The following is a 260,779-nucleotide window of genomic DNA, read 5'->3' as shown; positions in this document are numbered from 1 at the left end:
CCAGTTTTTGTCCAATATTTACAAAATATTCATTAAACATTTCAGCTACCACATTCATGTCATTCCTGTAAGTGTTTCCAACCATGAAATAGGGAGGATAGTCTGCTTTCTTAACGTTGTTCTTTATAATACTATTTAAGATGCCCCAAGTTGCTCTCATGTTATTTTTGTTCTTATTTAGTACGTGACTATAATATTCCCTCTTACACTCTCTCAAGATAGTTGTCAACTTGTTTTTGTAAGTCTTATACTTTTGTTCTGCTTCTTTAGTTTGTTGAATGATGAATGTCCTGTATAATGTGTTCTTCTTCTTACAGGCGTTTTTTAGTCCTTTTGTCATCCATGGCTGCTGGTTTTTCTTTTGCTTCTTGGGCTTTTCTTGCCAGGGACAGTTCTTATCGTAGAGCTCCATATAAGTACCAAGGAAGCTGTCATATGCCTCGTCCACATCTGTTGCACTGTAGACACTCTCCCAACTTTGTTCTTCTAGACCTATCTTGAAGGCACGGATGTTATCCTCTGTACGCAATCTTTGAAAAGTCTTTTTTGCCTCCGCCTGGTAAGGTAAATAACATTTATCATTACGTATTATTATATCACTTTTATTATTGTTTTTATTTATTTTATTTATTATTGTTTTTATTATTGTTTTTTTCATTCATTATCCTGGTTTAATATTACTACTGCATCCAAACTCATATTTACATACATACACATATACTGTATATGTATACACGTACATGTAGTACCTATATCATTGGTAATATTACCTTTTACCCTACTTAAGAACAATTCCACTTGTGAACGGTCGTCTGGAACCAATTGTGTTTGTAAGTTGGGGACTTAGTGTACTATAAGAAACAAACAAAACAATGGATAAAGCAGGACAAATGTGGTTGTGGAAAAAGTTACAATGTTACGACAATAAAGTCAAAATATGATGGGAATAGAGTCAGAATTACGAGGAGAGAATTTTACACGAGGGAAGTTGAAATAGTTGGAAAGTAAAACAGACAGAAGAAGAGGAAAAAGCAGATGTCTTTTTACGAGAATAAAGTCAACATATTAAGAGAAAAAGTCGTCTTCTAACAAGAAAAAAAAGGCACAATTTTGTGAGAATAAACTTATAATATTACCAGAACAACTTTAGAATCACACAGTTGAAATATCAAAGAAAAAACAGCTTCTTTTTCAAAAGTCGTAATATTATGAAACACAAACAAAACAATGAAAACAATGGTTTTGGAAAATAAGGTTGTGGAAAAGGTTATCATGGTATGAGAATAAAGTGAAAATATGACGGGAATGAAGTCGTAATCACCAGAACAACATTTTACAAAAGGAAAGTTGAAATAGAAAATGATTTCAAAGACAGTTGAATAGTTCACGTGAAAAAACGTGTAATTTTATGAGGAAAAATGAAGTCATGTTTGGGACGAGTGGCCAAAGCCGGTCGTAGGATCCCAAGAGATGCGACTGTCCGTGTGACAAACGTTTATGACAAAAAAGGAGTCCAAAAGCAGAAAACAAAACACCAAAGCGAAAAGTACAACACAAACCACGGGGAAATCCAAAAATAGCAAAGCCTGCTGTACGGCTGGACACGGGGGTGGCAGGAGGACAAACAATATAGCAACAAAAACACTGCTGAGAAGCGAGCAGGACAAAAACAGAAATACGATGCGTCCGTGTGGTCGATCCAAACATCCCATCAGCAGAGAATATGAAATGATAAATGTGGAATTCCTCAACTGGGTCAAACAACAACGTCCCAGACCAATTTGCAGGGCAAACGGCCCGTGACGCGCACCCCATTTTCCGAACACACAAGTGAAAATGATGATTGGCTGTGTTGCCGCGCTCTACCGTCCCCGTTCTGTCCTGCAGAACAACGTGAGGCTGGTGAAAGAGAAGAAACGATGTCCCTGCAAGGCATCCATCCATGTTGGCGGCCCCCAGTGAGAAGCCTTGGCATTGCCACTCTGCTCATGTGCCGTATGATGAAATGATGAAATGATGAAATGATGAAGCCATGCTTTTTGGCTCCCCAGCAGACCGCTGAGATGTGGACCTTGAAAGGAGTGGAAGTCAGGTAAGGTGGCGGCCATCTTCCCCACCATTCGTGCGAAGGTGACAGCGTTTGCAGGGTTTTGATGAATGGACTCGTTAGGCTTGATGCTGATGACGAGGACGGGTTTGACACCGTCGCTCCTTCTAGAGCAGCCACGGATCACTCGGACGATGGTCGCAGCAAAGTTTCATCGTGAGACCGAAGGTCCCTTTTGACCTACTGGGCTGGAGGTAGCACCGCATCGCTGGCTGATGGAGCAGACTCTTGTACACGTGTCGAAGTGCAGCGCGCCAAGGAAAAGGAAAGCCATCACCATGGAAGTGAAAATCATCATCATCAGAAGCTCAGGGAGAGAAGACACGCCGACATAAACATGAACATGAACATGAAGGAACTTAAAGACGATTGATTATGAACGCTAAACTTTTTCCTCCGGGGGGGGGCCACATCGTGAAAAATGAAAGAACGCAACTTTGCACCTTTGTTTTGTAAAGATACGCTAAGAAGTGATCCACATTCCGTCTCAGCGTTGTCACATGCAGCAGGCGAACAAACACGGATTACATTATTGATATCAGCTGCAACCTTTTCACCATTTTTCTCATTTTTCTCATATTTCCACTTTCTTCCTGAATAATGTTTCTCATTTTCCTTTTCGTAATATTATGACTTTTTCCCAACCTAACTTTCCAAAAAGGACAACTTCATCTTGTTTGTTTCTCATAACATTTCCACTTTTAAAAAATAAGACATTTTTTCTTGACTGACTTATTATTTTTCCTCATTATGACTTCAATCTCGTAAAAATGTGATTTCTTTTCTTTCTTGTTACCATTTTTACCATTTTTTTCTCTTAATATTTCTTCTTGCAACATGGACGTCTTTTCAGCAAAATGACAACTTTGTTTTCTTTCTTCTCGCAATATTACGACTTTTACAAAAGGAGGTATTTGATACATGATTTATTTACTTTATTCTTGTCAAATTGGGACTTTTTCCTCTTAATATTTTGCCTTTACTCTCGTAAACAGACGTGTTGTTTCCACGTGTTGGTTTTGTTTTGAACTTATTCACTTTTCTTCTTGTGTTTTCTCGTAATTCTGACGTTATTTCCACGTAAGATTTACACGTCACTCTCGTACCATGAAGGCCTTCTTCAGCAACTGTCAGGCTTGGAGTGTGGAGTCGAGCAGGTGGATCCCAAGATGCACGAGCGAGGCAGCTCCAGGTAGGAATTGGTTTATTCAACCACAAAAATAGAAACAGAGGCAGACAGTGCGCCATATAGTCCGAACAGCACTGTGAAAAAAGCAGGGAAAACTAAGGAGCACAAAGTAGTAACAAAAAACTACCTGCAGGTCGGGCGAGCTACCAGGATGAGCATACAAGTAACAAAAGGAGGGCAAAATGCAATAGACTACGTATGGAAAAGCAGCAACACGACGTAGGAGTCTAGTAGGGTGAAGCGTCCACATAAAGGAATCATCCCACGCCGTGCAGCTGCAGCAGAGAGAACTTAAGGCTGAGTAGATGGAGCGCAGCTGTGCTCATCCCGTAGCTCCGCCCAACTCAGGTGAACACAAACAAAAGCCAAACAGTAGGGGGTACCAGCAGGCCATATAGTGCAAATACAGCAACCAGAGCATGAGACTAGCAGATGTCACAGCAGGCCGTGACAGCAACCTCATTTCCCAAAAATGTATTCACTGTTTTCTTTGTTTTTCATGATATTACAACTTTTAAAAAAGAAGTTATTTTCTACTTTATGTTCAGCAAGATGTGATTTTTTTCCTCATATTGTTACTATTGTCATTATTACAACATTATTCTTGTAAAATGAGGACATTTGGTGGTTAGATTACAACTTGTTTCACTCGATATTTGGATTTTATTCCTGTAAAATGACTGATGAGTACTGTAGGTTCTTTTTCCTTGAAGTTTTCTTGTTAAATGATGTTTTTAGAATGTGCGATAAAAAAAACAACCAACAAGCATGCTCAGTCACAGGGTTGTCACGATTGTGTCTTTACCAAAGCTGAAATACATATTTTGGGATATTTTGAGATATTTTGGGATATTTTGAAGCAGCTGTGCTACCCGGTGCAGCGCCGTGCGACACGAAATCACGCACTTCCTAGCCCAACATTGTCAAGTCAAAGATCGAAAAGCAGTGGAATTAAGACGCGATGCCGACAAAATAGAACCTTGATGACGTGCGGCTTGCGATGAGCTCGTAAGAAATGAACGCCTCACCTCTGGGAGACGGAAAACACCGTTTCTACTCGCTTTGCTCTTAAGTAGCCATCTAGCAAATCCACTCATGGAACGTAATTAGAGAATGTCTGGTGACGGGTGGATGGACACCAAAGTATCCGCACGAGCGATAACGAGGTTTTCTTCTCATATTCTCATTTTATAAAATCGATATCGTGGCAGCTACAGAGTCTTAATGACATTGAGCCGGCAGGAAGTACTTTCCCTTCCGCCTCTCATTGCATGTTTACAAGTGAATGGGCCCACTTTTCATTCTGTGGTGTCCCGTACGTGCGTCCGCGTCTGTTGTTTGGAAGCGCAGCCAAGGGGTGGAATGACCATATGAAGCCACAGCCACGCACACTTCCAAATGTGTGGACAGAAAAAATATCATTTATCAGGAAAACTAAAGGACAAAAACAAACAAGCAAAAAGGAAAAAAAAATCAACAAATTTTACAAGAATAAAGTCAAAATATGATGTGAAAAAACAAGAAAATGTCGTAACATAATGAGGAAAAATGACATCATTTTAGGAGCACAATGTTGAAATGCTCCAGAAAAAAGATGTTTTTTAAGTTGTCCTATTATAAAAAACAACAAACAAACAAATCAAGTTGTCATTTTTGGAAAATGAGGTTGCTGAACAAGTCCTCATGTTAAGGAAAAAAATGACATGAAGAAAGCTGAAATTGCAAAGAACAAAGTTACAACATTACGTGAAAATTACGTGAGAAAACGATGTCATTTTACCAGCTAAAAAGTAACATCGGTCCTTTTAGTGGCATAAAGTTGAAGTTTTCTGAGAAAAAAGTCACAATTTTATGAGAACAATGTCAAAACATGATGTGAAAAATGTTGTAATCTAATAAGAAAATGTCAATTTTAGTCTTATTTTTTCCAAATGTTATGAGAAAATCTTATGAGAATATTGTGAAAAACAATAACGTCACTTTAGCAGCATAAATATTCAAGAAGAAAGACGTTTTTTAATAAAACAATGAAGAAAGTTCTAATTTTTGGAAAATGAGGCAACTGAAAAAGTTGTAATGTTATGAGAATAAAGTTGAAACATAATAGAAATATTTTCATAATTACGAGGAAAAAAAATGCAATGATAAAGTTAAAACATGACAACAAAAAAGATGAGAAAAAAAGTCGCAATTTTATGAGGAAAAGGCTTCTTGAGACGTCATCTGTACTTCTGTGAAGAAGGTGTCGGACGTTTCGCTCCTCATCCGAAGAACTTCGTCAGCGAACTAATAAGTGCTGGTAGCTTAGGCCTTAAATACAGTAAGAGTGGGCGGAATTGATGTGCCAACACCCTCCTACTATTGGTTCCTTACACTAAGCCTGCGCGGAGTAGTGGTATAATCCTATCCTGTTATTAACACCTCCGATAAAAGGGAAGTGTCGCTCCCTGAATTGGGTATGAACGACTCTGATACTGGCTTGTTTAGCATCTATTGTTCTGGCTCGGCCCTGGCTTCACCTCATTTGCAAGACTAAGAGCTGTGGGTTTTGGTCTCAGTAACCTGCTGAACACAGGGTCCAAATTAAACCTCAAACCACCATTCCGATTCAATGATGGGTTCTGTTGTTTGACAAAAATAGCTTCCTTTACTCCTCTTTCAAACCATCTGTTTTCTTTGGCCAAAATCTTTACCTCGCTGTCCTGAAAGGAGTGATTGGTAGCTTTCAGGTGTAGATTTTGGCCAAAGAAAACAGATGGTTTGAAAGAGGAGTAAAGGAAGCTATTTTTGTCAAACAACAGAACCCATCATTGAATCGGAATGGTGGTTTGAGGTTTAATTTGGACCCTGTGTTCAGCAGGTTACTGAGACCAAAACCCACAGCTCTTAGTCTTGCAAATGAGGTGAAGGCAGGGCCGAGCCAGAACAATAGATGCTAAACAAGCCAGTATCAGAGTCGTTCATACCCAATTCAGGGAGCGACACTTCCCTTTTATCGGAGGTGTTAATAACAGGATAGGATTATACCACTACTCCGCCCAGGCTTAGTGTAAGGAACCAATAGGAGGAGGGTGTTGGCACACCAATTCCGCCCACTCTTACTGTATTTAAGGCCTAAGCTACCAGCACTTATTAGTTCGCTGACGAAGCTCTTCGGATGAGGAGCGAAACGTCCGACACCTTCTTCACAGAAGTACAGATGACGTCTCAAGAAGCCTTTTCCTCGATGGACAACTCCTGTACGACTGAGAGCCTACACAGACGCAATTTTATGAGAATAAAGTCAAAACATTACGTGACAAATGCTGTGATCTAATGAGAAAATGAGAACAAATAAGGTCATTTTAGTAGCATAAAGTTGAAGAATTCTTTTAAAAATGGTAATATTCTACAAAACAAAGAAAATAACGGATAAAGTTGTCATTTTGGGAAAATTATGTTGGGAAAAAAGTTCTAATATTAGGAGAATAAAGTCCAAATATTAGTGAAAGAAAATGTAAAGATGATTTCAAAAATTGGAAAATTTGAAAAAACCAGAAAAAAATGGAAAAAAAGACGAAAGAGTGAAGATGAAATTAATAATATGATAGCTATTTTTTCTAGAAATATTCACATGTAACGTCTTACTGAGCATGTTTTCCAAAATATCCAAGTGGCAAAGTTGTCTCCTTTCGTCTTTCACCGTGTGGGCCGCGCTGGGACATGTTTGTCCATCCTGGTTTGGGTGAACAAGTATTCACAGTGTGCCGTGCAGGAGTGCGCTCGGCCTAATGATGTTCCCTTTCGCTCCGCCTTCACGCTCAGCTCGGAAGAGGCGACGTGCGGCTCCAGCTAGCATACAGCGTGCGTGCGCCATGGCGTCATACGCCCATCTAGCTAAAGGTAATCATGCCACTGTGCTGTGGCCCTCACAAAAATCCCCTTGATAGCACACAGAGTGTGTTGTTGTTGTTGTTGTTGTTGCTGTCAAGATAACTGGAAGATGTGTTACTGAAAGCCAAGTGTTTGCGTGAGAATTGTTTCAAACGTGTGTGCAGCTGCTCAGCAGTGCATCAAGCAGCGTGTCTGACACGTTCCCATCACAAATACAACCGCATGTCAATCAAACAATGACATCCGTGCAGGGCGACTCAATATGAATATGAATGGAATATGAACGACTGACTGTATTGCGCGTACTGGATTGTCGTATGGTCTCCGTCTGCCAGCTTCTGTCACCGTTGTTCATCCTCCGCAAGCTTTGGCAACGGCACCGCACCCCCAGGAACTCCCGTAGAGACCACGCGGCTAAGGAGGAGGATATCTAATTAGTGTCTTTGTAAAAATGGGGTAATTATTAAGTGGCACAGCAGCCTCAGGCCACACACCCTCCCTCTGTCTGCCAACGTAGCTCGTCTAAGCATTTCTCCACGCCGTTTGTTATGGAGACGCCGGCTGCCAATCAAATGCACAAGTAAATGATAGGCCAAGCGAGGGAGGGAGAGAGAGAGGGAGAGTGGGAGAGATCAAATGAGGGATGACTCATGGCTTTCCATCCTCATTGGTATGATGGGAGGGGTGGATCCTGTTCCTGGACGCTGGAGAAGGGTCAAGGGTGAGACACATTCAAATGGTCTTCCGGCCCATTCCGACCATCTAGTACATCACACACACACACACACACACACACACACACACACACACACACATTGCCATATACATTTAAAGCAGGGGTGTCCAAAATGAAGCCTGGATGTCATTTCCGGCCCGCGGCACGTTCTTTAAATAGAATTCAACAAGCAAACTAATACAAATAAAATAATAACAGCAAAAATGGAACATTCATCAGTATTTTTACAAGAATAAAGTCAAAGTATTAACAGGAAAACGTCATATTCCCGCAAGAAAAAACCTCCCAATTCTGTGAGAATAAAGTCTGAATATTATGAGGAAGAAGTCCAAATATGATGGGAACAAAGTCGGAATAACAGGAGAAAATGTAGGAGAATTCATGAGGAAGACATTTGGAATATTTGGGACAAAAAGCAGCAAAAATGGGTAAAAAAAAGCAAAGAGTGGATTTGGTGTTTGTCACCTATATGACAAAGCTGAGATGATACAGAATATACTAAATATATATATACTGTATATATATATATATATATATATATATATATATATACATACACACACTATATACTCTATATACTATATACTCTATACCCTATATACTATATACTCTATATACTATATACTATCTACTCTATACACTATATACTATATACTATATACACTATATACTATATACTCTATACACTATATACTATGTACTCTATATACTATATACTATATACAATATACACTATATACTATATACTATATACACTATATACTCTATACACTATATACGATATACTCTATACACTATATGAAGAAGGTGTCGGACGTTTCGCTCCTCATCCAAAGAGCTTCGTCAGCGAACTAATAAGTGCTGGTAGCCTAGGCCTTAAATACAGTAAGAGTGGGCGGAATTGGTGTGCCAACACCCTCCTCCTATTGGTTCGTTACACTAAGCCTGGGCGGAGTAGTGGTATAATCCTATCCTGTTATTAACACCTCCGATAAAAGGGAAGTGTCGCTCCCTGAATTGGGTATGAACGACTCTGATACTGGCTTGTTTAGCATCTATTGTTCTGGCTCGGCCCTGCCTTCACCTAATCTCGCCACAAACCCTTTTGTGTTCTCTATATGATGATCAGTGTTGCCTACCAATGGGGATAAGACTGTTTTTACATATTTCGCTACATTGTACGTGGTAGAGTCAATGCTACAGACAATGGGTCTGAGGGGAAACCCTTCCTTGTGGATTTTTGGAAGGCCATAGATACATGGTGTAGCCTCCCCAGGGTATAACCCTATAGCTATACACAGCCTCCCCAGGGTATAACCCTATAGCTATACACAGGCTACACCATGTATCTATGGCCTTCCAAAAATCCACAAGGAAGGGTTTCCCCTCAGACCCATTGTCTGTAGCATTGACTCTACCATGTACAATGTAGCGAAATATGTAAAAACAGTCTTATCCCCATTGGTAGGCAACACTGATCATCATATAGAGAACACAAAAGGGTTTGTGGCGAGATGAGGTGAAGGCAGGGCCGAGCCAGAACAATAGATGCTAAACAAGCCAGTATCAGAGTCGTTCATACCCAATTCAGGGAGCGACACTTCCCTTTTATCGGAGGTGTTAATAACAGGATAGGATTATACCACTACTCTGCCCAGGCTTAGTGTAAGGAACCAATAGTAGGAGGGTGTTGGCACACCAATTCCGCCCACTCTTACTGTATTTAAGGCCTAAGCTACCAGCACTTATTAGTTCGCTGACGAAGCTCTTCAGATGAGGAGCGAAACGTCCGACACCTTCTTCACAGAAGTACAGATGACGTCTCAAGAAGCCTTTTCCTCGATGGACAACTCCTGTACGACTGAGAGCCTACACAGACGTCTATACACTATATACTCTATTTACTATATACTCTATACCCTATATACTATATACTCTATATACTATATACTCTATACACTATATACTATATACATATATACTATATACTCTATACACTATACACTATATACTCTATACACTATATACTATATACTCTATACACTATATACTATATACTATATACTCTATACACTATAAACTATATACCCTATGTACTATATACTCTATACACTATATACTATATACTATATACTCTATACACTATAAACTATATACTCTATGTACTATATACAGACCCTTTCCAAAAAATTAGAATGTCATGGAAAAGTTGTTTAATTTCCATAATTCCATTCAAAAAGTTAAACTTTCATAGATCATAGATTCAGGGCCCACAATTTAAACGATTTCAAGTGTTTATTTGTTTATTTTTACGTAATTTGGGCTTCAAGCTCATAAAACCCACGAAAACAGAAATTCCAAAAATTAGAATACTGTGAAGAAATCACCATTTACTTCTCAGTTTTTGCAGGAAAAAAAAAGAAAGAAATTAGGATCACATCAAATCAATCAAAATATGGTACTTTCAAAATGATATGTCAATCTTCAATACTTGGTTGGGAATCCCTTTGCCTTAATCACTGCCTCGATGCCACGTGGCATTGAAGCAATCAGCCTGTGGCATTGCCTGGGAGTTATGGAAGCCCAGATTTCCTTGATGCTTGCTGTCAGCTCTTCTTTGTTGTTGGGTCTGGTGCCCCTCATTTTCCTCTTGAGAATACCCCATAGATTCTCAATGGGGTTTAGGTCCGGTGAGTTGGCTGGCCAGTCAAGCACTGTAAAGGCATGGGCATCAAACCAGGTTTTGCTGCTTCTGGCGGTATGGGCAGGGGCCAGGTCCTGCTGGAAGATGAAATCTGCATCTCCATACAGATCCTCAGCACAAGGAATCATGAAGTCCTCTAAAACATAAATCTGCATCTTCTCCTGCCACATTTTGCCCTTCCTCTAGACTTTCCATTGATATGCTTGGACACAGCACTCTGTGAACAACCAGCCTCCTTAGCTATGAACTTTTGTGGCTTACCCATCCTATGGAGGGTATCAATGATGGTCTTCTGGCCAGTTGTCATGTCTGCAGTCTTCCCCATATTGAACCCAACTGAGACAATTGAACCAAACTGAAGCAATTTAATGACACCTGGGGAAGCCTGTGCAGGTGATTTGAGTTTAGTAGATGATTAGTGTGTGACACTCAGTTTAAAACATTCATGCCCTGCAAAATTTGGGCTGATTTCTTCACAGTATTCTAATTTTTTGTATTCCTATTTTCGTGGGTTTAATGAGCTGGAAGCCCAAATTATGTAAAAATAAACAAATAAATACTTGAAATCGTTTAAATTGTGGGCCCTGAATCTATAATCTATGAAAGTTTTACTTTTTGAATGGAATTATGGAAATTAAACAACTTCTCCATGACATTCTAATTTTTTGGAAAGGGTCTGTACTCTATAAACTATATACTATATACACTATATACTATATACTCTATACACTATACACTATATACTCTATGTACTATATACTCTATACACTATATACTATATACTCTATACACTATATACTATATACACTATATACTATATACTCTATACACTATACACTATATACTATATACTCTATACACTATACACTATATACTATATACTCTATACACTATATACTATATACTCTATACACTATATACTCTATGTGTCACGGTGCGGTTAGGTGCCGGTCTGGGAACCCCAAATGCAGAGGCTGGAGGCAGGTAGGTGAGTACAGAATTTATTCTGTTCCAGAACTCACAACGAAAAGCGATGGTGACAAAACAGATTCACCATGAAAAAATAAAACACAAATAATGCCGGTTGGAGGCAGAGTCTGCTGAGCGCTAGCAAGAGACTGGAAGCAGTACGAGGCTGAGAGACACACACGGCTGGAACGTGGTGTAGCGAAGGAATAATCCGGCGTTCTCCAGCTGTCCGTAGTCAGCTTAAGTAGTGGCGTAGGCACTCAATAACAGGTGCGTTCAGCAGCTCCGCCTCCAGCCAGGAACTAAGGATCTGGACAGAAACACAGAAAAGGCACGGGAGACGGGGGAAACGAGAGAGAGCCCGTGAAACGTGACAGTATTCCCCCCCCTTAACAAAGGGCGCCACCTGGCGGCCTACCTGGCTTCTCCGGGAAGCGACTGTAAAACTCGGATAGTAATTGGGGATCCAGAATGAGGGCACGAGAGATCCACGAGCGGTCCTCGGGGCCGTAACCCTCCCAGTCGACCAAGTACTGAAAACCCCTGCCCCTTCTTCTCACATCCAGAATGGCCTTGACCGTGAATGCGGGATGGCCGTCGATGAGCCTGGGAGGAGGAGGAGGCACCTCCGGAGGGCTTAGGTCGCTGACACTGACTGGTTTGATGAGGGACACATGGAAAGTAGGATGAATTCTGAGAGAGTCCGGGAGCCTCAGCATGACGGCCGAGGGACTTATGACCCGTTCCACAGGGTAAGGACCGATGTACTTGGGTTGTAGTTTCTTGGAGTCCGTGTGCAGGGGTAGATCGCGAGTAGATAGCCACACCCTCTGTCCAGTCTTGTACTCAGGGGCCACCGACCGATGTTGATTGGCCAAACGCTGGTTCCGCTCGGCCGTACGTGCCAGTGCTGTCCGGGTATTCCGCCAGGCTAGGCGGGCACGGCGCAGGTTGGCTGACACGGAAGGGACCGCCGACTCCGCCTCCAGCGAAGGGAAAGCTGGAGGTTGGTACCCGTAGGCCCCGTGGAAAGGTGAGAGGCCTGTGGCTGAGCTGACCAGGGTGTTGCGTGCATACTCAATCCACGGCAGATTGAAGGACCATGAGGCTGGCTGCTGGTGGCAGACGCAGCGGATGGCGGATTCCAAATCCTGGTTAGCTCTTTCTGACTGGCCGTTAGTTTGCGGGTGGTAGCCGGAGGACAAGCTTGCTGACGCCCCCAAGGCCCTGCAGAAGGCCTTCCAAACTGCCGAAGAGAATTGTGGTCCCCGGTCCGAGACCACATCGCAGGGAATACCGTGAAGCCGGAAGACGTCTTTGACCAAAAGTTGAGCTGTCTCCAGTGCTGAGGGGAGCTTGGGGAGGGCGACAAAATGGGCCATTTTGGAAAAACGATCCACGATGGTAAGAATGACCGTGTTGCCATTGGATGGTGGGAGACCCGTCACAAAGTCCAGTGCCACATGGGACCACGGTCGGGAGGGGATGGGCAGGGGGCGCAGCAGCCCCTCTGGGGCTTGATGGGACGGCTTATTCCGGGCACAACTAGCACAGGCGGCCACAAACTCCTTGACGTCCGAGCGGAGGGAAGGCCACCAGAACCGCTGAGACAGGAGGAAGATTGTGCGTGATACTCCCGGGTGGCAAGCCAGCTTGGATTCGTGAGCCCAACGTAGAACCTCCGGGTGCAGCTCTGGGACCACAAATAGGCGACCAGCGGGGCAGTCCCCCGGAGGAGAGGAGTCCTTGGTTGCCTCCGCCACTCGCTTCTCCACGTCCCACTGAAGGCCTCCCAGCATGCGGGACTGAGGAAGGATGGTCTCTAGTTGAGGTAAGTCCATAGATGGGGAATGCATCCTGGAGAGTGCATCCGGCTTGCCGTTCTGGGATCCAGGGCGAAACGTTAGCGTGAAGTCAAACCTGGCCAGATAAAGTGCCCAGCGCGCCTGCCTGGGATTAAGTCTCCGGGCAGATCGGAGGTAGGCCAAGTTCTTATGATCTGTGTGTACAACAAATGGGACCTCCGAGCCCTCCAGCCAGTGCCTCCACTCCTGCAGCGCCAAGACGACCGCCAACAGCTCCCTGTTGCCAATATCGTAATTACGTTCTGCTTGGGTCAGGCGGCGTGAGAAGAAGGCGCAGGGGTGCAGCTCGTGATCGATGGTGGAGCGCTGGGAGAGGACGGCCCCGACGCCGGTATCGGAAGCGTCGACCTCGACAACAAAAGGAGAGTGAGGGTTAGGGTGAGCAAGAACCGGAGCAGAGGTGAAATAGGACTTAAGCTTCTCAAAGGCGGAGTTAGCGTCTGGGGTCCACATAAACTGAACTTTAGTAGATGTGAGCCTGGTCAAAGGTTCTGCAACCCGACTGAAATTCCGAATGAAACGACGGTAAAAATTTGCGAAGCCCAGAAACCTTTGAAGGTGCTTACGTGATGTAGGAGTGGGCCAGTCAACCACTGCCTGGATCTTGGCAGGATCGGCTCGGAGTTGCCCCTTCTCCACAATGAACCCCAGAAAAGAAACGGATGAAGAGTGAAAAGTGCACTTCTCTGCCTTAACAAAAAGCTTGTTCTCGAGAAGTCTTTGGAGGACTAACCGGACCTGCTGAATGTGTTCTTCGAGAGAAGTGGAAAAAATTAAAATGTCATCTAAATACGCAAAAACAAAACGTCCAAGCATATCACGGAGGACAAGGTTTATGAGGCCCTGGAAAACTGCCGGAGCATTCGTGAGGCCAAAAGGCATAACCAAATATTCAAAATGACCCAATGGTGTGTTAAAGGCAGTCTTCCACTCATCCCCCTCACGGATGCGGACGAGGTGGTAAGCATTGCGGAGGTCAAGCTTGGTGAAAAAATTTGCAGAATGCAGAGAGTTAAATGCGGAATCTAATAAAGGAAGTGGATATTTGTTCTTAACTGTGATATTATTAAGGGCGCGATAATCAATGCAGGGGCGGAGTGACTTGTCCTTCTTTTCAACGAAAAAAAACCCAGCGGCAAGTGGTGAGGAGGAGGGGCGGATAAGACCGGAGGCAAGTGAGGAGGAGATGTAATCTTCAAGTGCCTCTCTCTCAGGTTTAGAAACATTGTACAGGCGTGAGGAAGGGAGAACCGCACCCGGGTGGAGATTAATACAGCAATCATAAGGGCGGTGGGGGGGGAGTGATGTGGCTTTATCTTTACTGAAAACCTCTCTGAGATCATGATACATGTTAGGAACCAAGGTGAGGTCGATACTTTCCTGCGAGGAGGCGCGAGCGGCCGCGGACCGAGGCCACACCCCCTTGCAACAGTGCGTGTGGCAAAACACGCTCCAACTAACAATGGCAGGTCTGGCCCAATCTATGTGCGGATTGTGTCTGCCTAACCATGTAAGCCCCAGCACCATGGGAGCAGAGCGCGAGGGGATGACAAAAAATGTCATAATTTCACGGTGATTACCAGCCAGACGGAGCGAGAGGGGGCGTGTCTTGTGAGTGACATTAGCCAGGTGACGCCCATCCAGGGAACGAACCACTTTAGCTGTTGCTAGCGGAACTACAGGTATAGCGGAATTAGCAACGAAAAGCTCATCAATAAAACAATCGTCCGAGCCCGAGTCGATAAAAGCATTGATATCGACATTGATATCAGACCATGCGAGTGTACCTGGCAGCTGCAACCGGGTGGCCGCTGGAGCAGCAGGAGGCGGCTGCGTAGTCCGTGAGTCCATCGGCGAACTAGGATGAAACGAGGGGGAGGTCTGGAAGCGTTGGTGGCCAGGACGAATGGGGCAGCGGGAGATGGTGTGGTCCGCTTGTCCGCAGTAGATGCAGAGGTGAAGCCGCATGCGCCGCCTCCTCTCTGCTGGGGTGAGACGGTGCCCACCGAGCTGCATGGGCTCCTCCGGCGCCAGCAACGGCGTGGTTCCCGTGGTGGATGGCGGCCGGTTGTCGAGAGGGCGCTCTTCGAAAAGGCTCCGGTCGTAACCTGGTGCTGCTCGACGGGACAGGCGGTCCTGCTCCCGGTGGTCCAAACGCTTCTCTATTCGCACGGCCAGAGCGATCAGTTCGTCGAGATTCCCCGGAGTCTCCAGAGGGATCATGTGGTCCCTTATCCGCTCAGCGAGTCCGTCAGCGAACACATCCAAGAGCGCGGAGGGGTTCCAGTCGCTCTCCGCCGCGAGCGCCCGGAACTCGATTGCGTAATCCGATACGCTGCGGCGACCCTGGCGCAGCCTCAGGAGGGTCCGGGCCGCCTCGCGGCCTGGCTGATTCCGCTGGAATATTTGCTCCAGGGATTTGGCAAACGCGGAGAAGGAAGAACAGATGGCCGATCGCCGGCTCCATTCTGCCGTCGCCCAGGCCGCCGCCTTGCCGGTGAGATGCGACGTGGCGAAGGCTACGCGAGCGCGCTCCGAGTGGAAAGCGGCCGCTTGCAGCTCGAAATGCAACTCGCATTGGGTCAGGAAGGGGCGCACGTCACCAGAGTCCCCGGAGAATCGCTCTGGCCTGGAAAGCTGGGGGCACACGACCGTCGAGCTGGACTCGGGGGCAGGAAGGAGCGCATGATCCGGAGCGGCGTCAGCGGCTTGTGGTGGAGTGAGAGCCGGGTGACCCTGGAGGGCGGACAGCACAGCGTTGAGCTGCGACTCAAGTGCGGCCATACGAGCGTCTTGTCGCTCGGCCAACCCCTGCACACTGGCTCCAAGTGCACCGAACTGCTCCTCTTGCTTGGTGAGGCGCATCGCTTGGAGACGAAGTGATTTCTTAAGGGGGTCCATGTCACCAGGTTCCATAATCTGGCCGGATTATTCTGTCACGGTGCGGTTAGGTGCCGGTCTGGGAACCCCAAATGCAGAGGCTGGAGGCAGGTAGGTGAGTACAGAATTTATTCTGTTCCAGAACTCACAACGAAAAGCGATGGTGACAAAACAGATTCACCATGAAAAAATAAAACACAAATAATGCCGGTTGGAGGCAGAGTCTGCTGAGCGCTAGCAAGAGACTGGAAGCAGTACGAGGCTGAGAGACACACACGGCTGGAACGTGGTGTAGCGAAGGAATAATCCGGCGTTCTCCAGCTGTCCGTAGTCAGCTTAAGTAGTGGCGTAGGCACTCAATAACAGGTGCGTTCAGCAGCTCCGCCTCCAGCCAGGAACTAAGGATCTGGACAGAAACACAGAAAAGGCACGGGAGACGGGGGCAACGAGAGAGAGCCCGTGAAACGTGACACTATGTACTATATACTCTATACACTATATACTATATACTCTATACACTATACGTACACTATATACTCTATACACTATATACTATATACTCTATACACTATATACTATATACTCTATATACTATATACTCTATACACTATATACTATATACTCTATACACTATATACTATATACTCTATGTACTATATACTCTATACACTATATACTATATACTCTATACACTATATACTATATACACTATATACTATATACTCTATACACTATACACTATATACTATATACTCTATACACTATATACTATATACTCTATACACTATATACTCTATGTACTATATACTCTATACACTATACACTATATACTCTATACACTATATACTATATACTCTATACACTATATACTCTATACACTATATACTATATACTCTATACACTATATACTATATACTCTATGTACTATATACTCTATACACTATATACTATATACTATATACTCTATACACTATATACTATATACTCTATACACTATATACTATATACTCTATGTACTATATACTCTATACACTATACACTATATACTATATACTCTATACACTATATACTATATACTCTATACACTATATACTCTATGTACTATATACTCTATACACTATATACTATATACTCTATACACTATACGTACACTATATACTCTATACACTATATACTATATACTCTATACACTATATACTATATACTCTATACACTATATACTATATACTCTATATACTATATACTCTATACACTATATACTATATACTCTATACACTATATACTATATACTCTATGTACTATATACTCTATACACTATATACTATATACTCTATACACTATATACTATATACACTATATACTATATACTCTATACACTATACACTATATACTATATACTCTATACACTATATACTATATACTCTATACACTATATACTCTATGTACTATATACTCTATACACTATACACTATATACTCTATACACTATATACTATATACTCTATACACTATATACTCTATACACTATATACTATATACTCTATACACTATATACTCTATACACTATATACTATATACTCTATACACTATATACTCTATACACTATATACTATATACTCTATACACTATATACTCTATACACTATATACTATATACTATATACTCTATGTACTATATACTCTATGTACTATATACTCTATACACTATATACTATATACTCTATACACTATATACTATATACACTATATACTATATACTCTATACACTATACACTATATACTATATACTCTATACACTATACACTATATACTATATACTCTATACACTATATACTATATACTCTATACACTATATACTCTATGTACTATATACTCTATACACTATACACTATATACTCTATAAACTATATACTATATACTCTATACACTATATACTCTATACACTATATACTATATACTCTATACACTATATACTATATACTCTATGTACTATATACTCTATACACTATATACTATATACTCTATACACTATATACTCTATACACTATATACTATATACTCTATATACTATATACTCTATACACTATATACTATATACTCTATACACTATATACTATATACTCTATGTACTATATACTCTATACACTATATACTATATACTCTATACACTATATACTATATACACTATATACTATATACTCTATACACTATACACTATATATTATATACTCTATACACTATATACTATATACTCTATACACTATATACTATATACTCTATGTACTATATACTCTATACACTATATACTATATACTCTATACACTATATACTATATACTCCATGTACTATATACTCTATACACTATATACTATATACACTATATACTATATACTATATACTATATACTCTATACACTATATACTATATACTATATACTCTATACACTATATACTATATACTTTCTACACTATATACTATATACTATATACTCTATACACTATATACTATATACTCTATGTACTATATACTCTATACACTATATACTATATACACTATATACTATATACTATATACTCTATTTACTATATACTCTATACACTATATACTCTATACACTATATACACTATATACTATATACTCTATACACTATATACTCTATACACTATATACTATATACTATATGCTCTATACACTATATACTATATACTATATACTCTATACACTATATACTCTATACACTATATACTATATACTATATGCTCTATACACTATATACTATATACACTATATACTATATACTATATACTCTATACACTATATACTATATACTACATACTCTATATACTATATACTATATACTGTACAGTATATAACTTCAATCTACAAGGCTTGCTGTACAAAATATCAAAGTGGCATGCTTTCATTTTTGGAAGTCGTTTGGACACGCCCCCTTTAAAGGATGCATAAAGTGTGTCGGAAAGGAAACTCCAACGTACGCGAGGTCCTGGGGTTACGACGACTACAAAATGGAGACCTGAGAGGTTTGAGTTGCAAATCTGACACTCGCTGGAGAAAGTGCAGTTCTCCTGCCTCTTCCACCTCCTCCTCTTCCTTCCTTGCAACGCCCCTTCCCTGTCATGACTTTGTCACCAGGGCTTCTCAAATAGTGGGGTGTGCCCAGCTTTGTCGAGCGGGACTTTCAGTATCAGTGTCTTCACGCTTCCTAACACAACCCCTGTTGGAACGTTCTACTGTACTTTTCCCACAGGAATAATCCGTTCCAGGGTCAAGCTGTCACCCGCATCAAATCTTTATGAGCTTTACAGGAAATCTTTTAAGAAATGTTAAGGTTGGAAGTGTCATAAAAGTGTAAAAAGGAGTGAGCTACACTAAAACAGTGACTAATCAAATCTCATTGCATTTTTAAAAATGATACCAGTGATGCGTCCATAGAGGTCGTTTATTAGCACCAGGACATGATCAAAATCTAGCGTCTCGCTCACTCGGTTGCTCCGCGTTGGAGAGAAGACAACAACAACTTTTCATCATGAAGGATGGCATGATACCACCTGGGTACTGTATACGCCCACAAATTCATGGAGGAACGTTTTGTAAAAAGAGGGGGGAAAAGCAGGCTTCGCTACACATCCTAAAATGTATTTTAAGTGTCATAAAAAAATGTAAATGATTGTAAAGTGAACGTTAATATCTTATAATGTCATATAATTAATTATGAATTTAATACAAAAACGTGTCTGGAAATTTATTTTATGACGTGTAGCAAAGCCTGCTTTTGTTTCATGGAGCTGATAGTCTCGATCGAAGAAAGCGTCTTTGCAGTGACTTGCACTACTTTTCAGATGGCTAATACGATATTTATGGTCTCACAGTAATGCAGGGCAGTAATTGACCTCGCCTGCGTAAGGAAGTCCCCCAATAGAAGGACCGGTAGGCAGCGAGGGGGTCAACCACCAAACAACTACACGCCGCGAGACCAGGCTACATTTGCATCCCCGCCACCGTGGTGCGCTAACCAGCAGCAGGTAGCGACATCAGAGCACCCTTGATGTACTTCAGTACATCCGCACCAATACTTGCGCATACGATCGATGCAATGTTGCTTCCCGTGGCGCCGTTCAGTCAGCGTGAAAGCGTGTGTCTGCAGCCCAGATGAACGGCATTTCTGTGTACACATCTGAGGGAATATTGGAGGAGCATAAATTATGAATCCCAGGCCGTGCACAGACAAGCGGCGTAATGAAGACGGTACAGCAACGAGATGAGCTACATATTTAACGAGGACCTGTCCTTTGTGGACGTGTCACCCGGGCATGAAGGATTCAGGCTGTGTGATTGCCAATATTCGTGAGGTGACACCATTATGGATGCTGCTAGCATGAAAGCAGAGCTCAACAGGGAAGCCGACTTTATGAAAAGGCAGATGGAAACTTCACGCTGATGGCCACCAAACACACTCAATGCAGCAGCTTTTCAGGCCGCGTGGCAGTAATGATGGCGTTAACAATACCACAACATCCATCCATCCATCCATCCATCCATCCATCCATCCATCTTCTTCCGCTTGTCCAACGTCTGGCCGTGGGGGCAGCAGCCTAACCCGAGAATCCCAGACTTCCCCCTCGATGGCTGAGGGTCCCGAGGCCTTCCAAGGCCAGCTGAGAGACATAGTCTCCCCGATGTGTCCCGGGTCTTCCCCGAGGCCTCCTACCAATCGGATGTGCCCTGAACACCTCCCCTGACCAGATGCCCGAGCCACATCATCCGGCTCCTCTCAATGCGGAGGACAGTCCAGGTTCCACTGCACCTGCGTTTGACAACAAAGATGCATCAGTCGAGGCAGGTATTGTAGGCAGCATGTAGAGCAAGGCTTAACACCCCCCACCATCCTGTGTAGGATGCAGTAAGAAGTATAAAACAGGATGGGTGAATACATGAATTCATGAAAATCTGGCAACTTTTGCTTCATCCATCCATCTTCAAGATTCAAGATTCAAGATTGAAGAGTTTTATTGTCATGTGCACAGTAAAACAGCAGTTCTGCTATGCAATGAAATTCTTATTCTGTTCATTCTCCCAAGAAAAGAAAGAAAACACAAGAAAAAGAATAAGAACATAAGAAACATAAATACCAATAAATTAAGCAACAACAGAAGAGACATTAATACAGATAAATAAATAAATAAATAATACAAATAAATAAATAAAGTGCTATGAGTGTGTGTTGCGTGCGGCGTGTGTGAGTGCTTCGTTGAGGAGCCTGATGGCCTGTGGGTAAAAGCTGTTTGCCAGCCTTGTGGTCCTGGACTTCAAACTCCTGTAGCGTCTGCCTGACGGTAGGAGTGTGAATAATGAGTGTTGTGGATGTGTGCTGTCCTTGATGAGGTTGTGTGTTCTGCGTAGGACTCTAGATTTATAAATGTCTTACAGTGAGGGGAGGGCTGCCCCAACAATGTTCTGTGAGGTCTTGATCACCCGCTGGAGTGCCTTCCTATCACGTGTTGTACCGTTACCGTACCAAACAGTGATGGAGGCGGTAAGGACACTTTCCATAGTGCATCTGTAGAAGCAACTCAGGATTGTGGTGGACATGCCAAATTTCCTCAGTCTTCTCAGGAAGTACAGTCTCCTTTGGGACTTCTTCAGAATTTGTTGGGTGTTGTGAGACCAGGTGAGGTCCTCGCTGATGTGTGTGCCAAGGAACTTGAAGGTTTTCACCCTCTCCACCTCAGTCTCATCAATAAACAGGGGTCTATGCGGCTCCTTTTCCCTTGTTCTTGGGTCGATGATCATCTCTTTAGTCTTATCTGTATTGAGAAGGAGATTGTTATCACGACACCAAGCTATGAGGTCCGCCACCTCTCTTCTGTATGATGTTTCAACACCACCAGTGATCAGGCCGATGACTGTAGTGTCATCCGCAAATTTAATGATGCTGGTGTTGTTCTGGGAGGCCACGCAATCGTAGGTGAAGAGCGTGTAGAGGAGCGGACTCAGCACACACCCCTGGGGGGTCCCAGTGCTCACAATTCTTGAGCTGGATGTGCGATTGTGGACTCTGACTGACTGGGGCCTGCCTGTGAGAAAGTTAAACACCCAGTTACAGAGGGAGGGTGACAGGCCAAGTGTGAGGAGCTTATTTGTGAGTTTGTGGGGGCTGACTGTATTAAAAGCAGAGCTATAGTCTATAAATAGCATTCTGACGTATGTGTCCTGGCCCTGTAGGTGAGAAAGGGCTGTGTGGATGGCAGTGTTGACTGCATCATCCATGGACCGGTTCTGGCGATATGCAAACTGTAGAGGGTCCACAGTTGCCGGGATGCTCTTTTTGATGTGGGTCATGACTAATCTTTCAAAGCACTTCATAACAATTGGAGTGAGTGCTATAGGGCGATAGTCATTCAAGCAGGTCACGTTGCTCTTCTTGGGTACGGGCACTATGGTGGTGGACTTAAAGCAGGTCGGTACAGATGTTTGTGCAAGCGACAGGTTAAATATGTCAGCAAGCACATCAGCTAGCTCTGATGAGCAAACCCGAAGTGCACGTCCTGAGATGTTGTCTGGGCCTGCTGCTTTTTGTGGGTTTGTTTTGTTCAGAACCCTGCGCACATCAGCTGATGTCACCATGAGAGGTGAGTCCTGTGTGCTCCCCAAGTCCAGCCACCCTCTCTGCTCATCAGGAGTTTGGGTGTCAAAGCGGGCATAGAACTCATTCAGCTCATCTGGAAGTGTGGTTTGGCTGGACGTGGCTACGCTACTCCGCTGTCGATAGTCTGTGATGTGCTGGAGCCCCGCCCACATGCGCCGCGGGTCTGAGGTGGAATAGTAGCCCTCCAGCTTCTGTGTGTACTGTCTTTTGGCCTCTCGTGTGGACCTCCTCAGGTCATATCTGGCCTTTTTGTAGTCCTCAGCGGTGCCCATGACAAATGCAGTCGAACGAGCACGTAGCTTAGCCCTTACATCACAGTTCATCCACTGTTTTTGGTTAGGGTATTTTCTGTAATACTTGGTGGTGGTAACAGTCTCTATGCATGTGCTAATGTAGCCAGTAACAGCAGAAGCATATTCATCCAAATCAACAGTACAATCTTCCCTCCCCGCTGCAGTTTTAAACACATCCCAGTTTGTGCTGCCAAAGCAGGCTTGAAGTACTTGATCAGTTTCTTCATTCCACACTTTAACTGCTGTACTTACAGGGGGAGCTTGTTTAAGAAGTTGTCTGTATGTTGGATAAAGGAATATGGAGATGTGGTCAGCCTTTCCAAAGTGGGGTCTTGGAACAGCCTTCAAAGCACCTTTCATGTTGCTGTAGACTTGGTCCAGGATGTTATTTTCCCTTGTGGGAAAGCTCACATGCTGGTAATATTTGGGGAGGACAGTCCTGAGGTTACAGTGGTTGAAATCGCCAGATATAATGAATACAGCGTCTGGGTGTTTGGTCTCGTGTTTATCAATGATGTCATGCAGGAGGCCTAGTGCGTTAGCGGTGTTAGCTCGTGGTGGGATGTAAACAGCAGTTAAATACACAGCACTAAACTCACGAGGCAAATAAAAAGGTCTGCATTTCACCATCAGCAGCTCAATGTCCTGCGAGCAGTGCTTTTCCATCGTCTGTACGTCTGTGCACCACCGTTTGTTTACGTAAACACAGACGCCGCCACCTCTGTGTTTACCAGACACTAAAGTCCGATCTCCCCGGTAAGCAGCAAATGTTTCCAACTGGATCGCCGAGTCCGGTATATCCTCCGTCAGCCAGGTTTCTGTGAAGGTGAGGACACAGCATTCCCTGATCTCACGTTGAGCTGTAATCCTTGCTCTTAGTTCGTCCATCTTGTTTTCAAGAGAGCGGACGTTGGCTAGCAGCAGGCTTGGTAGTGGTGAACCCTGCCGATGTTCAAAAGTGTCTCTCTGTTGTAATGTACTGCGTGAGTGCGTTGAACGTCCAAGATGAACAATAAAATAGCAAAAAATAGAAAATAACGGTAGAGTGAGACAGAGATGTCTGCTACGGAGAGCGCCATCTTGCATAACTTCTTCCACTTGTCGGAGGTGAGGTCGCGAGGCAGCAGCCTGAACCGAAAATGCCAGACTTCCCTCCCCCCAGCTGCTTCGTCCAGCTCCTCCTGGCGGATCCCGAGGCGTTCCCGGGCCAGTAGAGTGACCAGCCTCCAACATGTCCTGGGTCTTCCCCGAGGCCTCCTACTGGTCGGACATGGCCGGAACACCTCCCCAGGGAGGCGTCAGGGATGCCTCATTGGGCTCCTTACAATGTGAAGGAGCAATGGTTCTTCTCTGAGTTTCTCCCGGATGTTCGCACTCTTACCTTGGGAGAGCCCAGCCACCCTATGCAGAAAACTCATTTGGGCCGCTTGTAGCCACCATCTTGTCCTTCTGGTCACCACCCAAAGTTCATGTCCTTAGGTGAGGGTAGGACCGTGGATCCACGGGTAAATTGGGAGCTTTGCCTTTCGGGTTAGCACCCTCTTCACCACAACAGACCGATACAGAATCCGCATCACTGCAGATGCACACCAATCAACTTGCATTCCATCCTTCCCTCACTCGTGAACAAGACCACAAGGTACATAAGTCCTCCACTCTGGGCAGGATGTCATGCCCGTCCCGGAGATGGCACGCCACATTTTCCAGGTGAGAACCATGGACCTCGGACGTGGAGGTGCTGATTGTCATTCCAGCCGCTTCATGCTCGGCGGCGAACCGATCCAGTGAGAGCTGAAGATCTTGGCTGGATGAAGCCAGCAGGACCACATCATCTGCAAAAAGCAGCGACCCGAGCCTGCGGCCACCAAAGCGAACCCCGAACCCCGCCTGCACCTAGAAATGTTGTCCATAAAAGTTATGAACAAACTTGGTGACACCGGGCAGCCCGTTTGCTTTCTTCTTGCTTACTTTCCCTACAAGTCAAGGGAAACACGCTACTTCGTTCTACACTTCACATATTGATGAAGAACGTATGAGATGACATCACATTCACACACACACACTCGATGCTTTGGATGAGTTTAGTCTGAGATCACACTCAACATTTCCCCTTTGACCTTTTTAATAGAATTCCTAATGCAGATGAACGAGTCATCAACGAGTCGCTAAAAAAACTGGCAAGTGAAGACTCACAGGTGCTGGTCTTCATTAAGTGGTTGACTTAGGGGTGTCCAGCGAGGCCCACGTAGTGAACAATGAAAGGAAGCTACTTTGATTTCCTAAAGCAGCACATGGACTGCAGATATGCTGAGGCCTTTTATGTACATGTTCATGTACAGTATGTACGCTTCACGGGAAAACTACCTGACAAAGTATTCCTATCATCTTTGATCTGTTCATGTACAGTATGTACGCTTCACGGGAAAACTACCTGACAAAGTATTCCTATCATCTTTGATCTTTGCTCTTTTTGCCCCATTTTTGCTGTTGTTTTTATTTTTTTTTTTAATTTCCTTCTCCCCTAAATCATCTTTGTAAAATGTTCTTCTTGTCACATTCCGACGTTATTCCCGTAATATATATATATATATATATATAATATATGCTGGAGCCTATCCCAGCTGGCGAAGGGCGGGGTACACCCTGGACTGGTGGCATTGGTCGTGGACTGGTCGCCTTTATTCTCATCGTTTGATGACCATTTCCCCAACATAATTTCACCTTTATTTTGTTTTGTTTGTTTCTCATAATATCACCACTTTTAAAAGGTATTTTTTCTTTAATATTTTGAGTGTATGCTACTAAAAATGACATTGTTTTTCCTCACAATATTCCGAGTTTATTCTCGACTCTTTTTCTTGCTAGAATACGACTTAGTTTGACTTTAGCCTCGTAAAATCATAGCTGATTTTTTCATTTCTGCTGTTGTTTTTTGAAACTTTCTTCTTGTGAATTTTTGTCCTCGTAATTATGACTTTATTCCCATCATATTTGGACTTTTACAACTTTATTTGTTGTTTGTTTCTCTAATATAACTTTTTATGTCATCTTTCATTCTTGTTAAATGATAGCTGTTTTTGCAACTATTTGAATTTTCTTCTTGTAAATTCTCTTCTCAAAGTTATCACCTTATTCCCAACGTGATTCTCGTCAAATGTTGACTTTTTCTCTTTAGATTACAACTTTTTTTTCTTAAAATTTGGACTTCTGATTTCTCCATTGTTCCTGTTGTTGTTTTTAATAAAAACAACAAAAAAACAGCCATGGGTCACAAATGGCCTGCAGACCGCACCTTGGAGACTCCTGCTCTCATGTAGTTATTGTTTTCCAGTAATGTAATTAATGTAATTGATTACTCTTGCAAACTATTACTGTTACGAACAGTAACAGTAATACTACACAGGAAGCTAAACACTGTAGCTAGTCAGCAAGAGTTGTGGTTGCTTACTCTTGGGAAAACACCGCCCCCTAGCATTTTGGTGCGGTATTACAGGTGTAATTCTATTACTAATTTGATGACTAATTAACCCTAATCCTAACCCTGACTAACCAGTTGAGTGGCCAGCTTCTACTAGTGACAGCTATTAGCATGTAGCATTCTTTTCTATTTAGTTTTAGGGCCTGTAAACATGCTGACTGTTAACTGACACTCTTTAATCAAACTCCCCGCAGACACTGATACGCCACTGAAAGTTCCTCCCGCCGTTGAATCATTCAAACAAGCTGTCATCCTTTCACCAGGTGGGCTCTCACACTTCAGTCATGTGCTCACAGGTAAGAGTCATCTGAGTCCTGACTGTCCATCAAAGGTACATTGTACTCTCGTGGGTGGGCGTCTTCCGCCAACAAAAGCACAGAAGAGGAGCATCAATGCAGCTTAAAAGTGGAACCATGTATCAGCGTGGCTCGTTTGACGTTTGTTTGCTGTGTTACTTCTTGCCATCCTCCTGCTCCACACAGGCACTGATGCTTTGCGAACAACACGCCCTGCAAACAGCTAATGAGGTGTTTGTTTGGTAGTGTTAGACATCATGATTACACCTATAGATTCACTCTCACAGCTCCGTGCATTTCAGCCTATAGATTCAATGTAAGAGTTTGGTTCATTCCAGTTGAATGCTTGTGTATATGGAACCACCTGATAAGCATGTGTGCAACATTTAAACCACACTGTGCCTTTTCTTTTTGGCTTAAGTCAGAAATACTGGATTCCGTTGTTCCCCCAAATGAGACGTGATATCAAATTGTTCCCTTTCAACGCCACACTTTGTCAAATGGACATGTGGTGTAAGTATGCTTATTAATGGGCTGCCATCTTCCTCTATTTTTGTCCTCTTGATGACGCTTTCATCCATTCATCACTTTCACTCTGTGCTAAATGTAATCTCTTATCTTCCTCCATTTATCTGGGAATTCTATTTCAGCCGTGTCCACCTGCCACTTAAATGGAGGCGTGTCATGAATACATAAAGTCTGACTCGTCGTCACGTGTTGCGGCATCCTCGCTGCTTATCGAGGCTCTCACGTCTAATCATCGCACACGTTTATCATGATTACGGCAACTGCTCCTCTGTGGTGCCACTTCATGTGTCTCAGGTCATGAGCGTCACATTGCTAAGACGAATCTCCAAAAAAAAGAGTCAAGGACATGAGTCACGAACGTACCTGCAGGAGGTAATGTGATGAAACGCTGTCACGTTGCAACACTCACAGGCCACAAGGTAATATTCGGGCTCCACCAAAGGGGAATTGCTGAATGAAAGTGGACGTCTTTTTCTTTGAACTAAATCAAAAGTCAACCAAGGGTCTTTTAGGGTCAAGACTGCAAGTTCAGGGTTTCAACAACAGAAAAGAAACCCCGGAGTACTTTAATCACTTGTCCGTTGCGGCTAACCAACTCCACACTCGACTGTGATAAGCACATTTTCGCCACTTAGGAGTCCTTATTTATAAATGGAATATTTTCTAGGTTAGAGCATAAAAAACAAGCTTACAATCTTCCAAATACGAGTTTTAACATTATTAGATGTGAAATAACACCTCATAGTCACCTTTACACTCATATTACCCAATATATTGGACATAATAGGACATAAATAAGACATAATACAGACTTAGGCATGTTAGCATTGGGAGAGTTCCTTGTTGTTGATCCTTTTTACTTGTGGTTTCCTTACGGTACTTCCTGTGGGGACTATGGTCTCATCAATGCAACATTACTGACACCTAGTGGCCAGTGGAGAATACTACATATCATCACAACCTCTTTGAATGCGTCTTCTGAATGCCTTCTATTTGTATTTTACTTCACTTCAACATGTTTATGCTTGAAAATGCTTCATTTAGGACCTTGACTTCCCCCCCAACAGGCCAATTCAACCACCAGACAGCAATGATGTATTCATTCATTCATATACCTTATATGTCATAGCTTTAAAGTATTTCAAAGAAAAACTATTCCACTCAGAAGTACTTTAATATTCGAAATGAAAATATGATTGCATGCATATGACACATTTGATATCATTTGGAATATAGAGTCAACAAATGAAGCCAATGAAATATACTGTATGATTGGTTATTTGTTGGGCGCCAGAGCAAAAACAAGTCAGTCTAACAAGGAAGTGCGTGGAGGCTGGTAGTGAACTACGCCACCAGGGGGCGGTCTTTCAGGGACCACAGCCGCCGAGCAAGGAAGAGGAGCCGCGCTATAAGAACACAAGCAGCCCCAGCAGCATCCACATGATGAAGAGGAGGAGGAGGAGACCGGGACTTGTATTTTGTCCCGTTCGACTCCCGTTAAGAGAAAGCCCATCAACGCAGGCTAACGACGACTGACCCGAGCGATGCCGGCATTGCTGGTCGTTGTTCCGGACAAGAAGAAGTGTCTCATTCCGCACCTGAGCAGAGGACAGCAGCGCTTTACCTGCCTCTTCATCACCAACTCCTCACTGCCTTCTCCTCCATGTCAGCACTTTCTCTTTCAGCCTGACAAGTGCGGAACAAGTACTCAAGATGTACCAGGGCCATTTACAGGTGAGGGACGCTTTTTCTGCTCCGTTGGCTTCGTAGTGAGACGCTGCACGATGCCCATTTGTGCTTCACGCGTTCATGCATTGGCGACTCACAACAATGCACTGGAAACACCCATCAGTCCAATTCATACACACAAATACTTTCCATTCGGATTGTTGTTGACACACACGCGCGCACACGCACAGAGGCAGGGCATGCAGGTGCATGTCACATGTAAACAGCTCTGCCACGGGGGAGTCACACTTCATTATTTCCCTTCCGTGCACGCTCCTGTCCTTGTGACGTCATGCCAATTTGACGTAATTTTCCTGTTTTTTCGGTGTAACTGAATGGACGATGTGTGTTACATCACCAGCGAATATGTCAAACTCGGGTCAGACCCCCAAATAGGGGACACGTGTCGTAGAGGCGCCAAACACGACAAAAACAAATGGAAAGAGCACGTGCACTTTATAGAGGAGGTGTTTTCGGGTCAAATCACGCTGTTTTATTTTGGATTTATTGTGGATACCACAGCTGGGCGGCACGGTGGCCTAGTGGTTAGCATGTTGGCCACACAGTCAGGTTGGCATCTCCATGGGACATTTCTGTGTGGAGTTTGCATGTTCTCCCCGTGCGTGTGTTGTATTTTCTCCGGGTACTTCGGTTTCCTCCCACATTCCAAAAACATGCATGTTAGCTTCATTGGAGACTCTAAATTGTCCATAGGTATGAATGTGATTGGTTGTCTATATGTGCCCTGCCATTGGCTGGACACCAGTCCAGGGTGTACCCCACCTGTCGCCCCAAGTCAGCTGGGATAGGCTTTATGAACAACTCAGTGTGAAATTTGAGTTGTTTGCATGTCCAGAGGTAGGCGCATCCGCCCAACTATCGATACTATCGATACCAGGTCAGTATCAGTATTGTATCGATAGGGAGCGTGTTGAAATTGGTATTTGTGTTTATTTACAAAATATCTGCTTTTTTATTGAGTTGTTGAAATATTTTGTTATTTTGTTGTAAAACTCAGGGCGGGGAGGGGGTGGGGGGTTGTGTGTGGGGGGGTAAAGCCGGAGGATTTGAATGAGAGCCAACTTGTTGTTTGGTTATTTTGCAGTATTGACTTTATTTTACGAAAAAATCAGAAATAAATGCTGACATCAGTGCTTCCAACAGGACTGCAATCTATTTGTGGCGGCGGTGGTTTGGGGTTGGGGGGTGCAACATAATGGCAATCATCAAATGTGCACAAAAATGGAGAAAAAAAGAAAAGCAAAACAAATATACAAGACAGAGCCCCCTGTCTGGGTGCTTTTAGGTGGGGGAAAGGGCCCACAGGAGCCCCCCTGCTCGTTGAGAAGAGCAATACATGCTTTCACGCCAGAGTCGCCAAAAGTCTCTACTAGGATGTGCTGCTCGTTGCTTTTTTGGGAAAAGTACCTAGTGTGCGCCGAATACTTGCTAAAAGCGACTTAGTTGACTCGACCATGATAAGTGAAGTCCCGCAAAGTAGGATTCCTTATTTATAAATGCAATTGTTTGTTAGTTAGAGCTCAGAAAACCTTCTAAATATGCATTTTAACATTATTAGAGCCCTCTAGACATGAAATAACACCCCATAGTCACCTTTACACTCCTATTACCCAATATAGTAGACATAATAAGAGAAAATAAGACATAATATACACTCACACATGCTAGCATCGGTACATGTCCTTGTTTTTGTTTTTTTAACTGTTCTGTTCTTTAGTAGTAGTTAGAGTAAAAGCATAGAAAACCTGTTTACTACCTGCTAAATAGTTTTTAACATTATTAGACATGAAATAACACCCCTATAGTCACCTTTACCAATTTAGTAGACATAATAAGAGAAAATAAGACATGTAAGACATAGAAGACCTGTTTACCACCTTCTAAATACACATTTTAACATTAGAGCCCTCTAGACACCTGTCCACTCCCATTACCCAATATAGCGAACATAATAAGAGAAAATAAGACCTAAATAAGACATAATATAGACTCACACTTGTTAGCATTGGGAGAGTTCCTTGTTTTGTACTTCCTGTTCAGTACAGTACTTCCTGCGGTGGTTATTGTCTCATCACTGTAACATTACTGACACCTAGTGAGCAGTGTGTGTAGTACGCCTACCCCTTATGTTTTCCCTGTGATTGTGTAGTTTTTGGTGGGTACGTCCCCCCCTGTTTGTGTGTACTGTATGTGTGTCCTGCGATTGGCTAGAGAGCACTCCGGGGCGTACCCCGCCTCTCAGCTGTGATAGGCTCCAGCCCACCCGTGACCCCAAAGAGGGCAAGCGGCGTGTGTGAACGAATGTAAGAGCACAGCTGGTCAGGAAAGGTTGAAAGCGATACTTGGGCTCTCAGACACGATTGCGTAATAAGAATAACAGAGGAGGCAGCATGCAACAGCATTACAGGGCAAACGTGAATATTTCATGACGCATTACTCAAGCATGCAGTATTCATTGAAAATGCATGAAACAGCGCTCGTGTGATTTGCAGCGTTATTCATCACGGCCCCCTGACACAGCCTTTGTGAGGGATGGGGTGTAATCAATTATTACATGAGGGTTCCGTCACGGGTTTTATGTTTTCTGTGCCAAGACTGCCGTGATATGAGGTGATGCTGATGCTTGGAAGAACCGTCCCTACGTTTGACTTATTGATCAGACGAGTCTTGACAGAGTGCAGTACCAGGCTGCAGCCAGTAGAGGCGCTGTTGATTCAGGCTCAACAATTATTCCGCTCGACAATTGTTCCGCTCAGTATGGCGACAGGTGTTCAGAACATTCAGAGAGAGCTTGTGCGCTATAAAAAGCACATTTAGAAAAGAATTCTAATACCATAGATCTTTGCTTTATGTGATGACCCACGTATGCCGAAAAAACACAATTCAATTCAATTCAATTCAATTCAAGAGTTTTATTGTCATGTGCACAGTAAAACAGCAGTTCTACTATGCAATGAAATTCTTATTCTGTTCATTCTCCCAAGAAAAGAAAGAAAACACAAGAAAGAATAAGAACATAAGAAACATAAATACCAATAAATTAAGCAACAACAACAGAAGAGACATAAATACAAATAAATAATACAAATAAATAAATAAATAAATAAATAAATAAATAAAGTGCTATGAGTGTGTGCGTGTGTTGCGTGCGGCGTGTGTGAGTGCTTCGTTGAGGAGCCTGATGGCCTGTGGGTAAAAGCTGTTTGCCAGCCTTGTGGTCCTGGACTTCAAACTCCTGTAGCGTCTGCCTGACGGTAGGAGTGTGAATAATGAGTGTTGTGGATGTGTGCTGTCCTTGATGAGGTTGTGTGTTCTTCGTAGGACTCTAGTTTTATAAATGTCTTGCAGTGAGGGGAGGGCTGCCCCAACAATGTTCTGTGAGGTCTTGATCACCCGCTGGAGTGCCTTCCTATCACGTGTTGTACAGTTACCGTACCAAACAGTGATGGAGGCGGTAAGGACACTTTCCATAGTGCATCTGTAGAAGCAACTCAGGATTGTGGTGGACATGCCAAATTTCCTCAGTCTTCTCAGGAAGTACAGTCTCCTTTGGGACTTCTTCAGAATTTGTTGGGTGTTGTGAGACCAGGTGAGGTCCTCGCTGATGTGTGTGCCAAGGAACTTGAAGCACACATATCAGCACACACAAGCGATTAAGACGCCCATAAAGATGTCTGTGTTTGATGTCTGGGCTCATCGACCCAAACGCCGGCCTCACTCACCGTGCAACCCCAAATATCACACAGTGTGATTGCACCACACGGACGAGCATTCAATCCCAGACATCTTTTAAAAGACAACCCCCCCAGTAGCGGCCGTTTTAGATGATTGTGCCTGATCTTTCAAGGCACACAGAATATTGTGTTCTATGGTTATGCACACATGGAACCCACCACAAGAAAAATTACACTCTCGTCTTTCGTCAGGAAAAAGAATTGTGTTTCTACCTTCTTCCGTTCTTTAGTAATCAGCAGTAGAACGTAGGTAAGTTTCAGGAAAATATCAGTTCCCAACTAGAAAAGGCAGAAAAACACTGGCGATTGCTCTAAGACTGCAAGGGATGCTCGGCTTCCCCTAAAATGTCCACAAAGACTGGTAAAATATGTACTGCAGTGTGTACATATCATTTACTAAATATGTACTGCTTTGTGTAAAAAAGCCTTTTCTTTAATATTTCTGTGACTAAAATGACATTTTTCCATGTTATCCTTGGAAAATGACAACTTTTTCTTGTAAAATTACACCTTTTTATGTTAAAATGTGGACTTTATTCTTGTGAAACCACTGATGATTTTTACATTTTTGTAGTTGTTTTTTTTGGTTTTCTTGTTAAATTCTATTTGAAACGTGTGCCGCAGGCCAACAAAAAAGCAGCCGTGGGCCGCACACCGGAAGGAAGTGTTTATTGGCTCCAACTCCTAATTCCAAATATCTGCACGTGCTAAATGTGCTGAGCTGGCAGTGGCGATCCAAAACCACGTTTGCCGTGTTTCCGTGACCCTGCAATGATGACACGTGATCAGGTGGATCACATGTCCAGGCAGACGTGACTTGGGTTTCAGCAACCATGCAAAAATGGGCCCATAAAGCCTTGGCAGGCGACTTGATAAGAAAAGCAATGCCAGAACGGAGTCTTGTGTTTCTCCTTCCTGGGGTGTAAAAGTAACCCAAACAGGACATCCAAGCGTGACAGGATCATTTTACTGCGCTAACTGTGACACAAAAACATCCTTTTGTATTTACTGGCAATTTTGACAGTGCAGTGGTTCTTGTGATGCCTGTCTTTTTGGGTTATTTTGTCCAAATAGTGTCGTTGGTCTCGTTGGTCTCCAGGAGATGCTCTCACATACTAGACAGGGAAACTGCAAGACACTGTCCTCCCGTTACTTAGATTTCACTTGACTTATTTCATGTTTGCTGGGATGCAAATGTTGAGCGGCTGGACCGGCGCAGGAGGGGGTATAGAAGACAGAGGGGGGAGTGCGGGGACAAGAAGGGGGACAATACAGAACAACAAAGGCAACAATAATAACAGAACATCAGAAACAAACAGCAGGACTACATCAGTTCTATTATTCAATTCATTATTCAATTCTATTATTATTCCTTTTTGGTTAGGATTTGGTCAAATTGTGTCTCTTTGTCACTGATAGCGATCTAGTGTGAGGGCGTCACACTCACGTAGTACACAAACACTTTGCGCTGTGTAGAGTGATAACTAAAATACACACAGTTGTTTTACGTTAACTGAAAACCGTGCCTGCCGGGGGGTACGCTAACTGTAACTGTAATATTTCTGTATCGCCGCCTTTACCTATTGTAGATTGGCTTGTTGTCTCAAAAAAGACCTTCACTGACTGGCATGCGGAGCAAGACTCCCGCCATGGTCGACGTGGTCCAAGCGAGGGTCCCACATGCTATTTTTACTTAGCGTCCTCGCTGTAATGAAGCGTGGTCGTGATTAAAAGCTATTTAATAGGCCACAATAGTTCAGGACCAGAATAATGAGAGGAATCGGGTGCTCCCCGACCGGAACGAAAGCGCCCAAGATAGTGAACGCTCTCAGAGACGGCGGGAGAGGGCAGGAAGCTAAACGTCTTCATCCGTGGGAGGTAATGAAGCTCAGAAATAATGCTTTCAGAACCTTCATGAAATAAGGCCTGACAGGGATGCGCTGTGCAGGCGGGTCCTCGGGTTATCACTGAGGTACGGTCGAGCGAGTGACTGTGCCTTGTTTTTGACTTGATGGCCTATTTTCAGGATCAGAAAGTCCCCCAACGACTGTCCTTCCGGGACCTCCCATGAAGACCGGCAGGAAGACCACTGGAAGTTTCTTTAAAAGCCAGCACACGTATAAAACGCAGCGTACAGCCATGTGACAGGCGTTGTTTGTAAAAGGGAATTATCTTCTGACTCAGCATTCCTTGCAGCTGTTCAACCTCCTCTCAGCTTTTTTTTGGTGCAGTCTTTGACTTTGAGTCATTTAAACTAGCGGATTTGTTTCTGAATTATTAGACGTGTCAAGGCTGACACGAAAATCAATTTCAAGTAGACAAGTACGAAAATAACCAGCAAATGCAGCAACTGTCTCAAAGCACAGTCATACAGAGCATCTTGGACTGGCATTTTGTTGTAGTTTTATACCGTGGTATACCTCAAAGCGGTACCCGGCTCGTGCCTAAGAGGGCCTTCAGAGCAGCGGCCCCCAACCTTTTATACCCACGGACCGGCTCGTGTTCCCACAAATCTCTGGTGGAACGGGGAAAGGTAAAACTAAGGCAGGAACCACATGAAATGAAAAGCACGAAATGAATCCAGAACCACCATCCACCAGTACCAGCCTGGACTGGGTTTTTCAGAGAGAAGATGATCATGTTGCTTTTGATGTGTGGGATAAAAGGCAGCCTGCTAGCATGAATTCATTTGAGGAAATATGCACATTAGCACTCAATAAGGTCATGAAATCTACCCTCATTGTATGATTTCACACCAAATAGGAGGGGGAAGAAGAAAGTCAGTATATGTCATAGAGTATAATACAGTATAGTAGTCTAATACTGTATAGCACAGTGTAATATGTAATAGAGTATAATACAGTATAGTAGTCTAATACTGTATAGCACAGTGTAATATGTAACAGAGTATAATACAGTATACTAGTCTAATATAGCACAGTGTAATATGTAATAGAGTATAATACAGTATACTAGTCTAATATAGCACAGTGTAATATGTAATAGAATATAATACAGTATAGTAGTCTAATATAGCACAGTGTAATATGTAATAGAGTATAATACAGTATAGTAGTCTAATATAGTACAGTGTAATATGTAATAGAATATAATACAGTATAGTAGTCTAATATAGCACAGTGTAATATGTAATAGAGCATAATACAGTGTAGTAGTCTAATATAGCACAGTGTAATATGTAATAGAGTATAATACAGTATACTAGTCTAATATAGCACAGTGTAATATGTATTAGAGTATAATACAGTATAGTAGTCTAATATAGCACAGTGTAATATGTAATAGAGTATAACAGAGTATAGTAGTCTAATATAGCACAGCGTAATATGTAATAGAGTATAATACAGTATAGTAGTCTAATATAGCACAGTGTAATATGTAATAGAGTATAATACAGTATAGTAGTCTAATATAGCACAGTGTAATATGTAATAGAGTATAATACAGTATACTAGTCTACAGTGTAATATGTAATAGAGTATAATACAGTATACTAGTCTAATATAGCACAGTGTAATATGTAATAGAGTATAATACAGTATACTAGTCTAATATAGCACAGTGTAATATGTAATAGAATATAATACAGTATAGTAGTCTAATATAGCACAGTGTAATATGTAATAGAGTATAATACAGTATAGTAGTCTAATATAGTACAGTGTAATATGTAATAGAATATAATACAGTATACTAGTCTAATATAGCACAGTGTAATATGCAATAGAGCATAATACAGTGTAGTAGTCTAATATAGCACAGTGTAATATGTAATAGAGTATAATACAGTATACTAGTCTAATATAGCACAGTGTAATATGTAATAGAGTATAATACAGTATAGTAGTCTAATATAGCACAGTGTAATATGTAATAGAGTATAACAGAGTATAGTAGTCTAATATAGCACAGCGTAATATGTAATAGAGTATAATACAGTATACTAGTCTAATATAGCACAGTGTAATATGTAATAGAGTATAATACAGTATAGTAGTCTAATATAGCACAGTGTAATATGTAATAGAGTATAACAGAGTATAGTAGTCTAATATAGCACAGTGTAATATGTAATAGAGTATAATACAGTATAGTAGTCTAATATAGCACAGTGTAATATGTAATAGAGTATAATACAGTATACTAGTCTAATATAGCACAGTGTAATACTGTATGTAATAGAGTATAATACAGTATACTAGTCTAATATAGCACAGTGTAATACTGTATGTAATAGAGTATAATACAGTATAGTAGTCTAATACTGTATAGCACAGTGTAATATGTAATAGAGTATAATACAGTATAGTAGTCTAATATAGCACAGTGTAATATGTAATAGAGTATAACAGAGTATAGTAGTCTAATATAGCACAGTCTAATATGTAATAGAGTATAATACAGTATACTAGTCTAATATAGCACAGTGTAATATGTAATAGAGTATAATACAGTATACTAGTCTAATATAGCACAGTGTAATATGTAATAGAGTATAATACAGTATACTAGTCTAATATAGCACAGTGTAATACTGTATGTAATAGAGTATAATACAGTATACTAGTCTAATATAGCACAGTGTAATACTGTATGTAATAGAGTATAATACAGTATAGTAGTCTAATACTGTATAGCACAGTGTAATATGTAATAGAGTATAATACAGTATAGTAGTCTAATATAGCACAGTGTAATATGTAATAGAGTATAATAGAGTATAGTCGTCTAATATAGCACAGTGTAATATGTAATAGAGTATAATACAGTATAGTAGTCTAATATAGCACAGTGTAATATGTAATAGAGTATAATAGAGTATAGTCGTCTAATATAGCACAGTGTAATAGGTAATAGAGTATAATACAGTATAGTAGTCTAATACTGTATAGCACAGTGTAATATGTAATAGAGTATAATACAGTATAGTAGTCTAATACTGTATAGCACAGTGTAATATGTAACAGAGTATAATACAGTATACTAGTCTAATATAGCACAGTGTAATATGTAATAGAGTATAATAGAGTATAGTCGTCTAATATAGCACAGTGTAATATGTAATAGAGTATAATACAGTATAGTAGTCTAATATAGCACAGTGTAATATGTAATAGAGTATAATACAGTATAGTAGTCTAATAAAGCACAGTGTAATAGGTAATAGAGTATAATACAGTATAGTAGTCTAATATAGCACAGTATAATATATAATAGAGTATAATACAGTATACTAGTCTAATATAGCACAGTGTAATATGTAATAGAGTATAATAGAGTATAGTAGTCTAATATAGCACATATAATATAATAGAGTATAATAGAGTATACTGTAGTGTAGTCGTCTATCTGTGCAGCGTGGGAGAAAGTTGGCACATGCACAATGGTGCGTTCAAGGACCGTCAAAGTGGGCGGGTCGCCGCTCACAACAGACAACATAAATGCAAAAAGGATGGGATTTGTAACTGAATATTATTATTCTTACTGTATATCATTTTAAAATCAAACAATGGCCCATATTTCCAAAGCTGATATGTACAGTATTTACATAACATTGTTTTATCCCTGCACCTGAAAGCTTCCCGTACCGGTACCTGGCCAGCGGCCTGGCGGTTGGGGACTCCTGTCATATACTGTAGAAGATCTTTGACGTGTTTATTTTTTTTTTTTTATTGCAGTACGTTTTTTAAAACAGCAGAGCAGTCCTGTTATCTCGAGGATGAAAGGATACATTGGTTATATATCAGGATGCTGAATACATGCTGTCCCTTTTTACCTGTTTTTATATCTTTAGAACGCACAGAAGAGAGAAAGACGTGTGTTCCTGTCTCACATACGTGCATATTTCCAACGTGCTTCAGCGTTACGTTGGAGTACATCACATGTTTACAGAGTTCTACATGGCCGACGTTTGGAGAAGTAAATGTTGGATAACCACATGGGCCTGGTCCGTGGTCGTACATCAGTTCCACCCTTAGGCTCCTTAGAGGAGGTGTTAACGCAGCAGCCCTGCAAAGCCCCCTGAGCTACTGTACAAAGACACATCTTCCCCTCACAAAAGTAGGACGAGCCTCAGCATCTTTGTTAGCGGGAGCGCAGGGCCGAGCGGAAGTATAGCAGCCCATCCGTCTCATTCATACAAGCCATTCATAACACACTCGCTCCCCACCTGGGAATTTATTTGCTCCACAAAGCAGGAGTGGCAGTGCTGGAGTTGAGGCAGCATGTATTTGGTCCTCTGTCAGCTTGTGTTCATTTCTAATATCCCATGAAACATGTTGTATGCCACCTCTTGATTGGGCTGAAGCATGAAACGTGGACAGCCTTTTCCAGCTGCACTCATAGAAAATAGAAATAGAAAATAGCATATTGGGATAAAAATGAGATATCGGTGCATATCTGTATCGTTTTTCTGGCAGTAATGAATTGACATGCGAGTGACAAAGTCGTTCTCCGCACTTCATTAGTTTGGGGGGGGGGGGGGGGGGGGCTGCCAGTATTGGTAACAGTAATGAAGTGCTGGACAATATCGGGATATCGGTTATCGTTAAGAAAGCCAAAATCGAGCATCTCCAAGTCCAGTACTGTATTTATTGTTTTTGAGACAGGGGAAGTTGAAGTTGCCATTTAGGAAGGTGAGAGTGTCGGTTTTGCCGGCTGTCCTTTGCGGTGACCTGCAGTGATGGAGGTTCAAGGACGGATGGCTATGAGATTCGGTGCTGACATTTATGGCCGGTGGATGTATCCTCTCGTTTCAGTGACATCATTTCTGTAGGATAACCATGAATCACATTGCTAAGAGGGACAGAACCCTTACAACACATTTGTTTTGTGTTTTAAGGTTCCTGTGCATAAATAATATACAGTACGTGTATGTATGTGTTGGTGCTGTGATCTTACACATACGAGCTGAAACCTAAAGTTCACATGCCCATTTTGTGTGCCTGTGAATGGAAAAGCAGATGTTTGCATTGTGTGCATGCATGTGAATGGACACACGTGTTGGCAGTGTGTGTATCTGTGAATGAGTGTGTGTATGCAGTATGTATGTATGGAAAGACTAAATGTGCACAACACAGGTTTGTCTTGGAAAGGCAAAGTTCAAACTGCGTATGCAAAGGGTAAAACATGTGAATGGAAAAACAGGCTGCTAATTACGGTGTGTGTGAATGGATGTACAGGTGTTTGCATCTTGTGTATGTGAATGACAGTGTTTATTAAAATGTGTGCAAATGTACAAACGGATGTTTGTATTGTGTGTGAATGGACAGATATTTGTGTTATGGATGCATGCGAATGGACAGACGGGTGAGTATGTAAGACAGACTGATACAGTGTGTGAATGGCTGGACGGATGCTTGCATCATGTAAAAATATCACAATTCTGTCTTTCCATTCATGTTCTGTATGGACTGGAAGGCCAGACAACTGCGTTGTGTGTGTAGAGTATGCGAATGAACAAACGGATGTTTGCGTTGTGTGTGTGAATGGAATGGCAACAGCAGAGTAACTATGAGGAGAAGAGCTTGGATTAGCATCCTAGAATTCACTTTTTGCTGACTTAACAAAACAGTTGATTTGCTAAAGCTCATGCATTACGTGCGGCTAAGCATGCGTGCGTGTCGTTTTCATCCCTGGGGGGGAGTGCAAGGAAGTTGCAGTGAGGAAAATTGGAATATTCCCGCCTCGAAAAGCCACGTCTTAAAACAGCACCTTTGTCGTCTGTTTTGCTGAGAGACTCTGCTGTGCACGCCGCCGGCCACAGATGCTCATCTTGTGATACGTCCACCCCGGACACCACACCCCCACATTTGAACCCACGGGCTGCGTCCAACACGACAGGCCTTTCTTTCTGAACGGGTGTTCTTGTCAGACAGATGTGAGGACACGCATGCTCCGTAGAAAGGCGACACACGCTCGTTATTACAGCAATTAGCTTGTGGCTATGCTTATACCGTGCACACACATGCTGCGCTTTAAGGTCGCTGCAAAGTTATGAAATATAAACGATTATTGGCGGCTGCCCAGTGGGGTTTCCGATGCTCAGGATAACGCTTCTGCTAAATCAACGCCACGGGTCACCGAGGTTGGCAAAGGCAGAGTTACAGCAGCTGTTGTTCCAATCAGGGCTGTTCAAGCTGTCAGTTACACCTCCCCAGGGGGGCGTGGGAGAGTTGGACAGAAAGCGGACGGCGAGAGAAAAAAGCCGTAGAAAAAAAAGCCACGGATGGATGATTGCAGTCTCGTCAGCTGATTTGAGTGCAGTCAACTGACGACAGAAAAAGAATGGAACACGTAAATCAACAAATCAGTCATTTTGGTTTAGCAAATCCACCTCACATCACACGTGACAATCCCATTTCCAATCGATGCTGAGTTAGCATATGCCAGTATATATGGAACCGTTTCTTCTGAAGTTAAATCTCGAAGATTAATAATAATGGATTTGATTTGATTTAGAGCTTTTTAAGACGCCCAAAGCGCTTCACAGTGAAGGAACCCATTAATTCGCTCCTCAGCACACACTCGTAGGGTCCTCTACATCCGTAGTTACACCCGCCCTGGGGTGGTCTGACAGAAACGTGGCTGCCGATTCGCGTGTACGGCCTCTCCGACCACCACCAAACATTCATTCACATTCATACACAAGCGTCTGTGTAGGCTCTCAGTCGTACAGGAGTTGTCCATCGAGGAAAAGGCTTCTTGAGACGTCATCTGTACTTCTGTGAAGAAGGTGTCGGACGTTTCGCTCCTCATCCGAAGAGCTTCGTCAGCCAACTAACAAGTGCTGGTAGCCTAGGCCTTAAATACAGTAAGAGTGGGCGGAATTGGTGTGCCAACACCCTCCTCCTATTGGTTCCTTACACTAAGCCTGGGCGGAGTAGTGGTCTGATCCTCTCCTGCTATTAGCACCTCCGATAAAAGGGAAGTGTCGCTCCCTGAATTGGGTATGAACGACTCTGATACTGGCTCGTTAGCATCTATTGTTCTGGCTCGGCCCTGGCTTCACCTCATAGGCCTAAGCTACCAGCACTTATTAGTTCGCTGACGAAGCTCTTCGGATGAGGAGCGAAACGTCCGACACCTTCTTCACAGAAGTACAGATGACGTCTCAAGAAGCCTTTTCCTCGATTCATACACAAGCATCGGTGCAAGGTCATGGTAATGGTCATGGTAATGGTTATGGTAATGGTCATGGTAATGGTAATGGTAGTGGTCATGGTAATGGTAGTGGTCATGGTAATGGTCGTGGTAATGGTCATGGTAATGGTCATGGTAATGGTAGTGGTCATGGTAATGGTCATGGTAATGGTAATGGTAGTGGTCATGGTAGTGGTAATGGTAATGGTAGTGGTAATGGTAGTGGTCATGGTAATGGTCGTGGTAATGGTCATGGTAATGGTCATGGTAATGGTAATGGTAGTGGTCATGGTAGTGGTAATGGTAATGGTAGTGGTAATGGTAGTGGTCATGGTAATGGTCGTGGTAATGGTCATGGTAATGGTCATGGTAATGGTAATGGTCATGGTCATGGTAATGGTAATGGTAGTGGTCATGGTAGTGGTAATGGTAATGGTAGTGGTCATGGTAGTGGTAATGGTAATGGTAGTGGTAATGGTAGTGGTCATGGCTTAGTGTCATTTCTTGCAAGAAAAGACAAAGGCAGATCTTTCTTCAAGAAGCTACTAAGTTATGGGCCAAATTTTCATGAAGCCAAAGGCAGGTAATTATACAATACAATTACAATTACAGTTACAATTACAATTACAGTGGAACCTCATTTCAAATCAAACATTGCGCCCAACAAACTCGTCTGTCTGCCCGTGTTTATTACACGGGAATCACTCAAAGAATCTCAGTCAGTGTTGTTGACTCAGTCTTGTCGTGTAAAACTATAATTATTCTCAGGGCCACCCCTGGCAAAATTGAGGTCCAAAGCAGAATTTGACTGTATCGCAAAAAGATGCTCTGGCAGGAATTCCGGACCCCATTGAAATATCTCGAGTGACCCATGAACCATTTTAGTTACATGTGTGGGGTCAGACAAATACATGGGAAACATATTGTTCAATAAATTATTTTTAGCGAACCCTCCTAAATAAGAAATTATCAGACGTTTTTCTTCAAATCTGCCTTAAAAAGAAGCAGCTGTACCATTACACTATTAGGTGAGGTGAGTGGGTGAATTCTTGTATTATCTTATTCTGCTGCATGTTAGCAGACATTGCACAATTGGCGCTGCATGCCTCCATTCTTTGGGACCGCCCACGGATAATCATGGGACCTGCACAGAGCGCATGTTCAGGTTGGTTTTTGACGAAGAAAACCAAAGTACCACTGTGATTGGTTGTGTAATTTCACACTGGATGGTTGGGCGCGTCTCTAAAAAGTCATTGTTCCGTCATTCTGTCTGTCCCCTTCAGAAGAACTGAGCTTCCACTGTAATCTATGCAGCACCTTTCTTGCATTAGTTTGCAACGCTGATGTGGGCACCTTTCATGATGTTTGCTTGCGTGAATCAGTCTGCAGGTGATGGCAACTAGCATACGCTTAATGAACTCCCTGGCAGAAGTTGAGGGCTGGGCTGTGGGGTGGATTGGGGGTCGGGGGGGGGTGCAGATGGTATGTATGCTGAGTTCAAGGGTACACCAGCTGAGCAGTGCACAAAGTCAGGCAGCTTTCTCAATCAGGACGCCATCGCTCGCCTGGAGCCGTCCCGCAGGCTGTGAACTCCAAGTGTGTGTTCAAAAAATATTTGAGATCACATTTCCTGAATGCAGAACCTGAATGCGTGCATGTGCGCATCTGCACGGCCACAAGCAGGCAGGCAGACTTGCTATGTTGACACAAGCAGAAGTAATGAGAAAAGACACGGACGTGCGAGTCATATTTACCCGTACGACAGGGGCATGCTGGGTCAAAGGTGGCGCTGCCTCGGCTTCTCCATTCTATGCTGAACAATACCACACGGCGAGGAAATGTTTATGAGCACCGATGGCGAGAAAAATCTATTATATCCCTCACTTGTTTGCTCCTCTCAGCAGGCTTTGCTACACATCTTAAAACAGCCTGGAGCACTGTCAGTCACTCAGCTACAGACATGGGAGCTATAAGGTTGATCATTTTGTTTTCCTTCAGCATATTTTCTGACCCAGCATGATGTTGCTGTTAAAATGCGAGTGTAATGTTAGCACGGTAGCATCTCCTTGATGTTATGTTGTTGTATGTGATACAGACGGCATCTTGCAGTGAAATTAGTACACATTGCAGCATTAAAGAGGCCTGAAATGACACTTTTACCACCATTTTGCTAAATGCCGCAGTAACAGCGGGGTAAGGACAACAAATACAGCCAATGGGACGGGAGTGTGCCAGGCTGGCGTTTGGGCACCAGGTGGACGACGCGTGTTAAGGTTGCTGCAAACAGAGAGATGACATGAAAGACAAAGCAGCCACGAACAATTGATCTGTCACAGTGTTTACAGGTGAGACAAGCCAAACATTGCTCCATTGTGGCTTCCAGTTTATTCTTCTGGGGGTGTAATCCATCAACGGCAGCATAATGAGTGCGTACACGACACGGTCGCTATCCCACCATCGAGGCTGGGGTGTCATGAAGGGCTTTGCTGGCAAAGTCTTCTTCATATAGCAAAGATACCAGAGTTTGTTGCTATTTTTGGGCAGCTTTTTATGTCCATGTGTGGGTGGGTGAGGCTTCATGTTTGAGAAAGTCCCAAGATGAAGTATGCTGTCATGCGACACACCAAGCCCAGTTTAATAAACTTTAATAAAATATTAAACACCCTTATCATGAAGCCGCTCGGACTGGCGTCAACATAGACGATTTAGCATAGCTGAAATTGAAACCAAAACTAACCCTTGCTTACTTGTGACTTTAATAATGGATAATAAAGCATTTTTCCACCTACGGAAGTTCATTTTCATCCATTTTTCATTTGTGATTCTTGTGTTTTCATATAATATTGTAGCAAAGGGAGAACAGTCATCCCCTGTTCATCGTAATATGTTTGTACTTCGAGCATACAAAACCTGTTTATAACTTTCTAAATAAGTTTTTTTTCCACCATTATCAGAGCCCCGTAGACATGAAATAACACCCCTATAGCCACCCTTACACTCCTATTGTTCTTTGTTTACACCATAATGTGCAGGTTACCAGATCACTGCAGGGACACAAGAGACGCTTTAAGCATTAGCATGCTAACAAGTTAGCCTCCAATTGATTTATTCTAAACTAGAGAAATTCTTTCAAACGGAGTTGCAAAAAAGGACAAAGTAAGAAGGCAAAAAGTTTCCACTTCCACATGGAATGGGAGGAGAAGGTTTTTTTCACTCTGTCATGTTGGACATGCCATGGCTGACTTCATGCAGTGTTAAGGTAACGTCATGTACTGTAAGGTAATGTCTCATCATTGTATCGTTACTGACGCCTGGTGACCACATGACTACATATGACTTGCCTTTCGATAGTTTGACTTATCATGGAATTCCGGTGTTTGTGAATGCACTGCTGTTGGCGTGTGAAGGTTTAAAACGAGCATCAGACTCCTTGCTGCTTCCCGGCATGCCCGGTGCACTTGTCTTGTTGCGTGTTCAGAGTTAACATAGATGTTGTTTATTGTCCCCCACAGTAGTAGTGTGTGTTTACTTACCTGTTACGTATTGTGCAGTCATTTTTGCGTTGGCACGGTGATTGTAGTCAGTGTGCTGCTGGCTATTGCCTGCCCAATTAAAGAGCCTCTTTCTTTAAGCAAGCTGAAGTGCCTCTGACCATCTCTTGTGGGAACTTTGCTGCAATATATAAAATATTAACATAAAACTCACGGGCTGCACAATTACTCAATTTGATGTCACAAAAGATGTTTGAGACCCCTGCTGTTGATGAAATGGATGCAGTGTGATGTCCCGGTACCTTGGCTCATATACAGGCAGTGTAGTGTTCAGAGAATGAATGAAAACATGACGCTTCCACCATCCAGCCATCGGCATGCACACATTGGCCTCACGGCCCTCAGCACTTGGCAAGTAAAACAGAAAAAAACACTTCTTAAAAACGCCCACCTTACAAGAGATAAGCAATAAGCAATAATCGATAAGCGCTGCGTGGCTCCGTAATTGAAAATTTCCAACAACAACGCATTCTGTTTTGGCCCTGCCGTGTCCCCCCCCCCCAAAAATCTATAAGCTGCTGAAAAGCTGAGCAGTCAGGAAGCGTAAGATAGTTATCAACAAATTTAAATGAAAAACGCTGCTCGTCTTAGACGGAATGTTCACCTCCAACCATTTTTAGCATCTTCCGGCCCGGTGCTGGGAGGGATGGATGGATGGATGTATCTCTTCACTCTTTGTCATCAAGAGGCATGTTCAACCTCTGGAGTGCACAGCCTTTCTGATTTCTCCATTCCACTTCCTGCTCCTCTCTAACCCTCTTGTAACCTCAAGGATGCTAGCGCATCAATTAAAGCCGATCCTGGAGGCATCAATACCCCAGGGTGGTGAGACGGGCTGCTATAGGAAAGGTCAGCCACATCCTTAACGATGCTGCAGGAAGACATGACGGCATTGAGAGTAAATGGCGGCAGCGCTTTGACCTAAAAACAACATACAGCAGGTCAACATATGACGACAAGTCAGCGTTTTGTTGTCATGAAGCGAAATGGATGATAATCTGAGTAGAGTCTCCGTCATGCAGGTCATGCAGGTCATACAGGTCATGCGGGTCATGCAGGTCATGGTCATCCTGCTAAGGTTCAATCGAGGCAACTGGACTCTTCTTCTTGAACACAAAAGGCTTCTAAGTTTCTGGATTTGAACTTTCTTATTTGTGTCTCTGGTGGGTGTGGCCGGGCGTGATTGGTCAGCTGTCCTGCACAGCCATAGGTCCTTCACCCGCCTGGTGGCAAAACAGGACATTGATATTAAGGCTTAATGCTTCCAAGAATGTCGTGACATTTCTCCCCCAAATATTGTCTCATAACAGCTCATCAGTGTCCACTCTTCCCATGGAATGAGACAGTCTTTTGGCGGGAGAGTTCAGGACATTGATATTCATGCTTAACGCTGATAGGGATATTGTGACATCTCTCCCCCAAGCATTGTCTCATAACAGATTCTTCGTGGTGACCTTTACTGTGAAATGGGACAATCTTTAGGGTAGAGACGTCAGGACTTTGATATTAACGCTTACAATGCCCTAACATCTATAGCTGTTATGAGACAGTATTAGGGGGAGATGTGAGCATATTGTTGTAAGCGGACGATGGTGGGTGAGGGTGCACGCCCCTCTCGTTCTAGTTTGATGTAAATGGGTTCTGACACACCTTCGGTTGTTCTCAAGGGAACATCCCTGCTGACTTTTATTGTGTGCGTTTCATGCATTCACACTGGCCAACACTTTCACCTGCGGGAAGTAGATCATAAGACCTTATTGCTCATTTGGCAATATGCTTGTTATTGTGGTTATAGTTTGCAGTGTATCTTCATAAATCTTATCTTTAGAAAGGTTGAATTGCTTGTATTGTATTTACGTCAAGGGCTGCTTTATTCCTCACTCGTTTAGCACCAAGCGGTTCAAATTGCTTGTGTTCCTTTAGCTTTGATAAAGAGGAAGTAAATTCCCTTTTGCAGAACATTTCCCTTCTTATCAAATGCAAGTGACAGCTTTGGTCGACATAAACGGACCAATGTTTCATAGAAAGGACCCCTTTGGGCCTCCCTGGGACTGCCTGAGCAGCACAGCTTCACGTCTGCTCGGAAACACTCGGGCAACATCGGCGTAATATACCGTGCAGCCGGTAAAGTCAGGCCTTCAAAGTAAAAGCGCGCCATTAAAATAACACGGTTGCACCACAGTAGTGAATCAAGTGAATCATAAGAACTGGAGTCGGTAAAAGGAATCAAGTTTACTGTCAAAATTACTCACTTTCAAAATGAAAGCATTTACTTTTATTTTTAAAATATTCAATGACTGAGACACAGCAAATTGTTGTTTTTATATTCCTCATGCTGTTGAAAATTCTGGTGGAAAGACTAGAATTCCCCTTCTGAGGGCATTCAATCCATCTCAACTGGACTGTTCCGTTTGTCTCAGAAGACGTTTGGCCTCTCATCCGAGCAGGCTTCATCAGTCCTTGCTCAAACACTAGGTGGGACACACACCAGTCGGACTAGATAGGACAGCTCCAGTCTGAGAGCATGGTGCAGGATCCAGTCTATTGATTCTCTTAGGGAGGAGGCAGGTCCACACAGGGATGGTTGGCTCTTTAGTGGGATTCAAATGACGATGGTTAGGATACAATGGAGTGGGGCCTCTGCCCGCCAAGGATGCTCGTTTGGGTGGTATCACCTTCGTTAGCGTCCCATTCAGGTGTAATGGTGGTCATGGACCCAACTGAAACCAAGGTGGCTGCGCCTTGTTTATTTGTTAGAGGCTAAATAACCGAGTCTTTTAGGAAGGGATGACAGGACCGCCTGAAGTCCAGTTGCAATCATTTGAAGAGCCCTGAGAATACGATGACCTGGATGCATGCTGTATACAGGCAGGCACAGACTAGAGCTGTCCTATCTAGTCTGACTGGTGTGTGTCCCACCTAGTCTTTGAGCATGGACTGATGAAGTCTGCTTGTATGAGAGGCCAAACGTCTTCTTAGACAAACCAAACAGTCCAGTTGGGATCAATTAAATGCCCTGAGAATATACAGGCATAGAATTCCCCTTTATTTCCCACATTTCCCAGAAAATGTCCCCTATTTTCAAATGCAAATGACAGATACGGCTGGATTCTCCATAGAAACGACCCCTTTGGGTCTCAAATTTTATGTCGATTCTTAGCTTGGGCATTCGATTCCACAGCATAATACACGGGTAAACTGATTAGTTTGTCAGCGCAAGGTTTGGCGGGACGTTAAACGAGACATCATTTTGGAAATAACCGAGAACCCATCAACACATATCAGCTATACAAAATATCAGATGGTCTACAAGAGCACTTCCAATCTCTGGAAGACAAATCCATGCAATAATGCTGTGGCTTCCTATGTAGATGCAGACAGTACATGTTTACAGTACAGTTAAAATGCTGTACTTCCTATGTAGATGCATACAGTACATGTTTACAGTACAGTTAAAATGCTGTACTTCCTATGTAGATGCATACAGTACATGTTTACAGTACAGTTAAAATGCTGTACTTCCTATGTAGATGCAGACAGTACATGTTTACAGTACAGTTAAAATGCTGTACTTCCTATGTAGATGCATACAGTACATGTTTACAGTACAGTTAAAATGCTGTACTTCCTATGTAGATGCATACAGTACATGTTTACAGTACAGTTAAAATGCTGTACTTCCTATGTAGATGCAGACAGTACATGTTTACAGTACAGTTAAAATGCTGTACTTCCTATGTAGATGCAGACAGTACATGTTTACAGTACAGTTAAAATGCTGTACTTCCTATGTGAATGCATGCATGTTTACAGTATAACTCATGCGTGCATGATGTTAGTCAAATGAGCAACACGGCCCATCTCCATAAACCTCTTCACTGTTATATTGCATCATCCTCATTATGGAAATGCCAATGAAGCACACTTCATTCTCTAAAGTGAGAAAGGATGCATTGTCGTCCTACAAGTCGTTTTGGTGTTATTAGCGCCAACTTCAATCACCGCAAGTGGGGGGAAAGAACATTTCAAGGAACCATCAAAGACCGCTGCCACTTCAGAGCATTGTCGTGATTGTGTTGTGATCCTCTCGACACTATTTTGCCTGGCTAAGTTTTTCAAAGGCGGCGGGTTAGGGAGGAGATGGAAACTCTCCAGGCTGGCATGCGGCGCTATGAGATGCTAATAAACTGGAGCCGGATGACGTGACTGCGTGCGCGCGCCTCGCAAGCTCCTTGTGTAATCAGCGCCGCTGCTCGCATCTAATCATGTATGAGGAGCTCCCTCCTCGCGCACACACCATGACATCGAGCCACTGTGGGTGATCAGTGAAGAAATTGCCCTTTGATGACTCCTCACTATGGAGATTTATGCTGAAAAGGAGACGTTTCCATGAGGGAAGCTATACAACATTAGCATTTGTGCCGTGTGAGACTCGAGTGACCAAGCGTGAGAAAATTGTCATGCTAAATTTCATTCCCATTGATGAAGGCGGCACTTTCCACTGGTGGCTTGCTCACATGCGCTTCAGCGTGTTCTGGTGAATAAATGACAAAGATTGAATTATGCAATTAGGAATGACGCGTAACAGATTGAATCGTGCAGCAGTAACCTGATGGCAAACAGATCACATTGGAATCTAAATGACACGGGAACCTGCTCCGACTTTGCTTCTCCATGGATTCTGAAAGTGTGGCACAATGAGCCTCTGTGAGAATATACAAGCAAACCCGTTTAAGTCGATCCTGTTTGTGTCGTCAAGCCATCTACGTTGACGTACTCATCAAGTCCTGGTCCATTGTGATCTTCTTATTACTAAACATTTCACCTCCACATGCATGGTCGACCGCTTCTCTCAACGTCAAATTTGAGAGCTGGTCCGTTTACGTCAACATGTGCTGGAATTAGGGGCGTCCCGACCTGATCTCGACCTCGGTACAATATCAGGAAAAAACGAGTAGCAGATTGTATCGAGCGCCATCTGAAATCCCCAATATTAGCACTCCAGAGCAGCACGACGTCGGCCGTGTGAAAGTACCTGTTGTCAAAGTGCCAAAAAAGACGTCGCAGCCGAGTGCCAACCCCGCCATGCGCAGGTCCCCCACGGTGGCACAGAATGGGGGAAGTTCAACACGGCCACGGCCTTTGTGATATCACTAATGTGTCTGCACCAGGAAAGCTCTCTGCAGACGGAAATCTGAGTAAAAGTGCAGCACTCAAGTTGCACACACACGCCTGGACGTTTATGGGGAAAATGTTACACATGAATGCCGTAGGTTTACTTCAGGCTCCAAATATCTGGCGTTAGTCAAGTTGACCTCTACGTCTCTCGATACCTTCAGTGCTCTCTTCATGTAAGTACGGTTTGGAAGTCACAATCTTCGTCATGTGCAATGTTATGAGCTGCGATGTTATGATCCGAGCTGATAAAAAGTCTGGTACAGTTGTCCCCCATCTAGTAGTCTGTCCCATGTCCTTTGCCCTACTGTCACTTTTCTAACATTCCACGGCTGAAGACAAGAAGCCCAGACGTCCCTCTCCCCAGTTGCTTCAGCTAGCTCCTCCAGGAGGATCCTGTGGTGTTCCCAGGCCAGTAGAGAGACATAGTCTCTCGAACGAGTCCTGGGTCTTCCGCAAGGCTTCCTACAGGTCGGACGTGCCCTGAGCACCTCTCCAAGGAAGCGTCCTGACCAGATGACCAAGCCACCTCATCTGGCTCCTCTCCAGAATACTCCGAGTTGTTTCTAAGGGAGAGCCCAGCCACCTTACTGAGGAAACTCATTTGGGCTGCTTGCACCCGCCATCTTGTCCTTCTGGTCACTACCCAAAGCTCACGACCATATTGTAGGTGAGGGAAGGAAAGTAGATCGACTGCGAGCTCTGCCTTTCGGTTCAGCTGCCGTTTGGCTCAGTTCAACATTCTACACTACAAAAGGAATAATATGCATGATTCTTGCTGATATCACATTGGATCGATGTTGGTGTCGGCCAATAGTCAAGGCTGGCTTATCGTATCAGAAGTGAAAAATTTGTATCGGGACCCCCCTAGTTGTAGGATTGTTAACGTCATTATTATTGCAAAGCAACAGAAGAATCCAAATAAAAATATGCACAAACAGAGGAACTACCAGTCCAGGGTGTACCCCGCCTCTCGCCCAAAGACAGCTGGGATAGGCTCCAGCACAGCCCACGACCCTAGTGAGGAAGAGCGGTACAGAAAATGGATGGGTGGACAAACTGCCGTAGATTGAAAAATGATTTATTGTCGTCCATTTTACTCAAGTCTCTTGCCAAAGTCACAAGCAATTTTAGGTTTGGGTTATGTCGACAACGGCTTATGTGTCAGCCAATCCGAGGGGCGTTGACTTCAAAGGCTGTAATACTTTTCAGGCTTTTTACTCTCCCACTGTATGAACCAGAAACCAACTCATGTTTTCTTTTGAAGAGAAATGTAGCTATCTTTACCATCACATTGAACAGATGTGACGCTAATGGGGCTTCGTCTAAAAAGCCTCAAAACAAAAGGTTTTTGGAAGAATTGAGTGAAATAACCAACATCGATATCTGTCTGCAGAGCCATGGTCTCCTGAAAACCTGCTTAAGTGCAGTTTGACTTAGCGGGAGCAGCCCTATCAGGACATCAGTCTTGCTGCGATAAACGGCTCAGGGAGAAAATCCCTCCACAGATACTTTTGGATCCCTTGCAGTAAAACGTATCAGGCCCGAGTAGCCCATTGCCGGTTGGATTGATTAACTGTCACATTACGAGAGGGACCGGGGAGTTTAAAGCAATGATAAAGTCCAACCTCTGAATTCAAACGCCCCTCAGGTCGTACTGTTCGGAATCGGACCACACGGGCGTGGCTTTGTGATGCCAACACAGGAAGGAAGGAAGATCATCTTTATGGACGCAGTGAGAGACAATGTGAGCAGAAAACATAAAGGAAAACTAACTTTACGCTGTCATTTTTGAAATTTTGATGCAGTTGGATTATCGCTACATGGCTATTTGGTAAACCTCAACTTCATTGTAACACGTTGTGGTATTGTTTTATCATTTTGTTATGACGTTTAGGAAGTATAGCACGTGAATAAATGAAGAGGGGTCAGCTTGAATATGCCGGGTAAAACACACGTATGTCCAAATTAAATTAAACCATTAAACCATATTGCAGTTTTTCAAAAATTAATAAATGAATAAAGGATGGTTGAATATTATTACTACTTATTACTAATACTATTATTAGTAAAAATGAAGCAAATTGTTCTTATTCTTGGCCTAAATTGAGCATTTTCAAGCACAAACATAGATGATGTGACTAAATGAAGTAAAATACAAATGCAAGGCAGAAGAAGCATTGTAATTGTGAATGCAGTATTCCACATTGGCCACTAGGTGTTGGCGTTTGGCGAGACAGGCACCAGACTCCTCACTAAGGTTCCCTAGGGAACACATTTACTGTGACACGGCTCAAGCAGGAGTTTTATTTATGTCCTACATGGCTTATTTTCTCTTATTCTGTCTCCTATATTGGCTAATACCAGTTTAAAGTCATGTCAAGCAGCAAGGAAGGAACTGCTGACGTTTCAGCCTGTTTTATCTCATTCATGTCTAGTATGCCTTATTTTCTGTGATTACATCTACGATGCTGGGTAATACAATACAATGTCTTTAGGGCTCTAATAATGTTAAAAAGCATATTTAAAAGATTTTAAACAAGTTTTTTATATTCTATATTTAAATATTCCATATATTAATATTGAATCCTACGTTGCGGAAATTCACTTATCGCAATCGGATCTGGAACCAATTAACCGCCATAAACGAGGGACGTCTGTATGTGCTTTCGTGTTAGAGTCCCATAAATGTGTCCAATAAGACCAAAAAAGTTGTGAGCGTTGTCGCTTTTTTGAAAAGCAGAACCTGAGTGTCTCTAAGTTGGCAATACTGATCCCTCCTGCTACGTGTTCTTATTCTCCGGCAGGCCAGGTGCGTATGAGGTGTGTTAAGAAGCCGAGTTACTACGCCGTCTACTGTAGAGAGCTGGAACGACAAGCTGTAGACCCAATGAATGTGAGGGAGAACAGGTAGCGCCAAATCTATTAGTGGTGGTCCAAATGTATTCACAAATAGTCACTCTTAAAAGCATGATGGCACAAGAGGATGACCCTGGAACTGATTCATTTCTGTTATTTCCTACGGGAAAAGTGCATCATAAATTGGCCAGCATCCTAGAACAGATTATGTTGCACCGTATTGTCTTTTCTTTCCTTCCAGAATTCACCTCTAAACCTCTAAAACATGACATCTTGCCTCAAAACAAGCCTTGTTGGCTGAGTCAAGTGTAAAAAAAGTTTCAAGGTGCCTTTGAGAGTATCACCCTAGTGAGAAGCCATTGTTCCCTGAAGCGCTCAGTGGTATCAGAGAGGCAGCGGGTCATCCATGTTCTTCTGCTTACGCCGTTCGGGGTCGTGGGGGAGCTAGAGCCTATCGCAGCTGACTTTGGGCGAGAGGCGGGGTACACCCTGGACTGGTGACCTGTCAATCACAGGACATATGTAGACAAACAACCATGGACAATTTAGGGTGTCTAACGTGGCTTTGGAATAGGAGGAAGCCTGAGTACCTGGAGGAAAGCCATGCGTGCACGAGGAGAACATCATCATCAAACCCAGAAACACATGGCGGTGACACCGGCATGCTCATGTCGTGGAGAAATGACAAATCATTTAAAGACACATCTGCAGTTTGACGGAGAAGGGGCTCCACTCGTTTATTTAACAACAGTTAAAAAGACGACGTGACAGTACCAGAAGTTACTCGTTATCTGGACATCCTTCCATCTACAAAAGCAGGGCTTTCGGCAGCCCCCAAGCTTATGTGAGAGGTAAACTTCACTTGGATGTTATGAAAGAGCAGCTGTTATACAACCTCAGGTCAAGTGGAGTTCATTCTACAATGTAATTCTTCCATTTGGGGGTGTCCGTCAACCCCCAAAACAAATGAAAATGTCACTTTTTTATATCCATGTGTCAGTGCAACTTGATCATTTCTGGAATCGAGTTCTCAAGTGGTTCATGGGCATCACGATGCGTGTTCATCCAGATGAAATGGGCGTCGGGGGGGAGGGAAGTGTGTTGCGGGCTGAGCTGCATTTCATCCTGGGGCAAAGGGGAGTGACTTGTGAGCAATGTTTCAGCTCATATTATTGAAGCCACCTGCCATCACAAAGTCTGCCGTGTAATTAAGATGTAGAATGTTGTTAGTCCTTACGTGAGATCAGTGTGCAGCTTTTCCTCTAAAAGGAAGCCAGGTGCATGTGCATCCCTTTCATCAGATGTAAAGCTGCACCATGCATCATACGCTTTCATCATCACGGACCGCCTTGACTGACATGCCTATCTTTAGCCTGCGTGCGCTGACTTCCTCACCACTGTGGGCACATCGTGGCAAAACACACACGCAACAAGATCATGCAACAAATGTCATCAAAGGACGATGGAAAGCGAAACAGAAATGGCGAAAATGGCTTTCGTTCAGCCATTCAGTGCAAGTCGACGTGCGAGAGCATGCATAAGACGCGAGGTCGCCACTGACTGGTTCCGCCGAGCACGTCCGTCCAGTAAAGGCTTTTAAAACATCAGCAGGCACAAATGATTTGCTAAGTGCACGATTGCCTCTTAATGGTCCCCAGGGACGTGTTGCCATCAAGTTTGCGGGTCCTTTGTGGCGTTTTTGACGTCTTCTTGGAACTCGGGGAGCGTTTGATGAATAATAAAACATCAGCCAGCATCTAGACATGTGATCATTCATTCAAATGTGGGCCAAACATGCAAGCACCTGCACTGGGGTTGCTGCAGTCGGTCAGGTGGAGTTCCAGCAACGTTATGAGGTCCATGTTGCAATGTTTTGCATTTACGAAACGCTCCCACAAATGAATGAAAAAACAAGTTACTAGTTACAAGTACAAGTAACAACTAGTGCCTGCGCAGCCACACCGAGGAAGGATAACATCGCTCGTGAGTTAACTTTCATAATGTCTCACAAGCGGCAGCGCGCCAAAGAAAAGGAAAGCCATCACCATGGAAGTGAAAATGAACATCATGAAAAGCTCAGAGAGAAGAAAGACCCACCAACGTGACCGTCATTAAGGATAAAGATGACTGAATGCTAATGAATGCTAGAGGGGTCATGGATTCATCTTTTTTGTAGAAGAAGAACCACAGGAAGTGAAGCTTGTTGAAATGTTGCGTGTCATTGAGCGTACTGGCATGCTTTGTTTGTGTGTTTGTGTGAAAACAGCGTTTGTGTCACAGTGGAAGACAGAGCGCAGGCTGGCAATCTGTTACGTAGTTTACAAAATATTCCTTCATCACTTGGACCGGTCCGCTGACTGTAAGTCCAAAAAGGTTCCTGGCTTCATTTCACTGATCGCAGAATCCTCTTTCATTGGTGCGAGTCCACACACGACACACTTCTTCCTCATTCATTCCAGAGCCCCCATGTGGTCCTCCTGCAGTATTAGCACATTCTATTCCACCATTGGTTTCATTTATTGGTGGAGCCCATCCTGCATTTTGGCCAAGAGGAGAAGAACGCAGATTTGCCCTTCTATAGCACCCCACTGGGGTCCAATATCCTTTGAAAAGAAAGTTTATTTTTTAGTCATATTATTACATTTCACCAAAGAAATATGCTTGCCATTTGATTGGATATCAGTTTTCCAAAAACCAATCTGGATGTTCCACTGTGGTTACCAAACGTGCAGCATTCTTCCAGCCTTTTGTTGCCATATGCAAATGAGCGCATCTTGAGAGTGTTCATTTCCTCCCTCGGCACGGGTGAGGGTCCTCCAACAATAAGCCATCGCTAGCAGCCTGTCTCGCGAGCCCTGCGGGGCCTCGCCGCATCCCAGTGAAGGACTGGGGAACAAGAGGCTTTCTGGGCGACAGCGATGAGGAGGTGTGGAGTGTCAAGGCTCCACAAGGAGCCAAGTGTGACTCGGACGAGTGCAACATCATTTCAGGAGACCTACACTTGACCTGGGATTGTTCAATGATACCATTAGCAATGCATCACGTTTTATTTTACCTTGTTGGTGGGCACACAGGATGTGCCCCATATCACATACTAGCATGTCTTGGATATCAGCCAGTGTGAAGAAATGCGTGGCGCCATAAAGCGGGCATTAGACGCTAGACAAGCAAAAGAAAAGGACGGCTGCTTCCCAGTTGATTAACGTCGAGGTCGCCTGCCTTTTGACTTCATTAGCCAACAGGTCAGTCCACTTTACCTTTGATGTTGTCCCTTAGGTTCTGTAACGGGCACCCGTGTGCCCTCCCTGCTGGCCTGAACACAATCACAAGCACTGACCTACATTCACCACTTCAATTCTAGCACTTCTTCCATTCACTTGTACTCCTAACAGTCTATTCCCTTCATTTTGCAGCGTGTCTCTCGGCTGCACTGCTTCCAGTACGTGTACGTGGATGTTAGATTCTGTCGTCCAATCAGATGTCGGCTTCTATGTGTTGCCATGTCAATGTAGTCTGCGCAGGGCCTTCCGAATCAGGAGTGCTGGCCCATGTCACTTAAGCACTATTAGCAAATGGCACTTTCTTTAACCAATCAGATTACAGATTCACCTCACAGAGCCAGCTAGCTGGCCCAAAAGAACGTCAGCATTTTCCCGTCCTCTCATTGGTTGATCAGAGCAATACAGTCTGACACACAGTCTGTAGTGATTTGGAAAGGAAATGGTGGATTTTGTCTATAAATAATCAGCAACGTGTCGTTTAATTAAATTGCAAATCATGACAGGTGCCACAAAATAAATGATCAAACCACTTCAAATAAGACTGGAAATAGTCCACAAAGTCAAGCAAATTGCAGTCATAAAGTAGAATCAAGCGTGTGGTAGCGACTAGCCCGCTTCGTCACTCTGCTCCCAGACGTTTCCATCCCTGCTGCTGACGCTTCCAAAGCTTTTAATTGGCCAGAGTCACCCGAGGAACACAAAACGAGCCTCATGGGTCGGCATCTGGGAACCTGATTACCTTGTGTGTGCGCGCGCGTGTGCGTGTGTGTGTGTGTGCGTGTGTGTGTGTGTGTGTGTGTGTGCGTGTGGCACTGAAGTCAGCAGTTGCTTATGACAGGAGAACATCTAAATCAGGGGCGTCCACACTTTTTCCAGCGAGGGCCACATAGTGATAAGTGAAACATGCAAGTTTACTGAGTAAAGCAACACATATGATAGCTAGCTAACACACAGACATGCTAACAAGTCACGTACTGGAGGTGAAAAATGTCCATTTTTTGTATGAACGTCCATCTTGGCTCTTCTTTTTTTCTTTAATCTTCCAAATATTTCCTTTTATAATCTTGTAATATTATGACATTATTCCATAAAATTCCAATTCCGATTTATTCCCACAATACTTTAACATTTCCTCCCATCCTAATTTTCCAAAATTGCAACTTTATTTTGTATATTCTGACTTTTTAAGAATGACATATTTTTTCTTGAATTTCAACTCTGTGCTTCTAACAGACAAAATTGCAACTCTTTTTCCTCGTTAGAATATGATGTTTTTCTCTTAATATTTTGACTTTATTCTCCTAAAATTACAGCTGTTTTTTACCCTTTCTGCTGTTTTTCAAATTTTACAACTATTTTACAACTATTCTTTTAACTATTCTTTTCTCAAAATTAGGACTTTATTCTGCTAACATTATAACATTTTCCAAAAGAATGACAACTTTATTTGTTGTTTTGTTTTTTCTTCATAATATTACGACTTTTTCAAAAAATGACGTCATTCTTTAATATCTCAATGTCAGGCTACCAAAATGACGTCATAACGTTAGCACTTTTTTCGTTAGACTACATCTTTTTTCTCTTAATATTTTGACTTTATTCCCATAATATTATAACTCTTTTCCCCAACCTAATTTTCCAAAAAATGACAACTTTATTTAGTTTTGTTTGTTTCTCAATATTCTGACTTCCAAAAAAGAATCGTTTCTTTAATGTTTCAACCCTATGCGACTAAAAATGATTTATAAAATGAATGATTAAAATTTTCGTAATATTAAGTTTATTCCCATAACTTATTCCTATATTATATTCATATTATTCCTAATATTTTCACTTTATTCTTGTAAAATGACAGCTGTTTTTTTCTGCTTTCGTCTTCTCTTCTCGTAATTATGACTTTATTCCCATAATATTTTGACTTTATTCTTCTCGTCATTTCAATTTAAACTTCATTTGTTGTTTTGTTTGTTTCTCATATCACAATTACAAAAAATAATAACGTCATTTTTCTTTAATATTTCGACCTTATGCTACTAAAATGATGATATTCTTGTAAAGTTACAACTTTTCCTTGTTCGATTATATTATATTATATTATATTATATTCTTCTCTTAATATTTTGACCTTATTCTTGTCAAATGATAATTTTTCATTTCCATTTTTGCTGTTGTTGTTTTTTCTTTTAGTCTTCTTGTTATGAATGTGAGTGGAGCCAATAAAAAAACAGCCGCTGGCCACAAATGACTGCTGGGGCTGCACTTTGGACACCCCTGGTTGAAATGAAGGGTGAGGGTTTGACTTTGTTTCCTGGTTGTCTGCCATGGAAGCCTTCTATGAATCCAGTCACGCTGCAGGCTCATTACTTCCAGTCATGGATGTGTTACAGTAATAGATTACTTCCAGTCATGGATGTGTTACAGTAATAGATTACTTCCAGTCATGGATGTGTTACAGTAATAGATTATTTCCAGTCATGGATGTGTTACAGTAATGGATCACTTCCAGTCATGGATGTTACAGTCATAGATTACTTCCAGTCATGATATGTTACAGTAATAGATTACTTCCAGTCATGGATATGTTACAGTAATGGATTACTTCCAGTCATGGATGTGTTACAGTAATGGATTACTTCCAGTCATGATGTGTTACAGTAATAGATTACTTCCAGTCATGATGTTACAGTAATAGATTACTTCCAGTCATGGATGTGTTACAGTAATGGATTACTTCCAGTCATGGATGTTACAGTAATAGATTACTTCCAGTCATGATGTTACAGTAATAGATTACTTCCAGTCATGGTATGTTACAGTAACAGATTACTTCCAGTCATGGATGTTACAGTAATAGATTACTTCCAGTCATGATGTTACAGTAATAGATTACTTCCAGTCATGGATGTGTTATAGTAATGGATTACTTCCAGTCATGATATGTTACAGTAATAGATTACTTCCAGTCATGGATATGTTACAGTAATAGATTACTTCCAGTCATGGCTGTGTTACAGTAATAGATTACTTCCAGTCATGGATGTGTTACAGTAATAGATTACTTCCAGTCATGATGTTACAGTAATAGATTACTTCCAGTCATGGATGTTACGGTAATAGATTACTTCCAGTCATATATGTTACAGTAATAGATTACTTCCAGTCATGGATGTTACAGTAATGGATTACTTCCAGTCATGATATGTTACAGTAATAGATTACTTCCAGTCATGGATGTTACAGTAATAGATTACTTCCAGTCATGATATGTTACAGTAATAGATTACTTCCAGTCATAGATGTGTTATAGTAATGGATTACTTCCAGTCATATGTTACAGTAATAGATTACTTCCAGTCATGGATGTGTTACAGTAATAGATTACTTCCAGTCATGATGTTACAGTAATAGATTACTTCCAGTCATGGATGTTACAGTAATAGATTACTTCCAGTCATGATATGTTACAGTAATAGATTACTTCCAGTCATGGATGTTACAGTAATGGATTACTTCCAGTCATGATATGTTACAGTAATAGATTACTTCCAGTCATGGATGTGTTATAGTAATGGATTACTTCCAGTCATGATATGTTACAGTAATAGATTACTTTACAGTAATAGATTACTTCCAGTCATGGCTGTGTTACAGTAATAGATTACTTCCAGTCATGGATGTGTTACAGTAATAGATGTCTAGCTATATAAAGCAACGCTGACAGAGACTTTTTTAACAGCAATGAGGTCGACAAGACTCCATCACTTTTTCTGTCTGCCTCTGTGGCGCCATAAATAGCTGCCGTCTATTTTAGTACCGCACGACTCGTGAGCCTGATCAAAAAATAAACACTGGGCTGCATTTCAGGTATCCAAATGATAAAAGCAACATTTTCCGCTTGACGTCGACTCGTGCAAAGACGGCCTTGAGACGAGCTCCCAGCGTAGACGTTGCATAATCAGGGCTGGTGTTTGAAACGGTTATTGCTGGCCACTTCCCAGCCGTGACCCCCGGCGGCACCCTGCGGATAATGTCTCCGTAATTGAAAGGAGGCCAGCTCTGCATCCCTTTTTGCGGGGGGCAGGGGGGTGATTCCATCAAGAGGGGAGTAGGAACGGGAGTAAGAAAGGCGTCATTTGCCACGGCTGCTTGATGATAAACTCATCCACAGAAGACGACGGCCGTGCGGCCTCGGCCATCCGGGCGAGTGAGAAAGCGAGAATGTACATCCGGTCGCTAGTAATCAGATTACACTAGCCTCATGCCCAGACGAGGTCCTCTTGCTTTTCGTTGCCATCGCTCATCATTAGCGGCTGCGGGCCAAGCAGGGAGGCTGCGCTGCAAGTAATGACGCTGGCAGGAGGGGGCTCCGTGTCCTTGCTTGCCATAGTTTGCCTGAATGCCAAGGTCATGGGAAGGCAGGGAATTGGCCAGGAGAGGCCTTTTGATCCGTCAGGAGATGAGGCGTTCAGGGGTTTTGGCGTTATAGGCCATCCTCCATTACTTCCAGTGGCTTTCATTCCCTCAGCGCCACGCCATCATCGTGTTGTCTCTTCCTCAACGGGTGTGGAAGACAGGAAGGTTGGATTTGACGCACAAACGGTCTGTTGTCGTGTTAGGAATGGAACATTTTCCACTCTGTTTGGAATGAGAGCGACGACACGCTTGTGCTTCTGTAACAGAGACATAACACGTTCACAAGACCTTTCACTTGCGCGCACACACACATAGTTTCACCCCAACGTAATACTTTATTCTTGTTCAATTGCAGCTGTTTCTGCTGTTTCAACGTTCTTCTAGTGAATGTTCTCCTCGTAATTATGACTTTATTCCCATAATATTTTGACGTTATTGTTGTTATATCTTAAATCCTTTTCCGCAACCTAATTTTCCGAAAAGTACAACTTTATTCTTTTCTCATAATATTAGAACTTTAAAAAGCTTTTAATATTTCAACCGTATGCTAGGAAGTCATTCAATACCAAAGACGACTTTCTACGTTATAATAATCCCAAAGAGGCAAAACGAGGTGATGATGCAACACGCCACCTATGCATGAACACTTCAGAGCACTTTTAAGATATAAAACCGGCCACCAGGTGGCAGAAGTGCATTCGATAAAGAGCTCGACAGGGATCACCTCCACGGACAAATCACACATGACAGGAAGGAGGAAGTGAGAGAGCGTGGAGGAGTGTTGCGTGCAGAAGGTTACGCACTGTAGGCAAACTTTAACGCATGCACGCGCACGTGCGTGCACACATAAACACACATAGTTCAGTTCCAAATGTGAAAACTGTAAATTTTCAAATAAATGATTTTGACGTAAAACAACCCCTTTTTGTGTTGTTTATGTTGGTATAGTTGTTTCGATATTTCAGCTGTCACAAACGCAAAAACTATTTGTGTCAATGTGAAAGTTCTGCTTGAAATGTATCTTTTCACAAAGAGCTGCTTTTCTCCCTTTTTAGTTGGGAACTGATATTTTCCTGAAACGTACCTGCAGTATGTTCTACTGCTGAGTACTAAACAACGAAAAAGGGAGAAACAAACTTTCTTTTTGTGGTGAAAGATGGGAGTCTAATCTTTCTCGTGGTAGCTTCCATGTTTATGTAAGCACAGAACACAATGTTCTGTGTGCCTTGAAAGATCCAAATGGTCTAAAATGGCCGCCACTGAAGAGGTTGTCTTTTGTTAAACTGGCTGGGATTGAATGAGTTCAAATGGTGTGATTTTTCCTAATATTATAATCTTATTCTTGTCAAATTACAATTTCTTTTGGTTGATTACAACTTTATTTGTTTTGTTTCTCATAATATTATGACTTATTATAATATTATTGCTTCTTTCATATTTCAACCCTATGCTACTAACACATTTTTTTTTTCTTAATCTTTTGCTAGCCCGTCTCGGCTGGACAGCCCGTCGCTCCTCAGACAAAGATTAAAACGATGACGTATCTAGAAGCTGTGTGTGTGTGTGTGTGTGTGTGTGTGTGTGTGTGTGTGTGTGTGTGTGTGTGTGCGCAAGATGAGTGCATGAGTGTGTTTGTCGTGTCATCCTGTTGTGCTCAAAGCAGAGGGAAAATATTCCATTCCTGACTAAACTTACTATCACTCCCCACTGGGATCCAATATCGTTTGAAAAGCCCCTGAAATGCGCAGCGTGGGACCCCTTTAAGGGATGTCAGAGCTTTGACCTGATATGCAAGATACGTCGAACGATAGAAGTGAAAAGTCCATTTTGTTGACGAGCCCTGCTCGATGTTGTTCTTGTTAATATTCATTTGTTCTCACCACATCAGCTTCTTGTAATCTGACTCCAGTCCATTCCCGCACCGATGGGATGCCTGCAGGTCTTTGTCGGCACTTCTAGAGCTTTCTTCCCTATCAGGAACGCGTCGCTTTGCTAAACGTGGAGTTGAAGGCTGTAGTGTCATTATATATGTTATATAACACTTGACGGTCTTCTTCTTCTGTGAGTCTTGCAAGTCCACCCTGGAATGATTTGCCAAACCCTGAAACCAAAACCACCTGACATGACGTGAAGGACATTATCACTGCGGTTTGTTACAGTTGAAGTTTTGTTTCCAACACGTGTGAGCGACGTGCGTGACAAGCTGACCCAGGTGAGGCTTGTCAGATATTGATTCATCACAGATGCTGCCAAAATAAATGCTACATGTTTTATTCGTTGTGGGTCCAGGTTGTTTTCCAGCATGCAGAAACACACGTCCTAACTTGCAGCTGCTTACTCTGGGATCTCCGTTGAGTAAATGATATTACAAGCAAAAGTAAACGTAATGAAGTTGAGACTTTTCTTTTTTTTATACAATCATATATAAAAAGCACTTTTTTCCTTTCTTACTTTAGGTTGGAAGTGTTGAAGTATTGGGATTTTTCCCCGGCAATTTGCTTTCGCCTGCAAGGAGGACCAATGTTTTTCCGTCTGCATATTTATTATATGTTGATCCAACGTTGATGCTGCGGTTGAATATACACGACCTGTCAAAAGAGTGTACCTCTGCCGTCCCTCTTGGTTGGCTTATTTTTCCCTCTGCAACCAAACGTCCGCTAATGCTTTGCTTGACTGACGGGCTTTCTTCCTACCAGTTGGAAGGTGGTGCCATGTTTCGTTGCTTGTTTACTTTCGCTTTCAAAGCAGCTTCCACAATGAGAAATAGCGTGCTGACACAATAACAAAATCACGGCCAACGTGATTGACTTAGCTTGATGGAGTTGCAGCATCTAAAGACGCGTATGCAGCGTGAAGCCAGCACAAGTTCAAACGGACTTCTGAGAGTTAACACATCTCTAATCCTGCACCTTATAAAATGATAACCACAGCCTTTGCACAACATAAATAAGCAGAACGGCTCCAAATAGACTCAAAACAATCCACAAAGTCAGCCATATTGCCGTAATACGGTAGTAAGTGATGGAACGGGTTGTAAGGGTATTTCGTCTATTTCTTCCTGGTTCTTTGGGCCGTTGCTGTCGGACAAGTAATCAATGATCACAGGACTGAAAGGTTTTCATATTTGGCTGCAGCGCTGGACTCCTCAGCAATGAGAAAGATCGAGGAAGAGCCCAGAATGAAAGTAAACAGAAAGTGAAAGTTAAGCTTGCGAGCGAGTGGGAACAGCGCATCTTTTGTGTGTCTGCCTCTTCCAGGATTTTTCCGTAAGTCATATGTAAGTGTTGCACAACTCTAATTGTGCTATGTGAGTGTATGTGTCAAGAAGGCCTTCTATGAGAAGCTGTTAGCCTGAATCTGAAGGTGTAGCAATAATATCTAACAGGGTGGACCGGTGGGTCCAGGAGGAGACGGAGGGGGAATTAAACTCGCGTGAGAACACATGTTGAGTGAATGAAACGTGGCCTGGCACTATGAGCAATGCAGGCAAAATATGTGGAGATGAATCACAATGTGCTCCTGGCCAGAAACATGGAACGAAAACGTCGAGGTTAGTATTTGGGGCCGTGTTACCTAACAGAGCAGACGTCTCCAGAGGTTCCATCCAGCAGCTTCAGAGAAAGCGAGGAGAGAAGAGGTTGTGGAGAAGAGCAGCAAACACTGCGGACACCGAGTGCATCAGCGTGTTGGCTCGTGCATGTGACTAGCATGTGGCTAATGCACACATTGTCAGTTAGCGCCCTGACAGCCACATGAGATGCAAGTCATCATGCAAATCTAAAGCACATGGACTCGCTCGTATAAGCGGATCCTGCCCCGACTCTAATTGAATGTGCATGATGTTTATTGCCCGTCAAGGTCGTCAAGGTTGAGTTAGTGTAAGCTGGAACTTACACCGAAACACATGAAGGATATACTGGATAATACATGCTTAGTTATCACTCTCTGTTTCCTAGGAGCAGATCCTTTCATGTGTTCTTTATGCCTTACAATGGATTGTACCATGTCTAATTTCACTTCACCTTTCACTTTCCTTTTCCTTGACGCACTGTGATCAGAAGAGTGTGCCTCGGGCTGGGAAGACCTCATAGCGGTTAAAGCTGAATAAAGTTGAAAGGTAATGAAAAAGTCACATTGTCCTTCGTCAGTGTAGCGACTAGCTACAGCGTAACGTCTTCTGTTTTTTATACAGCCTCGGTCATTTACGGGAGTTGTAACCAACAAATGTCATAACATGAAATGTTGTAACACGAAATGTCGTAACATGAAAGATGTAACACAAAACGTCATACCACAAAATGTCGTAACGCAAAGCATCATAACATGATATGTTGTAACCCGAAATGTCGTAAGACAAAATGTCATAACACGAAATCTTGTAAGGCAAAACGTCATAACATGTGTTGCAACACGAAAAGTCATAACATGAAATGCTGTAACCCGAAATGTCATAACCCGAAATGTCATAACATGAAATGCTGTAAGGCAAAACGTCATAACATGAAATTTCGTAACACAAAACGTCATAACACGAAATGTTGTAACATGAAACATCATAACATGAGATGCTGTGACCTGAAATGTTGTAACACTAAATTTTGCAACACAAAATGTCATCAAGTGAAACGCCATAACATGAAGACCTGCATGTGTTTATTTGAAAGTGCAACCTGGGTTACATCGTGTAAAAACCACTACAGGGTGGGCATAATTACAAAATAATCACACACTGCAAATAAGCAGGGAGGAAACATCAGCAAATTCAGTGTGTTGTTCCTGCCAAACGAGAACCTCATTAATGAGAAACTCATTAGCCACAAGAATCTACGAGCAGTAACACAAGTGGGGGTGTTTAACGCTCGGGGCTTCTTCTTCCCCTGATGGCAACTTCCTGTTCAGCAGCTGACAGAAGGTTTGTAGCCACAGGATCCATATTCATGACTAAAACATACATCACCTGGTGGAGGATGCCACTTGCCCCAGGAGGCGTGTGTGTGTGCGTGTGCGTGTGCGTGTGTGTGTGTGTGTGTGTGTGTGTGTGTGCTTTTTACATGCTCTGCGATCCCTTGTTGATGTTTCACGGGAGCGTCTCAGGTTTCAGCATGCGTGTCCGGCATCCACAGGGAGGCAAGGTCTCGTATCTTCTTGTACGGACGGTACTTTATTTTCTCCAGGAGAAGCGGCTGTTTCACAGCGTCCCTGTCGCCCTCTGAACCCTTCAGCAAATAACTCAGATGCAGCAGATCGTCGTCTGTCATTGAGCAGTTTGCTAACTCATTACAGCGGAGCTCCTGTTTAAAAAAGTAAACAACGAGCCCTGTTCACAGCAACCTGCAAAAATGCCGAAACATGTGGAGTATGCCGGGCCAGTAGTTCAATCAACTCGCATGCACACGCCGCCAAAACATGGTGAACAACTACACATGCCGTAAGTAACAATAGCAGGCCACAACGACACAAAATAAACATCCATGTGTCCAATGTCTGTTTATACAGTCGTTCCTCGTTTATAGCGGCTGATTGGTTCACAGCGGAAGAAGAACACATACTGTAACCGTACACAAGAAAGGACAGGCGACAGCGCGCAGTGATGCGACGGGAGGGAACGTCACGCTGAGCGATTGTGAGGTCGGATTCTTTCAAGGAGACATTTTTGTGATGCAGGAGTGTTTTTGTCTTTTGAACGCGTGATGTTTTGAGAAGCCAAACTTTACGTAAGCGGCCCCAGGTTCCTCATCACCGAAATCCGACCAGAACTCTGCTCACGGGAGGAAGTGGGGGGGCAGGTCACTGTTGATGCGCCACACTGCTGGTGGGGGTGTCATACAACTTCATGTCAAAAAGTCCCAACTATCCCTTTTATGATTACACCGTCTGTACAAAATAACACCTGAAAGAGCCTTCAGACAGTTGAAAGTCATCACTTGAACTACAGCAAAGCATGCTGGGAAATGAGTAATCTGCCCATTCCACATCTGAAAACTCTTCCGGATTACACATCTTGCAGATTGTGATGTTTTTGTGTTGATGTCAAATAGTGTAGCTGAATGAAAAAGAGCCATGTTATTGAAACGAACAAACGCGCCAAGGCGATCGTGGTCGCGCCTCCCCAGACTATCAGAAAGTAGACATTCCAAGCTGGAATGAACGAACATGAACAAATGCACATTTCCCCCCCACTCTCATGTGTCCATCCACACGAGTGGGGGTGTATGTCGGGGTGTGTTCTGTCGTGGGGGCAACTTCAAGGGAGCATCTGTGTGTGTTCACTGATGATGCACATGAGTGTCCTTCATTCACCAATTATGTTGCTGTCAATATGCAGAAATACACGTTTGAAAATAATAAGAAACATGCAAAGTTAGGGGGTGGGGTGGGGTGGGGGGTCATGTCGCGTACTAAAGTGGGCTTTGAGTTTTGGAGTTTGAGAGTAAACCTAAACTGGCCCAAACGGGACACATGTCCATCGTTTTCCCAGACGACGGCTTTCAGTGATTAAAAAATAACCATGCCATTTTCTACTATGAGTTCATTTTTGATTGTCAAGTGAATGAAAGGTCCAAAAAACGTTCTTTGCCACTGTGAGTGCCATGTCACGTCCCTGCAACTGTTGCCAATGACCGCTGGCAAACGTGGCTATGAGCTCAAAGTAGGCTGGTGCCCGTTTGCTTCATTCTCATCAGCTCATGCTGTTATTTTCTCTGATATCTCTTCATACGTATTTGCTCAGCTGGCCCCACAGAGGCTCAGCCTGAACACCACAAGGAACCCATTGTGGTCATCTATCCGAATCATAAACCGTTCTGGACCGATCGGCTGAAAGTGGGGCTCACAGGAAATGGTCGGAGTAATTATTTCCTTCCAAATCTAATAGGGGACAATTAGAGCTGGTGTGGTGGATGAGTTTGCACTTAATTATGTTCTGGTTAATGAATTGGGGCTCAACATAAAGATAAGCGGCATAAGCTCTATGCTATAAAAATGTGTTTTTTTGGAGATAATAGTTTTTCCTTTCCCAACTAAATCAGAGTCGTGAGTTGGCGAGCGAGACGTACTGTGGTCGAAAACATTTTAGGCCCTAACTCATAGAGTATGTAGTGCAGTGTTGGATGGCCTGGCCTTTACGGGATTATCCCAGGAGCATTCTGTATTTCTCTTATTGTGCCCTCGCTGACATCGTGTGAGAGATACACCTGATACTCCTGACAAATTGTTAATGGAATGCTTCCTTAAGGTTAGCGGTGTAGTCAAACACTGCATGCCAGTCATCCAGGTATGGTAATCTGCAATGGTTGAACTGCGGCCGCTGGACTTATCTTGAGATCCTGCCCCGTGTGGAGTAGTTCAGGTACCTCGGCGTCTTGGTTCCAAGTGAAGATGGATCTGAGATTGGCAGGCGGATTGGTACGGTGTCTACAGGGATGCAGACTCTGCATCGGCCTGTTGTGGTCAAGATGGAGCTGAGCCTCAAGGCAAAAGCTCTCAATATACGGGTCCATACCGGAGATGAACTTTGGGTGGTGACTGAAAGGACAAGGCCACGGGCACAAGCAGGCAAAATGAGTTTTTATCCTTGGGGTGGGCTGTTGCTCCTCCGCATTGAGAGGATCCAGATGAGGTGCTCGGGCATCTGGTCAGGATGCCGTTCAGGGCATGTTTGACTTAGTAGGAGTCCTTTGTCTCTTAACTGGCCAATCTCTCTGGAGGAGCTGGACAAAATAACTGGGGAGGGGGTAGTCTGGGCTTTCTTGCTTAGGTTGGAGCTGGATGGATGGCTGTACCCTTGTTGTTTGTTGCAGGTGTTTCACCTTTAATCCAAAAGGCTCTTAAAAAGAAGGCACATTCCTGAGAGGGAGCTGTTTTGCCACCAGTCAGGCATGCAGGATGGTCGTTTGCCAGCCACAACAACTCCACTGTGACCGTTCTTAGGGTGCACACCTACCAGAGACATAAACAGGAGACTTCACACGTAAAATTTAGAACTGAAGAAGCCTTTTGGAATAATGGTGAAGCGTCTTCAACAAACAACAAGAGTCCAGTTTCCTCCATTCAACTTTTGCGGATCAGTCTAGTCTGGAGTATTTTGATCCTTTGGGCCCACTGTGATTCAAGATTCAAGATTCAAGATTCAAGATTCAAGATTCAAGATTCAAGATTCAAGATTGAAGATTGAAGAGTTTTATTGTCATATGCACAGTAAAACAGCAGTTCTACTATGCAATGAAATTCTTATTCTGTTCATTCTCCCAAGAAAAGAAAGAAAACAGAAGAAAAAGAATAAGAACATAAGAAACATAAATACCAATAAATTAAGCAACAACAACAGAAGAGACATTAATACAAATAAATAATACAAATAAATAAATAAATAAAGTGCTATGAGTGTGTGCGTGTGTTGCGTACGGCGTGTGTGAGTGCTTCGTTGAGAAGCCTGATGGCCTGTGGGTAAAAGCTGTTTGCCAGCCTTGTGGTCCTGGACTTCAAACTCCTGTAGCGTCTGCCTGACGGTAGGAGTGTGAATAATGAGTGTTGTGGATGTGTGCTGTCCTTGATGAGGTTGTGTGTTCTTCGTAGGACTCTAGTTTTATAAATGTCTTGCAGTGAGGGGAGGGCTGCCCCAACAATGTTCTGTGAGGTCTTGATCACCCGCTGGAGTGCCTTCCTATCACGTGTTGTACAGTTACCGTACCAAACAGTGATGGAGGCGGTAAGGACACTTTCCATAGTGCATCTGTAGAAGCAACTCAGGATTGTGGTGGACATGCCAAATTTCCTCAGTCTTCTCAGGAAGTACAGTCTCCTTTGGGACTTCTTCAGAATTTGTTGGGTGTTGTGAGACCAGGTGAGGTCCTCGCTGATGTGTGTGCCAAGGAACTTGAAGGTTTTCACCATCTCCACCTCAGTCTCATCAATAAACAGGGGTCTATGCGGCTCCTTTTCCCTTGTTCTTGGGTCGATGATCATCTCTTTAGTCTTATCTGTATTGAGAAGGAGATTGTTATCACGACACCAAGCTATGAGGTCCGCAACCTCTCTTTTGTATGATGTTTCAACACCACCAGTGATCAGGCCGATGACTGTAGTGTCATCCGCAAATTTAATGATGCTGGTGTTGTTCTGGGAGGCCACGCAATCGTAGGTGAAGAGCGTGTAGAGGAGTGGACTCAGCACACACCCCTGTGGGGTCCCAGTGCTCACAATTCTTGAGCTGGATGTGCGATTGTGGACTCTGACTGCCTGGGGTCTGCCTGTTAGAAAGTTAAACACCCAGTTACAGAGGGAGGGTGACAGGCCAAGTGTGAGGAGCTTATTTGTGAGTTTGTGGGGGCTGACTGTATTAAAAGCAGAGTTATAGTCTATAAATAGCATTCTGACGTATGTGTCCTGGCCCTGTAGGTGAGAAAGGGCTGTGTGGATGGCAGTGTTGACTGCATCATCCGTGGACCGGTTCTGGCGATATGCAAACTGTAGAGGGTCCACAGTTGCCGCCGGGATGCTCTTTTTGATGTGGGTCATGACTATTCTTTCAAAGCACTTCATAACAATAGGAGTGAGTGCTATAGGGCGATAGTCATTCAAGCAGGTCACGTTGCTCTTCTTGGGTACGGGCACTATGGTGGTGGACTTAAAGCAGGTCGGTACAGATGCTTGTGCAAGCGACAGGTTAAATATGTCAGCAAGCACATCAGCTAGCTCTGATGAGCAAACCCGAAGTGCACGTCCTGAGATGTTGTCTGGGCCTGCTGCTTTTCGTGGGTTTGTTTTGTTCAGAACCCTGCGCACATCAGCTGATGTCACCATGAGAGGTGAGTCCTGTGTGCTCCCCAAGTCCAGCCACCCTCTCTGCTCATCAGGAGTTTGGGTGTCAAAGCGGGCATAGAACTCATTCAGCTCATCTGGAAGTGTGGTTTGGCTGGACGTGGCTACGCTACTCCGCTGTCGATAGTCTGTGATGTGCTGGAGACCCGCCCACATGCGCTGAGGGTCTGAGGTGGAATAGTAGCCCTCCAGCTTCTGTCTGTACTGTCTTTTGGCCTCCCGTATGGACCTCCTCAGGTCATATCTGGCCTTTTTGTAGTCCTCAGCGGTGCCCATGACAAATGCAGTCGAACGAGCACGTAGCTTAGCCCTTACATCACAGTTCATCCACTGTTTTTGATTAGGGTATTTTCTGTAATACTTGGTGGTGGTAACAGTCTCTATGCATGTGCTAATGTAGCCAGTAACAGCAGAAGCATATTCATCCAAATCAACAGTACAATCTTCCCTCCCCGCTGCAGTTTTAAACACATCCCAGTTTGTGCAGCCAAAGCAGTCCTGAAGTACTTGATCAGTTTCTTCATTCCACACTTTAACAGCTGTACTTACAGGGGGAGCTTGTTTAAGAAGTTGTCTGTATGTTGGATAAAGGAATATGGAGATGTGGTCAGCCTTTCCAAAGTGGGGTCTTGGAACAGCCTTCAAAGCACCTTTCATGTTGCTGTAGACTTGGTCCAGGATGTTATTTTCCCTTGTGGGAAAGCTCACATGCTGGTAATATTTGGGGAGGACAGTCCTGAGGTTACAGTGGTTGAAATCGCCAGATATAATGAATACAGCGTCCGGGTGTTTGGTCTCGTGTTTATCAATGATGTCATGCAGGAGGCCTAGTGCGTTAGCGGTGTTAGCTCGTGGTGGGATGTAAACAGCAGTTAAATACACAGCGCTAAACTCACGAGGCAAATAAAAAGGTCTGCATTTCACCATCAGCAGCTCAATGTCCTGCGAGCAGTGCTTTTCCATCGTCTGTACGTCTGTGCACCACCGTTTGTTTACGTAAACACAGACGCCGCCACCTCTGTGTTTACCAGACGCTAAAGTCCGATCTCCCCGGTAAGCAGCAAATGTTTCCAACTGGATCGCCGAGTCCGGTATATCCTCCGTCAGCCAGGTTTCTGTGAAGGTGAGGACACAGCATTCCCTGATCTCAGCTGTTGAGCTGTAATCCTTGCTCGTAGTTCGTCCATCTTGTTTTCAAGAGAGCGGACGTTGGCTAGCAGCAGGCTTGGTAGCGGTGGCCTAGTCGCTCTAGCTTTTAGCCTAGCATGCAGGCCGGCCGGCTTGCCTCGTTTATGCCTCGGATGCTTTGCTCTCCGGGTATTCAGCTCAGCAGGCCCGCAGGCTGCTGCGTTCTCCCGGCGCAGAAGAAAGGCAAAGTCTGAGAGGCTGAATGAAAGTTCATGGTGAAAAAGTGTCTCTCTGTTGTAATGTACTGCGTGAGTGTGTTGAACGTCAAAGATGAACAATAAAATAGCAAAAAATAGAAAATAACGGGAGAGTGTCACAGAGACGTCTGCCACGGAGGGCGCCATCTTTGAAAATAATGTGGGCCACTTGCTGGTGTTTAGAAATGCCAAACGAGTCCAAGTCAGTGCGGTGAACGCATCACGTTTGTCTCACAGCTGGCAATCATCATGACAGGAACTCTAAAGCACACACATCGAAAGAATCAAGGTGATTTTGAGCATTATGGGATGGCTCTTGAAGTTTACACTGTGGTACAAAGGTTGGTGCAGTCGTAACCAATAAACACAAACCAGATTTAGCAAGGGACGCTTGAGCCTCGGCCCCTGTGGTTGTCATGGGGAGCAAAGCAAAGTCCAAGAATCAGGTTAAGAAGAAGACGCAAAGCCAACAAAAACACTACTGACCAGAATATAAGACAGTATTTTTCCCCAGAAAACGATCTGGAAAAGACGGGTCGTCTTATATTCGGGGCCTCACATTTCCAATACCAGTCAAAAGTTTGTGTGTGTTTTCTAATTCAACAGAACGAGCAAGTGCATCCAATCAGTTGACTGGAAGTGTATAAATGCCACCCAAAGGTTGTCAGCAAGTTAGTTGAAGTTATTAAACAAGTTATAAAATGTTCACCTTTTTGTCTTTGGTTGCGTCTTAGAAGTTTTTTTCTGTCTTAGGTTTATTTTAGGTTTACCATCAGTCTAACCATTGCTTCTGTGTGACATAGCTTGGGCTAACAGCACAGTCAGCTGTAAAATGGCTGAGTACAAGATTGTTTCTGCATAAAGTGTCAATACAACAGCGGATTACACTCGGCATAGGCCGTCCTTCATTGTAAAGGTTGAATTACTAGCGCCACAACACCAAAGAGACAAACAGCCTGGCGGGACGAAAAGGCCAACCCAATGTGAGCACGGAATAAGCTAACTCTAAAAACATAGTTGCCATGAGCGTTATTCGCAGCCAAAGACGGGACGTACCGTACGAGTAAGCCCTCCTTCCCCCTCCCTTGGCTGAGAGTGAAAATAAGAAATAAATCAAAGACACACGGTGCCTTTCAAATCAAACCTTTTATGAGGTGAGGGTTTCCATCCAGATGTGTGCTGGAGTACCAGAAGAAGCCAAAAACAACCACAGTGAGAACGCTGATGAGTTTTTATGAGCGTGACATCCTCCTTAAGCTCGCAGCTACGACATTTCTTTTCTTTTTAATTACCAGGTGGTGGGGGTTTATCATTTCATGAGTCACTGCTGTCAAAATAAGACCAGAACATTTTGAGGTGCGACCACTTAGACCAGGGGTGTCAAAAGTGCGGCCATTTTCCACCCACAGATGTTTGTGTTTTTGGCATATTGCAAAAATGAAAGACATTTTGAATGAGATATTTGGGGGGTTTGAGGATTATGTTTTGGCTGCCAAATAGGAATGCCATGTCGTGACCTTCTTTCTGTTGTTGGCGTTGCTTGAGACCGACACCGCTCGTCCCTGTAAGCTGCCACATTGGTGACCTGACATGATTGCCACCTAGGGCCGCAGCTTGGGGGGGGGCGTATGGCTTTGAACAGCTTCCGGTCTCATACAACATCGGCTCGGCATACGACATCCTGTAGCCAGTGAAGCCAGGCCTTCAAAATAAAAGAAGCATGGTGTTAAACCACACGGGGCCGGGTGGCGCTGGTGGAAATTCTGGAAATTCTTGTGGAAAATCAGAATTTCCCTGATTTTCCACATCATTTCCTCATTGTATACTGCAGATGTTAACACGTATGCAGGGGGTGTCCCGAGTGCAGCCCGTGATTCGTTTTTTATTGAAAGCAATGAAATTGGATTTTTCTGGGTGGAAAGTTTGGACGCCCCTACAGTACTTTAGCATGACTGTACATAAACAGCAATGCGTCACCATCAATGCATATGAGAGACAAATTAGTAGAACAACTTTTGTGCCACCTCAGAAGTCTCTAATTAGTTGACTGACCCAAGCTGCACTCTTGTTACGGATCAAATAAGATTACCGGATTGAAAGGACCTGATTGGAGAGGAGCAGTGAACCCCCATGCAGCATTCAGGCTTGTAATTATGTGCACAAAGAACAGTTCTGGTGAAATGGGGTCATTATTGCTTCAGGCGCTAGAGAATGTCGCCTGGGGACAAAAACAAGTGGACGGCCAATGACTTGGCGTCACGTTCACTGTGTCATCACGAGCAGATAGGAAATGTCGCCAGCCGAGACGAGATGCAGACGTGGCTTGGTGAGCAATCACAGCAGGCCGCCGTGTGACACATGATTGGTGTTTGCCATCATTGGCGAAGAAATGAGTCGTCTTTGTCGCCAGCCTCCTAAAAGCGTGTCTCGGCACGGGCCGACGCTTTGTGACAGTGATGAAGAGAGGAAGCCCACATACACACGGCAACTCCTCATCCTGTTCATCCTCAAGCCCGCATCAGGCTGTCCTTCTCAGTCACACATGACTCGTGCCGCCGGGATGCTCCATTCATTTCAAAGACTCTCTCTCCATGGAGCTCATGAGCGGCAATCAGCAGCAGCAAATGTCACACTGACACAAGAAAAGATCTCATTGCGGGTATTAGAGGAAATGACTGCAATAAAGTAACACAACATTGATAAATATCAGCAGGCTTATCCTAAAGCCCCACTGGAAGTCAATTATTGGCTGTAATGCTGGAAGCAGGACTCACACAGTGGGGGGGGGTGTACCTGGAGACACTCCATTGCCAAAATGTGGGACTCGTTAGCGCACCTCCAGATGATGATGTCATGGATTATTATAGATTATAGATGGCCAGCGCCCGCGTTTCCCATACGCTCATTTGTGATGGGCCACCACAAGGACCGGTTCACCCTGGCCCACAAACACACCATCATGGGACAGTCCATGGAACTCCGCTTGGTAACACACTGGCCTCAATCTCATGAGTTCAGCTGGAGAGAACCAGTGACTCATGATGGTTGTTGTGCAGTATCACATCGTATTTGGGCTCAAATGATGTTGACTACAGTATCAAATCACAAGAACATGTCAAAATGCACCTGCATTGTTTTGGGACTCGGTCACGTTCTGTCTTTGTACTTTTCTTGAAAGAAATGTTCAAATCTCGTTCTGTCGCAATCTCGTGGACCCAATCTCATGCATCGTCTCGTCTCGTGCGTTGGGTGTCTCATGACACCCCCTAGTTGACAGGTATGCCGAATAGTCATGTTTTAGAAACCAGGTGCTGAGGAGCTGCTGGGTTAGAGTTAGCAGTTAGGGTCAAGGGTTAGCGTTAGCAGTTAGCAGTTAGGGTTAAAGGTTAGAGTTAGGGACATTTCAGCGGTGGTGTCTGCTGGTGATGTTTCAGGTTCTGTCAAACAGCAGGCAGACTTCCCTACAGGAGCCAAGCAATCTAAATTCTTTGATACCAAACCAATGTTCTGCTGTTGGCGTTGTTGCGAGGGAAAGTCACGTCCCAGCATGAATGTGTGTCGTTACAGATATGATTCAACAACTCCTGGCTCTGAAGGAGAGCCACGTTTCCCACGTGCTACATCAGAGAGCGGGATAATGCCCTGCGTGCGTTTTGATGCCTCTCCCAGCGCGCCTCCCCTCTCACCTCCTGCATTCAGAGAGGGAGGTCACAAACAATGTCGACCATGCATCTGCGCAGGTTGATCACAGGGACGTACACGTGAAGAAATATTATTACATATGGAGAACTACAGCAGCGAGCAGACGGCTGCAGCTGCCCGGCTGTGACTCGCAGAGGTTGATGAATAAATCACGATGAGGAGGGCCTCAACACACACCAAGGTCACTCCTCAAAGTCAGGAAAAGGAGTTTGGCTCAGTTGGGTTAGGGTTAAGGTCATGGTCAGGGTCATGGTTAGGGTCATGGTTAGGGTCATGGTTAGAGTTAGGGTCAGGGTCAGGGTCAGGGGTTAGGGTTGGGTCGTCTCCCAACCTCAAAATTTTTGGTTTGATCCTCCGTCCCCCCGAGACCAGGTCCAAGTGTCCTTGGGCGAGGTACTGAGCTGCCAATTGCTCCTGATGTTGTGTCATCAGTAGAGTTGGGCATCCATGGCAACCGGGACTAACCTTTTCAAAAGGTTTCATTTGGATTCCTACTTTTGATGCCCACTTCACCAACTGGAAGAAATAGCCATGAACACCATCGAAGAAGAAAGCGGCTTGAAAGTTTGGCTTCATTCATAATAAATTAGCAGTGCAACATTTGCAACATGATGACATCGTGCCAAGCAGTTTGCTCCACCAACATGATTAATGTTCACACATTCACGGTGCTGAAATAGCACAGTACCTCGTCCATGATGCGCTACGTCGTACTTCCTCTAAGCACCAGCATCAGGGAAGTCGAAGAATAACTGAGGTGTGTTTCATGCCAAAGCAGGCCAGGGTTGCAGGATGCTAGCTGATGTGGAAGCTGGGTGGAAATAAAGGACGGGAGCTACGGCTACAGCTAGGCAAGCTTATTACTTGCACCTTCTCAACCCACACAACACACTTCCGGCCTTCAAAATAAGAGCACTTTGGGCTATATGCTATTTACTTGTATTAACAAAATGAGTGTGTGATAAAAAATAGCTTACAAAGTACACTGCTTTTCAAATGTAAACGGCTCTTGATCATCGAGCCAAGAACAAGGGAAAAGGAGCCGCATAGACCCCTGTTTATTGATGAGACTGAGGTGGAGAGGGTGAAAACCTTCAAGTTCCTTGGCACACACATCAGCATTTAAACCTGCAAACTGCTATCAGCCTGCCTCTAAAAAGCATCAGAATTGAGAATCGTTTGGAACCGGAATCAAAACACGGCATGGAAATCGGAACAGAAATGGTTCAAATTGAAACGATGCCCACCCCTATAGCCTCCATACGTAAAGGTGCTAAGAGTGTCAAAGGTCAGGTACGTTTTAGCAACAAGTCCACCACAGTGGACCAGGACTTGATAAGCTGGTTGTCGACATAAACGGGCCGACTTAAACAGGCTTGAGTGTGTATTCAAAGTGGGAATATTAGTCACTGCTGCACAGCTACGCATTATAACACAGTTAGTTGTTGTCAGTCTCTCGGGCTCCAGCTAACGACTGTCCGCTTAGTCGAGTAATCTGAGGGTTGTTGTTCGGATGACTGGAGTAAAGAGCGAGGCCCCAGATGGAGCAAATCCATACGAAGCAAACGCAAGCAGTTAGAGGTGTGGCTCGCAACATACTGCATCAGAAAAGAGGCGAAAATGTCCATCACCGTTTTGCAAAGTCCAATTTGATGTGTGTGAAGATCTGCTTTTGCCTAAAACACAAAGATAATAGATCTGCTTTCATGGACGGCTGAGGGAATTCATAAATATTCACATTTGAGAGGCTGAAGTCAGGATAGTTATATTTTTACACTAAAAAAATGATAATTAACAAACAAAATAGCTGTGGATTCATTGTTGCAGCTCCATCCTTCTGTTATTGCGTTTAAGAAAAGGGTGCAGAGGGGAAGGGAACCTGCCAGGAACACAGATTGCAGCCTTTGTGACAAAGCTAAAACTAATCCCTTGCTGTGGGATAAGCTTGCATCATTGATGGGGGCAGCTCAGGTTAGCCATGAGATGTCACAGCTTTTTGTAAAGTTCACCAAAACAACACAAATGACGTCGGTGAGCGGGCAGTTAAAGGAAAAGTGCACTTTTTGGGGAGTTTGGCCCGTCATCCACAGTCCTCATGTGAGACAGGAACTCTTTTCTGTGTGTTCTAAAGATAGAAGAACTGATTCCGCAATGTGAGCTGCAGCAGCATTGTTATTATTAGCGTTATTAACATCGTTACTGCCTTTTGGCGTAGCGACACCTTGCCACACCACAACGGCTAGCTGCTAGCCGGCTAGCGACTAGCTTCAGCTCTCAATGCCTCACATGAGGATTGAGGATGGTGGGCAAAATTCCCCCAAAAAGTGCGCTTTTCCTTGAAGGTGACTACAGGCCTGCATGGTGACGTATGCCATGTAGCGCACATACGGCAAATACTCGCAGCTCTGAATGGTGCCGGTGTCCCATTAGCCTTGCAAGCCAGGCATTAGGAGGAGGAGCAATCAACACACATCACCCACCCTTTTGTGCGACCGTCTTTAACATGATGTGCGTTTAGGAGCCGCTAAGGGCTCCCGTTTCGTGCTTCAAGGACGCTTCCAGCAGAGGGTTTGTGCCTTTCTGTTGAGCAAATTTAATGGCCCGTCCGAGTCTCCAGTGAGCACCTGTGAGTCTCGCTGCTTTTCCTCCATTAGGACTCTCCTGGCTGCGCTACTTTCAAAGTCAATGGGCACCTGAAGGACTGTGATCACAAAGTTGACCGTAAGCAAACGAGAATCTATTTCACCTCTTTACGCTCTTATGTAACGTGTGCCATCAGCCAAGGATCGGCAGCGAGCGTGTTTCTTCATGCTCAGACGTGACGTACTGCACGAAGCTGCTTCTGCTGCGGAAGAACCAGAGACACCTTCCCAAAAGACTGAAACGTTGTAGTTGTACTTTTTCTACAATTGACACTTCCTGTTGATGTCGCGGCCACATGCTGTGTTTACCCCAATAGAACTTTTTTTCCCTTAAGAAAAGTCTGAAAAAGACAAATCCTGAATATTCAGATGTATAGCTAGCGAGTCCGAGCTTTTCTTCCTATCACTCACACTGACCTTTTCTTTCCGTCGCTCACGCAAACCAGCGGGTGACGGCAAGCAAGAGAGGCAGCTGTCAATCAAAGTGGCTTCAAGAGTTTGATACCAATTTTAAGATAATGATGATTCATCAAAGAAGAAACGTGTTTTTTTACCATCCAGTTGTTTTGCTGATTTTGGAAGTTGATGTGGTCTTAAAGAGATAGTTTAGTCTTCAGACAAAGAGGGTGATACTGGGGTCAATAAAGTCCCTACGGGTGTCTGTTGTTTGACTGTATTGCTTCATCCAGATCCCATATTTCCTTCCCGTCCATTCTCCACCGTACGGCCTCTGGAGTCTTAGGAGACGACCGCAGGCTCACCAAGTTACTGAGTATCCACACTGTGGAACAGACGTTGAATCACGGCTACGTGTGGAATCGCACCTTCAATAGCGTGTGACCTTTGTTACGCTTGTCATGGCTCAGGTGGACATTTTGTCCTGATGGCTCGGCTGCGTGGACGCGATGATGTTATTATGATGTTACTCATGGTGGCTTTTCCTGGTTGCTGTCCTTCCCGCCTTTGCTTGCAAGCGTGTTTGTGTCTGCCTCGCCGTGACCGTTTTTGAGCCACGTCACCGCCCACAATCGCACATCTTTGGTCGGAGACGGCCTGAGTCACACAGCGTATACCCACCTTGATAAGTGGTCTTCCCACAAGGTTTGTAAGGTTTTGTACGTGTTGTAAAACATTACATGTTTAGAGTTAAGGCACAGTACAGGCCAAATGTTTGGACGCACGCGTTGTCTTTACTTTCATGACTGTTTACATTTACATGCTAGGTTCAACCATGAATGAACATGTGGAATTTTGGACTGAACACAAACCTGTCAAATAACTCCAAATGTGTCAAAGTAGCCACCCGTTGCTTTTTTGGTCGCGCTGCAAAGCCTGGGTGTTCTCCTAATGAGCTTCATCAGGTGCCAGGAGTCACCTGAGATGCTTCCACTTCGCAGGTGCGCCTGGTGGAACGTCTTGCCTTATTCATGGGTCTGCGTTGTGTGCGTCCAGCCTTGGTCTGTACTCCAGTTGCTCATTACTGCCCATACATTGCGCCTATTGTAGTTAGCCTTCTGTCTAGCTTTGGTTCTGGCCAGAAGGCTAGTTCTGGCCCAATGAAGAGCCTCTTCCCTGCAGAGGTTCAGGGTACGAGCCACACTTGCACTGAACTTTGATGTGAAGTGGAGAGCCACAAAATATGACCCGAGTCGAGCGGCGTGAGTTTGGGAGTATTGACGAGAGTTCTTGCGTATGGTGCTGATGATGGCATACCATCCTCACATTTGATGGTCCTGGCTAAGCTTCTCCTGCCAGGGTGCCAACATCGCAACACACCATGAAGTCGCACATCTGATCTGCCAAAGCAAAATCACCGCCCCGCCATCGTAGTGGTGCTAAGCACGCTCATCACGGTCCTAAGTCAACACATTGTCCGTGACTCTGCCATCATCATCGTCTTGTGGATGTGGTGTCACTGCAGACAGACTCACACACGGTAGTGCTCCCATCTTCATACGATCAAGCCTTTCATGTAAGACGCCCTGGCTGACTTGTCCACCTGTCCTGACGCAAGTCATTGTTGATCTCACTGTTGTAGGGCAAAGACTCTAGAGCTGCAGATAGGACTGTTGCCATGGTCCTGAAGGAGATACCAAGTAAGGCGTCGTCAGAAGGGAAGCCCCTCCTCACAGTGACTACCAAGGTGGGCAGAACCGTTTCAGAACATCCCGCTGCCTCCTGTGTTGGTTGAGCAGACAGATGTCATAACCAGGCTTGTATTGCTACCCAATGCTAGAACACTTGCAGCTACACTGCCATGGGGGGCAAGGGTGGGACAAAGTATCCATTCCAGTATCGTGCACTGTTATCTCTCATGGCAGGGTATCGTCTGACATCATGACATCGTGTGATTTAAGTTTCACTATCCTCCTCTACCTCCATCTCGGGCTGCTCCGCTACTTATTTTGTCTCATGGAGACCACGGAGGACCACCAGCAACGATGACAAGCGTGCTCACAGCCACATTTTGGAAGACTGAACGTCCAAACACAAGCTGCTTCCTTAATGTGGACATTAGATCTTCTTTCCAAGTGAAGAAGAAATTCGGAATTGGAAATACAGCAGCGAGCTTTTCAGTGCACATGGATCCCAGTGATCCCTACGTGTGCAAGAAGAAGGCATCTGCAAGCTCCACCTCCATTTCTTCAGATTTGAATGATTTTAGATCCATTTTTATTAGCTTATATGATGGTATATTTTATTTTACAATTTATTTCTTTACTTATTCATTAGGGTGTCCCAAGTGCAGCTTACGGGTTTTGTTTTTTTGCAGCCTTCGAAATCAACTTAAACCAAAACAAAACAAAAAAAGCAAAAATGGGAAAATGGAGCACAAAGGTGCTGTTGCGTCTTGGCCCCGGGATGCGAGAGATGAAACCCAGTTGCAGTCCAAACGTGTATTTGTGTTGATGAAGGCTGCCGTGCAGCGCCAAGGACCCCAAAAGAGCAGGAACATGCTAAATGCTCCCACAAGGGGAGACGCGTGCACCTGAATTAAATACGGATAACTAAAATTAGCAGCGGGTGCGAGAGAACAGAAAAGCAAAGCAGGGAAACACAGGATGTGGCAGAAATGGAAGTACTACCAAAATAAGGGCATGAAACAGGAAGTAAGCCATATCAACCAAACAGTCACTCGTGTTAACTCCGGGATCGTGTAAAGATAAGATGAATTTGTTTTATTTTGGTACGAATGCAAATAACAGCAACGCGTAGTCGAGCTGTTCAGCTCCTGTTCAGGGAGCAGCAAGTCGGACTCAAAGCACCCAAACGGCAGCACAGCAACGGCAGTGAAAATCACTTTTAGCATTTACGCTTCAACGTCTGCGTGCGGCAATCACACACGTCACCATTTATTGTCTGCAAATGTTTCCAGCAGGGATTACCTGGGGGGGTCAATGCACATTTAATCTCACTAATCAAGTCTGCTAAACCTCCTCATTAACTTTTAACACATCATAAGGAGCTCACACACACACACACACACACACACACACACACACACACACCTGAACTCTTGGGTGCTTTGATCCGTGATTGCTTTGGTGAAGTGTGTGTGTGTGTGTGTGTGTGTGTGTGTGTGTCAGCCTGTCTGTCTGTCTGATTCAATAAGCGGAAGCATGCTTTATGTTGAACTGATTTCCTAATGCAACGTCTCATCTGATAAGCTGCTGTGCAACCATCGGGGGGGAGGCATCGGCGTATGGCGCAGCACACTTCCAAGCTGCCGAACGCACGTTAACGGCCCTTAAATTTTGTATTTGAAAAAAGCCATAATGGCAGTTTTGCTGTGATGTGTAGAAGGATGGAAAGGATGGATCATCAAGGGATGTTCCTCCAAAAATGACGTGTGGATGGACGCACTTAGCAGTCCAGGGGAACCCGCTTATGTCGCTAACCCGCCAGTGTCGAACAACTCACCGAGTCCCGGTCCATCGTGCGATGGATAAAAAGTGTCCGCTTAAGTCAATGTCAACATAAACATGGTTGACCGCTTTTGTCGACATTCATAAGGGTCCTTTTCATGGAAGTTGTTCTTTCTATGTCGCACGTGTCAGTACTGGCAACGTCAGCATCTTTGCTAGGCCGCAACATGACCACTACAGATCAACGGGTCACTGGGCTGAATAGAGATGTGCGAGTCATGAACAAGTCACTTGGCTGAATCGGGACTCACAAGCATTTTATTCTGCGTTAACTCCGTGAACTGCTACCGCTCGCTAAATTTAAACAAGAAAGCAGGCGCTAACTGTATGAATGTACTCGCCGTCACTAATGGTGCAGCTGACAAACACTCGAGTTTCACCGTTTTTCACTGACTCACAGGTGCTCGACGAAAACTTGAGTTTCATTGACTCACGGATACTCAACAAAAACTTGCATGTCACTTACTTGTGGGTGCTCGACAAAGACTCGAGTTTCACTGACTCACGGGTACTCGATAAAGACTCAAGTTTCACTGACTCATGAGTGCTCAAAGAAAACTCAGGTTTCACTGACCCATGGGTGTTCGACGAAAACTGAAGTTTCACCGACTCACAGAACTCAGCAGAACTCAACAAAACTCAACTCAACAAAAACTGGTGTGTCGCTCGAGACAAAGACTGAGTTGTCTTTATGTTCTTACTCCAGGTGGGCGATGTCAGCACCCATCAGCTAGTCCGGGGGGGCATTGAGATGAGCAGGTTCTGCTGTATATTTGACATATTTACTCAATAAATAGTACTTCTGTCTTTGGCCATTTGACCCCAAAGCCAGCGTGGAGTTGTGGAAGCGTCAGAGGGAAGCAGCTTAACAACTGATGTTTGAACCTGGGGAAGCAAGAACAACCAATCAGGTTGTTTGTGCTTCCACTTACCTTGCTCTTGCAAACCAAGTTTACCCTCGCACTTCTTAAAAAAACACACACACACACACAAACAACATCCGTTGATGCTTGCCAACGAGCAAAACAAGCGAGCGGTGATGGTGAAATTCTGCAGAGGCTGACGCTTGGTGTCACTTAGCGAGTGACGGAGGCTAAGTGACGGGCTGCGGCTGCTCACGCCACATGTCAGGTCAAGTCAGGTCTATTTGTGTATTTGTGTAGCGCTTCACTGCGTGGATCTCATTGGCTTTGACCGAGTCCCTCTGCTTGTATAGTACTTTATGTACAGTATGTATAATACTTTATTAATCCCACAGCGGGGAAATTGACTTGTTACAGCAGCAAGCAAGATACGCAAGTAAAGAATACATATTGACTACAACATGGTTCAGGTGGTGCAGGTGTTGTAGAGCCTGACAGCGGTCGGTATGAAGGACCTGTGGAACCTCTCCTTCTTACACCGTGGGTGTAACAGTCTGCTGCTGAAGGAGCTGCTAAGGGAACCCACAGTGTCATGTAGCGGGTGAGAGGTGTTGTCCATGATGGATGTCAGCTTAGCCAACATCCTTCTCTCCCCCACTTCCTCCACGGAGTCCAGAGGACCGTCCAGGACAGAGTTCGCTCTCCTGATCAGCCTATTGATCCTGCTCCTGTCCCTGTCCGTGCTGCCCCCTCTCCAGCAGCCCACAGCATAGAAGATGGCTGAGGCCACCACAGAGTGATAAAAGGTCCGTAAAAGAGTCCTGCACACACCAAAGGACCTCAGTCTCCTCAGCAGGTGGAGGCGACTCTGGCCCTTCTTGTAGAGGGCGTGGGTGTTGACGGACCAGTCCAGTTTGTTGTTAAGGTGAACACCCAGGAATTTGTAGCTGTCTACCAACTCTATGATCGCTCCCTGGATGTTCACCGGTGTGAAGTCAGATGTTTTCCTGTGGAAGTTAATGATCATCTCCTTTGTCTTGCTGGTGTTGAGTTGTAGCTGGTTAAGCTCACTCCAGCTGACAAAGTCCCTGATGACCGTCCTGTATTCCAGATCATTCCCCTCTGAAACACAACCCACAATGGCTGTGTCGTCAGAGAACTTCTGGATGTGACACTGTGTGGAGTTGTGTGTGAAGTCCGAGGTGTAGAGGGTGAAGAGGAAAGGGGAGAGCACCGTACCCTGAGGGGCACCTGTGCTGCAGAGTACCATGTCAGACAGACAGTGACGGAGCCTCACATACTGTGGTCTGTTGGTGAGGTAGTCTATAACCCATGCAGTCAGGTGTTGGTCTACTCCCACACTCTCCATCTTCACTCTGAGTAGTGACGGCTGGATGGTGTTAAAGGCACTGGAGAAGTCCAAAAACATGACCCTCACAGCGCTCCCGCTGTCCTCCAGGTGTAGCGGTGATCTGTGCAGCAGGTAGATCACTGCGTCGTCCACTCCACTTCGTCGTCCACTTGTAGGAAAACATGAAGCCATCCCAGCAGTCAGCTTTGGGCCATCTTCACCTTCAGATGTCTGCTGGGTAGGCCAAGCTGAGGAGCATTTGGCCTTTCTGCTTGACAAGCACCCAAACCAACACCAGCACACCTCAGTCCAACCTTCAGATGAAGAGCGCTCATTCTCATAGACTCCTACCCAAAAAGACAAAAGGTGCTTCAACAAAATTTGTTTTTTTCCCCGAGTGTGTCCGTGAGCGACAGGCAGACAAGCTGTGACTTGCCAGGGGAGAAGTCAGTGGGCATCTCCGTCTGCTTTGAATGTAGAAATCTCTAACCCCCGAGTGTAAAACCACACGTTTGTCAGACTTTTTCCTGAGGGGAAAAAATAGCAGCGGTCCTCATCAGGCGGCCCGCGGGCCACATCTGGCCCACCAAAGCTTTTCATTTGGCCCGCCAAACGGCACCCAATTATTGAAACCGTTGAGTCCAACTGCAGGAGTGCTCATTCTTCGTACGTCCTCCTTGCTACGCCGCAGGGCCAAGACAGCCATGACAGCCACTTGCTGTCATATTTTCAACACTGAATCCAACCAAATGTGTGCATTTTGAAGCAAGACCAGCAATTTTGTAATATAATAAGCCTCTGAATGTACTCTTTTTAATAACTTTGGAAAAATAAAGAAAATACTTCTTATCATTAATGTGACTTCTGGTGCTGCATGGTTTTGCACCGTACTCCTCGTCTTCTCTCTTTTCGCCATCTTCTTTGTCAGAAGGGTTGGCTCTGCGGAATTAGCTAGCTGACCATTTCATTCAAGGGGGGGCTTACTCCCTGCCATCTCACTGACCCGGCTAGGCTAGCACTTTATCCAATAATAATCAAGTGCTGGTGTATGACCCGGAGAATAATAAATGCAACGTGGCACAGAATGCTTCTCAGCGTTCACAGAACAGTAGTCCTAAATAGATGATAGAGACACCTTTAAATAGGCCAAGAGGCGTCTACAAAGGTCGCAGCAGCAGGTTTCTGGATCCCCGGCAGAGCCAAGGCATTTTCAGGCTGAGCAAACATCTGATAATTGATTCTCATGCTGGCTTTCTTTCCATTAAAAGCAAACACAGCAAGCAAAATAAGACAAACATGCAAAGTGCTCAACTCCCAGCTAAAGGATGAATGTTGCTAAACGCCAGACGAAGCCCAGGATGAAGAATATATCCAATGCAAGCTGAAGGTAAAACTATTCAACGTGATTCTGGCTAAAATATTGTCAGCACCTGCCTGCCTGGTACCATCCGCACCGAGCCTCCGGGTTTGATCCAAAAACTTTATGTAACATCTTCTGTCCCCCCCACCTCGGAAGCTCTGACAAGTTCACGCAGCTCCCTTGACAGCAACATCCTGCGATCTCCTGAGTAAAGCCCGGGCGACACAATTAGCGGAAGTTTTCCGTTACGTAATTGACTAGATCCCTCCTGAAAGCACTCGCAGGCGAAATGTCAAGGTGCTTTGCATGGAGGCGCTGGAGGAAAAGGACAAACTCCTTGCTCTCCACTGCTAATTGCTGCTGAGCCCTGCACTGCCTCGTTAAAACATTTCTATTTTATTGTAAAACCTCCTCCCCTTTCACAGCATTTGCAATAAAAGTGCCTGAACCCCCCCATTCTTCAATGGCCAGGTTTTAGCCCTGAATATGCCTCACACATGCACTTATCAAACACATTTACAGCACAAAATGTATAGGTGCACATCTACGTTGCATTCAAGGACCGCCGGGCAAAGTGCGAAATCTCAACACTTGAAAAAAAAAATCAGCGAAGCATAAAAGACAAAAATGGTGAGCTTTTTTTGAACACGGATGCTGTACATTTGACCTGTCTTACCATCACGTGTTTATAAACCAGAACCAAGCTATGGGCTGCTGTGGAAAAAGATTTTCAGAAAATAAAATAAAAATCACTTCTTTTTTTTTTTACAATTTTTTTTACAATTTTTGGACAATAATATCTGCATGTTGACTCATTTTTAGTGGCTGGGAACTGCTTTACAAGCCCTACACGGACTACTCTTAAGTTTATCTCGGTTAATTGGTTCCAGACTCGACCATGATGAATTTCCGCAAAATAGGATTCCTTATGTATAAATGAAATATTTTGATAGTAAGAGCCTTCTTCTAAATACACTTTTTAACGTGATTAGAGCCCTCTAGATGTGAAATAACACCCCTACACTCCTGTTACTTAATATAGTAAACATAATCAAAGAAAATAAGACACAGAATAGACTGACACATGTTGCATTGTGAAATGTAATGTTACACTCGGCTATCAGTGTAACATTACTGACACCCAGTGACCAGTATAGAATACTACATATCGTATTTGAATGCACCTTCTGCATGTCTTATTTTCTATTTTGCTTCATTTAGGTATTTTTATGCTTAATCTAAGCAAAAAATACACCAAATGTGCTTAAATATGCTTATTGTTTGACCAACAATAAATGGATTCAAGGATTGGTATACTGGTGATGGAGTGAAGCGTGGAATGTGGAGGGATTACTGTAGTGAGATACTGGATCTAGAGCTGGCCATCAAGATGCTCTCAGTCATTTTGTTGAAGAGTATAGCGAGGGAGATGGAAATGCCCACATGACGCTTCTGACAGCTGACCTTCAGTCAGTCACAACACAGCAAACATCACTCAGCGGGGAACGACAGCGGACACACGCAGAGAGACACGTTTATATTCCTGGAGACTAAAAGAGCCCCTCCGAGGTCGGCCGTCATTCCAGGCAATTTTCACAGCGACTAAAAGGGATAATAAAAAACATGGTTTAACGGCCGACAGTCCCGCTCACGCACGCTGAGAAGAAGACAAAAATGGGGATTCAATGACAGATTTCTCTGGTTTTTGAATACACGTTGCCCTCAGGCCACACGTGTTTACAGATGTGTGCACTTCATGAAAGGTTTAACAGCGTGGAAGTATGTGCAAAAGTATCGGAACTGTGACGCAGATGAACACGAGATCCCAATATGAGCATGAGCATTTGCATATTAGTAGCTTTTGATTTAGGGGTAAACATGGAGCCCGAGGCAGCGCCTGCAGCACCACACCGGAGGTGCTTGAACGCCACAGAAGCAGAGTGGATCATATATGGATGGAAGAAGCACACGCCGCCAGTTTCTGGCCACTAACTGATGCTGGGAAGCTCACATTGAGAGAACTGATGTCTCACATGGCACCCGCAGCCAGGAATCACAATACAGCGCATCCCTCGCCGTTCACCGCACTGCACATTTGCAGGGGTTTTTTGTCAAATCTGAACTTTTTTTCTGAAAATCGGACGTTTTTTTCCACAGACAATGCATCTCAATCACCAAAAGTCAGTAATCATTTCTAAATATGTGATAACACAAGTCAAATGTGCAGCATGCATGCACCGCTGTTGATCATACAGTAGTTGCTGTGAGACGCAAAAGGGAAAATACTAATATAAGGCATTCAGACGACGCATTCAAAGATGATGTCCACTATTCTACACCGTCCACAAATAAACAAGGAGCTCTCCCAATGCTAACATGTGAGAGTTCATATTATGTCTTATTTATGTCTTATTTTCTCTTATTATGTCTACTATATTGGGCAACAGGAGCGTAAAGGTGACCAAAAGGGGTGTTATTTCATGTTGAGGTCTCCAATAATGTTAAAAAGCATATTTAGAAGGTTTCAAACAGTTTTTGTATGTCTTATTTTGTTTTAATATGTCTACTATATTGGGTAATAGGAGTGTAAATAGGAGTGTTATCATGTCTAGAGATCTGTATAATGTTTAAAAGACATATTTAGAAGATGGTGAACAGGTTTTCTATGTCTTATATGTCTTATTTTCTCTTGTTATGTCTACTATATTGGGTAATAGGATTGTAACAGTGACTATAGGGGTGTTATTTCATGTCTAGAGTGCTATAATCATGTTAAAAAGCATATTTAGAAGGTTGTAAACAGGTTTTCTGTGCTCTAACTCTAAAATATCAACCAATTAACCACCATAAATGAGGGATTACTGTACGTTTTTTAAACATAATTTTCAAAATATCAAAGAAAGATTGAAAAGGTTCCACTCTAATTCTTTGGTGAGGGTTTAATTGCAGATTTGGGTATCTGGCTACTGAGCCTGATGAAGTAATCTTCCACGTAAATGCAATCTGAGTTTCACTTCTGTTTTGTTATTTTCTTATGACAAAGCTTCCTTGGAAAGATGCATCATTCCTTTCCAATTTTCAAATGACGCATCGTTAAGCTGGTAGACAGAAGACAGACGACGCTGAGTGCATCCGGAAGGCCTTCACAGCGCTTCAGTTGTTCCTCACATTGTGGGTTTTTTACAGCCTTATTCCCAAATGTCATTCATTCATTTTCATCCTCAAAATTCTTCCAAAACATCTCATCATGACAACATGCAAACGGCTTTTTTGAAATGTTTGTGAATGTTTTCAACAAATGAAAAAGAAGCTGTGCACCATCTGGGCTACGATTGCTGCCCAATGTGCTTCAACAAAGCGTCGGCTGTGAATGCTTTTATTTTCAAACTTTCTTGTTCATGTTGTCATTGTGGGGTGTCGTGTGTGGAATTTGGAGGAAAAAAATGCAATGTATTCCATTTTGAAATAAGGCTGTCCCATAACAAAATGACTTGCTGTGAATCCTTCTACACGGATGCCCTGTCAGCTTCCAAGGATTCCTTCCCTGCGGTGACTGTGTGTGTGTTGCAAAGATGGCTGACGGGGGCAAGCGTGCGACATCCGTATAAAGTCAAGTTTTTATTCTAACACAGCACAAACTCTAATTACCTGTGCTGGGTCATCTTTTTGCAGCGCAGCAAAATCTCTTTGGGAACACACTAACGACCCTTCTCTTGATATATTTACCGATTTTTCCCCCCCTGTGTTTTTAGCAGGGCAACAACATTGTGTATCATAAATACTGCACATCCACCAGCCCGCATCCTCTCCATCCTGACCTGCAGTGTAATTATGCATTGTGTGATGATGGCGTTTCATTAAAATTCTCTATGCAAATTCAGCCCGGGGGGGGGGGACAACAATAGCAAATGTCACGTTTCCTCCACAAGCTGACACCACTGCTTACCTCCTTCCTCCGGGACCAAGCTGGCTCGTACCTCATGCGATCACGGAGCACCGATTGGCCTCATGGAGCGTGGAAGCTTCACGGCGTATCGCAGCCGGGAACTGAAGTCCTGCTGGAGCAAAGCCAAGTGCTCGTCATGAAAAGGAAGATGTTGGGTGGTTGTTTTCCATCCTTCTTGAAGTGGACGGTAGAAACGCTTCTCCCCCCAGTAAATACTTGGACAGCTTCCAACGTTTACTTGGTATCGGATCAGTACCAAGTAAACGTTGGAATCAATCTAATGCCAATTCAATACAGGGCCAGTATCACCAACACTCATACCGATACTTTTTACTCGGACTGCTAGCAGGGGAAAGGTAAGAAAGCAAATGTTGGCATCGATCTGATACCAAGTATATACAGTGCCAGTATCACCGTAACATATACACTAGGTCCCCTACTAACGAACATCCGACGTGCGAACACTCGGAGATGCGAACACAAGCTGACTGGTTTATATTTTCATGTGTTTTGCCTTATAAGTACATATTGCTACTGTACATGCTTGACCAGCAGAGGGCACTGTGACACTGCTAATGGGACCAACAGGAGAGGAAGACGAGGAAGAGGAGAGAGGAAGCTAAGAGCTAAGAGTTGTATGATACAACCCGGACAGAGCGTGTGATTAAAGTTTATGAAGAGTTAATAGGCCTGCTTAATTCTACACCACCCACAGAACACTACCTCTTTTAGAAGAGTCTAACCACCACCACCATTTGTCCTTTTTTCAATATCTCCTCCTCCTCCACCACAACGACGTATGCTCGACCACACCTCTTCAAAGGTAAATAACATTTATCATTACGTATTATTATATCACTTTTATTATTGTTTTTTTCATGAATTATCCTGGTTTAATATTACTACTGCATCCAAACTCATATTTACATACATACACATATACTGTATATGTATACACGTACATGTAGTACCTATATCATTGCTAATATTACCTTTTCCCCTACTTAAGAACAATTCCACTTGTGAACGGTCGTCTGGAACCAATTGTGTTCGTTGGTTGGGGACTTAGTGTACTAATATTATTTACTTGTATCACTAGTAGGCGTAGGCAACACAGTATCGCAGTTGTTGGTATCAATATGATACCGAGTAAATACAGGGCCAGTGTTACCAATATCGATACCTTTCACTTTCACAGAGATACCAGTGCTTTTCACTAGGACTGCTTGTAAAAATGGACAATATTGCAAATGTTGGAATCTATCCGATACCAAGTAAACACAGGGCTAGTATCACCAGTAAAGATACCGATACTTTTTACTTGGACTGCTAGTAGGGATGGGCTGATCGATCCACTACCGGGTAGATACGGGGCCAGTATCGCGGATGAATGATTGAGTGATTTCTGCCTGGATGAGGATTTGAATCAGAAGAAAGACGACAAGATCATTTTGCAACTCCCTGATTTGTGTACGTTGTTGCCCTGTTTGTTGGGTCAGTGTTGCCGTATCGCTCCACACTTGAGAGGCGATGGAGGCCACAGCAGCTGCTGATGCACGTGCATCTCAGCAAACCTTAACTTCAGTTCTCAAAGTCCATTTTGAGTACGATGCGGTTTGAGTACACGCAGAGAAGCTAAGGTGTTTCCTTCTTCCAGCTGGTGGGGGAGCAACAAGAGAGCCGCCCTCTTCTGAGTCCGTCTATTGACGATTTCCTCTGCGAGACCAAATGCGATGGACTTTCCCGCCCAGTGACGTCCAACACAGCAGGTAGGACTTCCTCCTCCTAATAAGCCTGTCTCTCCCTCCCTTGCAACGTCCCTTCCAGTGTGCAACCACAGACTACAGGTTAGTGAGTGATTCCTTTAATTGTGCACAGAAATGAGCTAACATGTCAACACGAGCGGCAGCGGGGCCGTCTTGCTGCGATGTGTCATCTCCAAACGGGCCACCGACCGATTGCATTGAAGAAGCTCAGCCTCCTGCCTCCCAAACGCCTCATGTGGCTCCTTCGGGCCTGAAAGTCAGCAGTGCACGTAGAATGTACGGCACGTAAATGTGAATGTCCATGTAAAGCTTTCGTTTCACGAGGCGAGCAGAGATCCATCCTGTGATGCGGAACCGCCGTCTGGTGAAGTGGATTTAGGTGTGATCCTTTGTCAGCCTGTCACGCAGCGTGATGGACCCAAGGAGCAGTGAATAATGCTGAGCAGGAGTAAGCAAGCGTACAAAATCAATGCAGAATTTTAATTACGAGCTCAAATGTATGCAAATCCACAAGCGCTCGCTCTCTCGGATGGAGGGGTTTGTTCTCAAACGGTACCAAGTTGTGTTTCATGGGTCCAACTTAAATAGCACTCAGTACACTGCAGACGGCTGCCAAGGTGAAATATGGTGGGTCTGGGTTTGAATCCCAAAGAGAAATTAGGGATTGATAACGTGTTGGACAGGGCGCTAGGTGACTGACTCCACCTAAACAACCGTCATTGGCTGGCAGAGGCCCCACTCCATGGTGTCTTAACGACTGTCGTTTTGCACCACAAAGGAATTACACCCTTCATGCTGCTAACCTTTACGGGGTAAATACTGCCCATCCTGCACCATCTGGGAAGACCCACAAGGTATTACACGGTAATCCCTCATTTATTGGGGTCAATTGGTTGCAAGTGAATTTCTGTAAAGGAGGATTCCTTCTTTATAAATCAAATATTTTCATAGTTATTCTCATAGCGCATAGAAAAGCTGTTTACGTCCTTTTAAATGTGTTTTTTTAACAGTATTAGAGCCCTCCAGACATGAAATAACACCCCTATAGTCACCTTTACGCTCCTATTACCCAATATAGTAGACATCATGAGAGGAAATAAGACATAAATGAGACATAATAGAGACGCACACATGCTAGCATTGGGAGAGTTCCTTGTTTTCTTGTTTACTTCCTGCTGTTTGTTGTCTCATCAATGTAACATTACTGACACCTAGTGACCAGCATAGAATACTACATGGCATCAATCACGTCTTTGAATGCATCTTCTGAATGCCATATATTTGTATTTTTAGCTAATTTGTTAAATTTTTATGCTCTAGAATGCTTAATTTAAGACATGGGTGTCCAAAGTGTGGCCTGGGGGTCATTTGTGGCCCGTGGCTGTTTTTTTTAATTGGCCCTCGGCACATTCAAAAATACAGTCGTACCTCGCATAACGTAAACCTCCTTTTACGTAAACTCCACTGAACGGAAAGAATTGATGTAAAGTTTTTGCATCGTATTACGTAAGACATTCCATAGAACGTAAAGCGTCAAGTCGGTGCAAGTTCAGAAATTTGATTTGAATAGCTCACGCGACAGAGAGAGGGAAACATTTTCCATGACTAACAGAGTACACTTGGTGACGCCTTCTGACGCCTACGCTTTCATCTCATTGGCTGACTTATCCAGCGCGCACGTGAGTTTGTGTGAGAGACAGGCTTCTCCCTTCAACCTCCTTTCCTCATCGTAGTCGCCCTGAAACTAGTTCGCACACATTGAAATCTCTTCTTGAATATTTTGAAGTGCCAAAGGGGCGAGTTTGGGAAGATCTTGGAACGGATTAGGTTATTTACGTGTGTTTTACGCTTCGTACAACATAAAAACCCTATAACATAAACGTACTCCGAACGGATTATTTACGTTGTACTGTACAATTAAACAAGAAAACTAGAAAAAAGAAAGAGAAAAAAGGGAAAAAAGAGCAGTAATTTTAAAAGCATAAACACAAAATATTAAGAGAGTAAAGTCATAACATTAAAAAAAGAAATAGCACAAATCTGAAAAATTAAAGGAAAGAAAAGTTTCAAGCGAAAGTTTCTATTTTGGGAAAATTTGGTTGGGAAAAATTTACAACATTACCATAATAAAGTTAAAATATTATCAGAATAAAATCTGAATCTTCAGAAAGTTCAAAAATATTTGTAAAATAAAAAAAATGCAGTTTTTTTCTTGAAATATTGCGTTGGTTTAAAAGATTTCATTTCGCAGCCCTCAATGGAAGAAGTTTGGACACCCCTATTTAGGCAAAAAAGCCCTAAAATTTGCTTCAATATGCAAATATCATTTTGATTAATAGATTTTTAAAAACCATGATAGAGTGAAGGCGCAAAATTCAAAGCGAGAATGTGCTGGAGCCTATCCCGGATGATATTGATATTATTGATATTATTTGCCACAAGAAATGATTCCCAAGTCAGAAAAGACCTGAAAACAAGCCCATTTTCTTTAAGTCAACACCCTTTTATAAATCAAAACTACACCCCAACTGCCACATTTATTTGTTCAGTCTGAGGGCAACATAAAGACCTTCAAGGGGCAAACCCATCAGGCACGACATCAAAAATGGAGGTTTATAAATAAAAGTCCACCGTTGGAGCGCTTGTCTTGCCAGTCTCATTAGTTGATGCTCAAGGGCGTCGAAACATTTTGACAGAGCCGCTTTGTAACGAATGCTTTGTGTTTCTCTTTGATGCTAAAAACTCTTCAGGCAACCTTCCCCACGAGTGCGCCCCCCCTGGATTTGTAATTGCGCTTGTCATCTAAATAGCACAAGTCACGGGCGACGAGCGCACGCTCTGATTACGCCCCGATTTCAGTCAACAAACCCTCTCAGCTGGTTATCATGAAACGGCGGCGCGCCAATTATCTAGTCATCTTTCTGCCGCTTTGAGCTCTCGTTGTGCTGTGGAAACAGTCGGCGAGGGGGCGCGGGAATTTCAGCGAGATTGCACAAATGTTCCGTTGCAATAGTTGCCACCTACCGGACGGGCAGCAAAGAAAACGATGAAAGCAACCCTGCGAACGGGCAGTAAGTAGTAGGGGTTTACTTTTTCATGTCAAACATGTACCTTATAGCTAAATAGCGCTAAATAGTGCCAAGTTGTTGCTGTATATTAAGATGATTCATTGGCTTATGAGACAGCCCGTCCTGATAGCTTCATGGAAAAAACATTTTTAAAAACGACATCGTGGGAAAACGTGACCGTCTGTGATTGGTGCACTTTTTTTTACTATGTTGCCCGTCATCCACGATCCTTATGTGAGACATGAACACACGTCTTCTCTTTTCTGTGCCTTCTAAAGCTATAAAACAGGTAAAAAGAGGCAGTTCATTAATGCACGTAATGGGACACACCTGTTCCGCCTATGAAAACACCTCCAAGAAGCTCCAACAAGGTTTGGTGGTTTTCTATCATGCATGTAGTAACAGGTACATTCATCAGAACGTGGAATACTTGGAGTACTTTGGGAACTTCCTTCCTGGGTGCACTGATTTCACATAGCAACATAGAAAGGAACAGAAACACAGCAGCAGTGGCGGCAGCTCCAATACGTAGCGTTACCTTTGGCTAGTGTGTGGTGAAGCTAGTCGCTAGCCTGCTAGTAGCTAGCCGCTGTGGTGTGGCGAGGTGTCACTACGCTACTAAGGTAGTTCTTGGGTGTAACAATGTTGATAATGATAATAATAATAACAACAATGTGGTTCATATGCAGCTCACATGATGGAAATGGAGCCTTGTTGGCGCTTTTTGGAGGTTTTTTCAGAAGGCTTCATAGGCGGAATACATGAGTCCCATTATGTGTATTAGCTGCCTCTTTTTGTCTGTTTTTATCTTTACAACGCACAGAAACGAGAAAGGCTTATGTTCATGTCTCACATAAGGATGGAAAACGTTTTTTGGGGTTTTTTAAGTGCCGTTTTTCTTTAAAGAGCAAAAGAAATCCAGACTTACACAGCGTTAAAGCTACAAAAAAAGTGTCGTCTTCACAGTTCTGTCGTCAACGCTGGACCTGCTGGACCTGAGTGAGCCCAGCGAGCAGCGGAACAACAAGGAGAGGAGGAGTCCTCTTTCATCGCGGAGTGACAAGCTGAACAGTCCTCACAGGAAGAAGACGGCCGAGACGGAGCTGATCCACGTGGAGGTGGAACAGAGCGTGCAGACACCAGAGAGGGCGTCGCTGGACTCGGGTACGGACGCCGCGCAAACATTCCAATACGGAAGTAAGGATGTTTCAACTTTTAGTCCCAGAAATAAAGCATTCACTGGGAAGTCATTACTGCGGTGTCATGAATCATTCATGGCCGTGAGTGGAACACGAAAAGCTGATGTTTTTAGAGCGCTCACAGCACTAATTGTGGTTTTCCTGTCCTATCAGACCAGTAGTGTGGTAGCTGAGACGCTGATGATGAATCTTTGTGCAGTTATCGTTGGTTCACCGCTGGATAAATGGGAAGACCTGAACCCCAACCCGGAGAGGAACGGCAACCGCAAGTGGAAGTTGGAGAGACGGCGTTCTTCAAAGAACTCTTCCAGTGAATTTCTATGGTAAGGACGGACACGGACGCCCCCGCAAGCGGTCCTTGCGGGGGTGCTTGCGTTTCACCGAGCATCACTCAGGATTTAATGAATGAATAACGAACTAAATGGTCTTCTCACACGACACTAAAAACACAAAGTCACAGAACCGGGAAAGACTTCCAGGAAGCTGCTAACAGAGATGCAGACGGAACACGCGGGTCCAAGAGTCTAAGGGGAAACGAAGCAAAGACAACTAATGAACCCGCCAACAGCAGAAGCAGAGCTATAAATCATAGACGGGTGCTCCCGACTCCCGGCTGAATTTCCAGTCTGTCTTCTATTCTTCTTTTAGTGATATTGTCCGTTCGTAGTCCCTTTAGCCAAACGCCGCTGAACTGCCAGGACTGACAAGCTTGTGACATCACAATGATGTCTGGTTCTGGTTCTGGTTCTGGTTCTGGTTCTGGTTGTAGAGTTGTCATACAAAAAAAGCCAAAAGGTAAAGCAAACACCGTTTGAGTTCATCACTAGTGAGAAACTCCATTCCTTTTACTGACTTGAGCTTTTGCGAGTCACTCACTGAAGTGAATTGAGTTATCACTTCACTCGAGTCACCTGCGCAGAAACTCTCGCATGCGCAGTCATTTGCAGCTGTGATTCAGTGAAACTGTAGTCTTCCTCGAGTACCCGTGAGTTAGCGAAACTTGAGTCTTTGTCGAGTACCCGTGAGTCAATGAAACACGGAGTTACTCATCTGAGTCGGTGAAACTCAAGTCTTGGCCCAGTACTCAAGAGTGCGTGAAAACTGAGTCTTCAGTCATTACCCCTGAGTCAGTAAACCTCGAGTATTCGTCAAGCACCCGTGAGTTAGTGAAACTTGATTCTTTCCCAGTCTGTTAGTCAGCGAAATCGAGTCTTCGAGTCAATGAAACTGAAGTCTTCATCAAGTACTCAGAGTGGATGAAACTCGAGTCTTCGTTCATTACCTGTGAGTCAGTGAAAGTCAAGTTTTTGACAAGTACCTGTGAGTTTGTGAAACTCGAGTTTTCGTCAAGTTTCTGTGAGTCAGTGAAACTTGACTTTTCGTTAAGTACACATGGATTAGTGAAACTTGAGTCTTCGTTGCCAGTGAGTCAGCGAAACTCAAGTTTTTGTCGAGTACCCGTGAGTTAGTGAAACTTGAGCTTTTGTCGAGTCCCTGTGAGTTAGTGAAGTTAGTCTTCCTTGAGTACTCATGAGTCAATGAAACTGAAGTCTTCATCGAGTACTCGGAGTGGGTGAAACTCGAGTCTTCGTTTATTTCCCGTGTGTCAGTGAAACTCCCAACCCAAGAGCTCGTGGAACTCAAGTCTACGTCAAGTTTCTGTGACTCAGTCAAACTCAAGTTTTTGTCGCGTACCCGTGAGTCAGTCAAATCCATGTTTTTGTCAACCTGTGAGTCAGTGAAATTTGAGTCTTTGTCGAGTACCCGTGAGTTAGTGAAACCCGAGTCTTCGGCAACCCGTGAGTTCATGAAACTTGAGTTTTTGTCACGTCCCTGTGAGTTAGTGAAACCAGAGTCTCCCTGGAACACTCATGAGTCCGTGAAACTCTCAGGCTGAGCGAGTGAATCGTTTGACAAGGAGCAGATCTGTTGCTTTTCCCACATTGAGACAAGTGTGTGCAAGTACGAGTTCGAGCAGCAGTCGCACAGTTTGTCACACGTTAACCGCTTCCTGGTGGTGAGGAAAAGAGTACCTGTGATTCCTGAATCAGTAAAAAACCCGCCAGGTTTGAACGACTCGTTGTTGCTGCACTGTCGTACGTGAAGTTGCGTGCGACTTGTTGGGAAGATTGCGGTTGAATTCTGACTTGTGCGACCTGAGGGACAGTGGGCCTTCAGGGGTTCCACTGCAGGTGCATCTGACGTCAACCGCTTCCTCTCCACTTTAGGTCCATTGACTGTAAAACGCAATTGGAGCCGTCCAATAAGAACTGCGTGGAAGCAAACACCAAAGCGGAGCCGGAGTCGGCTCTAGCATCTCAAGTAAGTAGCGACCGTCACCGGGAGTCGGCAGCAATCAACATCCTATTCTGTATTCAGTGTTGAACTGGCAGACCATTAGAGCCCGTTAACACCCCCGACCGCATGTCGGTCCTTGAAGTCTGCCCCCTGCTGTGTGATTGTTTGTCCTAACAAGTCCAATTCTTCCATTTCAGCTCAACAGGCAGTATATTAGTGGAAGACATGTAAGCCTCCCTACGTGCATCCTTTCTTTTCACACGGAAAGACGTCAGCATTTGCACCGCCACAACAGCATCACGCACCACGTTGTCAAATTGGACTTCCAAAACGAGCGGCTTGTCTCCAAGCCTTTGGGGAAATCCAGATTGGTCCTTGGTGGTGCTACAAGGTCCAAATGTGAAGCGCTTTCTTGCTGGGTGGATGTCTGTGCAGGTCTGCATTAGGGGGTCTTATTTCTGATGCCATTATTCGATGAATAGCCTATGAATTATTAAGACGTCTTACTCCGAGCCCATTAGCGTTGATGCCAACGTGCGTCACCTTTTCAGCACCCCCGTTAATAATTCATTTAGGATTAAAGATAGCCGTCCCAGATGGAAACAAGCGCTCCTAAATTTGTTGTGTTCTGTAGAGCGGTCACCTCCTAGTTGGCATCCGGAATACGCACACGCACGCACACACACACACACACACACACACACACACACACACACACGCACACGCACACGCACACACACACACACACACACACACACACACACACGCACACACACACACACACACACACACACACACACACACCGGCTGCATGCAAACAACTGAGATGTGTTTTGCATGAAATTGACTTGCGAGCGAACAGCATAATAAGTCTATGGAAAAATCCACCCCCACAATAATCATGCGGCTTTAGAGCTCAACGAGCGTTTTCCAGGAGTCATTTCGTGCCCAAATCATCTCCGCTCGAGATGCTTTTGTGAGCTCTCGAATGCATGCTGTGTTCTGCACATGCTTTCTTCTAAGAGGCGTCTTATGTACGAGAGTAGCAGCTGCATTACGACTGCTAATATAGTTTATTGACACATTTAGGCCACTTGAACAGCCACTAATCTATTTTAATTATAGTTGGGAAAATAAACATTTGATCAGCAGGGGATCAAATATTTATTTTCAGAAGCGACTGTACTTGCTTCCTTTTTCTTCTTCGACTTGAAACTGGAATACGCAAGGGAAACTCATCCAGGCTGGACCGAGGGTGTCCAAAGTGCGGCCTGTGGCCTGTTTTAAAAAATAGAATTTAACATGAAAAGTTTAAAAAAAACCATCAGAAAAACAGCCGAAATGTTAAAAAAATCTGCAGTCATTTTATGAGAATGAAGTCAAAATTTGGAGAGAAGAAAGTTGCAATCTAACGAGAAAAAGTTAACGAGTTGTCATAATATAATAAAGTCATAAAGTCAAACATGATAAAGTCATAATATGATTATTAGTTTTTATTTATTTACAGGGTCAGTGCATATTAATAGACATGTCAACACGCAAAAATTAGCCAAAAAGCTATTTTTCATCTGTGGTCCTTCGTCCTAATCCCATTTACTAAAAGTATCTGTCAAATCTAACAATGGGACGCACTCAGCCAGTCTGCAGTCTGCAGTCTGTAGTCAGTGGTGGCTGTTCTGAGTGCCAATAAAGCATCTCTTTCACGGGGAATAAAGTAACAATACGATGAGAGGAAAGTAATAATAATAGGCTTTTCCACTTATCACCAACAGCTAAAACTAAAACTAAGTGTGGTGTTGAAAAGGGTGTGCTTAGGGATTTGGGGTGGATTTTTCAGTAGGAGACACAAACAAAATCCTGCAACACAAAAAAATGCATGGGAAAAGCCCACTCCTTATTCCAAAGGACGTCGCTAACTTTACTTCTTCAGTGTCTTGTGTTTGACCATGGCACACCTGAAAACCTTTAAAGGGTGTCTGACACGATTCAGCTTTGCTTAAACATGTTATATATTGTTAGTCATTTTGTTCGATATTGTTCCATTTTTGAAAGCGAACATAAATTGGCAAAAATGAGGTGATGGCGCCAGCCATGGCGAGCTAGCTCTCGCAGTTCTCAGCTAAAGCAGAGTAAACAAACGCTTGCGGAGGTAGACTTGGTTCCGTATATTTGTCATCAAAGTAGTAGTCGTGTTGTGTTGCTGCTGGATGTTCACAGTATCCCAGTGATACTGTAAGTTTGTTTCTTTTCAAAAAGAGGAAGGTTTAAGACGATATTGGACGACGCAAGTGCAGCGAACGAGAGACAGACGGACACCCGCCTCGAGTTTTGTTCTTTGCAGTGATCATTGAACTACTATGAAGGAACATCTTTCCAAGAAGCGTTGGGTGTAAAAGTACGCTATGAACGCATTTTAAAAAAGGACGCTATGTCGCCGGTACACAGGAAAAAAAACAAGACAAAGAAGAATGACCACTACATCAAAGTTAGCACGAGAGAGTCATGTCTTGTATCCATAATGTCTTCTATACGCTATTCCATGATAGCGACAAGGCTGCAAAGCATTCTACACGTTATATAAATATCTTTCCATATGTTTCCTGTGGGGGGTGCTGGCCGTCGCAAGTGAACATCCTCTGTCTCGTACGCCACCGTGTTTGTGATAGCACCCCGAGGACGCCACGTCTGGAAATGAGGCTGACGGGTGGCACCATGAACTATAAATGTCATTTTTGCAAATTTAGCGTTGGCATTCAAAAAAGGAACATTAGGAAACAACATAAAACATACTTAAGCATCATTAGCGCTCACGTAAAACTGCACGTTTGGGCTCAGCTGGTCTATTGGAAAGGTAACTCCAGGACGTTCCAGCCGTGAGGCCGTGGGTGCGTTGCAGGGCGTAGCGTTGCATGCAGGTGCCCAGGATGGGATGGTGTGGGGTCGGGGTCGGGGTTGGGGCAGAGAGAGGCTGGATGAGTCTAGCGTGGTGTTCAGATGAGGGTGGGGGTGAGCTGCTGACACGAGTGATTCCGCTGGCACCGCTAAGCATGTCAGAGACTTTGTTGAGGAGGAGATATTCACTCGTCCCTGAGAAAGCAGAGAAGGCTGACCCCTGCACACCCTCCCTGCCTGTCTCCCTCTGGCTGTGTGTGTGTGTGTGTGTGTGTGTGTGTGTGTGTGTGTGTGTGCTATGCTGTATGTGGATGATTAATGGCCTGTGCTTGTGCATATATATTAGCATGAAATGTGTGTGTATACGTAACAGGCTCGTCTAACCAAGGATCAGCGGTGGGGCAGCGCCCTTTTGTCCAGACATCAGTCCCTGGAGGAGGAGTTTGAGCGAGCCAAGGCTGCTGTTGAGGTAGGCAGGCCACCTCCTAGCCTTGGGAGGGGTCGGCTGTGTGTGCCTCTTCAGCTCAATGGGGGGTCATTGATGTATCTGTGCTACTGTGTGATGCTTCTCCAGCAAAGTGTACATTTACTGTATAACCATTCTACTGCCTTTCCAGTAGAGCGGGGGTGTCCAAAATCCAGCCCAGAGTCAGCCAATCAGACGGCCGTCCCCTGCGTTTAAGGAGCGCTCCTGAGGTTTTTTTATTGGCGGGTTAAAAAAAAAATGCGTTCCGACTGTGCCGGATTAGTGAACAGTTACGTCCAGACGGGAAGGGACATTCAAATATCATGTAGGCTTGTCGTCAAAGCTCACTTCTGGTCACGTGATGGCGGGTCGGCGACATCAGCGTTTTCGTGTCGGCTGTCTACGTGGAAATGACAAGCAGGGCACCCGGAATGCCGTTTCCGTGCGGATGGGAGGCTGAAACCAGGGATGCTCCGATAGATCGGCCGCTGATTTCCGTAAAAAACACTTCTGTCGGGTACGTGCTAACTTTTTTGAGTGTCTTTTATTGTCATCATGCTAAATATGTCTTGTCCTCCAAACACTGTTTGTTTCGTGAACATGACCTACTGACCATTGGGGTCGTCTGATGGCAGCCATGGCCAGCAGCACTCGTCATAGATAAGCAGCACTCGTCATAGATAAGCAGCACTCGTCATAGATAAGCAGCACTCGTCATAAATCAATATGTGCAGGTAATCCGTGTGGTCGGTATCAACATCAGCCCGTCCCACTCATGGATGATGGGTATTGGAATTGGCAGCATGAAACCCTGATCAGTGCAACGCCAGCTGAAACCTTAAAAGACTTTGCCGTGTCGACCTGAAAAAGGCCCCCTCCTAATGTACTTATTTTTTCATTTGTGGATTATTTGGGAGGCTTTCATTTGAGTTCATGACTTTATCTACCTCTGCATGCGCTTTAAAACAGCATGGTCTCAGCCAGACCCACAACCACCGTGCTAGAAGCAGTAATATCTCTACAAAGCAACACCTGCAGAGGTGCCAAGGCCAAAAAAGCCCAGTTCTACCTAATTCATCTTCATCTGCGGCGATATGCAAAGATGAAGCGCGAGCACAGATGTGCTGTTGTACCGCTCACGGCAGGAAACCATATTTGACGAGCACATTTCTGACATGGTACCAGTCGGAGCCTGATGACGGCTGCTGCGACGTGAAGGCCTACCTGAGGTCCCGTGGAGCCTTCATCCAATTAACTGGAGCCAAAGATGACCGCTGACTGCCGTGACAGTCGACAAGCTAATACACCGTGTCAAACCACACCATCCGGTTCTAGGAGCGTTTGACCCAGAAAGAAAACGTTCATCTAGGAAACAATGCGAGAGGAAGTAGGGTATCACGCGGGCGGGTTCGGGTCATTAGAGATGGCTTCATTCAATATTGGAGTGTGCCTGCGCTCCACATAAGCAAACGAGTCCTAAATAATCATCATCATCATTTCAAGCACATCACTATTGAGTTACTTGTGCTGCAGACGACACGCTGTTACACACTGCACTGATGAATAATAGAGCAGGAACAGGAAAGATGGTCCGAAAGTGAGAGGAGCAGCGCCACTCGCCCACTTGGGGATCCCGTCCTAAATTTAGCAGTGACATCACAGGTTGTGTAAGCCCTCAGCATATTTGGCTTTTGTCTCGGGATCGGCCACGGGGCAGGTTCCACGTGAGATAAGGAGATGCTGGCGGACTAGCATCTACAGCGTGAGGGCGCCGGATCATCGATCGCTAACTTGATCTCCTAGCATGAAGCTATGTGCTTGTGCTCCGCCGTTTGGGTTTCAGGTTTCAGTGTCAAAATCCACATAATCAGATCAGCGCGGCCTTTGTAGCTACAACGAGCACCCCCCTTCCTGGGAGGACTTGACGCCACTTTGGAGTGTGTCTCGAAGATGTTGAGGTCAGGGCTCTGGAGTTCTTCCACTTGATTCAAGCACACTTGCAGGAGTTTGGTTGCGGACCCCCCGCCATTGGTGAAAAGTCACAAATAAAAATGTCCATTTTTGGACACATGGCTCGCTCGCCCCCTGCAAACACTCCCGCTAGCTTGACGTTAACGTTCTCCTCCAATTTTGCATCAACATTTGTAATAAAAGTGAAATTAGGAGATTACAATGGAATATTTTCATAACCCTGTTTACGACCTTCTTAATACAGTTTTGGATATTATTAGATCCCTCGAGACATGAAATAACACCCCTATACTCACCTTTACACTCCTATTGCCCAATAAAGTAGCCGTAATAAGAGAAAATAAGACAGATAAGACATAGAAAACCAGTTTGCCACCTTCTAAATCCGATTTTTAACATGATTAGAGCCCTCTAGACATGAAATAACACCGTATAGTCATCTTTACACTCCTATTACCCAATACAGTAGACATAATAAGAGAAAACAAGACATAGATAGATAAGACATAATATAGACTCACATATGTTAGCATTGGGAAAGTTCCTTGTTCCTCTTTTTGTACTTCCTGTTCTACACAGTACTTCCTGTCTCATCGTGTAACATTAGTGACACCTTGTGACCAGGGAAGAATACTGCATTTTATCACAACGTCTTTGAATAGGCAAAACATACAGTATGTCAAATTAGCTTAAATATGCATGTTTAATCGAAACATGATTTATTCACTCATATATGTTGGAAAAAACGTCATCGGTTGAAGCCGTGAAATACGACGCGGGACGTGGCGGGGGGCTGCTGTGTAAGCGTCACCTTCGCTGAGCACGCAACTATGCTCTTATTATACTCATTATTTGCCACTTATGGGGATTGGTTTTCCGCAGAAAAAGACGCCCTATTTTCAGACAATAAAGCAAAAAAATAACTTTAAAAAATGTGATATAATATGAAAAGTAATGTAAATACAATATTTACAATACGTGATAACATTCCTGATTGCGAACGTGCGGGTGCACCCAGCATGTGTTCTTCATGATGTGGAACGCCATCTCATCAGCTTGGTGTGCCTTCAAGTCATCTCCGCTTTCATTTTGAACGCTGCTCCGAAATGTCAGGAATGGTCGCCAAGAGAACTTCACCAGAACTTCACCAGATCGTTTGACTCTCTCACAAGTCACAAGTCCACGTATGACAACTTGCCAGGTGCTCAGCGGTGACAGCCGCTCAGTGTCGTTCTTGAAAAGATGTCAGGATTGTGCCTCAAATGCAGCGTTTTTAACATTGTTTTGTTTTCTGGGGAGCTAAAGACCTACCTGCATTTTTGGTCATATTTGTGGGTGTCTGGAGTGGATTACTATGGCGAGGCCACATGGCGGCCTCGTGGTTAGCAGATGGGGAAGATGTGGGTTCCAATCTCTGTTTGGGCGTCTCTTTACAGCAGTCTCGATCTTTACAGCACTTGGACTGTTTTAAATGTAAAAAATAAATAAACCTAGACCTATGATGGATAGATAGAAATGTTATGGTCCAAGAATACAACACAATTCACAGATAGACTCATGATCATGAAAATAAGTCCAGGCACTCGTTCCAGTGTTTCCAAAAATAAGCGTAGTACCTCGTGTCCCTTTCTAAAAGGATCAATCAAGGCCATTATCGTTACATTTTTGAATCAACTCCTAAATGTATGCTTAGCGTTCCTTAACACAGCATGAAAGGCGGGAACATTACAAACAGATGGCTGCCACTCGTCCACCTTCGGTTTTGCTTTGTTTCAGTTTCCGTCTGACCTTTTGGAACGAGTTACCAACACAAATCGAGGTACTGATGTATTTTCTCACTTTTGTGCACCATTTGCACCCAAAATATAGGCTTTCAACAAATAAAAATGCACTTTGACCCTGGAAAGGGTATGAATACATAAATAGAGTCTTCCTGTGTGTCCCAAGTCTTTTGACCACAGGGGGTCTGCGTAATCATAAGGACAAAAAGCCGGCAGATGAAAAAGAAGTAAGATGAAGCAGACAAATGTAAGAAAATTGGAGGGAAGAGATGGGAAACCAGCCTCCCAAATGTCATTTGATCAAATTGTCACGGCTGACAGTAAAAGGGGGGTGTTATGACTGATGAAGCGTCCCATCTTCCAGGTGGGTAAGTGCCTCTTCATGCAACATTAGGACACTTCCAATTACACTGATATTGAACCATGTAGGATCGATGGCGACTGGTTTTGGCGGTGGTGCATAAGAAGGAGCGCTCCCTGAGTGGCGGGGCAAAGGCAAAACTGCAAGTGCACGGGGCACGGGTATCTCCTGGAACATCAGTCTGAGTCACACAGAACTGTTGTCCAGACGACGCTGGAAATGAACGGAGAAAGTAAATGAATAATGCTTTCACCCCCCCACCCCCCAATCACCCACCTCCATCAATTTGGGACGGAACATTATCAGCTCAGCAGTAAAGCTGCTATCACGTTGCCCGATAGCAAGCTGGATGGCAACATAATCCCTCGCCACTTCATGAATGGTGCTGTTTGGTGGTTAAGTACAGCCTATTATTTCTCCAAAAATATGCAAATGTTGCTTTTTTTGCATGAATAAAGTATTTTCAAGCATAAAAATGGCTACATGAAGTCAAATACAAATAATGAAAGGCATTCAGGAAGATGTTGTGACGACATGTTGTAGTATTGTACACTGGCCGCTAGGTGTCGCTAGTGTTCCTGTAATGTTGGCTGAGACACACAAGCACCAGACGTTGTCGCCGGAACAGCAGGTGTTTATTGCAACTTTGAATGATCTCACGACAGGCACAATAATCCCTAAGGTAAGCTAAAGCTCCGTAAGCTAAAACGCGACTCGGAACCGCCGACGTCACTTCCTGTCCACCCCCTGCACAGCTCCCCTAGCACCGAAGCACATTTACTCAGATTGCATATCTGCCCAGATGATATCAACTATCTTGGGTAATAGCAGTGTAAAGGAGACTATAGGGGTGTTATTTCATGTCTAGATCGAGAGGGCTCTAATCATGTTGAAAACCAATGTTTAGAAGGTTGTAAACGGGTCTTCTGTGCTCTAACTACAACAATGTTCTATTTATAAAGAAAGAATCCAACTTTGCGCAAATTCACTAACCACGGTCGGTCTGGGACCAATTAACAGCAATAAACGAGGGGTAACTGCATACGACAATACAGTGGAAGTCGACACCCCTCAGACAGGCTGACTCACGTCGACACGAGCGGGTGTCGACATCACTGAAAGTGAAACTAGCCATTGCTTGCACATGTGACTTGTGCTTTTCACCAGAAACATGAGGAGGAAAGGCCTTTTCATACGCTACTATTCGTGTTTTACGCTAATGTATAACCCGCAAGGCATGCTGGGAAGCTCACATGCACAGTTTCACAACGGTAGGTTTCCCGGCATGCCTTGCAGGTCACAAATGGCAGCAGTACCTCGGTTAACATCCGCCCCGGTTAGTGCATTTTTCGGTTAACATCCAAAGGTAAAAGTGATGTAAATGTTCAGTCATCTGGAATTATTTTTATCGTGATCATTTTCTGAATGAAAAACCATAATGACTGTCTATAAAATGTGGTTTGTGTTAACATTTTTGGGTGTCTGGAACAGATGAATTGGACTTACATGATTTTCTATGGGAACATTTGGTTTGGTTTGGTTTGAGACCTTGTGGAACGGATGAATGACTGCTGGGAAGCTCGCATGCAGTTTCACAACAGGACGTTACCCAGCATGCCTTGCGGGTTACAAATTAGTATAATACTGGTATAAAAACATCTAAACAGTGCTATTTTTAAAAAATAAATTCATTATCAGGGAAATAGAAACTGTCCATGTACTGTATTTCAACGTCAACTTAAGCGGCCACTTTTTAGCATTAAGAAGAACACGGGGGGCCAGGACTTGATGTGTTGGTGGACTAAGTTGCTAACTGACCTGAACGTTTGATCCTTTACTTCGTCAGGTCGGCCAAGTGCTCCCAAGCAGGAAGTGGGTTAGACAGACGTTGGATGTTAATATCATCTTGAATGTACTGCAGGCGCGGCTCTAAATGTCACGTTTTATTTCTTCCAAACGTCATGAAACTGAAGGTTTGCAACATCCAGGGTCCAATTGTGCACAACTCTGACTTATTACAGACATTCAGTAACTGCATAGTCTAGAAAAATACCCCCCTGTCCCATAAATGGGTGTAATTCCATGATGAGGTCCTGTTTGGGTCTGACTGACCAAGAACTGCACCCCAGAGTGGCGCAGCGGGAGACTTCTTAGCTTTAAAAGGCCGGCGGTGAAGACAAGGCGAGGCTTCCTGTGTCGCTGATAACTGATGAGCGTTTTAGTGACGTAAGAGCGAGGTGGATGACCCATTTCGTTCTTTGGTTTTTGCCAAAGGCTGCTTGATAGAACCAAAGGAAGTGGAGGAGGTGGGAGTCCGTTTACCGATGGAACACTGATGCGTTTCAGTGATCAATGAAAGGGAGAAATGAACATTTAAGGTTACTTTTACCTTCATTGACGTCATGTTGCCGCCAAAGACGCGATGTGGCAGCGAGATCGACACGGACACCCCCTTCCTGGGTTATTTCTTGACTTCAGTAGCGTTTCTAACCTCAAGCCTCTGCTTTTCTTTTGATCACGGCTGCAAAACAACCCAGAATGGGGCCAAGGAACATTGCAAGCATTTTGATAACAAAAGGTGAGAAACACTATTGACTTCATGAAATAAGTCATAGCAAAACTGGAAGGTGGTGACAAGTGTGGTCTTCAATGAAGGTAAAAGTAGCTTTAAATGTACGACATCACAGACAGGCGACGGCGCCGACTTCCGCTTTCTGTTTCCACGTATCAGGAAGGACAAGGACGTTTTGTGATAAAAATCCATTAAGAACACAGCTGGACTCACGCGATGTATTAATAACACGACAAAATGCGCACCACGTTGCACACTAACCGGAAAATGAGGCAACATTTTGGCATACATTTTCAACATGAACAAAACACATGCTAACCGGGGCGTACGCTAACCAAGGTGATTTCAAACACCTCCAAATATGACATTTAAATATGCATTCCACTGGAACGCATAATAAGCATAACATACTTTCAGCAAGGGCTCAACAAGAGACAGGACTGGCACATTGCATGTGTCCCAAATGCAGTAGCTACTTCCTGGCTGCGGCAACACTCAACGTGAATGCACACGTGTTCATAAAAATCATTTCAACAATAATGTTGAACAAGATTTGTTTAAAAAGAGGAAAGAATAGCGAAGCACCGCACTGGACGCTCGCTACGTCGCCGTTGTGTTGTGGTCGTGGGCGGCGTATTCCTTCAAGAACAATCATGAGTGGCGGCTTTTAAAATCTCCTCCAGGCCCTCCTTCGTATTTGCTTCCGGGCAGCTACGGATGACGTTGGCATCGTCGTCATTGTCATCATCTTCTGCGATGCCTGCACGCATCTGTCAGCGACGCTACCAATGAGAGTAACAGCTCGCTCCAGCGACACGCCGGCTGTAAAAGACCTCGCCGTGTTCCACCAAGGAGGCGTTATTAAAACAAGACACACATTCGATGTAGAAATATGACAGCATTTTCACTCTGCCGCACGGCTGTATGTATTCATGTTTCATAACAACAGACGTATTAGCATGTGTAATTACAATGCTTAGGGTATTATTCAACATCATAAACATTTCTTGGCTTTGTAACCTGCTATGTTTATGTTCATTTCTTTTCTCATATTTATTATTATTATTATTCATCTTATGTATTATTTCATGATGTCATTGTCAAATGTGCACATTTGCAAAAAGTGAGGAAAAAAACATAAAAAGTACTTTCAGAAGCACGAATGAACGAATGAGCTTCTGTCACTTTGTTTTCTTAAGTCACAAACAAGACGGAGCCACCTGATCATGTATTGGAATTATGGCAGCATTATTCCCATATCATGCCAAGGGTACTTGGCTTGAAATGTTGCACAGCACGACTCTCAGAAGGGCCAGTGTGCTTTTGTTCATGTAAGCATGCGCCTCAGGAAGTGGTAGTGGAAGTGGTAGGCATGGAAACGCCCCTTCAGTCAAGCAGCTGCCAATTACTCGTCAGGAGCCACAGTGGCCTCCGTGTCAACCGCAAGCCTCTGCAGAGCGCTGATGAGAGGACCTGTGACACCGGCGCCGCTCTTTCACAGACGATCTCGGCCGCCATCCCGTCTCGGGTGTCACGACGCTCCCTTTGCTGCGTGCACGCCGGGACGCCAGAGAAAGGAAGGACTTTTCGCTCCTAACAATGAACCACTCAGTGACTGGTTCTGCTCTGATTGCCATCCATTCATCAGCGACTGGTGTGAATGGATGAGCAGAAAGCATACAAATAGAAACTATGGAGATATTTCCTCGTGCCCTATGGGCGGGGCACATCAACCAGGACATAGTTTGGTAGTCAGCTTGATCCCCCGTTAGTTAGCAAACAGATGCCTTGTTGGCTTTGTTAGTCAGTGGAGGTGTTCCAGTATGTTTGCCTTCATTTGGTGCTTTCTTTGTTCCTCATTAGCTAGCTTGTTTGATCCTTCGTTTGGTTGGCTGGCTGGCTCAGGTAGTCGAATGAGGTATTGTTTTCCCCTTCGTTAGTTAGTGAATTAGTTAATTAGTTGGCACAGGTGGTTTTCACCCTTGTTAGTTGACCTATAGGTATAGTTTTCACCGTGACCCCAGTTAGTTGGCTCAGGTATTGTTTTCAACGCAGCTATTTAGTTAGCTGAGGTATTGTTTACAGCCTTGTTAGTACGTTCGTGAGTTGGCACCAGTAGTTTTTGTTTGCCCTTGTTAGTTGACGCAGGTATTGTGTTCACCGTTGTTAATTTGTTCCTTACTGTTTTCACCCTTGCTAGTTAGCTGGCTGGTACACTGGCTCGTGTACTGTTCTCTGCTTCCTTGCTTAAGGTATTGTTTTTACCATTGAGGGTAGTTTTCATGCTAGTTAGTTTGCCAGTTAGCTGGTTAGCAGAGGTATCGCTATCACCATGGTTAGTTTGTCCATTAATCAGCCAAGGTAGTTTTCATCCTAGTTAGTTAGTTAGTTAGTCAGTCAGTCAGTTAGCTGGCTAGCAGAGGTATCATTATCACCATTGTTAGTTTGTTCATTAGTTGGCAGAGGTAGGTTTCACCCTAGTCAGTCTTGATTTCACCCAAGTTAGTGAATTGTTTTCACCATCGTTTGTCCATAAGTTGGCAGTTGTTAGCCCAGTTAGGGAGTTGGCCCAGGTCAGCCTAGTCAGTTAATTTGTTAGTTAGTCAGTTTTAGTCTTCACCATTGTTAGTTTGTCCATTAGTTGGCAGAGGTAGGTTTCATCCTAGTTAGTTAGTTAGTTAGTTAGAAGAGGTGTTGTTGTCCTCCTTGTTAGTTTGTTCATTAGTTAGCCAAGGTAGGTTTCACCCTTGTAAGTTGATGTAGTCTTTGATTTCACCTTAGTTAGTTGGTCGGTTAGTTAGCAGTCGGTGCAGGTTAGCAAGAAAGCTGAAGGATATAAAAGTGGTTTCCAATGAAGCTGAGTGGATACCGTTGTTGTCACAGGAGCCGAGCAAGAAAACATGATGATAGTTTAAAAAGTGTAACATTCAGGTTGTATTTGTACTTTCCATACTTCGTTCACAAGCGAAGTGTGTTTTTATTAACTAGAAATATTAGGACAGAGTCATCTTTTCAAAGTGCACAAGCTGATTTGATGTGGATGTTGCAGAATTCCACCACGTATGTTTGCTAACACGGACTGAAAGAAAGCATTTTTGCCGTGGTGGTTGCTGCAAGAGCTGGATGGCTACAATCACGTGTACGTACGTACGTATGTTCCCGTATAGGACAAGTGCGTGGAGTTGTACTGATAGATGAATATGCAGTAATTACCTTATTGACCAGTGGGGTTTGGGATCTTCAATGCTTTTTTGGAACCTTTCAGGATGCGGTCGGCAGTGAAATGCCAACAAACTGCTGTATCCAGCGAGTGGAGCTGCGACACCGCCAACAAAGAAATATTTCGTCACTTCTCCCACAAGAACCGGAGACTCTTGACATCACGCTTGTAAAATTGGAAAATTCTCGTAACAGGTTCATAACTTGCACAGGAGATCCTCGGGTTAGGAACAAGTTGCGTTCGTAGGACGGCGATGTAAGTGGACTGTAGTGTAAGTCGGACCTAAGTCACACAGTCACACTCACACTGTCCATAAAGCACCTGAAGGACATGAGACCACTATGCCGCTTGGTTATCACTGTCCCTGTCATAGGCGCATTCAAGGGTACCATCTTTACCCGACACGATGGTCCCTGCGTATGAGCGGCCAGGACCGGGCGGCATCGGTCGGCAATGTTGGTCGGCGATTCTCACCTTTCTGAGCATTTTACGATTTCTGATTTCACTTTCGCTTTCTTTAACACACTGCCTCACGCTTGCAAGCCATGACGAAGGCTGTGCTGTGTATGCATTTACAGGAGGGACGGTCGGTTTGTTTGCCTTTAATTCCTTCCGCTCCTCGCCGAGGCGATGAGTCATTTGAAGTCATCATATTCCCTCCGGCCAGTGAGCGGAACAAAGCTGATGTTTTCAGATGACATGAAATGACGTCTAACTTGCTCCCATCATCGATCCGTGTCTCTGTTTCCCATCCCATCCTCCCACCTCTGTCCCTGTGCCGTCTTTAGTCGGATACCGAGTTCTGGGACAAGATGCAGGCAGAGTGGGAGGAACTCGCTCGACGGAACTGGCTCACGGAGAACGAGCAAGGCCAGATTCCCTCCACGGTCTCGCCCCACGAGAAGGTCACTAATGCCTGTGTGTTGCATGCGCCTGTGAAAGGATGAGTGATGCATGGAGGGCTAACGCTGTACTATTGAGAACGGGATTTTCCAAGCGTGAGGTGCCTGTCATTTTGATTTTTTTGGACCAAAAATGAGCACATGCACAGTGCCTTGAGTGCTTCAGATAATGTTTTCCTCCGAGTAAGTCTTGGAATATCATCTCGCAGTGTTTAGCATCAATAATGCAAGTGAATATGTTTAATTTTGAAGGCCTGACAACTCAAAGCAGAGCTCGACTTCATCCATGAGCTGACCTTCCCGACGAGGAAGCCTTAAGGGAGGCGACTTGTGGGCCTCCTGATTGATCCCAGTGCAGAGCGAGTTCTTTCAAAGTCATCTTGCTCACAGGCTGCCGTAAACACACTCGGGTAATCACGGTTGGAAAATTCAAAGTTTAACATTTAAAAAGAACAGAAAAGCCCCGGGGAGCTCAGGCCGGGGTTGATGTGTTGCACGAAAAGATCGATTCCTTGCGCTCAATGCGTGGAGGACGCTAGTTGCTGCTTTTGCATCTGACGTCGCCGCTGAACTTGCTCTTTCTTCTTGTTCTTTTGTTTTGCTGACAGGGTTACTACTTCCACACGGATAATCCCTACAAGGACTTGCCTAATGCATTCGAGGAGGGGCTCAAGAAGTCTCGAGAAGGAGACTTGCCAAACGCCGTGCTCTTGCTGGAAGCAGCCGTCTTGCAGGACCCTCACGATTCAGAGGTGAGACACAAAGTACACGTGCTGGTTCCTTTGTCGCAGTACGTCAGGGGTGTCCAAAGTGGGGCCCCGGGGACCACTTTCAGCCTCTGGCTGATTTTTGTATTGGCCCGTGGCACATTCTAGAAATATCATTTAGGCAAAAAATGCAAAAATTGAGAAATGGGCAGTAATTTTTCAATAATAAATTGAAAATATTAAGAGAAAAAAGTTGCAACCTAACAAGAGAAAGTCATAATTTTACAAGAATAAGGAATTATATTGCATAATATATTTCATATTATGAGGAAAAACAGTCATTTTAGCTGAATAAAGTTGAAATAGTAACAAAACATGTTTCTTTTCAAAGTCGGAATATGAAAAACAAAGTTGCAAAATTAGGTGGCGGGAAAAGTTATGTTACAGGAATGAAGTGAAAATACTACGGTGATAAAGTCCTCATTACCAGAAGAACATTGACAAGAAGGAAGTGGATTTTGAAAATCTGATTTAAAAAATCAGTAGGAGTGAAAAACAGGCAAAATATTAAGAGAAACAAAGTTGTATTCTAAATGTCATTTTATGAAAATAAACTAAGATTATGAGGAAAAATGATGTCATTTTAGCAGCGTAGAGTTGAAATGTTAACAAAAAAATGAAAATATGAGAAACAAAAAACTTTGGAATTTTTGGACAATTCATTTTGGGGAAAAGTTGTAACGTGGCAATGAAGTCCAAATATTGTAGGAATAAAGTCATAAGTACCAGAAGAACATTTACAAGAGGAAAGTTGAAATAGAACATTCAAAAAAAAACAGCGGAAATGAAAAAAGTCAAAACACTGAGAATTTCTCATCAGAAAAAATGGAATTTTACAAAAATAAACTGGAAAATGATGTCATTTTAGTGTTGAAATGTTTTGTTGGTTTTTTATGTGTTTCTTTAAAAAGTCGTAACATGAGAAACAAAACAAAATAAAGTTGCAACTTTTGGAAAATGAAGTTGGGATAGAATATGGGAATTAAAGTCATAACATTACGAGGACAAAATGTAGATGAAAATGTGCATGATTTCATATCATTGAAGACCACGTGACAAAGCTGAGATGAAATACCGTGTATACGTCGTATCTAACGTCTTAGCAGATCTTTTCCAAATATCAACCTGTCAAAGTTGCATGCTTTCATTTTTTGCTGCAGACGTTCATTAAAATGCAGCTAAAAGTTAGCCAAAGCATGCTAAACGGGTACATTTACAGAAACGTTTCTTCATGTGCGCAGACCCTGTAACTTTAAACCACATGAACAAATGATGCTAATTTTAAAATAATGATGATCTAAGAAATAACCATAGCGTCGTTTGTAACCCACAAGGCATGCTGGGTAACGTCCTGCTGTGGTAGTGTGTGCGTGTGATCTCCCCAGCATGCCTTGCGGGTTATAAATTAGCAGAAAATAGTGTTGCCCGTGACATTACATATTGTCAGTGACACGTGTTACTTGTTGTGTTATTTTGGCCATTTTTACAGTAGAAAATAGATTATTTTTTTCAAGGTGACTTTAGTCCCAAAATGAAAAAATAACAGCACAGTCGCACAGGTGAGATTGACCGAGGCAAGAGTCTTTAAAGGTGAAATGTAAAGGGAAAGACAAAAGGACGTCAAATCTAAATAAAGTGCAGAAAGTCAGAAAGTCGGGTCCAAGCTGACCAGGACCAAATGGCTCAGTGACCACCAGCTGTGAGGACTTTCTTTGTCCTCGGCGCACACAGGCTCAACGCTGATTGCCTTTAGGGGCTAAGGGCTTTTTTTCTGTCTTGAGTTGTTTACTGTAAGAAAAAGCTCCCTCTTGGTCTTTGCCGTGATGAGAATTTCCATTTGAGCGGTGAGATGAATAATAGCCCATTTCATTTTCTCACCCTGTTTTAATAAGAGTGACCTCTTTGCAGGTTGAAAGAGCAAAGCCTGCAACACGGAGCGCTCTCCCAATCCCCCGGAATACGCAGCAATGTGCCAGTTTTTGCAGGGAAAGGATAATCCCTCAGTGTATGGAACTAATACGATTCCAAAATTCCACCCGGGGCGCTTAGTGGCTCGCTGCCGCGCTCTCCGAAGACCCCGGAGGAAATGATTTCTCCTTTTATTTCAAAGAGTGCACCAACAACAAGAAAAGGGCGTATGCAGGGATGAGCCTTTAGCATTTACGGCTTTTAGAGGGAGGTTTTACACGGCGCTGATCTTTTAATCTCACTTTGTGGATTCAAAATGACTCCTTTGGATGAGTAGAACGTTTTCATTGTGTCTTTTACATTTTCATTTTTATTGAATGATATTCTTTACAAGTCCATCACATCACATCTAATCTAATCTAATCTAATCTAATCTGATCCGGTTCTTTCTATTCCTTGTACCTGTCAACCCTCCCGTTTTCCCCAGCAAACTTCCATCTTTCTTATTCTTTCTTTACCATTGAAAACTTAGGTTTTCCCATATTTGTTGGAAAAGGTTCCTTCCACTAATCCTGACTGTTCCCGCTTGGAACTTCACAGCTTCACTCTGTCACCGTTTTGCACATTTAAGCAAACTTTACTTGGTTTTTTTGGCCTTTTCAAGCATAACAATGACTGAATGAAGTCAAATATAAGGCATTCAGAAGACTCATTCAGAAACGTGGTGATGGTCTGTAGTATTGTACACTGGTCACTAGGTGTCAGTAATGTTGCTGCAATGTTGGCTGAGACACACAAGCACCAGACTGGAGGCCGGAACACCAGGCTTACCTCCGACGTTCCCTAGGAAACATATTTACAGCACCACACACATTTATGTCTTATTTTCTCTTATCATGTCTACTACAAGGGGTGTTATTTGATGTCTAGAGGGCTTTAATGATGTTAAAAAGCAGATTTAGAAGGTGCTTAACAGGTTTTCCATGTCTTAGTTTCTCTTATGATGTCTACTATATTGGGTAATAGGAGTGTAAAGGTGACTTTATGGGTGTTATTTCATGTCTAGAGGGCTCTAATCATGTTAAAAACCCTATTTAGAAGGTTTTCTATGCTCTAACTACCAAAATATTCCATTTATAAATAAGGAATCCTACTTTGAGGGAATTCACTCATCACGGTCGGGTCAGGAACCAATTAAGTGCAATAATCTTAACAAAAAATACATTTGATGAAAAGTCCAAATTATAAGATAAAAATTCGAGATCAAAAAGTCCTGATTACGAGATTATCATCAACGTTATGAAATAAAACATCGTAATCGTGAGATAAAAAGTCGACATTATGGCGATACAAACTGCACATGCCAAGTGTCATGTGACAGAGGCTCCAGTGAAGGAGGGTCTCATCATTTTGACGTTTTAGCTCATTATTGTGACTTCCTCATAATTATGACTTTTTTCCCCTCATTTTGACTTTTTAATCTTTGTGTAATGACTTTTTATCTCATAATTTTGACTTTGTCTCCTAATTTTGACTTCTTGAATTTGACTTTTTTTATTGACTCTCATTTTGAATTATCTCAGAATTTTGCCTTTTTATCTCATACTTATGACTCATAATTTTGACTTTTTATCTCATAATTTCTGCTTTCTCATAGTTACGACTTCTCATAACTGACTTTTTTCTCCCTCATTTCAACTTTTTATCTCATAATTTTGACTTTCTCATAATTGACTCTCACAATTATTCTTTTTTATCTCATAATTGTGACTTTTTATCTCATAATTTCAACTGTGTCCTAATTTTGACTTTTTAGCTCATATTTTCTGCTTTCTCATACTTATGACTTCTCATAACTCTGACTTTTTCCCATCATTTCAACTTTTTATCTCGTAATTCTGACTGACTGTCTCATACTTATGACTCTCACAATTGTGACTTTATCTCATAATTTTGACTTCCTCATAATTGAATTTCATAATTATTACTTTTTATGTGAGAATTTTGACTTTTTATCTCATATTTCGGTTTTCTCATATTTATGACTTCTGATAATTCTGCCTTTTTTTCCTCATTTCAACTTTTTATCTCATAATTTTGACTTTTTATCTTTCTTTCAGTGGCAGAAACGGTCTTCCATACCTTCAAGTACAATGGAAAGTTTTTGGTTTCTGTTTGTTTTCCAAAACGAAAGCACGTGCGTCCAAGTTGTCCTTGCTGTAACCTTGTTGCTTGTCTGCAGGCTTGGCAGGTGCTGGGCACCACCCAGGCTGAAAATGAAAACGAGCAGGCGGCCATCGTCTCCCTCCAGAGGTAAACACATTCAGACATGACTAAATAAACGATATCATCTGATATCAACTTCTCTCAGATGTTAAGGAAGTGTAGCATGTAGTGTTTGCATCAGCGGGAGATGAACGGTTACATTTCGGACAAAAAAAATCGGAACTATTGAGAAATACACCAATTAATTCATCATCAATGAATGGAATATCCCACTGTTTTGGTATTCAGCTAATTGTTTTGTTTTTATTTGATTTTAAAATGATTTCAAACAGATAAACAAACACACAGTATCTTACAAAGAAGTGACCAGATTCAAGTGAGGCCGAGTGCAGTGAAACCTTGGTTAGCGTCATTACTTCCTTCCAGAAGGTCCCACTCCAGCCGAAGACATTTTTCCCAATGAGAAATACAGCGGAACCTCGGCTAGTGTCCGCCCCGGTTAGCGTGTTTTTTCCATTAACGTCGAAAATTTAGCCTCGATTTGCAAACGTGTCCGGTTAGCATACAATATGGCGCGGGTTGTCGTGTTGTTAATACGATGCGTGAGTCCGACTGTGTTCTTCGTGTATTTTTTATCACAAACATCCTTGTTAGCACAGCTTGTGAACAAAGTGGACCGGAACCTGAAGTCAGCTGTGATGCCATCCGTGGTTGAAATGTTAACACAAACACATTGTTATAGTTTTACATGCAAAACGCAATTCTAAATGCATACGCATGAGGAGTGAAAGGGATGAATGAACCTTTAAGGCTACTTTTACCTCCACTGAAGACGTGAGTGTTCCCAAAGACGCAATGTGTCAGTGAGATCAACACCTTCGTCTTCAACACCACCTTCCTGTTTTGCCATGAGTTATGTCTTGAATTCAATAGTGTTTCGAAATGCTGCCACTTTCAAGTTTATGTGGCTCCATTTTGGCTCATTGAGGGGAGAAACACCTTATTGAATACAAGAAATACAGTAACTCATGTCAAAACAGGCAGGTGGTGTCTGTGTGTGTATTGGAGATGTGATTGTTGCCAAAGGCACGACACCTACCTATTCAACACCACCTTCCTGTTTTGCCATGAGTCACTTCTTGAATTGAATAAAATTGAATAAAATTGAATATTTCTCATATATATACATATGTCCGACTCTCATATATATATATATATATATATTTCTCATAAGTGGCAGCATTTTAAAAAGCTGAGAAACACTACTGAATACTGAAGAAATGACTCATGGCAAAACAGGAAGGTGGTGGTGGTGGTTGATAACGATTCATTTTGAATTGTTTTATGCACATAAAACTATAATTGTAAACCTATAAAAACATGTTTTGTATTGACATTTTTCAGCGTCAACCATTGATGACATCATAGACAAGCGACGTAAATTACTTTCAGTTCCGGTTGCAATTTTGTTAGCTAAAGCTAACGATGCTAGCAGGGTGTGCTAAAAATACGCAGTGAATTAATAACACGCACCCTGGTGTATGATAACCGTGGATTGTATGCAAACGGAGGCGTTAAAGGAAAAACAGTCCAGCGGGTTCCACTGTTTCACTTTCAGAATGCCCTCGTCTGTGAACCGTCCACAGAACTCAACCAGAGCCCCGCCATGGAAATAAATATCCAACAGCTGACAGCAAAAGATTAAAATCATTGCTGCAGCGTATTCCAAGTAAACAAAATTACTAGAAAGACTTTTTTTTTTGGTCCGAACTGTGCTTAATCCACCAGTGAAATATCAGGTTGTTTTTGTTATGTAACAGCTGCCATCTGTGTGCCGTGTGTTGCTATGAAGTCCGATTAGATGTTTACCTGGCGTCAGTCCCGTCGGAGCTGCGATGGCAACGCAGTAAATGGCAGGCATCCAATTATTTCCCGCTTCAGTTTCATATTATCCATTTGCACGTCAAATGAAAGGAGGACATTTGTGGTGTATTGTGGTGTGGAATGAAGACGGGGAGGGATCACACTGGGGGGAGGATTTGAGTGAAACCCCACGTGACCCTCACCTACAGCCTACAACACACCGGGGTGAGGAGTGAAATCGTTTTTCTGCAGTGAGATTGACAGAGATTAAGAGCTTGGCACATGAGTACATGTTGCTAAATCTTGTTTTGGCTCCTCTTTTTATCTTTAAACTAATCCAAGATGTTCATCCAAACAACCCCCCTTCATCTGCTGGACACTTTCTATGCACAACAAACTTCACCCGCAAGTGACCTCACCTCCCCGCCATGTCCTTGTCATCATGCAGATGTTTGGAGCTCCACCCCAACAACCTCGCGGCCCTCATGGCCTTGGCGGTGAGCCTGACCAACACGGGGATGCGCTACGACGCCTGCGAGGCCCTGCTCCGCTGGCTGCGACACAATCCCAAGTACAAGCAGCTTCTGAAGGGCAAAAACCACCTGCTGGGCTCGCCAAACTCCCAGCGCAGGATGTCGCAAGCGCCCAACGTGGGCAGGCACGAAAGGTACTCGACCTCAGTTTTTTACGGTGGAACCTCGGTTGGCGTCACAAATCTGTCCGACTCTCACTGAAATGTACTCGAACCAAATCAATCATTCCCATAAGATATCATGTAAATCCAATTAATTCGTTCCAGAGAGACATCAACACGGCCACCGCCTTCCTGTTTTGCCATGAGTTATTTCTGGAATTCATTGGGGTTTATCGCCCCAAGTCTCTGCTTTTCTTTTGATCCCGGCCGCAAAATAAGCCAAAACGGAGCCAAGGAAAGTTGCAAATGGCAGCATTTTGATAAAGAAGGGTAGAAACACCTTATCGAAATTAAGAAATAACTCATGGCAACACAGGAAGTTGGTGGCCGTGTTGATCTCGCAGCCACATCGTGTCTTTGGCAACAATCACGTCTTCAAGGAAGGTAAAAGGAACCTTGAATGTTTATTTATCCCTTTTCATTCATCATTTCTATGCATTTAGAATTGCTTTCTGTGTAAAAACTAATTGTACAACTATAAAAACTTGTCACATGAGTCAAATTTGGAGAAATAAGTCGTAATATGTGGGTGAAGATTTGTTTTACAAAAATACAGTCTGAACGTTAGAAGAACACAAAGGCACAATCCTGAGAATAAAGTCAGGACGTCACCAAAATAAAGTTGCAATGCAAGTTTGAATAATGGGGAAAAGTCGTGACCTGCTAGAGAATAAGACGACGTAGCAAGAGGGATCAGTCTTTGTCGCTTTATTTATTTATTTTGCTGGTTCTCAAAAAAGAAACGAGCGACAAAGCTAGCGACTTTTTCTGGTTAGCAGAGGAAAACTTTTACGCTCCTAATATTATGCTGATTTATTCCTAAAGCGGCATCTTTATTCTCTCAAACTGCTATTTTTCTGCCTTTCAACTCCTTCCTGAAAGGTTGTCAGTGTGAAGTCTAAAGGCTCCATTTCCATCCTGCCGTCAGCTGTGATGTTGGAATGTCAGCTCAATCGAGGCAGCTGCCACAACGTGATTGGATCCTTCAGACGCTGACCAACAGGACATTTGCACACTCAGCAGATATTTCTGAGCTCATCTCTTTTACTCTGACTTCCATTAGCCTGACGAAGCACCACTCTTTCTGAACCGCTGCCGGTACAGGAGCTTCTCGTGTGGGCTTTTGCCCTTTCGGGTTGTGACGTTTTGGGTTACAGCATTTTCGGCTATGGCCTTTCAGGTTACGACGTTTCGGATTATGAGGTTTCAGGTTGTGATGTTTTCAGTTATGGCGCTTCAGGTTGAGATGTTTCCGGCTGTGCCATTTTGGCTTATGCCATTTCAGGTTGTGGCATTTCGGGTTAAAACATTTTGGGTTATCAGGTTGTGATATTTGGAGTTACAGTGTTTCGGGCTATGGCGTTTCGTAGTTACAACGCGCTCCCATAAATGATTAATACTGTACAAAAAGAAAAATAACTAACTGTGTATAAGAATACATAGTCGGAGTAATATGTAGTCACACGTCGGTAGGCCTGGGCATCATCACCATCGTGGAGGATAACTAAGCAGTGTAGTGGTCTCATTATCCTGTCTCTCCCTCCCTTGCAACGCCCCTTCCAGTGCGCAGAGAAATTGACATTTCCAGCAGCTCTGCAAAAAAGGCATAATGAACTTAATCACTTAAATTACAAAATAAAATTAAACCACCCGGGCAAGACACGAGAAATAATAAATAAATAAAGACATAAATGAATATGGGACAGATCACGTCTAATGTGTGGTGCAATAACACATAATTAACAATAATACATCATAATAGTACTACATTACATTTAGTAAGTGTCTTTATTATTTTCAAAGTAAGGAGTTATTATTTTTCATGTAATTCTTGTATTTCATCATTTTTTTGCTGTATTTATTATTACTGTTGTGTGCCTGAGGTGTTCATGTCCTGTAGGTAGAAGTTCAGACTTCCATCGCCGTTGTAGGAATGGAACTCATGTAGACCAGAAGCTCTCCTGCTCCTCCTGCTCCTCCTGCTCCTCCTCTCCAAACCACCCTCACTCTTTGCAGCAGGAAGAGACGCTTCTATCTTAAGCCGTTAAAAATGAGGGTTTTAAGCTTTGTACATCAGATAGCGAAGGCTTAAATCTTCTCCTGAGGAAAAAGAGCAGTCTATCAAAGCATGAATCTTCTAGTCAAAGTGAGGAGATAGAGGTACGTCCCAATGACTGTCATGTTCCAGTTAATCCATGTGGAATCTGGACTACTCTTTCTGCTGCTCACTCCATCCCTCGCCTTTAACCCGCCTGGTAAACTGCTTTCTTCTTTTCCTCTCTCTTGTACCTCCTATCTTCCATCCACTAGTAATGCCTGGCCTTGCGGGAGGGAAGACAGGACGATTCTTTCAGCGCAATAAATCTGTAAAGTCTTCAACAAATTGAATTCGATTTTTCTCTCCACTCACGGTCTCGCTCCGCAATAAGCAGCCTCCTGCAGTCACATGGCTCATCCTAATCCAAGCATGCGTTGTCCACAGCGCCATGCTGCCAGAGGTCAAGGAGCTCTTCCTGGAAGCAGCGCAGCACAACTCCGACACCGTGGACCCAGACTTGCAGACAGGCCTCGGGGTGCTCTACAACCTCAGCGGCGAGTTCAACAAAGCGGTGGAGGCCTTCAACACGGCCCTGTCAGTGCGGCCCGAGGTAGCTCGTTAATATTCACTCGCTCCGCTCACAAAAGTGAGGACACCCCTCACATTTCAGCAGCCATTTTTAAAACAGCACCTTGCACAGGGGCAACGCTGTAGAAATGAAACATGGACACGTTAGGAGTAGTCAGGGTGCATCTTGTATAGTCACACAGCTTCATGTCAAAACAGGAAAACTGTCCCTTTGATGCACAAAGTGCTTTTTGGGGGGGCTACATGACGAACGGGACAAGTAGTATTTTATTTTGATAGAAGTCCAAGTAGACACAGGTTGTGTGTTTATCATCTGAAAGTGAAGACAAATGCAGTGCAGGCTGTCCCACGTCATTTGGCTCCAAGCCCCCCCAGCAACGTGCCTCAACGGGACACACACCGATCCAGATCTGCTCAGCACTCGTTCGCACTAACGCCAGAAAACATCAATCCAAGGCAAACTTTTTGCATCACCTTCATGAAAATCTGTCTCTGTCCTCCCCCACGACGTCCCAGGGTGACACAAACATTAGTCACCGTTAAATCCCCCCTCCCACATTTGACTTGGTAATACGTGCTCCCCTGCTGGGAAACCATCTCTGAAGAACGCAAAAGGAGATCATTATATCCCCACTGCAAGGCTTACCGTGAGATGAAGGCCCCCCCGTACTGTAGTAGACCGTGACCTCTGTGTGCATGTGAGCCTCCAGGTGGGAAACAAGCACAAGGACACCCTGAGTGATGTAACTCAGTTCTCCTTAAATTACCCTTTTAAGGTTAGCAGGGAGCTGTGCCACACGCCAAAGACTTTATTGATGTCCCCCCCACCCCACCCCCCCACTGCAAAAATGTAACTGCGTGATGTTTTGCCAAGCAAATGATTCAAATCTAAGGGATAAAACACAAATATCTAAATATGTGTGTATATTTCACCCAGGATTACTTACTGTGGAACCGACTTGGGGCGACGCTGGCAAACGGAGACCGGAGCGAGGAGGCGGTGGAGGCGTACACGAGAGCTCTGGAGCTACAGCCCGGATTTATCAGATCCCGCTACAACCTGGGAATCAGTTGCATTAACCTCGGCGCGCACAGGTGAGCTGTACGGGGCTGGAATTAAGGACGTTTGAACCCGTCTGTGTGGACCAGCTCATCGAGTCCCGTCCTCCTCGTTTGTGGTGCTTAACCGGTTCCGGACGTGACCGTGATAGGTGAATTTCTACCATAAATTCACTTATTTATACATGGAATATTTTCATAGTTACAGCGTAGTTGCTTAGAGCCCTCTAGATAGGAAATAACACCCCTATAGTCACCTTGACACTGTTATAGGGTTAGTGTTGTAGTACACATAAGCGAAAATAAGACATAAAACATAGATGGGGAGAAATTGGGAGAGTTCCTCGTTTATTTACTTCCTGTTCTGTACGGTACTTCCTGCAGTGGCACCTAGTGGCCAGTGTAGAGTACTACATAAACGTCTTTGAGTGAGTCTTCCGAGTGCCTTATGTTTGTATTTGACTTTCTTTAGCCGTTTTTATCCTTAAAATGCTTCATTTATGTGATTTTTTGACTAATTATAAGGCGTAGTCAACCACCAAACAGCGATGATTTATTCACATATTTTGAAAAACCGTCAGATTCAAAACAAAAACTGGTACTGTTGTTAACCTGGGTTCGAGCGCAGCAACTAAGGAAATGCTTCCGTTCGCGCTCGTACGACAGTTAAGAATGTTTTCTGGTTTTTGAGCGGGAACAGAGTGAGCTGACGGCCAACTAATCACAAGCGATTCCGCTTGTCATTGCTTCCCCAGAGAGGCGGCCAGCAACTTCCTGACCGCCCTGAGCCTTCAGCGGAAAAGTCGGAGTCGCCAGCAGTCCCACCAGGTCATGTCTGGAAACATCTGGGCCGCCCTCAGGATAGCTTTATCCATGATGGACCAACCCGAACTCTTCCAGGCTGCAAACATTGGCGACCTGGATCTTCTCATGCGAGCCTTTAATTTAGACATGTGAGGAATGCTGAGGTAGTGACGCCTGCAGATCCTTTTTCCCCCTAGCCAGTAGCTCAACACCCAAAGTGGACACATGAGGACGTAGCGCCAGCAATATCAGTCTGAGTTTTTAACGCACGAGGCTCCGTCTTTCACCCCAGTTATCTCGGCGCCGCCGGCGGTGAGGACAGGTTCTTCCAAGTGCTTGATGTGATGGATTGGATGAGCGATGCCTCAGAGAACACAGCAATTAAAGACGGGCTCGTGCGGCGGAACGCTCACGTTTGCAAACAGCAGATGAGGTTTTTGGGAAAACGGACACAGTTCTCTGAACGGCTCTTGAATGGATTCAGAGAGAAAAACCCATTTCTCTTCCCGGCTTCCTTTTTGGAAAAACGGGGACAAATGCTCCTGCATGACTTCAGAAAGTCTCCCTTTTTGCACTTGAGACAAACAGATAACCTCCTGCATTCACGTGGAATGTGCAAGCCAGGTTGTGTCAGCCTTACTCCAAAAGCATGCCCGCAACATTTACTCATGCTCGCTTTATGGCAACACCAACAACACGAAGCCACGGCATCCTTTGCATCGCATCGCTCTGCCTTCCCCTCTTCAGTCTTCAGTCTGCTTGGAATCTCTCAGTCCCGCTTTTGTTTTCACTTCACTTCCTGCTGCGCAACACAAACCCCTTCATCATCAGGACACCATCCCTTATTCAGTCCGGTTCTTATGACTCACTCACTGCAGTGAATCGGGTACTTCGTTCACGTGAGTCATTCGTCACAAAGCCACAACTTCCACCAGTTTGACAGCCAAGTTATAGACATGCTCGGCGAGCACCCGTGAGTCGGTGAAATTCCAGTCTGTGGAGTACTCGTGAGTCCGTGTAACTCGAGTCTTCGTCAAGCGCTAGTGAGTCGAGCGAAACTAGTCTACGTCGCACAGCCGTGAGTCAGTGAAACTCCAGTCTTAGTCGAGCACCTGTGAGTTGGTGAATCACGAGTCTTCATCGAGCACCTGTGAGTTGGTGAATCATGAGTTTTCGTCGAGCACCTGTGAGTCAATGAAAGTCGAGTCTGAGCACTAGTCTTCATTGAACACCGTGAGTTTGTGAAACGAGTTTGTTGAGCAACAGCGAGTCAGTTAAATTCTAGTCTTCGTCGACTACCCGTGAGTCAGGTGAAACTCGAGTCTTCGTTGAGCACCCGTGAGTCAATGAAACACGAGTCTTTGTTGAGCGCTAGTCTTCGTCGAGCACCATGAGTTTGTAAAACAAGGTTGTCGAGCACCCGTGAGTCAGTGAAACTCGAGTCTTCATCGAGCACTCATGACTAGTGAAACTCTAGTCATCATTGAGCACACAAGTCAGTGAACCTCGGGTTTTTGTCAAGTAGCCTCGAGTCAGTGAAACTCGAGTCGTTGTTGAGCGCCAGTCTCGCAGCTCGGACAGGAAGGAGGACAGGAGGTTTGCTTTGAGGCAAGGACCAGGTGGGGAGGGGGGCAGTAAAGCCATAATCTCCTGCTGCACCAACCTTGTATTTGTGGAAGAAGTCCACAGCAGGTCAGTAAGTTCCCCTCCGTCTTGTGTCTGAAAGTAAAGTCAGCCAGTGAAGACGGGCTGGCGTCCTCCCTTCCAGCTAGATGGTAGCTAATCTCAGCACGTTGGTGTTTGACAGGCGTGGCTGCAGCCCTGGGGGGCTCCGGGCAGGGAGGGTGTTTGTTTCTGATACCTATGCAAAAGGTCATCTTTTATATTTGTCATGCCGTCTGCCTCGGCGGACCCTTCAAAAAGGAAATAAATATCTCTGTCTCGCTCAGAATGCTATCAGGGGAAGCCAGAGCTCCGCACGCCGGCCATTCATCTTCCCAATCGCACGGCCGTGTGCTCGCAGGTTGAACAAGGACGAGTATTTCATGAGGACACCTGTGCGGGACAAAACAACAGGAGATAAAGCCAGCACCGAAGACGCACACGAGCACGATCCATTAAGCGACCTGTTGTGTCTTTTCGCCCCAAGCAGCGTCTTTGGCCTCGTTTGCCAACGCCGCGCTATCAGAGTAGCTCGCTGCTCGCCGTAGTTGAGGGAAACGGAACGAATCACCTCGGAACGTTACTCAGTTTCAGGAACGGTGACCAGGGAGCGCAGGCGATGGACACACGGCGTTTACCGAGTGGGACCTTTCTTCTTCATTGTGGTGACATGATGGTCGTGTTTCAGCCACCAAAGGTGTCCTTTGACAAAAGTACACACTTTACTTTGCACAATGGAGGTTCAGTGAGCATCTCCTCTCTCAATGTAGGAAGTCCGTTTAAAGCGTCTTTAAATATCCCCCTTCTGTCCCCAACGGCCTCAAGCTGCAGGAAAATACATTTTATTTCAAAAATGAAAATAAAATATGTAGATACATTTCTTTGGTTATTTTACTTGACATTCATTTTTATTTATTCCCACATGAAATATACGTACATAAATTGGTCGTTATTTTGGGGGTTTTGAACCCTTTAAAATGAATGATATATATCATTATTATCTGGGAAAAAGTGATTACTCAAACATCACAAACTTGTAAGTATAGGTATTGTTTTTATACCACACACACACACACACACACACACGTACACACACACACATACACACACACATGCACACACACGCACATACACACACACACGCACACACACACATACACACACCCACATGCACACACACGCACATACACACACACGCACAAACACACACGCACACATACACACACACACGCACACACACACATACACACACACGCACACACACATACACGCACACACACACGCACACACGCACACACACACACGCACACACACACACAGTAGAAACAGTAGAAAGCAGAGAATGGTTGCTGCATGCTTTGAATGGGAAAGATGCAGCACCATCTGGTGGAACATAAAAGATTGCATTCGTTTATGTTGAGAAAATTATTATTTTTAGTGCCCCCCCCCCAATTCTATTTACTGTGGATGTAATGAACACCACGCTACATGATGTCAGTGGTCCAGAAGAGCGGGGCGGGGTGCCCGGAAGACTTCAGGATAGGCGCAGCAGCTTGGGAAAAATCAAGAAAATATTTCTTTAAAACCGCTGAGCTTACTTCAGTGAAGTCCAAAAGGTGGAATGAATGGATTTGTACTTCCTACAGTGAGAGAGTAAACAAAATACGCTCCAGAAAGCCTGTTTTTCCTGGGGAGTAGCTAGCTGGGTTATACGGTGCAGCCCGCTTAGTCGGACGCGTTCGTGTCGACTGGCTCATCAAAAATGTTGATTTTCAAAGTTGACGGCTTTTGTGGATAAAATGGGCCCGCTGTAACGGAGTGGGGCCGCTGCCAGCCAACGACAGTCGTTAGCGATGACCACAGACACGCCTGAAACCCAGACGGCTGTGACTCGTTCGTTTCCTAGAGGCTAAATGTTTGAATCCTTTCGGAAGGAATGAAAAGGACAGCGTGGGAGGTGTGGGGAGAGGGCGTGTCGCAGACCTCCCCCTCCGGTCTCGAGCGTGAAGTGATGAACGGCTGCCAAGACAACCCGAACAGTCCATCTGCGTTCGATTCAACGCCCTGAGAGTAACCCCAACCTCCATCGCCTGCAAGTCAACGTGCAAGCAGCGGTTGTCCGAGTGCGTCGACTTGAATGCGTTCCATCTTTTGAGGATGGATCACCGTCAGGTGACACCACCAGGACGTCCCCACACATTTGTCCTCCGTCCCCGCTGCTCGATGGGCTCAGTTATGGCCAGGATGTGCCGGTTCGACGCCGCCTGGCGTTCTGCTTTCATGCTGATGTTGCCAGATAGCCCATTCTTCTTCTCATTCTAGCGGTCATGTCCCAACGCAAGCCACTCACAGGATGATGTCCCTTTTCAAAATGTACAAAATACTATCTAGTTTTCTTGCAGAGGTTGCTTTTTTTTGTTTTGCTTGAACGAAGAAGTTATTTTTTTAAAAAGAAACCACCGTTGAGCGATGCTTTTCTTGTTTTTCGGTAGAACAGACTTGATGAACCCTCTCAGGTGACCTATCATAGCGCGCATGCTCCTGAGGACCGCAAACGGGCTCCATTGCATGCTAGATCTTTGAACGCATGAGAAACGTCTGCTTGCTTTGGTTTCTCGTGACATATTCCATTTCTTGGCAATGTTTTTGCAAGGCAACGAACAGCAGTGTATTCAACGGCTTCATCCGCTGCCATGCTACACGAGATGCTGATAACGTCAAACACGCACGCACGCGCACGCTGAAGCTTGAACGCTAGAGCTTTGCTACAACACACACGTACTGTATCTTGGTAGGAAGTACTTGTATGACTTCTACACAAACTACTGAAAACACTTGAGAACCCCAACTATTAACTTCATCATGAAATGCTGAAGCTGACAGCACTTCATCACTTCATCACTTCATCACTTCATCACGTGGAGGCTGTAGGAGTGCAATCACATAGCGGCCGAGTGACACTGCAGAGACGTTATTGGAACAATGCAAACAAATTATAACAAACTGAAGAAAAATTCCAGCGATTGCATTGAAATGACATCTAAAAGCAGCAAATGCTCAAAAAAAAAAACATAATAAGAGACACTAAAGTCTAAATATTAGGAAAACTATGTAATACCTGCGTAAATATGAGAGGAACAAGCCTGTAATCTCTGGAGGAATAAAGTCTTAGTCTGAGCAACTTTACTTTATTTTTTACAAGACTAAAGGGATCATTTACAAGCCAAAAAACGCCAGCATTGGCTCTAAATACCGTATATCGTTTACGATTTTTATCAAAAAATACTTGATCCTGTTAATAAGACGGAAAGTGACCACTTTTTGGCGTAACACGTCTTCATCCTCTTATAGATAGAAGTGTTTTTTCAAATGAAGGCCAATCATTTTTATGTACTGCTTTGAAAAAAGACACTAAACCAGTGGTGTCCAAAGTGCGGCCTGGGGGCCATTTTCAGACCGCTGCTTTTTAATAGGAGAAAATGAGGTTGCGTGAAAAATTATGTTACAGAATAAAGTCAAAATAAAGTTCTAATTACGAGAACAAATTTACAAGAAAGTTGAAATAGTTGGACACTTTTAAAGAACTGCATCAATGAAAAAACAGCTGGAATTGTAGGAATAAAGTCAAAATAGAGAAAAGATTGCAATTTTACAAGAATAAAAAAGTCATTTTATCAGCATTGGCTTGAAGTAAAGAAAACAAAAGGTACTTTTCTAAGTGTTCATATTTTGAGAAGCTACACAAAAGTAAAGTTGGAAAATGAGGTTGGGGAATATTCTGGGAATATTCTGGGAATATTCTGGGACTAATGTGATCAAGTGCATCCACGTGATGGAAATCATAAGAGTAGAAGAATCCATAAGAAGTTCATGGAACACGCATGTGCTTCACGCTTGGGGTCGAGGAGGGTGCTCAGTATTTTGTGTACAAAAAGCATTTAGCTGCGTTGTGTTGGTCCGTGCATCATCACGCATGAAGGAATCATGTTTTCCAACACTGGAAGGTGTTTCTACGTGTGACCCCCCCTGTAGAATCACCTCCAACGCTTTAGAACCTTTAAAATCAACAATATGAAAGTAACCTTTTCAGAATAAACACTTGTTATACGTACGCACTCCTTGCTTTTGTGTCTTTTGTGTCGTCCACGGTGCCGCCGGGGGGGGTCAGTTGTGGCCGCCAGCTCATTTGCAACTTGGGCGTCTTAGGATACAACTCAAACATTACAAAGAACATTAGCTTAGCATAGCAGAAGGGAGACGGCCGTTGCTGGCTAGCAGAAGTTCCCAGCTGAAGCGAACTTGAAGCCTCATCCAAATCGAAGACAGGTGTGACCCCAGGGAGCCATTCTCCTCACCTCCGAGGGACGCATATCCAAGCAAAATGTAGCAAGAAAACAAATAATAAAGCACAAACCAAAGCAAGTCTGGACAAAATGTTTATTAAATGATCCAAACAGTAAGCTAACAGTGCCATCGAGCACAGCGGCATGACTGTACTCACTCACGGCTACGCCACATCCGCGTACGCCTCAAAAGGACAGAAAAAGAAAGAATTGGCACAAAAGAAGCGCTTGAACGTTTAGCTGAGTGAAAAGAAAAAGAGTCAACGTTTAGTGCACATGCCAACAGTGGCAGGAAACAACCGCTGGGGGGGCAAAGCTCAAAGAGACGAAGCAGACGCTGACGTCAGTGGAAGCATCCGGTTTAGACTTGCATTGAGGTGTCGCATCATTGACGTGTGCTGCATTCACACCCGCTCACACCTGAGATTGGGGGGGAAAGACCAAAAGACAAACCACTCCTGCAGGGGGGTGGAGCGCATGGGGTACTCGGGGAAGGAATAAGGCCAGGACCGTCACATACCAACTACTGCTACATCACAATAACAATCACCTCAACTCCTAACCTTTGCAACTTTTTACAAAACAAGTTCCGCAAAGCATGCTGGGAAGCATGGAAGCACTTCCGGCACACTTAAGTGAATTCCTGACAAGTAAGATGGAATATTTTGATAGTTAAAGCATGCTTTTTAACATGAGTAGAGCCTTCTGGACATGAAATAACACCCCCATAGTCACCTTTACACTCCTACTGCCCAATATAGGAGACATGATAAGATAGGAGTGTAAACTGGTTTTCTATGCTCCAACTACCAAAATATTCCATCCTACTTGATGGGAATTCAGTTTAAAGCATGCTGGGAGTGCTTCCATGCTTCCCAGCATGCTTTGCGGCACTTGTTTTGTGAAGTTGCCCAAGTTAAAGGCTTAGAGTAGACATAATAAGAGGAAATAAGACATATAAGAAATGGTTAGTGCGACATGGCGAGCGATGGCTGTACTTGTTTGAGGTGACGTAGTTGTTGTTTATTAAGTAGCAGTAGTTGTGATTGTAGTTAGTGTGAGTTTGAGGCCCCTGCATGACTGGGCTGGCCAAGAAGGGACTTGAACATGAGCCCTGCAGAACTCCCCTTTCGGAAAAGTACCGCATTTCCTGGCATAGTTCCTCACACTTCGTAGTAGCAGGCGTGGGGTTGTTGGGGGTAAGGCCTTCATTAGAGAGGGAGGCCTTTACTACACAGTTTATTGCTACACGCCTCAATTGGGACGTGGCGTCAAGCGGACCGGAGGCCACTAATTGAGGAAACTTTGAAGGGTTTCAGCACCGTGGGCAGCAGTTCACATTCATTCAGGCTTCATACGCAGGCCGTCGCCATGCTGGGGGTGTTGGTTGCACAAAACAGACTGTTTGCATGTCTGAGATCAAGCAAAGTAGTTCCAGGTGGGAGAAGCATTCTTCTTCGCTGTCGGCCATCAGACTGATGTTGTACTGTAGCAGTAAGAGAGTCCAAATGAAGTAGCGAGCACTTTTTTTTTTCCCACATGACTGCAAATGACACGTGTGGCGCCCCCCCGCGGGTGGTGCTGAGAATGCTGTGGAGGACGTCCTAGCATTCACGGCCAAGGAGATATGGTCGCCACACAAATGGACCTTCAGTGGCGACTTAAGTACGATGTTTTGCTCGATGGCTGCCGTGTTTTTCAACCGATCTTGCTCAAATTGGAAACACGTGCCTCTCGGGGCCCTGAAGGTGCGTACCAAATTTTACAAAGATACGACAAAACACAAAAAAGTTGCAGTGGGGGGGGGTTTGCAAATGTTCAGTCAGTCTGACGTATGGGGGTTAACAACAGCGCCCCTGTGTGGAGTATCTGTCAGATAAATAATAGCACAGGAGACACAGCAGGGGTGCATGTTGTCACCAAGCTTCCTTGTTTTGTGTGCTGCGGTTCAGGAGGAGAAGAGTTTGATTGCACCGCTGCTTCTCCAGTGTGCATACAGTGGTGTGACGTATTAGCTCCATAAATGATATACTTCCATATATATATATATATATATATATATATAAGTATAACATGAATATATTAGAATATATTCATATTTAGAAATGATATACTTGGTTGTGATGAACTTCCTTCTGGCTGCGGTTAGAACGAGGTGCAAAAAAAGTGCTTTGAGTGAAGGAAAATACTTCAGTTGTGAAAAGTCTTCCAGGTGCAAGTGGGTCGGGGTTGAGCGATGATGCGGCCCAAAAAAAGGCAACAAAAAATAAAAGCAGCTTCTCCCTCAGGCTGAAATGTTCTTACATTCATGACTTTATCAAAAGTCAAAATATTTACTAGTATTATTAGGATTTTATTAGGATTTTTATTTATTTTTTTATTTCCCAAAAATGGGGGAAAAAAATCCTCCTAAAGGGAAATAAAGTGTAAATGAAGCAGTTGTGTTGTGTGACAGCACTGGCAGTGCCGGGCTGACTCATGATGAACCTCACATTCACAGGACGTACCTGAAGGCCTACAAGAGGGATAACCATCAGACACGTTGGGTCGCTTTGTGGGCAGAACACGCCAGAAATTGCACACGTCCCAGTGCACGCGCACGCGCACGTGCACACATTGAAGTAAAGCATAGAAACACAAGCAAACAGCAAATAAAGCACATCGCTTTCCTTTGGGACCAGACTTGCTCCTCACGGACCTCGTGGGCAAGGCAGGCAGATGGTCTGACTGGGGGGGGGGGGCTGCTGCTGGGAGCCAGTCTCCCAGGTGAAAAGACAGTGGTTCATGGGGGGGCGGGGCTTGAGGACGGGTTTAACTGCTGGCCAGTCGATGGTAAAAGTAGATGTAGCCCAAGTCTCTTGGAGGTCGTTCTGATAAACACACCTTGTGGTCGTTGTAGATCACCCACCTGCGGGACGCAGCAGTTCAAGTCATTCTTGCACACTTCAGAGTGTCTTCATCGCCCCACAACGCAACAAAACAAAGAAGGCTGAGCTGAAGCAGGGGTGTCCAAACTATTTCCCACCAGGGGGCCACAGTGAAAAATGAAAGGACGCAACTTTTCTATGATGGAGATATGCAAGTCATATACGTGCTCTAATACCGGTTATAGTATAGTAAGTTATACTCGACTCGATATACTCGACATACTTGATATACTCTAGCATCTTTCAAGAAAAACATATGTAAGTCATATACGTACATACTGGAAGTTATACTCTACTCTATATACTCTATATACAGTACTCTATATACTCTAGACCAGGGGTCACCAAGGTTTGTCCTTGTGAGAGCTACTTTTACAAAATGAAAATGGCCAAGAGCTACTCATCTTTGTAACATTTATTTTCAGAGCTTATTTTAAACCCAAACAAAGCAAATATGCTTGTTTTACCAGAACATGAACAAAATGCTGGTGTCCACAACTCACATGTTGTATTTCACAATGCATTTCTTTCTACTGTTCTTTCATTATTAACTGGAAACCTGAATGAAAAGCAGGCTTGCGGGCACCTCATGTGGTCGTGGGGGCTACCCGGTGCCCGCGGGCACCACATTGGTGACCCCTGCTCTATATACTCGATATACTCGATATACACTAGCATCTTTCAAAAAAAACATATGTAAGTCATATACGTACATACTATGTACAGTACTCTATATACAGTACTCTATATACTGTATATACTCTATATACTCCAGTATCTTTCAAGAAAAAAACACATCTCAGCTTTTTCATAGACAAAAATCATACGTTGGGTGAGATGAGTGGTTAGCATGTTGGGTGAGTTGGTTAGCTTGTTGGGTGAGTGGTTAGCATGTTGGGTGAGTTGGTTAGCTTGTTAGGTGAGTGGTTAGCATGTTGGGTGAGTGGTTAGCATGTTGGGTGAGTGGTTAGCTTGTTGGGTGAGTGGTTAGCTTGTTGGGTGAGTGGTTAGCATGTTGGGTGAGTGGTTAGCATGTTGGGTGAGTGGTTAGCATGTTGGGTGAGTGGTAAAGCATTGGCATATGTTGACATGGTATCAGACGGATGGTAAAAGGTGCAATATCAGTATCACACAGCGCTCCTTGTAAAATGAACGATGTTTTCGGAGGTGTGACGGGGTGAGGCTGCACAAGAAAAACGAAACTGAGCATAAATTGACATCATGTTGACTTTTTGTGAAGCGTGAAAGACTGCGAGTTTTTAAGTGGACTCGTTTCGTCCTCGTGTGTTTACTTCGCAGACGCGGAGGACAGCAAACGCCACAGGAAGACGTGAGCGGACGCAAATAGTGACAACATTCCAAATATGCTGTTGGTTTGAAGGCGTGTCAGCTTACCTTCCCTCCTTCTTAATGTGGCAAACGTAATGCCCACACATGGTGGACGCGCCCATGTGGCTGATGACAGCGAACAGCTCGTAACCTGAGGAGAAGGAAAGCGGATCGATGTTGGCCGTCACGTCCAAGACAGGAGTCGGATCCCACGTCGGTCAAGTCACGCAAGGCAGAATCACTCACGTCCCGGTCCGTCTTTGACCCGCGGGCCCGACGCGTCCCGGTCCGGGGACAGCGTGGAGTCGGTGTGCGAGTCGGCATTGGAGAAAGCGTTGTCATTGGGCTCCGTGTCAGCCATGTTGGAAAGCGCGTCGCTCTCGTCCTCCTCCGGGTGGGTGAAGATCCAGTCCAGCGCTCGCTCCAGATTGTTGTTCTGGCAGACAGAAAGGTGGGATTACTCTCACGGTTCACCTTCCTCCTTCAACCTGCAACACCTTCCAGCAGCCGCATCACGCCCACGCCCACGCCCACGCCCACGCTCACGCCCCCACCCACGCTCATGCCCACGCTCACGCTCATGCCCACACCCACGCTCATGCCCACGCTCACGCTCATGCCCATGCTCACGCCCCCACCCACGCTCACGCCTGGTCATCTGTGTTCTTCTTACCACCAAAAAGTGGCCGCTTAAGTCGACGTCGACATAAAATGTGAGCGCCAAACGAGTCGTTTCTATGAAAAATGGTGCATTTATAGTCAATGGTGTCTAAAGTGCGGCCCAGGGGCCATCAGGCTGTTGTTCTATTGGCCCTTGGCACATTCTACAAATACAACTGAACAATCAAAATGGAAACCAGAGTACTTGACAGAAGGCACGTTCTAAAAGCAGCACTTCACAAGACAAACCAGCCGTCATTTACCAGAATAAAGTCCAAACACGAAGAGAAAAACGTAATTTAACAAGAAAGTCTGAATTTTCCGAGAATAACGTCGCGATGTGAGGAGCAATGGTAGCATAAAGTTGGCATGTCCGAGACAACAATCAATGAATGTTCCAAATCATTTTGGGGAAATGAGGTTGCAGAAAAAGTCCAAATATCAGAAGAACAAAGTCAGAATGTAAACTTTTCATCTTTTCAGATTTTTCATAAGAGAAAAAAGTTGTCATTTTTGTTGTTTTTTGTTGGGTGTTCTTCCCGTCCAGAAGAGGAGGGGTGACTCCTGGACAACGGCAGCACACGGGGGAGGTGTTTGCGGGGGCGGTCGGGTCACCGAGGTTGGAAAAAGTAGCTCCTCTTCATTGGAGGCTAATAATAACTTCAGTGGTAAGGCCCCCCCCCCCCCCAAGCCGTGTGGCTGCGCTCAAAACAACATCAGCTCATCAAACTCATCAGCAACCAACACCCACACGTCCCAAACCCACTTTTGTTGTCATTTTGACACTTTTCATAAAAATGACAACATTTTTGGTGTCGACGAAAGCCGGCGACCGTGTACGCCCCCGTGCACGTGAGTGACTGAGCACTTTTTAATAAGGAGGAGGACACGATGGACCAGGACCTCAGGTCACACACACACGCACGCACACACGCACACACGCACGCACGCACGCGACCACCTGGAGAGACGCAGCCGTGACACAGAGACCCATTTAGGAGGAGGGGGGGGGAAGAGGTATGATGCTAATGACCTTTTTCCATTATTTTACTTTTGTATTATATTTTGATTGTATTATATTTTTGCATGATTTTAAAAGATGTATTTTAGAATAAGTATGTTATTTGTTATATGTTGTATTATTTTAAAAGATGCATTGTATTATTTCTGTAATTCATATTATTTATATTAATGATTTGATTGATTATATTTTATGATGCAGTTATGTTTTATTATTCTATCATCCATATTTGAAAACACGTATGATTATTCTTATCTTTTAGCGTTGAGATGCTTTTCAAATATTTCATTAGATTTGATCAATCGTGAGCAGGAGCTGACGTAATCGCAGCACCGACCGTAGCTTTGAGCGCGCGGACGCTGCGCGTGCGAGGGAAGCCCATTGAGGTCAGGATGGCGATGCTCTCCTCGGGGGGTGAGTTGTCCAGCGGGGCTGGGGCGTCGCTGGTGGAGGGGCCCGGGTCCAGCGTGGAGGGGAGATGGAGAGGTTCTGCAAAGTCTGGAGACAAAAAAGTCATCCTATAAGAAGCAAAGTCAGCGTTGGAAGACGTTGAAAGGACAAAGAAGAGACATGAAAACAGGAAGTGGAAATGGGAAAGGATGCTGAAATGCGACAGTGAGTGATGGACTGTGCCTGCGGTCTTTCTGCTCTCGTGTGAGGTTAGCGGGAAAAGCGTCTGAGAGCGAGGACGCCATGAGTGTAATTACTGACAGCCTTCGTTCATCCTCCCTGCCAGCCACAAACACACGTGGGCTGAAACGCTTCTTTCCACTCAACGTCTTTACATGAAACCACTTGAGCGATGACACGTATTTACTTATTAACCTGTTTACGTATTTACATATTTACGTATTTACATATGTATGTGTTTACATATGTACGTGTTTACATATGTACGTGTTTACATATTTACGTGTTTACATATGTATGTATTTACATATTTGCGTGTTTACATATGTACGTGTTTACATATTTACGTGTTTACATATGTACGTGTTTACATATTACGTGTTTACATATGTACGTGTTTACATATGTATGTATTTACATATTTACGTGTTTACATATGTACGTGTTTACATATTTACATATTACGTGTTTACATATTACGTGTTTACATATGTACATGTTTACATATGTATGTGTTTACATATTTACGTGTTTACATATGTACGTGTTTACATATTTACGTGTTTACATATTTACATATTACGTGTTTACATATGTACGTGTTTACATATGTATGTGTTTACATATTTACGTGTTTACATATGTACGTGTTTACATATTACGTGTTTACATATGTACGTGTTTACATATTACGTGTTTACATATGTACGTGTTTACATATTTACGTGTTTACATATGTACGTGTTTACATATTACGTGTTTACATATGTACGTGTTTACATATGTATGTATTTACATATTTACGTGTTTACATATGTACGTGTTTACATATTTACATATTACGTGTTTACATATTACGTGTTTACATATGTACATGTTTACATATGTATGTGTTTACATATTTACGTGTTTACATATGTACGTGTTTACATATTTACGTGTTTACATATGTACGTGTTTACATATTTACATATTACGTGTTTACATATGTACGTGTTTACATATGTATGTATTTACATATTTACGTGTTTACATATGTACGTGTTTACATATTTACATATTACGTGTTTACATATTACGTGTTTACATATGTACATGTTTACATATGTATGTGTTTACATATTTACGTGTTTACATATGTACGTGTTTACATATTTACGTGTTTACATATGTACGTGTTTACATATTTACATATTACGTGTTTACATATGTACATGTTTACATATGTATGTATTTACATATTTACGTGTTTACATATGTACGTGTTTACATATTTACATATTACGTGTTTACATATGTACGTGTTTACATATGTGTGTTTACATATTTACGTGTTTACATATTTACGTGTTTACATATGTATGTATTTACATATTTACGTGTTTACATATTTACGTGTTTACATATTTACGTGTTTACATATTACGTGTTTACATATTTACATATTACGTGTTTACATATGTACGTGTTTACATATGTATGTATTTACATATTTATGTGTTTACATATGTACGTGTTTACATATTTACATATTACGTGTTTACATATGTACGTGTTTACATATGTATTTGTTTACATATTTACGTGTTTACATATTTACGTGTTTACATATGTACGTGTTTACATGTTTACGTGTTTACATATGTACGTGTTTACATATTTACATATTACGTGTTTACATATGTACGTGTTTACATATGTATGTGTTTACATATTTACGTGTTTACATATTTACGTGTTTACATATTTACTTATTTACATATTTACGTGTTTACATATTTACGTGTTTACATATTCACGTATTTACGTATCTGATACACTCTTACTCACGTCAGTATCACGCTTTTACCACAACACCACTGAAGATGTCTCATTAGGGTCCAGTCTGCACAAAAAGCAACAGTGACTTCTCCTGAAGCAAATCAGAGCTTTTCTTCCTGCCACTCACACACACACCAGCGACCTGGAGAGCTGCGGCGGCGACACCGAGAAGAAAAGCGACACGCCGTTTGTCTTCAATCGCCTTCAAACTTGGGAAGCATCAAGGATGTTGCAGTTGTTGTTGGCTTTTTTAGCGGACTCACCTTGACCTTGGCCAAGGTCACCCAAAGCAAGGACAAAAGCCAATTCGTAGCGAGGCCATCGAGTCACATCTCACGTCTCAAACGAAAGATCTCAGAGAGGCCGTCCCAGGTATGCACCTGCTCTCCTGCTCTCAGCACCCATGCAAAGCTACATGCTCCTGTGTGATAAAGTGATGGCCCCTAAGCATCTCAATAGGATTCAGGTCAGGACTTGGACTAGACCACTCCAAAGTCTTCATCCGTTCAGAGGTGGACTTGCTGGTGTGTTTTGGATCATTGTCCTGCTGCAGAACCCAAGTGGCTTTCAGCTTGAGGTCACCAACAGATGACTGGACATTCTCCTGCAAGTCTTCCAGGTCCTGAAGACCATCACACTACCACCACCATATTTTACTGTTACGCTTTTTACGCCAGATGTAATGGGACACACACCTTCCAAAAAGTTCAACTTTTGAGTATTTTCCCAAAAGTCTTGGTGGTCATCAAGATGTTTTCTGGCAAAATGGAGACGATCCCTAATGTTGTTTTTGTTCAGCAGTGGTTTTGGTCTTGGAACTCGTTTTTGCCAAGTGTCTTTCTTACGGTGGAGTCATGAACTCTGACCTTAACTGAGGCAAGTGAGGCCTGTGGCTCTTTGGATGTTGTTGTGGGGTCTTTTGTGACCTCTCGGATGAGTCGTGGCTGCGCTCTTGGGGTCATTTTGGTTGGCCGGCCACTCCTGGGAAGGTTCACCATTGTTCCATGTTTTGTGGCTAATGGCTCTCACTGTGGTTGGCTGGAGTCCCAAAGCAATCGCTTTATCACACAGGGCCATGTAGCTTTGGATTTTTGTCTGCCTTTCAGAAGTGCATCAAGTGTTGAGCTGTGTGGTCACTGACTCATATTTACATTAGTTTGATGACCTGAAACGTTAACGCATGACATGATTGGAGGACTGGACCATCGACAGGAACAGAAAGGCTTGTACAGGTGTGCCATATCACTGATCACATCACTGCACAGCTGTGCCTTCGGCTGGCCACAATAAAAGGCTACTCCAAAATGTGCAGGTTTTTTTCACAAATCTGGAAGTGGCTAAATAAAGAAAGCACAATTAATGCCTTGTTCCCCTTCAAAGTAAAAGGCAGCCGGCTGCTCTGGTTTTCTTCCCCTCGGGGGGCCTTTTTAACATCCACCAAGGGAAATACAAGTGACACAAGTCAAGGCCTGGCTGGAACATCTCTGCTGACAAACTTTATTGTACGGTCACGGACATGCACACGCCGATAAACGACTACAAAAGCGTCCCGATTCAGCAGAGATGTGACTCGTCTCTCACTTTGAATTACCTCTGAGTTTAAAAGGCCCCACACCAATAAACATGTCGCGTCTCTGTCTGGTCGTGTCTGCAGGAGGAGGAAGTGGTGACACGCCGGCTACAGATCGCTGGTGACAGTATTTTGCAGAAAAAGAGCAACGCTCACGTCCTACGTGAGCCTCAACACAGGAGGGCTCACTGATTGGCAGCGTGTTGGTGGCATCGTTTAACACCGGCTGTTTTTCATTGCCCCGCGGCACATTCTAAAAATACCATCCAACAAGAAAACAAAAAAAAATGGAAAAATGTTCAGTCAATTTACAGAAATAAACTCAAAATATAAAGAGAAAAAATGGAAGAAGAACATTTGACTAAAATAACATCATGTATAATCATTTTAGCAGCATAAAGTTGAAATATTCAAGAAAATAGATGTTTATTTCTTTTTAAAGTCTTAATAAGCAAAACAGCAAATAAAGTTGAAATTTGTGGAACATGAGATTGAGGGAAAAGTTACAAGAAAATGAGAATAAAGAAGAATAAGATTAGGATAAAGACGGAATTACAAGGAGAACATTTACAAGGGGTTGAAATTATTGGAAAATGTGAAAAAAAAACAACAACCAAAAAATGGAAAAAACAGCTGTAATTGTACGAGAATAAAGTCAAAATATTAAGGAAAAAATTTTGGATTGTAACAAGAAAAAAGTTGCAATTTTATGAAAATAAAGTCGTAATATTAGGAAAAATAATATCATTTTAGTAGCAAAGAGTTGAAATATTAAAGAAAAAAAGTTATTTTATTTAAAAGTCGAAATATCATGAGAAACAAAAATGAGGTTGGCAAAAATGTTATTATGAAATATTATAACATTTATGAAGATTATGTCAGACCAAAGTTGAAATATGTGGAAAGTTGATATTAAAACCTGCAGGATTTGCCAGACTGACTGTATGTGCAAATCAGGCAGATACTGTCAAATACTGTGCACTATTGAGCTGTGCACTATTGCACTGTGCACTGTTGCACTGTGCACTATTGCGCTGTGCATGATTACGCTGTGCATGATTACGCTGTGCACGATTGCATTGTGCACTATTCCACTGTGCACTGTTGCACTGTGCACTATTGAGCTGTGCATGATTACGCTGTGCACGATTGCATTGTGCACTATTCCACTGTGCACTATTGCGCTGTGCATGATTACGCTGTGCATGATTACGCTGTGCACGATTGCATTGTGCACTATTCCACTGTGCACTATTGCACTGTGCTGTATACAAGCTGTTAGCATCTCTGCATGTGTTGCTTTACTAAATATCAAATATCCTTTCATTTTTCACTTTGTGGCCCCCGCTGGAAAAAGTTTGGACCCCCCCTGCCCTAGTGCCCTAGTTCATACTTTGCAATTTGCATCTTGCATAGAAAGGAGCTTGGTGAAAAGCTTCCATTCATCCCCAAGTTTGGGTGCTGCGCCGCTTCCTTACCGGGCTCCTCCATGTGGGCGATGATCCAGTTGAAGGCCATCTCTGGGCCCATGTTGCCCGTGTAATAGACTGCCTTCCTGCAGGCCTCCAGCGGGAAGCCCATCTCTGCCAGCTGCATTACTGCTGCCTCATCTATTTCCGGAGCTGGGGACCCAAAAGAGAAGGAGCATGAAGAAGTACAAGCGCAAACGCACACTCATTTGGGCTCCACCAGCGCTTCTCTCTCTCTTTGGGCCTCATTAAGCAAAGAGACCGGAAGACAGGCTGCCCTGGGGGACGTGTCTTCATTGCAGGACGATTACGGAGTGCAAACAAGAAAGTGTGCAGCACCTGCTCACGCATGCATGCTGGCTGCCTTAGCTGCTTGTATGTGTGGTTCTGGTGTTCATGAGGAAATACTTACAATCTAAGGAGCTCATGGAGTTATCTGGAAAAAGGAGAATGAGGTGAATCACACACTGCTTTCATAAATTAGTCTTTTATATGCGGGCACTAAAAATGCATGCAAAGCTGTAAATAACCAGGAATGACCAGGAATGACCAGGAATGACCAGGAATGACCAGGAACATGCACCATGTACTTCTACTGCTGTAGTACTAAAACACCTCATTCTGCGGTATTACACGTTAGGACTGTGCAGGCTTTTATTGCAGGTCTGAAGGATCGCACGACGTGACTAGGAAATGCTGTAACCTGAAACACTCTAACCTGAAACGCCATAACCTGAAATGCCGCAAACCAAAACATTGAAACCTGGAATGCCATAACCCGAAACGTCAACCTGAAATGTCGTAACCTGAAACGGCGTGACCCAAACGCTGGAACGTGGACGTCACAACCAGTAACACCACCAGCGGAACCCTACACAGCGACACACACCAGCACAACTTTAAGATAGCTCTCACTTTCTTCTATGATGTCTACTACATTGGCTAATAGGAGTGTAAAGGTGACTATAGGGGTGTTATTTCATGTCTAGAGGGCTCTAATCATGTTGAAAAGCATATTTAGAAGGTCTTTAACTATGAAAATATTGCATTTATAAATAAGGAACCCTGCTTTGTGGAAACATGCTTATCGTGATTGGGTCTGGAGCCAATCAACCTCGATAAACGAGGGACGTTTCCGTAACAGGACAATGTTGCCATCACATCCAGTCAACGCCACACGATCGCATCTGCAGCACTTTTCGTTCTATGAGTTGCGATCTTGCATTTTCATGAAATAGACAGATAAGCTCCACCTTCAAATGACACAAGGAGGTAAACCAAGGTCAAGCTTGAATGTCAGCGCGTCTGCAGCGGCCCCCCCATCACGCCATACAGACGCCACCAACCAGTCGTTCAGGGAGGGCGGGCAACACTTTGTGCTTTTCAAACTATTTCTGTTGCTGTTAATAAGCAGCTGATGATTAAAATCAGGCTAAGTAGACGATGACATCAGTCAGCTGAGTGCAACACAATTCCTTCCAAAAAAGACTCTTTGGCAAATGATTGGTACCGGTTTGAAGTCCACCTTGGTGAGACTTTCCCTGGAGATGCGCATGCGAGCATCCTGCTAGCGGCTTTGAGGAAAATACAATCATTGGGGAATTTCACAAATAATTGGATCCTGTCGCACGCTGTAGGTATTTCAAAGAAACTCTATGTTTATCTCCCTCGGGGGTGTCCAAAGTGTGGCACATTCTAAAAATACAATTACTAAAACCAAAAGAAAAACAAGGGGAAAAAAGGCATGAAGTAAGGAGACGGCTCACTAAAAGTTGTGCATCGACTCCATCGCCTCGGAACGTTCAGCTTCACCTCGCACTTGAGGCTCAGACGACATCGGACAGCTCTAGTCTGACTAGATAGCACAGCGCTAGCCTCCAGACACGTTGGATCCGAGCGGCAGCAAAATGGAGACTGTGGAGTACGAGGCTGAGGCTCGGCACCACGGCGGACATGCGTGTTTATGTTGGTCGCGTGCAGCCAGCAGTCGGCACCATGCAGTGGAAAAGCACCACCGCTGGCATCTTTTATTGCCCGGTGTTGTGTTCGGGTGCTGCTACTGTATATCGTGGCGTGTGTGAGTACCTCGAGTGTCCTCAGGCAGCACAACGGGCGGCATGAGGTCAGGGAGCTCCTCTTCTCCCGCCTGCAGTCCGGTGGCTCGCAGCCGACTCAGATCAAGGAAGTCTGGAACATCTATGGCTAAATCTACACACAAATGACAAAACATAAGAAAAACATTTGCAACTATACAGTGGTGCCTCGGTTAACATCCGCATCGGTTAGGGACGTTTTTCAAATAACAACCAAAATTTTTGCTAAAATTTTGCCTTGGCTTGTTTAGCATTTTGGTTGTTTAGTTTTTTTATTTTCTATATTAAACAGCACAGTACATGTTTAGTGGTTCTAGAACGTTGACATTTACATATATGATATATATTATGGACATATTTTGGACATTTTTGCAAACTGTGGTTGCAGCAGAATAACGTTTTTATTTTGTCTTATTTTGTTCATTGCTTTGTGGTGTTTTTCTTTCCAACAAAACTAGCTAAAAGTGATGTTAAATGTTCAGTTGTGCATTCATTTGTCATCTGTAATTACTTCTGCATCATATTCTCCACGTAAAACTCTTATTGTCTAGAAAACGTGTTTTTGATGATGAATTTTCTATGGAAAAATTGGCTTTGGTTCAAGTCTGTTTTGGTTTGAGTCAGAACTTCTGGAACGATTCATGACGTTAACCAAGGCACCACTGTTGGTTATTTATCAGTGTCTCACATCCACACGAGCCACTGAAGCTTGCATGTAAACCTGAGCTGGGCCTCACGCGTCATAGCTCACTGCTGCCCTCTGGTGGATGTAAACAAGTCAACACATCCTAGTGTTTCCTTGTTTGCACCCACCTTATGTGCACATTTCATCTACCTTTTAGCTCTTATGCCACCAAGGAGTCATTGAACTAGAAGATGTAAATAATTTAGAAACATATTTGCTAGCATTTGCCAGATGAAGCACAGAGGACCGAGGAGGTTTGCAAATAAGGCAAACATGCAAACGCGCTGGTCATGGGGGTCATTACCTAGTTTCTTGGGCACCCAGTCAACTCCAAATGTGAATTTCTTGATTTGGACCACCAGGTACTCCGGGAACGAGGCGAAACGTGACGTCCTGAGGATAAAAGCCACAACAAATATTCTGAAATGACAGTGACATTGTACGACTTGACACAAATATTTCTAAATACTTGGGCTGCTTGACTTTTCATTTGTTCAGACTTCAAATAACCCAATTTGATATTAAATCAGCAATCCTTGGTTTATTGCGGGTAACTGGTTCCAGACCCGAGTGTGATAAGTGAAGTTCCACAAAGTAGGAAGGAGTATTTGTGGAGTTAAAGCATAGAAAACCTGTTTACGACCTGCTAAATACAGGTTTTAACATCATTAGAGCCCTCCAGACATGAAATAACACCCCTATAGTCACCTTTACACTCCTATGACCCAGTATAGTGGACATAATAAGAGAAAATAAGACATAATGTATACTCATACACGCATTGGGACACTTCCTTGTTCTTTTTTTACTTCCTGTTCTGAACAATGTAAAATTACTGACACCTAGTGACCAGCGTGGAATAGTACATCTTTGAATGTGTCTTCTGAATGCCTTATACTTTTATTTTAGCTCATTTTTCCATTTGTATACTTGAAAATGCTTAATTTACACAAAATAATATGTAAAATTTGCTTAAATATGTGCATTCTTTGAATAAAAATAGGCTGTATTGAACCACAAAACAGTGATGATTTATTCATTCATAGACTTATGAAAAACTGTGACAGAGAGAAGCCACTAATTTTCAAAGAGCAAAGTGGTGAGGGATTACTATTACTATTACTATTACTTACTACTATCATGTGTTGGTTCCAAAAAGATGGTTTCAGACTCACTTGACTCCTGCTGACTTGGCCTGCAGAGCCGAGCTCCAGAAGTCGGGTACATTCTCGGGTTCGGTGAAGGCCTGCAGGCAGGCAGTGAAGGGGATGCGAGCTCTGACCGGCTCTGGAGGAGCTCTCATGTTCTCCTCCGCTTCCCTCCGCTTGGCCTCATAAGCTAAAAGCTCCTCTGGTTGAATGACAAGTCAGACTTGAACAACTTCAGATGACATCGAAGTATTCATCCACTGAGAGCAGTGACGAGTCGACGAACAACATCGCAGTGGAAAGGAGCAAATTCAGCAAGAATTGCGTCTTACCTCGATTGGTGGCGGCCTCGATGGGGGCAGGCAGCTGGATGCAGTAGTCCACTCTTTGAGAGTAGCGGACCCGGCGCGTCTGGCAGCACTGGACTCGCTCCTCCACGAGGAAGCGGAAGGCGTCGCTTGGATTCTCTGAGCTTGTGCTGTTCCTCTGCAGAGGAGAGACGCTTTAATGCACGTCCATGAATGTGGTCCAGCAGCAGCAATGCAGCAGTTCCTGCAGCGGTGCTGGGGTTGCTGACTGGGTCAGCTTCTGTCAGCTCAGTGCTTTTATACCCCCCCCATGGAAGACCACTGTTCTTCTTCAAGGACACTTTTTCAGGTCCTTGGTTCAAGATTCATTGCCAGGATGGTGATGGAAGTCGTTTTAGTTATAATATACTTAATATTACTTAATATACCTTATACTGTATAATATATATATATATATATATATATATATATATATATACACTATACCTTTATATAATATACAAATATACTTACTTAATATACCTTATACTGTATAATATATATATATATATATATATATATATATACACTATACCTTTATATAATATACAAATATACTTACTTAATATACCTTATACTGTATAATATATATATATATATATATATATATATATACACTATACCTTTATATAATATACAAATATACTTACTTAATATACCTTATACTGTATAATATATATATATATAAAATATACCTTTATATAATATACAAATATACTTACTTAATATACCTTATACTGTATAATATATATATATATATAATATACCTTTATATAATATACAAATATACTTACTTAATATACCTTATACTGTATAATATATATATATATATAATATACCTTTATATAATATACAAATATACTTACTTAATATACCTTATACTGTATAATATATAGATATATATAATATACCTTTATATAATATACAAATATACTTACTTAATATACCTTATACTGTATAATATATATATATATATATATATATATAATATACCTTTATATAATATACAAATATACTTACTTAATATACCTTATACTGTATAATATATAGATATATATAATATACCTTTATATAATATACAAATATACTTACTTAATATACCTTATACTGTATAATATATAGATATATATAATATACCTTTATATAATATACAAATATACTTACTTAATATACCTTATACTGTATAATATATATATATATATAATATACCTTTATATAATATACAAATATACTTATACCAAATATACCTTTATATAATATACAAATATACTTACTTAATATACCTTATACTGTATAATATATATATATATATATATAATATACCTTTATATAATATACAAATATACTTACTTAATATACCTTATACTATATAATATATATATATATATAATATACCTTTATATAATATACAAATATACTTACTTAATATACCTTATACTGTATAATATATATATATATATATAATATACCTTTATATAATATACAAATATACTTATACCAAATATACCTTTATATAATATACAAATATACTTACTTAATATACCTTATACTGTATAATATATATATATATAATATACCTTTATATAATATACAAATATACTTACTTAATATACCTTATACTGTATAATATATATATATATATAATATACCTTTATATAATATACAAATATACTTACTTAATATACCTTATACTGCATAATATATATATATATAATATACCTTTATATAATATACAAATATACTTACTTAATATACCTTATACTGTATAATATATAGATATATATAATATACCTTTATATAATATACAAACATACTTATACCAAATATACCTTTATATAATATACAAATATACTTACTTAATATACCTTATACTGTATAATATATATATATATAATATACCTTTATATAATATACAAACATACTTATACCAAATATACCTTTATATAATATACAAATATACTTACTTAATATACCTTATACTGTATAATATATATATATATAATATACCATTATATAATATACAAACATACTTATACCAAATATACCTTTATATAATATACATAATAAATATTCTTATACTTTTACCAAAGCAAATGATCGCTCAGTGAACACTACCAATGCCTTCATTGTATCCCTCTGGTTGTCTTGCACACCGGAAGGAGCGTTGCAAGGAATGGAGAGAGACGCTTATTGGGAGGAGGAACTCTCAATAATGAGACCACAACCTGAAACATTGTAACTTGAAATGTCATAACACCAAACATTGTAACCTGCCACGTCATAACACCAAACATTGTAACCTGCCACATCATAACACCAAACATTGAAGCCCAAAGCACCAGAACCTAAAATGCTGCAACCTGAAACATTGTAGGCTGAAATGTTATGACTCAAAACATCATAACCTGAAATGTAATAACCTGAAACAGTGTAACCCAAAACACTGCAACCCAGAATGTCACAAGCCAAAACATTGTCACCTGAAACGTCATAAGTTGAAACGCCGTGACCTGGGGTGTCACAATGCGACGTGTGGCAACACGAGAAGCGCCCGTGTGAGGTGCAAACAGCAGGTCGACCAGCGTCATGGAGTGGGTCGTGTGCTGTGATTGTGTGTGTGTGTGTACTTTTGTGACGTATCTGGGCGGGGGTCACGTCCAACTCACCTCCACCAGGTTGATCATATGCAGGAAGAACTCGTGGGCATCTTGTTGTCTGTTGGAGGAAAACTCCGGGTGTCCCCGGCTGACCAGGGCCTTCAACATCCGGGGGGAAATTCCTTTTTGTTGGTGCTGGAATAAAAACAGTGGCATTACACACACACACACATACGCATGCACACACACACACACACACACACACACACACACACACACACTACAGTCATATCTCAGTGGCATAACACTCGTCTTTATCGACACACAGCATCATTTTCATGGGCTGCTGCTGCCAAGTTGAACTCGTTGGCCAGGAACAAACATCTGATACCAAAACAGGGACGTTGGCATCGCCCCTTTGCCAGCCCATCACACAAAACTGTTAAAAAGCAGTCAAGCACCTAAAAAGTGAACATTCTTGTTCTTGGAATTGAATCATTTGTAGGTTTTGTGCAAGCTGCTCAAATCATTTTGGAATCTGAACGGGCCGTACAGTGCGTGCCCCCTCCCACTCGGTCCCCGCCCCCCAGCTGCCATTATCTCCCAGAGCTGTCAATTAGTGAAGCTGATGAGGCTTAAAACAAATTCACCTCCTGGCTCAGCGCCTCCCTGGACGCCTGATTGGCTTTTCACATCCTGACAGCCGACAACAAAATGCTTGGGAAGATAAGGATCTTCTAGAAGGGGGCAAGATAAACACACTGGGGGGGGGGGGACCGTGGACCGTTGAATTTTCACTTCCATTTTATTTATAGAACAGAATTTATCTGGAGGCGCTTTACACTTGGAGCGGGATGGAAGCACGAACAAACGCACTTGGCGATGGAGGCAAGGAAAAACTCCCTCTCAAACAGAACCCCCCCAGGCTTTGTGGAGCAGCCATCTGTCTCCACCAGTTGGGTTGAGGTAGACGGGGGAGACAGTTGGTAGACTAAAAATATTCCTAACCCTAAGCCCTAACTCCTAACTCCTAACCCCTAACTCCTAACATAACATAAAAAGTGGCTGGTAAGAAAAAAAATCATTAACTAATAAAAAAATGATCATTTATTATGTAATTGTTTCGTTTTTTGCATGCATGACTCGTGTTCCGTGTGAGGAAGTTGATGAAGTCCAGTTTCACCAACTCTTTGGCAAAAACGCCGTACAAATGTGGAAAAATGAGTAAAACTATCCCAGTTCAACTTGGCTGTCGATGAGGCGCCGTGTTGTTTGAAAGCGATACAGGAGATGCATGCGGTCATGACAAACATGACCACCAGCATTCCCAGCAAACCACACCAATGCTCTGCCACTGACCAGGGCCTTTTCATCATTAGTGTTCACCAAAAAATGATTCATTTTACGTGTTGCTGGCCTAACTTAAGCATTTTCATGTAAATGAAGTGTAAGGCAGTCAGAAGACGCATTGAAAGATGTTGTGATGATATGTGGTGGTCACTAGGTGTCAGTAATGTTAAAAAAAGAACAAGAAGGAACTCTCCCAATGCTAACGTGTGAGTCTTATTTTCCCTCATGATGTCTACTGTATTGGCTAATAGGAGTGTAAAGGTGACTATTTCATGTCTGGAGGGCTCTAATCATGTTACAAAAACATATTTAGAAGATGGTTAACAGGTTTTTATGCTCTCACTATCAAAATATTCCATTTGTAAAAAAGGAGTCCCACTTTGCAGGAATTCACTCATCACAGTGGGGTCTGGAACCAGGTAACCGCTGTAGACGAGGGATTGCTGATAGTAAAGAAGTGTTGGGGGAGGGCAGAAGGGCGATTGAAGGGGGCCGCAGCTAAAATGAGGATGAACTAAACAGCGAAGGTGAGAAACGAAAGCAACGGCGGCACACGTGGAAATGTGACAGCTGCCTCCAGAAACGCGGCGCCACAGCCAACAGGTTATTTTCAGAGCATGAGAAAGACGGCCCCGGCACTTTCTAAAATGTTTATGTCAGTCCGCATCTCCGTCACAAAAACAACAACAACAACAACAACAACAACAACAAAAACCACGCAGGCTGAAAAAGGGAGCACCCGCCATGACCATTCAGTAGCACGCTGCACATACCCCGTTTAATACCTTGGATTCTTCTTTCATCACCTGTTCAATCAGCTCGCATTTCATGGGCGGTTTGGAGTACTGGCCTGACAGGAGCCCGTGGCCCAGTTTAGCCCTGTTGGACAAAACAAAGTTCAAAATAGGACAACATAAGCGACTCTCTGTTCTATTTTTACACCCCCGATTCACTCGGCACATCCTCCAGACATATCAAATACTTTTTTAGAACATCTGGAAAAGAAAACCCAACGTCGTTGCCGTTTTTGGAACGAAAAAGTCACCAAGTTCAACACTTCAGTCTTTTTTGGGGTGGTTTTTATTTGCATTCATTGGGGAGAATGTAAGATTTGCACCCTTCTATTTTTGGCCCATTTTTTTCTTTTTAATGATTTCTATTTCATTTATAGCTGGAATGTTGATGGCCTGCTGACTTGTACTGACAATTTCACTGGAATGAATACAATCCACTTTATTTCTACACAACACAGGATTATTGCGCAATAAAGAGTTAAATTAATATAAAGAAAGCAGTACATTGAATACAAACAATACATGTAAAACACCAATAAATAACACAAGGAATGAGAACAAAAGAAAGAGTATGTAACATATCAGTGTCACACATGATTAGAATAGAATTTATTCACATTTATTTCTTACATTTCAGTGCAGACTTCATTCAAATGTGCGACTTCATTGAATGAATCGTTTTATTCGTGATTGTCATTATTGTTCTTCACTGACTTTGCTGAGAATATTTTTTGTGTGTGTCAGGTGAGATGAATTATTGATTATTGATATGATCATGACAAACACGTATCATCCTATATTTATTCTATGCAATATTCAGATGTGCGCTTTCAAAACAAATCCTATTATCATCCTGACATTTCATTTACTTCACTAATATATTTCTATTTGATTCTATTTAAGTCTCATTTTCCCATCCCGGCATGCTGGTTTCTAGCGGCCCCCCCACTGAGCTTATTGTGCACATGGGAAGTCATGTTGATCATTTGTTGATGTGAACGTGTGTCGTGGACCAGCGGACTCACTTACATTTGTGTGGCAAAGTCCTGTGACGGGTCGAGGGGTGAATAGTCAAATATCCTCTGCAGGTTCCCGACGTACCTAAAGAGCCAAATAAACGTCACAAGGCGCAGGGTAGTGCGCACGCATCGTTACCAATACACTGCACTTATCTCATGGCCATGAAATATTTGAAATTGACTCATTTCATGATTACTTTAGTGGACTGAATAGTTTGTTCCCCTGTTTGAAGACACGTTCATTTATTTAATGGCCTGTGGATTCACGCTGGAGTACGAGCGCCACTGGTGGTGCGTCACATACGTGACATCATTCATTCAATTCTCCAGTCATTCATTCCATAGTCAAATTCATCCATAATTACATCAACATTTCATGAGACTGATTATGTATTTCATTACCAATATATTTCTTTCATCTACATTTTAAAAAATATTTTTACACATATTGTAAAATATTGAAATTGATCCATTTATATTTATATTGAAAGAGGTTTATTTGTTGAATGGGCTTTCATGCGACGTGAATGAAATGAAGCGGGAGTGCGAGGCATCCAATGGGGCTCAGGAATGCTGGAGATTTAAACCCAAACGCAGCATTGCTGCTGCATTCAGGGAAAGGAGCAGGCGAGTAAAGCCCGTACACTATGTTGCTGAACCGTAGAGAAACGTTCAGCGGGCGTCAAGAAGCATTCCATTCAGTGGAATCGGTCAAAGCCGCCCATCGGAGAGGTGGAGGGCGGGGTCGGTGTACTCACATCCTCTGGAAGTCGGGGATGCTGAAGAGGACCTGCATGACCGTGCTGAGGTAGCAGCTGTTGCCGAGGTTTTTGATGCCCGTGTAGCCGGAACCGTACACCGCTTTCAGTTTCATGCCCGACTCCTGGATCACCTCCCACTCGCTGACCCGTGGCCGGGCGTTGTTGTCGGTGCGGTGGCCGTTCTCTGTCTTGGTGGGAGCCAAAACACACTTCAGTACGTTTACGTGCGCTCAAACCTTCCAAAAGTAGTTCACGCGCTCTCATGCCGTCGTTGGGGCCTCCCATACACCAGGGGGCGATGGCGGCCATTTCAGCTGCTTTAGCTATGAGGGTAGCGGAGGAGAATGCTACATGCTAACAGCCATCACGAGCAACGAAGGAACCAAACAACCAAATTCATGCGATGGCAGCGCACGGAAACGTGATCGTCTTCAGCGTACGAAGAGTGCTTACTCTTTTCTGCATCTGCAGCATGTCGATTCCAAAGTGGGACAGGTGCTCCGATACGTGCGGGTCCAGGACGGCTTCCTCTTCCTCAAACGAATAAACATCTGCAAGCAGAAAGTCCGTTAGTCCAGAATCCACACATGAGCACACAGCAAGACAAGACTTGGACATGCCGATGCGGCATGTGCCAGTGACGCAACAGTCCTTTGCTTTGTCTTTGGCTTTTTTGTGGCCGTTATTATTATTATTGTTATTTTTAGCAGTGATGTTAATAAAAGAAAGAAAGAAAGATAGAAAGAGTAGTATTACTACTACTAATAATAACAATAATAAATAGGTCCATAAATAAACCAAAAAGGGTATACGCAGAGTCACAGGTCACATATACGCTTTTTAATATCATTAGAGCCCTCCAGACATGACATAACACCCCTATAGTCACCTATACACTCTTATCGTCCAGTATAATAATACAATATCAATAGAACAAGAATAAGATAACAATATAATTGTTACGGCGATCAGCTGTTTACAGCATACATGTACCATGTTTAGAAATCCTACAATTTTTAAATGTTTGTGTTTGCATTTTGAAATGTTTATTGTCCCACAAAATGACGCCAAACAATATTATTGTCAACATTTTTTGAGACCAAATAAAGCACTGTTACGGCGATCAGCTGTTTTGCCGGCTGATGCGCGAGCCCGCGAGTGCTGCGGCCCTGTGACGCGCTCGGCAACAGGCTGAACCCTGTTTAGATTAGCGCAGGTTTCTTTAAGAGAGCACTTGGTAGCGCACATCCACTCCCGTATTTAACCAGGTTACTAGAGAGGGGTTTTATACAATTCGGCGTTAGTTCGGCCAGTCAAGTCACATGATCAAAGCCAATTTACTTTCATGGAAAGGTACAGCGGTGAGCGCTCCCGTCTAATCGGCTGGTGCGCGAGCGCGCTAATTACGCAGCTGTGTCAAATTAAGCAGAGTAAAGAGACGCCACTATATAGCAGAACAAAGGTTTTAGTTCCTCCACAGAGCTGTGAGAATACTACCAACAAGAGCTGAACAGACAGCCGGTAAGATCACTTTCTATTTTCTTTGTGGATGTGCGGCACTTGTTGCGCTGCTGTGGCATTGGAATGTGGGGCAAGGTGCTTTGTGTAATGTTGGCTGAGTAAATGGTTGCGTGTGGGGGAAATGAGTCACTTGGTTCACTGCTAGATAATCATTTTATATCAGATATGGATTGTAAATATGTGCCTGTAAAATTTGTGGTTAATTAATTCGGTATTTATTAAGTTGTGTTGGCTTTAATTTGTTCCATTAATTCATTGTTTCCTGTGGTTAAAAATGTATTTTTATGCATTCACACTGAAATAATTCATTTAAAATCTGTTTTAACTTAAAAGGAGAGAATTTAATCTATTTTCATGTACTTGTGTAATGGCTAATATTTAAGGGTTTGATAATTAATTGTGTTGTATTAATTGTTCATTACTGTGGGTTTTGATAATTATTTGATTTGTGAGTACTTGGGTATAAAATGTTAATCATGTGGTGTTTGTCATTTTAAGGTTTTTCACCTACTGGAAAATAAAAGGAAAAAAGGAAACAGTCTGGGCTTATTGAGTGAAGTCCTGCCTAATTGTTCAGCGTTGGTACACCCCTCCAAGTGTGGGGAGCACGGCGAAAAGCAAAAACACTTGACAGTGAAAAACCGCTGCAGCCCGTTGCTGCGTCCAGGCCCCGCCCGCTGCTGCGTCCAAGTCCAGTGTCCCAAAGTTCTCAGTAAAGCCCAAAATGGCCGAGTCAAAATCCCTGCAGCAGCTGAAGAGGGAGAGAACGACTGCCAAACAGCGGTTTACCCGACAAGCAAACGTATTGTTAAAGTCTTGCAAGAAAATGTCGGCAGAAGAACTGGTGGATGCCTTCGGCAAGGTCACACTTGAGGTCGAAAAGGTACTGGAGGCAAATGAGGAGGTGGAGACCTTGACTGAGGAGGTGGAGCTCGAACCTGCTGCTAAAGAGTACATCAATGCAGATGTGAGAAAAACAGCAGAGGACTGCGAGCAGAGGCTTGAAGAAGTGGAGGGCACCGTCCAGAGGGTCCTATGGCAAAACTTTGGCTGCTCCGAACTCTCCCTTGCAGTGGAAGCAGCTGAAAAAGAGTGCAAGCGGGTGGTGGCCAACAAACCTAGCCTGAAGCTGGAGGTATACGATCTCATGCTCAGCAACCTTGAGGGGCTGGTGAAGATGGCAAAACAGACCATGCGCCAATGGACGCGGTGGGTCCCAGAAGGAGAGCAGCCTGACTTCCGGCAGCGTGTCAGGAATGTGGAGACTTCGCTGCAAGAGTTAATTTCTGACAAGGCTACCTTGCTGCAGGTGAAGCTGGAAAGCAAGCGGCCCTCTGAGGAGACACCACACCAGTCACCTACCATCAAGCTGAAACCAACGGCACTCCCACAGTTCGACGGCAACAAGCGGAACTTCTACCTCTGGAGGAAAGAGTGGGAGGCACTACAAAGGCAAGGTGAGCCAACTGGCTCCAAGGAGGTCAGGAAAATCCAGCTGTTGGACAGCCTGGAGGACAAAGTAGTGAGGGACCTTCGCCTGTCAACATATGGGACGGCGGATGAAATATTTCGTGTGCTGGGGAATCGGTTTGGAAATAAAACAGCAATAGCCCTGGAAATCATTGAAGAGCTGCAGGCGCTGTCACCAGTAAAAAGTTACCAACCCAGGAAGATTGTCGATTTAATACAGGTCGTGGAAAAGGCCCTGTATGACCTCAGTGAACTAGGAAACACTGGGGCCCTGAAAAATCCACTCGTTACCAAGTCCCTGGAGAGTAAGCTGCCAGACGGCTTAAAGAAGGAGTGGCTGGTCCATGTGTCGGAAGGAGAGGAAGCCTCATCACCTGAGGAGAGGTTTGACATGCTCCTTAAGTTTCTGAGAAGTCAGGAAAAGATTTATGAGCAGCTGGACCAGCTCAGGGAGGATGACCCTAGCAGGAGGGAGTCAAGAGTCCCACAAAAACATGCCCGAACAAAAACCACCAACTCCTCAAGCTCCCAAGCATCCTGTGTTGTCTGTGGAGAGAGGGGCCATAGAAAGAGACTCTATTACTGCAAGAAGTTCAAAGCTCTCAAAATAGCAGAGAAAAAGGAAGCAGTTAAAAAAATTGGCGCTTGTGGGAGGTGCCTGGAGGTCCACGATGATGACGCAGAGTGCAAGACCACCTTTCTGTGCAAAAGCGAGGGGTGTAATGATGCTCAAGGCCTGGGTCATCACTACTACCTCTGTCCCAAGGCTACAAGTAAGGGAGATGGGCCAAGGAAGTCAAAGCTCAGTCCAGCAAAAGGGGGATGGAAAAAGTACACAGAGGCCCAGGAAGAGTTCCTGACAAGCCTGCCCCCTGACTCAGCCCAGCGGTGTCGTGATGTCTTCTGCAACTCAGTCTCAAAGACATTCAGTTCAGCCGTATCTGAGAGGAGTTTGCTGGCAGAGAGTGGATTCGAAGAGTTCCCTGTCATAATGATGATCCTGGAAGTTACTGCAAATGCTGGACAGAGGATTGGGACCCTGATTGACTTGGCGTCTGACACGAACTACATCACTCATGCGGCTGCAGGGGAGCTAAACCTGAGGAGTGAGGATGTGACGCTCATAGTCCATGGAGTCGGCGGGATGCAAGTGACAGTGGACACCAAGCGTTACTTCCTGAAGATCCGGGTCACAACTGCAAAGGGAACCCTGAGGTCTCACCAGCTTGTGTGTTACGGACTGGACAGCATTGCAGAGGTCAATCGCCACATACCACCCAAGACACTGCAAAAAATATTCCCGGATGTCCCTCTTCATGAACTGGTCCGTCCTACTAAAATCAAGCTCCTCATCAGCCATAAGGAAGGCCGACTCGTCCCTCAAAAAGTGCGCTCTGTTGGTGACCTTGTCCTGTGGGATGGCCCCCTTGGGAAAGCAGTGGGTGGCTCTCATCCAGATCTCATGGAAGATGTTAAAGTCATAGCCCATGGATCTAGAACCCACTTTGCCCGCTCCATGCGCACAGCAGCTGTTGCATACCAGGAGGTCACTAGCAGGAGCCCAGTTCATCACCTTCAACTCACCCAAGCAGTCACGTCTGCTGCCAACCGAGACTTCATAGACTGGTGGAGGTGGGACAGCATCGGGGCTGCGTGTGAGCCCAGGTGTGGCGGCTGCAGATGTGGAAATTGCCAACCTGGAGGGAAGGAGATGACAATCTCTGAGGAGAGAGAGCTGGAGCAAATAAAGTGTGGACTGACCTACATCAGTGGAGATCGCCACAGCGAGAAACCACACTGGCATGCAAAGTACCCTTGGGTGCAGGATCCAGCAACATTGCCAAACAACAGGAGAGCAGTCGAAGCAGCATTCCTGAGGACTGAAAGGCAGTTGGCAAAGGAGCCAAGATGGAAGGCGGCCTACAGAGCTCAAGTCCATGAGATGGTCGAGCGGAACGCTGCTGTCAAGCTGTCCAAAGAAGAGTTGGCAAGCTGGTCTGGACCTGTATGGTACATCAGCCACTTGATTGCCCCAAACCCCCGCTCTGTGACTACGCCAGTCCGCCTCGTCTGGAACAGTAGCCAGAAATTCAGAGGCCAGAGCCTGAACGACCTGCTCATGAAGGGTCCAGACGTCCTCAATGACATCCGTGCTGTCCTCACCCGGTTTCGTCAAGGTGTCTTCGCAGCACTTGGGGACATCAGTAAAATGTATAATTCTGTATGGCTTGAGGACCGGGAAGTACACCTGCATCGCTTCCTGTGGAGAGACTCTGAGGAAGAGGACGTCCAGGAATACGCCATCACTAGAGTTAACATAGGCGATAAGCCAGCCGGCTGTATCGCTCAAGTTGCCATGCGGGAGACAGCCAACCTGCCAATGTTTCGCCATCTTGAAGGAGAGCGTCGAGTGTTGGAGCAAGACGCTTATGTGGACGACATCTTGACCTCGCATGATGACCTGTGCCAGCTCAAGCAAATAACGACCAATGTTGAGCGCATCCTGAAAGCCGGAGGATTCTACATGAAGCCATGGGTTTACTCCGGCCAAAGTGGGAGGTCAGAATCAAGGCACTTAAAGAAGGAAGCACCCCCAGTGATGGTCCTCCCAAACCAACTCTCTGAGGAGAACAATAAAGCCCTGGGCCTTGGGTATGATCCTGAGAGTGACAAGCTTCACTTGATGGTAGCTGTGAACTTCTCCAAAAAGAAAAGGAAAATGAGACTCGAAGAAAACCTGTCAAGAGAGGAAGTCAGGGCTCGCGCGCCAGATCCACTCACCCGAAGAGAGCTCCTCAGCCAAGTCTCTGGGCTATACGACCCCCTAGGCCTTGCAACTCCTGTCAAACAAAAGGGAGCCATCTTGGTGAGGAGAGCTTTCCAGGAGGCAAAGGTCAACTACAGTCCAGCAGTAGACACGTGGGATGCGCCTTTGTCTGAGGGCCTCCGTGAAGATGCCATCTGCCTCTTGGAAGACTACGCTGAGCTCAGCCAGGTGAGGTTCATCAGAGCCTTGACGCCACCTGACCCATGTACCAAGCCCTGTGGTATCACCTTCTCTGATGGTAGCGAACGCTCTTATGGTGCCGTATTGTACCTTCGGTGGCAGGTACCAGAAGACGTGACCATACGACTAGTCGAAGCGAAAGCCAGACTGACGCCATTAGATCACAAGGGGGACGCTGTCAAGGCTGAGGTCTGCGGAGCAGTCTATGCAGCTCGTCTGAAAAAGCACTTCCAGAAACACTGCAGCATCCATGTGGAGAAGTGGCACCACCTGGTCGACAGCCAGACAGTCCTTGGAGCCATCCAACGTGAAAACTACGGCTATCAAACATTTTTTGCCAACAGAATTGGGGAGATCCAAGGCAGTACAAATGTCCAAGACTGGTGGTGGATCCCTGGGCCCCTCAATATTGCAGACATTATTTCAAGAGGGGCGAGCCCCAAGGAGCTGGACGAAGGCACAGAGTGGCAGCAGGGTCCTAAGTTCCTAAGTCTCCCAGAGACAGAGTGGCCAGTGAAGTCCGCCAAAGATGTTGCTGTCAAGGCCAAAGAGAACCTCATGCGCATCCAGAGAAAGACGTTTGTTGCTGCCCTGACCCGAGCTGGAGAGAAGGCGGAGCCCAGGCCTGAACTAATCTTAAGCCCCACTGATCTGCACCGGCCTCCTGCCGGAGATGCTGTCACAAGTCTGATGGATATTCAGCAGCCTAACCAGACTGGAAAAGTCACTCGCACTGGTCTGGAGGGCAGCAAAGAAGTTTTTTCGTGGCACAGGAAGATCAAAGTGGGAGGCAGTCCCGTTCAATGGCACAGTCACCGTGGCAGAAAGAGAGGATGCCTTCCGAGACCTCTGTCTAGCGGCACAAGTAGGAGCTACTTTTCCCAGCACCACAACGGACCGGCTGGTCGTGTACAGGGACGAGGCAAGTGGGCTATTGGTATGCGGAGGCAGAATCCAGCATTTCAAAGAAGACGGCTTGGCTGTTCCTCTGATCCCCTTTGACACCTGGCTGGGGACTTTGCTTGCACGCCAGAGTCACCAAGAAGGGCATGAAGGAGTTGCCGGGACTCTACTCAAGATGCGAAAGAGGGCTTGGGTTGTGCAAGCCAGAAGGCTGGCCCAGAAAGCCGTTAACCAGTGCGTCCACTGCAGGAAGGCCAGAGCTCAAGTCTGTCAACAGGTGATGGGTGACCTGCCAGGGGAAAGATCAAGACCTGCTGCGCCATTCCAGTTCATGTCAGTTGACCTGTTTGGACCTTACCTGGTGAAGGACGATGTCAAAAGAAGAGTATCCATGAAGGTCTGGGGGGTCATCTTCTGCTGTATGGCGAGCCGGGCCCTGCACATAGACCTGGTCAACAGTATGTCCACAGAGAGCTTCCTAATGGCCTACCAAAGATTCATTGCCATCAGAGGCCACCCCCTCAAGGTTTGGTCAGATCCTGGGACCAACTTCATTGGTGCAAAGTCCTTGTTGGGGGATTTGTATGCCTTCCTGAAGAGCCAAGACAGAGCTAGCCTCGAGGAGTATGCAGCGACAAATGGGACAGACTGGACCTGGAAAGTACACCCTGCCGACTCACCACATCGGAATGGAGCTGCTGAAGCTGCCGTGAAGGTTGCCAAGAGAGCTCTTCAAAGTTTGAGCAAGTCGCTTAATCTTACCTTCAGTGAGTTCCTCACAGCCCTCCAAATGGCAGCTAACCTGGCAAACGAGCGCCCTATTGATGCAAGAGTCCAGAGTCGGGAGGACCGCGTGGAGTACGTGACACCAAACTCACTCCTCATGGGCCGAGCCTCTCACAGTGGTGACTCCAAGTCTTTTGATTTCCAGGGCTATCCCTACAAGCGGCTCAGAGAAATCCAAGTCCAAGTCAACGAGTTCTGGAAAGCATGGTCCCAGCTTGCTGGCCCAAACCTTTTTGTTAGATCAAAATGGCATGCTACAGAAAGAAATGTCTCCGTCGGTGATGTTGTTTGGCTTTGTGATCAAAATGCTTTGCGGGGGCAGTTTAGACTTGGTAGAGTCGTCACTGTAGCTCCCGATTCAAAGGGCGTTGTTAGGGATGTTGAGGTTCTTGTCACTCCAGGCAACTGTGCCTCAGTCCACCATCAGCAGGCAGTGATCCACTCCACAGCTCTGAGTGACCGGAGAGAGAGGTCTAATGGTGTAGTATTGCGCAGAGATGTCAGGCGGCTTGTAGTTCTTTTACCTGTAGAGGAGCAGTGCCCCTAGTGGGGAAGGTGTTTGGTAGTTGGTCGCCTTTTCAGTTTTGCAACCTTTCTGACTAAGTCCAGAAAGCTTGAGTGGGAGGTGTTACGGCGATCAGCTGTTTACAGCATACATGTACCATGTTTAGAAATCCTACAATTTTTAAATGTTTGTGTTTGCATTTTGAAATGTTTATTGTCCCACAAAATGACGCCAAACAATATTATTGTCAACATTTTTTGAGACCAAATAAAGCACTGTTACGGCGATCAGCTGTTTTGCCGGCTGATGCGCGAGCCCGCGAGTGCTGCGGCCCTGTGACGCGCTCGGCAACAGGCTGAACCCTGTTTAGATTAGCGCAGGTTTCTTTAAGAGAGCACTTGGTAGCGCACATCCACTCCCGTATTTAACCAGGTTACTAGAGAGGGGTTTTATACAATTCGGCGTTAGTTCGGCCAGTCAAGTCACATGATCAAAGCCAATTTACTTTCATGGAAAGGTACAGCGGTGAGCGCTCCCGTCTAATCGGCTGGTGCGCGAGCGCGCTAATTACGCAGCTGTGTCAAATTAAGCAGAGTAAAGAGACGCCACTATATAGCAGAACAAAGGTTTTAGTTCCTCCACAGAGCTGTGAGAATACTACCAACAAGAGCTGAACAGACAGCCGGTAAGATCACTTTCTATTTTCTTTGTGGATGTGCGGCACTTGTTGCGCTGCTGTGGCATTGGAATGTGGGGCAAGGTGCTTTGTGTAATGTTGGCTGAGTAAATGGTTGCGTGTGGGGGAAATGAGTCACTTGGTTCACTGCTAGATAATCATTTTATATCAGATATGGATTGTAAATATGTGCCTGTAAAATTTGTGGTTAATTAATTCGGTATTTATTAAGTTGTGTTGGCTTTAATTTGTTCCATTAATTCATTGTTTCCTGTGGTTAAAAATGTATTTTTATGCATTCACACTGAAATAATTCATTTAAAATCTGTTTTAACTTAAAAGGAGAGAATTTAATCTATTTTCATGTACTTGTGTAATGGCTAATATTTAAGGGTTTGATAATTAATTGTGTTGTATTAATTGTTCATTACTGTGGGTTTTGATAATTATTTGATTTGTGAGTACTTGGGTATAAAATGTTAATCATGTGGTGTTTGTCATTTTAAGGTTTTTCACCTACTGGAAAATAAAAGGAAAAAAGGAAACAGTCTGGGCTTATTGAGTGAAGTCCTGCCTAATTGTTCAGCGTTGGTACACCCCTCCAAGTGTGGGGAGCACGGCGAAAAGCAAAAACACTTGACAATAATCCTATATATACAGTACAGTATATAGCTATATAGAGTATAATCTTTAAAACTCTCTCCCATTTTAATTGCTTCCTGTATTTGAACTAAAAAAGAAAATCCCCTCCATTTCGGTGGAAGATCAAAATGTCCTTCATTTTCCCTTCTTTTTCCAGAAATGATTGTTATTTAACAGGTAAGCCACCTTTACAAGACCCGTTTTAGACAAAACCAAAACACACTAAAAAAACGAAATGAATCCTTTTTTTTAACAGACGACAGTAGCTTGCGGAATTGTGAGCAATGGTGTTAAAATTAGCATCACAACTCCTCTGTTGTTTTTCGACGCGCGTGAGTGACGAGAAGAAAAGCTCTTTCTCTGTTTGGTGCCACCTGTTGGTTTGTCTGCGTAGATCTGGTCTTTTTTCGAGGGGAAAGATACCGTCTAACGTTGGCGCCAATACGTTTATTTCGTAACGGCCGCCTTTCATTGACGGCGTTTCCGCGCCAACATCAGCTTGAAAAAGGTTAGACAGGACTTGCATGGAACAGAAGGTGTCCATGACAGCAGGGGATCGGAGCGCAGAAAGACGGGATGGGTGTCCGACCTGCTCCATCTGGGGTGATGGTGTCCAGTTTGACCGCCAGGGGGTGGCTGGTCTCTTTGTAGTGGTCCAGGGCGTGGCCGTTCCCGCCGCTCCCGTCAAAGAACCACTTCCCGCAGAGCACCGCACCGTCCGTCAGGTTCAGCCACAGGTTGTCTCTCATCTCGCACTTCTGACACTTCCAGCCGCTGTCAGCAGGGAGAGAAAGTTCTGTTAGCGCCCGCTGAGAAGTGCTGGAATGATCTTGAACGTCATTCAGGATCTAATCTTGTTGATTCATCCACTACCAAGAAAACCTGCCACGGATGCGGGACGTTCCATCCGACCCGTGCCGCTCGCTTCCCCATGACGGGAAGAAACGGGAAATGAACTCAAATTCCCTCCCAAAGACGTATTTGCAGGTTTTTTTAAACCCCAACGCTCGCTCCAAAAGTCGTATTTGTACGTCTTTTACGTTGTTGTTGTTTGCACAAGAGGCAAAAAGAGGTGCTGATGCAAGTGCGCAATAAAGAAGTGACTTTTCAAGCAGTTTTAAGCCATAAAAGCGTCCACAAGGTGGCAGAAGTGCACCCGTTCAGAGCTCAGCATGGATCTTTTTCGTCGTCATATTCGTGCGCTTCACGGCAAGGAGGAAGTGGAAGAGCGTGGGGGAGTGTAGCGTGCGGAAGGTCATGCGTTCTAGGGACATTTTAACACACGGGCACACACACACACCATTTAGTTGCGAATGTTTGGATGGTTTTTGTCTTGTTTATGTCGGTGTAGTTGTTTACATATTTCAGATGTCACAAAAGCAAGCAATATTTGTGTCAAAGTGAAAGTTAGCTTGATGTGTCTTTTCACAAAAAGCTGCTTTTAGTCAGGAACTGATATTTTCCTGAAACGCGCCTATTCTACTGCTGATTACTAAACAACGCAAAAAGGTAGAAACTAACGTTTTATTCTGATGACAGATGGGAGTCTAACCTTTCTTTTGGTGGGTCGCATGCTTACTTAAGCATAGAACACAAGATTCTGGTGCCTTGAAAGATCCGTCCAAATCGTCTAAGATGGCCGCTACTGGAGGGGTTGTCTTTTGAAAAATGGCTGGGATTAAATGGCTTAAAAAAGTAAAATAAAAATAAAAACCATCACAGACAGGAAAAAAAACAACTGTAATTTTGAGAATAAAGTCAACATGTTCAAACAAAACATTTGTATTCCGATGTGGAAAAAAGTCGCAATTTTACGAGAATAAACTTGCAATATGAGGAAATGTGAATGCTGCTTTTTAATGACAACAAAAAAAACTAAACAATGTTGTAATTTTTGGAAAATTATGTTGGGGAAAAAGTTCAGAGAATAAAGTCAAAACATTTGGCAATAAAGTCAAAAACCAAACAGCAGAAAGGGAAAAACAGCCGTCATTTTAGGAGAATAAAGTCCAAATATTACAAAGGAAAGGTCGTACTGTAGAAGAATAAGTTGCTAATACTAGGAGGAGAAATGATGTCATTTAGGAGCACAGACTGCAGATATTCAGGAACAATGTGGTATTTTTTTACGCCGTGGAAAATGGAAAAAAACAGCTGTCATTTTGTGCGAATAAAGTCAAAATATTGAAAGGAAGAAGTTGAATGAGAAAGAAAGTCTCACTTTCTGAGGATAAACTACGTGAGATTAGGAGGAGAAATGAATATCCAAGACATTGCTTTGGGGTTCTAATTCGGAATATTGTGAGAAACAAGCAGAAATATTAAAGTCACTTCGGGATAAAGTGATAATGTTACGGGAATAAAGCCGTCGCAATACGACAACAACATTTGCAAATATTATTTAAGGAGAAAGTCAAAATATTTAGAAAAAAAAAAAGACTGAAAAGAATCCACCCCGTCAAAAAGGCAGCACATTCACGCACCATACTCCTACCTGGGGGGGATCCGGACCCCGTTGTCCAGCTGTCTGAGGCTCCTGGCGTGTCGGGACACCTGGATCTCTTCCTCCCAGGATTCGGGCTCCTGCTTCTTGTAAGCGGACGGCGCGTTCAGCACCGCGTCACAGGCGATCGTCACCTGGATGAGCCACGGGACGGGTGAGGCCGCGTTCGCTAGCAGTGGGCACACCCCTCCCATTTTGCTCAATGCTTATGACAGCATATCCTCTCAAGTGAAGCAGTGGAGATTTAGGAGTACAGTAATCCCTCACCACTTCACTCCACCACCAATTACTGTATGTGTTTTTCTCTTATTAGGTCCAGTACACTGGGTAGTAGGGGTGACTATAGGGATGTTATTTCATATGTAGAGAGCTCTAATAATGTGAAAAAACTTATTTAGAAGGTGGTAAACAAGTTTTCTATGTCTTATATGTCTTATTTTGTCGTATTATGTCTACTATATTGGGTAATAGGAGTGTAAAGGTGACTATAGGGGTGTTATTTCATGTCTAGAGGGCTCTAATCATGTTTTAAAAACATATTTAGAAGATCGGTGACAGGTTTTCTATGTCTTATATATCTTATATTGTCTTATTATATCTACTACATTGAGTAATGGGAGTGTAAATGTGACTACAGGGGTGTTATTTCATGTCTAGAGGGCTCTCATAACATTAAAAAGTGCATTTAGAAGGCGGTAAACAGGTTTTCTATGTCTTATAGGCCTTATTTTCTCTTATTATGTCTACTATATTGGGTAATAGGAGTGTAAAGGTGACTATAGGGGTGTTATTTCATATCTAGAGGGCTCTAATCATGTTCAAAAACAGGTTTTCTCTGCTGCAACTACCAAAACGTCCAATATTCACTTATCACGGTCGTGTCCTGCAGCCACTTCACCGTGATAAGGGAGGGATTACTGCATGAGTCATGAGAGGTTCCTTGAGAAGACATGGTGTCATAAGTGTGGGGGGTGCACTCACTCGTTTGTCCAGAGGACATGTCGGCATGCATGAAAAAAGCAGCCAAAATAAAGAGTGTAGCAAGGCTACATGCTAACAACAGCGCTACCATGCTAACCACAGCTCGGTCATAAGAAAGGAGAAACATGCAGTAAGCCACCAGCGCCATCAACGCTGCAGGAGTAAGAGATTGCAATCAAACAACAAATCATTCAACTCACAAGCACTTGATGGGGCAAACGTGCACAACATGCTGACACAAAGACTGGGGGGGTTCTTCCCTCACGGATGTACGCTAGGTGCAGCACACACGCCGTAGCTACACGCAGATGAACGACGCTAACTCCCGACGAGAGTATTCACGTCAAATTCTCTCATGACACTCCATGCGTTACATCAGGGGTGTCCAAAGTGCGTGCTGGGGGCCATTTCATGTACGTCCTATTAGTGGCCCACGGCACGCTGTAAAAATACTATTACACAAGAAAACAACGGCAAAAAATGGGGAAAAAACAGCAGCAATTTTACAAGAATATCAACACTGAATACCGAAATATTCAAGGAAAAAATCCATAATATTGCAATTTTTAAAAATCATCTTACGGACAAAAAGATTGTACTAAAAAAAAAAATTCATAATATTAGGAAAACTTCATTTTTAGTTGAACATGACTCCAAAGTAATACGATGACAAACAAAAAAAACACAAATGAAAGTTGCACATTTTTGAAAGTTAGGTTGGGAAAAGTTGAGATATGAGGAGAATAAATAAATAAATAATAATAAATAAATAAAGACATGAATAAACAACATGACGAGTCATTTTACCAGAATAAAAGATGGAATATTCTGAGGGAAAAACATGCCATTTTTACAAGCAACATGTTGAAATACCTCACCAAGAAAAGTGTCATTTTGGAAAGTAATATCATGAGAAATATGTTGTGAAAATTAGGATGGGACGGAGTGATTATTTGAGGGGAACAAGGTCACGATATGATGAGGGGAAGTGTGAGAATAAAAGCAGTGATATTCGGAGGAAAAAGCCTGCCATTTTTAGACGTGTCAAGTTGAAATATTAAAGAAAACGATGTTCTTTCCGAAAGAAATACGGTAAGAAACTAAACAAACACTTAAGTTGCACATTTTTGAAAGTTAGGTTGGAAAAGTTGTGCTTTAAAGTCGCGATAAGACGAGAAGGAAAGCTGCAACGTTCTTAATGGAATCAAATCTAATCTCATCAAAGCGTAAAGCTGAAATATTCAACGTTATTTAGTCAAGTCATGTTATGAAGAATAAAACCAAACATGGAAGCTGGTTAGGAGTCACAATATCATCGTTTCACTCGAATAAAAGTGTAATAACATTGGGAGGAAGAAAGGTGTCGTTTTTAGAAGTTGAAAGATGAAAGAGCGTCAGTACGAAGGAAGGAAAGACGTCGTACGTCTAGTAACAACATTCTCAGGAGAATAAAGTGCAAATGTTGTGGTCATAAAATCAAAACATTACAAGAACGAGCACGAGTGACGTTGGCTGTTTTGTTGGCCGGTGGAGCAGGTGTACCTAATGTTGTGGCCGGTGGTCCCCCCCCTGGCGTGCGCGCACACAAATATCCATCACGTGCAACCCAAGTGTGTGTTGGGGGATGAAGTGGCCCCCGGGGAGGGCAGCTTCCTGTTGCCATGCGGGGAAACTCACTAACCAGAGCCGGTAACTCCTCGATGTTCGGCAGAGGGATCTCAAAGTGGTCTGGAAAGATCACCAGCTTGGCCTCATCCTCGTACTCGTAGTCCTCGCCGTTAAAGTCGCGGTTTAGCTCCAAATCTTCAAGAGGAGGAAGCAAACTTTCAGTCACCTGCCGGAGGAAACGCCTCCCAGTTGCACCGCCCCGTTGGTGCGCGGCGCCAACCGCGGTTTCTCAACAATCACGCTCAAGTGCTTCTTAAAGAGACACGCACGGGCTGCAGCGCGCCTGCTTCAACGCCATTCTGCAACACAACCAACCAATAAGGCGGGCGTTCACCAACCAAACCACTCTTTGACCTGAACGAGCTGTCGCTTTTTGTCTGTTGACGTCGACGACGTGTGGTGTTGTGTGTGTACCACAATAACAACAAAAGGCACAATAATCCCGACACGCGCTACTGATGCAGCCCTACGCTAAAAGTCAACTCTCAACCCCCGCCGCCACTTCCTGTCCGCCCCCTAATCAGCTCCCCTAGCACCGAGCACACGAGCAGCAGTTTTATTTTCTCTTATTATGTCTACTATATTGGCTAACAGGAGAGTAAAGGTGACTATAGGGGTGTTATTTCATGTCTAGAGGGCTCTAATGATGTTAAAAAGTGTATTTAGAAGGTTGTAAACATGTTTTCTATGTCTTATTTTCTCTTATGATGTCTACTATATTGGCTAACAGGAGTGTAAAGGTGACTATAGGGGTGTTATTTCATGTCTAGAGGGCTCTAATGATGTTAAAAAGTGTATTTAGAAGGTTGTAAACATGTCTTCTATGTCTTATTTCTTCTTATTATGTCTACTATATTGGCTAACAGGAGTGGAAAGGTGACTATAGGGGTGTTATGTCAAGTCTAGAGGGCTCTAATGATGTTAAAAAGCGTATTTAGAAGGTTGTAAACATGTTTTCTCTGCTCCAACAGCAAACATATGATTGCTGCTATGATGGCTTCCACAGGGAAGCCATATTGGAATGAGTGACGTGTGATACCACTGATTTTGTTTCCAATCCGTGAAATTCAGGCTTGCATCGGCGATACCGATCCGATGCGGATACAAGGTGCAAACTCTCCTACTGTGTTGGTGAAGCTGTAAACGGTAGTGTGTCACATGACAGCATGAAAAAGACAGCATTCATGGATTCATGAAATCAATGATCCATTTAAAAACTTGGATCATTCACTGAGGTATTTATCGATTGGTTTCAAACGTTGAGGTGTGTTCAGGTACCGTGGGTGACTTCCGATACGGTAGCCAAGCTAGCATACAACAACAGAAAAAACAGGACTAAATCGGATCAAATCTGTGCAAATTGGATTTAACAACAAAAAAGAGAATGAAAGCATGACAAGAAGTGATGAACTCCCACATTTCAGTCGTCTCAGGCAAACACCCCCACGAACGACTGACGCAATCAAAGTACCAAGATCGGCATTTGAGGAGCAATTTTAGAGCTGGTATCGGAAGTATCGATACTTAGTATCGAGCCGCATATCACTCATTGGAATAGTGAACTTTAGACGATCAGCATGGGGGGGTGCAGTGGAAGGAATTCCTCCTCTGCCAGGCCAGCGGTGGGCGGGTGTGGGGGGGGTGCGACACCTGGTTCTTGCCAAGCGGCGTCATCGTGCAGCGATACAAGTGTGTCAGGATCCAAGTGTTGGGGGGGTGACAGGTGGTGGCAGCTGAGGGACACTGTAAACCAAGCCCCCCCCCAGGCTGTGTGTGTGGTTACTAAGCACACATGCAAATAAAGCTGCTATATTTAGCATCTGGGAGGAAGAGGAGGAAGAGGAGGAGCCCGCATGAAGAAGTCCTTTCCACCATCAGGATGGACTCTGCAGCCATGGAAAACACGAAGACATTTCCCGCCAGCAGGGGGCGCCAAACAAGCACGTTCATGTTCACTCACACAACAACAGGAAGGACGCAAACGTGGGAGTGATGAGGATGAGGATGAGGATGAGGATGATTGTTTTTTGACAAGCCCACGTGTCCCCGATGACATGAACATTTACACACTGGATTGGTTTGAATTGGTTGTCTAACTCCTCCCCCCTCCGCACACAACTTACCCAAAAAGACTTTCCCGTCCCGTCGCCTGGGGGTGGCGCCCCCTGCGGCCCCCGTGGCTTTCTGGGGAGGAGAGGAAGCGAGAGGACTGTCATTAAAGGAGGAGGAGGATGGGGTTTGCAAAGGAAAGATCTTTTATTTTGACAGTGTGAAAGGCTGCCCCTCCCCCAGGACTGAGCTCAGGTTCCAAGAAGGGGAACCCCCCCACCCTGAGGGAGGTAACGTGGTCAAAGTGAAAGCTGAAGAAAAGAAAATAATCAAGCTGGTCTCACCTTAGATAAAACGCTTCTGTGGGGGGGTTTCCCAGCATGCCTTGCGGGTTCTAAATGCTAATATTGTTTAGCATGTACTTGCATACTCCACAGGTGACTTCCGGCTTCACTTTTAAATACTGCTAATGTTTGAAGGAACATGCTAGCAATGTTCACGCACAAGAAGATGTTAGATCATAAAAGTCTTTTTTTACGCCTTTTCGCTCTGTTTTTCATTCTCTACGCTTCTTCTACTTATGGATCATATTTCTATTTTAATTGGAAGTTGAGGTCAACGTATGAATTGTTTGCCTGCCAGACCGTTTACATTCGGGATGCCCTTAGACGGGGCTAAAATAGCCAAAGTGCTAGCATGCTAGCAGTTAGCATGGTAGCCAATCAGCGAAAGTGCCAAGGCTGTCCCAACGTTATGCTACAGCATGTCTGTATTAGCCTTAAGACATGAGGAGGTGACAAGTGCCAAGAGTGTCCTGTGGTGTTGCTGCAGGTGCTCCAGTACGTGTGTACACCGCATGCCTTGACACGGGACAAAGAAATAGCCAAAATGCTAACAGGTAGCATGGCAGCCAATCTAATGTGCCCCTGCACGGCCCGCCCACGACCTCACTTCCTCGTTCACATGAAGGCGTGATGATCATCGCCAACATCCAACATTTGCTGTCATTTGGCTCGGCTTCAGGCTGCGGCGGCGCTCGCTCGTTAGACGGCACAGAAGGACGAGACGGACACGCGCCGACCCGCAGAACGCTGACACGCTCAAAACCCAAAAGTAGTCATGGGGGCGGGGGTGGGGGGGCAGATACAGGAGCCTGCAGAATGTGAGCAGCTGTTTGTGGTCCCGTCCCGGCATGAAAAGAAATAGCAGCCCTTTTGGAAGCGCCAGCAATTACAGCACGCTTGTTTTCAGGCAAAGAAAGACATCATTTCTTTCTTTGTAGGATAATATTTCAAATTGTTATTTAATATTTCAATGTCGCTCTCGAATGTGGTCTCATGTGACGTTATCATTACCATTATCATTATCATTATTATCGTTATTATTATTTCACGTGTTAAAGGGCGTTGGGCTTTTTTGTTTAGCAAAAGGCCACAAAATGTGTGTAAAAGTCAAACTACTGTCTGCTAAAAATAAAAACATGACAGCTGCAACACAAAAGAACATTCACTTTAAAAATGATATCATTTTCCAGTCATGTCATTTCAAAGCATGTGCTGATAGAAAGAAGTCAATTAATTAGGGACGTTTCCTTTAATGCCAACATTTTTTTGGACGCACGATTAACCTGCTTGCGTCCCGTTCGACCCTCGGCCCACGCCGCAGTTTGAGCAAAGGCTGGTGTGATGCGAAGCCGCAAGCGGGAGCAAACACTGATGACAGCAGGAGAAAGAAAAGGGAGGTTGAGCTTCAAGGCGCTGGCAGGAGGCTGTCCCAACAACACCGGCGTTGTTTGCGTCTACCGTCGCTGGCAGTCGACTTGTCAGGAAGTACGTCGACTTGCCAGGGAGAAGAGAGAAATTACTGGAATACGCGCGTATTTTTTACTGTCATTTATACACTAGCTACTAGGTACTAGCTACTAGGTACAAGGTACCTCGGCATACGAGTGTTTTTTTTTTACACGCGAGTCGTCTTTTTGCTTGGAACCGTGAGCTAAAATGTGTGTTACGAGCCGCTAGCTACCGGCAGGCATAGCCGAGGACAGCTATTTAAGGGCTCGTGTCTTTCATCTAGAATGTGGCGCTCACGTCGATGTCAACAAACGTAACCATTCGGAATGGTATCGTTTGTACACCGTATGGAATGGTTCTGCTTTTAAAAGATATTGTTTTTGAATGGTATCATAACCTGTGTATCGAGATGCGTTTGCCACAAAGACATTTCCGTCCCTATCGGCGATTAATTGCAATGAAACATGAGTTAACTGTGGACTAAAGGCAATTAATCAGGATTTCATATTTTAATTGGTTGGTTGTCAGCCCTAAAATTAATAAAAGAGCAATAAAAATCCTACAAATATAATAAATACAAAACCATTTCAAATTAGAAAAGAGAAATCAATCGATCGATCGATCGATACAGAAGGAAAACCGTGGAATTGCTGTATAATGTTAGCATAGCGTGACGGCAGCACATATGAACTCTTGATTTTTACATTCTGCTAATTATTCATACCCTTTTTAATATCACACCATTTCTGGCAGCCTAATTTTGGACTTTTCTGCCAATTAGATTTGTCAGGGTTTTAACCCTTGAAAGACGTGCATGTTTACGTAACTTCTGAAATTAAAATCACAAAAAGAAACTAAAATAACAGCTATGAAATACCTCTCAGGGAGGATTTACTTACTACTTTCACGTTCATCATCATCATTATTATTATTATTATTATTATTATTATTATTATTATTAGGGATGTCCGATAATATCGACACACCGCTATTATCGGCCCAATATTAGCATAAAAATGTCAATATTATTATATTTTTCATATGATTACAACTTTAAAAATGTAACGCCTTCACTATTTCAACTTTATGCTACTAAAATTATTTTTTATTCTCGTAAAAATGACGACTTTTTCTCGTGAGCTTGCAACTTTTTTCTCTTTATATTTCGGCGTTATTCTTCGACTTACTGCCGATTGGACCATTTTTGCCCCGCCTCCTTGAAAGGCTTGGCGTGCTTATGGAACTCCGCTCTTTGGAGGAAAACACAAAAGATTTGAGGGTGGATTTACTTGCGGAGAAAAAGAATCAACAAGACAGAAGAGCATTTTTGGTCCCAAAGCAGCAGCTAACATGAGAGGGCGGCGGGTGTAGGAAGGCGGCGGCGTGTGCGGAAGCGGACTTACTTCTTTGACGTGTCGTTTGAGGTGCATGTAAACACTCTGGCCCGTTTTGCGGTAGTGCCGCTCCACGTGTTCCCGTCCGAAGCCCAGGAACGTGTTCATGCACACGTACAGCCCCCCCTCCGATTCCTGCACGAAACAAAGGCAAACGCTTAGTGTTAGCTTGTTAGCTAGCAAGCGTAAAGTAACATTGATAGCAAAGTCAAATCAGTCGCAGTCAAGAGTCCCTGAAGGCTAAAATGTTGTCGTTTGTTTCTCATTTATGGCTGCTGGGAATGTCAGCACTCTTTTGATGAATTTCAACCCTTTTTATCTACTTCGGCCTGAAAGTAAAAAGTATTCTGAATTATTATTCATTGTTTGTAGACATTCTTATTTATTCTAGATGTTATCATGAGAATGATATCATGTCATGTATAAGTATCATTATAGAATGTATGTTTTCTTAATAACTGTTCAAAACAATTACTGTCTTTATATATAATTTATATTTAAATTCATTCTATCAATTACTTATTAAGCCTATGAATTGTATTATTATGATGTTATAATATGCATTAATAACAACAATTATTATTATTATTATTATTATTATTTAATCCTTGAAAAGAACGCTGGCGTGCGTGTTGACGCAACTCCACTGTTTTTTATTGAAAACAATCAAATGTCTACCAAATATATTTCAGGGAGTATTCACTTGCTTTTATTGAAACGTGATATCATTGAAACATGATATCATTGTTTCATTTAACCCCTTAAAAGCCACATTTTATGTTTTATGAATTGAAATAAAAGAAGAAAAAATGAACTTGTATAAAAAGAGTAAAGTAACGGCCACACAGCCAGGCCCTTATGCAACACCAACACATCCAAACATGAGCTTTAGTGAGAAAGAAAACAGAAGAAGAAAATTGCTTTGCGCTTGAGCGAGAAAAGCAGCGCCCTCTGGTGGACGCACGAGAACAACAATCCTATCCGCTGAAACGGATGGAAGACAACAATTACTGCGGAAACCTCACGTGAGTAGCAAGGTAACCGTGTCGGGCATGGTGGGGGTAGGCTCCATGAGTGCTGCCAGCAGCGGGGAGCTGTGGCTGTGGCTGTATGTGTTGTGGTTTTTACTGTATTTGCATTTGTGTCTTGAGAAGATCCGTGCCATGAAAACCCAACACTGCCAGCCTGCCTTTCTTGTCTGACGGACCAAACTGGGACGAGGCTGCCAGAACCCTTGAAGTGGCCCAAAGTGACATCTGATCTTGAACAGAGCGCGGCTAAAAATAAAGCAGCGCTGCAGCTAGCATGATGAACTCCAGACAGCTGAGTCACCTTTAAAAACAGCCCAGCGAGGACGCTTCCTGGACGGGACCTTCACGTGGAGTCGCTCCGAAGGAACTCTGGCACCTTTGGTCAAACGTCGACGCCACCATCGCGACGCCGGTGCGCACCGTCACCCGGCTGCTGCGGTTCTTCTCACTTGAGCTCAAACTTTCATTTCATTTCCACAGCACGTGCAGCGGGGCTTCACGCTCACGCAAAGCAAGCAGTGGTCCAGCCAGGACCAGACGTCACCAAACCAGACTAGACAAGCGGCTCTTACTCGTTCCTGCCCTGACTAAATACCATTTCAAAATAAAACAGTGAACACGTCAGATAACAAAAGGGCCTTCTGCAAAAGGCTTCACTTTCGTGCTCGAGCTCTAATTGAATCAAATAAAAACATGAAAAAATTACATTACATTAAAAGGCTGATGCAAAAGGGCCTTTACTAAGGCTTTGCTTTTGTGATCAAGTACTAATTAAATAAAATAATAAATGATATGAAACAATAAAATAAAACGAAACGAAATGAAATGAAATAAAATTAAAATAGCTGATGCAAAAGGGCCTTTACTAAGGCTTCGCTTTTATGCTCGAGCCCCAATGAAATACGAAAAAAACCTTGAATGAAATGAAAGATTGGTTTGTTTAAAAACAAGGATATTTCATCAGGCTAATACGGCCCACTATGGCTGCACCTGTGGTATCGTGACCATCAGCATGCGGGTGGATCCGCCTGCCTCAGTGCACGTGAGCCGAAACTTACATCTAACGAGTATTCATACCCCTCCAACCACTTTTTTCTCCCAAAAAAAAGCGACCGCAGTGATAAATCTTGTGACTTTTTCTCACGTTTTTGAAGTCCTTGACATCCAGGCGTGCAATTCCCTGCTGGAACGCTAGGGGCGCTGGCTCCCGGCGAGTCAACTTGGTGCTTCCATCGCTGATTAGCTTGTTAGCTTCCTTTGTAGCGTGCCGGCAATGGTAATTAAAGAGAGAAGGGGGGTGTCTACCAGCAGTAAACACACAGGAAATTGTGCTAATGATGCTGACGTCATTTAGCGACTTTTAGGACAGCCAATCGCTACTTTCCTTACTGAAGAGTGCCAACGATGGTCAAGTAGCAGGTGTGTTTCCTCCTCACATGAAACCATGATTTAGACATTTCATGGCACTACAAGTGGGTCTGACCCCTACACACACACACACACACACACATACCGGAGAGTCGAAGGAGAAGGCGCACTCGCTCTTGAAAACCCTGTCTCCGGTCTTCGGGACTCTGACGGTGGGCATGTACGGCACCAGCAGCTCTCCCAGGTCTGCAGCCATGTTGGCATCCCCGCTCCTCGCAGCACAGTGCGACGCCGATCCACCGGAGCTCAGAGAGACGAGGGTGCTATTTTTAAAAACATTCCTTCGGAGGGCGGGAGGAGGCGGAGGCCGACATGACAAAAACAACACAATTCAAGCATGAACGGCGGAGGCTGCTCCGTTCTTTAGTGTCTTCCTCCTCCAGCGTGAAATGACATCTGCTTGGTGGGATGGAAGATTGCTGCACGGTAGCCACTCCCACCTCACGAGGTCGCCGCGGGAAAAATGCTGTCAAATACGAAGAAAGGCACGTGCGAAATATTCTGATGATTATGATTATGATCAACACTTCAGTAGCAACGCGGATAGCAACAAATACAGGCTCGTGTCAACCAATAATAATCCGGGGTGTGTGGATCGAGACAAATGTCGATACCAACGGATGAACTCGATATTTATTTTCACAACTATCCGGGTTTTTTTGGTGTTGTTTAACTATACAATATTATCATATAAAACCTAAGAGAATAAGTTCTTGGACACAGAGACAAAAAGCCAACAGGACTTAATGATGTGATTCTCATCTCTGGTATCAAAGTCATATTTATTTTTACGTGAGGTTACACATACATTCTTTGTCGTGTGTCTTATTCAGATATATGATCAACAAATTAAAGGCCAACGTCACAAAATCAGTAAATTATCTTGGAAAAATTTCAAGTAAAACAAAAACAAAAGTATCGGCATCGGCAGGGCTCGCACCTGTATTTACTTGGTATTGGACCGATACCAAAACTTACAGTATCGCCCACCTCCAATAACAATGTCGTCGTGTCGCGTCATTAAGCTCGGCTCTGCCCCCAAGTGGCCGCCCACGTTATTGCCACTAGAACAATATAGTGTAGTATTTGCCAGTACAACACCTGTTAGGGGAAAAAAGACAGAAAAGGCTGCGTCTTTACTTGCTTAAGCGCGTTGATGTGGAGAAGTATGGACACTAACCACCCTCGACGTAGCGGAAGGGGAGGGACTATTTGGAGTGGTTGCAATTTGCGGTGAATAAGGAGAGAAGAAAGGAAACCTCTATTGACTCAAAGGCATCTCGCTGTTTACACAACAAGCAAGTCCACAGCAAGTACTTAGTTTGGCCTGCAAAGTTCAAAACACAAAATGTCAGAGGGAATATTTTGGTATTTTATTGACGTGTGAAGAAGAAAAACAAATGTACAAAGAGTGAGGTGAGCAGATCAGCACAACGTACTGAGCAGACACCGGCCAGGTTCAGTTGTCAGGTGAAGACTTGTGGCTGTGGTCGATGAGGTCCTTGTCTAGGGTCTCCCTGTGGTACCAGGGCCCATCCCCTCGCTGCCTCATGTGTCTGCGCACCTGCAGCTCTGCCAGCCTGCAAAACCGCACCAGTTGTCATCTTGTAGTGTGACTTTTAAAACAAGGCGTGAACGGGACAATGGTGACTACTTTTAACTGCTAGTCAAACTGCAGGGCTTCGAAACACGAGTGTGTTGTAGTTAATGTCGAGTCGGGACCCAAATATCACGCCCTTGGATTGGCTATTTCCCATATCACCACAAGCAGTCCATCCCATACTTGGCTGCGGGTCCAGCGTGCAGATACAGCCCGCATGACGCCAAGAGCAGCGTGTGCCAGCTTGTCTAGCCAGGAGAGGGCGTAATGTCATTAAAAGTTCCACAAAAACGAGTGCAAAACTCTTAATGCACAAGTTTCCCGTGGCGGCACGGAACCGGGGAAGTTTAACACGAGCGACCTCCTCGCGCATTTGAAGCAGCATCACAGAAAACGATCAGAGGATTTTCTGAGGAGAGTTCTTCCTCATACCTGCTCTTGCTGGCTGTTCCTCTCAGTTTTCTTTTTAAAAATAATACAAATAAAACTCAATTTAAAAACAAATACAAAAAATTTATAAGTATGCATTATTCGTGCTGATATCGGATCAATATTGGTATCAGCCAATAATGAATATCTTTATCGTACAAGTGAAACAAACACAGCCATTTTGTCAACAAAAGCAGTCAACCGTGTATGTGAGATAAGAACACACGTCCTTCTCTTTTCTGCGCGTTCTAAAGATATAAAAACAGGTAAAAAAGGCAGCTAAGAATGCATGTGATGGGACGCACCTATTCCACCTGTAAAGCCTTCTGAAAAAAACCTCCAAAAAGCACCACCAAAGCTCCATTTCCATCATGTGAGCTGCATATGAACGAAGCTACAGTGACATTGATATTGTTTACGTCCAAGAACTACGTTACTGGCGTAGTGACACCTCGCCAGCTAGCGACTAGCTTCACAACACACTCGCTCACAAGGCCTCAGGCCGCTAGCCAAAGGTAACGCTACATATTGGAGCTACCGCCACTGCTGCTGTGTTTCTGTTCTTTCTATGTTGCTATGTGAAATCAATGCACCCAGGAAGGAAGTTCCCAAAGTGCTATCTAAAGAAAACCACCAAACCTTGTTGGAGCTTCTTGGAGGTGTTTTCATCGGAACAGGTGTGTCCCATTACGTACATTCATGACCTGTCTCGTTTTACCTGTCTTTATATCTTTAGAAGGCACAGAAAAGAGAAAGACGTGTGTTCATCTCTCACAAAAGGATTGTGGATGATGGGCAAAATTCCCCCCAAAAAAGCACTTGGCACTTTTTAGTACGGAGAAGGTGGACCAGGACTTGATGGGTTGGTCTATCAACATAAAAGCGGTTGACTAAAGCGGGCTGCAGTGTAGTCAGGGTGCTTTTATGGTACCTTTGATGGCTCTCGACACAAAGAACTTGCATTTCAACTTTATTACTGTGCAGATATTCTTCAGTTACTTTCTTGTCATACCTTTTTTCTCAAAAAACTGGCCAATTCGTAATAGTTTCACCCACCTCAAGTCTGCCTTTTCCTTCTCCATGTGGATTGCAGCCATCATCTTTTCATAATCCTTCACTGGAGAATCATAAAAGGAGCGAGTGATCCACCTGGTGATGGGGTGCTGCAATCACATGACAGTCATTCTTCACAGACGGCAGCGCCGCACTGAAGAGGCTCTATTTGCTTTTAATGCTGCATTGAATTCACATAGAACATTTTAAGAAAAAAAATACATATACAGTATCTGAGACAGACAGAGAACAGAAGTCTAATCATCCATGGGTTACTTGAAACATTTGTTTTGTAAAGCCAACATTTCATAGGAGGTGATACCTTATAGTACTCCCAGTGCTCCGGTTCGTAACCTTCAGGAGTTTCAACCAGCTCTGCTTCGCCTTGAAAAGGCAATCGCACGTGATGATTACAGTGGAGAAGGACAATGGCACAACACAACACATGTGCTTACTCACCAATGAAGACGTTCACACACGTCACAATGATGGCCACCGGAATACCCGTCAACAGGACGTAGAATTGCTAAAGTGCAGAGAGAGGGAGCGGGAGAGAGAGAGAGTCATTCTAGCAGCGTTCCAAATGATGAGGCTTGAGTGGATGCTGCTAAAAACGCCATCTCTGTCTCTCTGTATGGAATACACAGATTTTGTTTTGGTGGATTGAAACCACACCTTCAAGCATAAATAGTCCATTACGTCATTAAAAGGAAAATTGCACTTTTGGGGGAATTTTTCCCATCATCCACAATCCTCATGTGAAACAGGAACACATGTCATTCCCTTTCCTGTGCCTTCTAACGAGAGAAAGACAGCTAGCATGAGGCAGTTAGCAATGCATGTAATGGGACACACCTATTCCTATTCCGCCAACAGTGTTCCATTGACATGACATAACATGATATCTGGTACCGATACTTCAGCGCAAAATAAGAGCATAGCCACGACTCATTCGAGAGGTCACAAAAGACCCCACAACAAAAGAACTGCAGGCCTCACTTGTTCTTGTTGGAGGTCTTTGGAGGTGTTCTAATAGGCAGATTAGGTGAATCCCATCACCTGCATTGTTAGCTGCCTTGTGCTAGCAGTTTTTTCTCTATTTAGAATGCACAGAAAAGGAAAGATGTGTCTTCATGTCTCACATACGGATTGTGGAAGAATAAAAAAAAAAAAAAAGTGCACTTTTCCTATAACCGAACTGATTGTGCGTAATGCCTCCTGCAGACTATAATTCCATCTCTTCTATGGTCCATCTTCCATCATCATTCATTCGTGGTGAGTACCTTTACAGTATACACAGTACATTCAAATGTGCGTATTAAGTGTGTGGGGCATATACATGTACAGTAATATGGCTAGGAGTGTCAAAAATGGGCCTTCTTATGGGTGCATCCATTATTTGCGTTTTTTCGGCTATTCAAGGGGGGTATTACAAACTGTGCGGTTCTTCCAAACGTACCAACAGACGCAGAAATCGCTTGTCATAGAACTCAGATGGTTTGACCACAAACATTTTCTTCCCATGACCCCAACGGACGGCCACTGGGGAAAATAACAACACAGAACGTTTCAATAAATTAGCTTTTCCATCAAGACAGTTTCAAACAAAAGAGGAGAGCTAAAAACAAAAGCGACATCCAGAAATAACCACCTCTTTCCTCATACAAAAAATATAGACATTGTGATAAACACAGTACTGTACATAATTAACTGATTAATTCATATTCATATAACTACATATTCATACAATATGTAGTTAAGAGAAAATATGATTACATCCCCACATAATCACAAAAATATACCCAACTCAGAATTTCACCAATTGAAAAAGATAATAATAATTACCTCAAAACAAATGTTTCCTCCTCATTTCTCTATCTATCATTAATACTATTTCACATTTCTTTTTAAATTGTGCAATGTTATTGCTTTGTTTGAGAGTCGTGGTTACACAAGATTGATTTTAAATCAAGTTAAAAAGATATTGTGTCGATATCATCTCCGTCTTCCAACATGCAAGATAACAATGATGTGAGCTCAAACTGAGGAAAACTTCATTCATTGGACTGCAAAATGTACATGAACTAATCAAGCGTCAACAACTATTCCCGTCATTACTAGCTTGGTACTTAGAGATCATGAACATACAACGATATTATGTTTACTTATGACTTACTAAGTTCCGTATTCATTTTTAATAACGTAATAGGACTGAAGTTGACACATTAGCCTTTCGGTGTAACTCCTTGTTGACTGCTACACAGACAAGCTAGCTCACGTTAGCATGCTAGCAAACCCTGTCGCAAGGTCACAAGCGGAAAGGACAACTTCCTCACTCGAACAAAAAACAATTCACCCGGCCGCGGTGTCACCTACCTTTTTCCGTTTGCGGGATTGTTCGAGTAAGTAAATTTGTCGCAGCATTGCCAGATTTCAGAGGACTCAGTCTGGCTGCGATAGCAGCGGCAGACCTGAGTAGACTCATGCCCACCATGTCTACTGTGGGCGGGCCTCCCAAACAACCCACGAGGTGATTCGCTGTTGAAATGTCTACTGTGCGCTGGCCTCCCAACAACCTGCAACGTGATTCGCTGTAGAAATGTCTACTGCGCGCTGGCCTCCCAACAACCTGCAACGTGATTCGCTGTTGAAAAACTTGAAGCGGAACCCGCCATCATGGACGTGGGCAAGGACGTATCGACGGCTTTTAATCCTCGTTTATTTTGTGTATATTTAATGTTTATTTTCCATGTTTCTAGGGAATTAAAACAATACATATTTAAGGTAAAATATAAAATTTGTAAAATGGGAAAAAAGCTTTATGGTTTAAAAAAATGCATGCTGGGTAATTTTGGAAAGGTCTGGTAAAGATGGCGGCGTCCTCAACAGGACGCGTTTTGAGTCTTTGCAAGCAATTTCAGAATGTTTGCCGGATATCCTCACAGATAAATGTTAAAAAATGTGCTACTTTGACTAGTCTCAACTCTTATCTGTGCAGGTAAGAACTGCTTGTATTCATGAATTACATTTCATTTATAAATAGCTTTACGTTATGGGTTATACGAAGCTACATAATCATTTGATCAGATAGCTCAATGCTGTATTGTTATTTTAGCGATACCGATATTGGCAGCAGCTCTCTCCTCAAACTAAACGAATTAATTCACCTTTTTTTTGCCCCAACCAGGGAAAAGTCTCCCCTGGTCGGCCGGTGTTGGTACAACCTCAGCAGCCCTGTGCTTCCATGTCGTTCCTTGCACACAACTGTCAACAGAAGGGGACTGGATGAGTTCTTTGACCTGCCTGAGAACTGGGGAGAGAGCAGAGTAAAATCAGGTGAAAGTAAATGGGAAACTGGTAAAACAGACGTATGTGCATGTCAGTGTCCATATACAGGTATTTCTCCCCGCTGGAATGTTTCCTTTGTGTATGATCATGCTGCAGGAGCACCATGGACTGCCAAACAACTGAGGGCAAAGAGCAGTGAGGATTTACACAAGCTGTGGTACGTGTTGCTGAAGGAAAAGAACATGCTGCTCACACTGCAGCAGGAATCAAGAAGGCAAAGGCTTCAAATGCCGAGTCCGGAGAGAATCAGGAAGGTTAGTGTTGCCATAATGGCAGATTTTGGGGGAGATTTATTCTAAAACGAGAAGATGTATTCACTTCCCAGGTGGAGCGCTCAATGATCAGGCTGGAGACGGTGGTGAAGGAGCGAGAGACTTCACTGCGTCTGCTCCAGACTGGCCAGGAGAGAGGAAGACCAGGGGCCTGGAGGAGGAACGTATTTGGGTTTACATACTGGTGAGAGCTTGTACGCAGTATTGGCAGAAGGAATTCTAGTTATCGTCTCATCGTGTCCTCATGGAAAGGAAAAGTGTTGTCCCCCCCCTCCCTCCAGGTATCGATTCAAAGAGTACGCCATTCCCTGGTACATGAACAGAAGATACAAGCGAAAGAGGTTTTACACACCCTACTTCGTTGAACCGCACATCAGGTAGGTCACAGTACAATGGTAGCATCCAGGTTAATACCGCCATGCTTTTATTTTGAAGCTTACTTTGCACTGAACAGGAAGTGTGCACTTTTGTTGTGGTTTCACACTGCCAATAATGATTAAGTTAGCAATACTACAAAAATGGACTGTTTTCCAGAGAAACCACCCCGTTGGCTCTCAAGTGTTATGTCGACTTAAGCGGACACGCTTTAGTCATAAGAACACGGTGGACCAGGACTTGATGAGCCAGTCAACAGAAAGGTTCCACTGTACTAACAAGTGCCGCTAAGCCGACGTCCACATCTCATGCCGACGAACTCGTCGAGGCCCGGCCCACGGTGTTCTTATTACTAAAAAGTGCCAATGTCGACATAAACGGTTGAGTGCTTTTGTTAACATAAATTCATCCATTTATGTCAACATGTGTAGTATCAAATGCCGACAAACTTGAGTCCCGGTCCGCCGTGTTATTACTAAAAAGTGTCTGCTTAAGTCGACATCAAATTTGAGATCCAAAGGGATCATTTGTATAAAAAGTGGGTGTGTTTATGTCGACGTGTTGGAGTGTCGCTAATGTCGTCATTGTTACCAAGCAACAGCATAACTACCGCTGGGTTTCACAGCATTGAAATCTGTACACGTGACAGTAAGCTTGAAAATACAAGCATGGCAGTAGTAACCTGAACTGTAGCACAAAAATGCACCCATGAATTGTTTTAGAGATGGATTCACGTGTGTCCGAAAGCTTTATTGTAGTCAAGGTATAAAAGCAAACTAGCGCAGCAGCTGAAAATGCACAATAGCACAAACCAGCCTTTTATCACCCAAGCAAATGTGGCTCATTTTGGTGTTTGTTTGTGTGCTTTCCTGTTTCTCTGGCAGGTTACGTATCGAGAAGTACATGCGCGCTCAGTGCAGGAAATCCAACATGGAGAAGAAAAAGCTGGCCAAACTTCAAGAACGGTTTCCTCAGATGAAGGTTCCAGCCTCCTGAAACTTCAAAGCTATTTCCTCCGGTCGCTTCGTTGAAGATAGACTGAAACTATGCTTTTTATGTACAGTATGTGCTCTTGTAAGATGGACAGTGACCTGACAATGTGCAAGTATGCTCACTTGTTCAAAGAAAAAAGAAACGTGTAACAATAAAAGCCAGCCACTGAACGTCAACAATTAAATATAGTTTTATTACGAGTTTAACCCAACTCAAAGTTCTTACAAAACACGTCCTGATTAGTGAAAGCCAGCTTCAAAAGTTCTTTCTCAGTACGCTGTAGGAAATATTTACTTTGGGCTGCCGCCGCATGAGCCAAGGCAGACTAGAATGAGGAAAGTAAAGAGATTTTGTTGCTGGTTGTTTCCACAAACCATCTGAGCACGATGGCACTGACAAAAGAAATGTAACGTCTGTAGATGTGTACGTGCTGAACTTTTTAAAAAACTCATACGAAAGCAGATATTCATCAGTAGGAGAGCCAAGATGAGCTGTTCCATCAAGGGCACTTCCTGTCCACGCACTGCTTCCCTCCCTCCTCGTATTCTTGTTTGGAGATCCACATTTGCTGGAAGGTTCCCTGGAAGGTGAGGAACACGGTTTGCTTTGTTGAATATCCAAAATGCTCCACTTGAATAGACAAAGATCAAACAAGGTAGCAGAACATGAGTAAATATGATGTGGCTTGGATGCAAAGTATCTTTCATTCAAGGTGGCTTTCTAGCCGTTTATGAGCACCCAACATCAGCACTTGTTTGTGCCACTTTTGAGAGAAAAGCCGTTAGACGTTTGGGAAAAATCTTCCTTATGGGTGTGTTACTGCCTCACAGGAGGCTGTCCAATGATGACAAATGGACAACAGAACACAATTGTATGTATTTGGACGCATTCATGAACTGTATTACATTTAAATCACGATGAAAGATAGCACACATATCTGAAAATGTATTTGTCTTTAATCCCAAGTCTCAAGTATAGCCGTGCAAGTCACAAGACAGGTCGAGTCACGTCTGAAGTCATAGCTTGAAATGTTCATGTCCTTACAAGTCATACGCACTGTTAAAGGGATAGTTGAGATGTTTTGACATGAAGTTGTATGACACCCCCATCAGCATTGTAGTCCAATAACAGCGACTTACCCCCCACTTTGTCTCCTAAGCCCAGATCTGGTCAGATTTCCGTGATGAAGAACGTAGTTCCGCTTAGTTGCTATATAATATGCGTTCAAAAGACCACAACATTTGCATCATAAAAATGCCTTCTGAAAAACTCACAAAATGCTTGGTGTAGATGCGAGCGTCTTTGTCACATACGCATGAACGCGCAGGGATACGGCGGGAGACGGCTACATAACGCCAAGCGTTTCAGGAGGTCTGATCTTTTGAGCGCATATTGTTTTTAGAAGCCAAGTCTGTACTTAATTGGCCCCAGCAACTAAGTGGAACTACTACTTCATCACGGAAATCTGACCAGAACTGGACATACTGTAGGAGACCAAGTGGGGGGTAAGTCGCTGTTATTGGACTACAATGCTGATGGGGGTGTCATACAACTTCATGTCAAATAAAAAGCCATGACCTCATCATTTGCAAACGCAAATTCAATTCTCCTCAGTAGCACGTTGATACCCTCCAGCAGTCTGGCGCTCACTGAAATATAAGCCACACCCTCGTTGTTTGTTCTTAAACCTGATTGGATGTTAATAGATGCATTCAATGACGCAGATCCTGTGGGAAAAGTCAATGTCTTGCTTGAAATGAAATAACGGTCTCAGTGTGATACTTTGGACGGGGACATATTTTACTCAACACACTCCCTGAAAAAGTATTTTCAGTCATCAGACTAAAGTCCGAGTCAAGTCAGGACTTGTGACTTGTACTTTGACATCAGGAGTCGCTGATGTCAAAGTACAAGTCACATTGCGATTCTATGATGATATTGTCAAACCCAAAGTCATCCAAATTGCGACTGGAGTCCACACCTGGGGTGTGACCTTGGAGGTTTGTTTAAAATGTGTGACTGGTCCAAACAGCGTGTGTTTGCGTGTCCTTACAAGCGATGCCAGGATGGAGCCTCCTATCCAAGCGCTGAAGCGACGCTCCACTGTGGTGTTGTTAGCTATCAGCTTCAGCCGCATGCTCTATGAATCAAATACAAAGACATGAACCTCTGGATTCAATGTAAGGTCCGTTGTCATCCAGCACTCACCGGGGGCGTTTTCTGGGAGAGTTCTCTGTTGAGGCGGTCCGTGAAGCCCTGAATGAGCGTGTTTCCCCCGGTCACCACCACACTGCCATACAGACCCTGACACACAAGTCAGACATCACATTTGTTTACAACTTTATCTCATATTGCGTGTTTAAAAAAAAAAAAAAAAAAGTGTCCATAATCACCGGCCGGATGTCGATGTCGCACATTCCCACGCTGGTCGTCACCACGTGGCCCACTCCTAACATGGTGTTCCCCGACAAGCCCTGACAGTGGCGATCCAAACACGTCATTGCACTCACACCAATACTACTAATAAACAACACGCAAGGCATGCTGGGAAGCCCACACACGCACTTCCACGACAGGAAGTTACCCAGCATGCCTTGCAGGTTATAAATGCGTGTAAGCATTCATTTCAATGCCCGCATAGTGTGTGTGCTGCTGTTACATTGTGTGTTCAACGTGTGTTACTTGTGATTTTGTTGCGCTCTGGGTGAGGTGGGCATTTGGGTTCATGACAATACAGTTCCCTCTCTCCATCGCGGCTCACCTTTCACCGACTCGCTGTTTCTTTTACGTTTTTTTTGTTTTTTTTACAGCGTATGAATGCTGTTACAGGGCAAGCCTGGCTCTTTAAGAAGAACGGCATTGTGGGAAGTTCAGCATGGTAGTTGCTGTCGCTCTCTCTCTCCTGTCTGCACCACCCATTGTCTTCCACGTCCTGATTGGCTGTCAATCTCCTTGTGCCATTTCCTGTTGTGGTCATCGCCTTTGCTAACAAACTAGCTAACTGTGTGAGCTGTTTGTGAACCGCCAATAACCAACAGAAGAAGCAGCTAAGTGGCTGTAGTGCGCCATTACGAAGTGAATCTTTGGTTCCAGAAGGATGACGAGGAGGAGGAGTAAAACATGACAACGGGAGCAATACGTTTTAACAAGGATAGAAAAACGCCACAGCGAAACGGCGCCATGATGAAGAGGCATGGAAAGAGGAGTGAAATACACGAGTCACTTCATTTCTTGTGTCCAACCTTGTTGGTTGGTCAATAAAATTGAAAGGGAATGTGAACTTTGAGAGTGTTTAAACAAGTTACTGCCTGTCTGAGAAAAGCGTATAAAGTGTACGGTGAGGACTTTTACAGCCTGAAAACAAATAGAATCATTGGAAACACTTGGCAGACTTCACTTACTGCAGGCTATCTTGGGAACCTATCCCCCGCCATAAACACTGTAAACATATTCATGGGCGTCTCAATTACTGGCAGGTTTTCCGGTAGTGTAATGTATTACTGTGGATAATGACAGTAATCACATTACAGTTACAGCTACGTCCGTGCGCATGTCATGTGACACACACAGGAAGGTATGGAACACACGGTGCATTTCAGGCAACATTGTGTCTAGTTCCTTTTGGCAGTGAGTAACTAGGCCAAGTAAAGCATTACTTTATGTATGATGGATGACTATAAGCTCTACAACCTTTGCGTTGGAGGGGTCGAACAACCCCTCTGGGATTTTGAGCCTCTCGGCCCCAAAGTCGCAGTTGTAGCCGTTGGGCAGCTCGTAGTGTACTGTGGGCATCTGGGCGGCAACCCTGAAAGAAGACAAAGACAGTGTCTGTTATTTGTAGCATTTTGTCAGCATGCAGACCCCCATAGCAGCTGGAGGAGTACAATTTATACAATACATTTGTATCAATTGAAATACTCCTCTCTAATAGATACTTTACTCCAATAAAGTATTAGTACTCTCTGCAGTTGAGCAAATAAATGCAGCCAGCCGCTATTGGAGAAAATGGTATAATGACGGTACATCTAGTACACAACGGGCTTCATGTTCCAAGCCAAAGCTCGTAAGCCAAGCTGGGTTTGTTTTTTTCCAATGCTGTATATTTTCTTACTGTTCATCATATGGCGAGTCAGACACCTGCAGCACCGAGGCCTGGAAGTCTTGGATGACACACTGTGAGCACAAAGACAAGTGTAAGTACATTTTGAAAAAGAACACTGTTGTCCTGGTGCTGCTACTGACATTACACATGTAGTTATGCCACGAGCGAGTGACTTGCGGCAGTTTCTCCTTCTTCTTCCAGCAGGCCGGGGATCCCTCTCGCACTCCATCCTGGAATGGTAAACGCTCAAGTTGAGTCCTGCTGCCGACTGCAAAGGTTTTACTCAAAAAACAAGAAAAGTGCAAGCTTCAACGCTAATCTTTAGGTTCAGTCTAGTGCCACGAAAGATGTACGGTTTCATGATTTGCACTTCTTCAATAAGTCACACACATTACTGCATGCAAGTCACTTCAATCAAACACGAAAAAATAGAGCTCACCTTTGATGCAATCATGTAAGGAGGGATTATTTCAACATTCAACTCTTGGAAAAGTTCTCTACACTGCATGCTCATGAAGTCTCCGGCCAGGGGAGACTTGACGATGCCTGTCAAGAGAAAAGAAATACAGCTAAAAAATCTATAAATCTCAAGTTACAAGGTAAATCTGCATTCTCCTCCTCTTGGCCGACATCCTCGCATTCTGCAGCCTCCTCCCCCGACCACGCCTACTCTGTTGCGACTGGTCGAGGGTTGGAGGGTCGGCTCAAGCGCTTGAGAGAAGATAAGGACTTACCTTGCTGCAGCACATAGCCGTCATGCACCGGTATGGCTGTGGTGTGTGTGGCGCCGCTGTCCAGGACCAAGCCCGTAGACCGCCCGTTGGCAAAGCTGACATTCTCAGAGTAAAGGAAACGCAGCCGCCCACGTAGGACACGCTCAAAGCATGGTTGTTATGGAGGTGTACAGAGAGAGTGGAAAGGATACGCTGACAGCACGGCCGATTTGCAGAGAAAGAAGGCGGGAATGTTGTAATGCTCGAACATCAGCTCGGTTAGTTTCTCTCGCTTGGCTCGCGTGTTCCACTGCAGACACACAAAGCAGAGGCTCTCAAACACCACATGAAATAAATCAACTCGAATTTCCAGCTGGTGGAAAGACAACAACTCACTGATGCTTCCGACATGAGCACGGGATGCAGGCTTGGTTCAGACTTGAAGTGCATCTTGTAGGTGTGATCCAAAATGGCTTGGAAACTGTCCCAGTCTTCAACTGTACAATGACATTACAATGTATCACAAAGACACAAACAACAACTTTTTGAACGTCTGCCGTCATGTCTGTGAATACTAGTGATGGGCAAGTCCAACCCCTACCTCACCCATCGGGTACTCCATGCACTTGAGTCATTGCCACAGAGCACATGTGCAGAAACTCTCAGATGTACAAGTTGTGAATCGGGCACTCGAGTCACCCGTCACCAAGCGCATGCACAGAAAGACGCACATGCAAACAAAATCGTGCATATGCAACAACTTGTGAGTCGGGTACTTCATTCACTTGAGTTAACCATCACGGAGTGCATGCACAGAAAATCGCACAGGCACAACAACTTGTGAATCGGGTATTTGAGTCACGTGAGTCTCCTGTCACAGGGCACATGCGCAGAAACTTGCGTGAGTCGAGGACTTGAGTCACCCGTCACAAAGCGCGTGTGCACAAACTCACACGTGCTCAGCAAGTTGTGAATCGAGTACTTGATTCACTTGAGTCACCCATCACGGAGCACATGCGCAGAAACTTGCGCTAATCGGATACTCGATTCCCTCAAGTCACAGGGCACATGTGCACGAGCTGGCACATGTTCCCTAAGTTCCACCCCCTCCCTCAAACACATCCCACCCTGACATGTGACCTGGTTTCCTTTTCTCGCCAACAGCAGCGGGGTGAAGATGTGAACGAGTTAACAGAAACAAGTACCTATTCAGTATAAAACTGTTAAGTTTTGAACGATTCATTGATGACTCAGGCATCTGCAGTGAATCCACGCCCTATCATGTGACTGTACCAGTGCTGACTGCAAATACTTTCCACACTACAGAGGGAACAACCACAGCATTCCTTGCCAAAGATTAGCCAAGGCCTGTAAAAACTGTCACCAACGGGTCAGATTAGTGATGAAAAATGGACCAATGAGGAGCTTTTTTTAGATGGCAATTTGAGCATGTTGCACCAATGTTCCAGGTCAGTCCTCTAAGGGAGGCTGCGGTCCCACTTTGCCGCTCTCCTGCAATTTAGATTGGTGTCACAATGGCCTGTAAATAGGCTCTTCTCTACGGACCCTCATTCTGATGAGCATCGTCAGCTAGGTCAGCATACGTCACATCTGAAGCTGACAACCACCCGTTTCCCTTTTTCTCTTCCTTACTGCCTGTTGTTCTCTTCATAAATGCCCTTGCTGTGTTGTAAGGTAGCCGCAAAAAGCCAAAGAAAAAGCAAAGCTTGATGACAGAATGTGTTAAAGTAAAACTACAAGTCACGCTCAGACTTAATCTGAGGCTGAAGTGAGGCTTTGCTGAGGCCACGCATTTAAATTCCAAATATTTGTGCAACTTTAGGGGTATCATTTTGCTTGAATTCCACGCTGTGCGTCCCGAGAGGCATTGCACAACAGCAATACTCACTCATGCCATTCTTGAGGGGCGACATGACCTCCATGTTCTCCCTGGGCACCCTCAGCTGGTTGGTGTCAATGAAGTAGGTGGTGCTGCTCTTGCCTTTGTCGCCGTCCGTCTCCATGGGAGTGGTGCCGTCCTCGCGGTCGAGGGTCACGCCTATCACTGTGGGGAAGTCGGCCTTTGCCAAAGCAAAACGCGGGCCTTTAGTTTTCAAGCCATACAAAAGATAACACTCGTGCTTGAAGGAACCAGTGTGTAAAGGCTTTCTGCTGGAAACCACACCTAGTTTAAGCATAGAAACACCCTCTTTACGACCTTCTAAATACAGTTTTTAACATTATTAGAGCCCTCTAGACATGAAATAACACCCCTATAGTCACCTTCATGCTCATAGTACCCGATATAGTAGACATAATAAGAGTAAATAAAACATAAATAAGACTTACACATTAGCACATATTGTTTGTTTCTGTACAGTACTTCCTGCATGGGCTGGGTTGTCTCATCAATGTAACATTAGTGACACCTAGTGACCAGTCTAGACTAATACACATCATCACAACATCTTTGAATGAGTCTTCTGAATGCCTTATTTTTGTATTTTGCTTCATTTAGATATTTTTATGCTTAAAATATGTAAATTGCTTAAATATGCAAATGTTTCACTTGATTCACACTAGGTCGTAGTCAACCATGAAACAGCCAGGATTTATGAATGAATATATTTTTGAAAGACCATAGTGAGGGATTACTGTATATTTAGGCAACACAAACAGGGGTATTTTAAAAACACATTTTTCCATGTGTTTTCGCCTCACGCCCACAAGCAAATGTAGGTTTTTGTCCTTAAAACTTGAGCTTTTGGAAAACCCCAGCCAGAGTGGAGATTACCAAAAACTCCAGCTTTGGTGTTTGTGTGTGTTTGCTTATTTTTACACTTGAATGATGGTCAAGAAGGTTCCGTGTGACTTAAAAGCTGTCTAGTTAATACAGGTGTTGATGGGAACACTGACTTCTATTAGCAATACAGGCATCCTTCGTTTATGGCGGATAACTGGTTCCACACCTGACCACACACCTTCCACACGGAACAACAGGCCAGAGTCAACCACGACGCTGAATAAATTGAAGCACCCCAGATTGGATTGAGCTCAACCTGTGAGGTTCTGCTCTAACTTGCTATGACTAATGACATCAAACAAACACACGCACATTCAGACACAAAATGTCTACAACGGCCTGAAGACCGTTTCTACTGTTCGTCTCCTGGGTGTCAGACCTCATTTCTTGGCATCAGCAGCGACAAGCTGAATGAGGTTATTGGACTTACTTTGGGACAGTCCTCTCCTGCGTAGCCAGCTCTCACCGAGTACGAGCCGATGTCGAATACCAGCGCTCCCACCTCATCTGGAGAAACAAAACATCATCCATGAATTAGCCTTCCCCATACAGCCATTTATTTGAAGCGGGCCGCCACGAATACATTTGGACTGACAAACAGATGAACCGATAGGCACTCGCTCATACACAGATTATGACGGGACTGTCTGTGGATGTAGCTTGTCGTGCCAACTCAATACAGTAGATGGAATTGGAACTCTGCTTCTTAACACACCTGCTCTAACAGAGAATAAGAACACAAAGAAGGAGGGATCAGTGTTACCGACTTATTTAGCCATATTTAGCAAGTACTTAGGGCCCTCTAGAGTCTGTTCCAAAAATTTCCCAAAAAACTTTTTCTGGTCTTACTGAGCAATTTTGGAGACGAACATGAAAGCACGTATCGCTCTTCTCCACAAACAACGGGTCCCGCCGTGCCTCCATCCCCCATCTAAAAGCACGCACTCTTGCTTTTGAAAAAAGTAAGATTTTCTATTTGTTTTGCTTTTTGCTTACTTTTTGTCTCCCACAGCATCCACAAAAATGACACGCACGTGCTTCATGTCCACTCATGCAAAAAAGATTTTGACATCAGCTTATCCCTTGCCACAGATAGATTGTAGTCCTGTTGGAACTTGCATCATTTCTCTTGTGCAGTTGCTTTTGATCTTCCAGCAATTATGTGATTGCTGCATTTTTTATTTGCAGTATTTCCCCGTTGCATGGGTTTTATGTGTGCATTTGATTGTGGATCATTACTTTGTTTGCTCCCGTCGGCCACCATATTAAAATCCTTGGGAAACTACAGGTAACACCTGAAGTGTATGAGCAGTTGTTGGGTTATCTCACAGAAGAGGTTATAAAAGTGTTATAAGGGAATATTAGCATTAACATCTTCTTGGTATATGAAAATGATATTTGACAATTGTTCGCTACAAATATATCAATAAATACCATCATTAATGTTTATAACTGTATTCGTTCAAAGTCTTTGTCTAACAGCAATTCCAATCATCGACGTATAAATGAAAACATCAATTTACTCAATAAAAAACACTGGCGAAGTTTCGCCCAGCTCACTTTAATTCATTCATTGCGTCAACTCGCAAACTACATGAACGGAAATTAACTGAACATCCAAAATGACCTGTTGCCTAAGACATAATAGTAAACACAGACATGTGTTAAGCTATGATTAATAAAGCCACAATAAATAAGGTCGCACGCTGCCAAATATAAAGCTAACCGGTAGCATAGGTAGCATAGCTAGCTAGCTACGAACAATGCTAACACTACGGCATACGGGTAGCCGATTCATTTTTGAGGCCATTAAACGTCACTCACCACCGCCGTACACCCCGCCGCTCATCTTCTTGATGTTCACAACAGCGCCTTCGTGTAATAATGTGGATTATTGTTGGAAAATCAGAACCGCTGGACGGCTAACCACAACAAAGGAGCAGCGATAGCATGGAGGAGTGTACAACGAAGCAGGGCGCCAGTGCGCGTCACAACCTGTTGTCCAATCAGCGAGCAGTACAGCGGGGCGGGATGGTGACGTATAATTAAGGAGACGTCAGATAATAAACTGCGTGCTCTCCAGTGGACGTGGCCCTGCGAACATTGCAGCAAAGTAAGTCAAAACTGATGTGATGGTTCTTAAACTCACTTGTTGGTGTTGGGAACTGATATGAAACCTTTATCATGACTTGCACAATGGAGGCAGTGAGTAGGACATGCAAGACCTTGAGTCACGAGCGTGTCACCGAACGTGAGACTGACCTCGGGCCACATGACATGACACTTGTTGCTGCTAGAAAACCTGCTAGCTATGACGAACAATTGAGGGTTTTCAAAGTGATTAAACTACAGGATTTCCACTTTGGAATTAGGATTAGGGATCGCATAAACACAAACAATGAAATGACAATAATTGTCACCGCCTGCATAGTGTAATGCCATGTAATAGTAGAGCTGTTGCTATTCCAAACAGTACGTGGTTCCACAGCGTTGCAAACGACAACCGCAATAGTAAGCGTATGGTTAAAAGTCCATATTGTACTATTTTTCTGCAATTTTAAGTAAGTCTAAAAGTGTAATATGTATTCAGAGCATGTCACCTTAACTCTAAGGCAGTTTAAAAGTGCTTTTAGAAAGACCTACTGTGGTGTGTGCTCGCTTGGGTGCGCGTGTGTGTGGCTTTAATGCTAATAAGCTGTGTCTCCAAAACGCTATTGTGCACTTTTTATATATACAGTAATCCCTCGCCACTTTGCAGCTTCATTCTATCACGTTTTTTCATTAATGAATAAATCATCACTGTTTGTGGTTGACTACAGCCTATTATTAGTACAAAAAATATACCAACTTTATGTGTTTATTGCATAAATTACGCATTTTCAAGCATAAAAAGCAAACGCAAGTATAAGTATTGTACAGAAGCCAGAAGTTGAAAAACACAGGAATAACAACTCTTCCAATTCTGACATGTGTGAGTCTATATTGTGCCTCATGTCTTATTTTCTCTTATTATGTCTACTCTTTGGGTAATAGGAGTGTAAAGGTGACTATGGGGGTGTTATTTCATGTCTAAAGGGCTCTAACAATGTAAAAGTGTATTTAGAAGGTGGTAAACAGGTTTTCTATGTCTTATTTTCTCATTATGTCTACCATATTGGGTAATAGGAGTGTAATGGTGACTACAGGGGTGTTATTCCATTGCTAGAGGGCTCTAATAATGTTAAAAGGCGTATTTAGAAGGCAGTAAACAGGTTTTCTGTGTTCCAACTATGAAAGTATTCCATTTATAGATAAGGAATCTTACTTGGCATAAATCACGGTAGCGTGTGGAACCCATGAACTATGATAAACGAGTGATGACAGTACACTAGATGTCACATTCAACATAGTAACACTGAGGTGTGGGACAGGAGGACACAAACATTAGCAACACTAGCATAGCCATGTGGTGTGATGCTATGGCGCTAACATTACACTCACATTTGAACAGCGTCATCATGCTAGGTTAGGCTGGTCATGCTAGGTTAGAAAAACACAAAATGATTGAACTTGGAGCCCATACGGATGGACAGTTGACACCTTTCATTTTAAGATGTATAGCGAAGTCATAATTTTATTTTTTGTTGTTGCAAAACTGTCCTCTGCTTATTAGGGGGGCTTCAAATAAATAGCTTAACTATTAGATGATTATCTTAAGAAGGCAGAATTATTATTGTGCTTGGTCTCTGAACTGCTTATCCTCCCAAAACCCCACAAATTCCAAGTAAATGCTTGTTTTTTATGTTTACTGGCAGCACTCATGCATCGTTGCCTCACCCTAACCATCGCCCGGCACAGCAGGCTCCTTCTGAGGAACAAACTCCCATCTGTCCGCCGTCACCAGTCAGCCGGAATGTCAGGTCTTCTCATTAACCAGCCCAAGTACGCTTGGCTGAAGGAGCTGGGTCTCTCCGAGGACAACCCCGGCGTTTATAACGGCAGCTGGGGAGGCAGCGGGGAGGTGGTCACCTCGTACTGCCCTGCCAACAACGAGCCGATCGCCAGAGTGACCCAGGCCACGATGGCGGAGTACGAAGAAACCGTTGAGAAGACGAGGGAAGCCTGGAAGATGTGGGCCGATATCCCCGCCCCGAAACGAGGGGAGATTGTCAGGCAGATTGGGGACGCGCTCAGGAAGAAAATCAAAGTTCTGGGCAGCTTGGTGTCTCTGGAGATGGGGAAGATCTACGTGGAGGGGGTGGGAGAGGTTCAGGAGTACGTGGACGTGTGCGATTACGCCGTCGGCCTTTCGAGAATGATCGGCGGGCCCATCCTGCCCTCGGAGAGACCCGGCCACGCCCTCATCGAACAGTGGAACCCGGTCGGTCTTGTTGGCGTCATCACAGCCTTTAACTTCCCGGTGGCCGTCTACGGCTGGAACAACGCCATCGCGCTGATTTGCGGCAATGTCTGCCTCTGGAAAGGAGCCCCGACCACGCCTCTCACCAGCGTGGCCGTTACAAAGATTGTCGCCGAGGTGCTGGAGCAGAACAACCTTCCAGGCGCCATCTGCTCCATGACCTGCGGGGGCGCTGATATCGGCACCGCCATGGCCAAGGATGAGCGGGTCGACCTGTTGTCGTTCACCGGCAGCACCCAAGTGGGCAAGACGGTGGCCTCCACGGTCCAAGAACGGTTCGGCCGCAAGCTGCTGGAGCTTGGCGGAAACAACGCCATCGTCGTGTTTGAGGACGCCGACCTGAATCTGGTGGTGCCCTCCGCGGTGTTTGCGTCTGTCGGAACCGCCGGGCAGCGTTGCACCACCACGAGAAGGCTCATGCTGCACGAGAGTCTCCACGATGCCGTGATCGACAGAATCGTCAAAGCCTACAAACAAGTCCGCATCGGAGATCCCTGGGACCCCAGCACCCTCTACGGGCCTCTGCACACCAAGCGAGCTGTGCAGCAGTACCTGGCCGCCATCGAGCAGGCCAAGCAGCAAGGCGGCACGGTCGTCTGCGGGGGGAAAGTCATGGACCGTCCCGGGAATTACGTGGAGCCCACCATCATCACCGGCCTGCCTCACGACTCTGCGGTCGTCCACACGGAAACATTTGTCCCCATCCTCTACGTTCTCAAGTTCAAGACGGAGGAGGAGGCGTTCGCTTGGAACAACGAGGTGAAGCAGGGCCTGTCCAGCAGCATCTTCACCAAAGATATGGGACGGGTCTTCCGCTGGCTCGGGCCGAAGGGGTCCGACTGCGGCATCGTTAATGTCAACATTCCCACCAGCGGTGCTGAGATCGGAGGCGCGTTCGGCGGCGAGAAGCACACGGGGGGAGGGAGAGAGTCTGGCAGCGACTCGTGGAAGCAGTACATGAGGCGCTCCACGTGCACCATCAACTACAGCAAGGATCTTCCTCTGGCGCAGGGAATTAAGTTCGAGTGACACCTCTCTGTCCGTGAATCTTTCACGGCTGCGTTAGGTCGCTCAGCAAATACAAGACAGTCCTCGCTTGTCTGACGTAGAAATGCTGTTCTTTAGTAGATATCCATGCTTTTGGAGATTACATATCATATTGAAAAGTTGTTTTTTTTTCTGCAATCACTTGGAAATGGACTTTCTGTGACAAATGACTGTACCAGATTGTGTCCCAAATAAACCCAACATGTTATTCCAACCCAAACAATAGAATGGACAATGTTTACATTACATGTGACATGGAAATCATCAGTAAAGGGGGCAAAATTACGGACAAAAATGCTACATCAATTGTGTTAACCTTTAACGAACTCAACATCTCGGCACGTGTTGGGTAGAAACGGTTGCCAATACGGTCGAAACTTAGTTTTTGCACGCTCCAGTTTTTGTACGATTCGGTTTTCTTATGCTCCTATGATATTGCGTGGAACAAACTAGGCCGTTTGCTCTGTACCGTATCGCTCCGCACAAGCAAACGCTCAACAATGCTAAACAACCCACCATGGAGCCAAAAAAGTTTGCAAGTGCCAGCAATTTGATAACGAAAGTGAGAACCTCCTATTGAATTTGAGAAAGGGCTCCTTGCCGGCTATGAAGATCTGCATGTAAAGACCTTTTGCATCAAATGAACAATTACAGAGGCACCACTGTACTGAATTTGAAATAGGGGTGATCCTTCACACATTCAAGTGACGGACAGGAAGTGTGCCGTGCCGTGTGACGGTGTGCGCTGTGTTGGGGAAATTACTCTAAAATTAAAAAGTAATTATAGTTACTACTAGAGTTAACAACAATTAGTCAATGATTAATCAGTTATCCAATTAATCGACAGCTGTTTTGGTATTTGATTTTAAAATGAAAACATCTATACATGAAATGTGTTTAATGGTGTGTGAGGCATATTTAGGGCAATTTTTATTGCAAATTTGGATCCAAAATGAGAGAACATACACTGCTCAAAAAAATTAAAGGAACACTTGGAAAACACATCAGATCTAAACTGGGGGAAAATGATGTTGAATATGTTTCCTGATAATAAGTGGGTGATGTATTAGTAACAAAATGATGCCACATCATTTGATAGAAATGAAAATGATCACCCTATAGAGGGGGGAAATCAAAGACACCCCAAAAATGAAAGTGAAAAAATGATGCAGCACACTGGTCCATTTTGCTAAAATGTCATTGTAGCAACTCAAAATGATTGTCAGTAGTTTGTGTGGCCCCCACGTGCTTGTACGCATGCCTGACAACGTCGGGGCATGCTCCTAATGAGACTACGGATGGTGTCCTGGGGGATCTCCTCCCAGATCTGGACCAGGGCATCACTGCGGTACCTGGACGCATGGAGGAGATTCCAGGAGACAGGTAGTTACTCCAGGAGAGCTGGACAGGGCCGTAGAAGGTCCTTCAATCCTCAGCAGGATCGGTATCTGCTCCTTTGTGCAAGGAGGAACAGGATGAGCACTGCCAGAGCCCTACAAAATGACCTCCAGCAGGCCACTGGTGTGAATGTTTCTGACCAGACAATCAGAAACAGGCTCCATGAGGGTGGCCTGAGGGCCCGACGTCCTGTAGTGGGCCCTGTGCTCACTGCCCAGCACCGTAGAGCTCCATTGGCATTTGCCATAGACCACCAGAATTGGCAACTACACCACTGGTGCCCTGTGCTCTTCCCTGATGAGAGCAAGTTCAACCTGAGCACATGCGACAGACGTGAAAGGGTCTGGAGATGCCGTGGAGAACGTTATGCTGCCTGCAACATCATTCAGCATGACCGGTTTGGTGGTGGGTCAGTGATGGTCTGGGGAGGCATATCCCTGGAAGGACGCACAGACCTCTACAGGTTAGATAACGGCACCCTGACTGCTATTAGGTATCGGGATGAAATCCTTGGACCCATTGTCAGAACCTACGCTGATGCATCGGGACCTGGGTTCCTCCTGGTCCACGACAATGCCCGACCTCATGTGGTTAGTGTATGCAGGTAGTTCCTGGAGGATGAAGGAATTGATACCATTGACTGGCCCCCACGTTCACCTGACCTAAACCCAATAGAACACCTCTGGGACATTATGTTTATGTCCATCCGACGCCGCCGGGTTGCTCCTCAGACTGTCCAGGAGCTCATTGATGCCCTGGTCCAGATCTGGGAGGAGATCCCCCAGGACACCATCCGTAGTCTCATTAGGAGCATGCCCCGACGTTGTCAGGCATGCGTACAAGCACGTGGGGGCCACACAAACTACTGAGAATCATTTTGAGTTGCTACAATGACATTTTAGCTAAATGGACCAGTGTGCTGCATCATTTTTTCACTTTCATTTTTGGGGTGTCTTTGATTTCCCCCCTCTATAGGGTGATCATTTTCATTTCTATCGAATGATGTGGCATCATTTTGTTACTAATACATCACCCACTTATTATCAGGAAACATATTCAACATCATTTTTCCCCCAGTTTAGATCTGATGTGTTTTCCAAGTGTTCCTTTAATTTTTTTGAGCAGTGTACATGGAAAGCAAGCAGGGTGATTTGTAGGGGGAGGAAAGAGTCGTGTGTCAACAATGGACATTTTTAGGGACGTAATTGCGGTTCGGGACAACAATTGTTTTGCCGCCGTGCTGCGTGTAAATGTGCTGTGTTCCGTGTGATTCCAGTCGTTTGTGGACGTTTTCTCAAGCACAAATGGCTGAATGATAAATACAGGGCGGAACCCTAAGATGAGGCTGCCGCGAGCGTCGTCTCCTCAGCTTGGTTCCTACCATCTGAGTCGGATCACGGCGCGCCGCCAATAATATAACGTAGCAGAAACATTTATTACACACCATGACTTTCTACAGCCCGTGTAATGTCTTTAACGTAAGTGTGACTTCATTGTTCTTGCTAAGCTGGAAGGTGCTGGTCCCTGCCGTCCTTCTATAGAGAGGAATAGCCTGCCAAGATGGAGGGCTCTTCATCCAAAATGAACCGAACCGTGACTTTAAAGCGAGGTACGTACCAAACCATGGTGATGGTGTTCTGTTTACACTCCTCCTATAAATACATTTGACGACTGAGTCCTATTTTTATATAAAAATATGAATCTAAGGCCAGAATGTAACCTTTAATATTGTACCTTACCAACATTGTGTCAGTTTAATAAAAACTGGGGACTGCTCATGTTTTTACCTATCCTGTGCAAATGTACTGTAAGCTCCCCATAGTAATACTACAACTTGTACTTCAACATAACGTCCCACTGTTGTTATGGAAGCGGAACACTGTCCCTTTAATGCTCCATCTCCCACTCAGCAGCTTCATAGTCCTGCTCTGCCTCTCATTCTCTCCATTTACTCCTCCTTCTAGCCCGAAAGGAAGAACTGAAACCACCGCACTCTCCAAGTCAGAATCCACGCCGTTTGGGACGTACGCTTCCGGTGCTGCAAAACGGTATGAAAGCTTAGAATTCTTTTATTTCCTGTAAATGTATTGCTGTGGTGGGTTACTGTGTTTACTTGTAAAGGCTAGAAGGATTGCACAGGATGAAGCACTGAGGTAATTACTGCATTTGAAGGGTGAAACTGAAGCGATTTAGGTAGGATGCAAGAATCGCAGCCTGGCACTGAGAGTATTCATAGCAGCAACCTGCTACTCAATGAACTGTTACGTGTGGCAAGGATCTTCCTGTACCTTTACTGTGTGATTCATTTCATTTTCTGGAAAAGGAAGGACACGTCGGTTCATGTTTTATGTTGTTTGCTGCAACTCTGATTGCAGAAGTCTCAGGAATTCCCCCATGCTCCTCACGCCACTGTGCACTACAGAAACCATCCGTGTTTGACGTGAAGCAGACAGATTTGCTGAGCAGATTTTGCTGGATTCTGTCGTAACCACATATCACCATGAAAATGATCATCGCTTGTAGTTCCAACACATCAGAAGAGATATTGTCACAGAAATGGTGAGAACAGAGCGAAGATTAGACAAGATGCCGGAACTCAAAACGCAGTCATTGAGGAGGACAAACCTCGGCTCACTTGCGGTTGAATTTTAACATAACAAGCATTTCAAATTGTGGAACCTCGTCCGACCACCTTGTGGCAAATAAATGACAACGACACCACGTTAGACTGGAAATAATCCACGAAGTCAGAGAAAGTGGAGCAGAATAAAAGGTGGCATGCAATTCATTCGTACGATTGTCCTTCTTGCAAGTCATTAATGTCACCTGCAAACTTGCACGAGAATGTGGACTGGAAATAATCCACATAGTCATAGACATCACAGTAACACAGCAGAATGGAAGGCATCATGTAATTCATGCGATCGCCCCTTTTGCAAGTAAATAATGATAGCAGCAACTTCCATCCATCCATCCATTTTCTATACCGCTTCTCCTCATTAGGGTCGCGGGGGCATGCTGGAGCCTATCCCAGCTGACTTCGGGCGACAGGCGGGGTACACCCGGGACTGGTTGCCAGCCAATGGCAGGGCACATATAGACAAACAACCATTCACACTCACATTCATACCTATGGACTATTTAGAGTCACCAATTAACCTCACCTGCATGTTTTTGGAAGGTGGGAGGAAGCCGGAGTACCCGGAGAAAACCCACGCGCACACGGGGAGAACATGCAAACATAAGAACACATAAGAACGGAAATAATCCACATAGTCATCGAAATTGCTGTTATACAGCAGACTAGAAGGTGTCATGTAGTTAATGCGATCGCCCCTCTTGCAAGTAATTAATGTTAGTGGCAACCTCGTGCAAAATAATCCAAAAGACTCCACATAAGAACGGAAATGATCCACATAGTCATCGAAATTGCTGTTATACAGCAGACTAGAAGGTGTCATGTAGTTAATGCGATCGCCCCTCTTGCAAGTAATTAATGACAGCGGCAACCTTGTGCAAAATAATCAGAAAAACTGGAAATAATCCACAAAGTCATATAAATTGGTGTAATACAGCAGAACAGAAGGTTTCATTTAATTAATATAATTGCCCCTCTTCCATTGGATTGACAGCGGCAACCTTGTGCAAAATAATCTGAAAGATGCCACAAAAGAATGGAAATAATCCACAGTCAAATAAAGTCAAATAAATTTCAGTAATGGAGCAGAATAGAAGGTGTCATTTAATTAATACGACCACCCTCCTTGCAAAAAATGACTGACAGCAGCAACCTTGTATAAAATAATCAGACTCTACAAAACACTGGAAATAATCCAGCGAGTCATAGAGATTGCATGAACAAAGCAAAATAGAATGTGTCATGTAATTAATGTGATCGCCCCTCTTGCTCGTAATCAATGGCGTCTCGCTCGTAATCAACAGCAACCTTGTACAAAATAGTCAGAAAGACGAGAAATAATCCTCAAAATGCAGAACAGAAGGTTTCGTTTAATTAATATGATTGCCCCGCTTGAAAGTAATTCACGACAGTGGCAACCTTGTGCAAAATAATCAGAACAACTGGAAATAATCCACATAGTCGTAGAAATTGGGGTAATACAGCAGAACAGAAGGTGCCGTGTAATTAAAGCCAGCGCCCCTCTTGTGAGAAGGAAGTGGTTAGTTGAGCGCTTCACGCTGTTGGGGACTTTTTCCATTGGTCAATAATCCACGTGGCGTGGAAGCTGCGGCTCTCCCTGGTATTTCTCCTTCCTTCTTGACGTCAGAAGCCATTTGTGAGGGTTACCCCGGCAACGGCCATCCTCCCCGGGCGATGTCTGCTGGATAAGACGGGCCCGATAAAGCCTTTTAAGGTCCTGCTGTTGCTACACCTTTTAATTGCCTTTGATACAGTGGAAATATTGCACGCTGGTCATTTGGCCGTGTTGGGGGGCAGGGGGTGGGGGAGTACAGATGAGGAAAGAAAAAAAAAATCATTGCATCTTTTAATCACCCACGCATTGGAATTATTTTGAGCAGCTCCAGGATGGAAGCGCTTGTGCGTTGAATCATTGTAGTGTCGTTTGCATTCATACAAAACACCATCCAGGGCGTTTTGCATAGTCAACACCATGCATTGAGTGGCATGGTGGCCGTTAGCAAGCTTGGTTTCATGTTGATGCAAATGGTGTCATGCAGCGTGTAGGCGCCAGTACAGCTGTGTGACTGTACAACATGACCTGTCCGGGCTATTTAAAGCCCAACTGACATGTGTGTCAGTCTTTTTTTGTTTTTTTTTTCAAACCCAGAGCTACTGATGTTCTATTTTTATACTGTCAATTTGCCCCCTCCCCTTTTGGTTGCCAAGCAATGAACAAAGGGACCTGATTGGCCAAGGATGCGTCTTTGGTCACTGACTCTGAGTGCTTTTTTTCCACTTACTTCACAAAGAAACTGCATCATATTTCTTCCTTGTTTGGCAACTTTAGACATCATTTAGGACATGGTGTTCGAGATAGGGGTTATACCTGGGGGCTTGGCAATAACGATGAACTGATCGATCAGAACAAAACGACTGCGCCTCGCTAATGATGTGTTTGGAGGGAAATCAGTTTGACACACCTAAGCCACTGCTGTGTGTGAATTCAATTAAGACTTAATCTGACCCCCATGCCACATGTGAAAGGAAACCAAGCGCCGGGCAACTTTCATCTTCCCCCCATTGATTATAGCTCGTGCAGCGATACGGAAAAGCCTACCCCGCTGCTCGCTTTCATTGGCCCCATTAAAAATTCATCCTGGCCTAATGGAAAGAGATCCGTTCCGATGAGCCAGATGCAGTCCAGCCGTGATGTGCCATTTTGCAGCGTGGAGCGCTTATAGCAAACCTCGCCGTTTTGGGGGTTTAATCTGAACGTTGACAAATTGGGTCATTCTGGCACCAAAGAGAAAATGGCACTATTTCTTATCAATTACTAGCCACATTATTAGTGTATACTGTATCTTTCTATACAGTGGTGCCTCGATTAACGTCTGCCCTGGTTAGCGCGTTTTCCGGTCATATTAATTGCAGTAATACAGCATAATAGAAGGTTTCATTTGATGAACATGAGTAATTAATGATAGCAGAAGCCCTGTGCAAAATAATCTGAAAGACTCCACGTGGCAGAAGTGGAGGGGCTAACTCGAGTACTTGCAATTCGCAATTAAAAAGGGCACGATTTCAAGCTGAAAATCTATTTGATAGTGTTGCCATATTTGTTGTTATAAATGTTTTTTGTTTTGTTTTGTTTTGTTAAAACAAATTTTGTAAACAAATTGCCTTCGTCATTTCCGGTAAGTGCGCCACGACAGCGTCGAAATGTGCGCTCTTTTAGGAACTAAGTACGCAGTGTAAATAATGTACAGTAGTATACAGTAAGTCAGGAAGTGTGCGAATTGAAACACATATTTGATATATTGATTGACATAGTTTAAAAATCATTTTCAGTCTTATTTAAGCAGCCTCCTGGTATTTGAACAAATCAGTGTTTAAAGTAGATTTGTTTAAGCTTTTTGTGTTTATGATTTGCTTCCTGTATCCTAGTCGGTTCCCTTAACAGACGGGGGATCTGACCGACTGTACCATTTGCAAAAAGGGGGCACTCCCATTTCTTACTTATTCCTATTAGCTATCCGGAATGGTATTATTGAAACAGTAATGTAGAAACTTGAACATGAAAGTTGTAACGATAGGTTTTGGTGGTTAATGATGTGTTAATTTGTGCTGGGACAGAGAAAACTGCATACATTTCCCGACATTGTACCCCCTCTCGGCTTCGGCTGTTGCCATGTTCCCACTTTCATGGGTGTGGTGATTAGCTTGCTTGGGGACATTTTTGACAAATCTGGCCGAAGTGACGTTAGCTGTGGATCCCGGAGAGCCTCCTAAATTGCCCTAATAAGAACATTTTCACCCTCTAACAGGTTTTAGCATGGTTGTCGTATGAAAACGGAGAGGTGTAAAAAGGAGCGCAAGACTGAGGAGGGGGGGGAAAAAAAGCCTATTTCAGGTAAGGACGTGCTGTCTTGTATCACGGTTGAGCTCGTGGCAGTTTCCTGCTTTGGTCATGACACCTTGGTGTTGCCACAGAGCAAAAATGTCATGTTAAAGCCCCCACTAACTTAATGTACACGTTAGAGCTACCTCCTTGTGTTTGTTAGGCTTTTCAGTTGGGGTGGGCGATACGGATTGCTTTGGTATCGACCCGATACCAAGTAACTACAGCTGACACGGATACTGTTTTTTTGTTTTTTACTTTTTACATTTACTAACATTTTCAAGGTCGTTGCATTATTTTGTAATTTTGTTCGTCGTGATTATTATCAAAAGAAAACACAGGTTTAACAGTACAACAATGGAAGACAATGTCACAATATCAACAAAATAATACAATCATTCCCTTTGATTGCATACAAGTATCAGAGCAAAAATAAAATTATTAGTGCTAAATAACAAAACAAAATTAAAAGGTATTATTCTTACAAATAGTAATCCTTATTCCTTGAGGTGAGTTTTTGTTTGTAAACAATATAACAAAATATATAAACAGTCGCCTCGTGTTTATAGCACGATATAGGATTCAGTGTTTATAAACTGAATATTTTTGTAGTTAGAGCATAGAAAACCTGTATGACTTTTTAAATATGTTTTTTTTTTTTATTATTCATTGCTTTCAATGCATTACGCAACTCTTATGTTGCAATGACTCAAGCCAGCTGGTAGCTAGCAAGCTAACCAGTTAGCCTTGAATTTATTTCCTCGATTTAAAAAATAATACCACTTCCACACAAGATGGGAGGAGAACTTTTTCCCCCCACTCTATCATGTGGGACATGCCATGGCTGACTTCATACAGTGATAAGGTAATGTCATGTAAGCTAACGTCTCAATGTTTTGTGTTTTTATATGCTGCCTAGTGACCACAACGTGACATATCACCTGTATTTCAATATGTTTTGACTAATAATAGACCATAGTCTACCACAAAATAGTGTTCATTTATTAATTCATTGATTTATGAAAAACCGCAACATGGCGAGGGAGCGATAATGGAAGGACTGTAGTTCCGTTTATCACGTACAAGTCTTAGAGTAGAGCAAAAATAAAGTCAGGAGTGCTAAATAACGAAACAAAACCAACAAGTGATTTATTTTTACAAATAATAAATCCTTCTCACCTAGGGTGACTTGTTTGTAAACATATATCAATATACCGTATGTATACAAAATGTAAATCACATGATTTGACTTGGCTTAGTTTTTCCTCCAGATGCCTGACGCAGCCATCCCATTAATACGGGCTTGGGATTGGACAACTCAAATGTGGGTGTTGAGGCCCTAGCTGGGAATCGAACCCATGCCGCCTACAAGACAACACCAGGGAAAAGAATATAGCAATCTAAAAATAGAACTGTCAACAGTGGGACAATATGACAACACAACAGAAACCAGTTAACTGTGCAAATAAACAGAGTAGAAGAGAACTGAAACATATTGATCAGATCCAATATGGATACTACCATTGGTCTCAATATTTGGATGTCAAATATGCCCACTCCTATCTGACAACTGGCTACAGTCCAAGCGGCCCTATTGTATCCTGCCAATGACTCTTTTATAGTCCATTTTCCATCAACATTTCCAGGAACTTTTATTACCAATAACCTTTTTATACCCTGAAAAAATCATCCGTCTTGTTTGCTTTTCCACCGCCTGGCTCAAAGATTACTACACAATTTATTTAAATCAGGCTGATGGCTGATGTCGTATGTGGAGTGTGTTTATTTACACTGATGTCACTGATGTAAATGAACAAACAATAGTAGGACAGATGGTGTTTCCCCACAGGACTGTAATCTATCTATGGCATTGTTTTTTACTCCCCCCAAAAGCCTCTGGTGCATATTGTTTGTTCACCACAGTTTTCTGTGTGAAGTAAAAATCTGTTAATTCTGCCTTTAAAGGAAAAGTGCACTTTTTTTAATGTTGCCCGTCATCCACAGTACTTGTGAGATAAGAACACACGTCTTTCTCTTTTCTGTGCATTCTAAAGTTGTAAAAACAGCTAAAAGGAGGCAGCTAAGAATGCTCATAATGCGACACACCTATTCCGCCTGTAAAGCCTTCTAAGAAAACCTCCAAGAAGCGCCAACAAGGCTCCATTTCCATGACGTGAACTGCATACTGTATGAACCAAGCTACCATGAGGTTGATGTTGTTTAAGTCCAAGAACTACGTTACTGGCATAGTGACACCTCGCCACACCACACCGGCTAGCTATTAGCTGGCTAGCGACTAGCTTCACCACACACTCGCTCACAATGCCTCAGGCCGCTCGCCAAAGGTAACGCTACGTATTGGAGCTGCCGCCACTGCTGCTGTGTTTCTGTTCCTTTCTATGTTGCTATGTGAAATCAATGCACCCAGGAAGGAAGTTCCCAAAGTACTCCAAGTATTCCACGTTCTGATGAATGTACCTGTTACTACATGCATGATAGAAACACAGCATGGATAGAAAACCACCAAACCTTGTTGGAGCTTCTTGGAGGTGTTTTCATAGGCGGAATAGGTGTGTCCCATTACGTGCATTCATTAACTGCCTCGTTTTACCTGTTTTATAGCTTTGAACACACAGAAAGGAGAAAGACGTGTGTTCATGTCTCACATGAAGATTGTGGACGACAGGCAACATTCCATAAAAGTGTGCTTTTCCTTTAAACATCACTGAAATTGGCGTAGAAGTTTGATCAGTTGCTTCTTTTCTTTATTTGCGTTTGCCTCACACTTTGAAAATCCCCGTTCCAGTGGATAAAGTTGCAGCTAACCTGTTGCTGGAATATGTAAGAGAATATTGGACGTGAAAGACATTAGCAGTGTCATATCAGGTCAATAAACAGCAGTGAAATGGTGCAGTTATCAACACTGATTAACTGGTAGCATTGAGAGCAGTTGAAGAACGGGAGCAAGCAAGTCATGTTTCCCAGAATCCAGAAGCACGTTGGGTTCATTGAAGGCTCTAAACTGTCCACAGTGTCCATGTGAATGATTGTTTATATGTCCTGTGATTGGCTGTCGACCAGTCCAGGGTGTACCTCCGCCTCTCAGTCATTTGGGATAGGCTCCAGCTCACCCGGGGACCTAATAAGGACAAGCTGTATAGAAGACGGGTGATGTATTGGCCCTTCATGAGTCCCAGCTGGATGCTATTTGTCCGCTAGATTAGTGATGGGAGTTTTTAAGGTGCTGTTGGAAGAACTGGGGTGGGGGAAAGGTGAGCGGAATAATTGTGACCATTTTCTTTGGATTGTAGCAGCAGTTGAGATCTCATCTTGGGCCAAAAACGGCTTGTTTTTCTTCAGTTTTGATGAAGTTAGTCCTGGTCTCAACATGGGACCCACATTTTCCAGTGCTCATCAAGTCGCAACCCACTTTATTTCAAAGATGTCATATCCAAAGTGCATTTTATTAACTCGTTCAGTACCAAAGACGTATTTATACGTTTTTAAAAACTGGAACGCCCGATCCCAAAGATGTATTTATACATCTTTTAGGTTTTTTTATGCGAGAGGCAAAAAGAGGTGGTGATGCAACTGCACACAAATAGATATCACATACTAAATACAAGGCAGAAGAGTTTGATTATCACAATGATATCCTGTCAGGTTTGTTATTTTTTTTGTTTTGTTTTTTAAAAAAAAGTTTTGTTCTTTATTCATATTTATTTTAAATATTTAATTATTATTATTATTATTATTATTATTATTATTATTATTATTATTATTATTATTATATTTTTTGGGGGGGGGTCTTACCGTTATCTATTATGTATTATCCTGACTATCACAGAAAACATGACATGGAATGCAGGATGTGAACAACATGTACTATACTAGATGTAGAAGAGATGGGGGGTAGGATTAAATAAGCTTTGCTTCTTCCTACTCCTTTTGGACATGTGGAACTGTGAAAAAAAATGATTAATGAGATGTATTCCATTGTAACCTTCATGTTCAAATAAACTAAACCAAACCAAACCAAACTTTTAGAGCAGTTTTAAAACGGCCACAAGGTGGCAGAAGTGCATTTGGTAAGAGCTCTGCTTGGCTCATTTGCATGTATAAACACACTTGACAGCAAGGAGGAAGTGGCAGAGCGTGGAGCAGTGTAGCATGCAAAAGGTTAAAGTTAAGGTCCCCTTATTATGCAAAATAGGCTTTTTAAAGATGTTTCCTACTGTTGTACATGTGCCTCGAGCCTGTTGAGCACCAAACGTGAGAAAAATGCATCGTCTCCCGCCTTGTTTGCTCCACTTTTTTAGAGAAGCAGCCCTCAAGTGATGGCTGTTGAGTGTCTTTTGTCTTTTTGACATGCATTATTTCCAGGCTTTCCAGTCCTTGAGTTTGTATGGATTTCCCAGAGTTGTGTTGGCATAAATGTAAATGATTGCATACAGCACATACAATATATACAGCATATACTATACAGTATATACAGCATATATACTGTATGTACTATACAGTATATACAGCATACAGCATATACTGTATGTACAGCATATACTGTATATACAGCATATATATGGTATATACTATACAGTATATACAGCATACAGCATATACTGTATATACAGCATATATATATGGTATATACTATACAGTATATACAGCATACAGCATATACTGTATGTACAGCATATATACTGTATATACTATACAGTATATACAGCATACAGCATATACTGTATGTACAGCATATACTGTATGTACAGCATATATACTGTATATACTATACAGTATATACAGCATACAGCATATAGTGTATGTACAGCATATACTGTATGTACAGCATTTACTGTATATACAGCATATATACTGTATATACTATACAGTATATACAGCATATACTGCATCAGCCCTCGCTGTAAAAATTTGGACACCCCCCGCATATAAAGGGACCGCTTGCCACTTTGCGCATTGACTTTAGCGGTTTCACTCTGTTAGGAATGGAACGTTTTCCATTCCGTTCCACGCCTGTGGAAGGTAAGCATGTGTCTGTATTTGTCTACAAAGGAGTGGAAAATATTTCTTTCCTAACAACTCTATCGCAGTTTTTCAAAATAAATGTATTAATAAATTATCTCTGTTTTGTGGTTGACTACGGCCTATTATTAGTCAAAACATGTGCAAATTGTACATATTCTTGGCCTAAACGAAGCATTTTCAAGCATAAAAATTTCTAAATGAACAAAAATACAATAATGAGTCATTCAGAAGACGCATTCAAAATAATATATGTGCATCGCTCAAATCAGGGGTACCCTTTCTGTCTTCAACTTCACTTGAGTAGTATATGAAGTTGTTGTTCTAACAATGTGTACTATCCCTATCACTCTGACGTTTATAGAGTGAGGAAGCTTACCAAACCGTAAATTAAGCCTGTTCATGTTTTTATTTTGCGCTAGCACGGCTATGTTGTAAAAAAGTGTCTATATTTGGACATTGAAATGTTCCATGTAAAGCATGTCTACTTTTGTTGTGAAATTAACAATATTTTCTCTGATAATTTTGTCATGATTTCTACTTAGAATTAAAGAATGATGTCTGAAAATGGTTTCTAAAGTGTTTTATTCAAATATTCTCAGTGTAAAAAAAAAAAAATAACTGTCGTGTAATCATTAGTGAAAAGTACATAACCTTCGTGTCCGCCTGCCAGTGAAAATTTTGAAGAACATAATTCCATGGAAAAACAAACCCCATGATAATTACAATGGTATATATTCATGGAATAATTACTCAACTCTGCAACTAAAATGATTTTTTGTGTATAAAAGAGTAAAATACGATTATTTGAACAAAAGTCTAACACACCTAAATTTCGTGTCAGGCCAGGTACGTACACTTGGAGCTCACAGCGTAAATTGCGTATTGCTAGTAAATATTGAATTAGAAAATAAAAAGTGCCTTCTTGGGCCAAACAAAACTTGTGTCCTTCCGCCGGTTATTCGCCAAATACGTGTTCAGCAGGGGAATGTTTCACCGTGTCTGCCATTTTGTGTTAGCGTAATGTACGTGAAAGAGTGAACTTCGGAGGGTTGCTATGAGAAATGGAAGATGTCTCGAGCTCTGGTATGTTGGGTGTGTGTTTTGCAATGTTTGAAGTTTGTGTTTATAACATTACCAAGGTCTATCCACCAGTTTGAAATTTTACCCAAAATGTAACACTTGGGTACCCTTGATCTGAGCCATGCACATATAGTATTCTACCCTGGTCGCTAGGTGTCAGTAATATTACATTGATGATACGCATGCACGTGCACGCACGCAATTTACTGTAGTTCCAAATGTGAAAATTCTAACTAGTTCATGGTGTTATGTGTAAATAAATTGTTATTTTGAACTTGGAGTACTTGAATGGAAAAAGGTTGATAACCATTGTACTAAACAAAGACCACTTCCAATACACAGCCTGCCTTTGTAGACCCTGGTCCTGTACCAGGTTCTGGTCCTGCTCTGTCCCCCGTTAGCTTATGTCCCATACACGTATAAGTAAATGATAAAACTCATGTCATCAGCGTCCATATGTCTGAAAGGTGCTTTGGGCGACACTGTGTACTTCCAGGGCTTGGCAGTAACCTTGTTGAGCGTCACAGCTGATCCAAGGCCAAGAGCCTCTCTTGGGGTTACGTCAGCTGGTGGAGAGCGTGACGTGTCTCCTGGGCAGCCGAAACAATGTGACGGTCTGGCCGCACCGATGATCGTTACCATCAAACGCCTCTCCGGCGTATGCGTTGTGTAACAACTTGCCAAACTTGAAGTGCAGCTTGTTGTGTGACAATTTCCCAGCCTTTGCACGCATTCCAACTCCTGACATTTGCATGATTCCCCTGCGCAGAGGAAGGGGGGCCCTGGGCCTGGACTCTAATTGTTGAATTATAGAAAGAAAATGGATGTGAAAATTTAATCTCAGATGGGGGGGGGGACTTTCTAAGTGTTGTGTGACCCACATTCAGGCTCCCCAAGGTCTAGAAAGAGGCTACGTGCACATGAATGGACATTCACACAAGTAGAATGTTTAACTAGAATAACACTTGCAGACATCCATTTGGTCACATCCTCATCTGTTACATGCTCCAAATGAAATATCCTCCGTCCTCTTACGCCTCTATGCATCACGTGTGTGTGAGTGTGAGACAGCCATGACACATAAAGCGGATGAAGGCACCATGCACAGAAAATATCTTATATCTTAAGTGCACAGTTTGTATCCAGCAAATAGCCCCATCCACGTTAGTGCATTTGTTAGTGCAGTGTAGGGGTGGGTGATACAGCAAATTGTGCCATCCCGCGATGCTTCAGCCGTGCTTTTATGCCATCTCTGTGTGGAGTTTGCATGTTCTCCCCGTGTGTCCATAAACGTGCATGTTAACTTCACTGGGGACTCTAGAAGAGTAGTCCGTAGGTGTGAATGCTTGTTTGTCTGTATGTGTCCTGCCATTGGCTGGCCACCAGTCCAGGGTGGACCCCGCCTCTCTCTTGAGGTCAGCTGGGATAGGCTCCAGCATACCCGCGACCCTAATGAGGATAAGCGGTATCTAAAATGGATGGATGGATGCTTTTATGCTGCCGATTCCAATACCGATCATCCTCGAGTGGGATGGGCCAGTACCGATACTGATCACATGGATGAACTGTACATTTTTCAATGTATTTATGATATTATGATGTTATTGGTCAGGAGCACTGTGAGACAATTTCAAGGGCCCCTGGCAAATCCATTATTTAAAAAAAAAAAAAATGTTAGAGGGGATTGTCTTTTTTTTTCTTTTTTTTTTTTGTCTTTATTTGTGTGAAAGGATTTTTGTTTTGTTTGACACTAAGTTGAATTGAATTTGGTGCATGTTTTGGTGTAAAGCCAATACTGATCGATCAGAGCATCCCTGATGCTGTACTTAAGAGATACCGTATCAGATGAGGGGATAGATATTTACTGCAGATGTCACTGGCCGGCAGCAAGGAAGCAGTGACTGAAAAATGATTGTCAAAAGAACCTCCAACAATCGCTGGATGGGGAAAGAAATCATTCAGGATGTTGACAGTATGGAACGAATGAGATCTTGGGTGAGAGAGATCACAAATTAGAGGACAAATTGTGGAGAAAGGTTTCTATGAGCTCAACTAATGTTGACATGCTTCCATGTGTTTAGAGGTATGTACGTGCGCAGGCACGAGCGCATATGCCAAAGGTATCTCTTCACAACAGTGTGTCTGCTACAGCGACCGCATTACTGCAGACACTCCATATGATTATTTTCTTTCTTGTTTTTCTTGTATGTTTGTGGGTGTTATTTATTTATTATATCTGGCGATTTCAACCACTGTAACCTCAGGACTGTCCTCCCCAAATATTACCAGCATGTGAGCTTTCCCACAAGGGAAAATAACATCCTGGACCAAGTCTACAGCAACATGAAAGGTGCTTTGAAGGCTGTTCCAAGACCCCACTTTGGAAAGGCTGACCACATCTCTATATTCCTTTATCCAACATACAGACAACTTCTTAAAAAAGCTCCCCCTGTACGTACAGCAGTTAAAGTGTGGAATGAAGAAACTGATCAAGTACTTCAGGACTGCTTTGGCTGCACAAACTGGGATGTGTTTAAAACTGCAGCGGGGAGGGAAGATTGTACTGTTGATTTGGATGAATATGCTTCTGCTGTTACTGGCTACATTAGCACATGTATAGAGACTGTTACCACCACCAAGTATTACAGAAAATACCCTAACCAAAAACAGTGGATGAACTGTGATGTAAGGGCTAAGCTACGTGCTCGTTCGACTGCATTTGTCATGGGCACCGCCGATGACTACAAAAAGGCCAGATATGACCTGAGGAGGTCCATACGGGAGGCCAAAAGACAGTACAGACAGAAGCTGGAGGGCTACTATTCCACCTCAGACCTTCAGCGCATGTGGGCGGGGCTCCAGCACATCACAGACTATCGACAGCGGAGTAGCGTAGCCACGTCCAGCCAAACCACACTTCCAGATGAGCTGAACGAGTTCTATGCCCGCTTTGACACCCAAACTCCTGATGAGCAGAGAGGGTGGCTGAACCTGGGGAGCACACAGGACTCACCTCTCATGGTGACATCAGCTGATGTGCGCAGGGTTCTAAACAAAACAAACCCACGAAAAGCAGCAGGGCCAGACAACATCTCAGGACGTGCACTTCGGGTTTGCTCATCAGAGCTAGCTGATGTGCTTGCTGACATATTTAACCTGTCGCTTGCACAAGCATCTGTACCGACCTGCTTTAAGTCCACCACCATAGTGCCCGTACCCAAGAAGAGCAACGTGACCTGCTTGAATGACTATCGCCCTATAGCACTCACTCCTATTGTTATGAAGTGCTTTGAAAGACTAGTCATGACCCACATCAAAAAGAGCATCCCGGCGGCAACTGTGGACCCTCTACAGTTTGCATATCGCCAGAACCGGTCCACGGATGATGCAGTCAACACTGCCATCCACACAGCCCTTTCTCACCTACAGGGCCAGGACACATACGTCAGAATGCTATTTATAGACTATAGCTCTGCTTTTAATACAGTCAGCCCCCACAAACTCACTAATAAGCTCCTCACACTTGGCCTGTCTCCCTCCCTCTGTAACTGGGTGTTTAACTTTCTCACAGGCAGACCCCAGTCAGTCAGAGTCCACAACCGCACATCCAGCTCAAGAATTGTGAGCACTGGGACCCCACAGGGGTGTGTGCTGAGTCCACTCCTCTACACGCTCTTCACCTACGATTGCGTGGCCTCCCAGAACAACACCAGCATCATTAAATTTGCGGATGACACTACAGTCATCGGACTGATCACTGGTGGTGTTGAAACATCATACAGAAGAGAGGTGGCGGACCTCATAGCTTGGTGTCGTGATAACAATCTCCTTCTCAATACAGATAAGACTAAAGAGATGATCATCGACCCAAGAACAAGGGAAAAGGAGCCACATAGACCCCTGTTTATTGATGAGACTGAGGTGGAGAGGGTGAAAACCTTCAAGTTCCTTGGCACACACATCAGCGAGGACCTCACCTGGTCTCACAACACCCAACAAATTATGAAGAAGACATTTATAAATCTAGAGTCCTACGCAGAACACACAACCTCATCAAGGACAGCACACATCCACAACACTCATTATTCACACTCCTACCATCAGGCAGACGCTACAGGAGTTTGAAGTCCAGGACCACAAGGCTGGCAAACAGCTTTTACCCACAGGCCATCAGGCTCCTCAACGAAGCACTCGCACACGCCGCACGCACACACTCATAGCACTTTATTTATTTATTTGTTTATTTGTTTGTTTGTATTATTTGCTTGTATTAATGTCTCTTCTGTTGTTGTTGCTTAATTTATTGGTATATATGTTTATGTGTTTATGTTTCTTATGTTCTTATTCTTTCATTTGTTTTATTTCTTTTCTTGGGAGAATGAACAGAATAAGATTTTCATTGCATGGTATAACTGCTGTTTTACTATGCACATGACAATAAAACTCTCTTGTATCTTGTATCTTGTCAACAAGTTGTTTCAGCAGAAACTGCCGTCGGTTGTCATTCAAATCCCTCCCGTGTGCCTGACTTAGTAAATTATATAACAATAACAATGTAGCAATATCAACAGCACGACAAAAACTGCTCTTGGTACCGAAGCGATCGGTGCTTGGATCAGCCGGTGTACTGTGTCGTAACACAGTGGTGGTATTTTCTTTTACATTGACTATTGCATCCCTGCACTGTGCTTCATTTAAAAGTGTTTTTGTGTGCTTGTCCTAACTGGGACACATTTCAAGCATCACACACATCTCAGGAAAAGGTCAGAGCTGCCTGCTCAGATGGCCTTCTTCAACCATGCTGGGGTTGTTTGAAGAGCCAGAACCCCTCCAGGCCCCCAACCTGCTCCACCCTTAGTTGCTTCCTGAACAGGATGCAGTGTATTTGTTTGATGCGTGTACTGTGTTAGTACTACCTGCTACATTTATCCCCTTTCTCGCTGTTTCTTGCAGGTATCAGCTGGTGAGGGCGTGCGTGTGTGTATGTGTGCCTGTGTGGGTGTGTGTGTGCGCGTGTGAGGGTCGCCCAGTCAGCCTTTGGAGCGTAGTGTGACCTGAACACATCTGAGGAACAATGAGTGAGCTGGAACAGTTGCGGCAGGAGGCGGAGCAGCTACGCAATCAAATCCGGGTACGGAAACACCGTGCGCTCACGTGTATGATGTTAGAGTGCGTGCGTGCGAGCATCGTCATCATCACACGTGCGCGCTGTAAGCAGTGACGCAGGCTCTTTGAGATGAGACGATGACGCATGCCACGTACTGTCTGCCTGGTGGGGGGTGTTTTTTGTGTGATGACTGTGCTTGACCTCATTCATCAATACACTGTGCACGTGGTACTCGTCAAAATAAAATCAAGCTTGTTTGTTTGCAGGATGCCCGGAAAGCCTGCAGCGACTCCACTTTGTCACAGGTAAGAAAACACGTTGTGGCATGGAAAACGTGACAGCACAATGTCATCTTTGCAGCCATTGCTACACAAATTGTACGGAATAAAGCTGCAACAACGAGTCGATGATTAATCGACAACTATTGTGGTATTGGATTATTGTTTTGGGCTTTTTTTTTATGAAGAAAAAATTGAAAATGATTAAAATTGAAAATATTGATGGACATTTTTGCCTTTTTTCTGATATGTTGTGGACCAAAGCAGTCTTTGTGCTTGCGTCATATTGATTTGGTCCGTCCAGGGCCGCTTACTGAAAATCCAAGGATGAGAGGGGTCACTTTGGTTGATTGATATATTATTTTATTTTGTAAAAAGGCAAAAAAACACAACTTTGGCTTTTTTTCTTCATAGCTAGTCGCTACAAGTGAACGTATGACTTTTGTGATAGTCGATGTAGGCATCGTGCCGCTGCCTTGCTGAAGTTCATCCCTCGTCAGAATAAGAAAGATGCAAGTTGCATGTCCGTGTGTAGCTTGAGACGTCTGTTCACCATGAACCAGGGGGGACCAGAGCGAATCAGGAGCGGAGTTGACTGATGTCATAAGACATCTACGAAGTGACGCTCATGCGATGGACATAATGATGTAAAGGATACCCAACCCTCGTTGCCACAGGATTTATTTACGTTTTTTCTATTTTTCAACAAAGAACATGTGATGGTAAGATTGCAAGTCTGGCCTATCATCACGCACCATCATTTTATGATGGCTTTTATTTTTTTTGCTGCCCGTTGGAGGTGTTTCCAATGTATACAAACTGCATGGCGTTCACATGCAGAGGTTTCACTGATACGCCGTGTGCTGATCTATTTCTCCAGACATTGCCAACAAATCTGGATCACTATTTCCCTGCTGCTGTTTTCCACACCACCTCCACCAGCATCCCGTGCTGCGTGTTCGTTTGTTGTAGGGATGCTCCAGTCCGTTTGGCCATTTGACCCTGGAATTGTCCTGACTTTTAACCAACCCTCCCTGGCTAATAGCACGCATCATAAATAAATGTAAAAATGCACATGTAATCTATGTGATCGGTATCGGCCAATTTCACTCATAGATGATCGGTATTGGAATCGGCCGCGTAAAACCCTGATCGGAGCATCTGTAGTTTGTAGTTGTGTGTGTGTGTGTGTGTGTGTGTAACCGCTGACAGTCCTTCCTGTGTTGTGGCAGATCACAGCTGGTCTGGACTCGGTGGGCCGGATACAGATGCGGACGAGGCGCACTCTCAGGGGCCACCTGGCCAAGATCTATGCAATGCACTGGGGAAGTGACTCCAGGTAGTGTGGTTATTCCTCACACTATGCAAATATTGGCTCTTATATAAACCTGAATTGTCTGTTTCCTTTAAGTGCATTTGACTTTTAACTGGGCGGGGACTTTGGATGGCCTTCAAAATGCATTTTGAGATTATTTTTCTAATACAGTCAAACCTGTCTTAGCGGCCACCTTTATAGAACGGCCACCTGCCTATAGCAGCCACTGAAAAATCCCCCGCAGCAAATGTACATGTTATAGACCCTGTGTATAGCGGTCACCTGTCTAACGCGGCCAGTGGCCACCCATTTTGTCTCCCTTGGTCAATATCTGACCGCATATAGCGGCCAAATTACCAACTCAAGTAGAAGCTTCATGCACGAAAAAGTTTCGTTTTTCAATCAATGAAGTCGTCGTGTGTAGACTTTAATTACTGAGTCCTAGCTCAGTCACAATCATTCACAAGATCCACACAAACTGTCAGTTGTTCCACATAAAAAAGCCATCTTCTTTTGAGCTTGCTATTTCCTGGTCAAACATGTAACTTTAAGAGCATTTGCACCAAAACATTACCGCAAAGTAGGCTGGGAACAGGACGTGCTCCCAGCGACGCTACAATAAAAAAAAACATACGCTAGCATGCATGTGGCAGCGGGAGCAAAACTGAGTTGGGTTGTACTTAATTGACGTATTTTAGAATGTACTCACGTTATTTTTCATCAATCCTCATCCACAAATCCATCAAAGTCCTCATCTTCTGTATTCAACACAAACAAAGCCGTCTTCTTTTCCGTTCGCTACTAGTCTGTTAACTTGTCAGTGTTATTCAGCTCCGAAGCAAAGAAGGAAACTTCTCCTGTTGCTTCTGCCAACTTTATTTCTTGAATGCGGCCACCAGACAGCAGCTCAGAACACACACACATCTCTCAGCATCGTCTCTCCTTCCTGCTTGCCCACAAGGCAAAGGTTAAACAAGCCCCACTACATAGCTGTCCAGCCAATGCCTGTAACATTGTCTCTCCTGGTGTGAGACAATGTGCACAATGTGTGTCAATACTGTAATGCCGCTTGTTGTGGGGAAGGAGAGACTCACGTCGCCGATGCACTTTAATGGCTTTATTAACAGCAGGGAACACTGCAGGACTTTACATCCACGCCAACATAAACACACTGCCCAACTCTCTCCAAACTCACAGCTAGCACTGAGCCTAGCTCTCCTGCTTGGGACGCCCACCGTCACTTCCTGATGAACTAAAGCTGTAATGACACTCTGCCGTATAAAAAGTAAAATATTAAAAACAAGCGTAAGACATTACTAGCACAGCTTTGTTCTGTGGGTCGTGGATATATTCTATCAGTTATTATTAAGCCTCTAGCTTCCTTTTAGTAAGTAAAAACCTTGGCTATGATTGCACTACATTGTCATGTAGACCTACAAAGTACACTTGGAAGAACAAGAGGTGAATAAATGTATTGCAACTGATGTGAAACTGATGAGGGGTAGGATTAAATAAGCTTTGCTTCTTCCTACTCCTTTTTGGACATGCAAAATTGTGAATTGTACTATGTGATGTGCTACTGTTTGACTCATATGCATGTTCAGGATGAATTAAAACCATGAACCATGATAATAACAAGCCTAGTAGTGCTGTACAACTTTTATCCGCAGTCCGCAGTGCCCTCTACTGGTCAACATTCTTCTTATTATTTTTTTCCCTTTTTTTTCTTTTTTTTCCTCTACTGGTCAACATTCAATCTGGACGCCAACCTGTCTATAGAGGCTACCTGTCTATAGCGGCCATTTTTGCAGAGTCCCTCTAGTGGCCGCTCTAGACAAGTTTGACTGTAAATGGAAAGTGACATATTTGTAATATTTGCTCCAGGTTTGTATGACTGCAGATGCTACAGTATGTGTGTGTTTATAATCTGCATACCTGTGGCTTCTAAAACTTTCTCTTTGTCCATCTGTCTCCGAATGCGATGCACTGGGCCAGTGAGGGGAGTCCCAGGTGTGGGGCAATACGGCTACTACCACCACCACCACCACCACTAACATGACTAATACCGCCATCAGTGACTGTCACTGGCACCTCCACTTGTACTTCCCAAGTGTTAGCACAGCCTTACTCCCCCATTACTTCCCAAGCGTTAGCACAGCCTTACTCCCCCATTACAATCACAGCGATTAACATTTGCAAGGCACAGACCACAGCAGTGAACGCAGCTTGTTTCATCTTCCCTTAAAGATGCAGTTTGTTGGACTATTGAGTGCTAATAAATCAGACTAAACATGAGGATTTGGCGCATCTTAAAAATGTGCAAACTGCGTTTTTAACCCCTGCACCAAGAATGAACAGTATTGTTTTTCCCACATGTGATGCATGAAGCTTAGTTCCCTTAGATCAGGGGTTCCCCTGAACTTTGCATGCAGAAAAATGGAAGGATACGGGGGCCACCAGGATACGTTTTGTGCATTAAAGATGCTAAAAACCAATCTAGTGTAGATCAGTATAAGCAAACGAGTGTGTTATGTCCCATTAATAATGACACATTTTCTTTTTACACATTTCTCACGGTTCATCTTTTCCAGCAAAGTAGGGTTCCTGGAATATTTACGCATTTAGAGCATAGAAAATGTTTTTAGAGCCCTATAGACATAAAGTAACACCCCTATAGTCAACTTTACACTCGTATTACCCAATATAGTAAACATAAGAGTAAAAATTAGACATAATATAGACCCACGCATGTTAGCATTGGGAAAGTTCCTTGTTTCTTTTCTTACTACTGGTTTTTGTAGAGTACTTCTCGGGCCGGCTATCAGTGAAACATTAGTGACACCTAGTGACCAGTATAGAATACTGCATATCATTACAACGTCTTTGAATGCGTCTTCTCAACGCCTTGTATTTGTATTTTACTTCAATTAGCCATTTTTATGCTTGATAATGCTGAACTTGCATAACATTTGCATGCAAAACATAACATTTTTGTCAAAAAAGTCATATTTGGCCGTATTTAGCCACCATCAATGATGATTTACTAATTCATGTTTTTGAAAAACCGGGATTGAGTGAAGTGTTGACTGATTACTGTATATAAAAATTAGCTGCGGGACGAAAATGCCCCCGGGCCGCACTTTGGACATCCTTGTCCTAGACTTTCTGATTCTGGGGAATTCCACAATCAATTTTTCTATCTTGTGCAACCACTTTGGAGTATTTTTAACATGGTTTCACTTTGTGTGCAGATGAAGAATGCGTGTATGCGTGCGATCCAACAGGAGGTTATTTAGTACACACTTCCTGACATTTGCGATTGGTGCCTCGCCGCTTGTTTGGCGCACAGCCCGTACAGCCGCTTGCTTTCCCTACAAAATAGGAGACATGATCAGGGTGTTTCCGCACCTGTTGTCTCTACTTCTGTGTCCTCATCCTCGTCTGGATTTCTCACGTTTGCCGTTTCTTTACTTTCCCTGACGATAGATGTTTACTTTCACAACAACATGGAGATAAAGCGAAACCACAGAGAGAGAAAGGGAGTACAGGAGGTCCTCGGGTCCATGCAAGAGTTTTGTTCCTACCACAGCGACGGAAGTTGGAACTTACTATACCCATAATTCATTGGAAGTCACTCACACTGTAAGACACATACTGGAATACAAAGATAAAAAAAACATAACAATTCCCTACTTTTATCCCTGTGGTTGTCTTGCACACTGGCAAGGGCGTTGCAAAGGAGGGAGAGGCTGGCTTGATGTAGAAAGCAAGTTAGTTATCATTGTCTATTTCATAGGAGCAGATCCTTTCAAAGATATCATCTGCATCCGTCGTGATCTGAGCATTTTTGCAATGTCTAATTTCACTTTCCTTTCTTGGACGCACTTCCACCATAAGATTCTACCCCACCTTGGGAGACATAATGAAGGGAACTAGAGTGACGTGTGACTACGTATTCTTTGGCTGCACGTGTTTTCTTTTTGAACAGCGTTAATAATGTACAGGAGTGCGTCGTAACACGCGGACCGCTTGCACGAGATGATTGCCTTCCATCAGGACTGCAACTGCAGTACACCGTAGATGGCTGGCTTTGCTTGGACAGCACACCATGCATGCACCATAGGTTACGGCTGTGATGATACATGACATGCGCCTAATCTTTTCTTCTTGTATTTCTTGCAGGCTACTCGTCAGTGCCTCGCAAGATGGAAAGCTGATCATCTGGGACAGCTACACCACAAATAAGGTCCGCGAAGTGATGGACTCTATTCTGCTAACACAGAACAACGTTCACCTTTAGCGCAGCTTTTATCTTTTATTTCTTTGTCTGCAAGTGACCATTGTCACCCACAGATGCATGCCATCCCGCTGCGCTCTTCCTGGGTGATGACCTGTGCCTACGCCCCCTCTGGGAACTACGTGGCCTGCGGGGGCCTGGACAACATCTGCTCCATATACAACCTGAAAACCCGGGAGGGCAACGTGCGCGTCACCCGCGAGCTTCCCGGACACACAGGTGGGCAAAACGAAGACTCTTCCATCGAATGATCCCTGCTGAGCTCTCATCAAATGCATTTCTCAGCACCTTGTGGCCGTTTTTAGGGCTTAAAAGTGCTTGGACATGTTAATGCATTAGTGCAGCGTTGCAGCATCGACTCTTTTTGCCTCTCGTGCGCGCGCGCACACACACACACACACACATTTCTGGATGAGATCATGTTTGTGTAGTCAGAGCAATGCAAACATGACTAAACGTCACATGAATCTTTGTCGTCCTCCAGGTTATTTGTCCTGCTGTCGTTTTTTGGATGACAACCAGATCCTGACCAGCTCTGGAGACACCACCTGGTGGGTGTGCACCTTCTCCACTTGCTCCACGTTTTACATACTTGTCCAGTGTAATACGTAGATGCCATACGTTGGAGGACACAAACATTAGCAACACCAGCGCAGCTGTGATGCTAAAGTGCTAGCGTTACACTCACATTTTAACATGCTCCGTTAGCCTATTTGCTGAAGACGATACATGCTGCGTCTGTAGTTGACTGACGGAGAGTTGGCAGAGCCCCAGGCTTGTTTGACAAGCAAGTTTGACATGTGTAGCGAAGCCTTCGGCCGTTTACATGGCCACACTTTCTCGCTGTCTCTCTCTTGCAGTGCGCTGTGGGACATCGAGACAGGCCAGCAGGCCACATCGTTCACCGGCCACACGGGCGACGTGATGAGCTTGTCTTTGAGCCCGGACTACAAGACGTTTGTGTCGGGCGCCTGCGACGCCACCTCCAAGCTGTGGGACATTCGTGACGGCATGTGCAGGCAGTCTTTTACCGGCCACGTGTCCGACATCAACGCTGTCAGCGTGAGTCGCACGCACGCACGTAGCTTGCTTCTTACTATTGTGTTTAATAGACGTAGACGATGAAGTAGATAGCCCGTAAGTCACACAGACAAACAACATCCTCACTGAAGACAAGCATCCTCTTCACAAAATATGAGCACCATACAGTCATGGACGAAATGATGAGAGCACCCTTGTTTCTTCAGTCGATTGATTCATTTGAATGCCTGCTCTAGTCATTTTTTCCATGACTGTACCTATCATTTGATGTTGATTGTTTGTTGTTGCTGCTGCAGTTCTTCCCCAACGGAAATGCCTTCGGCACGGGCTCAGACGACGCCACCTGCAGGCTGTTCGACCTGCGCGCCGACCAGGAGCTGATGATGTACAGCCACGACCACATCATCTGCGGCATCACGTCCGTGTCCTTCTCCAAGAGCGGCCGTCTGCTGCTGGCGGGCTACGACGACTTCAACTGCAACGTCTGGGACACTCTAAAAGGCGAACGGGCAGGTACGTGCGGAGACACGTTTTCACTTTGAATACTCATGGATGTGATTTATGAAGGGTTTTTTCTTGTCATTATGAGGTCTTGGGTGTAGAAGTTTGAGGAGAAAAATGAATTTATTCCATTTTGGAATAAGGCTGTAACAAAACAAAATGTGGACAAATTGAAGGCTTTGAATACTTATGCACATGTGATTTCTTCTGTTGTTTGTCATTATGAGGTGTTGTGTGGAGAAAAATGTATTTATCAGGGCTGTAACAAAATGTGGAAAAAGTGCACATGCACATTCTCACTTAATATGCGTACATCGGTATTCCCCACAGAACTGCGATCTATCTGTGGCAGTGGTTGGTCGACAGAGGGCCACGTAATGATACAATTGTCTAATTTGCATAATTGGTCATCATGCATTCGACAGGTGTGTGCCTTTCCACACGGTGTCCAGCCACGTGGAGTTAGAACATCTCAGCGTTGATCAGTGTGGACAGAATGCACCCGAGACGGCTGTGAATACTTTTGCATGTGATTTAAACAAAAAAAAAACCAAAATCTTTTTAATATGTTTGAAACATAAAAAAGAGATGTTTTGAGAGTGATTTTGAGAAGAAAATGACTTTATTCCGTTTGGGAACAAGGCTGCTGGATGCCTCTAAAGATCATCAGTCATGTGCAACCAGGTGGACTCCAGTGAAGCTGCAGAAGCATTTCAATGATGATCAACGGAAACAGGATCCGCCTGAGCTCCAACTGGAGCTTCATGGCTGTGAATACTTGTGCCTGCAAGAAGGCTGCAACAGAACCAAATGCGGGACAAGTGGACATGTGAATACTTATGGCGGATGTCGCCGTAGCTTCAGCTGTGGCTCGTCAGGGTGACATGTTTGTGTTTGACCCTTTCTTCTTCTTCCCGTCACGTAGGTGTGCTAGCAGGCCACGACAACCGAGTGAGCTGCTTGGGCGTGACGGAGGACGGCATGGCGGTGGCCACCGGCTCCTGGGACAGTTTCCTGCGGATCTGGAACTAACCCCGCCCCAAAGCTGGCTGTCCTCCATCTCCATCTCCATCACCACACCCCCAGTCGCTGTGCCAGCGCTGTGAGACAACACACAAGCTTTGGCCACCACCGTGGACGAGGGATCAATTAGCGTACCCTGGAAGTGAATGAAGTGTAGAGTTAGCCGCCCTGCCCAAACCTGATCCTGTTCTAGTAGGAAGCTGTCTATGAAGTCATGTCTATTCTAACGTGGGGAACAGCATTGAGGGTTGTTGTTTTATTTCTACTTCTTCCCACGTGGACTCAAGCGAGTGGCTTCAACAGCAGCATCAACGTGTGTGCGTGTGTAGAAGAGGAGGACAAACGCTCCGTAGTAGTCTTCATTTGGAAGACGGGCGCCCAAACGTAGGACGTGGAGGTCTACAGAGACTCTTCAGCAGCACTCCAACTAAGTTGAAGGATGGTTTCCAAGCAGGTGTGAACTTCATGGATGTCAACTCGTGTGCCATAAATGGAGAGGAAAAAAACGCAACACTTTGTTTGTTAGTTTGTTTTGTTTAGGCAGAAAGCAACTAATACACTCCCCAGCTGTACAATGTGACTTACTTTCACTTTCACTTTCCTTTTTGCCCTCTTGAAGCTTCCTTCCCTTGTCGGATGCTTGGACCTGTCGTGCGTCATCTCAGGTGCCTGCATCCCAAAACGCAACAGCAAACGTCCTTCGGTACCTGCTCGGCTCCATCCCATAAAGCATCTGTCATATTTGGTGTGTTTCTGGCCCAAATGAAGCGTAAAAGTGGCTTAATGAAGTCCAATACAAATAGAAGACGTTCGGGAGACGCCGTCCACACAAAGGCGTGATATGTAGGATTCTACGCTGGTCACTAGGGGTCAGTAATGTTCACTTAAAAGAAGGAACTCTGCCAATGCTGTCATGTCTTATTTCCTTTTCATGTCCACTGTATTGGCTAATAGGACTATAGGGGTGTTACTTCATGTCTACAGGGCTCTAATCATGTTCAAGTCTATTTAGAAGGTTGGCAACAGGCTTTCTTTGCACTAACTACAGGGATGCTCCCATCAGGGTTTTATGCTGCCGATATCGATACCGATCCCGATCATCCATGAGTGAAGGGACAGAAGCCGATCACGTGGATGATGTGTGCGTTATTCCACTTGTTATGATGAGTGCTGTTGGCCGGGGAGGGGTGAAGGTTAGCACAAGTCCAAGGTCTCCTGCTGCTCCAAAACAGGTCCTTTCATGGAAATTGGCCGATCGATCGGAGCATCCCGACTATCAAAATCTTCTGATGAGTCGTGCTTTGCGGAACGTTTATCACTAAAGGTTCTGGCAGACGCCCCTTTTGCACAGCCTGGGCAAGCCAACAGCTGCTGTCCTGTGTAAAAGGCACCACTGAGGGAGGAAATGAAGCAGGTGGTTTTCCAATCTAAGCCTTTTTCTGTATCAAAGGACCCAAACGCAGAATAAAGGTCGGAAATCGACCTGGCAATCGATCCGCCTGAGGACGGCGTATCGGAGCCCCTTTCACACCGGCGGCGTAGAAACGGCCCCCACGCAGAATAAGAACATGAAATCTGCTGCAGACGCCACCGTCCTGCTGCCTTTCTTCACGTGGATGTTCAACCACCTTGAGAGGTTGTACCAGACCCCCCCATTCCACGGCCGTCTTTGTCCTTCTGGCTGTTCTGTCTGAACAGCTCAAGCAGCAGCAGCACTGCCTTTTTCTGTGGAAAAGTCACCAACACAGAACAAAAGCAGGGGAATGTGACCAGGCCTTTTTCTACTTGGGAGGGTGTCATTCAAACGCCCCTTTTACACCATCCTTTCCTATGCTGCTGTTGTGTAAAAGGCACCGACACTTCATGAGGGGACGAAAGCCACCAGGCAATATTCCACCTTCTGAGCTCGTAACCGTTGGACCCTTTTTTCACCTGTTTTGTGTAAACGGCACCGACAGAACCAGGATGAAATTTACCAGGCACTTTCCTGCCTTGGAGGGTCCAAAGGAGGGTGGCGCCTCTGGAAGCTGACGTTTCTTCTGCCTTTTTGTTGTCTTGCTGTTGCTGTCCTGTGTGGAAGGGAACAAAGCCAACCAGGCAGTTTCCACCTTTTCCTTTGCTTCCTTCTGTGTAGCTGCTCTGTGTAAAAGGCACCCACACAGATTGGCGAGGGGGGGGCAACTTGACACGCTCGTTGTGTGAAAGCACAATATTCCACCTTGAGGCAAGGATGGATAAATGCGGGAATGTCTGTGGGAAAAGAGGACTCTGAGCTCGTCTTTTTTTACCCCCCCCCCCCCCCCCCAAACACTGCACGCACGTGACGCTTTCAAGGAGCGTCCGTGAGGGCTTTAGCATGTAGCTTAGCAGCCTAGCTTAGCGCACAGAGCCTTTTGTCCCGCCGCTTCCGCAACAAACAAATTCATCTTTTTGTCTGTTGGCCGATGGCTCCAAATATCACTTCCACTTGTCGGCCTGGACGACAGCACAGCACACAACTACAGGGGCAGTATCGCCGATACCGACACTTTCTACTTGAAAATGTTGAAGACCTGGCAACGAGCGAAATGAGCTGTCATGATCGTGATTGCAGTCAGAATGAAGAAGAAAGTCCAAGAACGTAGAATAAAGAACATAGAACAAAGAAGAAAGTCCAAGAACGTAGAATAAAGAACATAGAACAAAGAAGAAAGTCCGAGAACGTAGAATAAAGAACATAGAATGAAGAAGAAAGTCCAAGAACGTAGAATAAAGAACATAGAACAAAGAAGAAAGTCCAAGAACGTAGAATAAAGAACATAGAATAAAGAAGAAAGTCCAAGAAGGTGCTCCTGAAGGAATTCATTCAGTTGCTTTTGTTCTGTTGGCCACAAATAAAACTGACAGTCATCATATAAATGCTCAATTATCAATGTTATCACGTCGGTATCGATAGCAGTGATGCATGGATCGGTCCGGGCGCAAGTGGAAATGAGCTCGCGTGGTTTTAACTTTTTTCCTTCAGTGTTTGGTGCGGAAAAGGCCAAACTTAAGGTGCTTTCACGTCAACGTTGATACTTTTCTATTTGGTCACCACGGCGCACACGTGCACTCACGTGCACGCGTGTCAGCCTCAATGCCGACAGTCCTTCAAAAGCAGCGTCTCGTCACCAATCTTTTTTTTTGTTTCATTTTGTTTATCGTTTCATGCCGGAAGCGACTCTGTGACGTCAGCGTTCTCTCACGCTGACGGGATCTTTTTCTTTGGCTTTTCTTTCTTTTGCTTTTGGTTTTTGAATGTAGCGTGTCTTGGTGATATGATATGTTGCCATCACTTCTTCTAACCAATAAAAAAAGGATTTGAACAAAGAAGTTCACGTTGTGGGTTGGATGCTTCTTACAGTGGAACACGTTTATGTCCACAGGCCCTTTATGTCAACCTGCTTACGTCCACAACCAGTCTGCTGACAACCTGCTTACGTCAGCAACCTATTGACATGTTTGTCGACGACAACCTGTTAATGTCGACAACCCATTTATGTCAGGAACGTTTTTCATGTTTACATCGCCAATCCGTCTGTTGACAACCGCTTATGTCGACAATCTGTCTGTTGACAACCCATTTATGTCGGGAACCTTTTTACATGTTTATGTCACCAATCCATCAGTCAACTCGCTTATGTTGACAGCCCGCTTATGTTGACAACCTGTGTACATGTTTATGCCGCCAATCCATCAGTCGACAACTCGCTTAAGTCAACAGCCTGCCTATGTCGCCGACCCATTTATGTCGCCAACCTATTGACATGTTTGTCAACAACCCGACTGGCGACATTTTTTTCTTGTCTAATTGTGGTTTTGGGGAAAAGTCCTTGTAACCCTTGACCCTTGTTAGCCTTGTACATTTCCGACTATTTTTCTCCAAAATAATATTGCTTTGACTTTTTTCCTGGAATACGACTTTTTATTCTCATCAAATTGGTACTTTACAACAGGCCCTATTTCTAGTAAAATTGCAGCTGCAACTTTATTACATTCAAACTGAACACAAAAAGTGCAGACTTTCTTTCAGGATTTGTATTATTTTATTCAACTTTTCTCGTACGTTTTCCCCCGTAATACAACTTTATTCTCGTCAAATTCAGACTCCAGACTTTGTCCTATGCATTTTTTGTTTGTTATTTTTGTAACATTTTGACTGTTGTACAAGAGAATAAAGTACAACTTTATTCTTAAACTAATTTCTTGTATTAAAAAAATATATAAACAAATATTACTTAAAATTTCACACTTTTTCCTTTTTTTCCAGTAAAACTTTTATTCTGGTAAAATTCAGACTTTAGAATTTTTTTTTCTTGTAAAATTAAAACTTTATTACATTCAAATTAGATAAGACTTGTACAAAAAAAAAAAAATGTGAAAAAAGTTCATTGGAGTATATTACTTTACTATTACTCTACTCCTGTAAATTTCTGACTTTATTTTTTTTATTCTTTGTGTACTACGCATTTTTTGTTGTAATACTTTTTCTGGTAAAACTACTGTCAAAAGTACAACTTCATCAAAATTATTTATTGTAAAAAATATATAAAAATCTGGCTTTTTCCTGGTACAACAATTTTATTGTGGTAAAATGCTGACTTTATTCATAAATTGACTTGCTTGTAAAAAAAACATTTTTTCCTGTAAAACATTCTCATGAAATTGTGACCTCCAATTATGTGTTGTTTTTTTTAGTAGTAAAATGACTTCCTTCTTTAAAAAGGTATTCCCTGCAACAACTCAACTTCCTTTTTGTAAAAACTTTATTCCCCAAAGACTTTCCTGGTGTTGAGTGAATAAAGGAGGCCCAGAGAGAAAATGAGAAAATATGAGACTTTTATTCAAGTGATTTGTACAATGAAGCGGATCTTTGTTATTGTGTGTCTCACAGACACACGGAAGAGATGAAAGTTGACATGAGGGAAAAAAAAAGGCGTACAGTATTCACAGTTAGTGTCCAAAAGGTAGCACCCAGACGGTTGGTTAGTTGGTTAGTAGCCTTGATGACGTTCATCTAGCGGCTTGAATAAAGACGAGGGTAGAAATGAATCCATAGTGAAAGCTTCAGTGGTGATGCTGCAGGTACTGCTTGGAAAAACTCTCCAACTGCGCCTCCAGCTCGCTGGCCTTGTGCCTAAACCCAACCCAACGTACTTTTTTATTGTGGTTATTTCTCATTTTCTTGCTGTAGTACTGTGACTTCATGCTGGTAATACTAGGACTTTTTTATTGTAACAATTTCAAAAACAGTTATTTCATATTACATTTTGTTCCTCATAAAATGATCATCGCTGATGAAATAGTTGACAGACTGCATTGTTTCAGTTCCTTACTGAATCCGTTCCCCAGCTCGCTGCAGTCGGTGTTTTAGGTTGCATTTCTCCTCTCTTCTTTTATGTTGTTGGGTAACATGTTCTAGTTTGCTTTCTGCATCATTTTAGCTGATCAGCAAATTAGAATAACTGCTTTCAAGGGTTAGGGAAGTCAAATGATCTCTTAATAAGATGATTATTCTTGTATGGCTTCAAATCAAATGACACCATCTAAATAGAAATAAAAATTTTAAATAACTACAAAAGCATGCAGACCTCTGCCAAGCGCCATAGTACCCCCCACCCCCACCCTATCTAGCTATGAAAATGTCTAAAAATGATACTATTCTAATGTTAGCATTCTAATGCTAGCAATGCTAACACCTAGCATGATAGTGCTAAGTGTTAACGTGTGTGTCTACCCATGAAAATAGATTTACCGCAGGGTCCTCGAGTGGTTCTGGACGGTCTCCAGCTGGTCTATCTTGGCTGTGAGTTGGTGGATTTGGGTTTCCAGTTCTTTCTGGGTCTGGTCCACGTGTTGGCACAGGCGGGCAAAGGTGGTTGCCATCTCCCTGCCAACACACACGGGGGCAACAGCGTCACGCCGCTTCTTTGTTTACGTATGCTTCAGATACATGGATGTGCGTGTGTCGAATAATAAAATCCATAGATGGCATCCACACTGCCCGTCAAAAGTTTGGAGACGCTTTCCCATGTTATTGTATGACAAAATGTCTTATAACTTTTGACTGTTACTATTTTACAAGACAAAAGGTAGAATAAAGTTAACATTGAAAAAAACTTTATTCTTCTACCAAACGTTTCACTGATGTGACCTCCTGACATCCTGCATGTGCTTGGGGGAGGCATGCAGGTTGATGAGGAGGCGCAGGTTGCTGTAGGTGTAGAATAGAACGAGAAGGAGGCGCAGGTTGCTGTAGGTGTAGAATAGAATGAGAAGGAGGCGCAGGTTGCTGTAGGTGTAGAATAGAATGAGAAGGAGGCGCAGGTTGCTGTAGGTGTAGAATAGAATGAGAAGGAGGCGCAGGTTGCTGTAGGTGTAGAATAGAATGAGAAGGAGGCGCAGGTTGCTGTAGGTGTAGAATAGAATGAGAAGGAGGTGCTTACTGCTGAACTTGGTGGCTGCAGTTGGCGCTTGTGAAGCTGACGATGAGCTGCAGCTTGTCGGTGGCGAAGTCCACAAACTGGCGCTTGAAGGTGCGCTCCTTTGCCTTGGTGGTCCAGGTGAGGCGCTCGTACAGGTACAGGAGGCCGTAGAGGGAGGCCGCCATGCCGATGAGCCTCCAGCCGAGCGTCCTCCACACCTGAACACACGTGAACGAGCGACAGGTCGGTGATGCGCTCCCGAGGTGGGCGTGTCGACGCGAGCGTGCGGCGTACCACTCCTCCCACGACGAGGGCGCTCATGGACGTGCGGGAGGTGATGGAGGCTACGTTGGTCGCCATGGCTACCATCAGGTCTTCCTGCGCCATCAGGGCCGTGTCGTGGTTGGGCTGTGCTGTGGTGGAAGGGGGTCCCGAAGAGGGTGTGGTGGCTGGGGGCAGGGCTGGTAGAGAAGCCTGGAGGAACGTCCCGTGGAATAAAACAACACATTGATGTCTTTACTACCATAGGCTCCAGCCTCCTAACCTACCTGGAATTATCATTGATGTGAAAAAAAAAAAAAAAAAGTGAAGCACTGGGACCCCACAGGGGTGTGTGCTGAGTCCGCTCCTCTACACGCTCTTCACCTACGATTGCGTGGCCTCCCAGAACAACACCAGCATCATTAAATTTGCAGATGACACTACAGTCATCGGACTGATCACTGGTGGTGTTGAAACATCATACAGAAGAGAGGTGGCGGACCTCATAGCTTGGTGTCGTGATAACAATCTCCTTCTCAATACAGATAAGACTAAAGAGATGATCATCGACCCAAGAACAAGGGAAAAGGAGCCGCATAGACCCCTGTTTATTGATGAGACTGAGGTGGAGAGGGTGAAAACCTTCAAGTTCCTTGGCACACACATCAGCGAGGACCTCACCTGGTCTCACAACACCCAACAAATTCTGAAGAAGTCCCAAAGGAGACTGTACTTCCTGAGAAGACTGAGGAAATTTGGCATGTCCACCACAATCCTGAGTTGCTTCTACAGATGCACTATGGAAAGTGTCCTTACCGCCTCCATCACTGTTTGGTACGGTAACTGTACAACACGTGATAGGAAGGCACTCCAGCGGGTGATCAAGACCTCACAGAACATTGTTGGGGCAGCCCTCCCCTCACTGCAAGACATTTATAAAACTAGAGTCCTACGAAGAACAAACAACCTCATCAAGGACAGCACACATCCACAACACTCATTATTCACACTCCTACCGTCAGGCAGACGCTACAGGAGTTTGAAGTCCAGGACCACAAGGCTGGCAAACAGCTTTTACCCACAGGCCATCAGGCTTCTCAACGAAGCACTCACACACGCCGCACGCAACACACTCACACACTCATAGCACTTTATTTATTGATTTATTTGTATTATTTATCTGTATTAATGTCTCTTCTGTTGTTGTTGCTTAATTTATTGGTATTTATGTTTCTTATGTTCTTATTCTTTCTTGTGTTTTCTTTCTTTTCTTGGGAGAATGAACAGAATAAGATTTTCATTGCATAGCAGAACTACCTGTTTTACTGTGCACATGACAATAAAACTCTCTTGAATCTTGAATGTCTTTGCTACCATAGGCTCCAGCCTCCTAACCTACCTGGAGTTTCTGGTCCACCAACTTGAGGGCTCTCTCGGCATTGACGGAGCCCAGGAAGCGGTGCACCAACGCCGTCCACCCCAAGGAAAAGCGGAACTGGATGTTCTCCTGGAAGTCATTGCACAGCGAGGCGCAGTTGAGGTCGTAACTCAGGTCCAGCTTCCTGTTGGGCACTAGCATGTGGATTTGGGTCTGGCTGGCGGAGGGCAGCAAAGGTAACATGCTCTCTGCAGAGGGAATGATAGCACGTTGGGTCCATTTTCATCACCGGTGGTGAGAGAGAATGAAAAGCACCTGTCATGAATCTCTGAGTGGACTGGACCGAGGCGTTGACGGCATCGGAGCAGCGGAAGGCCAGGTTCTTGCCCATCCCCTGTTCCACGTGAGCCAGCAGCTCCTGGAGGACAAACATCAGCAAGCCAACGGTCAGTCCTCATCCGTGTTCTTGGGCTCCCAGGTGAGCTGGAGCCAATCCCAGCTGACTCTGGCCTAGGATTTAGAGCAGCACCAGGTGTTCCACAAAAGGTACAGCTGATCCAACAGTTCAGAACATGAACGGGTCCTCCTTCCGATTGGACAGCATCGCTACTTCCCAGCATGCCTTGCTAAAGTTGCGTGAAGATATTTTCACGGTTTATTATCCCCCATGGTCGCCCTCCATGTGTCTACTTACCCTCCCATGCAGCGTGATTGTAGTTAGTGTTCCGTCTAGTGTTGCTATCACAGCCTCTTCCTTTAAGCAAGCTCAAGTGCCGCTGAGCATGACTTGCGGGACTCAAGTTTGCCACAAAATATATGATGTCACGTGGATCACAGGTGTCCAGGTGTTTTTCCTCCCGCTTGGGCTCCATAGTGAAGGATGAAAGGATGCAAGTTTGCCATTTTGATGTTTGGTAAAGCAACACGTGTCGGTACGCTAACAAGTTATGCATATTTCATCCTTGTCATATCAGAGAAAACCATATTATTAATATCAACTCCACTCTTTTATTTGCCAAACATTGAAACTTTCATGAATAACCTCGCTCATAAAGTTGAACTTCTTCTTAGTATTTTGACTTTATGATGGTAAAATGACCTGACTATTTCAATAAAGTTATAAAATGTCTTCTCATAATATTCTGATTTTATTCCCATCATATTTTCACTTTATTCCCACAGCACTAGAACTTTTCCAAAAATGAGTTCTATTTTTTTATTCTGTTTGTTTGTCACAATATTCCGACTTACTTTAAAAAATGACTACAATTAAGTTACTTTTTCTCATTTTATTACGATGTTATTCTGTAGAACACAACTTTTTTCTCTTCATGCAATTATTGTAAAATTACTGAAGATTTTTAATTTTTGCTGCTTTTTTTTGGAATTGTTATTAAATGATATATTTTGTACCATGGGCCAATAAAAACAGCTGCGGGCTGCAAATGGCCCCCTGGCTGCACTTTGGGCACCACTGATAAAGAACAACCACAGCACGCAGGTTTGAGACCCTTGCTTTAGCATCTCCAAAGAACAAAAGGTGCATGTTTTTGGATGGGAGTACAGTGATCCCTCGTTTATCATGGTTAATCGGCTCCAGGCCCGACCATGATAAATGAATTCCCGCAAAGTTGGATTACTTATTTAGAAATCAAATATTAGCGTATAGAAAACCTGTTTACGACCTTCTAAATATGCTTTTTAACATTAGAGCCCTCTAGACATGAAATAACACCCCTATTACCCAATAGAGTAGACATAGTAAGAGAAAATAAGACACAATATAGACTCACATGTTAGCATTGGGAGAGTGTAACATTACTGACACTTCAAGACCAGTGTAGGACACTACACTACCAGTCAAAAGTTTGGAGACACTTTCATACAATAACATGGGAAAGTGTCTCCAAACTTCTGGTAGTGTACATATCACCGCAACGTCTTTGAACGCGTCTTTTTCTTCTGTATTTTACTTCATTTAGCCATTTCTATGCCAAAAATGCTTAATTTAGACCACAAAAAGGGTTAAACATGCAATATTTTTGGACTAACAGGCCGTACTCAACCACAAAACAGGAATGATTTATTAATTTATATGTAGGTTGGAAAAACTTGAAGCACGAAAACCCACACCGGGCGAGGGAGAACGTGCACAGCAAGAGGTCAGTGGTTCACAATGATGGAACATTGGAAGCACACACTTACAGACTTGTAGAGCTTGAGCACATGCGGTGACGGGTGGAAGTCGGCGTGGAACTCGTCCACAATGACATTCAGGCGGCAAATCTCCTCACCCATCGCGTTGGACACCTGAAAAGAAGGTCAGCAAGGACACTGCATCATTGTTCATGGGAAAAAAAAGAGAAAAAGATACCGGAAGCTACCTTGGACTCCACGTCCTCACTGATGGCCTTGATCTTCTTGTTGATGTCGTCAATCAGCAGCCTAAGTTGATTTCGTACAAAATCCAGCCGGTCCAGCTGATATTCTCGGTCCTCCAGTGCTGCAATCCTGAAGCGCCGCACGACAGACAGCGTTTCAACATCTAAACGTCCGAATCACGCTGTTTGACAGCTGCCCCTACTGGACCACCTCCTGCATTTCACATCTCCCCCAAAGCAAAGCACGGCCGCTACAAGATGAGCAGAACGTGAGCGACCCACCTCTTCTCCGCCGCCTCGATGTTGATGGCGTCCATGATGCACTTGACTTTTTCTGCGATCTGCTCGGCCCTGATTGTGTGCTGCTCAAACTTTGTTTTCACTGCTGACTGCGAGATACACTCCTGCGAGGCCACGACACACACACACACACACACACACACACACGCACGCACGCACGCACGTTACCGTGACGTTCGCCTGGGGCTGCTGATGGGATAACCAAACGGGGGCGAGACGCTCCCACACAGCTGCTGCTTTGAAACGTAAAGGAAGGTAAAAACACAGCAGCCGAGCGAGCGTCTGCCACATCCCACAGCCCCCTGGTTCCGCAAGTCACAGCAACGTGATGGTGAAGCAAAATGATAAAAACATCACCAAAATGATAAAAACATGTCAAACGAATACAAAGAAAAGGAAGAAAAAGGTCATTCTAACACAGTCGATCGTTTCTTACTATTTAGCATTGGTGGATGACGGGAAGCCTGCCTATTTGTGCTCTCTCTCTGAGAAAAGAGGCCCTTTTTGCCACATAAAGCAGGGGTGTCCGTGAGCGTTTTTATATTGGCCCTCGGCACGTTCTAAACACACAAACAACGGAACTAAAACCAAAAAAAGGAAATATTACAAGAATAAAGTCAGAATATGAGAAAAAATGCCTGAGAGTATTAGGGATCTACTGCACGTGGAATACGTGTTCATCTTGCTCGTGTAACACACACACGCAGCTTGGCAGCATAACAGAATCAAATGAAGACAGAAAGCAAATGAAGCCATGCCCTCGCCTTAGTGAATCTAGACTTCAACAATGAAGACGCAGGTTGACAGAAAAAGCACAGTGGTTGTTCTCGAAGATCAAACCAGCCCTGCTTGAAGAGGAGCTTGATGGGAGAAGCTGAGCAGTGAGCAAGGTAAGCTTCCATCCAAGGTGGTCCTGCTAGAGATCACCCTAATTTCCGGTGTATAAGCCGCTACTTTTTTCCACACGCTTTGAAAGCTGCGGTTTATACGGTGATGCGGCTAATATGTGCTCACGATCTGGTTATGTGACATCTCATGTGCTTCCGAGCAGCGCCCTCATCATGGAGAACGTGTGGAGGTGTTGGGAGGTCCATGCAGTAAACTGTAATACCAACTGTGACCAGTAGATGTAGTTATTGTATATCCTCAGTAATGTTGGCACATGTCTGAAGGAGACACTTGCTTCTGTTGTTCTGGCATGAGGACATGGCAGCGCCAGGGCTGCTTGGAGAACGTGTCCGACCACAGTGCACCTTGCTGGACCACACCAGGTGGCTCCACCCACTCTCTACCATATGGGCTACTTGGAGAGTGTGTCCGACCACAGTGCACCATCGCCAGCTCCTTCAGCAAGACGTCTGGTCTTTTACAGAGCAGGATCAAGACGGCAATGACTGGTGGCCTCCTGTTTGTGTGTACTAAATATCACATGGAAACATGTGGCTTATCTATGAACAAACCTGTTTTTATCTTTAAATCTAGTGGGTGTGGCTTAAATACCCGTGCGTTGTATAGTTTGGAAATGACGGTAACGTCCATCTTCTACCTCGGCTTTTACTGGGAGGTTAACAGCCATTTCAGCACAAACATTCTGCTTTCAAACAATTATTCAACCTCCAGAGTACGTGACACTGTCAAGTAAACAGGATTTCCAGTGAGGGTTGAATCACTGTGAGAGCAACCGTATGTCCATGCCTGCTAACCCAAAAGGGTGTTTTTGACTACAGACTACGGATCGTAGTGAACTGCGACGACCTCAACACACAAACACGCACACACGTACACGCGTACAGACCTCAAACCTCCGCTCAAAGCTCTGGAACTCCTTTAATCTCTCCTGGAAGCCTTCAGCCAGGGCGCCACCTGGTGAAAGAAAGTCAATGTCAAAGCGCACGGTGCGCTCACTCACGCACAAGCACGCTTGCCGTTGCACAACGGGGAGCTGAAGCCTCACCCGCCTCGGGCATGCCCTGTGCCCGCTGCATGCGGGAGTTGAGCACCTCCTTGGCGGACACAAAGAAGATGCGGTTGGGTGCCTGCTCGCGGTCCACCACCTTCAGCTCCTCCACCAAGAAGTTCACGCAGCGGTCCGTGTGCTGCTTTCTCACCTGGACAATCACATTTTGGAATGTTTAGGAATAAAATAGCAACATTAAAACAAGATGACTTGGCAAAGGTGTGTGTCACTCACATCCTCCATGTATTCCGGCTCGTTTGCTGAGGCGTCCCAGCGATTGTTGAGGATGAAGATGTTGGGCTTTGACAAGCGTTCATTCACTTTGTGAAAAAAGTGCTTTTCCTACATGACAGACGAAACAGTAAGCGTGAAATGGACTGTGGCACTTTGAGGAAAAAAAAAAAAAACTTTCAGCGTCTCTCAAACACTAATGTGTATGTGGCAGCCCGCCACAGATACATTTGGACTGCCACAAATTACCTGCACATTATAACAGGACTGTGTGAATGCTACGTAAAGGGAGGGGGACAGGAAGTGACATCAGGGGTTATGAGTTGAGGTTGGCGTCGGTTACGGCTGCAACAGTAGCCCATGTTAGGGATTATTGTGCCTTTTTGGGAGATCAATCAAACCTGCAATAAAAGCCTGTTGTTCCTGCAATCAAGTCTGGTGCTTGTGTATCTCACCCAACATTACAGTAACATTACTTCAGAATGCCTCGTATTTGTATTTTACTCCATTTAGCCATTTTTATGCTTGAAAATGTTTCATTTAGGCAAAAAAAAATATTCTTAATATAATGGGCAGTATTCATCCACAAAACAATATGATTTACTTGTTAATATTTTTTTTTAAAAACGGTGATATAGTGAATTTGCAAAATTCAAAGCGCAAAGTGGCAAAGGATTACTGTACTCGCTAAATATGCCTAAGTTGAAGACCCACCCCTTCTAATGTGTTCTTATTCCCTGGCAGACCAGGTGCATATGAGGTGTGTTAAAGAAGCAGATTTACGTTGCCATCTATTGTATGACAGGCTACGTTCACAGACAGTCCCTTCATAATGCGTTGATGAGTGAGGGCCAACAGGTAGCGCCACGTCTATCCGTGGCCGTCCAAATGTATTTGTGGTGGGCTGCCACAATAAACGAATGTATGGGCAACACTGATATTCCAAGCGTCATCTTTCACACAGGATGACACACAAAGAAGCGCCGCGCCGCAGCTACGAGAGATCACGGAAGTCAACCCGAGCCGAGCAAAGAGTCGTTACCGTGTTCATTAGCGTGGATTCCGAGTTGGCCACCAGCACAAAGACGTCGGCGTCCAGGCAAAACTTGTCTATCCAGCTGTCCAACTCTGACGTGACGTCTGTTCCTGGGCTGGTAAATGACAGGGAACTTATTTTAGCAGCCAAAACACACCATTTACCAACAATTCACACATTTTGCATGATGTTCCTGAAACGTGAATGGTGGTTCTACCCGCTGTCTACTACTCATCGGCTTGCGGGAGAAGCAATCGCATCAATTCATTGACTTTGTGCGTGAATATACAGTGTTCCCTCGCTACATCGCGGTTCACCTTTTGCAGATTTAAATGCAATTTTGCAACTTTTTTTTTTTTTTTTTAAACAGCGTAAGAACGTGCATTGTGTTCACGTGCTTGTGGTGTTTTACAGCGGTTTATCGGTGCTCTGTTGCTTGGGTCTGTTATTCTATTTACGACTGCTACCAGTATAGGGTGTTGTATACTCATGTAAGAATTGAAGACTGTCCAGTTGTCTCAGTAAATATAGCACCACAACAGTCCTGATTGGCTAAGGGAGAACCCGCCCATTGTGTTCTGCGTTCTGATTGGCTGTAGACCATTGTCAATCTCCTTGTGCAGGACTGCCTGTTTCCTGTTGTATGATCGCTAGCTGCTAACAATCATACATGCTGAATGAAGGCAGAAGTTACGCAGCTGTCGGGCGTCTGGAATACTGGAAATTAATCTTCGGTTCACAGAGGACGAAGAAGAGGAATACGTTTTAACAAGGATACAAAAACGCTACAGCCTAACAGCGCCAGGACAGGCCACGATCAGAGGGGTGAAATATGCGTGATTCGCTTAATTTCTTGTGTCCAATCTCGTAAGTTGATCATTAAAATTCAAACAAAATTTGAACTTGAGTGTTTAAACAAGAGAGAAATGTGATAAAATGTCAATGCCTGTCTGATGAAAAGAATATAAAGTGTATGGTGAGGACTTTTACAGCCTTAAAACATAATAATAATTGTACAAAAATACAGTTAGCTACTTTGCAGGCTATTTTTGGAACCGATCCCCTGCGACAAATGAGGGAACACTGTATTGTGGAGCGAGACTGTGACTGTGATTCACATTTTTCTGCAGGATGGTGCAGCCCTACACTATACTATACTATACTATACTATACTATACTATATGTACTGTATACCTGTCCACCAGCACCAGGTCGTCCCGAAGCAGGGCGCACTTGGTCTTTGGCCAAAAAACACGAACGAGACAGCCGGCGTCCAGACTGTCATCCATGTGCAGCGCATGAGCCAGCTGGTTGACGGTCTGCAGGGTTGGTGAGCGTACACTTAATATACCACTTAATATACAAATATACATTTTCACAGCATAGTTATTCGCCTGGCTCACTGGTAAAAAGCGTTACGGACGACTGACTTTTGTGCAGCCAGCTTAGTATCCATTCCTGCTCAGTGACGAAAGCAGAAGCATAAAGCAAGCTTCGCACGTAAGAGTGCGAGTATGAACGATGTTTGTTGATAAGTGCTACGTGACTGACCGGCACACAGCGCGGGCTGCAGCTCGTGGTAGAAAATGAAAGGGTGGACGGGTCTGCTAGTATGTATGCATTTAACAAACCAAATCTCAGGGTGGAAAAATATTGAATGGCTGCAGCAGTGTGAAAACGCAGCTATAATTTCATCACGTCAAACCGGTTATCCTGCTTTGCTGCACAACTTCCCACAGTATGAACTGGAATTAGACTTATCCATCCTGTATACATGGAGATATACAGTATACTTAAGACTCGGATTTGTTTTATGTCTCTTTATGCAGGACGCCGTGCCTTTCTAGAGCTGTGAATAAAGTAACATTTACCTTGATGCTCTTCTCCTCCTCTGAGCCCTCCGTCTTGAGGTAGGCCTTGTCCTCGTCTGTACCCTCCACGCTCAGGAAGCAGTTGGTGGTGTGGCCAATCCCGCTGGGCAGCACGCGGTCCCTCAGCATGGCGTTAACCACTGTGCTTTTACCGTTACTTGTCCTAAGAGTACACAAGGTGGAAGGCCCACGTCAGACTTTGAAAACCCCTGCTGGAGTGCAGGGGTTCTCAAATGGCGTCAACCTGGGACGCACATTTCCCACCGGTCATTCAGCCACGACCCACTTTTATTTCTACAAGTTTTGTTTTTTACATTTTTAAGTTATTTTTATTTATTTATTTTACACTTTTGATTTAAGTCATTTTTATTTGGATTATTGTTTACATTTTTATTTATTTATTTTTACACTTTAATTTTTTTTACACTTCATTAATTTTGATTATTTTTTACACTTGTATTTCAATTTTTATTATTTGCATTTTTTTCCCCACTGATTGTATTTGTTCTTTTACACTTTTACTTAAAGTTATTTTTGCTATATTGTACACTTATTAAAGTCATTTCTATTTTATATTTATCTATTGATATTTTTTATACTTTTTTAAGTCACACCAAGCAAATGCATTTGTTTTTGCTTTTTTTTTTTAAATCACCTGTCATCTTTTGAAACAATAATAGGCATTTTGTCAAGGAAATGAGGAAGAACTGCATGCATACAAATAATACGTAAAGTAAAATGAAATATTAAAAAGACCACAACATCAGATATTTCACTTATAACTGTGCAATGTGCGCACGCCAAGGAAAAAGGTGACTAAAATATTGCCCAATTTACTTTAAAATAAGTCAGATATCAGTTGTGTATTCCATATTTGAATGGAACTTTTGACTTGCTGCCTGCGACCCACTTTTGGGGCCCGCCTCGCCAGTAGAGAACCACTGCTCTGGTGGACAAGGCAAGGTTTCTACTGCAGGTTCTGAGTGTATTTACCTGCCAAAAAAGGCCACTTTCATGTGCCTGCGAGCCAGCACCTCCTTGATGACAGCAAGCTTGTCCGCATACGCCTGGATCTCAAACTTTTGGTCCGGACTTGCAATGTGCTCCAGAGCTTTGTTCTCGCATGTTTCTGTTGGACCAACATAACATCTTGCTTAAACATTTCTCACTACATGTTCATATCTAAACATAGAATAAACATGTTTACAGTATATTCATTTCCAAAACAATCCACAAAGCAAAAATAAACTGTGTAATATAAATAACGCAACAGATGACAAATTGTAAACGCGCCACCGTGTCGGGTAAATAAAACGGCCTGGTTACATTCTGAGCACATACCGGACATATTTCCTGCATGATCACGCAAACCCATTCCCGTACGCATACTCCAGGCTCGTGGCGAAACAGAAGACGTTCCTCGTTGGACAGATAATAAACAAAGCAGCTCACCTTCCACAAACTTGGAGGTCTCGGTCACGTAGTCGAGTAGCTGCTCAAAAACGTCGCTTATCGTCTTCTTGGCCACCACGAAATGCTTCAGGGGGGAAAACTCTCCCCGGGCCGAGTCGGTCCGCAGCAGCGGAGGAACCGCCGCCATGGTCTGTGGACTGGAAACACACACAGGGGTCACTAAAGGTCATACTAATTGTACAACACAGCTGAATCCATAGACCTGAGAGCCCATTGTTCCGAAAGACTAGCCTTCGTAACCCAATAGTGTACCTTTATAGCTATATAGCATTCCTTGCACGAATGAGCTCCAACTGTTATTTATTGACAACCCTGACTCAAAGATGAGACAACACGGGCGTAAACAAGAAGAGCTCCGGAGAAGACTTTGGTGGCCTGCGCCGCAAAAAATGTTATCGTTTTAGTCGGCTTATCAATAATAAGAATGTAAACCACGTGACAACTGCCAAAGCAGAGCGACACAAGAGCGAGCAAGCTAGCCGGTTAAGGTAGCGATATGCTACAAGCAGATATTTGTGATTATTCATGGAAATGTAGCGCAACGGGTGTTATTACCACAGTCCTACGACAGCCAGCGGCCTCTTCTCATAACAACATAAACTGCTTCCCTACGACAATGTCGTTAATCCCTGCTTGTGTTTCCACGATGACTGGCTGTCAATCCCGCTAACCTTCTGTTATGCAGTCAAGCATTGTCAAGCCAGATAGATTTACAGGAAGATTACTAGACAACGTTTCAAAATAAACGTCTCCCACGCGATTGCATTAACTACATTTAAAGTAAGAATTGAACAATAAAAAAATAAAACATTCAAAAACACGTTTGAGTCATTATTGTCTTACCACGACCAATTAGGTGGGTAGCGTTACATACCAAAGATGATCAATTTCGGCGTTAGTAATGCTACCTTGACACCGCTTGCAACGCCACACATCAGCCAATCAGAGAGCAGAGATTTCGTGACATCACGTCCGTTTGCCATCGTCAGTCACGGGCTGGAGAAGATGGGGGGCAAACAAGCGTCGTCGTAGCGAGACGTCAGGTGAAACCGGAGCGAAAATGCCACATACATGCGCTGTTCTCGCATGTGGGAATCGTTCGAATAGGAACTACGGGAAAAGTTACTACAGGGTTCCTAAAATAATCTATCACAAAGGGAAAAAAGTTGAAGAAACAACCCAAAAACGCAGAGATAGGTGGCTACTGAACCTGTCGCTCTCGTCGAGCGGAGCCGAGTCTGTACACGCTCGAGTTTGCAGTGACCACTTTGTGAAAGGTCTGTATGAACTTGAAAATAAAATGCCTGTTTAGTAAAAGAACCGTTTGCAACGGGTTCCCCTAGCAGCCTCGAAGGCGCCAACTTCCGGTTCTCTCACCTGAACGCCGCAGACGTAACGCACGTGCAAGCACGAGTTATGTTACGTCAGCGACTGTACGGCTACTAATGTTAGCTAGCATTGAGAGCATAGCCTATAGTTACAACAACATGAACCTCACGTGCTGATCGACCGTCTTTTCAGACAGTGTGTGCGTACGCGCCATGGACATGCACGTGAATGCCAACAGACGTGAATGACAGCTATGAACGCCAGTTATTATATTCGGACCGAACTAATATTCACAATTGTGAAAATTAGAGATTATCTTTTATACCACTATTTGTAACATTTGTGTTGGTGTTGTTATGCTTTCAGTTACATAACGAGTCATTTGGAGTGAGTTTCATACGCTTTATTTAATGCCAGGCGCGGACTTAGAGGGGGGTGTACAATCCCCCCCGCCCGTTTTGAGGCACATGGCTATTCAGTTGGAGGTGCAAAATAAAGGTTCTGGCATCATGACTACAAGGAAAACTGTTGTCTATTCTCAATGAAAATTAACCAGAAAAGCGATCCCCAGTGACATAAAATTATACTCAAATCCTCGGAATTTACAGCTGCTTCAAATTGGAAAATATTTCAGGAAATTGAGCTAAAATGGGTTTCTCCGAGTACCGGTCATTTTATAAATAGAATGTTTTGGCTTAAATGATATATTCCAAGGATAAAAATAACAACAAACTCTTGAAATTAAGGACATAAAATTGGCCTCACCGGCCCGTAACCAGATATTTTTTGGGGGAGTTCAAAAATCTGAGTGAACGGACCTTTTGCGAGGGAGCGAAGCGACCGAGTGGGGGGAGGGTGAGGCAGGGGGGTGTACCCCCTCCTAGAGCAGGGAAAATTTTGCATTTGGAGCTCGAAAAAACAGTTTTGTGATTCATATTATGGACAGACATAACAACAACGTTATTTCCTCCAAATGACAAGCTTAAGGGCAAAATGCCAACATCAAGCTTGCCCTATTTAGATAAGTTCATCAGTTGACTGGGCGACTGAGCATGCCATGGCTTCAGTGGTGGATGCTATTTCCACAGGCCTACACTATATGAATCACTACAATGTGTTTCAGCCTTACCTATCGCTCATTCAGCATCATCGTCGTGGAAAATAGGAATTTTTTTAAATAAATGGAATAATTTCATAGTTAGACCTTGTAAATACGTTTTTTTACATGATTAGAGCCCTCTAAACATGAAATAACACCCCTATAGTCACCTTTACACTCCTATTACCCAATATTGTAGACATAAAAGCAGAAAATAAGAAATAGACATAAATGAGACATAATGTAGACTCACACGTTAGCATTGTTGTCTTTGCTGGGTGGTTCGTGTCCATCAGTGGTACATTACTGACACCTAGTGACCAGTGTGCAAAACTGCATATTACATCTTTGGATGTGTCTTTTCAATGCCTCATCTAGACATTTTTATGCCTGAAAATGCTCGATTTAGGCCAAAACCGGGGCAACAGTGGCTCAGGAGGTAGAGCTGGTCGCCCAGAAAACTGAAGATTGGCCGTTCCGTCCTCGCTCCCGCCACCCTGCGCCGGATTTGAGTGTGGTCGCGACATTGCCTTGCGATGATTTATGAACCTGTTGTCATTCTTCATGTTTGATGTTGTCCTTCCAGGGAAACCCAGTGCGTTATATGACGTGGAAAATGAAGACTGGGCTCCGACGCAAAACCTCGGACGCAAGAAAGTGAAAGAAAAGGCAACGCCACCCAAGCCGAGGAGTAAGCGCACTGAGCTCCGTGAGGAGAAACGCAGGCGCACTGAAGGCGCGGAGGCTCTGCTCGTGCTGCGCAATCAGTCCGAACCGGAAGCTGCAGACGTGGTGGAGAGCATCCTAGATCAAGATGAAGATCCAGAAGAAAGCCGAGGTATATTCCAGGAGTGGAATGGAGAGTCCCCCTGGAGGCCACGGCGCCCCTAGCATCCACCTATATTGACTCTGCTGACATTTGTGGCTGAAGTGACCATTTATCAACATTGAATCGATTGTATTTCTTATGTGAACACTGACGCAAAAGTATTGTCCATTGGCTGCACTCACGTGTCTCCAATGTGATCGCAGGTGCGGACAATGCGAGCAGGGGTTGCCAGACGCATCTGACCATGGCTGAAATCGAAAGGATGGAAGACGGACTGAAGGACATGGCCATCCAGTTGATAGCGCTCAGAAAGAACACCTTAGATGCACACTTCACGCAAGAGGCCTTTGAGGAAAATGCAGACAAAACCAAGAGCGACGCGGGGTTTCCGAATTTTTTCGACTTAATGCAAATGTTTGAGGAAAAATTATTGTAGTATTTTTACACTAAATGGCCAAAAACCTAATAAAACAATCCAGTTTATTTCTATATATATATATATTTAATCATTTAATAGCTTTTTATTGCCCTGTAGAATTCTATACCAGGGGTGTCCAGAGCGCGGCCCGAGGGCCATTTGCGGCCCGCAGCTGTTTTTTTATTGGCTCGCGGCGCATTCTAAAAATATAGTTGAACAGGAAAACTTTTAAAAAAACAGCAAAGGTTATTTTAGAAGAATAAAGTCAAAATATTAAGAGAAAAAATGTGTACTTTCATGTGACAAAGAATAATGTAGTATTATGAGGAAAAATAATGTTTTAGTATCACAAGGCTGAAATATTTAGGCGTAACATTAGGAGAAAAATATAAAACAAAACGCACTTGGAATTTTGGGAATTAGGTTGGCGAAAGTTATAACATTATGGGAATAAAGTCCAAATATCGTTATTCATATCAAATTACGAAAAGAACATTTACAAGCATAAAGTTGAAATACTTGGAAAATTTGAAGAAACAACAACAAACATTGACAGCTGTAATTTTACAAGAATAAAGTCAAAATATGAAGAGAAAAAAAGTTGTGATTTTATGGGAATTAACTCGTAATATTATGAGGAAAAATAATTTCATATTAGTAGCATAGAGTTGAAATATTAAAGAAAAAACGTGTTTGTTTTTTTTAAGTTTGTAATATTATGAGAAACAAACAACAAAATAAAGTTGTCATTTTTGGAAAAATAGGTTTGGGAATAAAGTCATAATTACAAGTGGAGAGTTGAAATAGTTCCAAAAAAACATCAGAAATGGAAAAAAACAGCTGTCATTTTATGGGACTAAAGTCAAAATATTAAGAGAAAAAAGTCATATTCCAACGAGAAAACAACTGCAATTTTACCAGAATAAACTCAGAATATTAGGAGGAAAAAGAATTTGGAATAGAGTTGAAATATGACCGAAAAAATATGATTGTTTGTTGTTGTTCTTTTCTTTGTTCTTTTCTTTTTTTTTAGGCTTGGGAAATGTTCTACTATAACGGGTCCAAATGTCAAGACCAAAATGTACATGAAGAAAGAAGCAGTTAGAAAATTAAAAAAACAGCTACAGAAAGTCATTTTATGAGAATAAAGTCAAAATATTACTCTGAAAAAGTCACAATTTTATGAGTATAAACTCTTATTATGAGAAAAAATATCATTTTAGTAGCATAGAAATTTTTTTTGTAAAAGTCCTAATATGAAAAACATGAAAAGCATTCAAAATCAATCATTTCAAATAATAATACATTTTTTGGAGAATTAGGTTGTGGTAAAATGTATAAAGTTATGAGAATAAAGTCACAATATTATGGAAATAAAGTCTAAATTAGCAGAAGAAGAAAGTTGAAAACAACTACAGAAAGTGAAAAAAACAGCTAATTTTATGAGAATAAAGTGATAATGTGAAGAGGAAGAAGCTGCAATGTCATAAGAATAAACCCGTAATATTATGAGGACACATGATGTCATTTGTGTTGTTACATGATGAGAAACCAAGCAAACAAAATGAAGTTCCTGCAAATGAGCTTGGAGAGAAAAGTATGATGCATGTTGCAGCACACCACGTACATATTGGCCTGTTTGTTTGCAAGTGCACGAGAGGGTCTGATTTCTTCAAACAAACTACTGGACTGTAAGTGGAACACGTGGAGAATGTGGAACACGTGGAACGTGTCAACCAGTGGTTCACCGCAACATGTCATGTGGAAAAGGATAACGGGATGCGTCGTCCACTTAGTTTGTATCGCCACAATCGTCCAAAGGGGACAGCGCGCGAGAGGAAACGCCTCTTTCTGCTGCGCGTGCGCGTGTGTGAGACCTGAGAGAAAACCGCAGACCGACGCATCACCGCGACCGCCAGCTTCGACTTCGGCTTGAACTTCAGCTTGTCAACAGAAACGTGGACTTCATCTCCTCCGTCCTCTCTGCTGCCGCTGCTGCTTTTGGACAACTATTGATTTTTTATGGTTAGACGTGGACTTATGATGGAGAACTAAAATGGTGAGGAAGAAAAAACTGCTGGTGATTGAGTAAGTATGGCTCCCGTTGTGTTCCTCTGCGTCGCGTCGAACGTTAGCGCGCACCGCGATGATGGGATATAAAAGTTTAGAGACACTTTGTCATGCTATTGGATTAGAAAGTGTCTCTAAACTTTTGGCTGTGAGTGTACATGACAGCACATTGCAATGACGGGTGATATAAAAGTTTAGAGACACTTTGTCATGCTATTGGATGAGAAAGTGTCTCTAAACTTTTGACTGTGGTGTACATGGCAGCACATTGTAATACATCGTGTATGTGAGACATACTCGACGTCATACATTAACCACACTGCTCACTTACTTTGTTTTTCATCTAACATAACATCAAGCTCTTTTTTCTGTGGGCTTCCTCATTGTGTCCACGCTATTGTGGCACCACAGGTGCCACTGTGTGTATTGTGTGTGTGTGTGTGTGTGTGTGCGCGCGTGTAAGAGTGAGCTTTACATGGCATAAAGCTAGCACCCCATCTAGCACTCTCTCTCTCTGCCACTTATTCCCAAGTGCTGACAGCATTACGAGGGAAATGATGTCATTTTAGTAGCCTAGATTTCTCTTTTTTATTAGGAGAAACAAGCCAAACAAAGTTGTAACTTTTGGAAAATTATGTTGTGGAAAAAGTCAGAAAGTCAATATTTTACCACCAAAAAGTCGTATTCTAGCAAGGACAAAAAAGTCACACTTTTACGAGCGTAAACTCGTATTAGTATGTGGAAAAATAAAATCATTTTAGTAGCATAGAAAACAGACGTTCTTTTTTTAAAGTCCTAATGTGAAAAACGAGCAAAACAACAAATAAAGTTGTCATTTTACAAGAATAAAGTCCAAATATGCTGGGAATAAAGTCTAAATGACGAGGAGAAGAACATTTCTAAGAAGAAAGTTGACAGCAGCAGAAATGGGAAAAACAGCTGTCATGTCATTTTACCAGAATGAAATATTAAGACACAAAAGTTGTATTTTAATAAGAAAAAAGTCACAATTTCACGAGCATAAACTTGTATTATTATGAGGAAAAGTAATACCATTTTAGTAGAAACAAGCAAAACAATAAATAAAACTCATTTTTGGAAAATTAGGTTGACAAAAAAGTTTGAATGTTATGAAAATAAAATCAAAATATTGCGGGAATAAAGTCATAATTATGAGAAGAAAATTTACAAGAAGAAAGTTGAAATAGTTGGAAAAAAATCAGGAGCAGAAATGGCAAAAACAACTGTACTTTTATGAGAATAAAGTCAAAATATTACGACAAAAAGGTCACAATTTTATGAGTATAAAGTGTTATTATTATGAGAACAAATCACATCATTTTAGTAGCATAGAAAGCATTTTATTTTGTAGAAGTCCTAATATGAAAAACATGCAAAACATTTTTAAAAATCAATAAATTAAAAATATTACAATAAAAAAATAAATACAATAATATAAGGTTGCGGTAAAATGTATAAAGTTATGAGAATAAAGTCACAATATTATGGAAATAACGTCTAAATTAGCAGAAGGAGAAAGTTGAAATAGTTGGAAAATTTAAAAAAACATCAACAGCAGAAATGAAAAAATATCTGTCATTTTATGAGAATAAAGTCAAAATATCAGGACAAAAAAGTTGTTTTCTAATAAGAAAAAAGTCACAATTTTACAAGCATAAACTCGTATTGTTATGACAACAAATAATATCATTTTAGTAGCATAGAGTTGAAATATTAAAATGTTATTTTTTTTTATTTGCAACATGAGAAACAAGCAAAACAGCAAATAAAAAAAATGAGGCTGCCAAAAAATGTATCAAGCTACAAGAATAAAATCGAAATATTCCGGCAATAAAGTCGTAATAATGAGAAGAAAATTTACAAGAAGAAAGATGAAATAGTTGGGAAAAAAACAGCTGTCATTTTCTGAGCATAAAGTCAAAATCTGAAGAGAAAAAGATGCATTCTAATGCAAAAAAGAGTTGCAATTTGACAGAGAAAATTAGTCTGTTTAGTAGCATAGAAAATATCAGGCATTTTTAAAGTCCAAGCAAAACAACGAATCAAGTTGTAATTTTTGGAAAATTAGGTTTGCGGAAAAAGTTATAATTTCAGGAGAATAAAGTGTAAATTACGAAAAAGTCGAAGCAGTTGGAAAAGAATAAAAAAACAACAGCAAAAATGGGGCAAAAAGTGCTGTAATTTTACGAGAATAAATTCAAAACATTCAGAAAAAACATGCGTGTTCTAATGAAGAAAAAAGTCGTAATTTTACAAGAATGAACTCGTAATTATGAGGAAAAATAATAAAAAAGAAAAAATGTGTTGATTTTTAAAAGTCGTGATCTTATGAGAAACAAATGAAACAAAACACTTTTGTCGTTTTTAGAAAAAGTTCTAATATTGTGGAAATAAAGTCATCATCTTATGAAAAGAAAGAACGCAGAAACATTTGGAAAAGAACAAAAACAAAATGAAAGAAAATGGGGGAAAAAGAGCAAAGAGTGAAGTTGATATGAATAGTAATAAGTTTTTTACCTTTTTCTTGAAATATTTCTAACTTCTGAGCGTATCGTCAGCAAACATGGACGTGTCAAACTATCATACAAGCTGTGCTGTCTGTAAGTCATGTGTCATGTTTTTGCAGCATGACGTGATGTTTGTTTGTTCCGCTTAGAAGCTGTGGCAGCATGTTGTGGGATGGATAATCGACAGCAAAGATCCAGTGTGAGTTGACCTCCAACAGATGCAGTCTGCCAAGCGACACTTTCAAGATCCTCCTCTCAGGCCGCGCGTGGCTTTTCTTTTCTTTTTTGCCTGCAGATGGCCTCCGGTGACCCCGACCTTGCCGACTCCCCCGGCGACCCCCAGCCCGGTGACCTCATTGAGATATTCCGACCGGCCTATCAGCACTGGGCGCTCTACTTGGGCGACGGTTACATCATCAACCTGACCCCCGTCGGTCAGTGCCCGCGTGATTTACACGCGGCACCTCGGTTAGCGTCATTCATCCCTTCCTCGAGCTCCCGCTCTCACCCCACCCCGCAGGTTACATTGCACGTTCTTGCTGCTGTTCTCACAAATATTTCAACGTTCTGTTGAAATCATCTTCAGGCATTTTCTTTTCATAATATCATGACTTTAGTCCCAGAATATGACAACTTTTTATCCAGCCTAAATGTCCAAAAAAGCTTTTTTTGTTGTTTCTCATAATATTACCAACTTTTGGCTTTTTTTACAAACATATTTTATCTTGAATCTTTCAACTCTATGCTGCTAAAAAGACATGATTTTTCCTCATAACATTCCAAGTTTATTCTTGTGAAACTGCGGCTTTTTTTCTCTTCAGAATAAAACATTTTTCCTCTGAATATTTTGACTTTATTCTCGTCAAATTACCGCTGTTTTTTCCATTTTTGCTGTTGTTTTTTTCCCAACTTTCTTCGTATAATTATGACTTTATTCCCATAATATTTGGACTTCATACTCATAATATTAGAACTTTTTTTCCGCAACCCAATTTTCCAAAAATGACAATTATATTTTGCTTTGTTTGTTTCTCATAACATTACCAACTTTTTTTGTTACAAACATATTTTGTCTTTAAGATTTCAACTCTATGCTGCTAAAAAGACATGATTTTTCCTCCTAATATTACAAGTTTATTCTTGTAAAACTGCGGCTTTTTTTCTCTTCATATTTTGACTTTATTCTCATCAAACGACGGCTGTTCTTCCATTTCTACTGCTGTTGTTTTCTCAGCTTTCTTCTTGTAAACGTTCTTCTTCTAATTGATTCCCATCACGTTTGGACTTCACCTCATAATATTCCAACTTTTATCTGCATCCTAATTTTGCAAAAATGACAACTTTATTTGTTGTTTTCTTAGTTTCCCATCATAGTACAGCATTTTATTTTCTTAAAATGACATTATTTCTCCTCTACAAGGTTACGCATGAGTGGTTTCTTGTAAAATTGTCATTTGGTCGTAAACCTCGTAACATTAGAACTTTTTTCCAAAAAGTCCAACTTTATTCTGTTATGTTAGTTTGTCATCATAGTGCAACATTTCTTTTTGAAGTGGTCTTTTCTCTTTAATATTTCAACTTGATGCTACTGAATGACATTTTTTTCCCTCAATAACAGTTCAAGTTTATTCTCTTAAAATCGTGACTTTATTTTTTAATATTTTTGACTTTATTCCCGTAAAATTCGATTTTTTTCTTTTCTAACCATTTTAACTTTCTTTTTGTAATTTTCCTTTTGTATTTATGACTTAATTGTCATCATATTTTGACTTTATTCTGGTAACATCGCAACTTTGTTTCGCAACATCACTTCCCATAACTTTTGTTTTGTTTGTTTTTCGTAATATCAGAACATTTTTTTTAATTATTTTACGTTCATGTTATTGTTCCTGATAATATGACAGCATTATTCTCCTTTTCGTCGACGTTTTGGTCTTAGATTCCAACATTTTTGCAGTAATATTGTGCCTTTCTTCTTATCAAAGTGCTTGCTGAGGTTAGAGTACGAAGGTTTCGGTTCGCGCGGGCGGGGCGGGGCCTTCCGCAAGGGATGAACGACGCCAAGCAAGGTTCCACGGTACTGGTGGAACCCCCTTAACATGAACACAATGTTGTCTCTCACCCCGCCTTGTGTCCAGATGAGAGCCAGGCCGCCGCCATGTCCAGCGTGAAGTCCGTGTTCAGCAGGAAGGCGGTGGTGCGCATGCAGCTGCTGAAGGAGGTGGTGGGCGGCGACTCGTACCGCGTCAACAACAAGTACGACCACAACCACACGCCGCTGCCCGTCTGCGAGATCATCCAGCGAGCGCAAGGCCTGATCGGCCAGGAGGTGTCGTACGACCTGCTGGGGAGTAACTGCGAGCATTTTGTCACCCTGCTGCGCTACGGCGAGGGAGTGTCTGAGCAGGTGTCCTCCGTCCGCCGTCATCGCCACTCACTCCGCACGCACACGCCATATGGACACAAGTATTGGGACACGTCCGGCGGTCGCTTTCTGTGCCACCCCTCGCTGGCTTCGATCAGGGGTGGCCAATGACAAGAGTACGGTGTGGGGGCCACACTGAAAATAACCAAATCAGACATTTCGAGAATAAAGTCGTAAATGTACAACTTTAGACTTTTTTCTCCTGAACGTACGACTGAAGAATGAAGTTTTACGTTTACGATTTTACACGCTGAAAAAAATATCTCAGATTTTGAGAGTAAAGTTGTGAAGTTATGACAAAAAAGTCATACATTGACGAGAATAAAGTCGTACATTTACCTGAAAACAACGTAAATTTACGAGAATAAAGATTTACAACTTTATTCTCATAAAGGTATTATTTTTTTCTCGTAAACGTACAGCTTAAGAACAACGCTGTAAGTTTCCAATTTTACACATAGAAAAAAAAGATTTTGAGAATAAAGTTGTAAATTTCTGACAAAAAAAGTCGTAAATTTACAAGAATAAAGTCGTAAATTTACCTGAAAAAAATTGTAAATTTACGAGAAAAAAAGTCGTAGATTTCCGAGAATAAAGTCGTACATTTACGAGAAAAAAGTCATAAATGCACAACTTTGTTCTCATAAATGTACGATTTAAGAATAAAGTTGTAAATTTCTGATTTTACACATTAAAAAAAATCTGGCATTTTGAGAATAAAGTTGTAAATTTATGACAAAAAAGTTGTCAATTTATCAGAAAAAAACAGTTGTAAATTTACTAGAAAAAAGGCCTAGATTAACAAGAATAAAGTCGTACATTTACAGGAAAGGAAGTAATACATTTACTTGAATTAAGTCCTACATTTACGACCTTACACGTTGAAAAAAAAAATCTGAGATTTCAACAATAAAGTCATAAATTTATGAGAAAAAAGTAATAAATTTACTGGAATGAGGCATACTATTCCATCAATATTATTCTCAAAAGCTCAGATTTCTTTTCCCAATGTGGCCCTGATACGTCTAAAAATATCATTTAACATGAAAATTGCAAACAATTGAAAAATCAGCAGTAATTTCAGAAGAATAAAGTCACAATATTAAGAGAAAAAAGTTGCACTCTAACAAGAAAAAGTCATCATTTTAGGAAAATAACGCCGTAATATCATGAGAAAAGAGAACATCATTTTAGTGGCATAAAGTGGAAATATTGAAGAGAAGCTACTTTTTTAAAAAGGTTGTGATATTATGCGAAACAAACAAAACAAAATACAATTTTAAAAGTTCTAAAGATATAATATAATGCGAACAAAGTCAGAAGTTTTTTGGGGAAAAACATCAGAATATTGCAAGAAAAAAATGACAAGAAGAGAGTTGAAACAGTTGAAGAAATGGAAAAAAAATAGCTGTAATTTTACGAGAATAAAGTCAAACTATTAAAAGAAAATTGTTTTATTGGAACCAGAAAAAAAGTCACAGTTTTACAAAAATAAACTTGTAATATTATGACATTAAGTTGAAATATTTTTAAAAATATCTATTTTATATTATGAGATATGAGAAAAAAAGAAAACATTTTTGGAAAATTAGCTTGGGGAAAAAAGTTGTAATATGACGGGAATAAAAGGTATAATATGACCAAAACAACATGTATGATAATCATTCACATTTGTGATGAAATAAACAAACAAACAAGCATTTTAAGGCGATGATTGATGGATTGATGAATTTATGAATGAATGAAGAGGTGTGGCCCAATAGCGTAATAAACGTGCTCATGGAAATCACGTGTCCAGGCTGTGTAACTGACAAGTATGAAGGCTTTGTTAAAGTGCCTGCACTTTTCTTGCTCTGTGATTTCCCTTCAGTTTATTTGTATTTTCTATTCTTATTTGATTTGATTAGAATTACATCATTGACGATGCCTCCTTTTATCACTGACAGGCTACAAGGGCCATCGGGGCCATCAGTTTGGTGACGGCGGCAGCGAGCGCCTTCTCTGTCCTGGGACTGATAAACACTCGATCCAGGAACAGGCCCTTCTAACATCTGCGGATGTTTTCCAGCTGCGCTTCGACAAATCCTGGAAAGTCTGCAGTCGGGCATCATGAATAAAATCAAGATGAAAAAAAAAAAATCACGCTTTTGCTTGTCAGATCTTTTAAACCATGCGTACGCACAGCAGGGGTGGGCGATACTGCAATGGCTGGTACCGAGTAAATAGTAAACACAGGGCCGATGCCGATTTTGAAAAATGTCATTTTTCCTTTCATTTCATCATCGTCATCAGGACAAAAGGGAACAAAGAAAACCAATTGTGAACAATGTGTGACGCGGAGTGCGTAGAAAAACAGTATATAATGGATCCCAAGATGCAGAAGACAAAAGTAGTTGCAGGTCAGGCTTTAATAGTCTCTGTTACAAGAACAAAAAACAACGGTGCAATAAGAAAAATCAAAAGGGCACCGCGACAAAAATGGAATAACCGTACCAGGCTTGAAGGAGCTACGGGACATGTAGCAGAACTGCTCCTGAGAAATAGCTGAGTGCCGAAAACAGCAACAGGTGAGTATAAGTAGGTCTGTTAATTGATGAGCAGCTGCAGCACATCCCGCAGCTCCGCCCAAGGCAGGAGTGACCAGGGTCTAAGTGCAAGACATCAGCATAAGTAAATGCACCATAAACAGAGTAACAGTACACAATGACCCAAACATACCAGTAGTGTCACAGCAAGGTGTGACACAATGTGTCAATATATAAAGACAACCATGACGGACAATGGAACAATATCAACTAAATAATGCAATTACTCTATTTTATTACATGCATGTTTTGAGCAAAATAAAGCCAAAATAAGTAAACAAACAAACAAAAAATATTTAAAATTCAATTTAAGAGATTTTACACTCAAATTCTTTTTGGATAAAAATCTGTGAGAATTTAAAACAGAGTATTTTACTTCCTGTGACCTAATAGTTGAGTATAGTTTTAGTTCCATGGGCTTTTTTTCAACTATTAGGAAAGCTGTAGCTTTTGTATTGAAAGTGTTTCATGTTGCAGCCAGCGAGTGGCGCTGATGAGCACCCGTGCGGCCGGCTAACCAGCAGGCGAAGAAGACGAAGCATGTGACGTAGAATATCTGCGCACGAGCGACCCACACGTGTGGTTTAGATGTGTAAAAGTGTAGCATATTGGTGCTAAATTCAGCCGTCAAGCCGCCGCCACAAACATGGGGAAGAAACTCAAAGTCGGAAAGACCAGGAAGGATAAATTCTACCACTTAGCCAAAGAAACAGGTAGGAATAGCGCATGACGACACTTTACGAACGTTACCTTAGCACCATGCTAGCTAGCTCTGAGGTTGTCATGTGTTTTTGCAGGTTACAGATCCCGTTCCTCATTCAAACTCATCCAACTCAACAGAAAATATCAGTTTCTACAGAAAGCCAGGGCTCTGGTGGATCTGTGTGCCGCTCCTGGCGGATGGTTAGTCAGCCGGTCAAAGCTTGAAATTTGATGAGATGCGTAAAATGATTTATTGGATTATCTCTTTACAGGCTGCAGGTGGCGTCCAAATTTATGCCCATTTCAAGCCTTGTTATTGGTGAGCCCCTCCACCCCAAATCCAACCTTGCTCCTCCCACTCAGAATTGTATTTTCAAGCGTGATCTCATTTTAGGCGTTGACCTGGTGCCCATCAAGCCTATCCCTAACGTAGTGACCCTCCAGGAAGACATCACAACTGAGAAATGCAGACAGGTGAGTCCGGGCTGTGTTTGGTAGTCAATGTCTTACTCTTGGACACCAACAGTCAGTGCCCAGACTGTTTACAGCCAGGGCCACACAGTGAAACATGAAAGGATGCAACTTTGCTACTTTTATATATTTTGTATGTTAAAAATACAGTATTTCAAGAAAAAAGTACATCTCAGCTTTGTCATTTAGGGGAAAATGCACACTATTAATATCAACATTATTCTTTTTTCCCCCATTTTTGCTGTTGTTTTTTTATTTTTCCAAATATTTAAACTGTCTTCTTAAATAATCATTGTAATTTTTTTCACAATATTACGACTTTACTCCCATAATATTATAACTCCCCCACCCACCTAATTTTTGAATCCTTTTACATCTACATGAAATGACATTGTTTATGATCCACACCCCACAGGCGCTCAGAAAGGAGCTGCAGACGTGGAAGGTTGACGTCGTGTTGAATGACGGCGCTCCAAACGTGGGCGCCAACTGGCAACACGACGCTTTCTCCCAAGGTACTGCATGTGCCATTTACTCAGTATACAGTATTTCACAAGCCTACGCCCTCCCGTTTCACCGACGAGTTTATTGTATCTCCTTGGGGACAAAGTACTATATGACATGAAACTGTGAGTAGTGAAAGTACAGCTTAGAAAGCAATATACATTTACTGTCCTCTGATAATTACTCAACACATGCTTTCAGAATGTCACAGTATATACTAAAAATTGTTACCCTCAGTGAACCGCAGCTCCCCAGTGCCGGCAGCACTCGTGCAGCCCCAGACCAATAAAGACACAATTATCTTGCTATTCACTTAGACAGTAATAACTGTGGGTTCAGTCATTTTCAGTGGATAACACATTTAAACTGCTGTCCTAGGATTCCTTATTTATAAATGGAATATTTGTTGTAGTTAGAGCATAGAAAACCTGCTTCCTACCTTCTAAATACGCTTTTTAACATTAGAGCCCTCTAGAGATTAAATAACACCGTATAGTCACCGTTACACTCTTATTACTCTATATTAGAAGTAATAAGTGTAAATAAGACACATAAGACATAGAAAACCTGTTTACCACCTTCTAAATATGCTTTTTACCATTAGTAGAGCCCTCTAGACATGAAATAACACCCCTATAGTCACCTTTACACTGCTATTACCCAATATAGTAGACGTAGTAAGAAAGTAAGACACATAAGACATAGAAAACCTGCTTACGACCTTCTAAATACACTTTTTACCATTATTAGAGCCCCCTAGACATGAAATAACACCCCTATAGTCACCTTTCCACTCCTATTACCCAATATAGTAGATGTAATGCGAGAAAATAAGAGTTGTGCTCGTGTGTTTTGCTTTAAATGTGTTCTGGTGTGAGGGGAGCCGAGTGGGGGGGCGGAGAGGAAGTGACGTCAGGGTTGAGTTTAGCCCGGCGTGGGTTACGGTCACAGCAGTAGCACGTGTTAGGGATTATTGTGTCTGTTGTGAGATCATTCAAACCTGCAATAAAAGCCTGTTGTGTGTCTTACTGAACATTACAGTAACAATACTGACACCTAGTGACCGGCGTAGAATACTACATAGCATCACAACATCTTTGAATGTGTCTTGCGAATTCCTTATTTTATTTAAATTAATGCCTAAATGCTGTCAGTTGTGCTTAAATGTGCATTTATTTTGAGTAAAAAGCCGTATTCAACCACGAAATAGTATAATATCATATATTTTGATAGAGGGAAGTTGCAAAATTCAATGAGTGAGTTAGTTGTTAACTCCCGCTGTGCACGTTACATCACCCGTGTGAAACTGTACATGTTTGTTTCTCTCCCAGCCCACCTGACCCTCATGGCCTTGAAGCTGGCCTGCGACTTCTTGAATAAAGGGGGCACGTTCGTCACAAAGGTCTTCCGCTCCAAAGACTACCAGCCTCTGCTGTGGATCTTCCAGCAGTTCTTCAAGAAGGTGCAGGCCACCAAGCCCCAAGCCTCTCGGAACGAGTCGGCTGAGATATTTGTCGTTTGCCAGGGTCAGTGTGACACTTTTCAGCATATTGTTTTGGATGCATCCCCTTGTCCACCTCACAATCATAATAACAATAACAATAATAATGGGCTCATTCACGCCGATGATGTGATTATTGGTGTGTTGCTTTCGTTTGGAATGGGCAGGTTTCCTAGCTCCTGACAAGATTGATGCAAAGTTCTTTGATCCAAAGTATGCGTTTAAAGAGGTGGAGGTGCAGGCCAAAACTGTGAAAGAGCTGATTCCTGACAAGAAGCCAAAGGTATGTGTGGAGTCGTTCATACCCAACTACAGGGAGCTACACTTCCCTTTGATCGGAGGTGCTAATGGGAGGATTAGACCACAACTCCGCCCAGGCTTAGTGTAAGGAACCAATAGGAGGAGGGTGTTGGCACACCAATTCCGCCCACTCTTACTGTATTTAAGGCCTAGGTCACCAGCACTTGTTAGTTTGCTGACGAAGCTCTTTGGATGAGGAGCGAAACGTCCGACACCTTCTTCACAGAAGTACAGATGACGTCTCAAGAAGCCTTTTCCTCGTTGTGATATGTAGTATACTACGCTAGTCACTAGGTGTCAGTAATGTTACATTGATTGATACCTCTCCCAATGCTACCTTGTGTGAGTCTATATTTTGTGTAATTTTCTCTTATGTCTATTATATTGGGTTATATGAGTGCAAAACTGACTGTAGGGGTGTTATTTCATGTCTGGAGGGCTCTAATAATGTTAATAGGCGTATATTTAGACGGTCGTAAGCAAGTTTTCTATGCCCTAACTACAGGGGGTGTCACGAGACGGCTTACAAGACAAGCCGATACACAAGAATGTGTCTACGAGGACAAGACAAGATTTTTACTTTGCTTTTAAGAAAAGTACAGAGTGCGATCTAGTCACGTTACACTCTCCTGTGTGCATGCTAGTGGCCCCGCCTCCACCCACCGACACAGAGACTGAGTGCTCACTCTGTTCATGCTGTTGTTCTATGGAACAAACGCTCCAAGGCGCTGAAAGCAATGCACAGAGTGAATCCTCTTCCTGCCTGATTGGAGGCGAGATATGAGGAAAACAAACACGCCTGCACACGGCAGTACATTCATTGTCCACTTCATTTGCGTTTATCGGGTGATTGATTCATTTATTGATCATCATCCCAGGCACAGTGCCCACGGGACACGTTTCTTTTTTCCTGAAAGACTTTTCAGTCTTGTGAGATCGTGTGACACCTCGACTGACGACCAAAATATTCCATTTATAAAGATGTAATTTGACTTTGTGGAAATTCACTGACCACGATCGGGTCTGGAACCTGTCCACCGCGATAAAGGAGGGAGTACTGTACAGTGATGAACAGTCACTTGTGGTCGGTGCTTATGAGGTGTGTTAAGAAGCAGAGTTACGCCATCTACTGTACGGACAAGCTACACCGACTGTCCCATTGTAATGTGTTTGTGCTCCTCAGTTAAGTCTTCTGACAACGTGAACAGCCCAGCGCCTGCAGATGTTTGTGTTCCTGACCCAGATGCTCTTTGTGCCTCAGGCGGAGGGCTACACGGATGGCGACCTGACACTCTTCCACAGTTTGACTGCTACCGCCTTCCTCAAAGCTGAAAACCCTGTGGACTTTCTGGGCAAAGCCAGTGAGGTGAGTGTTTTTTGACCAACTTGCAAAAACTGTGGGATTTAACTGTAATTTAACTAACTGTAATTTAAATAAAATAATGGCCCATATTTCCAAAATAGACATCCCTTTACATACAATTAGATGTAGTTACTTACAAATGATTTTATCTATTTAAGTGTTTATTTTTCGTCCCGGTGGTTGGGGACCCCAGCACAGCATGCTTGGGGATATGATGTGCTTTTTTACACATAACATAAAATACGGTAAGAATGGCTTCCTTATTTTTATAATGTAAGATTCATGTCTACACCAACAAATGTAACCATTTAATCCTACCGAATTGAATCATATGGAATCTGATTGAATGGTATCGTTTGTACACTGTATGGAATGGTTCTGTTTTTAAAACATACGGTTTTTGACTTTTGTCTACCACAAAGAGATTTACATCCCTAACAGCGGGGAATCGCTACGTTTCACTCCTGTTCAACCCTGTTGTTCCTTGTAGATCACCTTCGACAACCAAGACCTGGAAGCTCACACCACCACCACCGACGAGATCAAGGAGTGCTGTCGTGACATCAAAGTTTTGGGCCGCAAAGAACTCCGGTAAAAAAAAAACATTCTGGCGGCCGAATCTACTGACAAGAACTGGCAAGTCAGGATTGGCACTGTGTGGTTTTATTTGTTCAGACACACTTCGTAAGTTACAGGAAGGAGCATCACGTCGTTGCATTACACAACTCAGCACGTCTGAAAAGGAGTAGGAAGAAGCAGAGCTCATTTCATCCCAACACCACACCCCAACTTTTACATGCTGTGAAAAGAAGGGAGGTGTTTGCTGTATGAAGGAGAAAGTAAAAATGTTAGAATAAAAAATAAAATAACATGAACAAAAGCAATACATTACATTTTGATGTCATGTACAAACAAATGTTAAAGAACGACAATCAAATAAGTAGAGGACATTAAATACTATATAAGGGAAGCAATCCAAATGTTTATAGATAAAATAGGATCACAATCAATAAAATAGGAATACATTTTTTCATTTACAAA

The 260,779-nt window shown here is 43.4% G+C and overlaps 10 protein-coding genes across 30 annotated transcripts in view; 6 read left to right on the top strand and 4 right to left on the bottom strand.

Moving 5' to 3' along the window:
• Positions 1-28,973: 28,973 nt before the first annotated feature.
• On the top strand, positions 28,974-131,512 carry pex5la (peroxisomal biogenesis factor 5-like a). Of its 5 annotated transcripts, none has more exons than XM_054790034.1 (15): positions 28,974-29,317; positions 81,094-81,198; positions 92,159-92,270; positions 96,302-96,499; positions 96,734-96,857; positions 98,763-98,856; positions 99,030-99,059; positions 102,098-102,193; positions 112,884-113,000; positions 113,606-113,749; positions 117,915-117,985; positions 120,210-120,428; positions 122,938-123,103; positions 124,019-124,176; positions 124,896-131,512. In XM_054790034.1, the coding sequence occupies exons 1-15, from the start codon at positions 29,297-29,299 to the stop codon at positions 125,095-125,097; spliced, it is 1,857 nt and encodes a 618-aa protein (XP_054646009.1). In that variant the 5' UTR covers positions 28,974-29,296; the 3' UTR covers positions 125,098-131,512. The 5 variants fall into 5 exon arrangements, with proteins under 5 accessions (XP_054646009.1, XP_054646007.1, XP_054646010.1 ...); XM_054790032.1 differs by having other exon boundaries at positions 96,302-96,532; XM_054790035.1 differs by lacking the exon at positions 81,094-81,198 and having other exon boundaries at positions 96,302-96,532.
• Positions 131,009-176,185, bottom strand: usp13 (ubiquitin specific peptidase 13). Of its 7 annotated transcripts, none has more exons than XM_054790025.1 (21): positions 175,613-176,185; positions 173,078-173,203; positions 169,956-170,016; positions 167,846-167,967; positions 165,175-165,317; positions 163,270-163,454; positions 153,624-153,721; positions 153,168-153,358; positions 152,420-152,491; positions 151,370-151,475; positions 149,316-149,441; positions 146,635-146,788; positions 146,330-146,504; positions 145,459-145,547; positions 144,462-144,584; positions 142,789-142,812; positions 142,386-142,529; positions 137,224-137,384; positions 135,452-135,641; positions 135,272-135,356; positions 131,011-133,857 (listed from the first exon to the last, which is right to left on the bottom strand). In XM_054790025.1, the coding sequence occupies exons 1-21, from the start codon at positions 175,721-175,723 to the stop codon at positions 133,761-133,763; spliced, it is 2,583 nt and encodes an 860-aa protein (XP_054646000.1). In that variant the 5' UTR covers positions 175,724-176,185; the 3' UTR covers positions 131,011-133,760. The 7 variants fall into 7 exon arrangements, with proteins under 7 accessions (XP_054646005.1, XP_054646004.1, XP_054646000.1 ...); XM_054790026.1 differs by having other exon boundaries at positions 151,382-151,475; XM_054790027.1 differs by having other exon boundaries at positions 151,403-151,475.
• Positions 176,186-176,277: 92 nt separating this feature from the next.
• On the bottom strand, positions 176,278-181,146 carry ndufb5 (NADH:ubiquinone oxidoreductase subunit B5). 2 transcript variants are annotated; one of them, XM_054790039.1, is made up of 7 exons: positions 180,986-181,146; positions 180,069-180,151; positions 179,069-179,135; positions 178,932-178,993; positions 178,613-178,719; positions 176,967-177,107; positions 176,278-176,854 (listed from the first exon to the last, which is right to left on the bottom strand). In XM_054790039.1, the coding sequence occupies exons 1-6, from the start codon at positions 181,101-181,103 to the stop codon at positions 176,987-176,989; spliced, it is 558 nt and encodes a 185-aa protein (XP_054646014.1). In that variant the 5' UTR covers positions 181,104-181,146; the 3' UTR covers positions 176,278-176,854; positions 176,967-176,986. The 2 variants fall into 2 exon arrangements, with proteins under 2 accessions (XP_054646014.1, XP_054646013.1); XM_054790038.1 differs by lacking the exon at positions 176,278-176,854 and having other exon boundaries at positions 176,879-177,107.
• Positions 181,147-181,474: 328 nt separating this feature from the next.
• On the top strand, positions 181,475-183,793 carry mrpl47 (mitochondrial ribosomal protein L47). Of its 2 annotated transcripts, XM_054790519.1 has the most exons (6): positions 181,475-181,607; positions 181,797-181,945; positions 182,054-182,211; positions 182,283-182,413; positions 182,511-182,606; positions 183,489-183,793. In XM_054790519.1, exons 1-6 carry the CDS (start codon positions 181,480-181,482, stop codon positions 183,598-183,600), a joined length of 774 nt encoding a protein of 257 aa, XP_054646494.1. In that variant the 5' UTR covers positions 181,475-181,479; the 3' UTR covers positions 183,601-183,793. The 2 variants fall into 2 exon arrangements, with proteins under 2 accessions (XP_054646494.1, XP_054646492.1); XM_054790517.1 differs by having other exon boundaries at positions 181,797-182,211.
• actl6a (actin-like 6A) lies at positions 183,772-193,208 on the bottom strand. Its single transcript, XM_054790516.1, has 14 exons — positions 193,040-193,208; positions 191,646-191,722; positions 190,322-190,493; positions 188,809-188,909; positions 188,625-188,722; positions 188,434-188,528; positions 188,139-188,245; positions 187,840-187,929; positions 187,709-187,770; positions 187,288-187,402; positions 185,991-186,071; positions 185,806-185,901; positions 185,651-185,737; positions 183,772-184,177 (listed from the first exon to the last, which is right to left on the bottom strand). The coding sequence occupies exons 1-14, from the start codon at positions 193,062-193,064 to the stop codon at positions 184,097-184,099; spliced, it is 1,287 nt and encodes a 428-aa protein (XP_054646491.1). The 5' UTR covers positions 193,065-193,208; the 3' UTR covers positions 183,772-184,096.
• Positions 193,175-196,914, top strand: aldh7a1 (aldehyde dehydrogenase 7 family, member A1). The gene is made up of 2 exons (XM_054790515.1): positions 193,175-193,328; positions 195,010-196,914. Exon 2 carries the CDS (start codon positions 195,015-195,017, stop codon positions 196,641-196,643), a length of 1,629 nt encoding a protein of 542 aa, XP_054646490.1. The 5' UTR covers positions 193,175-193,328; positions 195,010-195,014; the 3' UTR covers positions 196,644-196,914.
• Positions 196,915-199,624: 2,710 nt separating this feature from the next.
• LOC129188392 (guanine nucleotide-binding protein subunit beta-4) lies at positions 199,625-228,112 on the top strand. Of its 2 annotated transcripts, XM_054788828.1 has the most exons (11): positions 199,625-199,668; positions 200,024-200,107; positions 215,675-215,852; positions 216,095-216,133; positions 217,339-217,445; positions 221,604-221,667; positions 221,775-221,937; positions 222,203-222,269; positions 222,579-222,780; positions 223,056-223,272; positions 224,186-228,112. In XM_054788828.1, exons 3-11 carry the CDS (start codon positions 215,796-215,798, stop codon positions 224,290-224,292), a joined length of 1,023 nt encoding a protein of 340 aa, XP_054644803.1. In that variant the 5' UTR covers positions 199,625-199,668; positions 200,024-200,107; positions 215,675-215,795; the 3' UTR covers positions 224,293-228,112. The 2 variants fall into 2 exon arrangements, with proteins under 2 accessions (XP_054644803.1, XP_054644802.1); XM_054788827.1 differs by lacking the exons at positions 199,625-199,668; positions 200,024-200,107 and adding an exon at positions 204,396-204,610.
• A 995-nt stretch (positions 228,113-229,107) lies between these two features.
• On the bottom strand, positions 229,108-242,939 carry mfn1b (mitofusin 1b). 3 transcript variants are annotated; one of them, XM_054788825.1, is made up of 18 exons: positions 242,458-242,939; positions 241,594-241,751; positions 241,135-241,270; positions 240,142-240,304; positions 239,465-239,589; positions 238,277-238,385; positions 237,238-237,345; positions 237,001-237,154; positions 236,842-236,909; positions 235,029-235,150; positions 234,750-234,876; positions 234,571-234,675; positions 232,681-232,783; positions 232,387-232,613; positions 231,021-231,200; positions 230,748-230,944; positions 230,057-230,191; positions 229,108-229,438 (listed from the first exon to the last, which is right to left on the bottom strand). In XM_054788825.1, exons 2-18 carry the CDS (start codon positions 241,739-241,741, stop codon positions 229,369-229,371), a joined length of 2,277 nt encoding a protein of 758 aa, XP_054644800.1. In that variant the 5' UTR covers positions 241,742-241,751; positions 242,458-242,939; the 3' UTR covers positions 229,108-229,368. The 3 variants fall into 3 exon arrangements, with proteins under 3 accessions (XP_054644800.1, XP_054644801.1, XP_054644799.1); XM_054788824.1 differs by lacking the exon at positions 242,458-242,939 and adding an exon at positions 242,170-242,316 and having other exon boundaries at positions 229,109-229,438; XM_054788826.1 differs by lacking the exons at positions 232,387-232,613; positions 232,681-232,783; positions 242,458-242,939 and adding an exon at positions 242,170-242,316.
• On the top strand, positions 242,580-254,451 carry plaat1 (phospholipase A and acyltransferase 1). 6 transcript variants are annotated; one of them, XM_054788834.1, is made up of 7 exons: positions 242,580-242,891; positions 244,629-244,880; positions 245,075-247,377; positions 250,037-250,086; positions 250,183-250,321; positions 252,026-252,294; positions 254,259-254,451. In XM_054788834.1, exons 4-7 carry the CDS (start codon positions 250,060-250,062, stop codon positions 254,358-254,360), a joined length of 537 nt encoding a protein of 178 aa, XP_054644809.1. In that variant the 5' UTR covers positions 242,580-242,891; positions 244,629-244,880; positions 245,075-247,377; positions 250,037-250,059; the 3' UTR covers positions 254,361-254,451. The 6 variants fall into 6 exon arrangements, with proteins under 6 accessions (XP_054644809.1, XP_054644807.1, XP_054644808.1 ...); XM_054788832.1 differs by lacking the exon at positions 254,259-254,451 and having other exon boundaries at positions 245,075-247,348; positions 250,040-250,086; positions 252,026-254,249; XM_054788833.1 differs by lacking the exon at positions 254,259-254,451 and having other exon boundaries at positions 245,075-247,348; positions 252,026-254,249.
• A 980-nt stretch (positions 254,452-255,431) lies between these two features.
• Positions 255,432-260,779, top strand: part of ftsj3 (FtsJ RNA 2'-O-methyltransferase 3) — a 15,526-nt gene continuing 10,178 nt past the window's right edge. The window contains exons 1-9 of the mRNA XM_054789585.1: positions 255,432-255,610; positions 255,695-255,800; positions 255,872-255,918; positions 255,994-256,073; positions 256,486-256,585; positions 257,906-258,100; positions 258,243-258,358; positions 259,637-259,741; positions 260,229-260,329. Coding sequence (XP_054645560.1) covers positions 255,544-255,610; positions 255,695-255,800; positions 255,872-255,918; positions 255,994-256,073; positions 256,486-256,585; positions 257,906-258,100; positions 258,243-258,358; positions 259,637-259,741; positions 260,229-260,329 — 917 coding nt within the window. The 5' untranslated portion in view covers positions 255,432-255,543. The remainder of the gene's footprint in view (positions 255,611-255,694; positions 255,801-255,871; positions 255,919-255,993; positions 256,074-256,485; positions 256,586-257,905; positions 258,101-258,242; positions 258,359-259,636; positions 259,742-260,228; positions 260,330-260,779) is intronic.

The sequence above is a fragment of the Dunckerocampus dactyliophorus genome, chromosome 10, assembly GCF_027744805.1.
Source record: "Dunckerocampus dactyliophorus isolate RoL2022-P2 chromosome 10, RoL_Ddac_1.1, whole genome shotgun sequence".
Lineage (NCBI taxonomy): Eukaryota > Metazoa > Chordata > Actinopteri > Syngnathiformes > Syngnathidae > Dunckerocampus > Dunckerocampus dactyliophorus.
The sequence above is the reverse complement of the archived record's forward strand: the minus strand, read 5'-3'. Positions and strand labels throughout refer to the sequence as shown.

What these genes read in the sequence shown, in the direction of transcription:
- pex5la (XM_054790032.1), top strand. Translation starts at nt 29,297, where the DNA reads ATGTACCAGGGCCATTTACAG. An exon ending in GCAAACATTCCAATACGGAA is followed by an intron (nt 96,533 to 96,733) that starts GTAAGGATGTTT and finishes ATCTTTGTGCAG; the next exon opens with TTATCGTTGGTTCACCGCTG. An exon ending in TCTTCCAGTGAATTTCTATG is followed by an intron (nt 96,858 to 98,762) that starts GTAAGGACGGAC and finishes TCTCCACTTTAG; the next exon opens with GTCCATTGACTGTAAAACGC.
- usp13 (XM_054790025.1), bottom strand. Translation starts at nt 175,723, where the DNA reads ATGGCTGCAGACCTGGGAGAGCTGCTGGTGCCGTACATGCCCACCGTC. An exon ending in TCGAGGAGTTACCGGCTCTG is followed by an intron (nt 165,318 to 167,845) that starts GTTAGTGAGTTT and finishes TGGCTCATCCAG; the next exon opens with GTGACGATCGCCTGTGACGC. An exon ending in GGTCAAAGACGGACCGGGAC is followed by an intron (nt 135,357 to 135,451) that starts GTGAGTGATTCT and finishes CCTTCTCCTCAG; the next exon opens with GTTACGAGCTGTTCGCTGTC.
- ndufb5 (XM_054790039.1), bottom strand. Translation starts at nt 181,103, where the DNA reads ATGGTGGGCATGAGTCTACTCAGGTCTGCCGCTGCTATCGCAGCCAGA. An exon ending in AGCACTGGGAGTACTATAAG is followed by an intron (nt 178,720 to 178,931) that starts GTATCACCTCCT and finishes ATGTGATTGCAG; the next exon opens with CACCCCATCACCAGGTGGAT. An exon ending in AAGGAAAAGGCAGACTTGAG is followed by an intron (nt 177,108 to 178,612) that starts GTGGGTGAAACT and finishes GCGGTTTTGCAG; the next exon opens with GCTGGCAGAGCTGCAGGTGC.
- mrpl47 (XM_054790517.1), top strand. Translation starts at nt 181,480, where the DNA reads ATGGCGGCGTCCTCAACAGGACGCGTTTTGAGTCTTTGCAAGCAATTT. An exon ending in GTCCGGAGAGAATCAGGAAG is followed by an intron (nt 182,212 to 182,282) that starts GTTAGTGTTGCC and finishes TTCACTTCCCAG; the next exon opens with GTGGAGCGCTCAATGATCAG. An exon ending in GTATTTGGGTTTACATACTG is followed by an intron (nt 182,414 to 182,510) that starts GTGAGAGCTTGT and finishes CCCTCCCTCCAG; the next exon opens with GTATCGATTCAAAGAGTACG.
- actl6a (XM_054790516.1), bottom strand. Translation starts at nt 193,064, where the DNA reads ATGAGCGGCGGGGTGTACGGCGGTG. An exon ending in CTTACATGATTGCATCAAAG is followed by an intron (nt 187,930 to 188,138) that starts GTGAGCTCTATT and finishes TTACCATTCCAG; the next exon opens with GATGGAGTGCGAGAGGGATC. An exon ending in GGCATAACTACATGTGTAAT is followed by an intron (nt 187,771 to 187,839) that starts GTCAGTAGCAGC and finishes TTGTGCTCACAG; the next exon opens with TGTGTCATCCAAGACTTCCA.
- aldh7a1 (XM_054790515.1), top strand. Translation starts at nt 195,015, where the DNA reads ATGCATCGTTGCCTCACCCTAACCATCGCCCGGCACAGCAGGCTCCTT.
- LOC129188392 (XM_054788828.1), top strand. Translation starts at nt 215,796, where the DNA reads ATGAGTGAGCTGGAACAGTTGCGGCAGGAGGCGGAGCAGCTACGCAAT. An exon ending in GCGACTCCACTTTGTCACAG is followed by an intron (nt 216,134 to 217,338) that starts GTAAGAAAACAC and finishes GTGTTGTGGCAG; the next exon opens with ATCACAGCTGGTCTGGACTC. An exon ending in CGAGCTTCCCGGACACACAG is followed by an intron (nt 221,938 to 222,202) that starts GTGGGCAAAACG and finishes GTCGTCCTCCAG; the next exon opens with GTTATTTGTCCTGCTGTCGT.
- mfn1b (XM_054788825.1), bottom strand. Translation starts at nt 241,741, where the DNA reads ATGGCGGCGGTTCCTCCGCTGCTGCGGACCGACTCGGCCCGGGGAGAG. An exon ending in GTGAGGACGTGGAGTCCAAG is followed by an intron (nt 234,676 to 234,749) that starts GTAGCTTCCGGT and finishes CCTTCTTTTCAG; the next exon opens with GTGTCCAACGCGATGGGTGA. An exon ending in TGCAGCCACCAAGTTCAGCA is followed by an intron (nt 230,192 to 230,747) that starts GTAAGCACCTCC and finishes GTGTGTTGGCAG; the next exon opens with GGAGATGGCAACCACCTTTG.
- plaat1 (XM_054788829.1), top strand. Translation starts at nt 242,675, where the DNA reads ATGCCACATACATGCGCTGTTCTCGCATGTGGGAATCGTTCGAATAGG. An exon ending in CAGTGACCACTTTGTGAAAG is followed by an intron (nt 242,892 to 244,628) that starts GTCTGTATGAAC and finishes TTGTCCTTCCAG; the next exon opens with GGAAACCCAGTGCGTTATAT. An exon ending in AGATCCAGAAGAAAGCCGAG is followed by an intron (nt 244,881 to 245,074) that starts GTATATTCCAGG and finishes ATGTGATCGCAG; the next exon opens with GTGCGGACAATGCGAGCAGG.